The sequence below is a fragment of the Dendropsophus ebraccatus genome, chromosome 3, assembly GCF_027789765.1.
Source record: "Dendropsophus ebraccatus isolate aDenEbr1 chromosome 3, aDenEbr1.pat, whole genome shotgun sequence".
In the NCBI taxonomy this organism is placed as follows: Eukaryota; Metazoa; Chordata; class Amphibia; order Anura; family Hylidae; genus Dendropsophus; species Dendropsophus ebraccatus.
The window spans coordinates 64,464,440-64,694,643 of record NC_091456.1 but is presented as its reverse complement, the minus strand read 5'-3'; the positions used below and the strand labels follow the sequence as shown (position 1 = coordinate 64,694,643).

At 42.9% G+C, this 230,204-nt stretch overlaps 1 protein-coding gene across 2 annotated transcripts; it reads right to left on the bottom strand.

The window, feature by feature from the left end:
• Positions 1-28,360: 28,360 nt before the first annotated feature.
• On the bottom strand, positions 28,361-201,509 carry JAK2 (Janus kinase 2). Of its 2 annotated transcripts, XM_069961926.1 has the most exons (24): positions 201,286-201,509; positions 154,940-155,175; positions 131,194-131,317; positions 119,785-119,902; positions 93,115-93,260; positions 80,810-81,131; positions 79,420-79,539; positions 76,134-76,291; positions 66,859-66,970; positions 61,646-61,832; positions 59,456-59,583; positions 56,909-57,043; positions 56,561-56,648; positions 54,504-54,631; positions 48,349-48,487; positions 46,430-46,581; positions 45,387-45,537; positions 45,139-45,275; positions 44,841-45,030; positions 40,967-41,091; positions 39,517-39,689; positions 38,294-38,411; positions 35,199-35,312; positions 28,361-33,434 (listed from the first exon to the last, which is right to left on the bottom strand). In XM_069961926.1, exons 2-24 carry the CDS (start codon positions 155,151-155,153, stop codon positions 33,327-33,329), a joined length of 3,387 nt encoding a protein of 1,128 aa, XP_069818027.1. In that variant the 5' UTR covers positions 155,154-155,175; positions 201,286-201,509; the 3' UTR covers positions 28,361-33,326. The 2 variants fall into 2 exon arrangements, with proteins under 2 accessions (XP_069818027.1, XP_069818028.1); XM_069961927.1 differs by lacking the exons at positions 119,785-119,902; positions 131,194-131,317; positions 154,940-155,175; positions 201,286-201,509 and adding an exon at positions 104,628-104,706.
• Positions 201,510-230,204: the final 28,695 nt, after the last annotated feature.

Below are 230,204 nucleotides of genomic sequence, written 5' to 3'. Positions count from 1 at the left end.
TGATATTATTATTTTTAAATCTGTCACCTATTTTTAAGACATTAAACTACTCCCGCCTCTTTATGAGGCTGGGGTTAATGTCCCGAAACTGCTCACTGGGACATTCTGGACTGCATTGCATTTCACTGATTGAGCCATTGAGTGTATACCGTGCTTTATTACACTATTATACATGCATTATGAAGCAAGCTGTACTCTCCCAGTGCCTGAAGCCAGAGATGTGAGACCAGAACTTCACTCCTGTTGTCAGCCCAAACCACACCCTAAACGAACATTGATCGACTTTCCCCTAGGCTGGCTTCACACTGCCTTAAAATCCAACCACTGATAAATCTCCCCCAAGGTGTTTTTATCAAAGGGTGTAAAATTTAGACTGGTGCAAACTTGCCACAGCAACGAATCACAGCTCCTCTTTTCTTTCACCAGAGATGGAAGCTGAGCTGTGATTGGTTGCAGTGGTCAGTTTGCACCAGACAAAATTTTACACCCTTCGATAAATCTCCCCCCTTGCCTTTTTTTTTTTTTTTGCAAACACACCAGTGTGCAAAACAAGAGTCCGTGGAGCCTCGGTTGCGAGTGTCAAAACACGGGATAGCCAGATATCCCTAGATATCCCACACCACCCTGATAGGTAGCCCCTTAAGTTCCACTCTGTTGCAAGTATTGGAACATAAATAGGGAAACAACAGGGTGGCTCCTTTTGTTTCAAAGTCTAACTCAAGATGCAAGTATTGCGACATGACAAAGGCTTGCCAATGCAGGCATCCATCCACAGACAGCTGTTTCGGGATATTTGCCCCTCGTCAGTGTGGAGCAGGATTCTGGCTAGTAGGGGCAATGACAAATCAAACAACAACAGGCTAGGGATATCTGGCTATTCCCGTGTTTTGAGACTCGCAACTGAGGCTCCACGGCTCTTGTTTTGCGTATTTAAATTTTTGGGGGCATCAGTGGAGACTCTTGATTGAGTACTTCATTGGAATTTTTTCACTGATCTCCTTGAGTTCAGTGATTATTGTGTTTTGTTTTTTTCAAATACACCAGTGGCCAGATGTCAATAGACGTTTATGATATGTCTGTGTAACGTGCCATTTTTTCAGCTGCTGTTTTTCTCTCTTTTTTTGTTGTTTTTGAGGCTCTGTGTGTTTTGTCAAAATGCAGCATGATGAGGGTTGGGTGTTTTTTTATTGCAAACCGTGGCCTTTTTTCTCCCATACACTTGAAACAGTTCTTGTTATCTCAGAAACGCCAATTGCTGTGCATATGGCATTTTTTTCTGGCATTTTTGTCACCTTTTGTCGTCCAGCAACTAGGTCATGTGATGGCAAACAAAGTTGAGGGCACAAAAAAGATCATTCACACATAAATTCAAAAATGGCAGAAAAAAAACCATGAATGCATGAAAAAAACGCCATGTGCCGCAGTGGCGGGGTTTTTTTGGCCTGAAAAACACCAGACAAAAAGTGTGTGTGGGGGCACCCTTACAGCGTCTATGCTATAGCTTGGTAACCATGTAGGGAGAGTTGTACAAAAGATTCCTGGGAGATGTACCGGTAATAACGATGATTTCTTTTTTATTTTTTTATTTAACGACCCAGTTTGCTTGTTCATCGGCTGATCCCTGCCCTATTACCCAGGGTGATGTCTGCCTATCTGTTCGGTACTCACACTGTGCGACGTGGCCCTAAAATGTCAGATTGTACAACATTGCTAGACCAGGCATGTGTGATACAGCCAGTAAACTCCAGCTGCAAAAAAGGTGTGTTGGTGGTTCAACATCTCAAAGCTAGATGACGGTTCCTTAATAATTCTAATCTGTAAACATACTGGGCAAATTTATTAAAACTATCTAAAAATAATTGTCTTTGTTGCCCATAGCAGTAGGTCACAGCATAGTTTTTTGATTTTTAAACCCCTATAGTAAAATAAAAGCTGCACTGTAACTGTCTGAAAGCAAAAACATAGTTTTAGAGATGAATTTGAGAAATTAGAGCTTTGCTGTGATTGGTTCCTGTAGACCAGGGCTGTGGAGTCTGAGTCGTGGAGTCGGAGTCGAAGCTAGTTTTGGCTTGAGTCGGAGTTAGAGTTGGAAAAAAAATGTACCGACTCCAGCTTTAAAAAAAAACTTAAAAAAATGTATAATTGAATTTTGATATGAATTTTACAAGTTTTGCTCATGAATATATTATGAGCAACGTTCTAATAGAACACTGGCCCTATTACATAAGGGTGGTCGGGGGATGTATCAGTAATAGGACACTGGCTCTATTACATAAGGGTGGTCGGGGGATATATCAGTAATAGGACACTGGCTCTATTACATAAGGGTGGCCATGGAAAAGTTGTCGGTCACTATTTGGCAGTTTGTTTCTGAGCTGGAAGAGTCCATTGTGTGGGGGGAGATCTGTGCTGTTCCCTTCCTGGATGCTGGATGACTGTATATGAGCAGCAGTGTAATATGAAGACATCCTGTGTAATATAGAGGAGGAGGAGAAGACATAAGTAGTGTAGCAGTAGCCTCTGTCCTTAGTGTGGTGTTTTCTCTCTGGGAGAAGATTGTGTGTTTTTCTGTGTGTGCTAGGACTGCAGCTGTGTGTATGTGTGTGTATGCTATAGCTGCAGCAGGCTGTGTGTGTGTGTGCTATGGCTGCAGCAGGCTGAGTGTTTGTGTGCTATGGCCGCAGCAAGCCGAGTGTTTGTGTGGTGTGCGCTATGGTTGCAGCAAGCTGTGTGTGTGTGCTATGGCTGCAGCGGGCTGTGTGGATGCTATGGCTGCAGCAGGCTGTGTGTGTGTGTATGTGTGTGTGTGCGTGCTATTGCGTGCCCCCACAGTGACCTTCTATATAACTGTGTGACTCCTCTCTATATCACTATGTGTAACCTTCTGTATATCACTATGGCTGACCTCTATATTACAGTGTTTGGTGTATGGTGAATATTTAGTTGGAAACAAAGAAGACTGTCAGCAGGAAAAGATCACCTGCTCCATCTGGTCTAGTTGTGAGTAGTTCAGGACATGAAGGCTGGAGACTCACTGCATCCACTGCACACACAGGAGAATCTGCTTTATATGCAGTATTCCTTTATTCACTCAGAAGTCGCCCCAGGGTCATGTAGGACATTAGGGAGAAGCTGCTGAGCCAGTGTGATAAATAGCTCCCCTGGTAAATGACTGGTCCTGATAAAATTCAGGAGTTGGAGTTGGAGCTGCGGCTTACCGACTCCACAGGCCTACTGTAGACCACTTAGTTGTTAGACAGATTTGCTAAATCTGACCCAGTATATTCAAAATAATTTTCCCAAATAAGTTACTCTATATACAGCATATTACTTTGCAAAAAAAAAATATTTGCAGTGTTTGACATGGGAAAATAAGACACTTTAATGATACAGTTGAAGTTATTCTTATTTACATTATTAACTATTGTTTGCCACAATTTCTGACATTTAATTCTACTAGGTATCTCTTCTCTTAAGCCCTGTGCACACAGAGCAAAGGCGGCGGGATTGTCCGCCGCGGAATGCCGCCAGCCTCCCTGTCATAATGACAGTCTATGGGAGGCTCACGCGGCTTCTCTCCCTGCGCTGAAGAATGAACATGCTCATTCTTCAGCTCTGAGAGATGCGGTGCACGCTCCTCCCATAGACTGACATTATGACAGGGAGGCTGGCGGACAATTCCGCCGCCTTTGCTTTGTGTGCACGGGGGCCTTAAAGGGCTAGTTCACCAAAAGAATTTTTTTTTAAATCAACTGGTAGCAGAGATTTGTAATTTACTTCTATTAAAAAATATCAATTTTTCCAGTACTTATCAGCTTCTGTATGTCCTGCAGGAAGTGGCATTCTTTCCAGTCTGGAGAGCAGGAGAGATTTTCTATGGGGATTTTTTACTGCTCTGGACAGTTCCTTGCATGGACAGAGGTGGCAGCAGAGAGCACTGTGTCAGACTGGAAAGAATACACCACTTTCTGTAATACATACAGCAGCTGATAAGTACTGAAAGTCTTGTTGTTTTTTTTATAAGTAAGGAACAGTTCTCTGGCTAGGCTGTCTCCTTATCTGTAATGGTGCATTTACACAGAGAGGTTAATCTGAAAGATTTTTGAGGCCCAAGCCAGGAACAAACTATAAACAGAGAACGGGTCATAAAGGAAAGACTGAGATTTCACCTCTTTTTACATCCATTTCTGGATTTGGCTTTTAAAATCTGTCAGCTAAATCTCTCTTTGTAAACGCACCATAACTTTCATTTACCGGAGCAAGTTAGGTTTAACCCTTTTAGGGTCCTATTACATGAAGCGATTTTTAGGGTAGCTTCACACGTACCGGATTCGCAGCGGATTTCATGCTGCGAGTTTGCAGCTAAATCTTCTGCAGATCCTGGTAATGTGAAGGTCTATGGGATACATATCCGCAGTGGAATGCAGATATGTAAGCTGGCCCCTTAAACCCCCCCTCAGTCCCTGGACCGGAGCATACATTACCTGCTCGGTCCCTATCAGTGCACGGCAGCAAACTCACAGCGTGGAATCCGCTGCGGATCTGGTACGTGTGAAGCTACCCTTAACGATAAATGATCACAAACGAGAGCTACCTGAAATTGTTCACCATATTACACAGAACTATGGTTGTTAGCTACGATCATTACTACATCTAACAGCGAACAAATGTGGAATTTCAGCAAATGATTAGCTAATAATGATTTTAGGTTCAGCCGATTATTGTACAAAAAAAAGTCACTAAATCATTCAAATTTAAGTAATAATCTGAAGTAAATGTGGCAAAAAAAGAAAAAAAAATCGCTTGCTGAGATGTCAAAATTGCATAGCCAGTGATTGGCTGAGTGGTCTGTCACTTCTTAGAAGCCATAAGTATAATCTTTATTTTATTATTTTCCCTGTCATCAGCCAAAGGCTGTGCATTGCTTTTACATGTAGCGATGCACGGCTGGCGAAATGATCAGCTTGAATCGGCAGATAATCGCTCTATGTTATAGGGCCATTACACTGCTCTTCTGTTGCTAATGTAACAGAAATATTTGAAGGAAAGTAGTGAAAGGATTAAAGGGGTAGTTCACAAAAAAAACTTTCTTTCAAATCAACTGGTGCCGGAAAATGCTAGAGATTTGTAATTTACTTTTATTGTAAAATCTCAAGATTTCCAGTACTTATCAGCTGCTGTATATCCTGCAGAAATTGGTATTCTTTCCAGTTTGGAGAGCAGGAGAGGTTTTCTGTGGGGATTTGCTGCTGTTCTGGACAGTTCCTGACATAGGCAGAGATATCTAGAACTAGAAGGGAAACACCACTTCCTGCAGGACATACAGCAGCTGATAAGTACTGAAGGCTTGATATTTTTTATAGTATTAAATTACAAATCTCTGGCACCAGTTGATTTTAAAGAATTTTCTTGGGATGAACTACCCCTTAAAGTGTCACTGTCGTTATTTTTTTATTTATTTATTTATTAACAGAAATCAATAGTCCAGGCGATTTTAAGAAACCCCCCTCCCTCCCCTCTCTCATCCACTGCTCATTATCAGGAAATCTCAACTCTTTTACATCAGTTGGACCCTATCTGTTCTATGGAGAGGGGAGGGAAGAGGAGGGAGATTAGTCAGCAGCAGAGAGCAGAGAACAAAGGATTACACAGCAGGGAACTGTGTGTAAGCTGGTATTCAGAGGTCAGAGGAGATAGCCCAGTAATGTAGCTGTAAAAAAAACTCTTTGTTGTCCTGTTTTGGTGCCTCATCTCCCTCAACCCCTCCCCTATCCATAGACAATCATAAAGACAGGGGGGAGAGCTTCAAACTGCTTTTTCATTATAAAAATGCATTTTTTTGACTAATAAACCCAATTACAAAGTTTTTTAAAATCGCCTGGCCAATTGATTTCTGCAAAAAAAGTGTTAACGACAGTGATACTTTAAAAAATTAATAAATAAATAAATGGGACTCTAATAGACAATACAGGTGTGAGAGCAGCTAGTGTGGTGTATCATAGCTATCCATTAACATCCCACCACATAAGAGATGCCAACATATGCTGTGGTGTAGTGCAATGACTCTGTTGACGTCTGCTGTCATAATGTAGTCAGCTAGTGATTGTTACATCATATTGATATACACTAATTTAACTGGACTCAATAGTGTAGAACTCAATAGTGTTCACCAGCTGTAGTGAACTGTAAGGGACCTGCATCAAAACGCAACAGTATACGTCGGCATCTCTTATGTTGAGATACTGATAGATAGCTGTAATGCACTGCATAGTTGATGTGGAACCTAAAATTTATTTTTAACCCCTTTAAAAAAGAACCCTCTGACCAGAAGGTAGCATGAGACCATATTTCCAGATTTGCATCCAGATGTGCATTCACATTTTTTCATCAATATCCATACAATGTTGCTGGCATTATCAGAAAAGGGGATGTGATTTTGATCACATTTGGAGCACAATCCCATGAAAAGAATATTTTACAATGTAAAAAACATTGATGTGATATTTTTATAGTATTTCGCAATACAGCAACATTGTTAAAGCATCAAAGTTTTTATCAGTCGGGTTTCTGAATTTTCAGACCTTGACCAATTCAAGAGAATAAGCTGGGAACAGTACACGCTTAACATGTTTTTTTTTTCCCTGTCTCTGTCAACTGACCTGCACAAAGTCCCAGTGGTAGTCAGTTACACCAGGTCTCAGGACCCAGAGCAGGCATAGGAGTGTGTAGATGTATACATAAAAATGAGGAGCAACAAGCTTGGTTTTAAGGTTACATTTGGTGCCGTAAAATAAATCCCATGGTGATTTTGGAAAGAGAGTATTATTGTGGGTTTTAATATATTTTTATGGGCAGCATTGGAATTTCAAATATTTGTAGATCTTGATGACTATATATCAAATAGGCATTACATAAAGTGTCCAAATTAAAAATATTTTATTAAGACAAGCTGTTTGAGATCTCATTGCTTCCCTATATTACTTTGCCTGATACAAAGAATAAAATCTGATGTAAAGTATAAAGATCAAGTTCTGGAGGGTAGGTTCACACTACGAAACACGCACAGAAAATTTCCGCCAGATTCCGCAGCTCGTATCCGTTCACGGCCGTGCCTTTCCGCTGGCTCCATCTACACCATTCTATGGGCAGCCAGATTATGCTATCCGCCGAAAGAATTGACAAATTTTTCGGCAGAATGTGGAATCTGCCTGTGCATAGAATGGTGTCGTGGCCGTGAACGGGTATGAGCTGCGGACTCCGTCAGAATCTCTCTGCTTGGGTTCTGTAGTGTGAACCTATCCTAATGTAAAAATCTAATACTTATTATATTTTTAAGGCTGCATTCCCACGTTCCGTGATCCTGACGAATCACGGACGAGGAATGCATGTACCGGAGTCCCCCCGCGCCCGGACAGCATCTGTAATTAGATGCTGGGAGCGGGGGAGACTGTATTTATAAGCACCGCGCTGTAATGAATCAGCCGCGCGGTGCTGTTACTACAGCGCGGCGCTTATGAATACAGTCTCCCCCGCTCCCAGCATCTAATTACAGATGCTGTCCGGGCGCTGGGGGACTCCGGTACATGCATTCCACGTCCGTGATCCGTCAGGATCACGGAATTTGGGAGTGCAGCCTAAGTAGTTCATGTTAAAACAGTATTACCCTCCCTACAGGTGATGTAGTCAGCTGATTCCAGCAGACCCATAGACAACAAACAGCAGCAGTGTGCACACTTGACTATTCCATCAGGGTAAATATACTAAGTTTAACTTACCTCTCCATGCTCCCTGATGTACTCCTGCCCATTCCCTGCTGAACAGATACGCCTCTGAAGCTTCCAAACCCGTCTCTGAAGTGACAAGCCTCTCAGCCAATCACTGACGGAGACAGGACAGCATCACACCCAGTGGCGGGTGTAGAAGCTTCAGAGGCGGATCTGATCAGCAGGAAACAAGCAGGAGGACATTGGGAAGCGTGGAGGGGTAATTTAAACTATACACTTTAAAGGGGAACTCCAGGTAGAGGTTAAAAAAAATTAAACTTTTGCAGAAGCATATACCCTTACTTACCTGTCTATCCCAGTTTTGAAACTACCAAAAATCCATTTGTTTGGGGGGGTTGTTCTGTATTGTGTTTCTGTGCTTCCTAGTTCCCAGTATGCAGCACTCCTTCCAGAATGCAATGCTTTCCCTCACCACAGTGCCAAACAAGTTGCTGCACCTGCTTCTGGCTGCTCAGAGATTGTAAATCACTCAGGGGATTGGGGGATCCAGCCAAGCCTCCTGTGACATCACACCCTGCCCCCTATCTGCATCATCAGCCTGTGCTCAGCAAACACACACAATGTGATACAGAGGCATGGAAGATTTGTCTCCTAAGGTGGGAGAGCACAAGGTGTAGGAGACAATGTGAATTGGCACAGGGGCCATTTTTCTTTACTTCCTGGATTTTTATCAGCTACCAGTGTGGCAGAACCGTACAAACATGGTAATGCATTATATAGAATCATCTACATAACTTTTAATGTACTTTTAATAGAAAATAAATTTTCCTTATGTGGAGTTCCCCTTTAATCAGCCGCACACTTCTTTTTACACGGAGTGATTCACGGTCAGCGGCCGGTGATTTTTTAACATCTTGAAAGACAACGATCAGCCAACTACTCATCAGCTGATCGTTGTCTTTAATGACTACACCCAGTTGTGCAAGCCTGGGACTTGTACTACCAGACCTGGCACTCTGATCTCTTCTGGCAGGAGGCGGTATCTTTTAAACCATGAGTATGAGTTTGTTCTGTGTTGTCCATCAGTAGAAGGGACTATTGTTCACTCTATCTATTTTTGAACCTTATTGCCAACAAATGATTTTTTGTGTATTTGCATTGAAGATTTACTCAGTAAACTGTTCAATGCGGTTAAAGGGGTATTCCCCCCAAGAGTCTTTCTAGCTGCTGCCGTTCCCGAGTTACAAGTTTTTCTAAAAGGTGGTCTATATCCAAGATAGGAAACTACATTTCCCATCATGCAATACTTATGCCTAATGATGGTGACAGTGCAGCAGGGCTGAGACGGTGACGGTGCAGCAGAGCTGAGGTGGTGAAGATGTAGCAGAGCTGAGGTGGTGAAGATGTAGCAGAGCTGAGGTGGTGAACATGTAGCAGAGCTGAGGTGGTGAACATGTAGCAGAGCTTAGGTGGTAAAGGTGCAGCAGAGCTGAGATGGTGAAGATGTAGCAGAGCTGCACTGTGAGCGTCGAGGGGTGAGAGGGCTGTGGGGAGGCCGCAGGTGAGTTTGCAGGGGGGTGGGACTGGAGGGGCCACACAGACTGGAGCGCCGTGGGCTGCGGGTGGCCACCGGGTGAACTGGGGGGATGCACAGAGTGTGGGGGGAGATACACGGGGCAGGTGTCCTCGCTTGGGTGGCGGGGGGGTGTCTCTTGCATTGAAGACAGCCCCCGCCGGCGTCCACAGGTGAGCGGCACAGACTGTGTGGGTTCGCACAGAGGTAGGACTGTTGTGCAGCACGCACTGGAGTGCCGCGGACGGCCACCGGGAGACCTGGGGAGGAGGAAGAGGGGGGCTACAGTGAAAATAGTGCCGCGGGCGCCGGGTAAGCTGCGGGGGGGCGGGGTGTCTGTGTGTACGCTGGGGAGGGGGGCGCTGCACTGAACGGAGCGGGCAGACGCCGGGTGAGCTGGGGGGGCAAACACTGCGGGTACGCTCCGGCGGCTGGCGGGGATACACAGTACTGGTGAGCTCCCCGCCAGCCGCCGGAGCATACCCGCAGTGTTTGCCCCCCCCCCCAGCTCACCCGGCGTCTGCCTGCTCCGTTCAGTGCGGCTGCAGTTGTCAGCGTCTCACTGTCCTCCCTCACTTCAGTGGACTGGGTTAGGAGCGCTAGCCCAGCCCATTGAAGAGACTGAGGACACGTGATGCCGTCTCGGAGGGTCGGGGCCAGGAGCAGCGAGCGTGTCGGGTTGGACTGAGGTCTGATGATTCTATGCAATCCGTGGGGGTGAATGCATCTAGATAACAGCAAAACTGTGCAGAATCCATACTAACTTTATATTGGAAAGATGGAAAGCTACGGGTGGGCAATGTATTAATGCAAAAATAATTTGGGGAATACCCCTTTAAGTACTGGACTCTGTGTTTACTCCGTGCATGCACCTACACTTGTTCTAACCTTGCAAAGCCTGGTGTTAGTAGACCCAGGGGCTGGGCATACCACTCCTTGCCACCGTGACAAGTGCCTAGTCGTTACACCAACACCTAGCAACCCCATGTTACTGCACTAGCATAGTGGAAAGGGTTTGTGGTAGTATTATATAATTTAGCATTCTGTCTTGACAATAAGAATCTGAAGGACAGTGAGGTGTGAGGGCAGGGGTAGAAGCTGAAACAGCCATGGCAGGTAGCAATGTCCATAGTTAAAAAACTGTAAATAATTGTAGAGTAAAGAAGGGTCATTTAAGGAGAACCAGCTGTCAACCCCCCTAAAAATGAGATGTCACTATTATTAAATGCCTTAATGCTGCGTTAACACAGAGCGATAATTCGCCCAATCAAACAATTAACAATTTTGAAATAACAATGTGGCTTTTTTTTATAACGGTCAGCATTTAGTTCAATTGATATATCATTTGGCAAACCGTTATTGCGATCGTTTCAAGATAGTTTAAGCCTATCTCACACATAGGGTGAATTGGTGAAAGACTGTTTACACAAAGCGATCTGCAAATTTTTTATGAACAACCAACGACCATTTGACAACATGTTGAAAGATCAAAATGAACGATTTCTCGATTGTCGCTTGATCGTTGTGTTTACACGTGCCGATTATCACTCAAATGCGATCGTTATAGTGAAAATTTGAACGATAATCTTTCCGTGTAAACGCACCACAATGTGTTCTTATTACACACCCTTTTTATGGTTTCTTGATATGCTCTTCAGTTTCCAAGATATGTTTCTCCAACTATTCAGTTATTAGTCAGATGGGTGTGAACTTAATTTTTATGGGCTAAATATCAGGTAATAAACATGATTATAAAGTCAAGGAGTATGTATTACAAACACTCTCCTCAATGTAAAACATTCCGACCCCCTGACTGTAAAATGACGTCCATCACCTTTATTAAAATGTCAAACCCGTCCAACTATATTGTCAGACAGATTTTTAAATAATCTGGGCACCATAAGAGGCATTGGGAAACTATTCTGACACATGGCTGCTGTAAGGAAAAAGAGGAGAAACCTGATGCATGGTTCCCTGCTGTTTTAGGTCATTTTTTTTTAATTAACAAAAAAATTAAAGGTAAAAAAAATTAGCATATAATCTTCCCATATGTTTTAATTTAGGAACAATCCTAAAAAATATGATATGTATGCACATTTCTCCTAACCACATATGCTACCATTGTAACATCAACCGTTAAATCCAATTTTCCATATAAAATAGACAAAGGATATTGCTGTTAGCAACCATTGGCACTGCCAGGTTAATACTGGTAAGTGCAGGATACTGTTTCCTCTCTGCTATATAGGAGTGTTTATTGGTTACCCCGAACAGTCACATATTAGGTATATGATAACATCAGGGCCCTTCAGCTCAGTCCAAAGACTCAATACAATCTAGTAGCGTGTTGGTCAACACCTAAACTTATAGTTTAAGGTGGGCATGATCCCAATTACCGCTGTGTAATATCCCATTCCAAATCCATAGGTAATAGTATGGAGTTATAGCATGTGTAGCAGTCATCCTGGAAGGTAAAATAATAGCCCCAAAGTACCTGGATATTCTAAGTGACCAACTAAATCCCATACAATATTTCCAGAAGATCTTTTCCACTCTGCTACAAGTATGGGATCAAGGAGCATGAAAATGAATGGGGAATGCAGCAGAGATGTAGACCACACACAAGCAGAGGACAGGTAGGGCAATGTTTTGGAAAGAAAATGCCACGTTCTTCTAGTCCTGTAAAACCCCTTAAAGCATCTACCCAGGCTTGCAGCCCAGTCACCAGACCTGGATATTATTGAGGGTGTGTGGGGCATTCTTGAGAAAAAGGTTAGAAGTACATTCCCATTGCTGGCTTCTATCAAGGATCTAACACCAGTGTTAGTTGAAGGGTGGAACAAAATCAATATAAATGTTGTTTGTAAGTTATATTTTTATCTTCAACACATTTCCGCTGTACTGTATGTAAAAGTAGGTTCTACCCTTAATAGAAAGTGTGAGCTGTAGCTGGTGTACTAGTTATTTTGTCCACTCACTGTAGATGGCAATGGGACTGAAGTAAGGTGTGTTTACACAGAGAGATTTATCTGACAGATTTTTGAAGCCAAAGCCAGGAATGGATTTGAGAATGAGAGAAATCTCAGTCTTTCCTTTGTGACCTGTTCTCGTTAATAGTCTGTTCCTGGCTTTGGCTTCAAAAATCTGTCAAATAAATCTGTCTGTGTTAACGCACCCGTAAACACTTAAATTCCATAAAAAATGGTGTATTTACACAGAGATTTATCTGACAGATTTTTGAAACCAAGAATGGATTTGAAAAGAGGAGAGATCTTAGTCTTTCCTTTATGACCTGTTCCCTGTTTATAGTCTGTTCCTGGTTTTGGCTTCAAAAATTTGTCAGGTAAATCTCTCTGTGTAAACGCACCATAAGAAGTATGTCTGAAAACTTTTGTCCATAGATACATATTGGCAGTGTGGCTGTTAAAATAACGTGTATGCCAGCCCACCAGGAATGGAGAAAATATTCTTACTCTAAGTTTAGCAATTAGTACAATGCTCCTTGTTGTAGAAATGAGTAACTGTATCTGTACCATATTAAATAAAATCACATGCAATATATCGCTTTAACATGCTTATATTTGTTTACAGTGCCACCATGTGGCCAAACATGAGTATGTGTCATTCTGTTGCGTTTGTGATATTCATGTTAAAAGGGGTTGTCCGGCGGTCGGCCTGTTTTATTTTTATATATATATCTGCTTGTACATATAACAAAAAAACAAAACATGTTATCCTTCGGTATCCCACGCTGACTGCAGGGCCCGTTCAGCCAATCACTGGCCGCAAGGATAACCCTTTTAACTTTCAAAGAATGAATTTGTCAAAAATTGTTCTATTCTAAACTCTATAACATTTTTTCTGGCTGTGACTATGTATGAGGACTCAATTTCTATGCCGTGATATGTAATTTTTGTCGGTACCATGTGTGAAGATGTGACTTTTCATCACTGTTTATTCCTTTTTATCTGAAATGACAAAACAAAAAAAAAAAAAAAAAAAATAATAATTCCTTTTGGATTTTGCTTTTTTTTTTTTTCGTGTATACCATTGACAGAGCGAGATCAAAAATGTTATTACTAAATAATTCAGACAATTATGCACATGACCATACTTTTTTTTTTTTTACCCTTTTAACCTCTTAAGGACCCATGACGTACCGGCACGTCATGGATCACTGTCACTTAAGGACCCATGACGTGCCGGTACGTCATCCCTTTAAACGGGCGCCGCGGCCGGCCGGGTCCCGATCGGGGGAGATAGCCTGCTATAATACATAGCAGGCCATCTCTCCCTGTCGGCATGGAGGGTTGTTAACCCCCCCCATGCCGACGATCGCCGCTATTGGCTGATAAGCCCATAGCGGCGATCGGAACCTTTCCGGGCCATCGGTGGCCCGATGACCCGGAAAAAAATGGCGGTCGGTGCTGTCCGAGGACGGCACCGACCGCCATTACTGTAAAAAGTAATGGTGGTCACGGTACCACCGTCCCGATCGCCGTGAACGGCCGGCCAGCCGGCCGGCCGTTCACGGCGATCAAAGTCCCCACAAGTAATAAATACCTGCTCCGGACCCCTCAGCTAGGTAGCTGAGGGGTCCGGAGCAGGTATTTGTACATTACTCACCTGTCCCGGGGTCCTGATCGGCGTCTTCCGGGTTCCCGGCGTCCACTTCCTCTTGTCGGGACTTCGGCTTCTTCCGTGAGTCCCGATCGGCTGTTTCCGGCTCCAGCGTCGTCTATTTTCGTATTTTTCCGGCTCCAGCGTCGTCTATTTTCGGATCTTGCGCTCTGCTGCCCCCTAGCGGCTGATAAGTGTAATACACGTATCAGCCACTACAGGGATGTTCAGAATGTAGTAAAAAAAAAAAATTTTTTCCCAATTTTTTTTTTTTCTATTTTCCGCACCCTATCGCCGCTGAGTGTTGATCAGCATCGCACGAAAGTGCGCTGCTAATCAGCAACTCCTCCTTTTTGGCGTAGGGTGTTTTTTTTTTATATCCTACTGCCACGGTCTGCTTATAAGTGCCGAACATAAGTGCGGCATTCATCAGCAACACCATTTTTGGCGTAGGTTTTTTTTGTATACTTACTGTAAAAAACACGTAAAAAAACACTACATTACACCACACTACATTGAATAAAGTTTTACACTACACCACTACATACCCCATATACCAATCCCCATATAAAGATGGCCCCCAGGGTGTTTTCGGTGTCGGACGCATACATTATTATTGCCTCCGACACCGAAACAGCCAGTGAGGATGAATTGGGGGGATCCTTCTTTCCTCCATTCATCCTCATCCTCCTCATCATCCAGTGACGTGTCTGGGAGTAGCGTAGCGTACGCTGCCCCCCAGACACGTCTTTTCCGCCAGTACCGTCCCAATAAGAGATGACGGTATGGCGTGAAATTCTACAAACTCTGTGAGAGTACCTCAGGGTACACTTACAGATTTAGGGTACGTGCACACTGCGGAATGGCGAAGGATAACCCTTCGTGCATTCCGCAGCTGGCACCCGCCGGCGGACTGATGCAGGTGCGCGTCTCCGCCTGTGTCATAGACTCTATCCTATGCATGGGCGGATTCCATTATCCGTCATTCCATCAACACGTTGGACGCAGAGCGGAATCCGCCCGTGCATAGAATGGAGTCTACGACACGGACGGAGACGTGCGCCTGCATCAGTCCGCCGGCGGGTGCCAACTGCGGAATGCACAAAGGGTTATCCTTCGCCATTCCGCAGTGTGCACGTACCCTTAGAGTGTATGAAGGAAGGGACACCCGAATCCAGCCGCCAGATGCCCCCCCCCCCATCCTCGGAGTTAGTGGGGAGATCGTCCGGGAACTGATCTTCCCACTGCTGGATAAAGGTCACCACCACCCGTACGGGGATAACTTTTATACCAGCACCCCCTCTTCTGGTCCCTCGCTGCCTGAGCTACTGTAGCTTGCGGCACGATCCGAACATATCAGAAATAGTAATAGCGCCCTAATATTTAGCAGCCATGGAGCGGACCCAGCGCTTCTGGATATGAAGGACCCCGTATCGCACCAGGACAACATTTTCCAGGTGACGTCCCCCACACTGGAGAACAGGAGACCCCAGAAGAAGTGCAGAGTGTGGCGTAACAGGGGGATCAGGAAGGACACCATTTACCAGTGTGACACCTGTCCTGATCACCCCGGCCTCTGCATACTGGATCGCTCCAAGGCGCACTACACGTCATTGGGGTTCTACATTATCTAAATTCTGTCCCTTATTCCTATTTCAGGGGTCACGTTGATCCAGGGATTATTCTGATCGCCATTATGGAGTCGGGAAGGAATTTTTCCCCTGTGATGAGGCTACTGTCGTCTGCCTCACGAGGGGTTTTTGCCTTCCTCTGGATCAACACAGGTTGAATTTGATGGACACCTGTCATTTCCAACCTTATAAACTAATAATTGGCCTAATACCCCCAAATAAATTAGAATTGTCCCTTTTCCCCAGCTAAATAGGTATGGCCGCCATTCCCATTAGAGGATGCCATGATGCAATTACAAAGCCTCTGTGCGGCCAGGACAGTAGAAACCCCCCACAAGTGACCCCATTCTGGAAACTACACCCCATAAGGAATCTAACAAGTGGGGCAGCGGGTATATGGCCCCCTGGTGACGGCCACATTTGGGACGTGAAAATGAAAAAAATGGTATTTTTTATTTTCACGGCACATGTCCTACACATGTGCCCATCACTGGTGGGGTCCATATGCTCACTGCACCCCTTGTTAGATTCCTTATGGGGTGTAGTTTCCAGAATGGGGTCACTTGTCGGGGGTTTCTACTGTTCTGGCAGCACAGGAGCTTTGTAATTGCGACATGGCCTCCATCCCCCATTCCAGCCTCTAAATGGCGCTCTGTCCTTTTGGTGACTTGCCCTGTGCCCATATGGCAAATTATGTCCACATGTGGGGTATTTTCGTACTCAGGGGAAACTACCCTACACGTTTTGTGTTCATTTTCTTTTTTAACCCCTTGTGGAAATGGAAAAAAATCAAGGCTAGACCAACATTTAGTGTAATTTTTTTAAAATTTTTACTCTAAATCATTGATCTTGTCTTGATTTTTTCATTTTCACAAGGGGTTAAAAGATAAAAAAAAACACAATGTGTAGAGCAATTTCCCCTGAGTACGGAAATACCCCACATGTGGACATAAAGCGCCATGCGGGTGCAGGGTAAGCCTCCAAAGGGAAGGTGCGCCATTTGGTTTTTGAAGGCTGGATTTGGATGGAATGGATTTCGAGGGGCCATGTTGCATTCAAAAGGCCCCTGTGTTGCCAAGACAGTTAAACCCCCCACAAGTGACCCTATTATGGAAACTACACCCCTCAAGGAATGTAACAAGGGGTGTAGTCAGCATATGGACCCCACTGGTGACGGGCACAAATGTGGAACAATGTGGCGTGAAAATGAAATATTAAATTTTTTACACTATAATGTTGGTCTAGCCTTGAATTTATCATTTTCACAAGGGGTTAAAAGAGAAAAAAACACACAAAATGTGTAGAGCAATTTCCCCCGAGTCCGTAAATACCCCACGTGTGGACATAAAGCGCCATGTGGGTGCAGGGCAAGCCTCCCAAGGGAAGGAGCGCCATTTGGATTTTAGAGGTTGGATTTGGCTAGAATGGATGATGAACGCCATGTCGCATTTACAGAGCCCTTGTGCTGCCAAAACACTGTAAACCCCCCACAAGTGACCCCATTCTGGAAACTACACCCCTCAAGGAATCTAACAAGGGGTGCAGTGAGGATATGGACCCCTGGATGACGGGCACATTTGTGCCATGAAAGTGAAAAAATGAAAATTTTCACTTTCACGTCACATTTTTCCACATTTGTGCCCGTCACCAGTGGGGTCCATATGCTCACTGCACCCCTTGTTAGATTCCTTGAGGGGTGTAGTTTCCAGAATGGGGTCACTTGTGGGGGGTTTCCAGTGTCTTGGCAGCACGAGGGCTCTGTAAATGCGACATGGCCCTTGAAATCCATTCCAGTGAAATCCAGCTTCCAAAAGCCAATTGGCGCTCCTTCCCTTTGGAGGCTCGTCCTGCGCCCGCTTGGCACTTTATGTCCACATGTGGGGTATTTCCGTACTCGGGAGAAACTGTGCTACATGTTTTGTGTTTTTTTTTTCCTTTTATCCCTTTGTGAAAATGAAAAATTGAAGGCTAGAACAACATTTTAGTGTAAAAAATACTTTAGTCTTTTTTCAAGCCATATTGTTTGGAAAATCTGTGAAGCACCTGTGGGGTCCAGATGCTCACCGCACCCCTTGTTACATTCCTTGAGGGGTGTAGTTTTCTAAATGGTGTCCCTTTAGGGGTGTTTTTTAGGTTTTGGCACCCCAGAGCCTCTGCCAACCTGAAGTGGTACAGTCAAAAATGACCAAAAATAACGGAGCCATTGAAATTCACTAGGCGCTCCCTTATATCTGAGGCTTGTGGTTGCGTCAAATAGCGCAATAGGGCCACATATGGGGTATTTCTATAAACTGCAGAAATGGGGCAATCAATATTGGGGTGCATTTCTCTGGTAATAGGTTTATAATTATGAAAAATATTGGATTACAATAAAATCTCTGCACAGAAAATTAAAATTTTCAAATTTCTTACACACTTAGCTTTTATTTCTGTGACTCCCCTAAAGGGTTAAAAAACTTTCTGGATGTGCTTTTGCAGAGTTTAGGGGGTGCAGTTTCTGAAATGGGGTGCTTCGTGAGGCTTTCTAACACACAGTCCCCTCAAATACACTTTAAACCTGAACAGTTCCCTAAAAATATCTGATTTTGAAATTTTACTGAAAATTTGGAAATTTGCTGCTAATGTTTTAAGCTTCCTATTGTCTAAAAAAAATGAAATATAGTTTAATAAATGCCGCCAACATAAAGTAGACATGTTGCTAATGCTATTTAATATATAATTTATGTGGTATAACCATTTTCTGTATAAGCAGAAAAGTTTTAAAGTTGGAAAAATGCATTTTTTCACAATTTTTCACGCTATTTTGGGTTTTTTCATAAAGATTCGTTATAAGTATCGACTCCAATTTACAAGAAATGTGAAGTACAATATGTCACGAGAAAACAATCTCAGAATCAGCCGGATAGGTAAAAGCATCCCGAAGTTATTAATGAATAAAGTGACACTGGTCAAATTCATAAAATTTGCTCCGGTCCTTAAGGCCATTTCAGGCCCGGTCCTTAAGGGGTTAAAGTCCCCCTAGGAGACTACCATAAGCAACACAAGACTTCATATCTGCTGCTAAAGTCTTCCTCGGGCAAATTTGAGCCTCACTCTCACGTTCCGTGCACATTCCGTAACTCTGTGTCAGTGCAGTAGTGTCAAGATTTAAACCGTTTCGGAGCTTCCGGCATCATAATGATTGATGATATCGGGAGATCCGATGTCCGTTCTGAACGTTGGAATGTAACCTTAATCAGTGGTGGCAGACCCACACCTTTCATCAGTCTGCTCTGCTGCGTTTGCCATTCAACAGTGCGGTGAGCAGTATTGACTGATTTTTGTTTTTGTGAAAATTGCTTATTTTGGCAGCAGTGTCTTATTTTAAAATGTTGGGAATATCTGAAGTTATTTTAATGCATTCATAGCTATGTTGCAAAATAAATAAATACATGTGTAGTATAGGTCAGCAGTGTTGATAATTGCTTGGAATTGGTCAGGTGATTTCTTGCACACTGCAAAAGGCGCCTGCTCCATAAAAAAAAAAAAAAAAAAAAAAAAAAAAAAGTTTCCAGATGAAAATCCAAGATGACAGCCCCACAAGTTTCTAGCTCTGCCTGGCTGATGTCAGCTAAGTCTCTTCAGTCAGCTTAGCGGCAGAGAGCTTTACAAATCATAGCTGAGCGATGCTGTGTGCCAAGAGCCGTGTCTCTGCACCTTCAGGGGTGTGGGACTTGATGAGGAGCACAGGGAGGCCTGTCTAAAATTAAATTTTTGCAGAAAAACAAGCTGGCACCACAAAATAAAGTAGGGAGTGCCAGATTCCACAGCCTAAACAACATGTGAAACTATGAACAGCAAATGGCTGGAAAAGATAAACTGCACATCCCAATAATAGAAAAAATATTCACAATCTTTATTTAATACACATCAATGCAAAAAGGACAAACACTTAAAAACATGTTCACTGGTTCTGATGCAACACAGTGAAAAACTGACCTATCATAAACATATATATGAGGAGCAGCGGAAAAAATAAAGCTAATGACCAAGGGAAAAAGAGTGATAATAACCTTAATCAAAAAGATCTCAATACCCCAAACACAAAAAATATGAAGTATTAAGTGAAAAATAATCACGCAAGAAATGAAAAATACATAATGCAAAATGCAAGAATAAAAACCCAAGAGACTCAAGAAAGTCCTGGTGACGGAACGCGTTCTGGTCTGACTCTATCTGGGGCAGTGGAGCTTATTTCACATTCTGGGTTTTTATTCTTGCATTTTGCATTATGTATTTTTCATTTCTTGCGTGATTATCTTTCACTTAATACTTCATATTCTTTGTGTTTGGGGTATTGAGATCTTTTTGATTAAGGTTATTATCACTCTTTTTCCCTTGGTCATTAGCTTTATTTTTTTCGCTGCTCCTCATATATATGTTTATGATAGGTCAGTTTTTCACTGTGTTGCATCAGAACCAGTGATCGGTATTGTACGTGTTTTTAAGTGTTTGTCCTTTTTGCATTGATGTGTATTAAATAAAGATTGTGAATATTTTTTCTATTATTGGGATGTGCAGTTTATCTTTTCCAGCCATTTGCTGTTCATAGTTTAAAATTTAATTTTTGTCAGATTTAAAGCCTGCAGCACAGCAAAACTGTGAGTACCATAGGAAATAAGTCACCCAGGGCCACTTCTGCCATGAGGCAGATTTTTTGCTCCGCTAAGGGGCGGCACAATCCCTTACTTTCACTCTGCAAGTTCACTCTGGTTATCTTTCCACTTGCATCTGGTCTGCAGGGACAGCACCAGGCACCCTTGCATCTTCAGACCCCTGTGTCTCCTCCTCAGGCCCCCTCTCTGTAGCTCAGTGATGGACAGCCTTGTCTGTAGCTCAGTGATGGACAGCCTTGTCACTGGGGGCAGCTGTCTCCTAGCTGCTGGCTGTCTGTGTCAGAGCAGAGACACAGCAGTTATGACTGGAAGCTGTGTGTGCCCTGTCCCCTCCCATACAGCCTGATCCTCTGACCCCTTCACTGCTGGCCTGGGATGTGACATCTGCTAGAGAGGAGACAGACACAGGAGGTGTGTGTGTGTGTGTGTGTGTGTGTATATATGTATATATATATCTACTCTGTCCTGTTTGTACAGCACATGTGCCCTGTATAAGTATGGAGGGATGTCAGTAGCTGAGCCCAGTCTATGCCCAGGGTTGCCAGCTGCTGTCTGTCACCAGTGACTGGCATTCTGTTTTTTTTTTCTTTTTATTATCTCCCCCACAGCAAGCCAGTACCCATATTCACCTTGCTGGGGAAGCAATAGAAAAATCCCTAGATGCCATAGTTATAGCTGCACACTGTAATAATACCATAAGGATTAGTATACACTACTTACATTATTAGTGCAGTGTACTGTAAAAAGATGTAAAAAAAAAAAAAAAGAATCCACTATATAAAAAAATGAAATCACTACTTTTCCCTATTTTCAAATAAAAAAATGTAAACAAGAATATATATAACTATGAGTGTATGTTCACACTATGGAATACGTTCGGAAATTTCACGCGGAGACAATGCGGCAGACTGCACTTGAAGTTTCACCTGGTCCCATTGACTCAATGATATTCTCCAGCTCAATTCTTTTGGGACGACAGACTGAGCTTGAGAATATCACTGAGTCAATGGGACAGGTGGAACTTTAAGCAGAGTCAGCCCTAGGCCTAAACTTGAAATTTTTGAGCATATTCCATAGTGTGAACATACCGAGACGAAAGAAACGATATATATCTGAACTAAACAAAAACTACATTACTTTTCCTGCATGGTGAACGCCATAAAAAGAATATATCCGTGCAATATATTTACTATTGGTATATATGTGCTGTATATTGCCGCTAGTATATATCTATGTATGTATATATCTGTTAATGCAGTTGGCTTCCTAGATTTCTTAAAGGGGTTGGCCACTTTATAGTAAAATTGCTCACTGTACAGTATTAGTAAGTGTACTCACTGTATATACTGACAGCAGCTTCCTGTGTACCTCATAGAGCTAATATCAGACTCCTCTCCTCCATCCTGGGCTGCCCTGCTCTGTGGTGTTTTGGTCCATAAGATTGCTTACATGGAGGAGCATGTGACCAGGCCCCGCCCCCCAGTGTCCACCAATGAGCCTGTATATGTCTATGGAGGACACAGGGGAAAGGGCATGGTCACATGCTCCTCCATGTCAGTCATTTTGTGGACTGAAACAAAACAGAGCAGGGCAGCCCAGCCTGGTGAAGGGGAGTCTGATATTCGATCTATGAGGTACACAGGGAGCTGCTGTCAGTATATAAAGTGAGAACACTTACTAATACTTTGTACTGACCTATTTTACTATAAAGTGGCCAACCCCTTTATCTACTAATTGTTAATTTGAGAGGGGGGGGGGGGCACCATTTTATTTCTCGCCTCAGGCAGCAGAAAACCTAGAATCGACCCCGAGGTCACCTGTGCTAGGAAAGCTCTCTTAAAAATGCAATTTGGGGGGGGGAAACAATGTCCACTCACCTCCCCGGTTCCAACAGCGGGTCATGATGTGACGTCTCAGGTCCCCTCAGCCAGTGACAGAGGCAGGCTATGTTTCAAGTCAGCTCAGATCCCGCCTCTCTCACGGACTGTCAGAGACGTATCGCCTTGGGTCCGCGTCAGACACCAGGAAGCGGCCGGGAACCGGAGCGTCGCAATGCAGGACCCGCCGCTGGAAACGGGGAGGTGAGTGGACGTCGTTTCCCTTACCCACCTCCCCGGTAACAGGAAAAAAAATGCCCCCCCCAGCGGAGTACCCCTTTAATCTCTCTCCACACCAGCAGGCAAACAGCAGCTTGCTGCGCTCTGAAGGCACAGTCTGTCTAATTTTCCTAATTGCTGCACCTGTGTGACCAAGTCTACCTGTCTGTTTGCAATTACCCATACCACCCTGACAGGTGCCAGAACACAAATAAATTGGCGCCTATCGCCAGAAATGTTTGCCTGACCCACGCCTTCCAGCAGTCAGCTCTGCTGTGCTGGGTTCGCCATGTCACCCCATTAATCAAAAGAGTGAGCAGTGTGGACTAATATTTTTAAATTTTTTGAAAAATGTGCTAATTTTGGCAGCAGTGTCTCATTGTATCATTTTGGGACAATATCAGATGTTGTTTTAATGTATTAATAGCAATGTTAAAAAAAAAAAAAAAAAAAAAAAGTGTAACAAAAGTCAGCAATGTTGATAAGTGCTTCAGAGTACCCTCACACATACTGTAGGTCTTTTGTGACTTTTTTTTACACCCAAACAAACCCCACAATGAGATGCATGGCGTTTTTGCCTCTCAGTTTGAAAGTCTCTTTGAGACTTTGGGCATTCTTTGGCTGGGTTCACACTGCATTTTTGCAATCCGTTTTATTCATCCGTTTTTTGCAAATGGCTGAAAAAAACGAATGCATTTGTGTCCATCTGTTTTGATCCGTTTTTCCATTGACTTCCATTGTAAAAAAAAACAGATCAAAACGGATCAGTTTTTTTTTGACGGACGCAAAAACGTAGCTGACACTACTTTTGTGTCCGTTAAAAAAATTGATCCGTTTTGATCCGTTTTTTACAATGGAAGTCAATGGAAAAACGGATGCACACTAAAGCATCAGTTTTTTCCATCTGTTTTTTCCAAAAAACGGATTGCAAAAACGCAGTGTGAACCCAGCCTTCCCCGAACATGGACTTTAAGGGTACGTTCACACTTACCAGATGCGCAGTGTATTTTCTGCTGCAGATCCCAGCAGACTTCATTTAAATAACTGAATACAGCATCAAATCTGCACCATCAAATCTGCTGCGGATCCTGTAGGTGTGAACGCACCCTAACACTGAACTTCGTGTTCGGGTAAAAATGCCAAACCAGATTGCACCCGCTCTAGAAAGGAAGGGGTTAAGTGACCCCTTCCTTGCTGGAGCAGTCTTCTCCCAGTGTTCTACTCTTTAGCTGGGCAGGGACACTGCTTCAGCCGCTGATTGGCTGAAATGACACTGGAGCATTGTGATTTCAGTCAATCAGCGGCTGCAGCTGTGTCCCAGCTTTAGCCACCGATTTAGAGGCTCCATCTTTGAAAAGGCAGAGCCTAGTACACTTGTAGGTCAGTACACTTGTGTGCCAGGCTCTGCTAAAGAGAGAAGACGTCGGGGTGAGTATCAATGGGGGCCCCCTTCTCCACCCAGCACTGGGTGTAAAGGTGTTGTTTTTTTTGTTTTTTTTTAAATAAAAGACTTTTCTCTATCGTGTCATGTTTTATTTTTATTTAAATTCAGGATTAGTAGTGGAAGCTGTCTGATAAATGGCATCCATTTGTAAGCCACGGCCTAGTGCTAGCCACTATAAAATGGCTAACACTAACCCCCCCTCCTAATATTATTACCCCAGTATACCACACCAGGGGTACTGGGAAGAGCCGTGATACCAGTAGTCCTGGGGCATCAAATTTGGCACTCCTGGACTGGGCGGAAACAGGTTGGAATTATTAGGCTGGGGAGGGCCAAAAAAAATGTCCCGTCCTACCCTGATACTACTAGGCTGCTGTTGTTTGAGTTTTAAACCGTGCTGAGTATAGAAATAGGGGGAACCCTTTGTTTGTTTGTTTTCTTTTAAAAACCGTATAGGGTTCCCCCTTTTTCCACTACCAGCCAGGTTTGCTGCTGTAAGGTTTTTAAACCTGGCTGGTAGTGGAAAAAGGGGGAACCCTATATGGTTTTTAAAAGAAAACAAACAAACAAAGGGTTCCCCCTATTTCTATACTCAGCACGGTTTAAAACTCAAACAACAGCAGCCTAGTAGTACCAGGGTGGGAAGGGACATTTTTTCTGGCCCTCCCCAGCCTAAAAATACCAGCCTACTACCACCCAGTCCAGGTGCACCAAATTTGACGCTCCGGGGATACTGGTAACCCAGCTCTTCCCAGTACCCCTGGTGCGGTGGGTAGTGGGGTAATAATATCAGACAGCTTCCATTATGAAGCCTGAAATAAAATAAAAACACAACACAATAGAAAAAAGTTTTTTTTTTTTTTTTTTTTAAAGAACACCCCCACAGCCCTCTTTTACTATTTTTTTTTTTTTTTTAAAAAAGAAAGAAAACCGCTGGTCAGCGAATTCGACTTAATCCTCTGGATACAGATATCTGAAAAACAAAAGGGAAAAACACACACAAAAAATCCAGGAGCAGAACGCCCATCATTGTTACAGGTGTTCTGTACATTACAGTATGGCACACAAGGGGTTAAGTAAGGATGCATGGCGTCCACTTAATCCTTCGTGTGCCAGACTGAACAATGTGGCCCCCAGGAGGTAAAGTGAGGATGCATGCCATCCTCACTTAACCCCATGGGGGCCACACTGACGTCACAAAGTACCCATCACATTGCCCCCTTTTACTTGCTGGGATCGGTGTAGTGCTGGGGGAAAAAAAGAGGGGCCCTATTGATATTCACTCAATGAGATGTCAGCATCTCTTTGCACAACTCAACCAGGTGAGTGCTATCTTATTGGCACCCCGATACAAACTATTGCTGCTTAGTCAATATTGCACCAAGAGGCGCCCCTTGTCTCCTTTTTTCTCGTCAGCAGAGTCTGGCACACTGAACTACAAGTGAAGTGTGCCAGGCTCCGTCTCTTCAAAGATGGAGCTGGCGAATCAGCGTCTGCAGCTGGGACACTGCTGCAGCCGCTGATCAGAAGAAGACTGATAGAAGACCAGAGGGTATGTTAACCTTCCCCCGTCCCCCCCGGAACCTAGCACAGTCTGGTCCATAAGGGGTTCATTTAACCCCCTGTGGACCAAACAATGGCGTTTTTCTCCCTGAAAAGCGCCATATGCATAGGCTATGGTGTTTTTTTTAGTGGAGCTGAGGACTACCATTTAAGTCTATGGCTATGTTCCTACAACGTCAAAAATAGAGAAAAGGCAGCCGATTTTGATATTCAAAAAAACTTCTGTTATTGCCGCGATTTAACTGACTGCAATGCATTGGGAAATGGAAGGTGGAAGTCCAATGATCAGTTTTTGGACGTCTTTTGCAAACAGCGGACATTTTTTATTACTTGTTCACACGCAGTTTTCCTTTGTCACCGTTCTTTCTCCGTTTTTTACTATTGAATTCAATGGACTTTTCAATTAAGCCACATCCAAAGGCCAATTAGTAACGCCAAACCTGAATAATGTACAAACACCAGTCATTGCACTAAGGGGAGGCCAGACAGCTAAATAACATCCGTTATTTAAGATTTAAAATGACGGACGTCATTTTAAAAAGGAGATGAAAACATGTAAACATAGCATATGACAGAAAAACGCCACAGTTTGCCCAAAAAACGCCAAACCCTCAGTGTACTGCATAAATATACTTCTGGTACATTAGAAGTGATTTATTGTTTTTTATTGTTTAGAAAGAGTGGGAAATATTACTAATTTATTTTACCAGAATTTTTTAAAAACAGGCTTTAAAAAGAGGTGACTGCTCATTGTTTTAAAGAGTTTCTTTAATTCACACATGATTAACATGGTAGGGACATATGTGAGGTAAATGTTACCAATTTTCTGGAGACAGACAGATTGCTAGGGATGCGCTGTCTGACAAAGATCATAGAAAACACTGCAGTTATGTGGCTTATCCCTAGCAATGAGACCGACCTGCATAACCCAGCTGGATTATTACAGTGCCAACAAAAGAGAAGGGTGGGGGAATACTTGGCATCAGTCAAGTTCTTATGTCAGCCTGTAACATCAAACTGAATTTTTCTACAAATAAACTCTGATGAGTAATCTCTATAAACAGAATAGCAAGAAGCAAATTGCAATTTTACATTACCAGGCAAAGAATATCAATAAACAGCTCCAGCGATGCCCAAGGCAGATTAAAATCCATACAAGGTATTTATTAAAAAAAGGTGTTTTTTTTATTAATCGCTAAAGGTCTTTTGCTTATACAGTCTCAAAGAAAGTAATCAAAAGCTGTGGCATAAAATAACAAAACACGGCTTAACCAATAGTGACCTCCTTCCTGAAATAAAAACACAACTTAAAATGCACTTCTGACTTACAAAAGAGGGGAAAAAAACTCACTGCAGTTTGCTAAAATTTATATTTATAAAGAACAAGCCACTTGATTTTCTTCTATTACTTTTGGAAGATCTGAAATCACATAGAAGTATTTACACATCCCTGAGTAATATTGTACATACATAAAATAGGTTTCACAAATGCATTCTTTACACGGTTTTACATAGAAATTGCTTTTTCACCTTAAAATACAATCAGAAGCAGATCAGACTAGGCATGGAAACAAAATGTGTAATTTGGAGGAAAACAAGGCCAAGCTATGTACAAGTACAGACAAGAGCAGTAAAAAGATTTAAAAGAGCATTCTCACGGTTAGATTTCTGAAACACCCAATCATTCTAATAGAAAGGTGGCCACAAAACACCGCCATCTCTCTACTAAAAAACGAACACCGGAACCTGCATATTCAGGGCGTCTGTGGGGTCCCAGTGACTAATAAGAATCGGACATGTCAGAAGATCCTGTTGTGGGATTACTCAAACCTAAGACAATACACCAAAAATGAGGCAATATGAACACTATACAATAAAATCCTGGTAAAGACTCAGATACTGGCACCTCTAACAACTTAAATATTACATTAATAATAATTCTGAGGTAATTGATGACATCAGTACATGTGCATATACTGAATCATTCTGTCATTTTCAGTTTACTACTGCAAAAGTAAATGCCCTTCATAGTAAGACAGAAAGTGCTGTGTATATGATCGGCTTTTGTTACCAATTGCTATGAATAAACACGAGACCAGTTTGTGGACATATTTTCTGGAGGATGTTACACAGTGCTGTTAATTTTTAAATCCTCCATATTGATGGGTTCCATATATAAACTACTGCTGTCACACGCTGTACTTATCTTATAAGGGATATTGTAGGATGAATAAAGGTGCGAATGTAAATTTGTTCAACATAATCCAATATCAACAGGAAGTGATGCCACGTAAAAAGGCATTGGGAGTTGTATTTAGTAATGAAGGTTTCAGATATGCTATCTAGGACAGGCCCCACCTCTTCACCTCCTCTATTAGATAAAGTGCTTCTAGCTCTGGTTGCTGTAGTGGAGGCCTGCAGAACAGCAGAAATTATCCTGAACAATTGCCATATTCAAAAACAAAAGCGACCGCACTGTGGTTACATCCTCAGCAATGACCTGGGCTGGACTTCAATTGTAAACACTCACTGCGGGGTTATTTTTTAGTGCATAGGTGCACTACTTTTGTAAAAAAATTGACCCAAACATGGCCACTGAAGAACTAATGTTTCCCCAATTTCTAGTAGGCCTAAAAGGCAACATAATGGAGTTTTAATTCATTTTTATGTTTATATTTTTTTGATTAGTCATTAAAGGGATTCAAGTGAATGAGACACAGCTGCAATGAAAGTATTGTATGTGCTAGTAGAAGCACATGTAAACGATGAAGAGGATGCAGTGCTTGCTGGAGTTTTGCATTGCCACAAAACAGCTAATCTAATTTGGATGACCTTACCTGAGGACAGGCCAGTAATTTTCAAAATCTAATAACCCTTTTATAGTAACCTTGTTCCTTCCGAATGTTTTATTCTCCAAGCAAACAATGGATAATAAAATGTTAGTTGTGCAATTGTAGTTGAATATGTGTGTGTGTATAATATATATATATATATATATATATATATATATATATATATATATATATATATATACACACATATATATATACATACATATACATATACACTGTGGTTTAAAAAAAAAAATGCTACTTGGATTAGATGGTCATTTCAGCCTTACAAATGAACATTGACCATTTTCTAATGTAAATTCAACTGCGGCAGCATTGTGCTTGAACAGTTAGAAGGTCAACTATAAGTTTACAAATGCCAATAATGATGATTTTTATTACAAGGAAATGTAAGAATCATAATGGGATGTGACACAAGTTAGGTTAGGCTCATATTAGGCTTAGAGAATGTGTTTCCAAAGTATACTTTCAATGTGTGCATATTCAGCTCATAGGAGTTATGTTTCTCTCCGAGGAGAGCGTCACAAAGCTGTATAAAGACCTAGATATCCTTTGTAGTCGGCCCATAACATGCCAATACAACTATTTGTACAATCAGAGTCAATTGAAGACATGCAACAAAATGGGAACATAGTTGCATACTTCTAAAGCATACAGTATGCTTGGGGGCAGTGCTGAAATATGAATGCTGAAAGCAAACAGAGCCCAAACAGGCCTTTAATGTTACGCACATTTTTATAAATGAGTATATCTAGCATTGGGTCAAAATTGGTCTTACAATTATATATAACAGTCCCTAGAGGTAGCCATAAAATCCATTGTTTATATTACTTTCTGCATTCAGAAAAGATAAGATAAAATTAACATTATAATTCATAACAAATAGTAATAGCAGGTAATAATGAAACAAAAAAAAAACAACCTTTACATGGCGCATGTGGAGGCAACAACCAGCTTATAACAGGAATTTATTGGGGGAAAGGAAAAAGGCAGCATTAAAATGAACAGATGTCTTTTAAGGTCCAATCCTGGAAAATATCCACTGGTCTCGAGTAGTCTATGGCATTCAAACATGCTATTAAACGAATTCATCTCCAACATTTTCAGTACACAGAATCTGGATCATTTGATCCAAATATAAATTGTGTATTGTTTGTATATACACTAGAGATTGGCCTTTCACATGCAGCATTCCCCAAACTATAGGCGAGGTCACTTTACTGGTGCTTCAGTGCTTGTTTTATGACTGTAGATGTGTAACAGTTAAAGGGGTGATCCAGCATCAGAGAAAACATACCAGCTTTCTTTTCGAAACAGCACCACTCATGTCTTTGTGTGTGGTAGTGCAGCTTAGTTCCATTGAAGTGAATGGAGCAATGTTGTAGTACCACACAGGACCTGAGGACAGCACTATTTTTGGAAAAAAGCAGCTATCTTTATCTAATGCTGAATAACTCCTTTAAAGTTTACATTTTACAAAAGGCACAATGGTTATCAATAAACACACTGAAAGGGTTGTACGCAAGAAAAAAAAAGTATGCTATTTTTTCGGAAACAGTATCACATTTCTCTATGGTATTGCAGCTAAGCCCTATTTATGTTAAGTATGTGGCCATGCAAAATAGCCACCTCCCCCCCCTCTTTTTTAACATCACAGAGGTACTCTGGGCGGAAGCCTTTTTAATATATACACGGGCACAGGTTGTTTAAAAATATTTAAGAGCACTTACCTTCAGTACCTACCTGCAGCATCACCAGTATCTTAGGATCCGCCCCGCTTTTTGGGTCCTGGGGCCATGATGTTGCAAGCCCACCCAGTCAATCAGCGACTGAGGTGGTATAACGCTGTAGCCGCCAACTGGCTGGGTGTTCCTGGAAGCAGTCGTACAGTAGGACGGATCAGTAAGATGCTGGCGGTGCAGAGAGAGCAGGGGAGGTAAGAGCACTTTATTATTTTCAAATGACCTTTCCCAGGGCATATAATTAAAAAAAGCCCCTGCACAGAGTACCCCTTTAATATCCTCAAACAACCTCTTTAATACAAGGCTTTCTTCTGATGAGTACACACCAGAACAAAGTAGTCTCCAGTGATTTTAAAAAGAAGTATTAAAACTATTTTTTTTAGGCGATTCCCCATGCTATAACATTGGATATGATAGACTTAGAAAAACTAGCTGCTTTTTCCAAAAACAGTTCCCGCTTGTCCTCAGGTTATGTGTGGTATTACAATGCCACTTCATTTACTTCAATGGAATTGAGCTGTAAAGCCACACACGAAGAGCGGCTTTTTTTCTAGAATAAAGCAGCCATGTTTTTCTAATTCTGGATAACCCCTTTAAAAGTCACATTGAAAATGCAGTCTATTCTGCATGCACAGTGTTCAAATGCAAAATGAGCTAAGCACATTGATATACAAGCTTGTAAGAATCTATTCATTTAAACCTTAGACCATTCTGGACTTAGGAGTCCAGTAGGCGATAATATGGGTGTTTATTGGATTAGAAAAACATCACTACTTTCTTCCAAAAACAAAACTGGATCTGTCCACTAGTTATGTGTTGTACTGCAGCGCAACTCTAGGTGTGGGTCTGTTTTTCTAGAACAGCTATCTTAGGAACACCTATACAGAAGGCCGGTCAAATCATGGATTATATCCCCTGGATTTCTAAGTCAAGAATAATCAGAGATTGAAATGAGTATTAAATTACAATTAATCTTTCCCCACAAAGCTGTATACACTACTCACAAAAAGTTAAGGATATTTGGCTTGCGGGTGAAATTTCAGGCTAAACCTAAAATGTACTCTTACCTTTACAGATGAACTACATGTCCAATTATTCAATGTTTCTGAACGTTTTTGTCATCTTCAACAGCAGACTGTTTATTGAAACATATGCAGGTAACAAGGTTGTATGCTTGTTACCTGCACATATTTGAATAAACTGTCTGCTAATGAAGATTCCGAAATGGAGAGAGCCTCATCTTTCATCATTTTTGGATGCAAGCAACATACAAAGAACTACTGTGGATGAGTGAGCTCCGCCAATGTGGGTGTATACTAGCTGCAGTTCATACTGTCCAAGTTACCTCATTGCTAGTAGTGCCCAGACACAATTATTTGCACAACTTGCTGCTGGTGTGTCTAGTTGATACAGGACTGCCCTTCACTCTGTGATTGGTACAGTGACAAGCCCATACTACTTGAACAACATTGTTAATCCAGTCATTGTGCATCTGCATGAACAAAACAGGTCTAATTTCATCTTCATGAACGACAATGCTCCAGCTCATCAAAGTCGTATTGTTAGGACACAGCTGCATGAGACTGGGGTACCTGAAATTGAGTGGCCTGCACTTTCTCCAGACCTGAACTCCATAGAAAACCTATAGGATTAGCTCAGTCACTGTGTAGAGGCTTGTAACTAGTGTTGAGCAGACTTGCCAAACTGTTCCGGTTTGGCAAGGTTCTCCAAACTTAAGCGCTTGCCATTCAAACATGTATCCATGTTTTCCTGACAGCCCTAGGCAATTTCTCCAGCTGCCGGGAGTCACATGCTGAGCAATCGGGTTTGGAGAATATTGCTGAGCCCAAACAGTTCAGTAAGGCTGCTTAACACTACATGTAGCCCTATACTCCAGAACCTCAATGTTAACAGCATGAGAAGTCATTGTCAAGTAGTAATTGATGCTCAAGAGCACATGACAAGTTACTGACACATTGACATTTTTGTTGGGCTATACACACCACTGTTGGCTTTTGTTTCAATAGTTTGAGATGAGGAAATCACCTTTGCATGTTTCTACTTATATGCCCTACTTTCGGGATATAATATCACTGTAGCATGAAATTAGTACGTTTTACATTAGATATCACCTGCAAGTCAAATATCCCTAAATTTTTCTGAGTAGTGTATTAACCTGCCCCACTCTTCCTGCTTTTTAACATGATACTGGTTAAATGTATAGCATTATTATTGTGACAGGTTCCCTTAAAGGGATAGTGCGGCGTTTAATATTTATTCACTAAATAACACACATTACAAAGTTATACATATAACTATGCTCAGCCAATCGCGGCTGAGCATCTGATGACGCGGCAAAGGGGGGCCGGCATGAGGGACTGCTGGAGCGGTCCGGCCGGCCTCTCGAAGATGACGTCGTCGACCCAAGATGGCGGCCGAGGTTGACAGTGAATACGTTAGTTTACCGCACCACACTTCCGGGGTGGGGGGAACGCGGGGACGGGGGCCATTCACTTAAATAACACACATTACAAAGTTGTATAACTGTGTAATGTGTGTTATTTAGTGAATAAATATTAAACACCGCACTACCCCTGATTCCACAAGTAGTACAGAAGACATGAAGTACAGACAACTTACTTGAGCTGAAGTTTCATAAAGACTGCAAAGCACCAAAGCGACTTTAATGCAATCGTCACAGCCAAAACATGGTGTTCAGCCCACTGCAGTCTATGCGATCACAAAGCTGACATTGTTGCAGATTGCCATACATTCAGAAACTTATGTCTGGGATAAAAAAAAAAAATCTGTACATTAGGCAAATTACTTATCGCCAGGCTTACAAGACGAGAACGTAACAATATTTATATGCGGCTACTTTTTGGCAGTATGTTTGCCCTATTTCTTTAAAAGCACTTCGGGAAGTGTGAACTGGTGATGCTTGATCCCTTTAATATGACTCATAGAAAAGCTTATCCTTGTTTCAGGTTCCATATTGCTACAAAAAATGGGTAGGGTAGGTACACACCTAGATATGTTGAAAAATGTATTAAATATGTTATTATTCAGCAAATGTACATAAAACGACCAATATACATATTCAAATGTTCAATGTGTGCTAGAATTAACAAAAGCCCTTGGAAAAGGTCATGTAAAGTCTGTAACTAACTGTACAAATATTCTGTGCATTTCAGAACTCTCCTCATGGATCATGAAGATCCATAAATCCCTGCACTTTGAGTGCAGCATTGTCCATTCATCATATTTTTCACGTCTTCACTGGCTGTTTTGCTTTAGGAAATGAACGAGATGCCCCAGCTAAGTCCATTCATTTGCAGTGTACAAGCAAACTTGGGCTAGCACAAAAACTGTTCATGTCATTGTTTGATGTTCACATTTCAAAGCAAGAGTCCACATGTGCAGCCCTCATACTCCCATAGAATCCCGTGTTCGTTCAACTTTTACAGTGAGATCTTTAAAGGAAGGACGTTGGTTGATATTATTATTCCAGCACTCGATCATGATGAGATAAATCTGTGGAAAATAAAAAGGAAAACGTCACCTTTAATGCATGCAATGCTTAGCTAAAGTATCCCCAATTTATAACGCAGACGCCTGCTCAGCCATAGTTTGGAAGATAAAGAGACAGGGGCGCTCCCTAGTGCAGTAACTGCAGATGATCACAGTGCTGTGTGTATAAGGCCCAACTAGATCACACTCACCTTTTAGGGTTGTGCTAAGAGATAGATATAACACTATAAAGCACTTATAGGTGGATCACCGCTGCCCCTGGAAGAATACCAACGGGCAGTGTTCTTCCTTTGGAGGGTGCAGATGATGAGTATATCTCCAGAGAGTAAAGACATGCCTATGGCCTATACAATAGTAGTCAATGTCCTTACTCTCTGGAGATATACTCATCATCTGCACCCTGCAAAGGAAGAACTCTTTCTGCTCTGCACCACTGGCCTAGTCCAAGCCAGTTTCTACTACTGGTTAGCCATAGGAAAGGAATACAACTTTCTCACTTTTCACCCAAGCTGTATTTGGTAAAAGCTGGCAATGATGGGGGAGATGAAATTGAGGCTTCCTGAAAGAAATTCTTACTCAGTGTACAATGTTTGCCTGGTACACAAATCTGAAGGGGTTTACCAGCTAAAGAAAATGTTTTAAAAGGGGTAAGTGCGTCTCAACCAATCATTGGCTGAGGCGCACCCCTTCCGCTCCAAGCAACTAGCTAAGCGGGGACTTCCTGCATGTTAAGACATCAGCAGGAAGTAGCAAACAAAGGCACAGCCTGAATGGGATTAGGCAGGGAAAAAGGACTGCTGTTTTATGCTTACTCAACCTCCCAAAAATGTAATAAGAACACAATCAACACTGCACAAATAAAACCTACAACTACTCATCCCACAAACACAAAGCACTCTTACAGCTTAATCAACAAAAAATGTAAATGTTGAAAATGGTGTCATAAAAAATTTATTTTAAACACCTTAACACACCATGCTGTATTATTACATTGTAGCAGCGGTGCGGAGTATGGAGCACACTCTTGTTGGTGCAATCAGTTAATAACAGTTATCAGAGAAAAATGCCTCTGTTGCTGATTTCTAGTTACTTTGTCTCCCACACAAAAGACAAAGTTCTATGTACCCCAAGATGGTATCTCATTCTGCAAAAAATCATCATGGATCTCAGAATAGGGTGCTGAAAACTTGAATGCTGTTTTACGATGAAAAACAAGAACTATAAATTTGATATCACTTTAATCATACTGTTCGACAGTCATTTTTACTGAACTAAATTAAACAAAAAAAAATATTCCATTTTCCCCTCCCATCCTACAATTTTTTTTATATACCCCTGCTACCATTTAAGGGGTATTCCAGTGATTTTTTTTTTTCTTTCAAATCAACTGATGTGAGAAAGTTATATAGATTTGTAACTTACATCTATTTTAATTCAATTGCTTATCAGCTGCTGTATGTCACTTCTTTGAGCGGAGGCAGCAGAGGAGCGCACGTTCTCCCATAGATGGGCTATGACACACTGAGACAGGCAGGATTCCACAGCGGAAAGTGCCCGTGCGGAATTCCGCCTAAATTACTCAGTGTGAACACACCTTAATGGTGTAACTATAAACCACAAAACACTGTCAGAACTGCAGTTTTTTCACAAATAACTAAAAAGAACACATATAATGTGTCAGTTTTATATTTCAGTGGCCTCACAGATTAACACTGCGGCAATTAGTAACAGTAAACTTGTCATAACTAGTAGACACAACTGCAGTACCTCACTAGGACACCCTTCTGGTTGTGGCAGTCTTCCATTATTCTTTAGCAGCTCTATTAGGTGGAATACAATCATTTGCCCCTGTTTATCATTGCCAATCATCCTCATGAACTCCTGTAAATGACAAAAAAAAAGTCTGTAGACATGCTATTGTAGAAGAGAAAGCATATAGAAGGTTAAGGCAAAGAAACTTCCCGAAAAATAACCAATTTGTTATTCTATTCTATGCATGCTTCTGCGTACAAATAAAATCTTTCTTCATACATTTATAGTACCAAACTGCTCACTTAAGAAATGAAGCAGGATGCTGGCTGTCTTTATCCAGCCTCAACTCTGACTTTGCCACAAACAAGGGGGGGGGGGGGGGGGATTAACACTGTCACTCCAGTTTTCCTGTGTGCTTTTATCACTGTTTGACTAAGCCGGGTCCTAGTGTCTGTTGAACCTCCTCTCCCTGCCTCATCACAAGGGGGCATGTCTAACAGCAGCGGACTGAGACAGGGAGAGTAGCTCAACGGACGCAATTTAAGGACCTCTCCGCCGCGGAATCCCGCTGTGCTCAGTGAGCTGCTGTAAGTGAATATGAGGGCGCACGCTCCCTCTCCTCTCCGGTCAAAGAAGTAACATGTTACTTCTTTGAGCTGCGGCAGCGAAGGGGCGCGCGCTCTCCCAAAATCGGGCTATGGCAAACTGACACAGGTGGAGTTCTGCCCTGGAATTCCGCCTGATTTACCCAGTGTGAACATACCCTAACCCTTACACCTGCCTTATTCATGTAGTATTATGCTTCCAATACAATGTATTTTTCAGCATTCTCCTCCCAATAACAATTGATCATATAAGCATTCACTTGGTATAATGATAAGGAGTCAGCTGAGTAAGTTCTATGAACAACAAATATATTTAGTGTTTTAACAGGACATTCAGCCCCATAAACTGTTGCCATAGTGATGAAACCATAAAGACGATACTCGTGGGAGTCACAGGGCTTCTAGCCAGTTGGATAAACGTCCCAAATTAATAACAAATGCTTGTAATCTGTGCTCTGTTAGGAAAGCACTAATGGCGATTATCGTTAGAATTTTCGCAATAACAAATCGCACTAGTGATAACCGGCGCGTGTAAACACAGTGAACAATGAAGTGACGAGTGAGAAATTGTTCATTATGATTTTTCAACATGCACTCAAATCGTCGTTCGCTGAAAATTCGCAGATTGCTTCAATTAAACAGTCTTTCACAGATTCACCCTAAGTGTGAGATGGGCTTAAGCGATCTTAAAGCGATCGCAATAACGATTTTCTTCTAACAATTTATCTCTTAACTCTGTAACTTATAATATAACAGATTCAGCTGTTTCTCACTGTTTGTTTCATCTGTTCTACATCCTATTCAGAATAAAAAAATTTTTTTGGGGTGTGGAACCAATTGTCTGCAATTCAGTGATTTTGTATGGGAAAACTTGCTTTGGCTTAAGAGTGGATTTAGATTACAAGCACGGTCCCAGAACAAATTGTGTTTCACAGAGATTAAGATTGTATGTACTTTGTTTGGGCTTATATTAGATATTGTGTAATTGTTTGCTGTAGTGAGGGGGTAGCCGTATTCCCCAAGTTTAAATCCCTTTTTCACAGGCCGATTATTGTAAGAATGCTCATAATCAGCCTGTGTAAAAGAAGAAGTGGTGTTCAGCCAATCACTGGCTGAGATGGGTCAGTGCCACAGCCAGTGATTGGCTGAGCGGCCTGTCACTGAAGAGACCGCGTACATGTAGCGATGCATGGCCGATGATTTTTAAGCAGGTTTAAACGACATTCAGCCAATGATCATTTCTTTGGCTAATTGTTTTCTTTATCACATAGAGCAATTATCTACTGAATCAGTCCACTTCAGCACATTTCTCCATGTAATAGGGCCCTTACATTCCAGGCACCCTAAGCTATGACTTAATGTTAACTACTAAATGTGTTTGGCATGACTATAGTTCCTCTTCAAAGATTGTTTACAGCAAGCCCCATGGACTATAGGGAACAATAGACTGGAGTGACCATATCTTGTATGGAAGAATTTTGTAGGCATGCTCTGTAACCTGTGGAGTTGTAATAATGCAGAGAGGGGAGGGAAGCTAAGCTGACCGTTCCCTATAGTGAAGAGTGATTCTGTCTTATACATAGTTGTCACCTTTCACTGAAACCTGTCTGCGATGATAATTAAGACTACTGAAAAGTTTCCTTTACAGAACAGAAAGTGTTGGCTTATTATTAGGCTTAAAGGCCAGAATAAAAAAATACACCATTTCAGGATTATTTTAAAATACAGAGAGTAAAATGGAAGTTAGAAAAACATATAATCAATAATTATTACAGAGGATGTACAATCATAAAATAACTGATTATTTAAATCAAGTTTTTATGTTAACCATATTTTTAAAGAATTTTTGGCGATTTTTTTTCTCATTTTCATTTTAATATGCATAGTTTAAAATATGTTTGAAATCCTGCAGTTTTTAGTTTGATCACTAAGCGCAAAACTAGACGAAGACTATTTGGTCAGCAATGATATGGATGAGATTGCTGGAAAGTGATCAATTCATAATTACAGAGAAAGGTGACACCAGTCAATAAAGATGACAATGGCCACTCTGCCTCCCCTTTAGAATGACCTCTGCACAGGTCATAGAGCATGCTTACAGATATGTCCCATACAAAGAATACAGTTTGGAGGCGTTAAATTTTATCTATGTCCATGGGGCCCACTGTAAAGGATTCCACTAAATGCTCTTAAACAGTTCAGACAAGATGGCTGCCCACAAAATGTGCTAAAATATACTTATGTTTTTTAAATTACAAATCAGAAAATAGAAACAGTTTAGAAATGAAAGAACATACCAGTATCTGGCTGGAAAAAGTAAAAAAAATATATAGATTTAAGCAAGAAGTCCTTTTCTGATGACAAATTCTATTTGAAGTATATAGGACAGTCTGATGAACATGCACAGAAATCACAAAGGTTGGATGTCATCAGTAGTACAGCATATTACAGCAGTCAAACTTCACAAAAAAACATTGGTTACAACAGACTATATAGCATACTTACTGATGGTGGGCTTTTGTTTTTTTCACTATATGTAAACAGTTCATAGAGAACAACTCCAAAACTCCAGACATCTGATGCCACAGAAAATTTGCTCTCGGTCAAACTTTCTGGTGCATACCTATGAGGATGACATGGGTAATTAAATCAGTGCAAGAATAAAAATATAAAATACAGTATGTAAAAGCCATACTATACCAAAACAACAGTGGTTTACAAAGAGATTTGGAAACAAAGATTTAAAAATTTTACATGATATAAAGTCTGGGGCTGCAATTATTTTTGGAAAAGGCAAGGGCAAGGGGGAAACATAACAAGCGCCACTACTCACCCATCCCTGTCCAGCACCAGATCGCCCCTCTGGGACCCCCACCGGCCTCCGGAATCAACTTCTCAGCGACCTAATGATCCAGCTGATTGAGAGCCCGTTCAGGCAGTCAGTGACTGGGGCAGGAAGCCACTTCGGTCACTGATTGGCTGGGCGGGCTGTCAAGCAGCTAGGTACGGGATTTAGCAACTCAACCCCCCCCCAGTCGTGACGTCACAACTACCTAAGGTAGAAAATGTCTACCTAGACGCCATCCCACCAGTTGAACGTGGGTAAGACTTCATTTTAAGATATTATTGCATCTATGCGGGAATTCTAATAACCGTGATATGACGGGCTTATTACTGCTATTGGTGTGCAGGGCTGCATACTGAGGGGCTTATTACTGCTATGTCCATTGACTAGTATGATTACTGTTGCAGTTTACATCTAGAGAGGGCATAGAGCAATTATTAAAGGTCTATTTATCCTATGTACTCTGTGGCGGCAATGTCATTTTCTGTATTGGGTTGTCGTTGAGCACAAATTACCTCTTTGACTGTTACGTTTTTAATTGCAAATAATAAAGGGTAATTATTAATGTGGAAATATGAGCCTTTAAGTTGGTTTTTGTATACACTGTTTAAGTGGGTTTCCAGTATATTGTTTATGGTGACAGAGTAACATAATGCATAGTATATTGAGGATCAAATTGTTTCAGTGTAGTCGTCACAAACTTTTTGTATAATTTTCGGATTTTAAAATAAAAGAAGACGCAGGACTTCTCTTTTAATACAATCATTATAAAGTGTATGGTGACATTTAGAACAAGAAAATAAAAATTTAAAAGGTAAAAGAATCTACAGCATCTAAATGTTGTAGCCATAGAAAGTTATGTTATTTTCATATGACCACCTACCAGAATATAGGACTTTCACCTGGCTCCTTAACTTTGTAATACTCTTTGTCTTGGGGTAGCACTTTTGTCAATCCGAAGTCCCCAATTTTCACTCGGTTTTCATTTTCAACTAAAATATTCCTAGTTGCCAAATCTCTATGAATGTACCTCTTGACTGTAAGATATTCCATGCCCTGTACATTGGGGGGGATAAATAAGTAAATAATGTTTTTACTCATGAAAATGATTGCAACCCATTTAAAATAATTGTAAAGAATACACCATAAGCTTAAAAATGCATTTCATTTTAGGAAGAAAAATTCCTTCCTGACTCCAATCAGAAAAACTGCTGCATTGTCTAATGCCTCCAGACCAATTTTACTATGACCACTTCCGCTGGCATTGAGATCCATAGTCTTACTGCTTTTACAGTAAAGAATTCCTTTGTGTGCTGGTGTAAAATAGATATATTGGTGTAAACAGATTTGGTCACCCTTCAGTCATTTTTTTTCCTAAACTAAATATCTTAATTTTGATATTTTTTCTGGATATAGTGGTCCTCCTGTTCCATTTATCACTTGGGTTTCTAGTATTTGAAATCTTTCCAGCTACTCTGTGTGTTTCTTGTACACTGGTACCCAAACTGTACACAGTATTCTATGTTCGGTATGACTAACGATTTGTATAGTCATAGAACTGAATCTTTACATGTGCATCTATACTCATTTTGATGCACACCATTTTATGTACCTTGGCAACAGCTGTCTGACACTGGTTAATTTACTGTCAACTAAAACTCCTATGTCCTTTTCCATGTCAGTGTTGCCCGGTGTTTTCCTATTTAGAACAAAATCCCAACCTGAATTTTTCATCCCCATGTACATGACCATACATTTATAAGCGTTTCATCTGACTCATCTAAGCTCAAGCCGCCAACCTATCCATATCTCTAACAATACTAAATGGATGTTCTGAGAGGCAATGAAAACAACAGAAGGGGACACCTTAAAAAGTATATTACAGCAATATCTAGAATATATTGACTTAATCTTTAAAGGGTCTGTCCAAAAGTAATTTCTGGTAGCCATCACTACGGTTGCCCAGGAAGGGGATATTTACCATCCCTTGCTCTTCAGTAATCCTTGTGTAACTTCCCAAACAGTGGGGGTAACTAAATTGTGATCATTGTGTGTGCAGGTGGAACCATGACACTATCTTGGAAGTTACATAGGAAATGCCTGAAAGCTAGGAATGGTAATATATTTCCTGATCCCAGACAAAACAATTTAGGTCAGGTTTTTATGAATAACAAAGAAAATCTTAAAATAGCTTGATAAATCTTCCACATCATCTGCACTGAATTTGTATGTTCTCCTATTTTCTTCAGGTACTTTGGTTCTCTCTCACACTCCAAAACACACTGATTCACATTGTGAGCCCAATAACATGGAACTGGAACTGTTATTATTACCTTGCATATCTGGGTGGCATATTGCAACAGTTTTTTGAAGTCCAGTCTCTCTTTGTTCTTTTGCAGATAGTCTCGTAAACTTCCATATGGTAAATACTCCATTATCAATCTTAGATTTCGACGCCCTTAAAATTTAAATTTAAATGTGTTAGGAAAGCAAAATGCAAGGTCAATATGGTTAAAAGGGGTGGTGTTACAAAGCAAAGAAGGTAAAACCAGATGTGTACCACACATATACACTCACCGGCCACTTTATTAGGTACACCTGTCCAACTGCACGTTACCACTTAATTTCTAATCAGCCAATCACATGGCGGCAACTCAGTGCATTTAGGCATGTAGACATGGTCAAGACAATCTCCTGCAGTTCAAACCGAGCATCAGTATGGGGAAGAAAGCCGATTTGAGTGCCTTTGAACGTGGCATGGTTGTTGGTGCCAGAAGGGCTGGTCTGAGTATTTCAGAAACTTCTGATCTACTGGGATTTTCACGCACAACCATCTCTAGGGTTTACAGAGAATGGTCCGAAAAAGTAAAAACATCCAGTGAGCGGCAGTTCTGTGGGCGGAAATGCCTTGTTGATGCCAGAGGTCAGAGGAGAATGGGCAGACTGGTTTGAGCTCATAAAAAGGCAACAGTGACTCAAATAGCCAACCATTACAACCAAGGTAGGCAGAAGAGCATCTCTGAACGCACAGTACGTCGAACTTTGAGGCAGATGGGCTACAGCAGCAGAAGACCACACCGGGTGCCACTCCTTTCAGCTAAGAACAGGAAACTGAGGCTACAATTTGCACAAGCTCATCGAAATTAGACAGTAGAAGATTGGAAAAACGTTGCCTGGTCTGATGAGTCTCGATTTCTGCTGCGACATTCGGATGGTAGGGTCAGAATTTGGCATCAACAACATGAAAGCATGGATCCATCCTGCCTTGTATCAACGGTTCAGGCTGGTGGTGGTGGTGTCATGGTGTGGGGAATATTTTCTTGGCACTCTTTGGGCCCCTTGGTAGCAATTGAGCATCGTTGCAACGCCACAGCCTACCTGAGTATTGTTGCTGACCATGTCCATCCCTTTATGACCACAATGTACCCAACATCTGATGGCTACTTTCAGCAGGATAATGCGCCATGTCATAAAGCTAGAATCATCTCAGACTGGTTTCTTGAACATGACAATGAGTTCACTGTACTCAAATGGCCTCCACAGTCACCAGATCTCAATCCAATAGAGCATCTTTGGGATGTGGTGGAACGGGAGATTCGCATCATGGATGTGCAGCCGACAAATCTGCGGCAACTGTGTAATGCCGTCATGTCAATATGGACCAAAATCTCTGAGGAATGCTTCCAGCACCTTGTTGAATCTATACCACGAAGAATTGAGGCAGTTCTGAAGGCAAAAGGGGGTCCAACCCATTACTAGCATGGTGTACCTAATAAAGTTGCCGGTGAGTGTATATATGTATGTACGTAAAGGAGAACCAATGTGCCGTTTTTAGTAAAGAAGCTTACATCCCTGTACCATTTTTCTTCCCTTTGCATCTGATTACTTACTGTTTCAGAAACTTTCCCACAATCCCCCTTGCTGTGTGTGAAAACCAACTGTTAGTACTAATCAGACAGATCATGTGACTGGGGTTGAGCATCCCAAAAAGGTGGATGCCTGACCAATACCGCCATACTGTGACTGGATAACGCTGTCATATCAGACCTGACCAATACCGCCATACTGTGAATGGATAACACCGCCACACCAGACCTGACCAATACCGCTATACTGTGCTGGATAACACTGTCATACCAGACCTGACCAATACCGCCATACTGTGACTGGATAACACTGCCATACCAGACCTGACCAATACCGGCAAACTGTGACTGGGTAACACCGCCACACCAGACCTGACCAATACTGCCATACTGTGACTGGATAACACCATCATATCAGACCTGACCAATACTGCCATACTGTGACTGGATAACACCGCTATACCAGACCTGACCAATACCACACCAGACCTGACCAATACCGCCATACTGTGACTGGATAACACCGCCATACCAGACATGACCAATACCGACACACTGTGACTGAATAACCATACGGGTAAATACAACCCTGCAGGTATACAGGACACTACAGGTATACAGGACCCCAAAACTATACTCTACAGGTGCACGGGACCTCCACAAAACTATATACTACAGGTATACAGGACCCAAAACTTTACACTACAGGTATAAAGGACCCCAAAACTATACACTACAGGTATACAGGACCTCCACCAACTATATACTTCAGGTATACAGGACCTCCACCAACTATATACTACAGGTATACAGGACCCACAACTATACACTACAGGTATACAGGACCCCAAAACTATACACTACAGGTATACAGGAACTCCACCAACTATATACTACAGGTATATAGACCCCAAACTATACACTACAGGTATACAGGACCTCAAAACTATACCCTACAGGTATACAAGACCTACACCAACTCTATAATACAGGTCTACAGCACCTTTACCAACTCTATACTACAAGTATACAGGACCCCAAAGCTATATACTACAGGTATACAGGAACTCCACCAGCTATATAATACAGGTATATAGGACCCCAAACTATACACTACAGGTATACAGGACCTCCACCAACTCTATACTATAGTTATACAGGACCCTCAATCTATTCACTACAGGTATACAGGACCCCCGAACTATATACTACAGGTATACAAGACCTCCACCAATTATACACTACAGGTATCCAGGACCCTCAAACTATAAACTACAGGTATACAAGACCTCCACCAACTATACATTACAGATATACAGCACCAACTATATAGTACAGGTATACAGGACCCCCAAACCATACAGTACAGGTATACAGGACCTTCACCAACTGTACACTGCAGGTATATAGGACCTCCCTCAACTATACACTACAGGTATACAGCCACCCCCCCAACTATGCATTATAGGTATACAGCTCCCCCAACTATACACTACAGATATGCGAGACCCCTAAAAACTATACATTGTGGGTATACAGAACCCCTCCAACTATGCACTACAGGTATACACTAATTCCACTAATTAACTCAGATGAAACAATACCTTTAGCTTGGTCTCCTGGGCACCTTAGAACAAATCTAACACACTGACACTTTATACCCGGGCAGCGCCGGGTACATTTTCTAGTTTCTATACAATTTTCCCTAAATCTGTACACCATTTGCGGCACTCTTCCAGGTAAGCCATGTTGTATGAAGTAAAAAAGAAAGGGCAAAACAGTGCTTTTTCCCATTTGCTTTACCAGTATGACATGTCAGATCTGTACTGTAATATATTATGCTTTCAGTGTTACTGCACCAGATCAGCTTCCATGGAGTGCAGACCAGAGGTCGTTGTCAGGCCTCCTAGCTGCTATCACAGCCAGCAGCACCCAATGACCACAGTGCAAGGTGCCAACAGAGAACAGAGGGTGCCCCTCTCCTCTGTTAACCACCTAAATGCCACATGCGCTGTTCATGGCAGCATTTAAAGGTATGCAACAACCTGGATCAGGGCAAGCTCCAACCCTGGTTGTTGTAGTGTGAGAGGCTGGCTGTATGGCAGCTACAGCAAGGAGCACTGTAAATATAAGTCAGCTAGGCAGACTTACCCACTTCTAGTTAATAAATATTTATATGCAACAGTACAGAAGGGGAACAGGAATTGAACTAGAAACAAGCATACACAGATAAATTGTCCAATGCTTCTGCTTTGTCTTTTTTTATGAGCTTTGCCCCAAAAAGACAGTCAGAGAAATGCTGATAACACGTTTTTGAACACTCTCTTCTAAATGGACTCACCTGCACTGTAACAAACTCCCTTGTATTTTACAATGTTTTCATGCTGAAGAGATTTCAAAATTTCAATCTCCCTTTCAAAATCTCTCAGGTATTCTTCAGTGCTATGCTGGAGCTTCTTCACAGCTACAACTTCACCAGTGTTGTCTTGCAATGGATCGTATCGGCACAGTTCAACACTTCCAAAGTTGCCCTAAAAAAGTTAAACCAGGTATCATCCATGTGACTATTTACCTACAATATTTTGTTCAAATAGATCTAATAAGAAAACAAGACTGTGAATTCATATATAAAAGTGTACCTTGCCAAGTTGCTGCAGGAATTTGAGATGTCTTTCCTCAAAATGTGTTGGATCACGATCTTCAAATCCTCCAGAAAAGCCAAATGCTCCAACCCTCATATTAGGAAGTAAATCACTTTCTGCCAGCAGCTCATAGTCTGAGGAAACACACAAAGCATACCATCATATAACTGTGAGAAAGACAAAAAATAAAATAAACAAGCAAACTGTTGGTTTATTTTATCTACATTAGGTCGAAAGATTTCTACCTGGAGTGAACAAGCCGTTAAGTTCTCTGATAACTGCTCGAAATGATGGCCGGAAATCTGGCTCATAGTCCATGCAACTGTTGATGAGGTTTGCAAGCTCAATCCATTTTGGTGTGGGTAGCTGATGTCGATCTTCATAAAACTGCAATTTCTAAGACAAAACAAAATAACTGTAAAATGTCATGTCAAATTCTTGAAAGGGTATTCCCATATGAGACATTTATGGCATAGTCAAAGATTTGCTATAAAGGTCTCTTATATGCAGGACCATCAGCTATCTCTAGTCGTCAAGTGCTCCCAACAGGTCATTATTTGCGGATATCCCATTCTAATACTATACCTGTAGCGATACCTGATGCACTGAATATAATTATATCATCTGTGAAATAAGAAGGCAATTCTAAAAACATGACATACGAACCGGAGTGATATTGCTATGAAAGCAATACATGATATTAAATACCATCAAGACTTAAGTTGGAACTGAGGGAGTACAAAGAGGCTCAGAAGCTGATCCTACTTTATTCATGGTGGATGTCAGCTGCTATTAACAGTCAACACACACTTTCAGTGACAGGCATCACTTTAAATGCCGGTCATTTAACCAGCAATAGCAACAGCAGCATCTAGGTGGTTATTTGACAGCTGATAGTCCTAGCAGGGTTTCAATTTTATATTTTTTATTTATATTTTTCATGAAAGGCATCCAAGCCCCTCTTGAACTTTTTTACTTAATCAACCATGACAAAATCATGCAACAGAGGCCCAGGATTTATTAACCTGCCAGAACCCAAAACTCTTTGGTTTTGTCCATGGCAACCCACCACAGCTCAACTTTCATATCCTAAAATGTGATTTGCTGAAGTGAAAGCTGAGCTGTGACAAGTTGTTATGGGCAAAGTGATAGAGTTTTGAGTTCAGGCACTTTGATAAATCTGGGCCTGAGTTTTACTTATCATCTGCTTTATTAGCTATCTTCTGCATATCCAGTTTGCAAGCCACCACAGAAAGTATTAGCCATCCATCAACAAACTCTGACTTACCCTTTGTGAATCCAGTGCACCAAGCGGTTTATCCCCACCACTGCATATTTCCCATAAGGTGGTGCCAAAACTCCACTTGTCTACCATAGGGCTGAGATTTTTTGGATTCTCGATGCACTCAGGAGCAACCCATGGAATCCTTTCCAAAAGAACTTAATGAGAAAACAGTGACAGGTACAGTGAGATATCCAGTTTTACAAAAAGTGCTGGTTTAAAAGCTTAGTTTTCAATCTAGTCTTTGGTTACAGTGTACAGAATAAAATACTGTGGGCCATAAATGAAAACTATTTGAAAAAATCAGCAGTAAAGTACTGTGGACAGTCTCACTAGAACTCTATACATTGGGATCACAATCTTACTGGATATAACTTTAAGCATTTAAGTCTAATCAGCAGCTAAGATATCTTCCTTTAAGCACAGGGCATTAAGAATGCACTTAAGCACGGTGGCTCAGTGGTTCAAATCCACCAAGGGCAACATCTGCAAAGAGTTTGTATGTTCTCTCGGTGTTTGCGTTGGGTTTCCTCTGGGTACTCTGGTTTCCTCCCACACCCAAAGCATACAGATAGGTGAATTTACATTGTGAGCTATTGGGGACAGAGAGCAATAATTGGCAAAACTATATGCTGCGGAATCTGTGTACGCTATACAAATAAAAGAATTATTATTATTATTATTAAGTCTCTTACCTTCAACCTCGGCGCAATCTCTGTGTTTTTAGTAGTTATATCCACAGGCTAACTGTGCACTTTGGAGCACTGGGGATGCGACTACCGTCTCCAGAGCACAGACCCACTCCGGCAGGCCCGCCCCTCCTAAAGAGTATCAGCAGAGCGTGCTGGCCAGGGATGGTAGTCCTGCCCCCATTACTCCAAAGCTTCCAATTAGCTTGTGGATATAACTACTAAATACACAGAAAAGATGCAGAAGATTAAGGTAATAGGCTTACCTTCATCCTCAGTGCCCTGTACACAAAAGGAAGATGTCAGCAGGTTACAGTTGCCTAACCTGCTGATAGTTTCCCTTTGACACGCTTTCCCTACTAACTGGCCACACTTCTGACTGATTTTGAGAAATCAAGACCTAGTCTAAATGCTCCTCATAGAAAGTCTTCACAGAATTTCCAATACGATACTTAGCCACAAGATCCCTTTTCCAGGACTGCATTATTTTACCCTTTACACTGGGCTGTTTTGCCCACTTTACCTTTTAAAATTGACTTATTTTCCACAATAAGCTGATTTTACGCATGCATTACAAAGGAATGATGGTTGAGCTCAGGGAGATTATCCAAAACACCTCTGAGACACCATCACAAGTTTCTCAATGTCATTAAGCTAGTCAGACCTTCTACCGGGAAGGAACAACAAAGCCAAGTGGGTCTCCAGTCAAGCAAACCACCTTCCAACAAGCCACAGTCAAGAATGACATGAGGGCCTTCTAACCTGCTGTTAATCTCCCTTTAAGTTAAGATGGCCGTCTTATTTTATAGTGTACTCCTGCTGTTTTATTCCGGTATTAATTTATTGAAATACCCCTCAAAATATATGACAATTAGCCAGACTGCAGCAAAAGAACAACATGGCCCTGTTCACACTGAGCAAGAACGTCGGAATCTCGCCTTGCTCAGTGTCTCACTGTGAGTGAATGAGAGGGCGCACGCTCCTCCGCTGCTGCCGCTCTCCGTTTAAAGAAGTGACATGTCATTGCTTTGCAGAGAGAGCGGCGGCAGCGGAGAAGTGCGCGCCCTCTTATTCACTCACAAAGGGACACTGAGCAAGGCGGGATTCCGACATTCTTGCTCAGTGTGAACAGGGCCATGTTGTTCTTTTGCTGCAGTCTGGCTAATTGTCATCTGCCGCGGAATTTGGACTTTCTTGCTCAGTGTGAACGGGGCCCATCTGTTTAAAGACTCTTACTTTCTCTTGGCAGAACAGAAATGCAGATTCCTGGATCACTAAGCTTAATGAAAGCCGGATTTCCTGTCTTCCGGTCTTCTTCTCTGATCAGCAGAATGTTCTTCAGACATACATTACCATGTACTAGATTACGATCTTCCTAAAGTATGAAAAAGGAAGCAAGAGTAAAAGACAAAAAATGTATGAGTAAAATTAGACCACAAACTTGTAAAAGCATAATCTATGCAGGATCTATGCTCATCTGCTATTTCCTGCGGGGATCCCCATAATTTTCCATGCCTGCTGGAGGTATACTGCTTACCTCAGTTCAGTCGGATCCCCTCTCTTTTCAGATAACACTGATCAATGCTATGTAATGGCATAGCATTGACCAGTGTATGCTATCTAATGATTGCATGTAATCGTTCCCTAGGGGGACTTAAAACGTGTAAAAGAAATTAAAAAAGGTTTATAAAACTATGACAAAGCCTCTCCCCAATACAAGTTTAAATCACCCTACTTTCCCATTATACAAATAAAAGCAATATGGCAACCCTTTTTAGAATTATTTGTAAAAAAAAAAAATTGCAATAAAAAATAGTAAAATTTTAGAAAAGCTATATAAACATGGCTATTGTTTTATTGGGACTGACATATATAGTAAAGAGAACATTAAATTTACAGTAAAAAGCATTATGTAGATATGGGAACCCCTATAAGTTACAAAATTGCATTTTTTCCCACTCCATAAATAATATGTTTGAGGTTCCGGCATACAATTTATGGAGGATTGAAAGACGCCATTACAAAGTACACCTGTTCCTGAAAAAACAAGCCCTTACATTACCCTGTAGATGAAAAAAATAAAAGTGCCATACCTCTTAGAAGGCGAGAAAGAAAAAACTTAAATGCAAAAATTAAAATTGGCCTGGCCATTTTGGACTGGGTCATGACGGGGTTAAAATGCACACAACAATTAACTATAAACTACTGTTTATTGCTGATGCAAATTTATTATTTATACACACAAATAGTTTCTAGTTGCAAAGTAAAATTATTGTCAACCGAACTTGAACTGTACCTGGCATTACAAAAATTTTTTGTCATGTAAGAGAGACATGACCAAAGTTTAAATCAGTACGGGTGTGAGTGTTCAGATCGTGACCGATACGTAGAATAAGCTGAGAGGCAACCATACTGCCAGACATTCATTTCTAAGCTCTGTCTACTGCACTTGATCGACTCCCAGCTTGTTCTCCCAATTGGTCACGGCCTGAACACTCAGACCCTAAAACTTTTGACATGATATTTTGTCTCTCCAAAATATCAGAAGCTTTTTTTTTTAAAGGGGTAGTGCGGCGGTAAAGAATTATTCACAGAATAACACACATTACAAAGTTATACAATTTTGTAATGTATGTTATGTCTGTGAATGGCCCCCTTCCCCGTGTCCCCCCCCCCCCCCCCGTGTACCCGGAAGTGTGGTGCGCTATACTCACCTGCCACGTGCAGACACCCGTCTCCGATCTTCATTCAGTGACGTTTTCTTCGGCTGCCCGGCGAATAGCCCCATCTGTTCCGAATGCCGGCCGCCCTCTGCAGCGTCATCCGATGCTCAGCCGCGATTGGCTGAGCATAACTGTGCTCAGCCAATCGCGGCTGAGCACAGTTGTGACGTGGCGGACGAGCGGCAGTGACTCGGCCGTCTGTCCAAAGATGACGTTTGGCACAAAATGGCGGACGGCCCTCGACACGGATCAGGTAATGTATAATGCACCAACACTTCTGGGTACACGGGTGGGGGTGGTGGGACACGGGGAAGGGGGCGATTCACAGACATAACATACATTACAAAGTTGTATATGTAATGTGTGTTATTCTGTGAATAATTTTTTAGCGCCGCACTACCCCTTTAATGACAGGAGGGGAGAAAACCCATACCTGAAGTCTTGTTCATGTAGCTTGCAAGACCCAGAAAACTGCTGTTTAATGTCCTATCGCCCAGTATTCCTAGTTCTAATGCTAGCTACTACTAACAGCTCTGTTGTCTACTAATAAGGCCCCTAGAAAGAGATGTCAATCATGCCTGAGAGGAGGGTGGTGGTCAGGGAAGCTATTGATGCAAAAAGCACCATTCTTCGAACAAGAGGCCACCTCTCAGGACATTAAACAATGCTTTTCTCAATTATGGAAGCTGCATGACTGGGACCTCAGGTATGGTTCTGTTCCTCTCTTCTCCATGTGTAGGGCAGCAGTTTTAAAAGCTCTGCAGAGAGTAAAAGAAATACCACATAATACAAGTCCTAAAGTGTATAAATAGCAGATCTTAGTGGTAATATTCCATAGTCGGCTAAAAAAAAATATTAGATTACACCTTTAGTTGATGTAGACTACAATGTTAGATGATGCTTATTATGAAATAAGTATTCTATACTAGATACACCTATATTCCTGAAAAGATGTCTGGAGACACATCATGGGGGTACCTGAGGACACACTAAAAAAGCCATGTACCAAGGAGCATTCCAGGTCAAATAAGGACACTAAAACTAATCACCTTGTAAAACCACTCAAGGAGGGTAGGACTTCCAGTCTATAAACGAACACTTGATAGGACTCTTACACTGGTTTTGAGAACATCTGTTCAATGACTGATAAAGTAAAAGAGCCGCAGTCTTTTTTTTCCTTCATTAAAAAAAATTTACTTTTTTTTTCTATTAGATACAAACGGGACACTGTATTTGGCTAACATTTTGTCTGCTAATTTATAAAGGATTATTTGACAGCTAAACATCAATCCGCTGAAACACTAAAGTGTACCTGTCACAATGGTCCGCTTGTGGATCAGCAGCGAGATCCACTGCTAATCCGGAAGTTTGGGTCTCAATAAATACGGAGACGTAATGAGACTGTAATGTGTGCAGTTCCCATTAAATTAATTTTTATGCAATAGGCCCTACTAACAGTTAACCAAATATATAGCAACAGTTAGTCTTGTAACATGTTAAAAAAAAAAAACAAGGTATTTTAAAGCGACTCTGTACCCACAATCTGTACCCCCCCCCCCCCCCCAAACCGTTTGTCCCTTCGGATAGCTGCTTTTAATCCAAGATATATCCTGGGTTCCATTCGGTAGGTGATGCAGTTATTGTCCTAAAAAACAACTTTTAAACTTGCAGCCCGTGCCAAACGGGAGTATCTGTGCCCTAACTTTGCACCACCCCTCCGTCCCTCCTCCCCACCCTCCTCATCATTAGGAATGCCCCAGGCAGATTGCCTCCTATTCCCCACCTGTGTAAGCCCGGCACATGGGCTGGATCGTTAAGGCACCTGTGCAATGTTAAGCATGCAGAAAATGTTCCAGTGGCATTCCTAATGATGAAGAGGGTGGGGAGGAGGGACGGAGGGTTGGTGCAAAGTTAGGGCACAGATACTCCCGTTTGGCACGGGCTGCAAGTTTAAAAGTTGTTTTTAAGGACAATAACGGAATCACCTGCCAAACGGACCCCTGGACAGATCTTGGATTAAAGGCAGCTATCCGAAGGTACAAGTGGTTTGGGGGGGGGGGCAGATTGTGGGTACCAAGTCACTTTAACAATGACGTATTTATTTGTTAACCCATAAATAATTCTATTCACAAAGTTTCTAAGTACAAAGATGTCTTCCTTCCTTCTTCCTTCCAAATGAATGTCTTAAAGATTAGCACAACCCTTAAAACATGTTACATCAGACGCGCGTGTGTATGTGCGTGTAGGGGAGATGCATCCTTAAGATAAGCCACAATTGGAAGAATAACATTATTATTTTTTTTTTTAAGGGAATCTTTCAGCACATGGGCCCTACCTGAGGTGCTTACAGTGTACTGTAGTTGTCAGTCCCCTTGTGAGCATGCTCAATCTAGTCTCCTACTGTATAAAAGAGTCAAAGAGGAGTTGTGGCTCAGTCTTTGAGCCTCACTCTAGCACCCTTCGCCATTCCTTCCTCCCTCTTGAATAATCAAGGCTGCCAGGTTTCCTGCTCACTTGCACTGTCAGTCAGTATATGCCAACAGATGACTGATCTGCAATCAGACATAGCTGAATCTTCTAGCCTGTGTTGGAGCTGTGGTCTACAGGTAAATCACCTGCCTAGAGATCAGCAATAGTTTTCTCTTTTGTTCGATTCCCCTGATGGAAATAAAATATATTTTCCTCAAAGAATTCCCAAACAGGTCAAAATTAGTATTACAATAAATTTTTATACAATGAAGAGAAGAAAAAAAAGTCACAATTTCATTTCCATCAGGGGTATCAAACCAGGAAAAAAAAACCTGTTATAGGCCTCTATTTACTCCAAGACCACAGCTCTTACACTTCAACTATATCTGATTGCAGATTAGTCCTTTGTAGTCTGTTTATGACAGAAATCAAAACTCAGAGACACTTGCTGACAGCATGAGAGGGCAAGAGGCCGGGCAGCAGAGATTATTCATGATTGAGAGGGAGGGGGAAGGGGTCGTGAGATGTGCCAGAGTGCGGCACAAATGCTGAGCCACAACTCCTCAGCCACAACACTTCAATACAGTAGGAGACCCCAGATTGAGCATAATCCATTCCACGGAAAAATTACCAAAAGGTAACATGCTCACAAGGGGACTGCCAACTACAGCATTCTAAAAGCCTGAGTCCAAGTGCTGACAGATTCCCTTTAAATCCAGATATCTGGGGTCACTCTGCTGTGAGTTGTGACGTGTCCATGTAATGTCTTCTGGTCCAGAGAAATGTTTGCCCACTGGGGTGTCAAGATTCTTTCTTACTGTGGATTTGTGTAAATTCATCCTAGAATGTTTCCGTTTAGTTTCCCCAATGTAAATCCTTATAAATGTAAATCACATCATATATACACCACATTAGAGGACTGCATTTTCTACTGTTCTCTTATATAGTAGTATAATGGAGTTCACCCAGCTTTCCTAGCATCTTAAATAGTAGTCAGTATAATGGAGGTCACCCAGCTTTACTACCATCTTTTTTTAAGTAATCAGTATAATGGAGGTCTTCCAGCTTTCTGAGCATCTTGTTTAGTAGTAAGGGTCTGCTGAGACCCTCTAATAATGATGCCATATGGTTTGCTATACAAAGGGGCACGCTGAGGCTTTGTCACCCAAGGGCCCTCTAAAAGTCTGTAGCAAGCCCTGATTACAGCATAACAAATGTTTTTTTTGAACATTACCAATTAGGCAAAGTAAAAACCATTATCCTGACAAATGCTGAAAAAAACAGTTGTCACATTCCAAGCTACATATCGTTCTTAATTTCCTTGTGACAGAGACTGTTTTTAATGGAAAGATGTATAGTTTTACACATATATGACGTTTTGATCTCTTTTGAAGCCTTTTACACGGGCTGATTATTGTGCAAAAATTGTTTAAATCGTTCAGATTTAATCGATAATCTTCTGGTGCGGCAACGATCAAACTACAAACAAAATAATTGGTATGTCGTTGATCGCATCTTTTGAGCTGACCTCAAAATCATTGTTAATAGTTCTCAAGTCTTTCAGTTGTAAACACTCATCATTCACGGAATATATATACAATCGCATTAATGACTTTTCATAGTGATTATCTTGTCTAAATGCCTAATGTTTAAAATAAAAAAAATAAAAAAATCATCACTTGCTTGCTAAACAAGCGATTAAGCGGTTTGTCTGTACATGTAAAAGGACCCTAAAAGAAAATCTAGGCAATACATTCTCTTTAAATGCTTGATCGGCGCTTGCTTACTGAGCTATTACAGAGGCCGACTATTAGGCAGCAAGGGTTGCACGAACATCATTAGCGATTTGCCTTTATATACATAACATAGATAAGCCAGTGCAATAAAAAGTACTTGTAAATTAACGGTTATATAGAAGTCCAAGATTCTTGGTCAGTTCAGTCTTATCTGTTGTGAAAAAGTAAAAGACCTTAAAAAACATCACCTGCAGCAATACAGCATTGCCTTCTATTTACACAGCTCACTTATCATGACTGTATGCCTCATTTCAGAATAGTTGGATTTTTATATGAAAAATACAGTTTATCATGTTATAAAAACTGTAAAAAAAAAAGCTTCCCTTTACTGACACATTTAGCAATGATGAATTATACAAAACAAAAGCAATGGATGCTTACTATAAAAATGGTGTATACTCACAAGAAAATGCATTGCCCATGCCAGCTGTTTTGAAACTTCCAGTTTCCACATAATATTTACTGAGTTTTTGTTTTTCTTCAAGTATATGTCCAGCGAGCCAAATTTTGCATATTCTTGGACAAGGATACCTAAACAAGAAAAAAAAAAAACTTAAATTGAATAAACATTTCTTCTAAAAAATAATCACCTCCACTCATTCATGATTCATCTAAACCAACCAACCTTAAGGGGGTACATCGACATGAGGTAGAAAAAGAAACAAAAAAAGAAAAACAGCAACAACATGTGGCAGAAGCATAAAGCATTGCTTACCTGCCCCAGTTCTAAAACCACTAAATCCAATGGGGGTCTTAGGCCTCATTCACACATCCAGTTATTTTTAAAGGGAACCTGTCACCCCCCCATGCCGGGGTAAAGGCAGCCGGACCCCCCGGTAGAGCCCTGGATACTTACCCTATTTCACTATGTCCCTGGAGTCAGTCCTGGGACAAAGATATCCCCGTCTGAAGCCCGGTGCACGTGCTGCAGAGTCCGAAGCCCATAGAGAATGACGGCTCCATTCATTCTCTATGAGCATCGGACTCATCTATGCAGCGCGGGGCTGGCTTCCGACAAGGATATCTCTGTCCCGGGACCGGCTCCAGGTGCGGGACTTGGCGAGATGGGGTAAGTATCCGGGGCTCTAGCGGGGGGTCAGGCGGCCTTCACCCCGGCACGGGGGGTGACAGGTTCCCTTCAAGGACCGTGATTTAGTCTCGCTAGCTAGATCTGTGATTGCATTTATTATTACATCCGTGTCCATGTTTTCCACCGATGTGCATCCCATCGCCCCCGTGTGAATTCCATCATGTGCAGGCTCCATGCTGAGCCTTGCAGTCTCCCTGTATATGGCATGCTAGGACTTGTGTTTCCACAATGGCTGCAGAGGTGTTAACTGACTATGGAAAACATCCTATATATCCATCCTGTTATTGATAACATTATATTAGTAAGTTATATATCCTGGGATGACAGTTTTATTTAAAGGATACGCTGTAAAAAAAACATTGTATACAATGCAATCTACTGCGCTGCTGGAAGAAATCCGTATTTGGCGCGTGCCTGCTTTGGGAGCCCAGCAGCAGGTTTCCGGACCACATATCCTGCCGCCCACTGAAGATTATAGTTACCCTTTTGATACAATTTTCTGATCCCAGAATACCTCTTTAACCTCTTCTTTCAGTGTCTAAGCTTAAACTCACAGATACTGTAGTACACAACCATTCACAAATACATAGCATTTAATGCCATATGCAGAAGACCGCTAAAGCCTTCTGTTCACTAAAACAAACTTTTTCTCTCTTCTCTCCATTCTGAGATGCAAGGGGGTTGGGGTTAAAATGTGATCATCACAAGTGGGTAAAACACACCTGCATACAATGTCCAATAGCTGCACAACATCTGTGCAACATCAGAGACACTGTGAAGCTATTGGACATTGCCTGCAGGTATAGTGTCATGGAATCTCAGAAAGTGAGCGTCCTTTAAGGATGCAGTGTAGGATGGAATGATGTAGCATATGGATAATGGTAACAAAGCAAGCAGCTACCTTCAGTTTACGGTAAGGCTTGGTTCACACTGCGTTTTTGCAATCGTTTTTTTTTCCCTCCGTTTAAAAAAAAAAAAAAAACGGATGAAAAACGGATTGCAAAAACGGATTGCAAAAACGGATGCATTTGTGTGCATCTGTTTTGATCCGTTTTTCCATTGACTTCCGTTATAAAAAAGACGGATCAAAACGGATCTGTTTTTTTTTATGGACGCTGACACTATTTTTTTTGTCCCTAAAAAAAAAAAAACGGATCCATTAAACGTATGCTAAAAACACAGTGTGAACCCGGCCTAAGAAACATAAATTAGACTTTGTTCTTGAATTTATACTTTGAATTTATACTTTGAATTTATACTTTATACTCTATACTATAGGGTTTATCTGGCTTTCTGTAGTGTCAAAAAAAGGAAACCCAGACAACTGCACTACATCAACTGACAAGAAAAAATAGAAAAATTCTACTTACTCTCATCACCACATACACAAACTCCATAATTCAAAATCAAATGTCTGTACGACAGCTGGCTCATCATACTTGCTGCTTCAAAGAATGACTGAAAAATCACATAGAAGAGTAAAAAAATCAATGTGCTACCAATGATCAACATTAAAACTGCATTCATGGCCTTGATAAAGGGCCAGGGCTGATTTTTGAAATTTAATTTATGCTTTCAATAGGTTACTAGAACAGGAACAAATGAGAAAGAATGTCCTTTAATATATACAATGAAACATAATTCAGGTGATCAAGCATTGTATGAGAAACTACTGAAACTATATAATTGTAAATATAATATAAAGTAGTAAAACAAACCTCCGAATAATTCCGATGAGATTTATCCAAGACTTTGAGAAGAACTTCTGTTTCATGAATCTTATTGTAGTCTCCTATTTCTTCCCGTTTTCCTCTAAAAATCCTAGTAAAGGTACCCTGCCCAAGATTTTCTACCTATAAAAAGAAATTATTTTTTTTTAATGGTTAGAATGCTTTTAGATGTCAAAGGATGCCGTGTTTTATACACAGAACTGTCAGCGGTCAAATTAATCGGACAGTTATGTTTGCTGACTCCTAACCTTGCTTTTCTTATTTAGTTAGAATTGAATGTAACAACCTTGCTAATAACTAAATAAAAGAAATGAATACAAATATATTGGCATTCTTCTTTGCTGCTCTGCTCTGTCATAAAAGAGTAATAAGAATAACAGCTATGCTGGAATCCTTTACCTGTCAGACATGGTTGGGCTTGACAGACCTCACTGACAGACACCAGTCTTACCCACAGAAAATTGCAGTGCTTAAAGGGAATGGGTCATAAGAAAATAACCTATTGTTTTTATATTAAACATATTTAATGAATTTTGATGATGTTTTTTCTGGTGAGGATTCTGCACAGCAATAAAGCAAAAGGTGACACCAGTAGATAGGCAAAACAATAGCAACTCAGCCTTTCTCCCTGTGGAATGAGGCCACAGAGTATTCTTTCAAAAGTGTCTCATACAAAGAATTGGGTCTAGAGATGTTCATGAGGCTTGCCATAAAGCATGCCACTAAATATGCTGTTAAAAAAGCTTAGTCAAGATGACAGACCCAATATAATATGCTAGAAACAAAAATTACAATCAGAAAATAGAAAACCAGAAAAAAAGGAATATGCTTCAGTACATGAATAAACGGTTTCGGAGCTCATGGCATCATAATGAATGATGATGTTGGGGGTTCCAAAGTCCGTTTTGTAGCACACTGTCTGCAGCACATTGTTCAATCCTTCATAACACTTTTGACTTCTGGCAAAATTTCTCTAAAAAATGCAATGTGAATGAGAAAACACATCAAAATTGCACATGCTGTCAACCTAACCTCAACCCACTTATGGGTTTAATTAGATGAACAGGGGGAATGATAACCCACACCACTCTATGCAAATAGAACTATGGGATTTTGTCTCCCCGAATTTCCTTTTCTACTGTCAACACTGCTTTTTCTTTTTTATCGGTTCATCTACTTCCTTTATGTACTTATGTTATTAAGGTGTATACGTAAAAAGAGAAAAATAAAGCTATACATACAGTACATTGTCTCTCTCACTCACTCAGAGAAATATATATGTATGGATTTTTGTGTAGTACTCCTTGTCACTCTTTACATATACAGGCATCTACACAGGTATCAATGCACCTGGTGAGAAGGGCATCAACAGAATTGGTGTCCACCACTAGAAACTGCAAAAGATGGACACAACGCCCCCTGTTGTTTCTTATTCTGCTGATTTCTGACATCAGTGTAAGATATCTCATAACAGAAACTGTTTTTTTTTAATCAATATAGCTATAGAAGAAATATTTATTTTCATACTTACTGTTGAAATACAAACAACATTTTATACGGTATAAGGGCCATAATACACAGCACGATTAAAAGGAGATGGCGAATGCCGACTTGTCAGCTCAGCGCTCACTACCTCCTCGTTCCCCACTCGCTGCCTGTGCTATTACATGCACAGACAGCGGGCAGGAGGAGCGGGGGGGGGGGGGGTCACAGGGAGCTGCCGCCTGGACGATCCTTAGATCGTTTGGGTTGCCCTTTAAAGAGAGCGGAGGCCTGCTGCCACTGCTCCTATAACACAGAGCAACATGCAGCAAAACCATTGCTATTGGGATTCTTCAACCTGTTGAAAGACCACAATCAGCCTCTGATGTCAGCTGATGGTGGTCTTTTAACAGGCACTATTACACCAAACGACTGTTGGCCAGAACGTCCGGTAATCGGCAAAATACTGCCGATAATTGTTTGGTGTAATAGAGTCCTTGCCCTTTTAAACTGTACATCTAGAATTAATGTGAACACACTCTGCACAGTTTAGCAAGGAGCTCACAGCTTACACTGTGCAGTCAGGTTACCAAGGCAAGTGTACAATGCCCAGCGACTTACATGTGCCAGTCCTATCACAGAGAAAAGGGCTTGCTGGGCGTCAAAGTTGTGTCATCAACCCACCCACCCAGCATAAGTCAAGTCACAACAAACCATGCAGAGTTTGTAGCAAAACAACTTTTGAGTAATGTATTGGCCTATAAAATTGTAGCAATTTGGGTTATTGAATGTTGAGGGATTGAAAAAAAAAAATTTAAAGTTAAAAGATGAATATTGACTTTAAACCCTATTTACATCGAAAGCGTGTTTTTTCTTTAGGGTAGCTTCACACGTACCGTATCGCTGCGTTTTTAACGCTGCGTCTTTAACGCTGCGTTTTTTACATGCGCATTTTTAATTTCACATGAAAACGCAGCGATACGGTACGTGTGAAGGCACCCTTACATTGATTTTATTTACAGTATATAAAAATACTACTAGAGAATTACATACGTAAGTCAAGTCTTCACTCCTAATTTTGTGAAAGACCATCTGGTTGACATTATTGTGTCGATGTAAGGAGGGTGATGTAGGCATGTCTGAAACCTTGTTACTCCTGAAGATAATCAAGTTTGATTTCTCTATACATAAAAGAAAAAAATATGTTACACAAAAAGAGGAAAAAAATGCAGGTTTTTAAAAGGAAAACAAATGCTCCGTTTCCAATCACCGTTTCCAATCACCTACACAAGTGCTTCTTAGCAACAAACTACAAATTGTCAATCTGTCAGCATGTACACTAATCTATTGGTAAGAAACACGCAACAGAACTTTCACATTTCACAAATGTTTCTCTAAAGCATGGGTCTCCAAACTGCAGCCCTCCAGCTGTTGCAAAACTACATTTCCCATCATGCCTGGAAAGCCAAATCCAAAGCTTTAGCTACCCAGGCATGATGGGAGTTGTGGTTTTGCAACAGCTGGAGGGCCGCAGTTTGGAGACCCATGCTCTAAAGAATGTATGTGTAGTAAAATAAAATAGCCAAAAAACTACAATTAGGCTTCTGTCTCAATAAACACAACATATCCACAGTGTACAACACAAATGACAAACTGAGGCTCTCCAGCTGTCGCATAACTACAATTACCCTCCGCTGTCCAGGCATGATGGGAATTGGAGTTTTGCAACAGCTGGAAGGCCGGGAGTTTGAAACCACTGCTCTACAACAAGCCTAAAATTCAAATAATATTTGTTCAAATTCTGGATAATATATTTAAAGTGAATACTTCATCAGGTAGATTTTTTTTTTTTTTTTAAATCTTTTTTTTTTACATTAGGCAATCGCCACTGACGCAGGATTTCCAGTGGCACATCCTTTTTTTGAAACATCGCCCGATTCCATATTCCCTCCCCTCTGTGACACAGCACCATTGATTGTAATGGTGTCACAGAGGGGAGGGGATTTTGTCACACTGGGGGCAATGGAGTTGGGCCTGTGAACAGCAAAAGAACGTCGCAGAGCGCAGAAACCAGGCAGTGTTTCAAAGAAAAGGATAGTGCCACTGGGATCCCCACTCCAGTACCGATTTGTTCATGTTAGAAAAAAAAAAGATGTAACTTCACTTTGAAGGGGAACTCCGGGTAGAGGTATTAAAAAAAAAAAAAAATGAAACTTCTGCAGAAGCATATAACAATACTTTCCTATCTATCCCAGTTTTGAAACTACCAAAAATCCATTTGTTTGGGGGGGGGGGTTCTTCTATATTGTATGGTTGTACTTCCTGGTTGAGCAGATGTACTCAGTACTACAGGTTCCAGAATGCAATGCTTTCCCTCAGCTGTTCCATCACAGTCCCCCACCCTGCCTATTTCCCGCCCAAAGCTGTTGCAGAACATCTTCTAGGGCTAGGCTGTGTTCACACATTGCAGTTTCATTGTGTTACTGAATTATTTGCAGCACTTTATCATTTCATTGTGGTCCCACCCGCACAGCACGCTGTATTCTCTACCTGTAATGCTGATATTGGAATAAAGCAAAGAACTTTTTAAATAAATTTTTTTCTTTTCCTTTCCACACACATATTATGATCAAGCATCTTTTATCTTTGAAGTTGATTCCCACAAAAATGACTTTATTCGATACTATCTTACATGGGATATACTGTTTATGTCTTGTTTTTTGTGCAGGTGGGATTGGCAGCGCCGGCTCTTATCCTCTCTGATGTTTAGCATTATCTATTTGTGTTACTGCATCATTTTTGTGCAGATACTGCAGTACTGCAATGACACTCCAACATGTGTGAACACAGCCCTAATTTCTCTGTAGACTTTTGCACAATCAGCAAAGTTAAAACACCTGCTACTGGCCGGTCAGAGATGGTGAATCACGCCCTGCCCCCCTCTCTGCATCATCAGCCTGTGTCTAGCAAACACACACAATGTGAGAGAGAGGCATGAAATATTTGTCTCCTAAGGTGGGAGAGCAGTGGGAGCAGGAGAAAATGTGGATTGGCACAGGGGCCATTATTTTTTCACTTCCTGGATTTCTATCAGCTACCAGTGTGGCAAAAACGTACAGATACAGTAATACATTGTATAGATACATCTATATAACTTTTAATGTACTTTTAATAGAAAACAGGTTTTCCTTATCCGTAGTTCCCCTTTAAAGTTTAACCATAGAGATCCAAAACACCTCTGACCTTTAGGTTTAGGGGGGCAACATCGTGTAAACTGAAATATGATGCCGTCAGATCGAACAGTTTCTTTCTGATAGCAGTTTAACAAATCCTTCAGTGTGCTAAAATTTTTCTTGGCTCCTCTGAGATTGTATTCTCCATTCCCAGTCTTTGTTATCAAGCAGTGTTTATATTCAGGTACGCCGGCACGCTGTGTGAAGGGAAGAGAAAAAATGTACATATTAGGCATATATGGCATTAGGGGAAAGACACTGAAATGACACGGTCATGCTGCTTGCTCCAGTAAAAAGTAATCTTTTATCATCTGTGGATTTGGATAAGTGGGTGGGGCTTCACGGACAAAGCACCACTTAGCCCCACCCCCTCTATGACGTCATCACCACATAGACCCTGTCCCCATTGGCCATTGGAAGGGCTAGCCTAAAGGTTGCCTATGCGGCGAAGACACCACAGAGGGGAAGGGCTAAGTGGTGCATTGGCCGTGAAGCCCCGCCCACTTATCTCAATGCGCAGGTGATAAATAATCACTTTTTACTGGAACAAGCACCATGATGTATGATGTAATATAAGGTATGAAAACTGCTAAATTTACCCTTTACACCTGTGTAGAGAAGTCAGAATGCAAAAAGGGGGTGACAGTGTCACTTTAAAGGGGCTGTGACGCAAAGTTGGTAAAATCAGATGTATACCCCATACATAAGTAAGAGAGGATAAATGTGCAGTTTTTAGTTAAGTAACTCAATGTATAGTTCTTCTCTCCCATGGATCTGATTACTCACTGGTTTCTTCTCTGAATTGTGACCCTGCTGTTGTCATACAACAGTGCACATATTTTTCCACAATCTTCCCTGCTTGCAGGCTAAGTGGAAAGAAACTGCTAACCATTTCTGAGGATTGCAGTTGAACTTAGCCTACTTGGCCCACCTCAGTGGGTCGTAACCAAAAGCAGCAGGTTATCAAAGGGGTTATCCAGCGCTACAAAAACATGGCCACTTTTGCCCCACTCTTGTCTCCAGTTCAGGTGTGGTTTGCAAGTAAGCTCCATTTACTTCAATGGAACTAAGTTTTAAACCCCACCCAATCTGGAGACAAGAGTGGTGCAAAAGTAGCCATGTTTTTGTAGCACTGGATAATCCCTTTAATACAATCCAGGAACATGGGGATTAGTAAGGCTATCTTTTAAAAATTATCTGAAATGCTTATAAATTTTATTATTTCTCATAATTTATCAGTTTAGATCTAGCTTACTTAAAGGAAATCTGTCCGCTGCAATTAAAAATATAAAACTGCCAACACTCTTAGATAACTGTTAGGTCCAAGGAGTCCTGAGCTCCTGAAGTGCAGCAAGCTGTAACACAGCTTCCAGGTGTCAATCAAGCACGGGGGGTAGGCCAGAGAAAATGCTGGATTCACAGGTCACACTGCTCATTACTGGACTAGGAACTTCTGGAGGTTTGCACAGGTGTACAGCACAGAGACTACTCTGCATCCACTGCACTGCTGCTGAACACAGATAAATCAGACACATAGATGAAGTTTTCAGGGTGGTACCCAGAGGGAAAGGCCAAATAAAAGTGATAGAATAGTCAGAACTAGTACTGTTCCTCATATACACACAACACAGGACGGCCTACCTAGAGAAGTCACCGGAAGTGACAGTTACTCTGTACTTATTTGTATTAGTTTGTATCCTGGTGCTATGCCAAGTATACTACTTTGCTGCAAAGTTCCTGCAAAGTCCCCTGAAATTGAAATGGGCAGTAATTTTCTCTCCAAAAGGGGTGTAACTCAGATGGGCCAAAATTCTTGTCAGATTTACATCCTCTGAGTCTCAGATTTAAGCCCCCTATGCTTCAACAGAGCACATTAGCACAGACTCATTCATTGAGAATAGGTGATTTGCAGCACGGGTCACTGACCCATAATACCTTCTTATTCTAAATGGAAGTGAGAAAGCTTAATCCAAACAAAACTGACTAGGTAGATATAAGAATATGTGTCAAGTTGCACTAGTAGTCTATTCTTCTAAATGCAGCCAGCAATATATACAGAGTTTTTTAGGGTTCTCATAAATATATCCAGGGTTATGCATATATGTAAACACACTTCTCCTGCATTAAATGTATTTGTTATATAATTGTTTTTTTTTAGAGGAACACACACATACATACCCACAATCGCGATTAAATCATTTACATTGTTGGTCACATTCAAAATAGAGAAAAAAGGTTAAAAAGACAGTATAAGATTTTTACAAAAACATTAGCTGGGAATTGCAGCCCTACTACTCAAAAAGAGTATTTTGAATAAAACTGTGCAGCTTTTTGAATAAAACTTTTAATTTCAAGCTCAAACAATTTTAACAAGGAATACATAGAAGTTTAGGAAACCTATAACTATAATTAAACTAAGACCTTCTTTTTGTTTTAGTCAATACTACCACACACTCAGATAATTATGATTATTATTTGGCATAAAAACTTCCATCTCCTTTCCAAGATCCTAGAGTTAATTCCCGCTGCACTTTATGTTAGTACCAGTGGAGAGGAGATCCCTGCACAGGTTCTCATCACTTACATTAACAGCAGATGCAGCCAACCTGGTCTGGACCACTTCTCTCCATGAACCACTTATACAGTGTCCATCCTAAGACATGCTTGGTTCTAACTAGAGATGAGCAAACCGGGTTCGGGTTCGAGTCGATCTGAACCCAAACGTTCAGTATTTGATTAGCTGGGGCTGCTGAACTTGGATAAAGCTCTAAGGTTGTCTGGAAAACATGGATACAGCCAATGACTATATCCATGATTTCCACATAGCCTTAGGGCTTTATCCAACTTCAGCAGCCACCGCTAATCAAATGCCGAAAGTTCGGGTTCGAATGGACTCGAGCATGCTCCAGGTTCGCTCATCTCTAGTTCTAACATCTTGGTTCTAACATGTCCTAATACATATATTGTATGGATAACAGCTATCAATGCTTTGTGGAAAATTAAATACAATACTATAATGTTAAAAATTACTTTTAAGAGACTATGTCACCTCCAACCCACCCTCCTCAAAACCCTAAACTTAAAGGGGTATTCCCCCCAAAATTATTTTTGCTTTTATACGTTGCCGACCCCTAGCTTTCCATCTTGCCAATATCAAGTTATTAAGGATTATGCACAGTTTTGCTGTTATCTAGATGCGTTCACCCCCATGGAATGCATAGAATCATCAAATCTTAGTCCAACCCGACACCTCTCCCTGCTCCTGGCCCCTACCCACCGAGACAGCATCACGTGTCCTCAGTCTCTTCAATGGGCCGGATAAGCGCTTCTAACCCATCACACTGAAGTGAGGGAGGACAGTGAGACGCTGACAGCTGCAGATGATCTCTGTCTGCGTCTCTGACAACAGCCCCCACAACTGTGTAACCCCATTCACCCAACTCCCCCTGATCTCACCCCACTGTGTGCCCCCCCCTCCCCTTGGAGCTCACCAGCAATATGTATCCCACCCGTATCGTACCCACCCCCCCAGCTTACCCGGTGGCCGACCGTGGTGCTCCTTTCAGTGCTGCCTCCCCCAGGTCTCCCGGTGGCCGTCCGTGCCCTGTAAACCCCCCCCCCACGCAACTCACCCGGCGTCCGCCCGCGCATTCCTTTCAGTGCAGCCCCCCAGGTCTCCCAGTGGCCGCCCGTGCCCGCGGTCTGTAAACCCCCCGCAACTCACCCGGCGTCCGCCCGTGGCGTTCCTTTCAGTGCAGCCCCCCAGGTCTCCCGGTGGCCGCCCGTGCCCGCGGTCTGTAAACCCCCCCCACAGCTCACCCGACGGCCGCACCGTATATCTGTGCCCACACACAATGACACTCTGTGTGCCCCCCCCCAGCTGTCCCAGTGGCCGCCCGCTGCACTCCTGTGCGTGCAGCCCCCCATTCCCACCCCCCCTGCAAACTCACCTGCGGCCACCTGCAGCCCCCTCACCCCTGGACGCCCACAGTGCTCCTCTGCTACATCACCATTGCCATCTCCGCTCTGCTACATCACCATTGCCATCTCCGCTCTGCTACATCACCATTGCCATCTCCGCTCTGCTACATCACCATTGCCATCCCCGCTCTGCTATATCACCATTACAGCTCTGCTACATCACCATTACAGTTCTGCTACATCACCATCGCAGCTCTGCTACTACACCATCGCCATCTCCACTCTGCTACATCACCATCTCCACCTCAGCTCTGCTACTACACCATCTCCACTCTGCTACATCACCATTGCCATCTCCTCTCTTTTACATCACCATTGCCATCTCCTCTCTGCTACATCACCATTGCCATCTCCTCTCTGCTACATCACCATTGCCATCTCCTCTCTGCTACATCACCATTGCCATCTCCTCTCTGCTACATCACCATTGCCATCTCCTCTCTGCTACATCACCATTGCTATCTCCTCTCTGCTACATCACCATTGCCATCTCCGCTCTGCTACATCACCATTGCCATCTGCGCTCTGCTACATTACCATTACAGCTCTGCTACATTACCATTACAGCTCTGCTACATTACCATTACAGCTCTGCTACATTACCATTACAGCTCTGCTACATCACCATTAGAGCTCTGCTACATCACCATTAGAGCTCTGCTACATCACCATCGCAGCTCTGCTACATCACCATCGCAGCTCTGCTACATCACCATTACAGCTCTGCTACATTGCCATCTCTGCTCTGCTACATCACCATCGCCATCTCCGCTCAGCTACATCATCATCATCAGGCAGAAGCATTGCATGATGGGAAATGTAGTTTCCTATCTTGCATACAGACCATCTTTTAGAAGCTAGGTTTGGAGGCATTTCATTTTTTTAGCTCTTGGGGGGAATACCCCTTTAAGTCATCTTTAAGAAGGATAAATGGGCGAGGCCTACAGTACCATTGTGGGTGGGGCTAAGTGGTGCTTCCGTTGAGAAGCCCCGCCAAGGTGGCACAATCCACAGGTGATAAAAGATCACTTTTTACTGGAACAAGCCTTGAGGTATACCTTGAGGTATAATATAGAAAATGATATAAAAACTGTAAAATTTACCCTTTACACCTGTAGAGAAGTCATAATTCAAAAAGGGGGTGACAGTGGGTGTTTTGGAGGCAACAGAGTCCCTTTAATGTGATAATGTCATTGTAATAACACATACATGTGTATAACATACAATATCATATTTCGTTACCTCTACTGCAAATGTGAGGAAGTACTTGTTAAACTCTTTAGGACTGCAGCGAAGGATAAATGCTCCTTTTTGGCTTCCTGCTCGTTTCAATTTATCAATAGCAAATTCCATCCTATGTATTAAAGGTAGAAAAACAGGAGCATGTTAAGAAAAAGAAAAGAAACACAAAAACAAACATAAAAAAACAACCTTAACCCCTTAAGGACGGAGCCAACTTGCATTTTTGCACTTTGTTTTTTTTCCTCCTTGTGCATAAAAGGCCATAGCACTTGCATTTTTTCACCTAGAAACCCACATGAGCCCTTATTTTTTGCGCTACTAATTGTACTTTGCAATGACAGACTGAATTTTTTCATAAAGTACACTGCAAAACCAAAATAGCTCGGTCCCGGGCTACATACGGCACCCGGGACCGCAGCAGTTCAGAGCGCGGTCGCCGTGCGGCCCCCCTCTGAACTCCCCGAAGCAGCCACAGGGCATAAATATAGGCCCTGTGTTGTTTAGGGGTTAAATTATTTGACGACAACTTTAATTCAAGTGATGCAACTTAAGAGTGCCTTCGCACGTGCAATATCGGGAGTGAATTTCACGCTGCGGGTTCCGCAGCCAAATCTGCTGCAATACTCTGTAGTGTGATTCCCTATGGCTGGCTATACATTCTCAGAGCAGATTTTCATTCCACTGTGGGAATGTAGCCCCCTGCCCACTTAACCCACCGCTGCCAGGATTATACATTACCTTTCCATGCTCCTGTCTGCTTCATCGGCTGCTTGATGTCCCGCTCAGCTAGTCAGTGCGCTGTCCCGCTACAGCCACTGACTGGCTGAGCGGAACGTCAGGGAGCTGGAGAAGCAGGCAGGAGCTCCAACAGGTAATGTTTTAGCCCAACAGCGATAGGTTAAGTAGGCTGTGGTTAAAAGTACAGCATATTGCAAATTTTGCTGCAGAACTTGCAGCATGAAATCCACTGCAATACTGTATGTGTGAAGGCACCCTAAAGGGGTATTCTGTAGAGTAACAATTTGTATTTGGCAGCAATAAACGGCAATATGGGCTTCTCTGCTGCCACCAATATTTGTGCCAGGAACTGATGGCCTGTCTAAGCCCTGGTCCCCTGATCCAGCACTGCTGCATGCATATCGCTGTTAATATACAGCAGGTTTCCTCCTCACCCATGGAGGAGCTTCCTGTCAGTATCGCTCTTTCCATGGCAAGTTATACTTTTTTATTAAGTTATTTTACAGAGTAAAATCACTTGAGTATGAAGTTATATTATAAAGCAACCTTATTAAAGCAATGTGTTTAAGAGTATATATCTATATATATATATATATATATATATATATATATATATATATATGTGTGTGTGTGTGTGTGTGTGTGTGTATATACTGTGGCATGGTGAGGCTGTAAGAGGCAGTTCTGTGTCTCTGGAGTGGGAATTGGAGTTCAGGTGGAGCTCCTGCTCCAGATACTCCACTCCAGCCTAGAGCTAATGAGGCTTTGAAAACCACCTGGTGGAGCTCTATTATGGTGCATTTACACAGACAGATTTATCTGACAGATCTTTGAAGCCAAAGCCAGGAATACACTATACACCGAGAACAGGTCATAAAGGAAAGAATTACATTTCTCCTCTTTTCAAATCCATTCCTGGCTTTAGCTTAAAAAAATCTGTCAGATAAATCTGTCTGTGTAAACGCACCATTAGAGACTCCAGAGCTTCCCAGGTGATGGCTCCCAGGGTGGGAGAACACAGGCAGTGCTAGGCCTGTGGGAGCTGCAGACAAGAAGTCTGGGTGAGACCAGTGTACCTGGTCAAGTGGAGCAGTAGGCTTAGAAAGTCAGCTAGGGAAGCTGTAATGTGTAGTCAGACGGCCTAGGTTTATTTTATTTTGCAAAGTGTTGCTTGTCTCTTATGTTTTGAACTGATAAATAAAGCTGACTGTGGTCAGTATAAAGCCGTACAGCGCTGACTGGACTGCAATTTGTGATGTGCCAAACATCTTTGACCCGGGAGATGGCGATCCCAGCGAGTGAGTAACCCCCAGATTGTCACAATACACACACAGAGTTTCTCTCTGGAGTATTGTTGTAATCACTTAACATCACTAAAGGGACAACTGGGGAACCAAGTACTTCCTGTTATCATAATTAGTCAACACTTCATTAGTGATCTACCATACTTACATGGTACATACAGTATGTTAAAAAGTAGAACACTTTACACAATTTTATTCTTAAGAAATAAAAGAGCTTAAAAGGGTACCTGTCATTATAATTTTCAAAATTATAGATTGAATATAAATTGCAAACCTGCTTTAAATCACATCATTTTTTTCTTTTTTTGTTATCATGCTGTAAAACAAAGCTATCCTTACCAGAAATCCAGGTCCATTCTCCTGAAGGCAGCTTTTTAGACCTGCTTTTAGTCTTTTTTTTCCATCCAGCACAAGACTAAAAAGCTGCCTTCAGAAGACTGGGTCTGGATTTCACTTAAAGGAAAAAAGTCAAAATCAAAAACTACAGCACCAGCATGCAGTCAGGGGAACATTTTAAAGAGACTCTGTATCCACCAACCCACTCCACCAAACCGCTAGTACCATCAGTTTGGTGAGCATAAATCCTTACTTGCATCTTTAGAAATGTGCCGTGGCCTTCGTTAGAGCATGATCTTTTGGTTAGAGTATGATCTTTTAATCTGCAGAACGGTGTCATACTGGCATGGCCTAGAACATGGGTCTCCAAACAGCGGCCATCCAGCTGTTGCAAAACTACAACTCCCATCATGCCTGGGCAGCTAAAGCTTTGGCTGTCCAGGCATGATGGGAAATGGCCTAGAGTGTGTTTGCTTTAGGTCTGCAACGCCTCTCCTTCCTCCCCACCTCCCTCATCATTAGCAAAGCCCCCAGCCAGGATTTCTATTCATCGCTCACCTAAGCTGCACCTGTGTTGCTACTGCAGCACATGTGCACTGTTTAGACAAGTGATGAATAGAAATCCTGGGGGTGTTCCTAATAAGAATGAGGGTGGAGAGAAGGAAAGGAAGGTGTTGCAGAGTTGGGGCGAGGACACTCTAGGCCACGACAGTATGGCACAGCGCTGCAGATTTTTGCTCTAACCAAGGCACCAGGCACATTTTAAAAGTCATGACTGGTAAGGATTTACTCTCAAAAAACGGATGGTACCAGCAGTTTGGTGGGGTAGGCTGGTGGATAGAGTCACCTTAAAGAATGTATACTTACCAGTCCCAGTGCCCCCACAGCATTGTGTCACCAGGCTAACAGACCCCCCCCCCCCCCCCCCCCCCGCCAGATGTCTCTCAGCTTCAGGGTACGTCATGGCCCGGCGGGAAAGGGTGGGAAATAGCCCGCTCAGCCAGTCAGTATACATACTGTCTCCTGATGAAGTTATGGGGACATAACAGAACGCAAAGAGTGTAGGCGACAGCACATCTGGACTGCCTTGCTATTGTACTGTATTTTTTACAGCACAGGGCACTTTTCTTTGTTTTAATGTTAGTTATTTGTGCTAATGTATTCTATTACAAGTAGCTGAGCCCACCACTATCCTTCTGTTTGATTACACTTAGCCAGTCAGTGACTGCACCGATGTCCCGTCCCAGTTATCGGGGGTCCTAGAGGGAGTTGCAGCATTGCAGGGGCACAGGGAAAGTAACCTTTCTTTATTATGCTTCCCCCACCCCCTGGCCAAAATGTTTTGGTTTTTTTACGTCAGATTTCTCCTTTAAGTATAGGTTTGCTTTAAAACATGATAACGAAACAACAACAAAAAAAAGTATGTAAATTGCAAACTTGCTTTTTATTATTGTACTGTAATATTACATGCAAACTTGGGAATTCCCTTACATGCAAAATCTTTCCCTTTTATAATGGCATACAAACAAGATGAGGGGGAAATTATTCATGTTTTCACCAGGATCATCAGTGTATGATAGTAAACACTTTTTGCGAAAGTGTAAATTTTTGCACAATGCTCAAAAATTTGTACAGAAAAAGGTTACACATTTTTAGTAAATAACCAACTGCTCAAAAATGCGCCACAATTTCAGACCAAAACATACACAAAAGACATTGATAAACTCCCCCTAGATGATTTAAAAATATTGACAATACAAGGACTACCCCTTTAAAAAGGTACTCTGATATGTCAAAGAAGCATTCCAAAATGTTGAGAGCTATAACGCCTTATTGCACCCCTCCCAATCATTGTTTAATTGAAAGGGAACTGAAAGCAGTTTCAAGCAGGGTCAGGGATGGGTAAGGGAAGGCATTAAAGCCTGTGACAAATTAATAAAACCAGAAGAAAATCAGGTGAAAGGCAAATACATATTGGTAAAAATATCAGTGTGGTAACTGGAGTTCCTGCAACTGCTGAAGCAATCTAAAAGTATTATCAGTTAGTAACTGGATTCACTTATAACGGCAAACGTCTTCCAAGCACTGACTTGTTTCAGCTGTAATAGGTGGTTTGTGAGTGGAAAGGATTAGTGCATTTAGGTATATGTACCTGCTATAGAAACAGATACAGCCTGTCTCACAGCATTCTTCCAGTAGGTAATGTGGTATGATCATGGTCATCACATACCCCTGGTGTAAAGTGTGCACAAGGAAGATATGACATTATGATTCCTCTTGTGCTTAGGATTTTTTTTTTTTTTAAAGTGTGTCTGCAGAAATAAAGGGGACAGGAGGGGCACCCATATCTTCATTATCCAACAAAAAAAGGGATAGTTCAGGAGGGGTTTTCGTTGCATTTTGTATTTCTACATAGCGAATGTGTGTGCATGTGGGTTTATGTATTATGGTCCTTTTACACTGAGTGATTTAAGATTTTGAAGCGCCAATTCGGTTTTTATGCCGATCAGTGTTTAGACAAAAATAAGTTGTTCAAAAATTTTTTGGGATGATTGCTTTAAGATCATTTAAGGTCACCTCACACACTAGGGTAAATCTGTGAGAGACTGTTCAGACAAAGCATCTGCGAATTATCAGCAAGCGGCCAGCGACAATGTGAGAACATGTTAAAAGACCACGATTAATGATTTCTTGCTTGTTGCTTGATCGTTAGCTGTATTTACCGGGGGTGACAGGTTCCCTTTAAAAGCTTGCAACAGTCTATACATACTGAGCTAGACTTATGACTGCAGCCATAGTGACCCCCCACAAGATGTGTATATAAATAGATATATCTCTCACCTAGTGACTAATGCAAGTGACCCCCTACAATACAGACACCTGAGGGGCCCTGATAATAATAATTGTGCATATATCTATCTCCCAGTGTCTGCAGCCAGTTTGCCCTACACTTATAGATGGCCCCCTCCTTTTATAGATGACCCCCCTCTACCCCCATTATAGATGCCCCCTCTCCCCCCCATTATAGATGCCCCCTCTCCCCCCCTTATAGATACCCCCTCCCCTTATAGATGCCCCCTCTCCCCCCCATTATAGATGCCCCCTCTTTTCCCCCCCTTATAGATACCCCCTCCCCTTATAGATGGCCCCCTCTCCCCCCCTTGAAGATGGCCCCTCTTCTCCCCCCATTATAGATGCCCCGACTTCTCTTCCCCCCATTATAGATGCCCCCACCCCCATTTCCTCTATGCTAAGCAGTATTTAAATAAACACACACAAACTCACCTGACAACCCGCTCCCCCGGCGAACCTCTTCTTCTTCAGGCGCTGTCCCCGGCTGATGCGCGGCTGCCGGGAGTGTCCCATCCTATCCCCGGCAGTGCGGCGCGTCAGTGAGCTCCCTGTACGCGGGGGCTGTGACTTCTGACACAGGAAGCGTCTCTAACGTGCGCTTCCTGTGCCGGAAGTAAGGCCTCAGGCAGCTCACTGATGCGCCGCGCTGCCGGGGATAGGATGGGACACCCCCGGCAGCCGCGCATCAGCCGGGGGCCCGGACTTAAAGAGACAGCGCGCCGGGGCCAGTCGCAAATGGCGCCCAGATTAATAAATCTGGGCGCCATTTGCAAAATGTCAGTCGCATTGGCGACCATTTTGGTCGCCATCTGGAGCCCTGTATTAAAAACGGTGCTTTACCTGGTGAACCCCTTAGGGACATATGCCGTACCCGTACGTCATATGTCCGTAAGAGGACTGCTATCTGCAGCACGGGATTGCGGCTATTAGCAGGAGCGGTCCGATCGCTGCTCCCGCTAATTAACACCGTTGGATGCAGCTGTCAAACATGCAACCGAGGAGGGGGATCCCTTCATCTTACTGGGCCGGGCCTCAGCGACGTAATGATGCTGATCCCGGCTCGATATTCTATTGTATTGGCCTGCAGCAGGCCAAAGCAATAGAGCACCGATCTCATGGATCGGTGCTGTCCTGTGTTGTACAGCTACACGGAATTAGTGACGCAAAAAATAAGGGCTCATGTGGGTTTCTAGGTGAAAAAATGCAAGTGCTATGGCCTTTTAAACATAAGGAGGAAAAATCAAGAACGCAAAAACGAAAATTGGCTCCGTCCTTAAAAGGTTAAAAAGTGTTTTTTTAAAAAGTGTTCATCAGATGAATGAAAGACAATATTTTCTACTATACAGAATGGTAGTTATAGCTTGTACAATGATATGATTTCTACCCCAGCAGATATCATTTATGCGCTGCACAAGCAATTTGCTCTACTTCGTAAATGCTTTGATGGAAAATTCAAAGACTTGGGTGGCTACCGTGACATCCATTTTTTTAAAAAAATATGTAAAGGTTAACATTCATATAAACCTGTAGTAAAACTAATGAATGGAATGAATGGTCACATCCAAAACAACAACAGAAACATTTATGTGACCCAAAACATATAGTGTAGAAACTCATTACAGACCCATTCAACTATTTCTTGGAATAGCTTTCTGTAACAGCATGAGACTACAGATTTTGTGAGGACACCGTACTTGAATACATATAGCCTAAAGGCTTAATTGAAACAATTACAGGCTTCTCTTGTCAGGATTTAACAGCTGCTTAACATTTTGGCTATAACATAACATCTGATGATTTTGTAGTGAGAACACTTTGTACCACCATTTCTTTACCATGGTAACCTACAGTTATACATGAACATAGTTTTACCAAGCCAATTACCAGACATTTTTGGGCTCCATAATAAAAATGTTCTAGGAGGTGAGATGTAACAATCTCCAGCCAGGCGAAATGATTAAATCAACTGGCATTACTTGGATGTAAAACAGTAAAAAAAAAACCCACTAAGGGCCCTATTACACAGGAGGGTTATATACTAAATCAGGCAGAATCAAGCAGTTATCACCAAGTTTAATAAAGACAGACCTGTTCCTGCACAGGCTGGTTCAGAAGTGTCATTGGTGGGAATGCCAGAAACAAGCCGTAAGGACAACAGCGGAGAATAGACAGTTAACTGAAATATCTTTATTATTTTACACCTTTAAAGCAAGGGCTGCATGGACATCGCTATATCTGTGAAGCCCCACTCATGTAATTATTAAACTGATAAGTGAGCCCACAGCCCAGCGTCTCCAGCTTACTGACCACTGGCAATCTCCTGTTTGGGAGTGGAAAGTAACTACAGTGATGTCCCGCCCCGTCACTGACTGGCTCAGTGGGCAATACTCAGCTGGGATGCAACGTTGCTGGAGCAGCAGCTGCAGGAGACCGACAAGGGTCCATGACTGGTGATGCTGTGCTGCATGGGCAGAGGGACAGGTAAGAATCGATTATTAATGTTCCCTCCAACCTCTGCCGACCCAGGATTTTTAGAGTTAGTCTTTAACTCTTCTGCTGTAATAGATAAAGAGAGAAATAACCTGCAATTCACATCTTGGATCAGATTTACACTAGCCAGAAAACTATATGAAGAGCAATACGCCAAGGGGTGGAAAATGAAGTACACATCAGTTGTGAACTTCTCGCACTATTTCGCCAAATCAGGCAGATATCTCCCAGTGTAACAGAACCAGTGATGAGCAGACAAGCGAGCAAACACTTGCACGTCAGCTTATTGCTGTCCTTTAGCACGTTAAAAGATAATCTGCCATTGGCTGCACATCTCTCCGTGTAATAGGAAATGCAAGGCTGGCTTAACATGCGATCATCGAGCCGTGTAATAGGGTCAGTTTACACAACAGGTCAAGCAGTCTAATACAGTCTTTACTAGAGATGAGAACAGCTCAAGCATGCTCAATGTCCGATCACTCGCCATCTGAATACCGGCCTCAACTTATAGCTGACAAGCACAGCTCTGTGATCATGTGCCTGGCGGTCTCCCGCTGGGTGGCAATTCAGAAAATAAATTATTTTAATGATCAGTACGAGCTTCTTGTAACTAGGCATGATGGCGGAGCTGCAGTGGCATCCCTCATCCCAGTCAATCACACTTGATTGGCCACCTGACCACTGGGAACTTAATACAAAGGCCAACACTCAGACTGCCAATCACGTGTGAATGGCTGGAAAGAGAGTGGAGGTGGCTTGACTATAAGGCATGCAAGCAGAGCCACCAAGGCCTTGTTACCAGAAGCTGGAATTGGCACCCTGCTCTAATGTACTGGGGCTAGGTCACAATTTCTCAAAGAGGTGATTGGTTCCCTTTGATCCACTTCAGAGATTAACTGGTCCTTAAAAAATTGATTTTGGAAATAGTCCAAGATCCTAAAAAGTAATTTACCAAATGATGACAATATAAAGTAATTATATTGTAAGGCTGGGTTAACACAATGTATGAGATGGGCTGTGTCGTGTCACAGAACGGCTGGTACTGCAGTGAACATCACTTTATCTTAATTGCATTCGGTTGTGCCTGCGCTCCAATTAAGCATAGTACACAATGGGAAGTGCGGCTAGGAGCCGCACTTCACATTATGTGCAGTCTCTATTTTGTGCAGCCGCTATTCATTGAATAGCGGCCGCACAAAATAGACATGTCACCGCCACCGCACAGAACCACGGCTGATCTGTATACAGTGAATACAGTGTAGCTATGGTTCAATAGAAAACAATACAGATGGCCATGGTCAATAAACAACGCTATTGTTTTACGTTGTGAGGATGTGGTATAAATGTGAATTATTAGCTCATTTATATAGAATGTTACCCTTAAAAAAAAGAGAATGTCAAAATGTAAAAATGCTATTTTTTTTCAAATTTTTAGCTAAATTTCTGAAAAGAAATTTTACAAATAATGCTTAGTCCTTAAGGGGTTAAAAAACACAGTTGCAAAGGTGAACACAGCCTGTAATGTTTGGGACCATAAATACTGTATATACTTACGACACCGGCCCATGGCAATAACTCTGGATGCTTTCCAAAACGCGGGGAGGTACTACTTCCTTGCAAAGATAATGGTGTGCATCTGCCGTCAATCTGTAATACCCATCAATAAGTGAAATAAAAGACAAAGCTTTCTTCAGTGAGGAAAATTCCACCTCCTAGACAAAAGTAAAAAATAAATAAATACCTAAAGCTCTTACTGCACAATCCAATCTAGTAAGTACAATCAATAGCTGCTTTTAATCGAAGATCTGTCCTGGGGTCTACTCGGCAGGTGATGCAGTTATTGTCTTTAAAAAAAAACAACTTTTAAACTTGCAGCGCTGTGTCAAATTGGCGTAGACTAGAGTACGTATGCCCTAGGGCTGCACCACCTCTCTGTTCCTCCTCACAATTGGGAATCCCTCTGGGCAGGATCAATTATCACTTGTCTGAACACTGCACATGTTCCTTAATGATCCAGCAAAATGTGTAGTGTTCAGACAAGTGATGATTAAGAGAAATCCTGTCTGGGCGGGGAGGAGGGATGGAAAAGCGTCACAGCCCTAGGGCACAGGCACTCTAGGCCACACCAATTTGACACAGGGCTGCAAGTTTAAAAGTAGTTTTTTAGGACAATAACTGCATCGCCTGCCTAATGGACCCCAGGACAGATCTTGAATTAAAAGCTGTTATCCGACTGTACAAGCGGTTTGGGGGGTCAGATTGTGGGTACAGAGTCACTTTAAATCAGTCAAACTCAACTATTTTAGAGTGATCAATCGACTATCTAATGTGTATGGAGGCCCCCAACTCACAGACGCAGATATCAAAGGACATATGTCAGGGAACAGTCAGGCATGTTGAAATTCAAAATCTCCCTACCCCTTTGTTCTTGGGGAGATAAGCTGCAACCAGAGAGTGGCCTTCTCCCAACATATACATTCTTGGCTGTGCCAATTGATAATATTTATGGGGGTACTAGAAGAAATAGCTGTTTGGTGACAGTTATCTGAAATGGCCGAGAGCCATTGTATAACATCAAACTCAGCACAGCTAAACACACTGATGGCAAATGCAAAACTTTTTCTTTAAAGCGACTCTGTACCCACAATCTGACCCCCCCCCCACTCGCACAGTTAGATAGCGGCTTTTAATCCAACATTTGTCCTGGGGTCCGGTTGGCAGGCGATGTAGTTATTGTCCTAAAAAACAACTTTTAAACTTGCAGCCCTGTGTCAAATTGAGGAGGCCTAGAGTACCCATACCCTAGCATTGAGACACCCCTTCCCACCCTCTTCATCATTAGGAATGCCCCTAAAACAATTTCTCCTATTCATCACCTGTGTGAACATTGCACATGTCGTGGATCGTTAAGGCACCTATGCAGTGTTTAGACAGGTGAGGAATAGGAGAAATTGTTCAAGGGGCATTCCTAATGATGAAGAGGGCGGGGAGGAGGGACGGAGGAGTTTCACAATCCTAGGACATGGGTACTTTAAGCCAAACCAATTTGACACAGGGCTGCAAGTTTAAAAGTTGTTTTTTAAGAACAATAATTGCATCACCTGCCGAATAGTCCCCAGAACAGACCTTGGAGTAAAAGCAGATATCTCACGGTATGGAGTCGCTTTAAATGCACATCTTTACCTGAAAATATTAGTTTATAAATACTGTGGTTTATAACCAAAATAAAAACTTAACGCATACATCATGAGGAAGGAAAACAAGTGCCAAAAGCAAAAGCCATTTCAGGAAGGAAAACAGTCTTTTTTTTAATGTCACACTGTCAGATAGCCTGCTGATCACTTAAGAACAGTGACCGACACAGGAAACCTGACAGTGGTAAGATTTGTGAAAAGCTCAGTAACCCAGCACACCACATGGTAATCAGTTACAAAACATAGACATTAAGTAACACCAGCATATACACAATGTGTATTTTCCCACAGTGGCCTTCTCTTTTTCTGTCGACTACAACTACTAAACAACAGAGTATACGGTTTGCATTTTACTGCCCTGAAAGGCTAAGTATATATGAGAGATGTATGTGAGTGTGAGTGTGTGTCACGTCAGAGATGAGTGTTCTTATGATAAATCAGTTTGTAATCTGGAGATTACATATCTCATAGCACGCAGAACTGACAGACCACAAATTTGTAGCACTGCAGCTGCATAATGTTATGTCTGTAGAACTTTGCTACCTACAAAACATTCACAAATGGTCTTTTGCTTCATAAATCTGACATATTAACAAACTCCCCCCCACCACCACCACACAACCAATGCTGTTTATAGTATAACACACATAGTCATTAGAGATGAGCGAACCGATTCGGCTGGTATGGGATCCAGTTCGGATTTTTCCAAAAGTCCGAGTCCGGTCGGATTTTTGGAAGTCCGCTCTGAATTTTTTTCTTCTTGCTTTCTAAAATGGCAGCCACCATTTTAGAAAGCAGGAAGTGTTCTGGGCGGGAAAAGCTCTTTCCCATGATGCCCGGAACACATCCAATCAGCAGGGATGTTGCACTAGCCCACCCCCTGTGTGACGTCGGTATTGCTTTAAGAGGAGCGGTCACATGACCGCAAGAGGCAGTCTGCACAGAGAGAGGAAGGAGTCTGTTAGCAGTGCACAGAGCTCGTCAGTGACAGGCGATTTCCCGCCAGTCGTGACTAGTCTAGATGGAAACACTGGCCCAATGTATACGTAACAGGTAATAAGCATACGTACGGAAAATGATTTAAGTATGTTTTCAAGCACAAGCATGGCATGTGAAACACTTTAGATATATGTAAGGAGACATTGAACAAAATGTTATTGTGCTGTATTTTTGCTTTATCAGGCCCCGTTCCCACTGAGCAAAACTAGCGGAATTCCGCGGCGGATTTGTCTGCCGCGGAATGCCGTTAGCCTCCCGCTCATAATGGGAGTCTATGGGAGGCGCTCGCTCCTGCCCTGTCCGTGCTGAAGCATGAACATGTTAATTCTTCAGCGCGGACAGAGCAGGAGCGCACACCTCCCATAGACTCCCATTATGAGTGGGAGGCTAAGAGCATTTCCGCTAGTTTTGCTCAGGGGGAACGGGCCTTAGCCAGAACTGGGGTGACTGGCTCCCTTCAAAATGTATTTAACTGCACTTATATGCTGTTATTTTTAAACAAAAATAAAATAAAAACAACTTGTAACTTTAACTTTCCATCTTCTTTTCTACTATAATGTGCCAAATGATTTCTACACTAAAAAAACAACAACAAAAGACCTGACTACTACTTGAATCTAATCGGTTTATTCAAAAAAGCAATTTACCAGAGACTTGCTGTCCTGCTTGTGGATAGTCACTATTCTACTTTCACTGGAATCATCCTTGCTGGCTTGTTTGATGCTCACATCAATAATGTCAGGAAAATCACAGTACGTCTGTAGGTCCTGTCATAACACAATAACACAATTTTAATTTTAAAAAAATATACAATATTATAAGGCTAAAACAGCATATTAAACATTTCAATCAGGAACCTTATAAATGCCATAAGCTCTATTATGTTATAATTTTAATAATATTTATAATAATATTTATAATGTTTTAATTTAATAATATTTAAACGGATATCCAAGGAAAAGAGGGTAGAAGGCCTATCCGTGGAATAACACCTATAAACATTAGACTGACAGCTGACTTTTATCTGTATGTTGGCAAGCTTCAGAAAAACAGCATCTTTGTTTATAGCTGCAGACAATAACCGTGTCTACTAGTCCGAAACACAATTTGTTTGAATTGAATATGCCATAATCAATATTGTAGCTACCTGGCCTTGCTCTTATTGAAGACACATGGGGGGAATTTATCATTGTTTTACATGTGTCTTCTGGCGTAAAAAGTTGCAAATTTTTGCGGTTTACACCACTCACATCTGTTCTCAGAAAAAGTATATTAGTATGCATGTTTTCAGTGCTCCGGCTATTTATACAAAGACTCTCTTAAAACGGCACAAATTGACGCAAAGCTAGTCCAGTTCGAACTATGCATAAAAATGGTGCAAATTACACCCTAAGGCTCTTTTCATACTACGTATATTTGAGGCTGTATATTTGAGGCTGTATAGCAACCAAAACAAGGAGTGGATGTTGTAATTGAGTGGATGGCCGTCATTTAATGGCAAATGTGCTGTTATTTTAAAACAACGGCTGTTGTATTGAAATAATGGAAGTTATTTACCGTTATATGGCAGCCATCCACTCAATTACAACATTATGTGAACAGATCCTTTCTGTGTTTTCAATCCACTCCTGGTTTTGGTTGCTATGAGGACCTGACATGAGGACCAAATACAGCCTCAAATATACATAGTGTGAACCCAGCCTAAAATGGTGCAAATGCAAAAATGTGCCCTTTTAGGGTACGTTCACACTTACCGGATCCGCAGCTGATTTTATTTGAATAACTGAACACAGCATCAAATCTGCACCATCACATCTGCTGCGGATCTGCTGCGGATCCTGTAGGTGTGAACGCACCCTTAATGGGTAAAATGGCACAGACACTCGTCCACTCCAAATTTTTGACGGTGCTTGGGCCATTTTTTATAAATCTGGTGCAAGGGAAAAGGTGCTCTACAGACAAAAGGCATAATATAGACCACTTTCCACTTAGAACAATTCTCCCCATACTCTTGAAACCAAGGATACTAGTCTTTACCTGCTCATCAAATGTATCTTTTTCTTTCGATCTGCCTTTCGTGTAGCGAATTCCTTCATTTGCAGTAACCACAACAGTTGCAAAAATCTCTCCGCCTGAAGGATCTCTGCAAGCTTCCTTGACTTCAAATTGTTCAGAGTAAAATGCTGACTGTAAAGTTTCTAGGTTTATCAGATATTTCAGTTTTAAGTCTCTGGCAGTAGCTTTGCATTGGCTAAACTGTTGAATGAAACTTCGGAATCTGTATCTAATTCTCTTGCGGGTCAGAATATGATAGTCTTGGATTTTGGCACGAATACACTTCGGTAGAAACGATTTGTAGCTGCAAAGGAATAAGAGACAGAATTAATTTACTAGAGATTGTATGTGCAGAATTTTGCAAAAAAAATTGCATACATTTATTTCAAAGTCTTATGATAAAGGTCTTTTTAAAAAAATACTATGGGCAGGGGATAGGGGAAGATAACAAAGACAATATGCTTCCCGCTCCCAGTGCTGTATCACTGAGCTCCCAGACTTTGCCGGCTGTCATCTTCTCTCAGGTTCCGGGTATGTCACGACCCGGGTTCAATGTCACACGTCTCCCCAACAATCATTTTCCTATCCTACACTCTCCTCCCCCCCCTCCCCTCCTATCCTTCCCCCCATAATTTTACCCTATATCCTACCTTCAGGCACTATCAGCTGAACCTAGGTAGTCAGGGAAGGGCTTAGTGGACCCTCTACAAGAAAGTGGAGCTGGCTCCCAATTAGTCTAATAGGGTATGTTAGGGTACACTAGCTTAGGATCCCGTGTGGGACCGCCCTTTTTAGGGCAGCCACCCCACCTAGGCTATAGGGACCCTAGTGTAGGGATTGGTAGGGAATGATAGACCCCACTGTCTCAATGTATTTAGTCTATCCCCATATGGTATTATACTCCCCTGACACCTCCTTTCCCTCTTCTACACAGAGGGATGAGGTGGTCCTCATAATACCACTATATACCTTGCACATTTGCATTCACTTAGGCAGGTACATTACTTGAGATGTAGCCATGCATTTAGGCACACTCTCACTTATTACCTATAACTATTACCTACTGTTTGGAAACAAAATGTAATCAAATCCAATCCCTTGCTTCCATATTCATAGCCTCATGACCTTCTGAATTATTGGCCTATGCACTAACATTCGCCCAGTTCGACCAGTTCTCACCCTCCAAAAGCCGATCAGCAGTAGCACAGGATCACATCATTCCTGTACACTGCTTCTATCTCGGGCACGCGAGAGCGCCGCTATCCAGGCGCATCACTACTCTGTTTACTAACAGTGAGTGATCACTCCCCTAAGGGCGTGTACGGGGAGTGTTTACAGCTTGGCGCGCTGCTCCCAAACGGCGTGATGACGTCAGACGCGCCGTGACCGCACGGCCCTTTAACTAGAGTGTACGGCCGCGAGCGCTCCCGTCTATCTGCCACTGCAGGACCGCGGGAGGACAGGCTCACGTTTACACAGAACAGCTATGTAAGTTTCCTACTGATTCAGCACATAGTATGTAACATTGTTTACTCTATGAGGGTGCTTATCACTTCTCCTCTCTGGGTAGATATCCCGAGAAACACTGCGCACTCACTCGGAAATACAAGCAGAGAGGGAAAACTGTGAGTATAGTTACCCTTTCTTAATGTTAAATGGTGGTATCGGTATACCAATATTGATAGCCACATATGCATTTTCTACAGGGTTTATGGTAGCCACTGCTACTCAGGATCATCCCTCCCACTGCTTCCGATAACGGTTTGAGTGAGTAGCCACAACGCTGTGCCTGAATAACAGTCCTCTATTGATATGTGTACTATGTATTATACCTAACTGTATTACATTGTCACAGTCTTGAATTAGCCTCGGCGCCCCTGATGAGGTCACGGTTACCAGTGACTGAAACGCGTTGGGCGAGGCACATGTATATGACTATTTGGACTAACATTAACCTACACTACAGGAAACGTGATTGATGTGACTGACTGCTATACTCACAAATTGAAACTGGAAAGAGTAATTTAGCTGGTGTTACCATCACGGTGTAGAGTTGTTTGATAAGTTTCTGGCTACAGCTGATAGACCAAAAAAGGCTCTGGCCTGTACAGGACAATCCCGACATAGGGAAAGAACGGCACGACAGTGTGCATAATTTTGTATAATTTTCTATAACTGATCTCATTTGTAAATATTTGTACATATTGGTGAAGGTGTCACCTAAATAAACACTTTTCATTAAGCATATCCTATTGTTGTTAACACATGGGATTTAGCCTGATCAGCCAATCAGTGACTGCAGTGGTGTCCCACGCCAGTCCATGACTGCCTGAGCGGGGCATTCATTAGCCAGATTCTGGCGTAGCCGTAGGAAAACATAGCCAGCAGGGTCCAGGAGTGGGACTTGGCTCTGCGCGGGCACTGGGACAAATTGACTATAACTTTTATTTTCCCCCAAACCCCTGACCGTATGTTGGAGTTTCATTAACGCAATGAAAGACGGCTGGACGGAAATTAAATAATTACTGCAATTAAATGATGCATTCAAATTGCATTACTGCATGTGTTAACACAGCCTAAATACTAAGTGACACTACACAGGCTTAGAAAATGCGGCTACTTTAGTTGGTGCGCTGTTCCTGGAAGAAGCCAGGCATATTTTCTTATCCTGTAAATCCCTTTAGTGAGAAAAGTACACAAGAGATAATCTTGTCCACACTTCTTGCATCATCTTAAAAACAACAGCCCTGTACAAATTCTGCAGAGAAGACTGGGGTTAATTTCATTCTGATATCTTCCAGTTTAGACTGGCAGTTGACTGGGGCAGACAGGGCTAAACATTCTTTGCCTTTTTGTGCAGACAGTTCAGAGGGAAAAGGCTCCACCTGTAACTAGTTGTCTCAAAGTAAGAGACCAGGATAGACAGACAGGAGTAGGGAAAGGAGAAGACACCTGTGACACTATAGAAGAAAGAGAAATCCATTCAGGGAGAAACTTTTTTTAATTTTCTCCATTTTAAAGTTACTTTAACTTAAAAAAAAAAATAGAAAATATAATTTAACCTCTTAATGATCTATCCCAGTATATATATCTGTGTGTAAACAGTCATGAGGTGGTGGTGTATGGGGCAGGCCTAACCCTTTAAGGACGGGGCCCATTTTCATTTTTACGTTTTCGGTTTTTCCTCCTTGTGTTTAAAAGGTCATAGCACTTGCATTTTTCCACCTAGAAACCCACATGACCCCTTATTTTTTGCGTCACTAATTGTACTTTGCAATTACAGGCTGAATTTTTGCATAAAGTACACTGCGAAACCAGAAAAAAATTCAAAGTGTGGTGAAATTGAAAAAAAAAAGCATTTCTTTTATTTGGGGGAAATGTGTTTTTACGCCATTCGCCCTGGGGTAAAACTGACTTGTTATGCATGTTCCTCAAGTTGTTACGATTAAAACGATATATAACATGTATAACTTATATTGTATCTGATGGCCTGTAAAAAATTCAAACCGTTGTTAACCAATATACGTTCCTTAAAATCGCTCCATTCCCAGGCTTATAGCGCTTTTATCCTTTGGTCTATGGGGCTGTGCGAGGTGTCATTTTTTGCGCCATGATGTGATCTTTCTATCGGTACCTTGATTGCCCATATACGTCTTTTTGATCGCTTTTTATTAAATTTTTTCTGGATTTGATGCGACCAAAAATGCGCAATTTTGCACTTTGGGATTTTTTTGCGCTGACGCCGTTTACCGTACGAGATCAGGAATGTGATTAATTAATAGTTTGGGTGATTACGCAAGCGGCAATAGCAAACATGTTTATTTATTTATTTGTTTACTTTTATTTAAAACCTGGGAAAAGGGGGGTGATTCAGACTTTTATTAGGGGAGGGGGCTTTTTACTATAAACAACACTTTTTTTTTTTTTTTTACACATATACTAGAAGCCCCCCTGGGGGACTTCTAGTATATACACTTGGATCTCTCATTGAGATCTCTGCAGCATAGATATGCTGCAGAGATCCATGAGATCGGCACTCGCTTGCTTTCGGCTGCTGCAGCCGAAAACGAACGAGTGCCGAGCCGAGGACGGCGCCATCTTGGACGCGTCCCCGGCCGGCATCAGTATCGGAGATCGCTCCTCCGGGACAAGGTCCCGGAGGAGCGATCTCCCCCACTAGACCCCAGGGAAACGTTGCCTCCGGTAATCGGAGGCAGCTGTCAACTTTGACAGCTGCCTCCGATTAGCTAATTAGCGGGCACGGCGATCAGACCGTGCCCGCTAATAGCAGCGGTCCCGGGCTACTCGCGGCACCCGGGATCGCGGCACTTCAAAGCGGGGCCGCCGCGCGGCCCCGCTTTGAAGTGCAAGTGAGGACATATGACGTAGGGGTACGTCATATGTCCTTAAGAGGTTAAAGAGGATGTACCACCAGGTACATTCTCTTTTTAACCTGACACAGGGATAGAACGGTGAAGCGGCCGGTGCTCAAGCATTGGAGGTAGGCCGACCCGCCCTCAGTGGGAGGAAACTCCCTCCTCTCTATGACGCGGCTCCTTTGATTCTAACAGAGCCGCGTTATACAGGGGAGGGAATTCCCTCCCACTGGGGGCGGGTGGCTGCTGAAGTTGGATAAAGCTCTAAGGTTGTCTAGAAACGGATACAGCTGGATACATGGATACAGCTAATGACTATATCCATGTTTTCCACATAGCCTTAAGGCTTTATCCAACTTAAGCAGCCACCGCTAATCAAATGCCAAACGATCTGGTTCGGATGGATTCGAGCATGCTCGAGGTTCGCTCATCTCTACATATACAGTATTCATCTCTGTTTATGTTTCCCACTCCTCCCACTCCATACAGTGGCGGTCTTTGGCACCAAGCACCCCAAGCGATCGCTTGAGGCCCCCAACATCCAGGGGGGCCCCGCTCTTGTGCTCAAAACCGCTGGACAGGGCCGCTGCCCCGCTCGCTGCTGCCATCTGAACTGTAACTATGAGCACTCGTTACATGCAGAAGCACTGACAGGGTGGGAGACATTGGCTCCCCTCCTGTCAGTCACTCTTGTGGCCGCAGAAAGTGTTTTACCTGCGGTCACAAGTGGCCGCTCTGTCCTTGTGGTGCCGGTGCTCCATTGACATCACTGGAGCATTGGCGCCAGGACAAGGGGAGTGCGGCCTCTTGTGATCGCAGGGAAAACCCTTCCTGCGGCCACAAGAGTGAAGAGAAGAGGAGACGCCCGGACCCAGGTGAGTATAAGTGTTTGTTTTATTGTGTTACATACTATATGGGAGGGGGAGCACACAGGGGTCTGTTTAACTGGGGGAGCGCACATCGGGGGTCTATATAAATGGGGGGAGCACACAGGGGGGCTATATAACAGGGGGAGCACACAGGGGGGCTATAGACTACTGGGGCTTCACAGAGGGGTCTATATACTACTGGGGGCAGCACACAGGGGGTCTATATACTACTTGGGGCAGCAGAATGGGGTCTATATACAACTTGGAGAGCACACAGGAGGTCTATATCCTAGTGGGGGAGCACACAGGGGGGGCTATACTACTGGGGGAGCACACAGGGGTCTATATACTACTTGTGAGGCACACAGGTGGTCTATATATAACTGGGGGAGCACACAGGGGTCTGTATACTACTGGGGAAGCATACAAGGGGTCTATATAATACTGGTGGGGCACACAGGGGGTCTTTATACTACTGGGGGAACCACACAGGGCGTTTATATCCAAGTGGGGGAGCACACAGGGGGGCTAAATACCCTTAAGGGAGCACACAGGGGGGCTAAATGCCCCTGAAAGAGCACACAGGGGGCCTATATACTAGTGGGGGAGCACACAGGGGGTCTATATACAACTGGGGCAGCACACAGGAGGTCTATATACTTCTGGGGGAGCACACGGGGGGGGGGGGGGCTATACATAACTGGGGGAACACACAGGGGTCTATATACTACTGGGGGAAGCAAACAAGGGGTATATACTACTGGGGGCAGGACACAAGGGTATATACTATTGGGGCAGCATACAAGGAGTATATATTACTGGCGGTAGCTCATAAGGGGTATATACTACTGGGGCAATACACAGGGGTCTATTGTTTTGGAACGCGTGTCGAGGGGGGGCCCCAGACATAACTTCGCTTGGGGCCCCAGAAATGCCAAGACCGCCCCTGGTCTCATATGACCAGCATAAATCTATGTGAATCAGTCAAAGATTAAAATAAACACATTAGATAAAACTAATACATTGTCTTATGTGAAGATTGTGGGCTGAGAGGACACTAGGGTTCAAAGAGGGATTTTGTGAAATCCACCACCCCTCAGGCTGAACTTGACAGAACACAGTATCATTTTCGCCTGGAATGTTCCTTCAACCCATTCCTGACTACCTCATTATTAATGGGCTAGGCAGGGGAAGGTGTGTGTGAAGCAGGAGCTAAGCCTACCTTATACCTTGGTGCTGCTAATGAACAACATCAGCAATCCTGCTGATGTCAGTCATTTAACCATGTGAATGCCATGATTAATAGCGATTTGGGCATTTAAATGTCCCAACGACTGGTACTGCACCTGTCGGGTGCTAGCAGAGTTCAAATAAACCAGATTCTATTTGGCAGTAATGGAGGGCTGGCTGAAAATGTAATCAATCAGCACCCCAAAATAATCAGTATTGGCAATCTGGTGATTGCTTATAAAAGTTCACTTGAAAGACTTAAAAAGACTTAAAGCGCAACTATAAAATATTTTGACCATTCAGTATTAGTTAGCTTAGGTCATGATAAGACTTTTTGCAATATACATTAATAACCTAAAATGAACAGTTTTTTTAAATACATAAAGCCAAAAGTCCCCTCAGAGCTCTCTTTGCCTCTGACTTTTTTCTGCATTCCTGCTGGACACGCCCCCTCCCTGCAGATAGAGTACAGACTCTGACAGGAGGATCAGATAACAGCCCTGACACAGAGAGAAACATAAACAAATCCTCCTCCCCCACCTCCTAGCAGCACGTTCTCCCCCCTCCCCTCACAGAGGTGACTAAGCAGAGCTGAGGGTGTTGTGTGTGAGAAGCAGCGCAGGGGAAGAGCTGGATGGAGGCACAAGTGTATCCAGTGCCCCCATGACTCCAATGTACTGCATGAGGGAGAGTGGGTGAGGACTTGGGAAGGACTACAAGTCCCAGCTCAACACAGCTGTAGTCCTTCCATAGTACATATAACATTCACTATCAGATGTCTGCAGCAGGTGCTCCCACCTCCATGGCTGACATTATCCTTCAGTGTAATGAGAGCAGATGACTGTATCTAATCCCACTGTGTGTGATACCATCTGCTGGGGCTCTGTATCTAATCTTACATTGTGATACTGTATGCTGGGGCTCTATCTGATCCTGCTATGTGTGATACATCTGCTAAGGTGCTGGTCAGTGAATGGAGGGACCCAGCCAGGGAGATGAGGGATAGGCCACGCCCACTTTCTCTCAGCCAGGAGAAAAATTTATTTATTCTTCTGAGCCAAAAAAATGGGGATATCTCAGTGAGTGTACACACTATCAACACAGTTTAGGGCTCTTTTTAAAGGGTAACACGTGGGCTTTTTATTTCAGGAATTTCATTTTTTGGCTACTGAAATTATAGTTACGCTTTAAACAGGGCCGTCTTAACAGCATTATGGGCCCCTGGGCAGAGGTGCGAATTGGGCCCCCCCCCCCGCGGCCGCCGCCATCAAAACCCCCCCCATCTTTGCAACCCCGCCCCTAGCCAGTACAATTACGTACAATAAAAAATACTAATTATTGTTAACATAAACTTTAATTCACAATACAGTCTTTCAGCAGCGCAAAAACAAAAAATAACCGTGCGTGCGTGCCGCACCAAACCAGACCAGGTTGGCTTCAAAGTATCCAAAAACCGCAATGGAGACAGCACTTCCAACAGCAATCTGCAGGGTTTATTGTCACACCAGTGCAACATGTCTCATCTATACAGAGGGGCAACAACATGACTATTATATATGAACCATGCTGTTTCCATGTATACAGAATACAGGGAAACAACATGGTTCATATATAATATAATAGTCATGTTGTTGCCCCTCTGTCTATATGAGACATGTTGTTTTGCCCTTCTCTATATATATGCCAGATAACAAGCAACAAATATTACCACCGCATACTGACTAACACCACCGCTGCTACTGACTAATCCACTGTACACAGATCACTATCACCTCATCCAGTCATATAGAGGTACCCAGCTCTACACAGGTTCTGTACACCATATACATTACAGTGCAGATACATCAAGTGACTCACATGAGACGTCTTCTCTGATCGGAGTACTTCCCTTTTCATCTTCTTTTCCATTTGCCCTGTGCCGTTATGAGAACTTCTCCGAGCCACGAATCCACAGAATCTGCCAGACAGACATATTAGGCTCCACACTCTGTCACCATCCTCATCTCTCTACACACTGCACATCTGTATTGGCCCCTTATAGATAGCTCCCCCTGTATTACCCCCTTATAGATGGCTCCCCCTGTATCCCCCCCCTTATAGATAGCTCCCCCTGTATTACCCCCTTATAGATGGCTCCCCCCTGTTACCCCCCCCCTTGTATAGATGGCTCCCCCCTGTATCCCCCCCCTATAGATGGCTCCCCCCTGTATCCCCCCGTATCCCCCCCCCTAATATAGATGGCTCCCACCTGTATCCCCCCCTTATAGATGGCTCCCCCCTGTATCCCCCCCCTTGTATAGATGGCTCCCCCCTGTATCCCCCCCTATAGATGGCTCCCCCCTGTATCCCCCCCTCTCGTATAGATGGCTCCCCCCTGTATCCCCCCCTATAGATGGCTCCCCCCTGTATCCCCCCTATAGATGGCTCCCCCTGTATCCCCCCCTATAGATGGCTCCCCCCTGTATCCCCCCTATAGATGGCTCCCCCCTGTATCCCCCCTATAGATGGCTCCCCCCTGTATCCCCCCCTATAGATGGCTCCCCCCTGTATTCCCCCTATAGATGGCTCCCCCCTGTATCCCCCCCTATAGATGGCTCCCCCTGTATCCCCCCTATAGATGGCTCCCCCCTGTATCCCCCCCTATAGATGGCTCCCCCCTGTATCCCCCCCTATAGATGGCTCCCCCCTGTATATGGCTCCCCCCTGTATCCCCCCCTATAGATGGCTCCCCCCTGTATCCCCCCCTATAGATGGCTCCCCCCTGTATCCCCCCCTATAGATGGCTCCCCCAGTATCCCTCCTATAGATGGCTCCCCCTGTATCCCCCCCTATAGATGGCTCCCCCCTGTATCCCCCCCTATAGATGGCTCCCCCTGTAACCCCCCTATAGATGGCTCCCCCCTGTATCAACCCATATAGATGGCTCCCCCCTGTATCCCCCCCTATAGATGGCTCCCCCCCGTATCCCCCCCTATAGATGGCTCCCCCCCGTATCCCCCCCCTATAGATGGCTCCCCCCGTTTCCCCCCTATAGATGTCTCCCCCTTATTCCCCCCCTATAGGTGGCTCCCCCCTGTATCCCCCCTATAGATGGCTCCCCTCTGTATCCCCCCTATAGATGGCGCCCCCGTATTCCCCCCTTATAGATGGCTCCCCCTGTATCCCCCCCTATAGATGGCTCCCCCCTGTATCCCCCCTATAGATGGCTACCCCGTATTCCCCCCTTATAGATGGCTCCCCCTGTATCCCCCCCTATAGATGGCTCCCCCGTATTCCCCCTTATAGATGGCTCCCCCTGTATCCCCCCCCTATAGATGGCTCCCCCCTGTATCCCCCCCCTATAGATGGCTCTCCCTGTATCCCCCCTATAGATGGCTCTCCCTGTATCCCCCCTATAGATGGCTCCCCCTTATTCCCCCCCTATAGATGGCTCCCCCCTATGGATGGCTCCCCCGTATTCCCCCCTTATAGATGGCTCCCCCTGTATCCCCCCCTATAGATGGCTCCCCCTGTATCCCCCCCTATAGATGGCTCCCCCCTGTATCCCCCCTATAGATGGCTCCCCCTGTATCACCCCCTTATAGATGGCTCCCCCCTGTATCCCCCCTATAGATGGCTCCCCCTGTATCACCCCCTTATAGATGGCTCCCCCCTGTATCCCCCCCTATAGATGGCTCCCCCCTGTATCCCCCCTATAGATGGCTCCCCCCTGTATCCCCCCTATAGATGGCTCCCCCGTATTCCCCCCTTATAGATGGCTCCCCCTGTATCCCCCCCTATAGATGGCTCCCTCGTATTCCCCCCTTATAGATGGCCCCCTGCACAGCAGATAAAAAAAAACAAACACCCAACTCACCTACCAGCGCTCCCCTGTCGCTGCTTCCTCTCCTCTTCTGCCCCGGCTGATGCGTCGCTCCCCGGGGGATTCTCAGGGAGCGCACACATCCGGAAGCTCAGTGTGCGCCCAGGCCGGGACTTCCGGTACAGGAAACCCCAGCGACGCGCAGAGGTTCCTGATGCGTGCGCTCCCGGAGAATCCCCCAGGGAGCGACGCATCAGCCGGGGCCGGATTTCCTCTTGCGATCGCAAGCAAGAAAGTGCTTGCGGTCGCAAGAGAAGGGGAAGGGGGCGCGCGCAGGGCCGTCTTACCCATTGGGCATGGGAGGCGGCAGCCTGGGGACCCTTGCGTCCTAGGGGGCCCCTGCCCGCTGTGACAGCGGGCAGGGGCCCCCTAGGACGTAAGGGCCCCCGGGCAGCCGCCTACCATGCCCAATGGGTAAGACGGCCCTGGCTTTAAACCCCTTTTACAAAATGGCATACTGGTACATCAGGACAGCCTGGAACTTAAAGAATCATGACGTACTGGTACGCCATACTGTGCAGCAGGTTTATGAAGCAAGCTTAGCAGCCGGGTACTCATAGTCAATGACTGACTGCCTTAAACGCCCCAATCTAAAGTAATCACGACATTTAAGTGTGTCAGTGACAGGAGCAGCACCGTGCACTGAATGATCGGAACCCCTGCAGTGTGACTGCCGAAGTTCCGAACACTTTCCTTGACAGCTGAAGGTCTAATACTTACCTCCATGTAGTCCGATCGGCGATCTGTTCATAGAGAGGAGTGAATTTACAGTACTAAAGAAGCAAATCGCTTTGTTATCTCGGCAGTCGGCTTATCAGTCTGCTGCCTTTTATCTCAGTGGCCGTGATTCCACCCCATTTGCCCAGCTTTTTGCATGAAAATTTTTTATGGCTTCATAATTAAAGCTAATGTACAACTAGGTACATCACTTTGTGTTTTTTTTTTTTACATGAACAGAGCAGCGCCCGCATGGGTATGTCGGTGGCGCAGTCCCTTTTTTGAACCACCGCCTGGTTTCGCGGCTCAATTATAATCAATAGAGGACCATCATAGAGGGGAAGTGAGATCGCTACACTAGCAAGATATATATTAAAAATATGTTAAAAAGCAATCAAAAGTCACATCTAAACCAAAAATTTACTGATAAAAACTACGGATCATGATGCAAAGAACAGGCCCTAATAAAGCCCCATAAATAGATTGTAAATGATTGTAAGAATCAGAACTGAGCAATTTTAAGCATATTAATTAAAACAACAAACTTTACTTTAAAAAAAAAAAAAAAAAAAAAAAGTCATTAAATGAAACAAAAAGGTAAATAAATTTATCATCATATGATTTTAAACGCATACTGTAATACAAACGACACATCAGATTTACTGTAACTTTTATAGCGTTTTTTTTGTTTCCCCATACATCTTAAGGTAAAATAAAAGGGGTCATGAGAAAAAAAAAAAAAAAAAAAACCTTAGGGCTCCGTGGATGAAAAAAAATAAAGGTGAGATGGTAATAATGAAAACGGAAAAGTGAAAGTAGACCCTATTTTGAGGCTATGTTCACACACTGTAAAATAAGGGTAAAATATAGCTGTATTTTTAGGTCAATGTATGACCGTATTTTCAAAATAAAATAATGCGATCCACTGAAGTCAATAGGAAACTGGACAGCAGTGCACAAACAGCACAGAATGACGACTGTGAATATGACCGTCCACATGCTTATTATTTTCCCTCTGCAAAATTTGACCGTTTTTTTTCTGCATCTATTCACGCATTGTTTTATGCCCACTCAAAACTTATTTTATTTTAATTTTACTGTGTGTGAACCCAGCTTGAAGTAGTGGTGCAGACTATATGAATTTATCTGTTGTATTATAACTGAGCTTTTATATAATGGGGTTTTTATCATTTATTGCACTAGTTATTGAACATAACATGGAATAAATCTTACCTGTGAGAATTGTATATGGCAATAGGGCTTTCATCTTTTTCACTGGCCATGCGCATCATATCAAGAACAGCCATTCCGAGGCACTCCTCTTGTGTTTCATGTGTTATTGGTACTGTTATCCAGCCATTAAGAAAATCATCTCGCCACTTGGGGAAAAAAAAAAAAGAAGAAATGATAGTTTTGCAAAATAGATAAATTCTAGTAACATTTCAAATTCGAAATTTGAAATAAAAAAACAAAAAACAACACACCACCACGCTGACAAAAAGTCTTCTCAACTTATACCAATTCATTTTGTGTTTAATGATGGGAATATTTGGTTAATAATGAAGAGCAGAACAAGGCAATACCGCTGCGTGTATGTAATTCTGCTGGCCGCTTAACCCCTTCAGCTCCGCTGTGGTCCTGCTCGGCTCCCGCGCTGTACACATTACCTCTTCTCGCTGCATGGGTCCCCGCGTACTGCTCTCCCGCCCGGCCAATCAGTGTGTTGCCCTGCCGCAGCCACTGACTGGCCAGGCGGTAGAGCAGTACGCTGGGACCCCGTGCAGCGAGGACAGGTAATGTATACAGAGCGGGAGCCTGGCGGCAGCTGAAGGGGTTAAGCGGCCGGCAGAATTACATACACACAGCGGTAGTTCAGATCGCTGTGTGTATGTAGTGAAAGTGATCTGTCAGGACCTAGCCGACTCGCAACGTTATTAACGCTGAGAGTCAGTACGTGTGAACTGAACTGTAATAATACAAGATACAGAAGATGCCTTTTGCTCTGATTTTGTATCAATATTGGCAAAATCGCAGCAAAAATTGTGCTTTTTTAGTGAACTGCAATAAAGTTTTACCACTTTTGCTGTGCCATGTGTGAACAAAGCCTGATGCAACTTAAAACGACATTGTCACCCCCACTCTATGTGCGTTTCTCCTCAACATCCACAAGCTTAGATACTGCACATTTGATATATACCTTTATAAAACTTGTTTGTCTCTTCCTTGTGATCTAAAATAGCTTTGTTTCATTGGTGGGCAGTGTCACCTAGGTGGCTTCACAGCAGTTTGGTCATCTCTCTCTTGGGAGAGGTGGCTCAGCTGCCATAAAGGCCGGCCTAGGTGACACTGTAAGTCGATGAAATTAAAGTGACACTGTTGTCCCCTTTTTGCATTGTGACTTCTCTACACAGGTGTAAAGGGAAAATTTAGCAGTTTTCATACCTTATTTTATATCATACGTCATGGTGCTTGTTCCAGTAAAAAGTCATCTTTTGTCATCTTTGGATTGTGCTACCTGGGCGGGGCTTCATGGCTGAAGCACCACTTATCCCCGCCCACATCGCCCCGTGGCTTCATCTGCGCATAGGTCCCGCCCCCTCAGCGGCCTTTGGTATGGGCCAACCTAGAGGGGGTGGGGCTTAGACATTTAGTCTGGCCTGTTCCAATGGTCGTTGAGGGGGCAGGGCCTATGCACCAATGATGTCACGTGGGCGGGCCTACGGCTGTGATGTGGGCGGGGCACAATCCACAGATAATAAACGTTAACTTAAGTTAACTTTTTACTGGAACAAGCACCATGATGTATTATATAAAATAAGGTATGAAAACTTCAAAATTTACCCTTTACACCTGTGTCATAATGCAAAAATCACTTTAGGTGATTTTAGAGCAGAAAGAAGACACAGACAAGTCTTATACAGGTAAACATTAAATGTGCAGCGTCTAAGATTATAGATGGTGAGAAGAACTGCACAGAGTAAGGAAGGGTGACAATATCACTTTAATTCAATCATCAAATCAAGCAATATCTGAGAGAAGAAAAAGGTAGAGGAAAAACTTATTGCAGAGATAGACCTTAAAGAGATAGGGAAAAATGAAGAACTACCTTCCCTAGGCAGACAATCATGCACAGCCCCTCACAGATAAGGTACGTCACCAAGCCCTTTTTTTCATGACCACAGGACACTCTTGATATGCCATAAATAGTGATGTGCAGACTTGCCAAATAGTTTGGCATTTGAATCCTGATGGCTGAAAAAGTTGTATGTAGCCCAAAGGAGTCCTGAAAAACATGGATACAGCCATAACCTGAACCCGGCCAGAAGAGAAAACCCTATCATCCTTCATGGAAAACATGTCCATACAGTGGCGCCCAGAACACTGCGTAGCCCCTGCTGTGACTGAAGTGCATCACACACAGCATGCTAATAGCCGCTGAAACCCTCCCGAACACCAGTGCTGGAACAGATAGACCCTGAATTACATCATTTGGAGGTTGTCGCGTCGTGCTTCAGGTGGTGAGAAGCCTGGGGCTCAAGCTTAGTACGGCAGCTCCTTTCCAGAGACACCGCTTGGGTAACCTGATGCCAAGGTAAGTATGTCTGTGGACCAGGCGCCCACAGTCTCTGTCTATCCTGGTTTGTAGAGGGTGCAATCCCACACTTGCCATCCTGCTCTCAAGGTAGCAAACAAAACTGGGGCTAGTAGGATGGTCCAGCCTTTTATGCAAAAATCCACTAAGTATGCATGCTCTCCAAGAGTACTGTCATAGGGCGATGTGGTATAATTTATTTTTTTTTTAACACAAGAGTTTTCCTAACCACCCAACTGACCCCAAAAATAAAAATTCTTTCTTCTGAGAACCAATTTAGTAGAACTACAAAAGGTCAACTTAGGTCAACACTATATTACTGAAAATTCGGTGTGTATTATTAGAATAATTTTGCTAGAGAATGCCATCATACTCATGAGTGGTTTCTATTTTTAAACGTATAGAGACAGAATACTCTTAGCACTATCAAGGCTCCCCCTCTTGGTAATGAGCCGGACGCCTGTGAAAATCACCCGCTGTTTGACTCCCCCACTTAGCATACGGTGTTGCTCACTATTAGTAAATACAGTCAATTGATAGATTCAGCATAAAGAAAACAGTGGCACACACAGACTTGTGTCTATTAAAACTTGTTCTATTCCGTGCAGACAAAAATAGGACATGGATAATGGCAAGTTGGTGAGTGCCACTGTTTTCTATATGCTGAAGGTTTCTATTTTATGGTATTACCCAACTATAAAAGGACATTGTATGAATCCACATCACCATCCAAAATCAACGTCTTCATGAGGGATGGGGAACCTTTGGCCCTCCAGCTGTTGCAAAAATACTATACCCATCATGCCTGGATAGCCAAGGCTAAAGCTTTGGCTGTTCAGACATGATGGGAATTATAGTTTTGCAACAGCTGGAGGGCCGAAGGTTCCCTATCCCTGGTCTACATCTCAAAAAGCCTGAACAGATTTGTAGCAAAGCCTTTATGTTATTTATTTTGTTCATGAGTGTTATACAGAGATTTTCCTTACTCACTGATCAGTTAGTCTGTTTTCTTCCACTACCACTCATGCTATAACATTGAAAAAAACTAGTAAATTTGGGGCTGGTCTTAGGCCCAGTGTGGCCCTGGGCAAAATGTAAAAGTATGGCCCTAAGTGCTCAGATATTGTACCATAATGGTAAATCATAAGGTGGTCTGACAAGAGTGTTGCTCAAGAACACAAGCCCCCAACATGCACACAAAATATTTCTAGCCATTGGTACCAAGCAATACAGCAGTAGGGTAGCTTTACACGTAACAGAATCACAGCGGATTTCACACTGCGAGTTCACAGCAAGATCTGCTGCCATTCGCCTCTTGTCAGTTTTAATAGGATTACATACTTGCAGCGTAACTGCGATCCCGCTGTGAGTATGTAAGCGACAGCCCCCTTAACCCCCCTGTGGCCAGGTGCCTACATTATCAGACCACACTCCTGCTTGTTCTGTGGCCCTTGACAATTGTCATTTGCCCACCCTAACACTGGCCCTGAGTACACCAAAGTAGGGTATATGTGTGTCAGCTTTTAGAAGTGATGGAAGAAAACTTGCCATTTGGAGTGCTGTAGTATTTTCCACAGTGTCTATTCCATATAGAAGCAAAAACAAGGTGCTTGTTTTTGCTTGTAAATGCGATAAACACTGTTTGAAGTTGACTTGACGTTTGGAGTGCTGCAGTATTTTCATCACTTCCATGAAGGAGGAGATGGTGAACAGATCTTCTGCTGCTGGCACCAGTTGCGGTAGCTGTGCCCTTTGCTTGTGTTGAGTATATATTACACACACATACATCCACACATATACATTGGAGGCGTTTGACAGGGTGGAATGGGAATATTTGTGGGAGGTCATGAGCCAATTTGGTATTTATCCAGGATTTATCAGTATGGTAAAACTGCTGTATAATGGAGTGCATGCTTCTCTGAGTGTGAATGGTAGTCTGTCGGATGCATTTGACTTGGGCTGGGGTACGAGTCAGGGGAGCCCCCTCTCCCCCTTGCTGTTCGCCCTAAGTATAGAGCCGGTGGCTATTAAAATCAGGTCGGACCCGCTTTTGGCTGGTTTTGGGGTGAGCGGCGAGGTGGACAGGGTGTCACTCTACGCTGATGACGTGCTGTTATATCTGAAGGATCCGGCAGTGGGTATCCCCAGAGCAATAGAAATATTTGAGGTTGTGGGCAGGTTGTCCGGATTGGCTATAAACTGGTCAAAATCGGTCCTGATGCCTCTTAATCCTGAATTGACTTTTAGTTTCTCCTCTCTCAGGCAGCTCGGGCGGGATGAAAGTTTCAGATATTTGGGAGTGAGGGTGATTTTGAAGCTGAACATCTGTAGTATGCTTGCTGAAATGGAAAAGAAAGTCGCAGTGTGGCAGAAACTCCCAATTTCCAAGACTGACAAAATGGTGTTTTGTTTAAGTCTATATGCCTCCCAAAACTTTTGTTTTTATTTGGGGTTTCCCCGGTTTATGTTAAGGATAAGCATTTTAAGAGGATCACAGCAATTTTTAATTCAATAATTTGGGGCCGGAAAAGAGTACGCCTGAAATTGGACCAGTTGACGGCACCGAAGGATAAAGGGGGACTGGGGTTGCCTGACGTTAAGTTATATCATTTGGCCTCCCAGATTTATTGGTTTTCCACGGTAGGATTTGAGAAATTTCTGGATATGGCAAGGAGAGGTGGCCTTATTGAACCCCTGGATATTTTTCAGAGACTTGAAGCAGGGGAATTGGAAAATGGTGCATGTAAAAGGTGGACTTTGGTGAGAGCTAGTGTCAAGACTTGGAAGGAATGGAAAAAGATGATGGGGGTGAGGTGTTTCTTTGACTTCGCTCCGTTGTGGTATAATTTTAATTTGTTACCCGTATATAGGTTGGGGGCATTGAACCTCCTACAGGCCACAGGTATTGAGAACATCAGGGATGTGGTGGGGATAGGAGGTTTGAAATGTTGGCCGAGCTTGAAGGGGGAGTTCAACTTGTAGGATAATGCTTGGTTGATAAGGGCTGGAAAGGTTTTGCTGTCTAGCCCGGAATCAAGTCATAAGTGGATTTAGAAGGAAAGTGGGGAGGAAAAAATGCATATCATATGTTTATAAATATCTTCAGGGTCAGACAGTATTTGAGTTTAAGAGTCGGGGAAAGTGGGTACACGACTTGGGGGGATGGAAGACCCTGAATTGGCCAACTATATATAAGAATATTAGAAAAGTATCAGTTGCCGCACATCACCAGTTAATTCAATTAAATTTGGTACATCGAGTATATTATACACCTGTTTTCTTGTGTAAAATTAATAAATGGTCTCATAGTGGTTGTCCTAGGTGTGGGAGGGAAGAAACTGGGTATGTACACTTATTATGGAACTGTGACAAAATCAAAATTTTGTGGAACCATGTGTTTGATAAAATAAAAGAACTGTGTGAGGTAGATATACCAAGGGTTCCCCAGCTGGCTATACTGGGTGATACTTTCGGCTTGGAACTACCTAGGAGAAAGGTAAAACAATATTGAGGATGTTGTTTTATGTTAAATTGGCTCTGGTTAAGAACTGGATTTCTCCAGTCTCGCCGGGGGTCGGGAGTTGGGAGAAATTAGTGATACTGTATGAGACGTACTATTAGGATCTACAGTGTAGGTACAAGGCTATTATGAGGTTTTTTTTTTCCCTTCTTTCCGGCAGGCGGGGCTGGGAGGAGATTGGGTGGGCTTGGGTTTCTTTTATATGGAATTCTTCTGATCTGTATATTTTATACACTTTGTATTACATGTATTGTGTTGTGAAGAATTCTTTGTTTGCCATACTTAATTATTATTATGTAAAAAAGGTGAAAAATGTTTAAATAAAGATAAATAAAAAAAAAACCTTGAGACTCATCGGGGACTCAATTGATTAACAATGACATATAGTAAGTTAGTGCTAAAATTAGGAAACAGGAAATAAAACTACACAAATACACACACATATGAATATCAGATATTCCCATTCACACAGTAGTTGGGAGTACTAAAATATCCTGGAACTTTTACAATGACCTAGTATGAACAAAGATAATAGGCCAATGAAGGAAGTGAATAAAGTTCTTGTGTAACAAGACATTCACATAAGTTAGTCTTCCAACTTATTAGGCTAATTTCCAGGGGCAACTAAGCTGGTTATATTTAGGGTAGTTGCATAACATGATAAACCAGACGGAAGAAGGGAAAAATATTTATGACATAGCTTGTATGAAGAGACAAAAGCAGGGAAGTGGAAGTCACCACAAGGGAAACCGAGGGAGAAAAGAAATACTACGCTGGTCTTGTTCGTGTGGGTGTTATTGTTTGATTACAAAACAGTCAGTCATTATCTAGATGTTAGAGAAGTCTTCTCAGTGATAATAAAAAATACCACTTACTTAAGCCCTTCAGATCAGCAATATGTCTATATACGTTACAAATGCTAACGCACCATGCAGTTGCAACACATACATACGTTTCTGGCATGGAGGAATTTTAATGTATGTGGCGATGCTTCAGTGAGAGCAGCCCTGCACGCATTAAAATGGAAGCAGCTGGCATGATGACAGACAGCAGCAATCGCACTGCTGTCTGTCATTAAACCCTTAAACGCTGCGATCACAGCATTGAGGATGTCCATGATAGAAATAGTATCTGTCACTGACTGATCAGACTGCCCTTCCTGACATCCGGGGTCTCTTACCAAGCTCTGTCCTGTTGGATTGTTGATTTGCTTCTAGAGTCTGCCTCAGGCAGACTCTACATGCAGAGCGCCGATCCCACTGATCAATGCTGTGCATTAGCATAGCATTGACCAGTATTAGCAATCTAATGATGGCTTATAAAAAGTCCCCTGGGACTTAAAAAAAAAAAAAAAAAAAAAAAATCTTTTAAAAATTGTGTTTTTTTAAATCACCCCTTTTCTCTCTTTACAAATAAAAATATGTAAAATAAATAAAAACAAACATATTTGGCATTGCAGAACGCAGTATTGTTGCATGGTGAATAATGGAATGAAAAGAAGAAAAGAAAAATAATAAAACTTGCATAAATTTGCCAGTGTTTTTTCTTATCAGAAAAGAATAAATAGCATTTAAAATAGCAGGATAATAATTCTGAGAGCCTGGTTGGACTCCACCCCCCAGTGTTTGATTGCTGGTATAATCTCATGGGGAAAATGCAAAGATATTGGCAGGGGCCAGGGAAAACCTAAGAAAAAATACCTGAACACTTGGGGTAAATGGCTTGAGGGTTAATTATTTTTATTTTTTTCCCCCCTCATCTTGCCACCCCGGTGGGGAGGTTTGTATGTTATTAATGACACATGGTTTGATGCTATGATATGGTTTTAGGTATGAAAACAAAGAAGAAGAAAAGAATAAATAGCTATCAAAAATATCCATTTACACCTATATGATAAGAATAAAACAATAGATCATGGAGCAATAAATAAGCCCCCAACCAGACCTATGGGTGAAAAAAATTAAGTGTTATGGCTCTTGGATGATGAGGAACACAACCCTGCTTCAGTGTGACCTGGACATTTGTGCCTCAATGACCTTTGGTTATAAAGGGGTTATACCATCAGCCAAAAAACCATGGAATGCACCATCATGTCAGGGTCAGCTCAAACAAGAATTGCTTTGAAAAAGGAATATGTCCCCCTATAGGGCACCATTCAACCTCTTGAAAATGTCTTCTAGAGTTCTTTCATACTATCTACAGAAATGGGAGAGACAGAGACGAGAGAGAGTAAGAGAGAGAAAGAGTTCTGTCACTTCTAATTGCATTTGCTTTCTCAATCGCCTGCATATTACAAAAGATTTAGAAAAGAAATCTGCACTATAATAACTTGTGTCTGACTGCAGATTTTTTTTTGAGAAACATTTCTTGGAATTATTGAGATTTTTCTGGCTTATGAACCTGCCAGAAGATTGTCTGTAAATGGAATTTAACAGCAGCCTCCACTTTGCCAGTAGCATTGGCAAGGCAGGTACTAAACAAATGTGACAATGTTTTAACGTTTCTCCCTCTGAAGGTTTTTTTTAGAGATTTCTGGCTAGTGAAGAGTTGATGCTTAGACTTTGTAATTCTGTACTAATTTGGTCCTATAGCTCAGATGGACCACTTTGGCATACACCATGTCATTCTTTTACATAGAGTATCTAAAGACAAAGTGTTATCAACGTAATTGTTTTCCTTTAGGGGCTTTAGTTCAGGGAACAGTCCAGTCAAAGTACAAGCATGAAATGTTTTTTTTTATTTATTTATTTTTTTTTAATATCTTATCACCATACACTGATGACAATGAAACCTTTGTGGAAAGTAAAATACAGTAGCTATTATAGACCACATAAAGGAGCAGGAGGAATAAGATGTGGTGGCTTTAGAGTAGTAGACAGTTAACCATCTTTTCCTACAAATCAATACCCTGGCCACCCACTGTGCAGGAGAACTGCAAAAAGTAAATAGTGTCTGTCCCTTATCAGTGGCTGTAAACTAAGGGGACATTTATTAAGACTGGCATACTCATACGACAGTCTTAAATAAAGTCCCGCCTTCCTTTCCCTGGACGAATTTACTAAGAGGTAGATTTCTATCCTAATTTACGCGTGTGGCAGAGAAGGCAAGAATCTGGGCCTTCTCCCTGGCGTACACCAGGGCGCATCTTGATAAATCTTCCCATAAGTTCTAAATAGTCTGTACAAACAGATTTTGCACAGATCATTGAGGCAGCTATCCTGTAGCTAAACCCCATTTACCATGCAATAGGCACGTAGAAACAGTGTTAAGGCACTATTAAAAAAAACTTGTTCTGTAGATGCAATTGTAAGTATTTACAAGTCTACTTTTTTTACCTCAGTTTTGTTAATAAATCAGATTTAATAATGCAAAGCAAAAGAATAAAAATAATAATCCTTTGAAATTACATACGTAGCAATTTATTTACTTTTGATTCCAGTAAACATAAATTAAAGCTCTGAAAAAATATCCACAGGACATATTTACTGTTTTGAATGACAACACTAAGATGATGCATGAATGTTTCCAAGGTGACTTTAAAAAGTACCAATGGGCAAACCTCCCAGAAGTCCCAGAAAATACTACTGCAAAGAACTCATTTCTCTTGACTTGAACAGCAAAGCTTCAGAGACTTGTTTAGCAATATGACAGTCTGTAAAATGGGCCCTGGTATTTAAAATGCCTGAATTCCTATTAGGCGAGTCTGAGCTTTCCACATGGGGAAACAAACTTGCACGACTCATGTGTAGCTTGGGACGAGCAGCTAGATCACATGGCCACCTATGATAAATAAGTAAATATACTGGGGCAGGCTCATCACCCTTAGTGCTAAGGTAAAGTGCAGAAGCTGGCTAGAACAACCATTTAAAAATGCTTAAAGGGAATCTGTCACTAGGTTTATGCCTTCTTAAATAAGGGCATCACAAACTAGCGACAGAAATACTAAACAGATCGGTGTATTACTTACATAATTCAGTTCAGCAGTTCTCCTAATATGCAGGAGAATAGGATTATTGTCACACCCCTCCCTCTGTCCTCTAGCTGCTAATTGACAGTTGACTGCCAATCAGCAGCTAGTAGGTGGAGTTTTCTGCTTCTCATAAATATCTAGGACTACTGGTCTCATGCACATAAAGGAGAGGACTACTTATTGTCCATGTTAATGAGAAGGATATCTCAGAATCAGCTGCAGAGAACAATGTAAGTGATACAACATTCTGTTCAGCTTCTCTGTCACTAGTTTATGCCACCCTCAGATAGGAAAGTATACTGGCAGAGTCTCTAAAGACTGGGTAGAGCTTCACAGCAGTTGGGCCCCATCTCCAGGCTAGGGAGATGGTTCATCTGCGTTGAAGCCCAGCCTAGTCAACGCTGTCCATCGACGAAATGAGCAAACTATAGAGCAGAAAGAAGACGCAGCCAAGTTTTATACAGATATATAGCAATTGTGCAGCATCTAAGCTTGTGGATGGTGTGGCAAACCGCACACAGAGTAAGGAGGTGACAGTATCACTTTAAACATTTGACCACCAAGTGTCTCCCTTTTTCTCAAACTGCAGTCCATGGTCCTTCAAGGTCTTTTTTCTTATTAAAAAATAGACTAAACACAAGAAGTGACGTCATCCTAGTCCTTTGCATAGAAATGGGGATGAGTGCTACTATCAGTAGACTCTTATTACAATGATGAATGGATGTTTTATTTTTATGCCACAGAAATATAATTCCTATAATGTCACAGCAGCTGTAGTGTAGCAGTTAGAAAACACAAGAGAATTGCCAACTGAATAATACATATATATGTAAATTAGTGTATTGCAGGCTGTAGCTATTGAACAGCTACAACTCCTATCATGCCGTCATATGTTTTGTCATAAAGGGATTAGTAGTTATGCTAAGCTTTACATCAGCAGTTATAGTGCATTCCTGCCATTTTATATGGTAATTTGCATTACTGAGTCAGAATTAGGCAATAAAGGGTGATTTTTTTTTAAAGGGGCACTCCGGCGTGGGGGCTATTTTGGGATCTGGCCAGGGAGGAGGTGGCTGAGGTAAACTACTTCCACTCACCTCCCCGGTTCCAGCGGCGGGTCCCATATCGCGGCATTCCGGTCACCGGACGCTTCCTGGTGTCTGACGGGGGTTCGAGACGTGACATCTCAAGTCCGCTCAGCCAGTCAGTGACAGAGACGGGATCCCTTCAAGCCCGCTCAGATCCCGTCTCTGTGACTGGCTGAGTAGACCTGAGACGTCACTTCTCGAGCCCGCGTCAGACACCAGGAAGCAGCCGGGCACCGGCGACCGGAGCGCCGCAATACGGGACCCACCGCTGGAACCAGGGAGGTGAGTGGACGTTGTTTCCCTCAGCCACCTCCTCCCAAAATAGCCCCCCCCCCCGCTGGAGTACCCCTTTAATGTGCTAGGCACAGTTTTATACTTTTAACTGCAGGTACTATATTGCTTTTCTTATTGAACTCCTGCCCTTGCTAGGCAGGTTGTGTAGGCAGATGACATCACTTCCTGTACACCCTTACAGAGTTTAGGAGAACTGCAGATAAGGTGAGCAATGGAATGGGGCTAATTAATGCCAAAGCAAAAGGCTAGAAAAATAAATGAACAGATCGGTGTATTACTTACATAATTCTGTTCAGCCGTTCTACTAATATGCAGGAGAATAGGATTATTGCCACACCACTGCTCCTACCCCCCAGCTGCTGATTGACAGTTGACTGCCTATACAGAGCATGGACAGATAACTGCCAATCAGCAGCTAGTAGGTGGAGTTTTCTCCTTCTCATGAATATCTAGGACTACTGGTCTCATGTACATAAAAGAGAGGACTACCACCTATTGTCCATGTTATTCAGGAGAATATCTCAGAATCGGCTGCAGAGAACAAAGTAAGTGATACGTCATTGTGTTCAGCTTCTCTGTCACTAGTTTATGCTAGCCTCCGATAGGAAAGCATACTGACAAAGTCTCTAAAGACTGGGTAGAGCTTCACGGCAGTTGGGCCCTATCTCCTGGCTGGAGAGAGGGTCCATCTGCATTGAAGCCCAGCCACTGTCCATCGATGAAATGAACCAAATATAGAGCAGAAAGAAGACGCAGAAAAGTTTTATACAGGTATATAGCAATTCCACAGCATCGAAGCTTGTGCAAAACACTAGAAAAATAAAAAGGGGTCACTGATCAACCAAGTCTGCAGGTATTTTTTTTAACAATTGATGAACAGTGCACTTCAAAGGAAAACTAACAACAGGTTAGAAGCATCTAACCTGCTGTTATGTCCCTACAGTACATGAGGCAGTGAGGACGAAGGTAATTTTCTTACCTGATCTTAAGCGCCATTTTCAGGAAATTTGTAGTTTAATTTAGATGCTAAAAAGGCAGTTTGGTGCACTAGGGGCAGGGCTACTATCCCCAGTGCATTGTTCCGTCCGGCTCGCCCCTTCTATTAAATATTTATCTGGCGCTTTGCAGTGACGACATCAATAACACTACAAATTTCCCAAAAACAGCGCTGAGGATCAAGATAAGAAACTTACCTTCAGCCTCAGCGCTCCAGTGCGATATAGGGACATATCAAACTAGAAAATAATTAACTACACTGCCCACACCCTGCCTGCTCCAGTTCCAACTCAGGTCCCTCTTTTTTCTTACACTGATGACACACTTTTTTGTATCCTCTGATGTTACTAACCTGCTTCTATGAGGCTGCAATGTATTTTATGCCCTCAAGAGAGGTGGCACTGCACTAGAAATTTGAGTTCGATACCAATACAATTTTTTTTCAATGCTCGATACCAATTCGATACTTAATAAATTGTATTTTTAAAAAAGACAAAAACACAAGAATAGAAATGCCCCCCGCCGCCCGACTGTCAGGTCTGTACAAACCAATTTATGTTCCTTTAACCCCTAGGCGACCCTGGATGTACCCGTACAGCCAGGGCTGCCTCCATGTGTTCAGAGCGGGGCCGCGCGGCGGCCCCGCTCTGAACCGCCATGGCCCCGGGCGCTGCTCGTAGCCCGGGACCGCGGCTATTAGCGGGCACGGTCCGATCGCTGTGCCCGCTAATAAAGTAATGATGCAGCTGCCAAAGTTGATAGCTGCATCCGATTACTTGAATGCAGCCATCCCTGGTGTCTAGTGGGGTGGATCGCTCCTCCAGGACATTGTCCTGGAGGAGCGATCCACGTGTCTTACTGCGTCCGGGGTCAGCGCCGTAATGGAGCTGATCCTGGCTCGGCACTCGATTGCTTCCGGCTGCAGAGATCTCAATGAGAGATCAGTGTACTTATACTAGAAGTCCCCCAGGGGGGCTTCGAGTAGAAGTGTAAAAAAAAAAAAAAAAATGTTATCAATAAAATGCCCCCTCCTCTAATAAAAGTCAGAATCACCCCCCTTTTCCCATGTTATAAATAAAAATAAACAAAGATGTTTGTTATCGCCGCGTGCGTAAGCGCCCAAAATATCACATTCCTGATCTCGCACGGTAAACGGCGAAAGCGCAAAAAAATCCCAAAGTGCAAAATTGCGCATTTTTGGTTGCATCAAATCCAGAAAAATTGTAATAAAAAGTGATCAAAAAGTCGCATATGCGCAATCAAGGTACCGATAGAAAGAACACATCATGGCGCAAAAAATGACACCTCACACAGCCCCATAGACCAAAGGATAAAAGCGCTATAAGCATAGGAATAGAGCGATTTTAAGGAACACATATTTGTTAACAATGGTTTGAATTTTTTACAGGCCATCAGATACAATGAAAGTTATACATGTTACAAATCGTTGTAATCGTAACAACTTGAGGAACATAAATAACAAATCAGTTTTACCCCAGGGCGAACGGCGTAAAAACGGGAAAAAAAATAAAATAAAAGAAATGCTTTTTTTTTTCTCAATTTCACAACACATTGAATTTTTTTCTGGTTTCGCAGTATTCTTTATGAAAAAATTCAGCCTGTCATTGCAAAGTACAATTAGTGGCGCAAAAAATAAGGGCTCATGTGGGTTTATAGGTGAAAAAATGCAAGTGCTATGGCATTTTAAGCACAAGGAGGGAAAAACGAAAACGCAAAAATTGAAATTGGCCCGGTCCCCTAAGGGTTAATTTTATTACTTGAAAAATAAAGTCCTCTCCATTTAAAATAATTTAAAAAAAAAAAAATTGCCCTACTCTGACTTACTTTTTTTTAAAAAATCTCTCAGCCTGTCACGTTGTGGGGTGAGGGGACATTTTTTTGCGCTGTAATCTGTAGTTTTATTTAGTACCATGTTTTTATATGGTGCTGAATTTGGTGGTTTCTGCGCTTGCTCTGTTTACCGTGTGTGATCAGGAAGGTGACAAGTAGTATGGACAATAACACTTCAGCTGCCAGGGATGGGGGTTGCAGTCATGCAACACACACTTCAGCTATCAGGGGAATGATGGGGAATGTAGTCATATAACACACCAGCTATCAGGGGGATGATGGGGGTTGTAGTAATGTTACACACATCAGCTATCTGGGGATGATAGGGGGTTGTAGTCATGTAACACACCAGTTATCAGGGGGACAATGGGGACTGGTATGATTAAAAGTGTCTTCACTTTGGAAGTCCGGGCTCCTCTTCATCATTTGGACTGTAGTCATGTAACACACACCAGCTATCAGGGGGATGATGGTGGTTGTAGTAGTCATGTAACAAACACTTCTGCTATCAGGGGGATGATGAGGATTGTAGTCATGTAACACACATTTCAGCTATCAGGGGGATTATGGAAGTTGTAGTAATGTAACACACTTCAGCTGTCAGGGGGATGATGGGGGTTGTAGTCATGTTACACTTCAGCTATCGGGGGATCATGTAACAAACATTTTAGCTATCGGGATGATGGGCATTGTAGCCATGTAACACACACCAGCTATTAGGGGGATGATGGGCATTGTAGTTCCACTATTCGTGCTGTCAGGGCATGCTGACCACTAACCCAGCAGGGTGACCTGGATTTGGGCGTCAGGGTAATCTGCAAGCTCCCCCCTTCCCAGTCAGAGTCAGGCCGACTGTAAACCACCCACTTTGTTAATGTCTGCTCCGGGAGTTTCCTGACGGCCCCGGCCTGCCGCCTCCTCCTCCTCACACTCCCGCCGCCCCCTCCTCATACTCCCGCCACCCCCTCCTCACACTCCCGTCCAGATGTAGTGGCCAAATCTCCTCTGCCTCCCCCACCTCCAGCCTTCTCCTCTCCTCGACTATGTGACAGCGGCATTTACATTGTGAAATAGCTGACACAAGTGATAGCTATGTGTCGGCTATTTGAATTTGGCGCAAATGGGGGAAGAGGGTGCGCGGGCGGAGGATGTGACAGGTGGGGGCAGGGGACGGCACAGAGAACACGGCCGGTGCTAAGCTAGCTGACGGCCGTGTTCACTGCACTATATTTTATGTTAGGCTGCATAATAGCGCAGTTTAACAAAGTATCGATACCTTGAAATACTGGTATTAAACCATTTTTTGGCCCGGAATATCGATATTAGTATCGATATTTCAGTGCATCGTGCATCACTACACTGCACTCCATCATGGTAATTAAACACTGGGAATGGAGGTGAGATTAGTGCACTGGTTCACATTTGCAAATAAGGAACATAAAAACCGTGGTGCACTACATGCCATAAAAATGAGAGGTAAACGTTGAATATAAAGGTGCATGCAAACTAACAATAGTTTAGCGAACCCTAGTTTGTATGGGGTTCAAAAGCGGACAGATGGTCACTGCAACTCTGCTAAAGGAGTTGGATTGGCAGAATAGGCTTCAATTTTCAAAGCAGCATAGGAATTGCTGTACTCATTGGTAAAGGGTTGCCCTTCCCAGACGTGTCCCATTTTCTGCTTCAATGAACAGATTAACTATGGCGTGTCACACAAGGTACATCAGAGAACAAACACCCTGCAACCACTGCTGGAAGAACACAAGCTGGTGTTGGCAGTGTCTCGGTCTGGGGAATGTTTTCATGGCATTCTCTGGGCGCACTCCATGTGGAATGCACTTTCAACCAATTTGGACATTAATCCATTCTTGCAGACCACGTGTACCTATACATGCTGATTGTCACATTGTCTTGCTCGAAGATCTCATTGGCTCCGGGGTAGACAATGTCACAAGGCTAGAAGTGTCCTAGCTTGTTTGAAAGAACATGACCAAGGTTTTCAAGTACTACCCTGGCTTCCTAATCACCAGACATGAACCCAATTGAGCATCTTTGGAATCACCTAGATAATTGTATTCTCTTTATGGATCCTCTCCCACACACCCTGCAGTAGCTGTGGGATGCACTGCCTTAAGTGTGACTGCATGACTCCAGATACCTACCAGGACCTTACAGAGTCTCTCCCTGCAAGTCTACCAGCTGTTAATGCTGCACATGACAGTTATCCACAATATTAGCTGGTTGTCAAAGTATTGTGACTCCACTATATAAAATAAATTATTATAAAACAAAAATTCCAAAAAGTTGATAGATACACTACCGTTAAAAAATTTGGGGTCACCCAAACAATTGTGTTTTCCATGAAATGTCACACTTCTTCACCACCATACGTTGTGAAATGAATAGAAAATTGAGACAAGACATTGACAAGGTTAGAAATAATGATTTGTATTTGAAATTAACATTGTTTTTACATCAAACTTTGCTTTCGTAAAAGAATCCTCCTTTTGCAGCAATTACAGCATTGCACACTTTGGCATTCTAGCTATTAATCTGTTGAGGTAAGCTGGAAAAATTGCACCCCACGCCTCTAGAAGCAGCTCCCACAAGTTGGATTGGTTGGATGGGCACTTCTGGCGTACCATACGGTCAAGCTGCTCCCACAACAGCTCAATGGGGTTCAGATCTGGTGACTGCGCTGGCCACTCCCTTACCTATGATAGAATACCAGCTGCCTGCTTCTGCTGTAAATAGTTCTTGCACACTTTGGAGGTGTGTTTAGGGTCATTGTCCTGTTGTAGGATGAAATTGGCTCCAATCAAGCGCTGTCCACTGGGTATGGCATGGCAAAACTGAGTGATAGCCTTCCTTATTCAAAATCCCTTTTACCCTGTACAAATCTCCCACCTTACCAGCACCAAAGCAACCCCAGACCATCACATTACCTCCACCATGCTTAACAGATGGCGTCAGGCATTCTTCCAGCATCTTTTCATTTGTTCTGCGTCTCACAAATGTTGTTCTTTGTGATCCAAACATCTCAAACTTGGATTCATCCGTCCACAACACTTTTTTCCAGTTTTCCTCTGTTCAATGTCTGTGTTCTTTTGCCAATCTTAATCTTTTTCTTTTATTGGCCAGTCCCAGATATGGCTTTTTCTTTGCCACTCTGCCCTTAAGCCCAAAATCCCGCAGCCGCCTCTTCACTGTAGATGTTGACACTGGTGTTTTGCGGGTACTATTTAATGAAGATGCCAGTTGGGGACCTGTGAGGCGTCTGTTTCTCAAACTAGAGACTCTAATGTGCTTATCTTCTTGCTTAGTTGTGCAACACAGCCTCCCACTTCTTTTTCTACTCTGGTTAGAGCCTGTTTGTGCTGTCCTCTGAAGGGAGTAGTACACACCATTGTAGGAAATCTTCAATTTCTTAGCAATTTCTCGCATGGAATAGCCTTTATTTCTAAGAACAAGAATAGACTGTCGAGTTTCAGATGAAAGTTCTCTTTTTCTGGCCATTTTGATCGTTTAATTGACCCCACAAATGTGATGCTCCAGAAACACAATCTGCTCAAAGGAAGGTTAGTTTTGTAGCTTCTGTAACGAGCTAGACTGTTTTCAGATGTGTGAACATGATTGCACAAGGGTTTTCTAATCATCAATTAGCCTTCTGAGCCAATGAGCAAACACATTGTACCATTAGAACACTGGAGTGATAGTTGCTGGAAATGGGCCTCTATACACCTATGTAGATATTGCACCAAAAACCAGACATTTTCAGCTAGAATAGTCATTTACCACATTAGCAATGTATAGAGTGTGTTTCTTTAACCCCTTGCCTCTAAAGCCTGTTTTGGCCTTAATGACCAGGCTCATTTTTCAAAATCTGACCTGTCTCACTTTATGCGCTTATAGCTCAGTGATGCTTTAACGTATGCTAGCGATTCTGAGATTGTTTTTTCGTCACATATGACACTTTATATTAGTAGCAAAACATCAAAATATCATGAAAAATTAGAAAATTTTGCATTTTATGAACTTCTGAAATTCTCTGCTTCTAAAAAAGGAAGTCATAGCACATAAATTAGTTACTAAATCACATTACCAATATGTCCTCTTTATTCTGGCATAATTTGGGAAACATATTTTACTTTTTTAGGGTGTTACGGGGCTTAGAAATTTATTAGCAAATTATCACATTTTGTGAAAATTTCCAATACCGATTTTTTTTTAGGGACCAGTTCTTTTTTTTAAATGGATTTAGAAGGCTTGTATACTGGAAACCCCCATAAGTGACCCCATTTTGGAAACTAGACACCTTAAAGAATTAATTGAAGTTTCTCATTTTCAAAAGGAACATGAGAAAAAAAGCATGCCAAAATTTGTAAAGCAGGTTCTCCTGAATACAACGGTACCCCAGATGTGGGCGTAAACCACTGTATGGGCACACAGCCGGGCTCAGAAGGAAAGGAGCGCCATGTAGTTTTTTTTTTTTATTTAAACTTTTTATTAATTTTCAAACTTTACAGGAATTTACATTAATAAGGCATATACCTTATACTCATGATACGAAGCAAACACAAAAACAATTATAAGCAATACACTAAGTCCCTCCCCCCCCCTCCCCGACATCTGATTCTCTATATTAGCCTATTATTTTATATATCACTAATTCTTAGTATATTTTACCTTAATTTTTATGTCTCTTATCCTAGCTTCTATTAGGGTAAAGCTGCAAATAGTACATGCACCATTTTTGCCAATGTTTATGGGATCTTATAATCCCATCCATTCCTACAGCTATTGCAGTTTCCATCTTATCATTGTGTTGTACCTTAGCTATAACCTCTAGTGTAGATGGAATTTCACTAGATTTCCATCTTCTAGCTATGCTGCTTCGTGCTGACATTAATACATGCAGCAATATTACCCTGTCTTGGGGTGGAATGTTCTCAGTTTTCATTGAAATCAATGCCAGACCTGGACCCCAATTTGGTTGGTAACCAAGTATACTTCGTATGAGGTCCTCTATTTGGGACCAGAACATCTTAATTAAATGGCATTCCCACCATATATGAAGCAGAGTGCCATTACTCTCATGGCACCTCCAACATACCGGGGACATATTTGGAAAAATTTTTGCTAACTTATATGGTGTCCTATACCATCGGTATAATAATTTGCGGGATGCTTCTAGGTGTCCAATACAGTGTGATACTCTAGATGGAATACTATATACCGTGTCCCATTCATCCTGTGTAAATATATGACCTAGGTCCTCTTCCCATTTCTTTGTAAAGGTAAATGATTTTCTTTGAGATGATAAAATTCTGTATGTTAGGGCGAGGCCCTTTTGACTTTCTTTTAAGTTGTATAGGAGTTCTTCATATTTTGTTGTTTTAAGATCAGATAATGAATTATTTAATTTGATCGTGTGAAGGCAGTGCCTCAGTTGAAGGTACTTATAGAAATCTTTATTGGAAATCCCATATCCATCAGCTATTTCTGAGAATGGTTTAAGACTAAGGCTATTGCCTTCACAGATATCACCCAGATTCTTTATTTCCTTTTCCATCCAAGTACTATAATCAGAATCTAATATCAGTAATTCCATGGTTCTAAGTGGAATCCTTTTTGGTCGTGTAGGTGCTAACACTGTTTTGACTATGTTACTGTTAAAAATCCTACATCCAGCTTCTAATGTAGGTGATAAATGAGAAGAGGATCTCTGAGATAATCTTGTGTGCCACACCCATGCTCTTAGGTCATAGCATTCTGCTAATTTTTGTTCCAATTCTACCCATAATCTCACATTATCTTTTACCCACCACCAATTAGCTTTTTTTAATGCAGAGTTTGCTGAAGAAGTTTCTGAGCGCCAGGTGCATTTGCAGAGCCCCTGTAGTGTCCGCAGAATCCCCCCAAAAGTCACCCCAATTTCGAAAGTACACCCCTCAAAGAATTCATCTTTGGGTAGGATGAGCATTTTGACCCCACATGCATTAGAGGAAAGTATTCAAAATTAGACAGTAAAAATGAAAAACACAAATTTTTCCAATAATATGTTTGTTTAGTTTGAAATTTCTCAATTTCACGAGGAACAAGAGAAAAAAAGTACCCCAAAATTTGTAAAGAAGGTTCTCCTTGGAACACCCGAGCAGGGATTTACCAGCCGTATTTAATTGTCTACATGATTTCGGACTCAAATCTGGTTTCAGGGTCAATGTCTCTAAGAGCACACTGTTGGAGTTACGGGCCAGCTCCTCTCGATTATCCCAACAATCGTTAGGGGTTCCGGTATCCCTCACTCGCACTAATATGAAATATCTGGGGGTATTGGTGGGGTCAAGTCCCGGCACCTTGTACGGTCTAAACTTTCCTCCCCTCATCCAGTCCATTATCGCATCTCTGGAAAGATGGTCGAAACTGCCCTTACCCTTGCTTGCCAGATGTCATTTGGTGAAAATGATGGCCTTCTCTAGGTTATTATATCCAATGCAGACTATCCCCATCCTACTCAAACATGATGATGTTCGCCGGTTGAACTCTGCTTTTACTAAATTCATTTGGGGAGGCAAACGCCCCAGGATTGCATTGAGAAAGCTACAATTATTCCATGACCAGGGGGTCTTAATTTCCCAGACATTAGACGTTACAACTTAGCGTGTCTTATGCGCCATGGAGTGGATTGGATGAGGGGAGGTGGCCCGTATTCCAATGTCCGCCTGGAGGGTGCCTTAGCCTTTCCCTGCCCATTACAGTCGCTCCTTTACACAAAATTTTCTGCTATCCCTCCGGCGATCAAACAGAGCCTCCTTCTTCGGGACACAATCATAGCATGGAAGTCTAGTCTAAAGGATGCGGGGCTGCCTTTTACCATCGGTAGGTCTATGCCTATCTGGCATCATCCTGAGGCACAAGAGTTATCTACTAACAAGCTTTGCCACAAATGGAAAGACAAGGGTATCACTCAAGTCAAACACCTTCTTCACGAGTCAGAACACAGATATCTGACTTTGGAGGAAACTCTATCAAAATATGGTTTAACCTCAAATCACTTTCTGATCTATTCGCAGGTGGTGGCCTTTCTAAAATCTAGGCTCCGTAATCTCAAACCACTGTATCAGTCATCTTTTTTTGATGATGTCATTCAAACAGAATCTCATAATCATTCACTATCTTATTTGGCATGGGCCTTGAGACGGCAAGCCTCGAGCTGATCGGAAATGAGGGTATTCAAACACTGGAAACTTTATTTCAGCAGGGAAGATCTTACCAAACCAATTCTGGATGGCTATGCGTCTGTGCGGAAGGCCATTGTAAATGAAACTTGGCGGGAAACACAATTTAAGTTAATCCATAATGCCACGTATGGCTTTACCCTGCCTAAAACCGTTGACAGGCCTGATCGGATTGAGGCTTGCCCGAACTGTAATGCCCGAGGCACTGACCTGGTGCATGGCCTAGTCACTTGTCCTCTAACAAGACATTTCTGGATACGACTGCAGAATCTTCTTATAGCTAAACTACATATTACTTTGTCTTTAGACCCACTGCAGCTTTTGTTTCATATTCCGCAATCAGTGGGTACATTGACCCAGCTTACCCATGTCTTTCTCCTAGTAGCAAAGAGATGTCTCTTAACCAACTGGTTAGTAGCGCGTATGCCAACGATAGATGATGTGTTGCTCCAGGTAAAACGATACCTTTATCATGACCAACTGGAGGTGCTTAGGGACAAGGAAAAATCCACTAATGGGTTTTTTAAGAAATGGAAAACCTTCATTTGTTGTTTTCTTTCCCCTGCTGAAATTAGACAGCTAATGTTGCCATTCGTGGATACCCTGTGGTACCTCAAAAAAGATGTTGCTGGAACTTTGGGAAAACTTAAGGTGACATCTTGAGGTTATGGTTTATTAAGGCTTTAGCATCAGATGTGTATAAGTAGCCATGTGATCACCTCAAGACCGTGAGTGGGGGTGGGGGGAGGTTTGGGGAGAGAGTTTCTCCTATTACCTACTCGGTTATATCTTTTATGTTATATCATTGTTTTCTTTTTATATGTATGTGGTAACTATTGCATAGATCTCTTGGCGGGAGTGTTTTCCGCTGTTGTGACAAATTTTGTAAAATGTTTTTGGTTAAAAATAATAAAAAAATGATATATATATAAAAAAAAAATAAAAAAAAAAGAAGGTTCTCCTGAATACAACGGTACCCCATATGTGGGCATAAACCACTGTATGGGCACACAGCCAGGCTCAGAAGGAAAGGAGCGCCAATAAGCTTTTTCAAAGCAGTTTCTGAGCGCCAGGTGCGTTTGCAGCGCCCCTGTAGTGTCCGCAGAAGAGAAACCCCCCAAAAGTCAACCCATTTTGGAAAGTACACCCCTCAAAGAATTCATCTTAGGGTGTGGTAACCATTTTGACCCCACAGGTATTAGAGGAAAGTATTTAAAATTAGACAGTAAAAATGAAAAACTTGAATTTTTCCAATAATATGTTCGTTTAGTTTGAAATTTCTCAATTTCAAAAGGAACATGAGAGAATCCGCACCCCAAAATATGTAACGCAGGTTCTCCTGAGTACAACGGTACCCCATATGTGGGCATAAACCCCTGTATGGCCACACAGGAGGGCTCAGAAGGAAGGGAGCGCCAATTAGAATTTTCAGTTCAGATTTTGCTGAAGTAGTTTCTGAGCGCCAGGTGCGTTTGCAGTGCCCCTGTAGTGTCCGCAGAAGAGACCCCCCCCCCCCCCAAAAGTCACCCCATTTTGGAAAGTACACCCCTCAAAGAATTCATCTTGGGGTGTGGTGACCATTTTGACCCCACAGGTATTAGAGGAAAGTATTCAAAATAAGACAATAAAATTGAAAAACTAGAATTTTTCCAATAATATGTTCGTTTAGTTTGAAATTTCTTAATTTCACTAGGAACAGAGGAGAAGCTGCATGCCCAAATTTGTAATGCAGGTTATCCTGAGTACAACGGTACCCCATATGTGGGCATAAACCACTGTATGGGCACCCAGCCGGGCACAGAAGGGAAGGAGCGCCAATTAGCATTTTCAGTGCAGATTTTTCCGAAGTTTCTGAGCGCCAGGTGCGTTTGCAGTGCCCCTGTAGTGTCAGCAGAATAGAACTCCCCCAAAGGTCACCCCATTTAGGAAAGTACACCCCTGAAAAAATTCATCTTGGGGTGCAGTGAGCGGTTTGACCCCACAGGTATTAGAGGAAAGTATTCAAAATAAGACAGTAAAAATGAAAAACTCGAATTTTTCCAATAATATGTTTGTTTAGTTAAAAATTTCTTAATTTCACGAGGAATGGGAGGAAAAACGTACCCCAAAATCTGTAACGCAGCTTCTTCTGAGTAAAACGGTACCCCATATGTGGGCATAAACCACAGTATGGACACACAGCCAGGCTCAGAAGGGAGCGCCAATTTGCTGGAGCAAAACCGCAGCTAGAAATAGTTATTAGAATAGCGCAGTTACTAAAATACAATAAAAAATGAGATTACAGGTAATGTGGGGTGGTCACGAGCAACCTGGGGTGGTCACGGGCAACCTGCGGTGGTTATGGGCAACCTGCGGTGGTTACGGACAAACTGGGGTGGTTACGGGCAACGTGGGGTGGTTACGGGCAACGTGGGGTGGTTACGGATAAACTGAAGTGCTTATAGGTAATCTGGGATGGGTACCTGTAATTTGGGGTCGTTACAGGCAATCTGGCGTGGTTACGAGCAATCTGGAGAGGGTCACTGGCAATTTGGGGTGGTTAGAGGCAACGTGCGGTGGTCAGAGGCAACGTGCGGTGGTCAGAGGCAACGTGCGGTGGTCAGAGGCAACGTGCGGTGGTCAGAGGCAACGTGCGGTGGTCAGAGGCAACGTGCGGTGGTTACGTGCGATCTGGGGGGTTACGGGCAATCGGGGCTGATTACGCACCATCTGGAGGGGGTCACTGGCAATTCGGGGTGGTTACGGTAAACATGTGGTGGTTACAGGCAACGTGCGGTGGTTATAGGCAATGTGCGTAGGTTATGGGCAACGTGCGAGGGTTAGAGACGACGTGCGGTGGTTAGGGGCGACGTGCGGTGGTTAGGGGAGACGTGCGGTGGTTAGGAGCGACGTGCGGTGGTTAGGGGCGACGTGCGGTGGTTAGGGGCGACGTGCGGTGGTTAGGGGCGACGTGCGGTGGTTAGGGGCGACGTGCGGTGGTTAGGGGCGACGTGCGGTGGTTAGGGGCGACGTGCGGTGGTTAGGGGCGACGTGCGGTGGTTAGGGGCGACGTGCGGTGGTTAGGGGCGACGTGCGGTGGTTAGGGGCGACGTGCGGTGGTTAGGGGCAAACGTGCGGTGGTTAGGGGCGACGTGCAGTGGTTAGGGGCAACGTGCGGTGGTTAGGGGCAACGTGCGGTGGTTATGGGCAACGTGCGGTGATTACGTGCAATCTGGCGTGATTACGGGCAACCTGGGGCGGATATGGGCAACCTGCGGTGGTGACGGGTAATCTGGGGGGGGGTTAGGGGTAATTTGGGAGTAAACTGCAATTACTATAATAAAAAGTGTGTGTTTTATTTTTTTGTATGTTTTTCACTTTTTGTACTTTATACATTCATTTTCACTGTATTACTATGATTACTGTGATATTTTCTATCACAGTAATCATAGTTCAGTGACAGAGACCAAATTGGTCTCTGTCACTTTAAATTTTCAGAGTGCGCATGCGCACTTCATAACCAGCCAGGACACCGAAGAGGAAGGAGCTCCAGGATCAGGTAATGTATATGGGGAAGGGGGGGTGACTGGGGGACGGGGGTGACAGGGGGGGTGGGGGGCGACACACTGACACTTTTTATCCCCTGTCACCAATGATTTATGGTGACAGGGGATAAAAAGTGCTTTTTTGCACTGGGAACAGGCAATCAGCGGTATACAGTATATACCGCCGATCGCCTGCTCCGGGACCACACGGGGGGTCCCCGATCACTGCCCCATGCTCTCCGCTACCTCCGGTGGCGGAGAGCATGGGGCTTTGATCATTTATTCATTTCCATCCCTGCGAACAAACATAGTTTGTTCGCAGGGATGGGGGCGGCCATCTTGGATGTGATGGCCACCCGGGGAGGGGAGGGTTAGTAATCAGCCACTAGGGGGGCTGATCTGGGGTCTGATTTATACATTGAATCCACGGTGGGGGGAGATGAAAGCGATCGGCGGCGCCGGTAATACCCGTTACCGGCGGATCGCCGCTATAACGGTAATAGCGGCGATCCGCCGGTTTCGGGGGACGAGGGGGGGGGGCGGGGGACACATCAGATGTGGCGGCGGGAGGAGGGAACGTCATGTTGCGGGAACTACTTGTTTTACATGACGTTCCCCAAACGTCATTTTGCGGCAAGGCTTAAAGTTAGGACTAGTTTAAAGTTATCTTCATTGAAAAGTAAAGTGCTTTTCCTTCAAAAATAAGGACATTTCAATGTGACCCCAAACTTTTCAACGGTAGTGTATATCATATAAGATCATTTTCATACTTTCTGTACCAAACCGGTGACGATCTGAAATTTCACAAATGAATAAAAAAGCTGCTCACCACTGCTGTCTGGGTCTCCATACCCGTGCACAGAACTGCTGCAGGCAACACAGCCAGCACCAAATGTGAAGAAAGTGAATGTCCAGCACCAGAGCAGGAGTTACAATGCAAATCGTCCTTTATTGCTTAAAACACAAACACTCCATACTCCATGGCCAACATGTTTCGGGCCGCAGCCCTTAGACAATCTGAAATTTGTATAATTATTTACCATTTGTTCCTTTCTAAATACATACCCAAGTTATATATTTTAGTACAACTTTTCATTTATTTCGTACTGGGTGAGTTTTTTTGACAACTCACTTAGGACATGTAGATCATTTCCCAGCTGAAAACTGAACTGAATACTGAAAAGATATGTACACCTTTATCTATATCAGAAGACAACATCAGAAGACAGCATCAATGGGTGTAAGACCAGGGACCCGCCACAGATTGCAGGAATGACAGTGTTGATGCTCCGCCAAGTGGCATGCACCTTTGGCCTGGGTATGCTGAATGTACTATAATAAGTCAGCACAACTCTGATATACTTACATTTACTCCGAGAACACCTAAGACCTTTGTATATCTTAACATATCTGAGAAGCTAGTTGTGTGAAAACAGAAACAATATTCTATGATGCAAGATGACAATTTTGAAACACTGCCAAGAGACATATTTATGTATATATAGAACGGACTCAATTTCATCATCCTTCACATGCAAGTAACAAGGCAGGAGAGAACAATGATACCTAAATGCAGAAAACACCATCTGTCAACCCTATAAGAGCTCTATAATTAGTCTATGATCCTTCCAGTCCATGAAACTAGCTGGGTTGTGTTTATTAAGAAGGATGCTTGCTTCAAACTGATAACAAACCTGCAACTGTAGCAAAAAAGCACAGGAGGTGAAAGGCAAGAACCAACATAAGCAGAAATGTCAGCTTATACTAGAAAAAAATAAAATAAAAAAATAAAAATAAAGTTAAACAGCTCCATTAATCTTTGTATCTTACCTGAGCAAACAAATAAGACATGACGAAGTCATCGAGCACTGGACTTTCTGATCCCCTTCCAACTCCATAACGAAATGCTCTGCTGCTTCCATTGCTGTACCAGTGTGGGAAATAAAACCTGGGGATGAAAAAGGTTTGAAAATAATCAAAGCTGTGACTAAAAAACTGTTCATCTAAAGCAGGGATGGAGAACGTCAGCCCTCCAGCGGTAGCAAAACTGTGATTCTCATCACGCCTGGACAGCAAAGGATATACGAATTTGGGCTACACTGGTTCAAATACTACCGACTGATTTTTCAGTCTTCAGTTGTCATTTAAGTTCCCACATTTGTACTTTTTGTATTCCACTCAAACGTAACTTTTGATATGTTGCTGCACATGGTGAGACTAACAATTCATTCCATACTTAATATATATTCAGCCCCCTTCCTCCAGTTCTCAGCTGCTGCTTTCTGCCGAAAACATTAAAATCTGTGTGTCAGCTTCTCTCTCTCTGTCTCCCCCCTCCCTTCTGAGACAGCTGATGTAAACAAGTCCCTAAGTAGCCTTATCTACAACATTGTAGCTTCTTTGTAATCACAGCGAGTTCACCAGCAACTCGACCCCAGAATAACCCTCACAGTATTACAAAGAAGCTACAATGCTGCAGATACAGTCAGTCAGGGAGTTTTTATAGTGCTTGAGCTATACTATAAGCAGTTTTCTTCTTCCGTTTCTTCTGCGATTAATACTGTCTGAACCGCTTTGTGCACAGACTCCAATCAAACTGTGTTTCGAAGCCCTCGGTGGTGACAGGTGTGCCATCTATTTTTGGTTTGGTTTGATCGGATCTGTTGTTTTTAAGAAATTTACGTTTAAAGACCCCTAATTTCCCATAGGAAATAATAGCCCATTAAAAATAATGTCCACATTGTAAACATCACAGCACATATGCAAATAGCTGAATTATAGCCGCCAACAGAAATTCTAAGGTCTTGTCAATGTATCACAACATCCACACACATGTCACATGTCCACTATTGGCCAACAGAAGATGTAGAAGATGGAAGGACCTTAACGATTTTGTTCACCGACATGAGTAAGATTGTCATGGTAACCGAGCAATTATCTTTACCATTAAAAGTAGCAGAGTTAAGTCAGTAAAGTAGCAAAGCCGAGCCAACCGTGTAGCAGAGCTGAGGCAGCCGTGTAGCAGAGCCGACACCCGCACTACGTAGCAAAGATGAGGCAACCGTGAAGCAGAGCCGACACCTGCACTACGTAGCAGAGCTGAGGCAGCCGTGTAGCAGAGCTGACACCCGCTATACGTGGCAGAGCTGAAGCAGCCGTGTAGCAGAGCAGACACCAGCACTACGTAGCAGAGCCGACACCCACATCAAAAATTATGCTCGAGTGGAATACCCCTTTAACAATTATAAGCTAAACCGTACGGGCTTTATAAGCCACCATTGCCAGGCTTGTCTGATTGTTTACAACAAGAGAAGACCATTGTTAAATCACGCTTTGTCACCTGCAGCACATAAAGCAATGCATTTATCACTTTTCTCTACAGTTCTGTGTTATGCAGCAAGGAGTGAATCACATAGCTCATCGCTTTTCTCGACTCATTCTAACAATCAGCGGCGAGCTCAGCACCTGGATGAAAACTTTTTACTCTATGACATTATTTATTATAAAATGACGGCAGCACTGTAAGGGTGGGTTCACACATACCGGAATCACAGTGGCAGCGCACTGATTGGCTGAGAGGGATGTCAGGAAGCTGCAGAAGCAGGCTGGAGCACAGACCAGTAAAGTATTCACCGGCTGCAACAGGTTAAGGGGGACGGGGTTTACATAATCGCAGTGGAATGAAAAATCTGTTGTGAGTGTGTAAACTTATACAAACTGACAGTGCCAGGAATCGCAGCCGATTTCGCTGCAAACTCGCAGCATGAAATCTGCTGCAATTCTGGTATGTGTGAACCCTACCCTAATGCTGGGGTTACACGGGACGATTATCGTGCGAATTTGCATGATAACGATCGAATTCGAGCAATAATCGTACGTGTAAACGCAGCGAACGATCGAACCAAGAGCGAGAAATCATTCATTTTGATCTTTTAACTTGTTCTTAAATCGTCGTTCGTCATTCGCAAAAAATTCAGCGATCGTTCCGTGTAAACAGTCGTCGCAAAAGTCCAGCCGCCTGCAGCTCGGCCCCCCCCGCCCGCAGCCCGGCCCCCGCAGCCCCCTGCCCCGGCTAGATGGCCACCCCCACCGCCCGGATTGCCACCCCCGCCGCTCCAATCGCTACCCCCACCGCCCGATCGCCACCCCCGCCCCGAGCATACCTTATCTGCTCGGCGTAGCGGGTGTTCGAAACTCCCGGCTCCCCTCTTCAGTGCATTGATTGGCTGAAGAGGGGAGCCGGGAATTTCAAACAGCTCCTCTTCAGCCAATCAGTGCCCTTCTTTAGCACCGATTGGCTGAAGAGGAGCTGTTTGAAATTACCGGCTCTTCTCTTCAGCCAATCAGTGCTGCCGTGCATTGATTGGCTGAAGAGGGGAGTCGGGAATTTCAAACGGCTCCTCTTCAGCCAATCAGTGCTGCCGTGCATTGATTGGCTGAAGAGGGGAGCCGGGAATTTCAAACGGCTCCTCTTCAGCCAATCAGTGCTGCCGTGCATTGATTGGCTGAAGAGGAGGAGCCGGGAATTTCAAAAGGCTCCTCTTCAGCCAATCAGTGCTGAAGAGGAGCACTGATTGGCTGAAGAGGAGCTGTTTGAAATTCCCAGCTCCCCTCTTCAGCCAATCAATGTACTGAAGAGGGGAGCCACGAATTTCGAACACCCGCTACGCCGAGCAGGTAAGGTATGCTCGTAGCTCGGTGGAGGGGGCGATCGGAGCTGCGATCGGAGCGGTGGGGGAGGCGATCGGGGCGGCGGGAGTAGCGATCGAGCCGGCGCAGGGGGCTGCGGATGAGCGGGGAGGCGATCTTAAAACAATCGCAAAACGATTTTTCCATACGATATATCGTACCGTCTAAACGCTGATCGTTAGATAAAAAAAACGTTACTCCGACATCGTTAATCGCGCGATCGGGCCAATTATCGTCCCGTGTAAACCCAGCATAAGTCTAAAAGTGGGAACACAAAAATTAAATAGATGATTAAAACCAGCTGCCCACTATTGTTAGGGTCCCCCTGTCCCACCAAACCGGCTCTGATCTGTTGAGGTCTGAAGGTGTCCTGTGCCAAGATGTTAGAAGCAGATCCTTTAGGCTTCCCTCGCACAGCATTTTTTTTTTGGCTAGAGAAAAAAAACTGCTTTTAATCTGGCAGTTTTGTTTAGCAATTTCGTGTATGGCTGGGTTCACAAACAGTATATTTCAGGCAGTATTTGGTCCTCATAGCAACCAAAACCAGGAGTGGATTTAAAAGACAGAAAGGCTCTGTTCACACAATGTTGAAATTGAGTGGATGGCCGCCATATAATGGTAAATAACTTCCATTATTTCAATACAACAGCCGTTGTTTTAAAATAACAGCAAATATTTGCCATTAAATGACGGCCATACACTCAATTACAATATTATGTGAACAGATCCTTTCTGTGCTTTCAATCCACTCCTGGTTTTGGTTGCTATGAGGACCTGACATGAGGACCAAATACTGCCTAAAATATACTGTGTGTGAACCCAGCCTAAATCTGTATAAATCGGGAAAGAGGTAGGGGAAAAAAACACACCAGGCAACAGAAGATGTCTGAAGCCTTATGCTCCCTGGTGCTCACTTCCTACGAATCCACATCTCGGAATGTAAGCTTTTCAAGATGTGGAGGGGGCAGATATATATAGTGATCATGGCTGCCCAATTTTAACACTCAAGGATCGAGATATACACCTGCCCCCAACACATCTCGGAAAGGCTTATATCCAAGATATGGATACAGGAAGTGAGCACTGGGAAGCACAAGGCTTCAGCACATTTATAAAAAAAATGATTTCTTGTTTTTAGCATACAAATGAAATATAAGTAAGCCTTTGTTCACATATGTGGGCTCTGTTCCTGGTGGAGCATTTGGCAAGGATGAAATGAAAATAGCACTACATTGGGGTTTCTGCTAATAATAGAAAATCCAATGTAGCACAAAGAGCCTGGACAGCACATTCAATGAGGAAACAGATTGTCAGGAGCCGACAGGCTCCTCGTGCCTCTGGAGCGTGTGGCCAGCCAACCGCCCGGCCAGGGGCAGGAAGCACGCCGACGATGTCCCTGACGACCGTCCCGGCCAGTTGCTAAGGGTGCAGGGGTGTATGACTATACAGGGGGGTATTACTACACGGGGGGCGGGTAGGGGTGTATGACTATACAGGGGAGGCTGCTAGGGGTGTATGACTATACAGGGGGCGGATAAGGGTGTATGACTGTACGGGGGGCGGATCACTATATAGGGGCACATAGGGATGGATAGTGGATAGGGGTGTATGACTATAGGGGGGACAATTAGGGGTTTATTACTATATAGGGGGCACATAGGGATGGGGGTATGGGAAGTACAGGGCTGTAGCCTAGGAGGAATAAGTGGGCTGCAGCAGGAAGGATGCCCCACACATAACTTATAGGAGACATTACTGTGCATGGCATCCTGCCTGCTGCAGCCAATTCATTCCTCCTAGGCTACAGCCCTGTACTTTTATTGATGCTGACGGAACTACGGTACAGCAGCCCCCCAAATGCTGCTTCTCCATGTCCTGCTATGACCTGCCGGCGACCCTGCACACACAGGACAACAGGTGCAGCGTCGTGTGTGCTGTGTGGGCGCTCACAAGGGACAGGACTTATGGGGGAGGGGGCGCTGGTATCGGTGCGGGCGGCGCTCACATGGGACAGGACTGATGGGGGAGGGGGCGCTGGGACGGGGGCGGGCGGCTCTCACACGGGACAGCACTGATGGGGGAGGGGGCGCTGGGACGGGGGCGGGCGCTTTGGTAACGGGCGGGGGGCAGTCGCTCTGATGACATGCCGGGTGCAGGAGGATGGGGGCACTCAGACATTGTCACCACTGCTGTTCCTCCACCTCCTGCTCTGATACCGGCTCAGACCAGGAGATAAAAAATACAAAAATACCGTCCTGGCCAAGTCGAGGTCGGTTAACCGGCGTCAGAGACGGTATCGGTATTTTTGCGGTATACCGCCCAGCCCTACTGCTGACCTAGGGCGGTTGAGGCAAAAAGGCAGGTACAAGGTGTGGGTGCCAGCGTCGGGGCTGCACCTGTCTTTTTTTCGTGCAGTTCCCTACTCTCACGAAAACCTTATTGAAGTTTGAAGGGCCACATAGGAAAGGCAAAATATGTGCTATCAATATCTGTGCAGTTGCACTGTATCTGTAGTAACCAATATGCAACTAAAATTTGCTCTCAAATGCGTCAAAATCAAGAGGAAAAGAAGAGTAATTTAACCCTATGACAACTTCATTATGGAGTAAAGAAACTTATCATGTTGAATGGAAGAAAACTAGAGATGGTTCTGTATGCACAGCGGTGAAGAGAGGCCGGCATTCCTTACTTTGCATTTGTACACATTTGCACAGGAGAGTCGGTAGAAAAGCGCTTGTTGTTCTGTGCCATTCACTAGATCCAGCTGACCTCTCTACCAACAAGTCCGAACAAGGTTTCTTTATTCTGAACAGAGCTCTCTTACATTCATACACAAAATATGATATCCAGGTATGAATACATTCAAATGCTGGGCTTAAAAAAAATGGTCTCTGAGAATCTAAATGCAGTGCACCACTAGTTTATACACTATATGCTGTCCCCTCTGCATAGCAATGGATTCACTTTAATGGTGCGTTCACACCTACAGGATCCGCAGCTGATTTTCTACAGCAGATTTCATTTAAATAACTGAACACAGCATCAAATCTGCTGCAGATCCTGTAGGTGTGAACGCACCCTAAGGGTATAAACACACACACCGTATACGCAGTGTATTTACTGCTGCGATACGCAGCAAATACACAGCAGATATGCAACAAATACGCAACAAATACGCAGCAGATTAGATCTAAATAACTGAACACAGCATCAAATCTGCACCATCAAATCTGCTGCAGATCTGCGTATTTGCTGCGTATACGGTGTGTGTGTGTTTGTACCCTAAGCAGACTTTTTATCTTGAAATATCACAAACTGCATTATAAGTCTATAGAGCTCACATCTTGCAGAAAGACGTAAAATTGAAGTGCTCAGCTAGGGTGACCGGGACACTTTAAATATATTAAAGGATAAGATTCAGGAATAAAGTGTTTATAATAAGGAACTAAGCACAAATACAAGGGGCACAATCTGAGATTAGTTGAGGGGAGGAGGGGGGTTGAGAGATCACAATCAATTTTAATGAAAGTAAGTGTTTTCTGGTAGTTTTAATAAAGAATCTACAGAGGCTAAAATAAGGGCAAGGGGGAAAAAAGTACCACTTTTGTACCCTAGGCTCCAGCCACTTCTATAAAACTATTCCAAAACCCCTTTTAAAAGTATCTATCAATTCAATATTCAATGATTTACCAACATTCACAGTGTAATACTGATAAACATTTGCAGGGTCTAAAACACCTAAATTTCTTAAGGGGTGTAGTTTGTAAAATGGGGTCTGTTTTAGGATGTTCCTTATGTTGCCATACCCCAAAACCTCTGCAAACCTGATATGGTGCCTGCAAAATATCTTAAGAAAAAAATCAAATAGATGCTCCTTCATGTTTGATGCCTTTAGTTCCATAAAGTAGCAATATAGGTCCACATATGGAATATTTGTAAAAACCTAAAAATTGGGGCAATAAATATTGGATTGCATTTCTGTCAAAACTTGTCGTGTTACAGACAAAATGGATTAATATTGAATATCTGCAAAAAAATTAATTCTTAATATCTACCTCCCTTTTTTATTAAAGGGGTATTCCCCCAAAATTATTTTTGCATTAATACGTTTCCCACTCATTTTTAATATCAATGTATTATGGATTCTGCACAGTTTTGCTGTTACCTAGCTGCATTCACCCCCACCAAACACATAGAATCATCAAATCTCAGTCCAACCCATCTCCACTCCCTGCTCCTGGCCCCCACCCTCCGAGACAGCACCACGTGTCCTCCATCACTTCAATGGGCTGGGTAATCGCTTCTAACCCGGCTCACTGAAGTGATGGAAGACACTGACAGGGATGGCTGCTGTTAGAGACAGTGATCAGTGCAGCTGTCACTGTCTCCCTCTCTAACAGCAGCCCCCCCCCCCCCGGCGCTCACCCACTTTTCCCCCCTTACTGTCCCCCTGCCCCGTCACGAGTACCCCCATTAACAAACACCACGACCACCACCCCCCCTCAGCACCCGACCATCCCTCTGCCATAACCCCTGCCACGCTCTCGGCCGCGGCAGCACACTGGCGGGGGTGGCTGCTTTTAGAGAGCGAGAGACAGTTATCAGTGCAGCTGTCACTGTCTCCCTCTCTCACAGCAGCCATACCCGTCACCTGCATCCCCGCTCTCAGCCACAGATCACCCGCAGCCGCCACCAGTACCCCCTGGCGCTCACCCGCGGCACTCGGCCAGTGCACAGTGCGGCCCTCCCTTCCCCCTGCGGCCCGTGGATAGTCAGTTTTAAGTGGAAAACCACTTTAAAGGGGTATTCTCCCCAAGAGCTAAATAAAATGCTCCCAAACCTAGCTGGTCTTGCTCACCACGTCCCCCTGAGTATTTTGAGTCATCTCCCATCTTTTTAGCTACTTGCGTTCCATAGCTACTGTGCACAGGGCCGCGGGGGGCGCACTATCCACAGGCCCCTGACCGTATCTGAGAGAATATCAATGGGCAGGCCCTAGATAACTTATAGGGTAGCAACCAATAAGCCTGGCATTTACCATAGATATGTCCTCAAGTGACCTATCTGAATAAAGACCTATAAATAGCCAGTACTAATGGATTTATCTGTAATTGTAGAAACCTGACCGTGTTTATGCTGGAAAGAAGTGACATGTCACTTCTTTGAGCTAAGAGTGGCGGCAGCAGAGGAGCGTGCGCTCTCCCATAGACAGTCTATGGCACACTGAGGCAGGCGGGATTCCGCGACGGAACTCTGATTTACTCAGTGTGAACCCTAAATGCAGCAAAAGGTCCAACTACAAGCGAAAAGTTGTTCCTACATCGTTGATCACATCTTTTGTAATTGTTCAAGTCTTTCAGTGTAAACACTCATCATACACAGTATAAAGATATGAACGCAATTACGATCATTCACAGTATATACAGTATACTAAGGCAATAACGATCACATGAACCACTTTTTATAGTGATTTATCTTCTCTGCTAAATACCAATCATTTAAAAGAAAAAAAAAATCATCACTTGTCGTTTGCTAAAGAAGTGCTTAAGCAATTTATATGTACGTGTAAAAAGACCCTAAAGGTTGTTTGGAGAGTGGGAAAACAAGGGGAAATATTTTCATTTACTCAAACAAAACCACAATGCTGGGTGGAGTAACACTTACTGACTGCAATAAGTTATTTTAAAAGGAAGGTGACTGAATAATTCAACTTCCCCTAATAGCAGATTTTTTCAGTTTTAAAATGTATGTTGCAAGTGCCCAGAAGGCAAAACAAGGACAAAAACTATATTTTCAGTTTTCAAACCCATTTTGAAGTGGTATTCAAGATGCTTTACAGAAGGAGATGACAAAAACTCATCCTTTTTGCATCTTAAGGCTGGGTTCACACTACGTATATTTCAGTCAGTATTGTGGTCCTCATATTGCAACCAAAACCAGGAGTGGATTGAAAACACCGAAAGGCTCTGTCCACATAATGTTGAAATTCAGTGGATGGCCGCCATTTAATGGCAAATATTTGCTGTTATTTTAAAACAACGGCTGTTATATTGAAATAATGGCCGTTATTTACTGTTATATGGCGGCCATCCACTCAATTTCAACATTGTGTGGACAGAGCCTTTCTGTGTATTTAATCCACTCCTGGTTTTGGTTGCAATATGAGGACCACAATACTGACTGAAATATACGTAGTGTGAACCCAGCCTTAAAGTGTCACTGTCGTGAAATTTTTTTTTGCAGAAATCAATAGTCCAGGCGATTTTAAGAAACTTTGTAATTGGGTTTATTATCCGAAAAATGCATTTTTATCATGAAAAAGCAGTTTGAAGCTCTCCCCCCTGTCTTCATTGTTCTCCTATGGAGAGAGCTAAAGAAAAGACCAAAACAGGACAACAAAGAGTTAATCTACAAATCCCTCACCCGTTATCTCTTCTGACCATCACCAGTGACCTGTCTGAGCTCAGATTACAGCTGTCACCCAGCTCCGTGCCTGTAATCCTCTGTTATCTGCTTTCTGCTGCCGGCTAACTCCCTCCTTCCTCCTCCCCCCTCCCCTCTCCCTAGAGCAGACAGGGGACGTCTCCTGCAACAAGTCACAATTTTCAGATTTTTCAGAGTGGATGAAAAAGAGGAAGGAGGGGGGGACCTGGGAAAAGGCTTTTTACATGCAGATAATGGCAGATTTGGCTAATAAACCCAACTACAAAGTTTCTTAAAATCGCCTGGACTATTGATTTCTGCCAAAAAAAAAATTAAAAAAAAAATACGACAGTGACTCTTTAAGGGGTATTTTTTTGTTTTGTTTTGTGGCAGAAAACAAACTTTATAAATAAATGCCTATCAGGCGCTATGCTGCAGCTAGTCTTTAAAGTGTCACTGTCGTTTGAAAAAACTCTTGATTTGTCAAAAGTTTTGAATGGTCCAGACTCGTACCAATTGAGAAAACGAGCCAGGAGAAGACCACGCTAAGCGCGACCCTTTCCTGGCTCTATGTCACATGATCAGTCGGCCTCTGTCTGATTGCCTATATAGGTCTCTGATGCCCAACCGATTATGACGTTACACAGAGTCGGGAGAGGATCGTGCTGACTGTAGTCTTCTCCTGGCTTATTCTCGCTAATGGTACGGGTCTGAACACTCAAACCCAGACAGATCGAAACTCTTGACATGTCTCTATGATATATTAAATGTTTTTACAAACAGTGATACTTTAAAGTGACACTGTCGCCCCCTATTTGCATTTTGACTGCTTTCAACAGGTGTAAAGGGTAAATGTTACAGCTTTCATTACTTATTTTATAACACACCCCATGGTGCTTGTTCTGGTAAAAAGTAGTTTTTATCACCTGTGGATTGGTATATGTGGGCGGGGCTTCGCAGCCTATGTGCCACATCGCTCCGCCCCTAGCGCCACTTAGCCTCGCTCCCATCCATGGCGTAATCACCACATAGGCCCCGCCCCCTCAAAGGCCATTGGTGTGGGACAATCTAGGGGAGTGGTGCCCTATGCGGTGATGACACGGATGGGGCCCTTTACACCTGTGGAGAGCAGTCATAATGCAAAAAGGGGGTGACAGTGTCACTTTAAGCACAGCACTCCTTGTGTTGGGATGGGCTGTGCAACCAGGGCTGTGGAATCGGAGCTATTTTTGGCTGGAGTCGGAAATAATGTACAGACTCTTTTTTTTAACATTTTATAATTGAATTTTCATAGGAATTTTATAAATGTTCCTCATTAATATATTTTATGTTCTATTAACCTAAGGAACTTATTTATTAAAAGCAGAAAAACACTTTCTCACATATATTTAGTTAGAAAGGGTGAAGCATTTATATATCAGTAATACAGCACTGGCCCTATTAGATGAGGGTGGTCAGGGAAAGGTTGGTGGTCACTATTTGTTAGTTTGTTTCTGTGCTGGAGGAGTCCATTGTGTGGGAGGAGCACGTGCTGGGTTAGATAGCAAAGGAGACTTTTCTACTTTCATGGCAGTGTTCTTCCCATGCTGTATCTTGGTCTTACTCCAAGTTCTAATCAGTCCAGGGAATGCTACAATATCTAATGAAAAGGAATTTACACAGGGCCATGTACAGTATTAACTCTCTGCAGGCATGAAGCCTCACTAACAATTTAAGGGTTGTTTCCTCCATAGAATAAGTCATAAATGCACAATATCACATCTCATACAGTCACCCATCGGGAGAATGTGGGACTGCAATCTCCATTTTGCTGATAACTCCTTCTCTGCCACTCACTAGCTGGGCATATCACTGTTGTGGACAGTGACTGGCAGAGTGGGCGTTTTCTGCATATTCACCAACTTGGGGGAAGCAGTGTGCAGTGGGCACCATGCATCGTCATAATGGCAGCTATAGCTATTAGGGTAGATGAGTAAACTAAACTTTTACATACCCACAAATAAAACTCTTAATAGCACAGGTCAGGTCAAGTATAGTTTGGTAAAGGAACAAATTTCTCATCTGTAGGTTCACTTAATAGGAATACAATAGCATTGTAAATAAAAAGATACTACAAGAAATACTCACCTCAGTCGAAATTTTACCATTTGTCTGCTTGTTTCATCCACAATAAAGGTATGATTGGGAGGATACCATATTCTGTCAGCCTCGTTCATCAAAGCAAACAGTGTATAATATACAGGAGTCACCCCTAAAAAATATAATAATAAAAAAATAGACATTTAAAATTCACTATATTGGGTGATATGAGTACAACAGAACGTGCTAGTATAACAGTTCAAATTTGTTTTGCACAGTGAGGAGGACTGGATCAGCGGTGTTACAGCAGCAGGGAATCTATCAGGTGTGTGTTTTCTGAAGCAAATACAACCAATTAAAAGGGAAATCCAAGATAAGAAAAACATAGGGGATTTCTTCTTGAAACAGCACAACTTGTCCTCAGATGGTGCTGAAACTTGGTTCCGTTGAAAAGAATGGAGCAGATTTGTAATGCCACACACAACCTGTGGACAAATGTGGTGCTGTTTTGGGGAAAAACCCCTCTGGCTGTTTTTTGGACAGGGCTGAAACCATACCCACATTTCTTAAAGGAGAAGTCCGGCCAAAATTAATTTTTGATATGTTGTTACTTATGAAAAGTTATACAAATTTCTAATGTACATTAATTAAGGGAAATGCACATATAGGGCTATTTCCCTTAATTTAGTAGATCAGGAAGTGTTAGAATTCTCTCAGATCCAGTGACGTCAAGTCGAAAGGTGTAATTCCTATGGAGTGTCCAGCAGGGGGCGCTCTCTATATAGAAGTCTATGGGACTTTATTGTTTCTATGGATTTCTATGTAATGTAATGTAATGTAGTGTAGTGTACAGTGCTTTATTGAATAAATACATCTATGGAATACTGCATTGCATAAATGTATTCATTCAATACATTAGGATATCACAGTAAGCCCGCCGATCCGCCGCATATACACTGAACTACAGCTCCCATCATCTGCTTATAGTATGAACAGGTGATGGGAGCTGTAGCTGGGTTATGGATATGACTTGCCTGCCGCCGCTGATGCCACTGCTTATGCCGCCGGGCGCAGAGGGGAGCCGCTCAGTACACAGGAGCGATCCCCCTCCTCCTCCTTCTTCCGGGAACTTTCCCCCTATAGCACTGCTGACTGGCCGCAGCTCTCATTTACCGGCTCCCGATGCTTCCTGGTGTCCGCACTGAAGCATCGGGAGCCGGTATATGAGAGCGGAGAGCGGCGGCCAGGCAGGGAGTCAGCAGTGGTATAGGGGAGAAGGTTCTCGGAAGGAGGAGGAGGAGGGAGCGCTCCTGTGTACTGAGCGGCTCCCCCCTGCGCCCGGCGGCATAAGCAGTGGCATCAGCGGCGGCAGGCAAGTGATATCCATAACCCAGCTACAGCTCCCATCACCCTGTAACTATACTATAAGCAGATGATGGGAGCTGTAATTCAGTGTATATGCGGCGGATCGGCAGGAGTGCGGCGGGAATGCGGCGGGCTTACTGTGATATCCTAATGTATGGAAAGAATACATTTACGCAATACTTTGGGGAACATTTACGCAATACTTTGGGGAACAGGGACACTTGCTCCCCAAAGTATTCCATAGATGTATTCATCCAATAAAGCATACTGTACACTACACTACATTACTTAGAAATCCATAGAAACAATAAAGTCCTATAGACTTCTATATAGAGAGCGCCCCCTGCTGGACACTCTATAGGAATTACACCTTTCGTCATGACGTCACTGGATCTGAGAGAATTCTAACACTTCCTGATCTACTAAATTAAGAGAAATAGCCCTATATGTGCATTTCTCATAATTAATGTACATTAGAAATTTGTATAACTTTTCATAAGTAACAACATATCAAAAATTAATTTTGGCCGGACTTCTTTAACCATTGGTCACATGATGCTGTTAACTCTGGCAACATCGTGTAGCTATTGGGGAGAAAATAGGTGTGTGGTTTCAAATACATTTAAAAGTGTGTGTGGAGACACAGGGGGAGATTTATCAAGCTGGTTAAAAGTAGAACAGTCTTAGTTGCCCCTAGCAACCAATCAGATTCCACCTTTCAATTTTGAAATAGCCTGTGAGGATTGAAAAGTGGAATCTGATTGGCGGCTAGGGGCAACTAAGACTCTGTGCAGGATTTGTGGCAATTTTTCAGACCATAAAGGTTAGATTTGTCTAACCTGCTTATAGTTCCCCTTTAGTCTACCTGAAACCACAACTGTCTGGTTTGTACCAATGGCAACTATTCACAGTTCAGCTTTCATATCTTAAAGAGGTTCTCCAGAACAGCCCACTCCCCCACCGCAGCTGGTTCCTGACCAGCTGGTCTTCGGCCTGGTTCTTCTTTCCACTACTTTCCCTGAGGTGCTGTGTGGACAGGAATTTCCAGCTCAGCACAGGCCCCACAGAGGATCTCAGTGCTGTCTATGCTCGACAGGCATTTTCCGGGAACATTCTGCAAGACTCACTGTTTGGGGGGTACTCTGACCAATCACCATCACAAACTGGATCTTATCAGAATTGCTCACATTCTTACGTTTGTACATTTTTTCACCTATGAAGAGATCATTTGACCCCCCCCCCCCCAAACCGCTTGTACCTTCGGATAGCTGCTTTTAATCCAAAATCTGTCCTGGAGTCCGTTCGGCAGGTGATTCAGTTATTGTTCTAAAAAACTACTTTTAACCTTAAAGCCCTGTGCCCAACGGCCGAGGCTTAGATTGTGTATGCATTAGGCTGGCACAACCTCTCTGCCCCTCCTCATCATTAGGAATGCTCCTGGCAGATTGTCTCCTATTCATCAGCTGTATGAATACTGAACATGGGCTGGATCGCTCAGCCCATGTTCAGGCAGGAGAAAATGTTTCAGTGGCATTCCTAATGATGAATAGAGTGGGGAGGAGGGACAGAGGGGAAGTGCAAAGTTAGGGCACAGGGCTGCAAGTTTAAAAGTAGTTTTTTAGGACAATAACTGCATCACCTGCCGAAAGGACCCCAGGACACATCTTGGATTAAAATCAGCTATCCGAAGATACAAGTTGTTTGGGAGGGACAGTGTGTGGGTACAGAGTCGCTTTAAAAGCTGTTGTCTTACTATCTAACATATTCCACCCTTTTACAGATGCCATTGCCACAAAGTAATAAATGTTACTAACTTCACCTGTCAGTTGTTTTATGTCATGGTTGTGTTCCCTCATTTTCACAAGGGTGGAGAAGGCAGGGCAATGAATGTGCATCTAAAATCTGATTTAGTCAACTCATTCTTATTAGGCAGATGCATCACTACAAACCGGTTTGGTGTTGAAACCTACACTCAGCACCCTTACTAACAGAAACAGAGTTACACGACTAAACATTATCATAAGTAGGAAATCAGATTGTTGCACAAGTAGCTCTTCCTGTCTTGACTTGCTTTTTTTTTTTTTTACAGAAGAGATAGCAACACGTACTATAGATACTAGACCTAAGAATATATGTTATGTATGTTTTCTGTTTCATAAAGGACGATTTCAAATGTTGCATTTCATTCTTTGGTTATATTAACACAACGTATGGACAACAGCAGTTGTTTGGCACTTAAAACCAATGATCATTGTTGCATTAAAAATTGCACTGATATCGGGGCACAACGGCCGGAAATAATTGACATGTCAAATATTTCAAAGGCCACATCAAGCAACGGCCGTCATTCAGTACACTGTGTAAACAACGGCTGTTTTTTGCATTGACTTCAATGCAACGCATTTTACTATTAAAAAAAAATGGCTGTTTTAATTGAAAACTATGGAAGTATAACTACAGTTTAATCATTTATACAGGGGGGGGGGGGGAGTGAGGGGGATATATATATGAGGGCTGGTGCGGTTTATGTGCCCTTTTCACCCTAAGTCGAGCCCTGCTAACGCCAGTTGTACAATGACAAGCAAAGAGGCTTTGGTATACTGTTTTTGAAGGGGTTTTCTGGGGTTAAATAACTGATGGCCTGTCCTCAAGATAGGTCATCAATAGCTGATTGGCAAGATGCTGATACCCAGCAGAGGCAAAACTCCCCGAATCCTTCCTCCCAAGCTCCTGACACATTTCTCTGCTGATCTTGCTCTCTAAGGAGGAGCTCCAACCTCAAACTCCCCTGATGCATTTTCCCCTTTCCAGACCTGTACTACCCATTCACCAGCACAATTATTCTTACCACTCTCGCCTCACTCTCACTGTATCCATGCATTCCAGGACTTCCCAGGGCTGCATCCAACTTCTCTAGCAGGAGTAAAATGCCCAGTGTTTCAGCACCTACCGTCAAACACCTGGGACTACCTCAATGACCACCCAGTGACTTCTCTCCCAAACCTTGGGAGCCCCCGCACTAAGCCAATTCAATGAGGAGGCCCCATCATTTACACACGAAGGACTGCCCACCAGAAACTGTTGCAGTTGTTTTCTCTTGAGCATCTACCTGCACCAATTGGTCCCCTATATAACCCAGGTCCCCTACCTTTGCTCCTCGAAAGCCATTTGTCTAACAAACACCACTTATCTTCTGGGGACCCCTTTATTATTACTGTTTCTAACAATATCTGTTCCCATATATCCAAATTATTACTTTAGCCTGGTTATTTTGTACTCAGGAGCCTTGTGACCCCGATATGACGGGTTGTGAATAGGTCTACGACCTGGTGCATGAGGACGTTCCCTTACTTCTCTTTTGTTCATTGCCTAGCACTATTCTGCCATCTTGTTATCTACTGCTGACTATGTGACTCTCCATCAGGGAAGAACTTCCGGCACTGACTAGCATACAGCCGGTATCTGTAAATTATTTTTAGCATATCACGTGACATTTGGCTTGTAGATCACACGGGGGACACACCAAGATGACATAGATGTTAATCACCAGCATTGCTAGATACCGCTGCCGCCATATTAACACGCCATTTGATCCACGTATTTGCCATTAATTATTGATAATTTAAGCCATAAATACAGTGTTCTAAAGAATACCAATTGACTCCTAAAAAGCTCCCCTAAGGAGCAACACACGTGGGGTATTCCAGTCACACTGGGGTCTTATATGACTACTTTTCCTTACAGGTCTTCTTCAGTATACATGTGTATGGACACAATGGGGGGGATTTATCAAACTGGTGTAAAGTAGAATTGTCTTAGTTGCCCCTAGCAGCCAATCAGATTCCACCTTTCATTTTCCAAAGAATCTGTAAAGAATGAAAAGTGGAATGTGATTGGTTGCTAGGGGCAACTAACACAATTCTACTTTACACCAGTTTGATAAATCTCCCCCAATGGTTACGGAGAGCCTGTATATAGGAAGAAGGTATTTTTTATCCAGTGAGTGAGGTAGATGCCTGTTATACAGGATACTACCATGTGTTTCTGCTTGAGCAGTTTTTAAGTGTTTTTATTTCTTTGTATGGTTTGTCGGTTCACTTTATCACTTTGCTGTAACAATAAAAATGAGTTTTTATTAAGATGATTTTGGTGTGCAGCTTCCTGTGACACACAGCTTGCTTCTTTATTTGTATATTGTTCAGCTGAAAGTAATTGAGGTGTTCGGGAACATAAAGATTACAGGAGCGGGGATTCCTATTAAAATGACAGGAATCCCTGCTCTAAATGGGTGTTCCCCACAGTGGAGGCAGAGAGATAGGCAGGAGCAGTCCACTGTTGGGGCTTGACACGCCACCCTTGCTTCCTCCCGCTGTGAACAGCTACTTCCAGGCTGCCAGCACCAGCAGCCTTCTCTGCAGTCGCCGGACAGTGCTTTCCCCGAGGCTCGCTGCCACGGTAAACAGCTCCTCCAGCCAGTCCCAGCTGCTGGCACCCATCCCTAGGCTGCCAGCGCCCTTGCTTCAGCGTCGGCGCTGCCTTCCCCACAGGGAATCCCTGCTTCTTTAGAGCTATTCTTTACACTCTGCACCTGACCCATGAAGTGTGAAAATCAATTTAAAAAATTTACTTTGTTCCCTACGGGAACACAAAGCTCAGTTCCGGGACTACACGGTTCTGGAACAGCCTTCCAGAACAGATTGTGTTTGAGAACAGAGGTATTATTATACAGCAAAAAGAAAAATTGGTCCTTCAAGCCCAAAATAAGGGGGTCCTTAGAGATTAATGGTCCATTTACAATTCTGCATGCTTCAGAGTACATCACACAGAAATCCTAATAGTTCAATAAGGACACATTGTTTAGGGGTTGAAGCATACAAACAGTACCGGAATAAACAACTATATAAAGTAAATTACTCATATCCGTATTCTGAGACTATACAATTCTTTACAATACAGCACTAGGACTGGCTTCACACTGCGTTTTTGCAATCCATTTTTGCAATCTGTTTTATGCAAAAAACCGATGAAAAAAGGGATGCATTTGTGTGCATACGTTTTGATCCATTTTTCCATTATAAAAAAAACATCAAAATGAAACGCTTTTTTTAGCATACACAAAATGTGGTTGACCACGTTTCTGTGTTAAAAAAAAAAAAAAAAAATTTTTAAAGATGCGTTTTGATTAGGGATGGTCCGAACAGAGTTCGGTTCGGGTTCGTATGAACCCGAACCCTCGGTAATGATTCCCGCTGTCTGCCCGCTCCGGGAGGACCGCCTGGAAAACTGGGATACAGCCACAGCCATAGGCTGTATCCCAGTTTTCCAGGCGTTACTCCCGCTGTATCCGCCCGCTCCACGGAGCGGGCAGACAGCGGGAATCTGCTGCCGAGCGTTCGGGTTTGTACGAACCCGAACCTCGGCAGGTTCGGACCATCCCTAGTTTTGATCCTTTTATTATAATGGAAGTCGATGGAAAACCGATCAAAACAGAAACGCACAAATGCATTCCTTTTTTAACCCGCTTTTTGCATAAAACAGATTGTAAAAATGGATTACAAAAATGCAGCGTGAACCCAGCCTAATAAGAAAAGACTGAAAAACTGTCTCAAATGGTCTTTGTTGCCCACAGCAACCAATTCCAGCAGTTATAATTTTAATTTCCGTGCCGAGATTGGATACTATGGGTAACAACAGTAGTAGTTTGTCTTTCTGACAGTTTTAATAAATGAGGCCCCAGAGGCAGGGGAAAAAAAAAAAAAGTCAAAACTTTGAAGACAGTTAGCAATGGTGGTCTAGATTTCCCTGCAGCCATAGCTTTAGGTAATTGAAAGTTATAAACATGTTGCTTGCCTTGCTATGAAAAAGGAGGTAAAGATCATACACAAAAATGTGGAATAAATGCCCTAAACATTAAGAATAAGGGTCCTTTTACATGGCCTGATATGGGACTGTACAAGGACTTGCAGTCCCTTTAGAAGGCACGATAAATCGCGCGCCCTTTTAAATATAGTACTATTGCTTGCACATTCCGTGTATATAAAGGGAGGAGATGTGCGGGCAATAGCAATACATTTTACTGCCCACACAAAAGATGCGATCAGCCGTTGAGCTGGTGTTTTCCCACTCCTCAGCTCATCGCTGACATTTTTGCAATTATTGCTAGCTAAGGGTATTGCTAGCAGCGCTCCTTGCCAATAATCAGCCTGTGTGAAAATGTGCTGTTTTTAGTAAAGAAGCTTACATGCCTGTACCATTTCTTTTCCCCATGGATTTATTTACTTCTTAGTTTCCTCACTGAACTGTGACCCTGCTATTAGCATGCAACAGTGCACACACACTTTCCCACAATCCCCCTTGCAGCATGTGAAGTGAAAACCAACTGACAGTACTAATGGGACAGGTCATGTGGCTGCAAGTGAACTGTGCATGAGTGACCCAATATAGTGGATGCCTGGTGGGCCGCAACCAAGGGCCACAGGTCATCAAAAAAACAATACTTTTATAAAAATGCTTGCACACTTGAAATGTTTCCGTTAACATAAGACCTAGTTTTCTTTGTGACACCACCCCTTTAACCCCTTGCTGTAAAATGATGTTTTAGGAACGTCATGTAAAGCAGGGAGTTCCTGCAACATGACGTGCATGTTGTCCCTAACTCCCCCCACACACACACACTGTCCCTAGCGGCGATTGGAGAGCAGGAGGAGGCTGTGTCACACACAGCTGCCCCTGCCCGGAGGGGAACCGTGCTCCCCCGGGCAGTTAACCCCATAGGCGCCACTGTCCGTGGGACCGCAGCGTCTATGGGGAATCTGGAGCAATATCTGCTCCCTCCGACCTCCCCCTTCACCCCCTCGAAGCCACATGAGTGATCGCAAGACTCGGGGGAGTTACCATAGCACCGTAGATGCTGCCAATGCATCTAGGCTGCTATGGATTACAGGCACTGAGGCAGGAACCTGATTGTTTGAATGAGCTGTTAGTGTTCTGACAGCTCATTCACTCTATAATACATTACAGCACACATATGCTGTAATGTATTATAGATGGACCAGCAAAAGTTACAGTTCAAGCACAACACACAAATACATAAATAAAGTTAAATAAATACACATTCCCTATCCCCTTTATAAATGATCCCCTCCTAATAAAATACACATATTTGGTATCGACGCATCCACAATGACCTCGGCTATTAACCCTTTACATTAATTATCCCGCCCGATTAACGCCGTAAAAAAATAAAAGACTAACCCCCTAAAAAAATATAGATAAAAGCATCGTCACATTTACCCAAAAGGTGTACCCCTAAATACATCATTTTATGCTACAAAAAAAAAAAGCCCTCACAACTCCATTGGCGAAAAAAGACACAAATAGTATTTATAGTATAAATGCCATAAACTATAACAGAAGCTATATAAAATGGATATCACTGTAATCGTACCGACCTAACGAAAAACGATAACATGTAATATGTAACGTATAGTAAACCGTACAAAAAAATGATTAAAAACAATTGCTAAATTGTAGCAATGGTACCGATGGAAACGTCAACTTGTCATACACAAATATTTTGACACTGCAAGGTCTCTGTGAGAGGGTACAATGGCTAAAAAAAAAATAAAAAAATAAAAAAAAAGGCCCCAAAATTCACCAGGTCTCTGTCATGTCTGAGGTCTGTGGTTAAGTCAGGTGATGCACTGCGACCACATATGGGGGATTTCTAGAAATAAATATTGAGTTCCATTTCTAGAAATAAATATTGAGTTCCATTTCTCAGTTAGCATTTTCTGTTTTAGAGAAAAAAATTGATTAAAATGGAATATCTGCTAAAAAAGTGAAAATTTTAAATTTCCTCCAACCTTCTTAAATTTCTACGAAACACCTAAAGGGTTAATAAACTTATAACATGTTATTTAGAATACTTTGGGTGCAGTTTTTACAGTGGAGAGATTTACAAGGGTAACTAACATACAGGTACTACAAATCCACTTCAGAACTGAGCTGGTCCCTAATAAAATCAGAATTTGAAAAAAATCGCTGCAAAATTTCGAAGCCCTCTTAACATCCTAAAGGACGTTTACCAAATGACGTCACCATAAAGTGGACATGTTGTAGATTTTTTGACCGCTATTGTTGCACAAAACTTCTTTGAACCCGATTCTAATTACACGGTCTGGAAGATTTCATGTTTGGAATTGCCTCTTGTTTATTTTTTTTTGTATATTTAATGTCGTTAATAAAGATATTTAATTTTTATACGGGTGTTGATCTAAATTCTGTGGAAATGTTGTAGATGTTGCAGTAATAATTTAATTTTTTAAACAACGAGACTATGCTATTCACAGATTTTAAACATTGAAATATTGATAAAAGACGTTGCAATAACATCTTCAAGATAACTGTGAACTAGTGAGCGCATTTGCAGCTTTTCTATGAACTATTTTTAACATTTTCAGTTACCATTTGGGCCCTATGGTATATACATCCATATATACTCTATTATGTTGTATGTATTTTAATTATTTGTGTTTTATTTAATTATATCCATTTAGTTACGTACCTTAGAGGATTGGTCATATTTATTTATTTATACTTTTCTTATACTCCTCTACCCTGGGTACTGGGTTGAACATTGACCTCAGGTACTGTATTAGTATAGTGAGCTCCACTACCTTTGCTCTTTTTTCTTTTAGATGCAGTAATAATTAGTTTATGTGGCATGACTATCTTTCTTAGGAAAAGAGAATTTGAATATAAAGAAACATAAATTTAAATGTATGAAACAAAATATACCACAAACATAAAGAGGAATATGTAACAAAAAAAAACTGTCTCAGAATAACCGCAATAATTAAAAGCTTCGCAGAGTTTTCACTACATAAAGAGAGACAGGTAAGATTTGCAAAAAAAAAAGGCCCTGGGCATTAAAGGGAACCTGTCACCCCCCGTGTCGGGGTGACAGGCTCCCGACCCCCCGTTAGAGCCCCCTATACTCACCTAATCCCGTCGTGTCCCGCTTCTGGAGGTGGTCGGGTGATGAAGATCTCAGCCGCTGCAGCCCGGCGCGCGCTCCTCAGATGAGTCCAACACCCATAGAGAATGACAGGAGAGTCCAGCGCTCCGTCATTCTCTATGGGTATTGGACTCATCTCTCAGCGCGCGCGCCGGGCTGCAGCGGCTGAGATCTTCATCACCCGACCACCTCCAGAAGCGGGACCCGTTGGGATTAGGTGAGTATAGGGGGCTCTAACGGGGGGTCGGGAGCCTGTCACCCCGGCACGGGGGGTGACAGGTTCCCTTTAAGGCCAAAACAGGCTGCCAAGGGGTTAAGGAACAAAGCATACAAACACGGCACCAGCCCTGATGAAGATTTAAAAAGACTCTGTACCCACAGTCTGACCCCCCAAACCGCTTGTACCTTCAGATAGCTGCTTTTAATCCAAGATCTGTCCTGGGGTCCGTTCGGAAGGGGATGCAGTTATTGTCCTAAAAACCCCTTTTAATCCAGCACCTCTCCGTCCTTCCTCCCCACCCTCCTCATCATTAGGAATGCTCCAGGCAGATTGCTTCCTATTCCCCACCTGTGTGTATAATGAACATGGGCTGGATCGTTAATACACCTGTGCAAAGCTCAAACAGCAGTAAATGTTCCTGGATCATTCCTAATGATGAGGAGGGTGGGGAGGAACGACGGAGAGGTGGTGCCAGCCTAATGCATATACAAATGTAAGCCCCGGCCGTTGGACACAGCACTGCCGGATCAAAAGTTGTTTTTATGACAATAACTACATACCCTGCCGAACGGACCCCAGGACAGATCTTGGATTAAAAGCAGCTATCCAAAGGTACAAGTGGTTTGGGGGGGACAGATTGTGGGTACAGAGTCGCTTTAAACTACATTGCAGCTCTAAGCAGTCACTGACCAACCCCCAGACAGGCGACAGCTAGACTTCAAATGGAGCTTAAACCAGACTGTCAGTCTCGTATTTTCGTGATTTACTTTGGAACAGTTTAAGTTCCCAGCCATTCAACAACTGAATACAAAGTGCACCGCATTATGGTTGCCATGGAAACACAGCGCTGTCAGCGGGGAAGACTGCATCCAGCGAGACCAGCAACCTAACAATGTGCACCAACAAGAACACAGCAGCTAAATAACTAAATGACAGATACCTTTACTGTCAGCTATTAACTTCTTAACAATTGCAGATGCACCTTTCTACATTGGTTATTAAGGGTTCTTTTTCTTGTCTGCATCCTTTTTACAGCTGGTCTAGAATAAGGTGGCGTATGTCCTAGTGTAGGGATTGTGCGAGAAAGCTCTATTCCTGGTAGATTAACCATTTACATGCCATGGTCAGATTTTAACCTAAACAAGTAGGGCAACGCAGTAGGGCATTGGGCAGCACAGTGAATACCCAAAAGCTTCCGGATGGCATGATCTCCGATGCCACCTCCAATTCGAGGTGCATATGTGAGAATACAGCCTTAGGATACATTCACACTGGATGTATCTGCAGCGAATTTCACGCTGCGAGTTTGCAGCGAAATCCACTGCAGATACCTCTCCTGTCACTTCCAAAGTGATTACATACTCGCAGAAGGATGACAATGCATGTAAGTCCCGGCCCCATTAACCTCCTGCCGCCAGGATGATACATTACCTGTTCCACAATCCGACCGCATCTGAGGCTCCCAGTACCCTAAGGCTTTGTGCAGCCAATCAGTGCACGGCCCCGCCGCAGTCACTGACTCGCTGTGCGGGACCTCTGTGGGCCTCAAATGCTGCCGGATCATGGATCGTCCAGTGCGAATCTATCCGTATAGTATAGATTAAGAAAAAGGTACACAAGCAAAGGCATAAATTGCTAAATACATATACCGTTTACCCGAAAATAAGACCTCCTCCGAAAATAAGGCATTGTAAAGGATTTACAGTATAGCTTAAAATAAGGCATTTCCCTGAAAATAAGGCATCCCCCGAACGTAAGACCCCCAGCAGAGTTATGTCTGGTTATGCTGGTTTGTGATGACAACTACTGTACAGTATATAATAAATGTTAATTTTTTTAGTTCAACAATAATTTTGAATTCTTTATGGAAAAAAGGGTTTCGGAATGCGAATCAGTGAGCCCATAGAATGGTGTCTATGGAGCTGGCGGAAAGGCGCGCTGCCCTAAGACATAGTGCATCTGTGGGAGCAAAAATTAATGTAAGACACTGTCTTATTTTCAGGGAAACACGGTATATTATATCTCAATAGCCTTGTCTTTATAGCAATTTAGCTTATTTTGAAGCTGAAGATCTTTCAAAACACATTTGGCACACGCACCATTCATGGGCTGATGTTTTCAGGATTTGTATTTGGGCTGCAGACGAATCTCAAGTGAAACCTGACCATGAGAACAGACTAATTCCATCATTACTGGCCTTTCTCTAAGAAGCACTTTTACTTTCAAGCTGAAACCAATAACAAAAGTACACAATTATGAGAAATGAAATTGAAGTTTGGACTAACTGAAGTGAAACAAAAGCACAACATATTTTATTTCTAAAAAGGGAAGCAAACCATTTTTCTAAATGAGATAAAAATGTAGATTGGCCTTTTCAAAATTACCAGCATATTTCCAGGGACAAGGCAGAAAAAAAGTTATAACAAATAAAATTATTTTCTGGAGCAATAATGAATCTGCTCATATTAGGGTCAACAGCTTTGCTGGAAATTGGTATTGCTATTCAAATGGATCCCACTAAACCCATTGACTGGTATTTGGGGTCTGTAAGGACTTGTGACACTTCTTAAAGGAGAAGTCGAAAGGCGAAAATTTGGTATTGTATCGCCCTCCCAAAGTTATATGCAATATGCACAATATGCTTACCGGTCCCCGAGCCCACAATGCGCTGCATCACGGAGCTCCTGGACTCCGCTGGCTGTCATATTCTCCCCGGTTCCTGGTATGTCACGACCCAAAATCCAAATAACAGGCTGGTGGTATTTAGCCCGCTCAGCCAATCAGTGACTGCAGCAGTGTCTCGTCCCAGTCACTGACTGGCTGAGTGAGGCATCCGTCAGCCGGGTTATGACGTAGCTGGCAGGGTCTAGAAGCAGGATACGGCTCTGTGCAGGCCGGGGACAGTTGACTATAACTTGTTTTTATTTTCCCCTCATTTTTTACTTCCCAACTGGAGCTCTACTTTAAGGGAGGCCCAGCATTAACAATATCTAAGGGCCCTATTACACTGAGTGATAATCGGGTGAATCAGGAGATTCAGCAGATTATCGCTCTGTGTAACAGACACAATGATAAGCAAATGACAATCATTATCGGCGGATCGTGTCTTTTGGTTCTCGGCCGCTGGGTAAGCATTGTGATGTATGGTCGAAGGTTGATGACTGTGTACAAAAAAAATAAACTGTATACATTACCTCTCCACGGCCCCAGGTGTCCTTCCGCCCTCTGCTTGCCGGAGCAGCCAGAGTAGCTTCAGAGCCGATCTCTGAACTGACAGGCCGCTCAGCCAATCACTGGCCGTGGCGGTCCCGGCCAGTGATTGGCTGAGCGGCCTGTCAGTTAAGTGACCCGCTATGAAGCTACAACGGAAGCTAAGGGAAGCGAGCAGAGGGCAGAAGGACACCAGGGGCTGTGGAGAGGTAAATACAGTTTAAGGGCAAGGGCTACACAGACATTGCTAACCATGGACGTGCTCTTGTCAAACAATCAAGAAGTTTTACAGGCTCAGTAAGTGAGCGCCAATCTAACAGGAAGGAATAGGGCCATCTAATACAGCCCTGCGTCTGGACCAGGGTTTCTGAAGCTGTAGTTGCCAGCATAGCCCCAGGTGTCAGCCCCTGCATTTGCCAGCATAGCCCCAGGTGTCAGAAAAGGGCCTGTGTCGCCCCTTACTGCTGCTAGTCAATTAAAACATTTTTAAAAATTTTCTTTAATAAAATTATATTACAAAGTTATTAAAGAAATGTAAAAATAAATAAATTTCTTTCTCCGGAATACTCTTTTAAGATAACACACAGCACAAAATAGTACATTTGTGATAGTTTGAGTTGTTTTTTAATTGGTAGATGAGGTTGCTTCCATATCCTAATTTTACTTTTTAATGTTTGCTAATTGTTCTACAAGGGCAGATATATGTGCAGAGACAGACATTTTCTACTTCAAGCCCCCTTTTACTGCATTGAAATAGTGGCTGCCCCACTGAGGAGAAAAATAAGGCCTTATTCCCACATTCCGTGCACGGCTGTGTGGCTCTGTCAGTACAGTAGTGCAAAGATTTATGCTGTTTCAGAGCTCCTGGCATCATGTATCATTATGATGCCGGGAGCTCTGAAACAGCATAAATCTTTGAGTTTGAGTAATCCGTTCCATTTCACCCTATTATGTATATGGACTGGGCATGCAGCATGGGAATAAAGCCTAAATCGGGATTTCATGTGGCAGGCTAAAACAACTTACGCGTGACCTGCACACACCTGTTTTTAAGGGGAAAAATAATAAAATATAACCTAATGTTGAACAAAGCCAACAGAGGATTTTTAAAATAGCAATTTAGGATAGAAAATGTGTAGTTTATGCATTTTAGGTTAAACAAGAATTTGGCTTCCGCACACAGTTTTCAAGGCTGCATACCAAGCCCAGAGCCTTTGTCAGTGTACTCTGGATCATGTAGCATGCACCAGTGCCAGTTGATCTTTGCCTTGATCTCTGCTGCTCAGAAGAAAGTTCAATTAAAGCACCGAAAGAAAATGTTTTAGGGTATAAACCCACACACCGTATACACAGCGTATTTACTGCTGCGATACGCAGCGAATACGCAGCAAAAACGCAACAAATACGCAACAAAAACGCAGCAGATTAGATCTAAATAACTGAACTCAGCATTAAATCTTCACCATCAAACTGCTGCGTATTTGCTGCGTATTTGTTGCGTATTTGCTGCGTATACGGTGTGTGGGTTTGTACCCTTAGGGTGCGTTCACATGTACACGATCTGCAGCGGATTTGATGGCGCAGATTTGAATCTGCAGCAGATTTGATGGCCTAGAATTGATTTGCTTTGAATCTGCAGCTTCAAATCTGCGCCATCAAATCTGCTACAGATCCTGTACATGTGAACGCACCCTAAAGGGGTTATCCAGCACTACAAAAACTTGGCCACTTTCTTCCAGAGATAACACCACTCGTCTCCAGTTTGGGACACCTGAACTGGAGACAAAAGTTGTGTTATCTGTGGAAGAAATGACCATAATTTTGTAGCACTAGATAACCCACAACATTTACGTTGGGGTGACAATGGGGGGGGGGGGGGGAGTGTGTCACAATGCGACCCCTCTCTCTACCAGGCACCCCCCTGCCTGCCATCAGTAGCTGGGTGCCACCAAAAGGATTAGCTTTCCCTGTGGTCGTGAGAAGCTGATTCGTTCTACAGGCAGCCTAGGTCCTCTTCTCTGCCTCCTGGGCTTCCTGTATTTAGCAATTGTTAGAGGCTGCCTTCAGAAGCCCCTAACAACTGAGTGGAGATTTTATGGGTCAATGCAGTACATATGTGCTGCATTGATCCATATGAGCAATCATGGTGTTACTTATAGTAGTCCCCTAGGGAGTTACAAAAGAGTGCTAAAAAATAAAAAAGGTTTATATTAGTGATGCACCAAAATATAAGTATTACTATTAATACTCAGGGCAAGAAAAAGGGTTCAGTATCAGGATTCCCTGGTATTCGCTGCTCGCTTTCTCACACAAACACACACACACACACACACTCAGTGACATGTCAAGTTTTTTTTATGATGACTATCATTGTAATAGTATGGACCTATTTGAATCATTGTAATAGTCAGACGTATTATGTTTTTGGTTTTTTTTTGCATTATTAATTATCAAAATGGTTTTGAGTATCGAAATAAAAAAGTTGGTATTGGTATCTCTGCAACTCTGTACCCCCCTAAACAGCTTGTACTGTCGGACAGCTGTTTTTAATGTGCAGGTGATGAATAGAAGAAATCCTGCCTGAGGCATTCCTCAAGGTGAAGAGGGTGGAGAGGAGGGACGGAGGGGCGGTGCAAGCCTAGGGCATAGACACTCAAGGACACACCAATTTGACACAGGGCTGCAAGTTTAAAAGTTTTTAGGACAATAACTGCATCACCTGCCGACAAATCTTGGATTAAAAGCAGATAGCCAAAGGTATCAAAAGTTTAGGGAGAAAGATTGTGGGGTACAGAGTCGCTATAAAATTCTGATGTTGCGACATGACTATTATATATATCCATACCACTTTTTCCGATTTTTTTTAAATAAAAAAAATATTTAAAAATATTGCTATGTGCAGAGTAGCCCAAACTATTAAATTATAACAATGCTGATCTCTCACAGTAATCAGCTGAAGAGCAAAATTACTGATTTTTTTTGTCACATAACATCCCAGAAAAAGGGAATAAAAAGTTATCAAAATGTCACATTTACACAAGCAAGACACCCAAAAAAAAAAAAAAAAAAAAAAAAGTACAGATCATGATCAAATATCCCCATAGAACAAAAAATAAAAGCATTATAAGGATCATAATAGAGCAATTATAAATATATTTATCTTTGAAAAAAAGTTTTCATTTTTTTTAAAAGCAGTCATATAAAATAATAGTTATATAAACTGCATATCTTTGTAATCATACGGACTTGAGGAACACAGACAAAATGTCAGTTTGTTTATCAATTTCACTGTGCAAATAACTTTTTTCAGTTTGAGTCTGGGTTCACACACAGTATATTTCAGGCAGTATTTGGTCCTCATAGCAACCAAAACCAGGAGTGGATGGAAAACACAGAAAGGATCTGTTCACACAACGTTGAAATTGAGTGGATGGCAGTCATATAACAGTAAATAAATGCCATTTTTTCAATATAACAGCCGTTGTTTTAAAATAACAGCAAATATTTGCCATTAAATGGCAGCCATCCACTCAATTACAACATTATGTGAACAGAGCCTTTCTGTGTTTTCAATCCACTCCTGATTTTGGTTGCTATGAGGACCTGACATGAGGACCAAATACTGCCTGAAATATACTGTGTGAACCCAGCCTAAGGGTGTGTAACGGATCCGCAGCCTAAATCCGCTGCAGGTCCTTTCCTGTCACTTTCAATGAGCTTCCATACTCGCAGTGAGATTGTCAATTATATAAATTATTACAATTATTTATGTACTTTTGTTTTTATTTAGTTTTTAGTGTAATTTCTCATACATTAATTATGAAATCAACAACCTTCAAAGAAAAAACATAAAAACCATGTCATCCCATTCTGTTACGGTATCGAGGTCATCAAAATCACAAAGATTTAGAAACAACTAGGCATTGAGGTATTATGCCATACACAGATATTTTCATAGAGAGGCAATTGCCTGATAAAGGTTAGAATCAGATTAAGCAATTAGTTTCTGTACCAGGTATTTCACAATATTTGTTAAACACCATTACCTGATGCTGCTACAGTTGTGATGCTGACACGTTTTTAGGTTTATTTAGCGGTTTTACAAGCACACTTTCTTAAATAGCATATGTCCTTACTGAATGCTCGTGCCTGCTGTGATTTCCAAAAAAAAACTGCACATGCGCTGAAAAACACTAAACTGCCCAGGAAAAAAAAACATAGCAAAATACATCAACTGGATATTGCGTTTCATCTTTCCCTATATTTAGTGGCACTTATAGAAAAGTTATATGAGAGAGATGCCTCTCATTCTGATTAACTTTGAGATCTCTTTCCCAGAGAGATGTAAACTTTATTATGAGAGACTCCATTGGCAATAAGAGTAAACTGGGGAGAGGAATTTTTGGTGGGTAGTGAGAGAAAACTTTTCTTAAAGGGGTTATCCAATGCTACAAAAACATGGCCACTTTCCCCCTACTGTTGTCTCCAGATTGGGTGGGGTTTTGAAACTCAATTCCTTTGAAGTAAATGGGGCTTAATTGCAAACCGCACCTGAACTGAAGACAACAGTAGGGGGAAAAGTGGCCATGTTTTTGTAGCGCTGGATAACCCCTTTAAGAGGTATGGTCTCAGTTTAGGTGGGAGGTAAAGGTAAAAGATTGAAAGGGGAGTAGGTAACGATAATTAGTTAAAGGGGAACTCCAGGTAGAGGTTAAAAAAAATGAAACTTCTGCAGAAGCATAAAGCATTACTTACCTATCTATTCCATTTTTTTGAAACTACCAAAAATCCATTTGTTTTGGGGGGTTTGTTCTGTTTTGTGTTTCTGCATTTCCTGGTTTATCAGTTGTACACAGTACTACAGGTTCCAGAATGCAATGCTTTCCCTCAGCTGTTCATCACAGTCCTCCACCCTGACTATTCTCCGCCCAAAGCTGTTGCAGAACATCTAGGCTGTGTTCACACATTGCAGTTTCATTGTGTTAATGCAATCCTAAATTACTGCAAATAATTCAGTGTGGTCCCACCCACACAGCACGGTGTATTCTCTAGCTGTAACACCACACAGCATGTGTATTCTCTACCTGTAACCCCACACAGCACGGTGTATTCTCTACCTGTAACCCCACACAGCACGGTGTATTCTCTACCTGTAACCCCACACAGCACGGTGTATTCTCTACCTGTAACACCACACAGCACGGTGTATTCTCTACCTGTAACACCACACAGCACGCTGTATTCTCTACCTGTAACACCACACAGCACGCTGTATTCTCTACCTGTAACCCCACACAGCACGCTGTATTCTCTACCTGTAACACCACACAGCACACTGTATTCTCTACCTGTAACACCACACAGCACACTGTATTCTCTACCTGTAACACCACACAGCACACTGTATTCTCTACCTGTAACACCACACAGCACACTGTATTCTCTACCTGTAACACCATACAGCACGCTGTATTCTCTACCTGTAACACCACACAGCACACTGTATTCTCTACCTGTAACACCACACAGCCAATTGTATTCTCTACCTGTAACACCACACAGCACTGTATTCTCTACCTGTAACACCACACAGCATTCTGTATTCTCTACCTGTAACACAGATATTGGAATAAAGTAAAGAACTTTTAGAATTTTTTTTTTCTTTTCAATTCCACGCACATATTATGATCAAGCTTCTGTTATCGTTGAAGATGAGCCCCACAATAAGGCTCTGATCCTCTCTGCCGTTTACTATAATTTGTGTCCTGCATCATTTTTGTGAATACACGAACTGGATAGAATGGAACCGCTGCACATCCCATCTATGGCTGATACTAATGCCGCTAGGCCTATATTAAAAATCAACACCAGAGTGTCTGTATATGAATTGATCAAGCCATATTGCCCCGTGTACCACCGCGCAGGTCCTCTGGTCCACACGGGTCCCTACGCTAACTCCACACCGTGTCGGTCAGCGACCGCCAACCCCGCAAAGCGTGCACGTGCAGGGAAGGGAGGCCATGGAACGGCCCTGCAACCCCATTGTCACAGGACCAGACCCAAAAAGCCCCACCAAAACCCAGCCAGCACCACCGGAGGGGAAGGCTGCCCCCAAACGACACAAGTATGGATATGGTATTACACTTACCATTACTGCTCTCACAGAATGGGGAAGACATAGGGTCCAGACATGTGAGCACAGGCATATCCTGCTAATTTTGGTCATGTGGGTCTTATAAAGGAGTGCTAGCTGTTCAGAGAGGGAGAACTGTAAAACACGAACTGGAGAGAATGGAACCGCTGCACATCCCATCTATGGCTGATACTAATGCCGCTAGGCCTATATTAAAAATCAACACCAGAGTGTCTGTATATGAATTGATCAAGCCATATTGCCCCGTGTACCACTGGTCCACACGGGTCCCTACGCTAACTCCACACCGTGTCGGTCAGCGACCGCCAACCCCGCAAATCGTGCACGTGCGCGGTGGTACACGGGGCAATATGGCTTGATCAATTCATATACAGACACTCTGGTGTTGATTTTTAATATAGGCCTAGCGGCATTAGTATCAGCCATAGATGGGATGTGCAGCTGTTCCATTCTCTCCAGTTCGTGTTTCACAGTTCTCCCTCTCTGAACAGCTAGCACTCCTTTATAAGACCCACATGACCAAAATTAGCAGGATATGCCTGTGCTCACATGTCTGGACCCTATGTCTTCCCCATTCTGTGAGAGCAGCAATGGTAAGTGTAATACCATATCCATACTTGTGTCGTTTGGGGGCAGCCTTCCCCGCCGGTGGTGCTGGCCGGGTTTTGGTGGGGCTTTTTGGGTCTGGTCCTGTGACATTGGGGTTGCAGGGCCATTCCATGGCCTCCCTTCCCTGCACGTGCACGCTTTGCGGGGTTGGCGGTCGCTGACCGACACGGTGTGGAGTTAGCGTAGGGACCCGTGTGGAGCAGAGGACATGCGCGGTGGTACACGGGGCAATATGGCTTGATCAATTCATATACAGACACTCTGGTGTTGATTTTTAATATAGGCCTAGCGGCATTAGTATCAGCCATAGATGGGATGTGCAGCCGTTCCATTCTCTCCAGTTCATTTTTGTGAATACGCTGCAGTACTGCAATGACACTCCAACATGTGTGAACACAGCCCTAATTTCACTGCACACTTCTGCACCTGCTTCTAGCTGGTCAGAGATGGTGAATCACTCAGGGGATTGGGGGATCCAGCCAAGCCTCCTGGGAAATCACGCCCTGCCCCGTCTGCATCATCAGCCTGATCTCAGCAAACACACACAATGTGAGATAGAGGCATGGAAGATTTGCAGAAGGAGCAGGGGACAATGTGGATTTGCACAGGGGCCATTTTTTTTCACTTCCTGGATTTCTATCACCAACTAGTGTGGCAGAACCGCACAGATACGGTAATACATTGTATAGACACATATATTTAACTTTTAATGTACTTTTAATAGAAAACAAGTTTTTCTTATTCGGAGCTCGCCTTTAAGGAAGGTCTTCTTGCATATCCCAGTAAGCCTGAGATGTAAAGGACCCATCAATTAAGACAAAGTTGGGTGGAAAATTTGTTTGGAAGGAGTTGCTAAGCATGGCTGTGTCTGACACAGCAGCATGCATGTGGAGAGGGTCAGAGAGACAGAATAGAGGAGAGGGATAAGGAGCAACAGAGTCCCTGTGTGCAAGCCAGGTGTCAAGAGTATGTTTTGTGGGAGGGTCAGAAATCGTTGGCAACCAATTTAGAGAATAGTCAGCGAAGATAATGGTGCGTTTACACAGAGAGATTTATCTGACAGATTTTTTAAGCCAAAACCAGGAATAGACTATAAACAGAGAACAGGTCTCAAATCCATTCCTGGCTTTGGCTTCCAAAATCTGTCAGATAAATCTGTCTGTGTAAATGCACCATTAGGGACCTCAATACTACAGGAGAAAGGGGTTCCTTAATGTCTGTCCAAGTTTGTGGTCAGATTTCCTAATCCAATCAATAGGTCTACTGAGGGTGGTAGCTTCATAATATTAACTCAAGTCAAGTACCCATACCTCCCTGTGACCTAAAGTGTAGAAAAGCTTATTTTGGGGCATTTTCCAAATGTAGTAAGATATTAAAGAATCTAAAGGATAGGGTGGAAACAGGATCTACGCCCTGGCACCATCCAGGTCAATTTTTCTCCTTCCCGGGGAGAAACTACTAATCCCATCACTTAGGTGCTCATGTTCTTGTCCTTCTATACCTCGATGGCTATAAGCGGGTTATCTGGTGTAGTTGTGGCGGTGTAGTTTTTTGGAAAAATAGCTGTCAGCTAATTGAATGTTCAGGCAACAGCTATTGAAACTGTATGGGCAATTTCACTAGCCTTAAAAAGAAGAGCAAATTTAGTGTGAGGGCCAAGGGAAGTAGCACTGAATTAATAAATGAGTCCTTCGAATTCTTTGACAGCTCTTAATGGACAGAATGCCTCAAAACATTGGGAGGCAACATAGCACTGTTCTGTTCTTTTGTTCTCTAGTAAAAGATTTTATATTTTACAAGACAATAAATAATTAATATTGATTCAATTTAAGTTGGGGACTTTAAAGCTTAACTGTCATTTTTTTTTATTGCAGAAATCAGTAGTATAAGCGATTTTAAGAAACTCTGTAATAGGTTTTATCAGCCAAAAAAGCCTCTTTCTGTACTCAAGAAGCAATTTCCCAGCCTCCCCCCCTGACTTCTTATCTGTGCATTATGAGGCAAACACGTCTTCATTACAGAGAAGCCAGTGAAGACGGGCTCTGCTCTCCCCATTGTAAGCCTATGAAGGGGGGAGGGGCTGAGGGAGATGAGGGAGCAGGAAGAGGTGACATGAAGGTCAGCTGTTTGTAGACTCTCTGGGCACCTAAAACGCTGGATTCAGGGGTCAGAAAGGTCAGTGCTTATCTATGAACTTACTGAGAGAAGATTGCAGGGTGTTGTGCTTTGCAAGACTGCTCCATGCTCAGTCACTCCTAACAGCCCCTCCCCTCTCCATAGCCACATAATGGACAGAGAAATCCTGCTTCTTCTGCAGTGAGGGGGGGAGGCTGGGAGATTGCTTTTTCAGTCCAGAAGGAAACTCTTTTGGTTTATAAAACCTATTACAGAGTTTCTTAAAATCGCTTGAACTGTTGATATTTAATGTTTTCAAAAAAAATGGCCCTGAAATGACAGTTACACTTTAAGGTATTGGTGTTAAATGTGACTCTTAAAGAGGATGTACCATCAGTTACATCCTCCTAAATATGACCCACCGATAGAACGGCGCCGTCACGGGGAAGCCGATGCTGCGGTCTGTTTTTAGAACTGCAGCCCGGTTCCAGTGTACAGTGCCGTTCTATCCATGGGTACCGGGCCAGCCTGTCCCCAGTGGGAGGAAACCCCCGCCCCTCTATGACGTGGCTCCATTGAACCTAATGAAGTCGCGTCATAGAGGGGAGGGGGAATTCCCTCCCACTAGGGGTGGGCCGGCCCACCTCCAGTGCTTCAGCCCCGGCCCGGTACCCGTGGATAGAGCGGCGCCGTACACGGAAACAAGGTCACGGTTCAGAAAACGGACCGCAGCATCGGCTTCCCCGTGACGGCATCGTTCTATCCGTGGGTCATATTAATAAGGATGTACCTGATGGTACATCCTCTTTAAAGGGATTATCCAGTGATACAAAAACATGGCCCCTTTTCCCCCACTCTTGTCTGCAGATTGGGTGGGGTTTGAAACTCAGCTCAATGAAGTAAATGGAGCTTAATTGCAAACCACACCTGACCTGGAGACAAGAGTGGGGGAAAAGGGGCCATGTTTTTCTAGCACTGGATAACCCCTTTAACCCTTTTGCGTATATTTTTGGGCACCTTGGGGTGTTGACAAAGCAGTAGATGCATAAATACAACATCATAGGCTGGTTCACAAAAGCCAAAACCGAAAGAAAACACTTACCACATGCTTTGGCAGCAGTGATACATATCTCCTCTGCAATATACTCTCCTGGGGGCAATGTAAGGTAATCCCCATCTCCTGTGAACAAAGCATGGTACAGGAAAATGTGGAATCCTGGTTCACTGGGCTTGGAGGCACTTGAACTTAACTGAGCATCTCCACTTGGGTGAACAGTAGGAACTGCAGTTATTTCAGTCATTGTGAGGCAAGCCATTACATCACTCCACAAGTGTTACCTAGAAGCAAAAGAAAACAAAAATTTACAAAAAATAAAAACAGTTTTTGTGTTGAATTGGAAAAAAAAAACAATTGTGGAAAAAATAATTTTAAGCATGTGGCAATACCGTGTGAACATCTTCTTTCACACTTTTGACATAAATTATTTTAATTGAACCCCAGAAATATAATCTTATTCCCCTTAAATTATCTCTCATTGGCTTAAACACAAATATTCACAACAATATCAGGTGAAGGGTGTGATAATACAGTCAAGGGGTACGTATTAGGCAAACATTACCGTATATATTCAGTCCAGTGGCATACCTTAAAGTGACTGTACCATCAGGCCCAGGCTGAAGCACTGGAGGCGGGCCGACCCACCTTTAGTGGGAAGAAACCCCAGCCCTTCCATGACGTGACTCCATTAGAATGGAACCCTATCATAGAGGGGCTAGGGTTTCCTCCCACTAAGGGTGGGTCAGCCCGCCTCCAGTGCTTCAGCCTGGGCCTGGTGGTACAGTCACTTTAAACTGGATTCCATAAAGGATCTCCAGGGGCACCAGCCCTCCTAATTGCTTCTCCAGGTTTCCCACTCTGCCACTAAATGCGGTGGGATAGCACAGCGATTGGCTGAGCGTGCTGTCACTAGCAGGGAACACAGAGAAGCAAGCAGGAGTGTGCAGGGGAAGCGCGGACAGGTTAGCATGCTCTAGTTCATGGGTCTCCAAACTGCGGCCCTTCAGCAGTTACAAAACCACAATTCCCATCATGCCTGGACAGCTAAAGCTTTGGATTTGGCTGTCCAGGCATGATGGGAAATGAAGTATTGCAAAAGCTGGAGGGCTGCAGTTTGGAGACCCATGCTCTAGTTATTTTTAACATCAAAGCAGCAAAATAGTTACATTTTAAAAGTCTATGGCACTATATTCTTGCAGCGGAGTACCATAGACTTTAATAGTAATCAGTATTGCAGTAGCATTTACTGTGAAAATCTCAGCATGAAATCTGCTGCAAACAGTACGTGTTTGCAGCTTCTGTGTGAGGAGGATCTCCAATTGCCTCCTGCTATCAACATGTTGTATGCAATTTACCCTATGGAATCCCCTATATCAGGGGTAGGGAACCTCAGCTCTTCAGCTGTTGCGAAACTACAACCCCCATCAAGCCTGGACAGCCAAAGCTAAAGCGTTGGCTGTCCAGGCTTGAAGGGAGTTGTAGGTTTTGCTGGAGAGCCAAGGTTCCCTACCCCTGCCTTATATGTTTCCCCTTTTAGAGGGTGTGGCACGATGCCACAATGTCCGGCAGCCACCCGCTTTCTCCCCATGCCATTTTTTAAGGAAATGTGCCATCAGAACACAATGACCTTTTGTTTAAATCAAGTTTCACGGCAATTGATTGGCTGAGCAGTCTGTCACTGCACAGATGGCTTCAGACGTACCAGTGGGAGCTACGGTGAGTGGGGAGAAGCTAGGAGCACACTGGGGAGCGTGGACAGGTAAGTATGTAACTTTATTATTGTTTATACACTTTCATTGTCCGCCGACCACACACCTCCTATTACATTGAGTGATGCATGGTTGGTGGCCGATGATTTTTAAACTTGGTGATCAACAGATGGTCTGCTTATCGTCTGATTGTGGTCTTTATTCCACAAAGGTGATCTCTGGTTGCTTGTGCCTGACAGGGCAGATAATTATCATCCCATGTAATAGGGCCCTTAAGGCCGATAACTGTCCCATGTAATAGAAGGCAATGATCAGCCGACATGAACGATATCGGCTGATCATTGCTGTAGTTTGTCTTTCAACATGGTGAAAGACAAACAACAATGATAGCAGCGATCTGCTGCCGTTGCTCCGTGGAATAGGTGCGGTGGCAGCAGACTGACGCTATCCCCTATGGGCTCTGTCCTTCAATATTTGTCTCTAATCAGAAAAACAAAATGTAGGTGATACATTCTCTTTAAACTTATGCAGCTCATCCTACTAGCTGCCAAAATACATTTAACCTCCAAATAGAAAACCCTAGAATTGTATTTGCCAGCAGTCATAACCAGAATTCTATGCTACTGAATTCAGAACTCATGGAGGCCTGGAGCACTGGATTTCCTCCATGCTGCTGGATAAAGTTTTTTTCGGCTGTTACCAGCTCTATATCTATGTCACAATATTAGTCCTATTCATGGTCTACATTGTGATTAACTTATTTTTTTCTTTTTATATTTATTTTGATACCCCTTACAAGTTTAACTATGTTAGTTGAGACAGGAAAACCCATTTCCATTTTTGCACTTTATCTCATGTTGAAAATGCAATAGTGCTTGTTCTTTCACCTGCAGAACCATGTGAGCTCTTATTTTTGTGACACCAAGTGTACTTTGACTGACATATTATCTATCAGTATGATTACCATTGGTAGTTTATATAACTTTAATTCTATTTTACTGTTTTAAAAAATTAACTTTTGTCTTAACGTTTTAAAAAAATAAATGCGTTTAAAAAATGCTTGATTAGGATCCTTATAAAGCTCTTATTTTTGGTCTATGGGGCTTTTTGCACCATGATCTGTACTTCCTAATCAGTATCTTGCTTGCATATATGCGACTTTTTGATCACTTTTTATTAAAGTGTTTCCTGGATGTGACCAAATATCTGCAATTCTAAACTTTTGCGTTTTTTGCATTTAAGCTGTATACCATGCAAGATCAGGAGTGTGATAATTTCATAGTTAGGGCAATTCAAATATGTAAATATAATTACAGTGGTACCTTGGTTTAAGAGTAACTTGGTTTAAGAGCGTTTTGGTTTAAGAGCTCACAGTTTTCAAAATTGTGACTTGGTTTAAGAGCATTGTTTTGGTTTAAGAGCTCCCTGCACTGGGCGGGAGGGCGAGTGGGGGAGGGGCTTGGCATGCATAGCCGGGTCTACAGCACTGTACTCTGACCCAGGAAGTCTCCCTCACCTTCCAAATTATAGCAGATCCACTTCAGATTGGGGCTTGCATCAGGGGACAGGACTGTGGAGGTAATCTCTCCATAACTGTAACCCCTCTCTCCCTGGACAGAGAGTACGGCTATACTGTGCCCACATCTGCCCTGCTCATTCCTTCATGCTCCCTGCAGTCTGTCAGCTTTGATTGGTCCATGCTGAAAATACCCCCTTTCCTATTGCTGTCATGTAACCACACAGACCTCTGACAGCAGCCCTCCTTCTCTATTCGAGCCTGTTGTACTACGCTCCTGCATTATGGGCATCTGCAGTTCCATTCTGTATCTACAAATTGCGGCTGTTTTTCAGGTTTCTGCACTTACTCTATAATATATTATACACCACATGCTGATTTCCATACTGTACAGTAACTTATAATGGGACATATTCAGCTGTTTTTAAATGTTTGTTTCATTTGTTTTACATGTTATTCAGAATATAAATTCACTATTTTTGGGGTGTGGAATCAATTGTCTGCATTTCAGTAATTTCTTTTGGGAAAACTTGCTTTGGTTTAAGAGTGGATTTGGATTACAAGCACAGTCCGGGAACGAATTATACTCGTAATCCAAGGCACCACTGTATTTGTTAAAAAAAAAGTTAAAAAAATAGGAAAAGGGGGGGTTATTTAAACTTTTATTATGGCATAAGATTCAATATATACACACACACACACACACACACACACATTATTTTTTTTTAAACTTAGATTGCTCATAGGGATCAAGCAGTATATATGTACAGTATTGATCTAAATTACCTGGGTTTGATTACTAGGGGCTGCTGAAGGCAATCACCAAGGGCCTGGACAGTTATGGCGTGTTTACACAGACAGATTTATCTGAGATTTTGGAAGCCAAAGCCAGAAATGGATTTGAAAAAGGGAGAAATTACAATCTCATTTATGATCTTTTCCCTGTTTTTAGTCTGTTCCTGGCTCTGGCTTCAAAAATCTGTCAGATACATCTGTGTGTGTAAATGCACCCTAAGTGTAACAAATCAGCTTCCTTCAAACGCATTGCTGGGAAGCTGATCTACCCATTTGACCACCAGGGAAGACTTTTTAATAGCATTTAAATGCTGCTGTCATTCACTCTATCTGCTCTTTCTGTACCATCATTAATCACAAGGCAACGTACTGTAAACAGTCCTCACTCTCCCTAAATATCCCAGTAAAGAGTTATATGTATGTGTATATTACAGGGAAATGATGAAGAAGGCTGGACAGGCTGGTCAGAGATGGCACCATCACATGATACATTATAGGTCCTGTTCCATCTATAATGCGTTATTTATAGAGTTTTTGACAAAGGTAACATAACTCAGATGCAGTAGTGTATGTATACAGCAGCTGCAATGAAACATGACAGCAGGAAAAGTGGTAGTGGGTTTTAATTATATAGACGGGAAAAATTGGGGAGTGCTATAGGGATAAGATATTGGAATATTTGTATTCAGGTAGTGCAGGAATAATGATCACCTCTGAATTAAAGTTGGGCCAATCACAGAAAAGCCTTTATTCTACTGTCATTTTATGCTCACCATGAGATCATTTGTATGTCTCTCGTTTCAACAGGAAAAGAGATCTACCAGACAATGTTGGCAGCACCTTATCTCCCAAAGAACTCCAACATGTCCAAACCTTTGACATCCCTGATAGCAGATATAGTCATCAGACCCAGGTAAAATCAATGGGTCTGGCTGACATTTATTTAGCCTGTACAGCCAGCTGTCTAGATTTTAGCTTTTAATAAGGATTGTGCATGAGGGATATCATGTGCTCCTTCTTTTCCAAAGACCTTTGGTTGTGTAATTTAACTAGGGGAAACATGAGCTCTCATTGCCGTGCCTACTTTTATTCATAATAGTACAGTATAAACACAGAAAATTTTCAGCAGTAAAAGACCATCTAGTCTGCCCTTTTATTATGTCCTTTATCATCATCTTAGGATAGATATATGTTTATCCCAGGCATGTTTACATTTAGTTACTGTAAAAGCACGAACCACATCAGTAAAGTAAAGTAATATTCCCATGTTGCTTCTGATCTTTCCCCAACTAACCTCAGATTGTGTCCTCTTGAACCTTATTTGGCCTTTCCCTTCAAACTATACAGAACAATTGTTAAAGGGGTACTCCGGGTAGTAGGGCCACTTACCTGCCCAGCTTCAGCGCTAAGCCCACTTAACACTGCTCCAGCACTTGAGACGTAACATCTCAGGCCCACTCAGCAGAAGAAGCAGGACCCTGCTACAGCCAAAGTCACGTCTCAAGGCCCGTCTGAGACCAGGAAGTGGGTGGAGAATGGGGGACCAAAGCAGCATGATGCGGGTCCCAGCTCTAGAGCTGGGGAGGTAAGTGAATGTCATTGATTTCCTTTGATATTAAAAAAAAGGCCTCCCATCCAGAGTACTTCCTTAAATCTTTCCTGATATGTTTTATGATTTAGACCAGCCATCATTCTTTGTAGCCCATCTTTGGACCCGTTGTAGTTTATGAATATCATTATGTAGGTGAGGTTTCCAGAACTGGACACAGTATTCCACATGTGGTCTGACTAGAGCTTTATATAGCAGGGTCCCAATTAGGGATGTCACAATACCAGACTTTTGAGTTCGATACCAATACTAACTTTTTTATTTTGATACTCGATACCATTTCGATACTTAGCGTATAACCTCCCCATAATAATTTTATAAAGTGCCCCTCCACCCCCCGACTGCATATACAATGTTCATCATGTAATATACCTGACATGTCATCTATATTCTTCAGGTCGGTACTATTACAAAGGTACAATATATGTTCCTTTTAATTTACAACTTACACTTTTTAGGGAAGATGATCATTTAAACATGTATTTACACAGGCTATGATGCCAATATTTCCCCCTTTTTTTGTTTTTATTATAGTAGTTGGGGTAGTAGTAGTATGGCTGACTCACAGCATAGTATGTTTGGGGTAGTAGTTGTATGGCTGACTCACAGCATAGTATGTTGGGGGTATTAGTTGTATGGCTGACACACGGTATAGTATGTTGGGGGTAGTAGTTGTATGGCTGACACAGCACTGGTATAGTATGTTGGGAGTAGTAGTATGGCAGATGCACAGTATAGTATGTTGGGGGTATTTGCTCTATGGCTGACACATAGCACTAGTATAGTATGTTGGGGGTAGTAGTATGGCAGATGCACAGTATAGTATGTTGGGGGTATTTGCTCTATGGCTGACACATAGCACTAATATAGTATCTTAGGGGTAGTAGTTGTATGGCTGACACAGTATAGTATGTTGGGGGTATTTGTTGTATGGCTGACACATAGCACTAGTATAGTATGTTGGGGGTAGTAGTTGTATGGCTGACACAGTATAGTATGTTGGGGTAGTAGTTGTATGGCTGACACATAGCACTAGTATAGTATGTTGGTAGTAATTGTATGGCAGATGCAAAGTATAGTATGTTGGGGGTAGTAGTTGTATGGCTGACACTATACTAGTGTTATGTGTCAGCCATACAACTACTACCCCCAACATACCATACTAGTGCTCACCCATAGCACTAGTATAGTATGTTGGGGATAGTAATAGCTGTAGTGGAGCAGAACCTTCACATCCTGGCTCAGCCTCTTCTGCTCCATGCTGCTCGGTCCCGGGGTCACTCCCGCCCCCCGCACACAGGCCGCAGCCTCCTCACTACTTGCTCCTTGTATCTGTACATTGCCTGGTGTGCTCGGATGCTGCTGAAACTTTTGACAGCGCTATTTAACTGTGTAGATGCCGCTGTCAAGTGTCAGCAGCATCCGAGCTGCTCCGTACACAGCAGGCAATGTACAGATACAAGGAGCAAGTAGTGAGGAGGCTGCGGCCTGTGTGCGGGGGGCCGGGAGTCACAGCGGAACACAGCCCAGTATGAATACCACCCCATGGTGACAGCGGCATGCAGCCCTACCCGGGCGGACCCGGCGGGTTGCAAAGGAGAGGTTGGCTAGTGGGAAGTGAGTTAACCCCCGACCGTGTCACATGGATTGTGGCATGCTGACCCACTCTGACCTACTTTGCAGCGCCTCGCTCCTGTTCACAGACCGGGCAGCAGAAGCTGGTGAGCCGGGGGAACGACGACACCCGGGACCGGGCAGCACAGAGCAAGAGCTGGTGAGCTGGGCGGGCAGCACAAAGAACATGGCCGGCGCTCAGCTAGCCGCCGGCCGTGTTCTCTGCACTATACTTTATGTTAAGCTGCGCTACTGCGCAGCTTAATATAAAGTATCGATACCAGGAAATCTTGGTACCGAACCGTTTTTTTGCCCCGAATATCGATTGTAGTATTGATATTTCGGTGCGTCATGCATCACTAGTCCCAATATCCATGTGTTGCTTTCCACTGCAAACGGCCCTGGTTTATTCACAGCATTAGCCCAGCCTGAAGCACTGGAAGAGGGCCCACCCTCCCAATCTAATGGAGCCGCAATACAGTGGGGAGGGGTTTTGTCACACTGGTCCCACCTCCAGTGCTTCAGCCGGGCCGGTGCCCAGGAATAGACCGGCACCAGTCTATTCATGTAAAAAAACTTAAAGCAATGTACCTGATGGTACACAACCAAAATTATTTGTAAGGGTCAACAGAGTAATAAAACACTGTATTTTACAAGACAGGAGTGGCTCACTTTTGTCTAGGGCGTATGAGAGCCTTATCTAAACATGTAAGTAAACAATTGTTTAATGTAGTCTGTGATCACACAATGTAGCGGTATCAATGCAACATTACACCATTACATTCCAAATCTAGTAAGGGTTGCAAAAGAAATTATGTAATATCAAATTATGTAATACAACAGCAACATGTAGACAAGAAGGAGTGATTCAGGTAATAAGAAAATTCAGGGCCCATGATCTGCATGATATTCTTATAAGTAATATTGGCGTGTAAAATATCAAAACATTTATTTTCCTATTTTTCTTAACATTCTGCACCCAAAGTCAAAACATGATGATAAATGAGAACTGTGAAAGGCCACATTATTTGCAAACCAAACATGTGCGGCTCACTCAGGAGGATGTTATATAACGTACTGCTATTAAAGTCACCAAGTTTATTGGTCATAATGCTCAGAGTAGGCCAAAACAAGCAGCACACATCAATATAGATATGACTGCCAAACTTTAAGTCAGGAACCACTGTGAGGCAAGACTACTTCATAGCTTGGCAATCAGCTCGCACATAGAGAATTTCTTACACATGGAAAAATACTTGTATTTGCTCAGTAGTGCATGGAAAACTACAGCATTATACATAAGACAGGCACTTAGCTTATAACTTATCTAAACTTATTGTTATAATCACTTTGGGACCAGACCAAAGATGGCCTAGAATAGACTACACGCCAACATAATTAGGGTATGTTCACACCGAGCAAATCAGGCGGAATTCCGCCTGCCTTAGTGTGTCAATGTGAAGCTTTGCGTGACAAGCTTTGACTTGTCAATTCTTTGAGCGGAGGAGAGTCTTCCCATTGACACACTGAGGCAGGCAAGATTCTGTGGTGGGGGCTCCGCTGCGGAATTCCACCTGAGTTACTCAGTGTGAACATACCCTTTATAGTGAGTTCATACTGAGGAATTCCGGTGTCTGTCCGCGCGCACGGCGGCGCACCTTTCCACCGGCTCCATAGACACCATTCTATGGGCCGGCGTATACCACTATCCGCCAAAAGAAGTGACATGTCACTTCTTTCAGCGGATAGCGGAATACGCCGGCCCATAGAATGGTGTCTATGGAGCTGGCGGAAAGGCGCGCCGCCGTGCGCGTGGACAGCCGACGGAATTCCACAGAGTTTATCCACGAGAATTCCGTAGTGTGAACCCACCCTGATAGTGATGTATAATGTAAGAGATGAACTAATTGCAGGTCACCTCACCGCTAGAAAAGCTGTAACTAATGTACCCCAAATGGTGTCAATATATACATCATCCTATGTTACAAAATACTAGACCTTGGCAGAAGAATAAATTTTGCATGGTGAATGCCATCAAAATGAAGTAAAGAAAAACAGTGGAATGCTGGTTTTGTTTTATTATATAATACTTAACATTATACATAACAAAATGGTAGAACACCCAAGCCAACAATTAAATGAATAATTTAAACGGGGTTGAACTTAGCCATTAGATTGCATGATAAGTCAGAACAGACTAAAGGAAGAGAAAGTTATTGGGTGGAATTTATCACTAGCTTCTTTTCTACCGCAATCCTTACACCTGTTAGGTATTTGCAATGTACTTGCAACCAATTCATCAAACAGTTACACAATGCCTACTGCATTGGTTAGATCTAAGTATAGGCTTAAAGAGTTATCCAGCCCTACAAAACTATCACCACTTTCTTCCAGAGAAAGTAACAATTTTGTTCAGGTGTGGTTTGCAATTAAAGAGTAATGGTGCGTTTACACGTAACGATTATCGTACAAATTTGCGCGATAACGATCGAATTCGAACGATAATCGTACATGTAAACGCAGCGAACGATCATACGACGAACGATACATCGCGCATTTTGATCTTTCAACATGTTATCAAATCGTTGTTCGTAAAAAAAATGGGCTAATCGTTCCGTGTGAACAGTCGTTCGCCGATTTAACCAATGTACTGTATGAGATAGGCTTAAGATCGCACATGAATTTTCCGTACGATATATCGTACAGTCTAAACGCTGCTCGTTATGAAAAAAAAAAGTTACTCCGACATCGTTAATCGTACGATTGGGCCAATTATCGTTACGTGTAAACGCAGCATAATCCAGCGCTACAAAAACATGGCCACTTTTGCCCCACTCTTGTATCCAGTTCAGGTGGTTTGCAATGGAGCTAATTTTCAGACCCCACCCTAACTGGAGACAACAGTGGTGCAAAAGTGGCCATCTTTTTTTAGTACTGGAGCTACATTCACTTTAATGGAAACGAGATACAAAACCCCACCCAATCTGGAGATAAGAGTGGTGCTGTCCCTGGAAGAAAGTAGACATGTTTTGTAGCACTAGGCTTTCTGTGCCTATCATAGCTGCAAGAGCCTGACTTTCCCTGCTAACTGTAAGTGCGCTCAGAGTTAAAGTCACATTGTGCAAAAAAATTGCAAGATTTTATTTTAAAAAGTTGCAGTATATAAATGATCTTTACTGGCCAAAGAATACTTACATGTACAGCATAAACTTCAACAATTCAATGGGCTTTGTAAAGAAACAAAAAGGTCACAAACTTTTGAGCAATGAAGCAATTGTGCAAAAATGTGACAAATTGACAAACACAGCTAAGTGTATTATCTATATAATAAAAATGAATGTCTGTCATCTATAGCCTCCCAAACATCTGAACCATTTGACCGCAGATAAATTGGGCACCCGGGAAGGTTAGAGCAAGGTCCCGACCTTGTCAGATACACAGGAGGAAGACCACCCATAGAAATGAATGGGAGAATCTCCAGCACACAGATGACATAGAGCTGCAGCGTGTCTCCCCAGCAATGCACAGGGGAGGGAATTAGCCTCAGCCAGAGCTATAGAGACATGAATGTGCAGATCCAAAGCCTCACTATCACATATATGATAGCAGCCAGGCCTGTTGGGAGCCCACAAAGAGAGAAAACAAATTTTCCTTTATGTGAAGTTCCCATTTAAGGCATTGCCGCTGTGGCATCAAGTTCAGAGGCTGACTTCCACAACCAACATGCTCTGCAGTTCCCAACTGCTTCTGATGCTTGGCAATGGTTTACTCCAACAAGATGCAGATGGCAAAATAGAATTCTCATTGCTCATGTATGCAGGGCTGTAAAGTCACCTGAGCACTTCAAAATAGCAGTGTTCCCTAACATTGGCTTTCAGTTCAACAAAAACAAAAAACTCCTTACCATGACTGGATATGTCAAAGAGCTATTTTGGCTTCAGGAAATGATGCGGTAAAATTTACTTGTCTAGAAGTGGAATAAGTGGTGGACACAACACTGGAAGTAGCAGTGTATCAAAGATATTTATTTGGTGAAAGGTAATTTTCCATATAAACAGTGAGAATTGAATATATACAATGGGAATTAATATACAAATATACCCATGATGAGCATTAGAGATGTGCGATGCACACTGAGGTGGGTCTAGTCTAGATAGGCTAATTCACCCTACCTTACTCTTAGGGAGCTGCTTGGATTGAGCATCCCCAGTACCAAGCGATGGACTTTCCTTATCGCTAGGTATGAGAGACAGTCAAATGAGGTAAGTATTGCCGTCACTCTAAAGGTGTGGGGAATGTCCTGTCTTATATGCTTGGTTTGTTATTGAACAAGTTTTCTGCACGGTAATGCAGTAAGTACTCTTTTATTGACCGGTAGATAGGCTGTTGTTTAAAACACAGTTATGGTGATTCCACTAGTCATCCAACGCGTTTCCCCCTTCTTCATGGTGAGGATATCTGGGTTCATCAGGGATGCGTGTGGTTTTTCAGCCAAGGGTGTATACGTCATAAGAGTCTGGTAAAGGCAAGTATGGATACTGTCAGTCACATCGTGTTTACACAAAGAGCGCCAGTCATGTGATATATGGTCCAAAAGAGCGCCAGTCATGTGATATATGGTCCAAAAGAGTTGTTACCTCTCAGATAAATCTGGCCGGTATGGATAAAACTTTATGGACAGAAATTGTTAGCTGTAGTGCCGGTGTGTACAGATAGTATTCTCCGGAAGGTGCCCGGGAGCATATACTTTCTAGCCTGTAAAATAATATGGGAGACATGTAATCCCTAAAGCAAAATATATAGTGCAGAATATAATAGCAAGGAGGAGTTTAAATAGATAGGACAATACCTGAATGATATCACTTATAAGTCTCCCATGGTGGAGGATTAGACCAGCAGGCTGATAGGTGATGCAGGCTAGATTACAGTTCCTCTGTGGTGGCAAAGAAACAGGGAGGCATAGTGTAAATCTGCTAAGCACGTATGGTAGTGGCCAGCATATCTTAAATAGTCCAGAGGCCTGGGGATAGAGGTAGTAGGTCACACTTACTAGTATGATGAGAGGGGAGAGATCCGGCGGTAGATCGGTCCAGACGGCGAATATGCGTCTGGATACCGTGCCGGCCGGCATTTCTTTTAAGCGTGACAGGCGTGGGGCGGTCTTGGCACGGTGACTTCAATGCGTCAACGTACACCAGATCCGCGCATGCGCAGACGAGATTGAAGTCCGCGCAGGCGCAATAGGAGGATTGAGGCCGCTGCGTCAATGCGTCACCGTGCGCCAGAACTGCGCAGACGCAGTAGGAGGATTGAGGCCGCTTGCCATTACGGGTAGAGCGCCCTACGTAAGCGCTGCCTAGGGCGATGCGAAAAGGCTATACAGAAGTCCCCAGACTAAATAATATGTCTAAGACATAAAGTTTGTCCATTTAAACAGGTGTCCATAAATTAGGTTAAAGTGATGTTTAGCAGTTAGGTCGGTCATGGATAAATACTGCGGGAGGCAAGACAGAAAATTGGGCCATATCAAGATGAAAAATGTATATATATCAATATGAATCTACTGATGTGGTATGATAGAGGTATGATGAATGATGATGAGATGGAAAAATAAACAGTGATACAGATGGTAAGGCGGTACTGAATAAGGATACATAAGGGCATACATAGGGTGCATGGAGGCATGAGCCAAAATAAAAAAAACTAAGATACATGGCATTAGGGCAGCCAGATAGGGCTAAGAGGGGGGGGGTTGCGAGGTGAGGGAGATGAGTAATGCGGAGTGGAGAAAAACTCATATTATGGATATATTGTTCTTGTATTTGGTGGTCAGATCATATAAAATGGGTGAACGGAATCTGGTCGTTTAAGCCACCTGGTTCTAAAGTCTTGAGGCGGTATATCCACTCCGTTTCTTTTCTGAGGAGCTTGCTGTCGTAAACCCCTCTTCGAATATCGCTATTGATGGTATCAATCACCTTGAATGTGATATTGAAGGGGAATGCAGGGTGCATAGTGCGCATGTGCGTAGAAAGTGGTTTGGGTCTCGAATGCTCGATGTCGCCTATATGTTCGAGAATCCTGCGTCGAAATTCCCTTTTCGTTTTGCCCACATACGACTTAGGGCATTCGCAGGTGGCCAAATACACCACACATGATGTTTTGCAGTTGGCGAAGGATCTGTTTTTGTACATAGTTGGGTTGGTTCCTGAACAAAATGTCTTAGATACTGAGATGTATCGACAGGCTTTACAGTCGCCACATTTTTAAGTGCCTGTAATTTTAGTGTCCAACCAGGTTGGAGGTCTGGATGGGGGGGGGGGGGGCATAGTGACTATTTGTAAGCATGTCTCCAAGATTACGTCCTCTTCTGTATGTGACCAACGGACGGGAGGGGATGACTGATGTCAGGTGAGGATCGGTCTTGAAGATTGGTCAGGCATTCTCCAGGATGGACCTTACTTGGGATGCTGCGTTGTCGAAGGTACCAATTATACGTGTTTCCCCTGGTAGTCCTATGGTGTCTGGTCTTGTCTTGGGAATGAGGAGTTCCTGTCGATCGCTCTGCTTGGCTGTTTGATAAGCTTGTGTGAGGATGCGATTAGGGTAACCTCTCTCCTTGAATCTTTCCCTAAGTAACTTCGCCTCCTTCTCAAAAGACTGGGGTGTGCTACAGTTGCGTCTGATACGGAGGTATTGCCCCTTCGGGATGCCGGTAATTAGGTTGAGGGGATGGTGACTCTCCCATCTCAACAGGCTATTTCCCGCTGTGGGCTTCCGATATGCTTCTGTAGTAATTGTAGTGCCTTGTATTCTGATGACCGTGTCCAAGAAGCAGATATGGTCCTTATTGATCTCTGATGTGAACTGTAGGCCTATTTTGTTCCGGTTCAGGTCCTCTGTGAAATTTTTAAAGGACTCAGGGGTGCCTGACCATAATATCAGCACATCATCTATGTACCGCCCCCAGAATTCGATGTATTGCTGGTACTGGTCGTAGTCATCACTGAACACCATGGTGTCCTCCCACCAGCCCAGGAACAGGTTAGCATATGAGGGCGCCATCGGGCTCCCCATAGCTGTGCCCCTGAGCTGGTGGTATACACGGTTGTTGAACAAAAAATAGTTGTGGGTAAGTATCCACTCCAGTATTTGGATGATAAATCTGTTGTGATTCGCAAGATGCATGCTTCTGGTGTGGAGGAAGTGTTCTACTGCTGGTAGGCCCATGGAGTGTGGGATGGAACTGTATAATGCCTCGACATGGATGCTGCAGAGGTACCAATCTTCCTTCGTGGAGACGTCTGTCAGTTTGGCTAATAGGTCCATCGTGTCACGGATGTAGGACGGGATGCTTGTTACTAGGGGTTGTAGGATTTCGTCCACATATATCCCGAGGTTCTGGGTCAAGTTGTCAATGCCGGCCACAATGGGTCGACACTTTAACGGGTTGAGTCCCTTATGGACCTTGGGTAGTCCGTAGAATGTTGCAACCCGAGGAGATAGGGGTAAAAGAAAAGCGTATTCTTTTTTGTCAATTAATTGATTTGTCAGGGCCTCGTCCAAGATTACTTTAAGTTGTTTTTTGAAAGAGTCAGTGGGGTCCGCGTCGAGAGGTTTGTATCCTTCTCTGTCCCTTAGGACCATAAGGCACATGTCTCTGTACATGTTGTGTTCCATAATGACCAAATTCCCGCCTTTGTCCGCGGATTTTATCACAATTGTACGATCCTCCTGAAAATTTCTAAGTGCCAGATGTTCGTCTTTCTTGAGGTTTGACCTCTGTGCCCAAGGGTTTTGGGCCAGTTGTTCTAATTCCTGCGTTACCACCTTTGTGAAGAGGTCTATGCTGTCCTGGTCGTTGATCAGAGGCATTTTTTGGGACTTCGGTTGGCAGGTAGAGAAAGGTCCTATTCCTCGTTCCCTCTCATTTTCTTCCAGTAGCTCTGAGAGTGTGTTGATTCCTGGTAGATCTTCTGATGAGATTCCTAGTTCGAGGCATTTCCTAGCATCATTCATGATAAAGAACTTCCTCCATTTAAGTTTTCTTGCAAAGAGTCAAAAACCTTAAAGTTATTAGTTGGTACAAAGGACAGGCCTTTGGTGAGCAGGGAGGATTCCGCTTCGGTTAATACATGATGCGACAGGTTTATGATCTGGTTAGGTGGTGAAACTTGTGTTGTGTGAGTAGTGGGTTCATTACGTGATTTTAGAAGGTGCCTGGTGTCGGCACCCCCCTTGTTAAAAAAGATGCAGACGCAGACCCCACTGACTTTTTCAAAAAACAACTTAAAGTAATCTTGGACGAGCCCCTGACAAATCAATTAATTGACAAAAAAGAATACGCTTTTCTTTTACCCCTATCTCCTCGGGTTGCAACATTCTACGGACTACCCAAGGTCCATAAGGGACTCAACCCGTTAAAGTGTCGACCCATTGTGGCCGGCATTGACAACTTGACCCAGAACCTCGGGATATATGTGGACGAAATCCTACAACCCCTAGTAACAAGCATCCCGTCCTACATCCGTGACACGATGGACCTATTAGCCAAACTGACAGACGTCTCCACGAAGGAAGATTGGTACCTCTGCAGCATCCATGTCGAGGCATTATACAGTTCCATCCCACACTCCATGGGCCTACCAGCAGTAGAACACTTCCTCCACACCAGAAGCATGCATCTTGCGAATCACAACAGATTTATCATCCAAATACTGGAGTGGATACTTACCCACAACTATTTTTTGTTCAACAACCGTGTATACCACCAGCTCAGGGGCACAGCTATGGGGAGCCCGATGGCGCCCTCATATGCTAACCTGTTCCTGGGCTGGTGGGAGGACACCATGGTGTTCAGTGATGACTACGACCAGTACCAGCAATACATCGAATTCTGGGGGCGGTACATAGACGATGTGCTGATATTATGGTCAGGCACCCCCGAGTCCTTTAAAAATTTCATCGAGGACCTGAACCGGAGCGAAATAGGCCTACGGTTCACATCAGAGATCAATAAGGACCATATCTGCTTCTTGGACACGGTCATCAGAATACAAGGCACTACAATTACTACAGAAGCATATCGGAAGCCCACAGCGGGAAATAGCCTGTTGAGATGGGAGAGTCACCATCCCCTCAACCTAAAGACCGGCATCCCGAAGGGGCAATACCTCCGTATCAGACGCAACTGTAGCACACCCCAGTCTTTTGAGAAGGAGGCGAAGTTACTTAGGGAAAGATTTAAGGAGAGAGGTTACCCTAATCGCATCCTCACACAAGCTTATCAAACAGCCAAGCAGAGCGATCGACAGGAACTCCTCATTCCCAAGACAAGACCAGACACCATAGGACTACCAGGGGAAACACGTATAATTGGTACCTTCGACAACGCAGCATCCCAAGTAAGGTCCATCCTGGAGAATGCCTGGCCAATCTTCAAGACCGATCCTCACCTGACATCAGTCATCCCCTCCCGTCCGTTGGTCACATACAGAAGAGGACGTAATCTTGAAGACATGCTTACAAATAGTCACTATGCCCCCCCCCCCCCCCATCCAGACCTCCAACCTGGTTGGACACTAAAATTACAGGCACTTATAAATGTGGCGACTGTAAAGCCTGTCGATACATCTCAGTATCTAAGACATTTTGTTCAGGAACCAACCCAACTATGTACAAAAACAGATCCTTCGCCAACTGCAAAACATCATGTGTGGTGTATTTGGCCACCTGCGAATGCCCTAAGTCGTATGTGGGCAAAATGAAAAGGGAATTTCGACGCAGGATTCTCGAACATATAGGCGACATCGAGCATTCGAGACCCAAACCACTATCTACGCACATGCGCACTATGCACCCTGCATCCCCCTTCAATATCACATTCAAGGTGATTGATACCATCAATAGCGATATTCGAAGAGGGGATTATGACAACAAGCTCCTCCGAAAAGAAACGGAGTGGATATACCGCCTCAAGACTTTAGAACCAGGTGGCTTAAACGACCAGATTCTGTTCAACCATTTTATATGATCTGACCACCAAATACAAGAACAATATATCCATAATATGAGAGTTTTTCCTCACTCCGCATTACTCATCTCCCTCACCTCGCAACCCCCCCCCCCCTCTTAGCCCTATCTGGCTGCCCTAATGCCATGTATCTTAGTTTTTTTTATTTTGGCTCATGCCTCCATGCACCCTATGTATGCCCTTATGTATCCTTATTCAGTACCGCCTTACCATCTGTATCACTGTTTATTTTCCCATCTCATCATCATTCATCATACCACATCAGTAGATTCATATTGATATATATACATTTTTCATCTTGATATGGCCCAATTTTCTGTCTTGCCTCCCGCAGTATTTATCCATGACCGACCTAACTGCTAAACATCACTTTAACCTAATTTATGGACACCTGTTTAAATGGACAAACTTTATGTCTTAGACATATTATTTAGTCTGGGGACTTCTGTATAGCCTTTTCGCATCGCCCTAGGCAGCGCTTACGTAGGGCGCTCTAGCCGTAATGGCAAGCGGCCTCAATCCTCCTACTGCGTCTGCGCGGACTCCAATCCTGTCTGCGCATGCGCAGTTCTGGCGCACGGTGACGCATTGACGCAGCGGCCACAATCCTCCTATTGCGCCTGCGCGGACTTCAATGTCGTCTGCGCATGCGCGGATCTGGCGTACGGTGACGCATTGACGTCACCACGCCAAGACCGCCCCACGCCTGTCACGCTTAAAAGAAATGCCGGCCGGCACGGTATCCAGACGCATATCCGCCGTCTGGACCGATCTACCGCCGGATCTCTCCCCTCTCATCATACTAGTAAGTGTGACCTACTACCTCTATCCCCAGGCCTCTGGACTATTTAAAATATGCTGGCCACTACCATATGTGCTTAGCAAATTTACACTATGCCTCCCTGTTTCTTTGCCACCAAAGGGGAACTGTAATCTAGCCTGCATCACCTATCAGCCTGCTGGTCTAATCCTCCACCATGGGAGACTTATAAGTAATATCATTCAGGTATTGTCCTATCTATTTAAACTACTCCTTGCCATTATATTCTGCACTATATATTTTGCTTTAGGGATTACATGTCTCCCATATTATTTTACAGGCTAGAAAGTATATGCTCCCGGGCACCTTCCGGAGAATACTATCTATACACACCGGTACTACAGCTAACAATTTTTTGTCCATAAAGTTTTATCCATACCGGCCAGATTTATCTGAGAGGTAACAACTCTTTTGGACCATATATCACATGACTGGCGCTCTTTTGGACCATATATCACATGACTGGCGCTCTTTGTGTAAACACGATGTGACTGACAGTATCCATACTTACCTTCACCAGACTCTTATGACGTATACACCCTTGGCTGAAAAACCACACGCATCCCTGATGAACCCAGATATCCTCACCATGAAGAAGGGGGAAACGTGTTGGATGACTAGTGGAATCACCATAACCGTGTTTTAAACAACAGCCTATCTACCGGTCAATAAAAGAGTACTTACTGCATTACCGTGCAGAAAACTTGTTCAATAACAAACCAAGCATATAAGACAGGACATTCCCCACACCTTTAGAGTGACGGCAATACTTACCTCATTTGACTGTCTCTCATACCTAGCGATAGGGAAAGTCCATCGCTTGGTACTGGGGACGCTCAATCCAAGCGGCTCCCTAAGAGTAAGGTAGGGTGAATTAGCCTATCTAGACTAGACCCACCTCAGTGTGCATCGCACATCTCTAACGCTCATCATGGGTATATTTGTATATTAATTCCCATTGTATATATTTAATTCTCACTGTTTATATGGAAAATTACCTTTCACCAAATAAATATCTTTGATACACTGCTACTTCCAGTGTTGTGTCCACCACTTATTCCACTTCTAGACAATACTGCTTTACTTTAATAAGTGGGGACAACAAACATCTATACTTTATATCGACCTGGGAGAACGCTTTATTACTTTTTGGTAAATTTTACTTGCAAATTCTTAACGAGTTAGGCTGGGTTCACACTACGTTTTTGCAATCAGTTTTTTTTGCAAAAAATGGATGAAAAACAGATGAAAAAAACGGATGCAACTGTGTGCATTTTTGACGGACACAAAAATGAAGTTGACCACGTTTTTGTGTCAGTTAAAAAAAATGGATCCGTATTGATCAGTTTTTTTTCGTTTTTTTTTAGAATGGAAGTGAATCGAAAAATTGATCAAAACGGATGCACACAGTTGCATCCGTTTTTTGCAAAAAAAGGATTGCAAAAACGTAGTGTGAACCCAGCCTTATCAGGATTTGTCTATTCCTACAAATCCATTGATGCCATAATAGGTGAACTATTTACTCTTTAGAACCAACTGGAATGCCTTCTCATCGCCTGAATCTAAAGATTGGTGCTCCTGTTATTCTAACGCGGAATCTAGATGTACTAGAACTGTGTAATGGATCCTGGATCTGCATCAAAACAGGCCATCCTGATGTGCTGGAAGCAACAATCCTTACTGGATGTGCTGAGGGAGAAGTTGTTTTTATTCCACAAATTTCACTGCTCAATTCAGATAAAATAATAACTTTTAATGGTGCGTTCACACCTACAGGATCTGCAGCAGATTTTCTGCAGCAGATTTCATTTAAATAACTGAACACAGCATCAAATCTGCTGCAGATCTGCTGCAGATCCTGTAGGTGTGAACGCACCCTAAACGATTACAGTTTCCTGTTACTCCATCATTTGCAATGACAATAAACAAGGCTCAAGGCCAATCCTTGCAGGTGATGGACATACATCTGGATTCTGCAGGTTTCTTGCTTGGATAATTGTATGTTGCCTAATCCAGAGTTGGATCAGGTAAAAATCTTTATGTCTATAAACCTGGCAACAAAACTGCCAATGCTGCTTATAAACAGGCTCTGCATAAAGACTAACGACATGGCATTGATTGGCCCCCTTGGCACCCTTGGTTCAAATATAATTAACAAACTGGCACTTTATACCCAGGCAGTGCAGGGTACATTTTCTAGTGCTTAATAAATTTCCTGCAAGTTCCTTTAAACTTTGATCAATGGCCATATAACTAAAGCCCTCTAAGTAAACACATTGTGCAACTGCACATAATGCCTTACAAAAGTCACTAAATAAAATATATATTAGGTCAGTTTATCTTGTTCAAATCAAATTTGTAACGAAGCCTTTATAAACACAACCTGCCAATTTTATCTCAACCTTGGGCACACTTGGACAGCAATGCAGACAAGGTAAACAAAAAAGCAGACAATTACATAGTTCACTGCACCCACTTTTAACAAGTTCATATACGCTTTATTCCTACATCCTCCTCCTGCCCCTCCTGCCCCACCAGGGAGATATCTATTGATAAAGGCCTAGGGGGGAGACAGAAGCCACTGGGGACCACCCTGATGACCTCTGGGCTGAGCAGCATGAAAGTAGCGACAAGTTCTCTTTCAATAACATAAATAACACTAACCATGGGCTCTTTTAATGGAAGAAATAAGTTTTAGGGTGCTTTCACACGTACTGGATCCGCAGCCGATTTCACGCTGTGATTTGCATCGAAATCCGCTGCGGATCCTGTTATAATGAAGTGCTATGGGTTCACATACCCGGAGCGGAATTTTCATTCCACTGCAGATATGTGACCTGGCTTCTGCCGCCCGCAGCATACATTACCTGCTCAGCGCCACGGCTTTGTGAAGCTCCCGGCTCCCGTCAGTCCCCATCAGCCAATTAGTGAACAGGAGCTTCACATAGCCGGGGCACTGAGCAGGTAATGTATGCTTCGGGCCAGGGCTGCAGGTGGTGGGATGCAAGGCGTTAAAGGGCCGGGTGACATACTGGCAGTAGAATGAAACTCTGCTGCGTGTATGGGACCCCATAGACCTTCACACTACCAGGATCCGCAGCGGATTTTGCTGCTAACTCACAGCGTGAAATCCACTGCGTATCCGGTACATGTGAAGCTACCCTTAAAAGATGAAAAGTAGGAGGAGCAGATTCTTCATACTACTTTTAATATTTTAACAGCATAATCTTAGGCCAGTCAGTCTGAAAATGGGCCAAATCTATAACTGTATCCAATGATGTATGATCCAGTGCATCTTGATAGACATGTACACCTTTGTCTTGCTGGCTGGCATACTTTATACCAATATTTTGTGTCAAATTTTCAGGCTATACTACAATTGCTTGCGCAGCCATCGATATCAATGGCAAAAGGAGAGAAACAGAGCAATTACCGGCTTATTGCATCTTTCTCTCCCTACCATGCACATGGCCTCTTAGCAACTTTGTAGTCACTTTACGGTTTTGTTTTTATTAAAATGGTATTCAGGCTACTGTTTCCACTCATGTTTGCTGTGTAACCAGAAAATTAAAAAAAAAAAAATAAATGCTGCATGCAGACTTTTTTTCCCTTTAATTTTGAAAAAACTCTGCAGGTCAGACTTAAAGTGTCACTGTCGTTATAACTTTCCAAATCTAAATAAACAGAAGATGTGATATAAAGCAAGTTTTCAATTTACATTCAATCATTCATTTTTATTTTTTTTAAATGCAAACAAGGAGAGAAGGGAGCAGCTGCACCTCACACCTATGGCTGACACTAATGCCTCTCGGCTACATTTAAAAACCACGCCAGGATGTTGGTATATAATTTGATCAAACCATATTGCCCCATGTACCATGTATGCAGGTCCCCTGGTTCACATGAGTCCCTACACTAACGCAACACTGTCAGTCAGCGGCTGCCAACCCCCCAAAGCGAGCACAAACAGGGAAGGAAGGCCATAGAACGGCCCTGCAACCCCATGTCACAGGACCAATCCCCAAGTGCCCCCAAAAACCCTTGCTTTGTGCGGTTAGCGGTCGGTGACTGACACAGTGTTGAGTTAGTGTAGGGACTCAGGGGAACCAGGGGACCTGCACGCTACATGGGGCAATATCGTTTGATCAAATTATATACCAACATCCTGGCGTTGGTTTTTAAATGTAGCCAGGAGGCATCGGTGTCAGCCATAGGTGTGAGGTACAGCGCTCCCTTCTCTACTTGTTCATTTTATTTTTTTTTATCATGGAAAACACAGCACTTCCTGTTTTCTGACTTTTTTTCCTCAAAAAACAGGAAACAGTCAGAAAACCGGAAATCTGCTGCAGATCCGTCATGTGTGTTTGTATCCTAAGTCTCTTCCTTTTATAACCAGCACAATTCAGAAAATCTGCCTTCTGGAGACTGGACCTGCATTTCTGGTAAGTTCAGCTTTGTTTCCAGCATGATAACAACAGAAATAAATAACGTATGTAGGGATGGTCGGAACCTGCCGAGGTTCGGGTGCGTATGAACCCGAACGCTCGGCAGCAGATTCCCGCTGTCTAAAGTTAAAACGACAGTGACAGTTTAATGCTGTAGGATGAATAAAGATCCCTACTTTCATTATAATTCTCCATCCACCTATACAAGCATACGTGTTACTTTTCTAAACAGTGGCCTCCTGCATTTTTCAACTTTCTTCCCTCCTCCTTCTTTCAAATGTCCCATCAACTTTTCTTCTCTACTTCCCCCTTTTACTAAAATTTCTTCTTACAATACTTCTTTTTCATGACGTTGTAGACTTTTTTTTTCCCTGTGACTTATTGTCATTTACCTGGTGGAGACCTGGCTCTGGCCTGTAATAATTGTAGTCTAGCAGGATGCTCCCAAAACAAACAAACTAAGAAATGGTTTGGGCACATTTAATCCCTTATAGCACCATGAGTTACTCCGTATGTCACAGCGCCAGTAAGGGGGTATAGAGAGGGCTCACAATGAGACCCTTCTTTATACACAGCGTCTCCTGACTGCTATTAGCAGCCAGGGGGCGCCGCCAATAGCTGGCACAGACTGATCGTCCATGCCAGTTATTTTACCATCTAAATGCCGCTGTAAAAACTGACACAGGCATTTAAAGCGATTCTGTACCCACAATCTGGAGGTTTGGAGGGGTCAGATTGTGGGTACAGAGTCGTTTTAAATGTGCCCGGCAGAGGACAGACCCGTGTATTCTTGTTGAAGAGGGCTCAGGTGTACAATGTTGTTACATTAAGGCAGATTGTCCTGAATCCTAAAATGGCCCTTCTCTCGGTCCTGCCAGGTGCTCTATCTAAAATAAACAAAGGCTTAGGGTGCCTTTACACAGAGAGATTTATCTGACAGATTTTGAAGCCAAAGCCAGGAATAGATTTGAAAAGAGGGTTTGAAAATGCCTTCAAAAGGAATCATAATCATATACATCAAGTCGCAAGTTATAAGCACAACAGAAACGTCGACAAACCGTCAACATAGGGAAGAAAGTTTGCATATTAATATCAGGGTATATAAACCAGGTAAGCTGAACTTAGTTCAGTGATGAAGTCACATGCAACACATAGAATATTAGATAACGTGGCATAGAAGGTATTTCACCACCATGTACGATCTAAGTTATGGTGGTGCAGCTAAGTCTGATGCTGAGATCAGGGTTCTTGGTGAATGCATCCACGGATCCCAAATTTTCCCAAATTTGGTGGGGCATTTTCTATGCTTATAAACGACACGTCCATAAGATACCACTGTGTTAACAAGAGTTATCCACATTGCCAGTGGGGGGGGGGGGGTCCTCCTGTCTATCCACCTGAGGGCGATCGCATTCCGGGCCATAAATAGGGCTTCCCTAAGGAAGATCACTACATGGTGGGTCCATACCTCCTCGCAGATAATTCCAAAAAGGCACACAGTCGGGTCAAGGGGCACCTGGATCGGGCATATATGCATGAGAAGCGATAACACCTCCCTCCAGAACTCGTGTAAATGTGGGCATTCCCAAATCATGTGCCAAAACCCTGCAGGGGTATATAGGCATTTGGGACAGGCGGGAGATGGGATCCTGCCCATTTTGTGGAGGCGAACAGGGGTCAGATAATATATATGAATTATATAGAGCTGCGTGAGTCTGTTGTTTATGGAGGGGGATACCAAAGTATGGGATTAAACATTTCTTCATAAGCTTCATCTGACAGATATGGCATATGTTCTTTCCATTTCTCACCGGATGGCAAAGGTGTTTGTGCTGCTTTGAGGCGGATGAGGTGTGAATAAAGGAGCAAGATCAGCCCGCCAGGACCCTGGGACCGTATTACACCGATAAGCGGGTGAGATGAGATAAGCAATTGGCCGCCCCCAATCTGCGCGTGCAGTGCATGCCTGAGATGCAGATATTTGTAAAAGTGTGAATTTGGTATTTCACGTGACCGTTTTGTTAATTATTTTATGAAACATGTTTATAAATGAAATCTTATTTTAATTCATTTCATATACTGGAGACATCACTGTTTCTAGCCAATGTATCATTTATTGCTTCACTGTGTCTCAAGACTTTGACCCACAAAGAGAATGTAATTATGGTTTTGTAAGTTGAATTAAGACTTTTGAAATAGCCTTTACATGTGCACCAGTCAGACACTACTCCATTGCTCCTCCCAAGCTATATTGCTGTGTTTCATTTATATCAGTAATGCTAAGTGCATAGATTAAAAAGTTTGGTTCATTTCACATTACATTTATCCTGTTCATTGTTGCCTGCAAAGAGGCGATGCAATATTTGCCTAGAATTAATAAGGTCCGTCTAAAAGATTATTACATCACATACCTGTAGACACCCAAAAAAAAAAAGAGATGGTACCATCATGAAATAACTCAGGCTTCTATTAGGGTACGTGCAAACTACGGAATGGTGACAGAAAACCTGTTGTGCATTCCGCAGCTCGCACCCGCTCTCTGTGAAGGGCGTGCGCGTCTCCGTCCATGTCATCGGTTGCGTCGTCTGTCGGTTGCGAGCTGCGGAACGTGTGACAGGTTTTCCGTCGCCATTCCCTGGTGTGCATGTACCCTTACACGGGGCGATTATCTGCCCATTCAAGCAGAATCAGGCAGATATCGCCCCCCGTGTAATAAAGACAACAATCGGCTAATTGTCTTCTTTCAGGAGGTTTACAAATCAGCAGCTGCTGACTGTGCATGACGTGTAACACGAGGTGCGTGGTCAGTGGCAAAACACTATATAAAAATAAAAAAGTAATACTTATCTGTCCACGCTCCCCACAGACACTGCTAAAGCTTCTAAAGCAGTCTCTGAAATGACAGGCCGCTCAGCCAAACAACGGCTGCGGCAGCGCTGTCCAGTCACCGCAAGTGATTGGCTGAGTGGATAACAATGTCCATGCAACCAATCGTCGAGCCATGTAATAGGCTCAGTAAGTGAGCACCGATCAACAGATCTGCGCTCGTTTACAGCTAATGTCTGGCCATGTAATACAGCCTTTAGGGTGCTCTGCTAACTCACCTTATACAGTTTGTTGCTACACCCTTACGTTCCCGACATATGTAGGTTAAAATAATTTGACAATTTAGTCAATAGGGCAGATGAGCCTAAACTTAATTTAAATAATGGTAGTGATAAGTGATGCATGAGATTACACAGTGAGCAGGTATGAATAATGATCAGGTGGCGCCATTACACAGTCAGCATGGGCAGTATGCCAGCATTCAATCCATGTGCTTTTTTGGGTACAGCCTAGCTATGACATCTGCATCCATACAAGATTACAGGACAGCCCCCGTCTGCAAGGCTGCTAGCTCTGCAATTGTAATAACGCTCAGAGAGGCATGATTACAGCTGAAATCTCCCGCCAGCCATGACTACTTGGCCACAGAGGAGCGACTGGATAAAGATAATTAGCATGCGGCACAGGAAGTTCATTTCCGGGGGCTAGGAGTAGAGATGAGCGAACCGGACGAGGTTTGGGTTCGTATGAACCTGAACTCTCGGCTTCTGATTCCCGCTGTCTGCCCGCTCCGTGAAGAGGGTGAATACAGCCTGAGGACCGCCTGGAAAACTGGGATACAGCCATAACAGGGACCATGAAGGAATGTGCAGGACATATGTCGGCACATGCATGCAGCACTCTCTGTCCGTGGAGAGAGGGGTTACAGCTATGAAGAGATTACCTCCACAGTCCTGTCCCCAGATGCAAGCCCCAGCCTGAAGTGGATCTGCTATGATTTGGAAGGTGAGGGAGACTTCCTGGGTCAGAGTACAGGGTTCCCACCCAGTACAAGGAGCTCTTAAACCAAAGTCACAATTTTGAAAAAGTGTGAGCTCTTAAACCAAAACGCTCCTAAACCAAGTTACTCTTAAACCAAGGTACCACTGTATTTCTCTACCTTCTGGAATCACAGATTGATATATCAAAGGTCCTTTGTGTCTCCCTGACATCTATCTAGCAGCGTCAGCAGTTAGGAACATAAATTGCAGCTCACAGATTCTCTTTAACCCTTTGAGGACGAAGCCCAAAATGACCCAGTGGACCACGCCAATTTTCATTTTTGCGTTTTTGTTTTTTCCTCCTCTCCTTCTAAGAGCTCTGGCATTTTTATTTTTCTATCTACAAGGCCATGTAAGTGCTTGTTTTTTTTCAGTAACAGGTGTACTTTGTAATGGCGTCTTTCATTCTACCATAACATGTATGACAGAAGCCCCAAAATAATATTGAAACTGTATGGTCAGCTGAACAGCTGGAAACTGGCTTCTTACTGTAGTCTTAATCTGTTTATTATTTTGAGGTTATGATGATGTTACAACATTTAAATGTTATTACAACATTTAGCATCAGTCCAAGGCCTAATTCTGATACTGACAAATGGGTCTTATTGAGAGCATCCTAAAATTACTGATCAGAGCCAGGTACGGAAACATGCTTTTTCTCAAACATGTTTCTATTCGATGGGGGCTGCCATCTTGCCTAAGCTATTTTAACAAAATTTGGACATATGTTTTACAGCAAGACTATAAGACACAATAAACAGGACCTGTCTCATTCAGATAGATAAGGCTACGTTCATATCAGCGTTTGACCATCCGGCACCATTCCGTCTACCTTTTCCGTTTTAGAGTAAGCAAAACGGAAACTGTCGGATCCGTTAAAATCCCCATAGATTCCCATGATATATTAGTGTGCTCCATTTGCCCTAATTGTGCTCCGTTTGCATGCAATCCGTTCAAGATCCGTTTTTTTGAATGGAAGAAAAAAATAGTGTTTGCAGTATTTTTCTTTCTGCTTAAAAAAACGGATCACGAACGGAAAGTGCACTTCCGTTTATTTTTTCATTGTAGTCAATAAGGACGGATCTAAAACGGAAGGTATTTCCGTTCACATCCATTTTTTTTCATCCGTTTTTGCACTGAGCATGCGCAGAAGCAGCAAGAAACCAAAGAAGAAAATTATACTGATAGAAAAACGGATGCTGACTGATGCAAACGGATGCAAACTGATGTACAAAAGTCAGGTTTTTTTAAGCCAAAATACAAACGGACCATTAAAAAAAGATGAACATTTTGCAATCAGTTTGCATCAGTCTGCTCATCAGTTTATGCTCATCCGTTTAATTAATATAGACGGATCCGTTAGAAACAAAGAAAAACGCTAGTGTGGCTGAGCCCTAAGTAAGGCTTCTAAACATGCTCAGTGACCTTTATAGAGGTCATTTTACAGAGAGAGGGGGGCTGAGTTGTAAGCAACAGCTATTGTGTGATACCTCCGTTATCTATATACTGGTGTCACCTTTCACTATACTCCCGTCTGTGCTGGGGGATGATCTTGGGAGAACAGGATGTCTCAGCTCAGGTTTTAGGCCTAGTGGCCTGATTTCTTAAAAGAGTGCCCAGGAGAAATTTCTTTTAAAAAAGGGTATTTAAAATTAACTGGTGTAAGAAAGTTATGAAGATTTTTCTCAAACATTTCAATACTTATCAGCTGCTGTATGTCCTGCAGGAAGTAGTGTATTTCTTCCAGTCTGACACAGTACTCTCTGCTGCCTCCTCTCTCTAATTTAGGAATTGTCCAGAGCAGTAGAAAATCCCCATGGAAAACCTCTCCTGCTCTGCTGCACCAACAGTTCATGATTTGAGGATTCCCTTAGTATGTCACACGTGATATAACTATACTCAGTGCATCAGGTATTATCACAGCTGTTCTTTGTAAAGGAAATCCTCAAAACATGAGTTGTTGGTGAGGCCTAAGGACTAGAATTGAGAAGCGCTGCTCTAGACTGTCAGGCATATAGGCGGGGGCAGAAAGCACAATTTCTGACCATAACAGTTTGCTTACCATAAAAACTTGATTTAAATGTAATTTTCTAATGACATATTCCCTTTAAGCAAGTAATACTTCCTCATTTTAACATACCTCGTTTTTAGCCTCACCCAAAAAACATTTGTTGTTTTTCTTCAGTTAAATTACATTTTCTGTTTCAAATGTTATGAAATGTTTTCATTCTGCCAAAAGTCAACAACATTCAACAGATCAAGGCCATACTAAATAAATAATCTTTATCTTCTCTACCCAGTATCCTTTCATTCATTTATAAATAGTATAATTCCAGAGTTTATAATCTTTAAAAAGTGGATATTTTAAGTTAAATAAAACCAATCAGCAAAAAAAATAAAAAAAAGTTATACAGCTAACCAAACGTGCAGATACATCACCCAGTTCACTTCCCAAACATATACATGGAGCCAGCGTCCCTGCCCATTATAACCCACAAGCTTACTTTTGAAAACTTCCACACTGTATGTAAATACAGGCCAACTAGTAATCTGGCCGTTGTCTGTGGGCCAAGCAGTCACAGTCACCGGGTGCAGTAGCCCTGTGCGCCCCCGCGGGCACGATCGACAGAACTATATCAGCAATGTTACCAAGAGGACCGCCCATCGTGTCAGCACTCCGACGTCTTCATTACGGCAGATATACATAGTACTGTACTGAGCCGCTGTACTGTGCATGTCTGCTGTCTGCATGTCGTCTATTTTTCCCCCCTACTGGTAATAGCAAGATACAGGATAGGTGTTCTAATGGTAAATTGTTTTTACTTCATTTTTAGTACATTGTAAAAAAGGACTTGCATCTTAGGTTTATCATAGGTTATGCCACAGGACAGGGTATAACTAATAGATCTCGAGAAGAGGGACCCAAAATCTGAACGACAGGCCATGCATGCACATTACCGCTCCATTAATTCTGCTGAAGACATCCAAAGGATTCATCCATCTATCACCGGTGATTCCATAGCGAATAAATGGAGCAGCATAGTGTATGTGCGACCTGCCACATCCATCTTTCTAGGCTATAGTAGAGACTCCACAGGTTCTTCTTTTGCATATTCATGTTTCCCAGGGGGCAATGCACCTAGGATTTCACTGCATTAAGTGCTTTAACCAGCATCCAGCAGTGTTATCTTTGGCTGGTCTCCCTGAGATCAGTGAGATTCCGTATGGTTCTACTAGGCATTGCTCCCACCTAGCTAGAATCCTGCTCCACACTGATGAGGGGCAACATTCCGAAACAGCTGTATTTGGATGGATACCTTGCCTTGGTTTTTCCCTTGTTATTACAATGATTTATAGGGCCACTTAATATAGTTGTTTTGGTGGTTTCCTAAAAGGAGCTGCCTCTTAGCTGGGTCCTTCCCAGAGGGATATCTGGCTAGTCCTGTGTTTTGAGACTCTTCAATGAGGCTCCACAGGTTTATCTTTTACAATTTACAGCAAGCTTTGTAGAGCCCAAGACCAGATTCTGCGCTACATTATTAGTATTAGTAGTAGTAGTATTTCGCCAGGTTTGGGAAAAGTTTTTTTTTTTTTTTAAAGTGCAACTTTTTGGTGAATTTATGCTGTGCTCACCATTTTTGAGGAAGTAGGTGGAGAGTGATATTAAAGGGGTATGGCCACAATAGCCCACCAGATTTACTATGTGACCTAGCAGAAATCTACACCAGCTCAGAGATAGCATAGCTTTCCCTGTGCTGCACACAGCCAGCAATGCATTTAGCATATGTACCATTCCTAGTAAAATTCCCACCAATATCTTTATTGAGTAGGGTCAGGTGTGAGGACTGTGTTCACTGTGAGTTGTGCTGAAGGAGGTTGTATGTATTATTATTAGAAATGAGTGAACCAGAGCTGTAGAAGTCGGATGCAGCCCTAAGGCTGCCCGGAAAACATGGACAAAGCCATAGGCTGTATCCATGTTTTCCAGGACTCCCGGGGGCTTTAACTTCTGCAGCGACCAGTAATCAAATGCCACATGCTTGGATTTAAACATACCCAGTCATGCTCAAGATTCATCTCTTGTTATGTATTCTATGTTACAGGTTAAAGCCATGTCCTATGTAAATGGGTGGAACATAAAGCAACAAATTTTGCATGGTGCAACTTTGCTTTTTATGCCCCTCATGTCCCACTTCAACTATGGAATAGGTAAGTATTTTACATTAGTACTTGTAAGCGAAAACTAGTTACGCTAAAAGGGCACAGACACACAATCTGTATATACATTCTGTAGACTAGACTGTAGGCTACATACTGAGGGCCACATGAATGGCACATGAATTATGATGCAGGGAGTTCAGACAGCTCAGTTCATGGGATACAAACTGCCTACGGACCATATATATACTAAACATGCGTCTGTGGCCTTAGACAGTTTTAGTAAATCTGCCCCAATACCCCTAAAAAGCCTTAGTTTCTTCTAATCCGTTCATACCTGGACTCTTTAAATGGCTTTTGTGGCACTTCAGCTGTTTTTCTCACACTGCTAAGGCTCTTTTCACATAAAGTTTGTTGCATGCAATACATACAGCAAACATACCCATATATCCCAATCACCTGGCAGAGGCTAGAAAAGTTTGGGTAGTTTCTGTCATAGCTATATAGTAGAGGTATTCCCACTGAATGGCACTAGACGTAGTGTGGAAAAAAAAGAAATTTAAAGGGAAACTATCAGCAGGTTGGTCCATAGAAGGTGGGATGGATCCCGATACCCCTTCAGTATACAGTGGTACCTCTGTTCTCGAACTTAATTGGTTCAGGAGGGCAGTTTGAGAACAGAGCAGTCTGAGAACCGAACAGTGTCTTCCCATAGGAAATAATGTAAATATGTTTGGTTCCAGCACCCACCAATAATTACCTACAGTACCCATAGTACAGTAGTCACTAACTCCTCACTCATTCTTTACTGTATAGTGCACCCCCCACCCCAGCACTGTAACAGATGGGAGATGGTGGTGCACTGACTGTACTACTACTGTACTATATATGCACTCCAGCAGTCTTATACAGTACTGTACTGTATGTGAAGCCTCACCAGTGCTAAACTCACCAGGTACAACCCGCAATCCAAGCTCGTGAAAACATTCAGATACCAAGCAGAGTTTGAATTCCGATCAAAACTTCCTGGTAAATATTCATTTGAATACCAGAAGTGTTTGAACACCGAGGTATTACTGTATATTTTATTTTAAATACTATTCATTGTGTGACGTGCAGTGTTTTCTTCTTGTGGGCCATGAGCTTTTTCTAAGGCCCCCTTCACACGTCCGGAAAAACCGCCCGGATTTCCTATCAGGAAATCCGGACGGATTTCCGGACGCATAGACTTTCATTGGACACGGACACCCTTCCGGAATTTTCCGGAGGGCTGTCCGTTCCGGAAAATAGGACCGGATTTTTTAGAACCGGTCCTATTTTCGTCCGGAAATCCGGCCCGGACGCCCCCATAGAAGTCTATGGGAGCGCCCGGGCCCCGGACGCTTTCCTGATGCACATCAGGAAAGCGTCCGGAGTTCCACTCACCTTCCGCCTCTGCTCCTGCTGCCTCTTCGCTGCCTCTTCATCCGCAGGTCCCCCCCGCGGCCACTCGCGGCACCCCCCCCCGCGGCCACTCGCGGCACCCCGGCACCCCCCCGCGGCCACTCGCGGCACCCCCGCGGCCACTCGCGGCACCCCCGCACCCCCCCCGCGGCCACTCGCGGCACCCCCGCACCCCCCCCCATCCCCACCCCCCGGCGGCCAGGAGACCAGGACAGGTGAGATTAAAACTCCCATCATGCCCTGCTGACAGGCCATGATGGGAGTTGTACTTCTGCAGCCTGGGGCCATCCAGGTTGCAGAAGTACAACTCCCACCATGCCTTGCTGACAGGCCATGATGGGAGTTGTAGTTCTGCAGCCTGTGGCCATCCAGGTTGCAGAAGTACAACTCCCACCATGCCTTGCTGACAGGCCATGATGGGAGTTGTAGTTCTGCAGCCTGTGGCCATCCAGGTTGCAGAAGTACAACTCCCACCATGCCCCTGCTGACAGGTCATGATGGAAGTTGTACTTCTGCAGTCTGTGGTCACCCAGGTTGCAGTACATGATGGGAGTTGTACCTCTGCAGCCTGTGGCCATCCAGGTGGCAGAAGTACAACTCCCACCATGCCTTGCTGACAGGTCATGGTGGGAGTTGTACTTCTGCAACCTGGATGGCCACAGGCTGCAGAGGTACAACTCCCATCATGTACTGCAACCTGGGTGACCACAGACTGCAGAAGTACAACTTCCATCATGACCTGTCAGCCAAGCATGATGGGAGTTGTAATTCTGCAAGCTGTGACCATCCAGTTTGCAGAAATACATGTCCTATTTTTTTTACTCATCAGGAAATCCTGAAGGTTTTTCCTGATGGTTTCCTGATGGTAAAAACGGATTACTGTCAGGAAATCCTGATACTATCCTGATGACATTTAAGGCCTCCTGATCAGGATTTCCTGACAGTAAAAACTGACACGGACGTGTGAATGGGGCCTAAGATAGTTCTGAGCACACCTTATTTAGCGTGCACTTTTTTTCACTTTTTTTATTTTATTAAATATGCATAAGTAGGAGTGCAGGTCAGAGCTGGTGGAGGGGATGGTGCACTGTGGGCCTGAAGAACGTCCCCAGTGCACCAATTAAACTAATGTGTATATTTATTAAGGAATAAATTGCTCCAAAACGGCACCACCTAGAAGAATAAGAACACTGGTGCTGGAACAAGGAGGTAGGCAGCAAGTAAGGAACCAGCAATGATGCAGGACAACTCACGGGCCACCACACTGACTTACACAAAACGAACAAAGTTGAAAAGGGAAGAGTAATGTGTGTGAGCTATAGTAGTTCCAGCAAAATTACATCAAGTTATACCATAGTCCCTCTTTCCATTACTCGCAGTAAACCACTCTTCCATCCCTATCGGATGATCTTCACTGCCGCTGAATTCGGATGCGGGCGCATCAGTGTGCTCCATTGTGTGCACTGACAGGTTTTCTGCGGCCGCTGTTCAATCAATAGCGGCCGCAGAAAACTGACAAGTCAGTTTTTTGCGGCACCGCTAGGGATCCCCGCCGGAGTGTATACCGGCTGGGATTCCCTCAGCTGCAGCACAATGTAAGTTGGCCGTTGTTGAACTTACGTTTTGTGAACATAGCCTTAAGTTGTAGTAGGACTCTTCACCCTTTAAAGGGGAACTCCGGATAAGAAAAACATGTTTTCTATTAAAAGTACATTAAAAGTTATATAGATGTGTCTATACAATGTATTACTGTATCTGTGCGGTTCTGCCACACTGGTAGCTGATAGAAATCCAGGAAGTGAAAAAAAATGGCCCCTGTGCCAATTCACATTGCTGCTGCTATTCCCCCCCTAGGAGACAAATATTCCATGCCTCAGTCTCACATTGTTTGTGTTTGCTGATGATGCCAACAGGGGGCAGGGCGTGATGTCACAGGAGGCTTGGCTGGATAACCCCAACCCCTGACTGATTCACCATTTCTAACCGTCCAGAAGCAGATGCAGCACTAATTTTACTAATTGTAATGGGTGGGGGCTGTGATGATTACATGAGGGAAAGCATTGCATTCTGGGAAATGCCAAACCAGGAAGAACAGAAACACAAAACAGAGCAACCCCCCCAAACAAATGGATTTTTGGTAGTTTCAAAACTGGGATAGACAGGTAAGTAATGCTGATGCTACTGCAGAAGTTTCACTTTTTTTAACCTCTACCTGGAGTTCCCCTTTAAAGAGCTGTAACCTAATTGGCTGGGCAAGTGCTGCAATTTGTCCTTGCCATTATCTTGATATACTCCACCCCCTTTCTTTGTTTTACTCCCTATTGTGCTATATTCAGCCGCTGCTCATTGTGAAAGACAGATATAATACTCTCATTGCAACCATATTCGGTAGCATGAAACCACAGTAGAATACTGATGCATGAGGAAACACACTGAGCAGAGAAAACACAAACTAAACGGCACATCATGAACAACATCATCTGAAAGAAGATAGCAAACTGCATGCCACCCACTGACTCCAAGAATAAAGGCAAAATATACAGTGCTTTTTATATTTTTTGGGATGATCCAATGGATAGGACCAGCAGTATGCTGTGATCTCTTATACAGTAGGGAAAAACATATACTGCAGCCAAGCATCAGGCTTTCCCATGAGTAGGCCAAGCTTCCGTCTCGGAAACCGCTATGCATAGCTGATAGCTGGAAAATTTAGCCAAGTATGCAATTCTGCTCAATATGGACAGCAGTATAAGCTACTGCCAGACTCCTCATTCCATGAGGGAGTTGTCTCAATACCCCCATACACATTAAAAGGGGTTGTCCAGCGCTACAAAAACATGGGCACTTTCTTTTAGAGACAGCACCACCACAACTCCAACAGTGCTTAAATAAGTTAAATTTCTAGATATATTGTATATACTGCAAGTGCAAATTTAAAACAAAGTAATATAAACAAAGTAAGGTAATAAAAAAAATGTGTAAAAAAATATATACAAAGAGGAGTATACTTGAACCTCCGGGTATGAACGTATTCTGCCTGGTAAGACCACTCACCCAATGCTGCGTTTCGCTATACAAGCTTTATCAAATACCTTCTTTAAACTTTTAATAAGAAAAAAAAAGCTCCTCCACACAAGTGGTTTCTTTTGTCTGGAAGGGCCTCTATACACAGAGAAATCTCCAAGATTTGGGATGACCAGAAATCTTGTATGAAGCTCTCCCAACACTCCTCCAATAGAGTATGTCAAGGGACAAAGGGATGGGGCAATACTGAATTTCAATGATTGATTTTCTTGTTATCGTTGGAGATGAGCCACCGCCAGAGGTGTCTGACAGTGCCTTAGGGTAGGTTCACACTGCGTTTTTGCATTAACAGACCTATTTCTAAATGGCTACTTTTACTGTATACAAAAACGTGGTCAACCATGTTTTTGTGTACGATTAGTAAAAAAAAAACAAAAAAAACAAAAAAAAAAAAAAACAGCCTTACTCATCTCTTCGCACTGAAAACACAAGCATGTATGTGTATAGGGGATTTTTTGAGTACCACCTGTCAGCTTACAGTTTGGGGCTATGTTCACACTATGTAAGTTCTGTAGTAATCACTGACGTTGTTGCAGATTTGCAACAACTGCCATGATTACGAAGGAACATTTCAATTTTCTGTGGCCACTACTCAATGAATAGCGGCCGCAGAGAAGCTGTCAGTGCACACAATGTGTGCTGCAGGGGATTCGGATGAGGCGGACGGCCGGGATGATCTTCTCTGACACCGGCCGTTCCTTGACCCGGCTGGGTCACGGAACAGCCGGTGTCTTAGGCCATGTGAAAATGGCCTGGAGGTGTACAGACATTTTTAGTAAGGTTCTGTCCTTACTTGCATTATAAACCTTCATGGGGTATGCTACTGAAGTTTCCATAACTTCTGTTTTTCCCTTATGTATCATGAAAACGTTCAGTCATACAAAGGATCCTGAACAGCATCCCTGTGTCTGTAACATAAGAAAGCCATAATGCCAAAGCGTAAGACGTTCGGAAGATGCCCACTTCAATGGGAAGAAGATTAAAAAAAAAAAAAAATTACGTCACAAAATATAATCTCAGATGTCTATCTTCACCGGTTTAACTATACAAAGAATGCTGCACTAGTTATAAAACTAAAATGAATGGCACAGAGCACTAGATATAAATAGATGCACAAAGACACACCATAAATAAGCGGTTACTCAATATCAACCACACAACCATTTACTAGTCACAAAACTAAATCATTCACAGGGTGTTACTTACAAGTCCATTGGGTAAACAATGAGCAATGACATAGTACACATACACTTATCACAAGGAGAGGCTCCAGATGATTAAAGGGATTATTCAGGATTAGAAAAGATAGACTTCCATTATTACAAAAAAACAAATCAAAGTGCAACAGTTTTTTTTTAACGTACCTTATTTTTGTGCAAGTTAAAAAAAAAAATGGACGTGTTTTGATCGTTTGGACCAAAGCAGCATTTTGATACAGGCACTTAAAGGTGTACTCCAGCTCCAGGCAGGTGTTTTTTCAGTACCTCCAGAGTGGGGGTGGAGGAAGACTATGACATCCACCTACCTCCCTGGCTCCAGCGCTGGCGCTCTCATCATGCTGTTCTGGTGCCCCGGTCTCTGGCCACTTACATCTCAGAAGGAGCTTGAGACAGGACATTGGGAGGCACACAGCCATTCAGCAGTAGAAACAGGACCCCGCCACTTACTTATACCCCTGTGTTCCTTGTGAAAACAAGAATTTTTCACCCCAACTTGAATTATATTGGAAAAAAATTGGAAACAACTTTTCTCAAAGGCTTGTGGGGTCTAAACGCACATTACACCCCAGGATGAATTTTTAAAACGGTGTGGCTTTCAAAATAGGGTACCTTCTGGGGGGGGTTTCCATGGTACTAGTAAAATGGGGGTCACTGCAAATGCACATGGTCCCCAAAAACAGATCCAGCAAAATCTGTGCAAAATAGCCATGCTTCCCTTCTGAGCCATGTCATATGCCCAAACAGCTTATGAGCCCAAGTGGAGTTCTGGCGCACTGAGGAGAAATTGAGTAAGGGTGCATTTAGGGCAGTGCTTCTCAAACTGTGAGGCGAGCCTCACCAGTAAGGCGCCCCCTAGTTGTTGGTGAGGCCCAGCTGGGGAGGCAGTTTTTTACAAAAGTAACTATGATCTGCACAGTCCTCCAAAATCTCCATTTTAGCAACATTATTAATTTATTTCATACTTGCTTGCTTTATTATATCTAGAGCTTGGAAGACAGGTGAAAGGTATCCCTAGCATCATTTTCAGCTTTTAAATGGACTTTCACCACAGATGGTGAGGCCCCAGCATCCTCTTAGTCAGTCTGGTGAGGCCCGGCATTGCCTTGGTGTGTTGGGTGAGGCTCCAGTAGAAATAGTTTGAGAAGCAGTGATTTAGGGTGTGCGTACACTACGGAATCCGGGAAGATAACCCACCGCTCGTATCATAGACTCCATTCTATGGTTAGGCGGATTCCGCCGTCCGCCAAAAGAATTGACTTGACAATTCGTTTGGCACACGGCAGAATCCACCTGTGCACAGAATGGAATCTATGGCACGGGCGGAAATGTGTGCTAGCGCGAGCGGGGCAGCTGGTTATCCTCCTGAATTCCGTGGTGTGCCTGCACCCTTAGACAGACAGATTTTTTAAGCCAAAGCCAGGAACAGACTATAGACAGAGAACAGGTCATTAAGGAAAGACAGATTTCTACCGTTTTCGAATCCATTCCTGGCTTTGGCTTAAAAAATCTGTCAGATAATCTTCTCTGTGTAAACACACACACATTTTTTGGTGCTTCTTGGACCCAGTGCTAAAACCTTTCCTCAAACACCTGTGGGTGTTGTCAGAATAACCTTTTAAAGGTTGGTCAGACATAGGAAACTAAAATTGTCACTGTCACCATAGGAAACTTTTCACACGTCATAGAGACATGCCAAAAGTTTTGATTGGTCCGGGTCTGAGTGTTCAGACCTGTACCTGTATTGTCAGAACGAGCGGGGAGAGGACCACACGGCAGCGTGTCCGCTCCCCTCTTTGTATCAGCATAATCAGTCAGGCCTCATAGACTTACATTATGAGCTCAACTGATCACGTGACACAGAGACTCTCGATCAGTACAGGTATGAACACTGTCTAAAAGTGTCAGCAGTATGAAATGTGAACTTCAGCTGACAGATTCACTTAAATCCCTTAAGACACCATGACATAACACGTACATCATGGTGTCAGTAAAGGGGTATAGAGAGGACTCACAATGTGAGTCCTCTATATGCACAGCATTTCCAAGCTGCTATTAGCAGCCAGGGGCTCCTGCTAATAGCTGGCACAGACCAATCTGTGCCAGCTATTTAACCACTTAAATGCCCCTGTCAAAATTGACAGCAGCATTAAAACAGTAAAGCGACACTGGTGCGTAGTGGCATGGATCGCAGGAAGCATCCTGTAGCAATAGAGTGCAAAATAATGGATAAATGCAGTACATATGTAGTGCATTGATCCCTATGAAAAATCAAGGTACAGTGGTACCTTGGTTTAAGAGTAACTTGATTTAAGAGTGTTTTGGTTTAAGAGCTAACAGTTCCCTGTACTGGGTGGGAGGGGGGGAGGGGCATGGTCTGCACAGGGTGGTCTACAGCCCTGTACTCTGACCCTGGAAGTCTCCTTCACTTTCCAAATCATGGCAGATCCACTTCAGGCTGGGGCTTACGTCAGGTGACAGGACGGTGTAATCTCTTCATAGCTGTAACCCTTCTGTCCCCGGACAGAGAGCGCTGCATGTATGTGCCCACATCTGCCCTCCTCATTCCTTCCTGCTCCCTGCAGTCTCTGTCAGCCCTTGTGTTTCCCATCTTCTCTATTACTGTCCAGTAACTTATAATATCACATATTCTGCTGTTTCTGAATGTTTGTTTCATCTGTTTTACATGTTATTCAGAATAATAAATCATTATTTTTAAGGTGTGGAACCAATTGTCTGCATTTCTATGATTTCTTATGGGAAAATGTGTTTTGGTTTAAGATTGGATTTGGATTACAAGCACGGTCCCGAAACGAATTATGCTCGTAATCCAAGGCACCACTGTCCTGCTCACAGAAATCTCCTAGAGGGACAATAAAAATGTGTTAAAAAATGTTTACTATATAAAAAAAATCCATTCCATAATAAAATTATAAATCACCACCTTTCCCCTAATTAAAAAAAAGAAAAAAAAAACAAAACATATTTTGTATCTCCACATGCAGCAGCATCCAGACAGTAATCGACATGAACGCAAAAGACCTCCAAAGTGCAAAGCTGCTGATTTTTGGCCACTTTAAATCCCAGAAAAAACAAAAAACCCGTGATCAAAAAATTGCAAATACACAAGTGTGGTACAGATAAAAACTAGATCATGACAGAAAAAAATGACCCCTCACACAGCCCCATAGACCAAAAAATCACCAATAGACCAAAAGTCAAAATAGAAGTTGTACAATAAAAAAAAACAAAAAAAAAAACAAGAACATGCACCACATGGAGAACAGCATAATGATGAACACCCCCCCCCCCCAAATATGGTAGGTAAAAATAAAAAAATGAAAGCACTATGGCCTTTTACACATGAGGAATGGAAAAAAAGTGCAAAAATGAAAATTTGCTATCACTAAGGCAGATTAATAGTCGATCAAAAGCATAAAGAGGACCTGTCACCCCCGGTGACAGGGTGACAGGCTCCCAACCCCCTGTTAGAGCCCCCTATACTCACCTAATCCCGCCGGGTCCCGCTTCTGGAGATGGTCGGGTCACAGAGATATCGGCGCCCGACGCGCGCGATCCTCAGATGAGTCCAACGCTCATAGAGAATGACAGGAGAGTCCAGCGCTCCGTCATTCTCTATGAGCGTTGGACTCATCTGAGGATCGCGCGCGTCGGGCGCCGATATCTCCGTGACCCGACCATCTCCAGAAGTGGGACCCAGCGGGATTAGGTGAGTATAGGGGGCTCTAACAGGGGTCGGGAGCCTGTCACCCCGGCACGGGGGTGACAGGTTCCCTTTAAGATGCCTTTAAGAGTAATGTAAAGTTTACAATCTTCTTCCATTCTCATGTTTTGTAATAAGTTTAACATACAGCTCTGTAACTAGTTATGTTGCATGGTGGAGTTCCAGCGGAGCATGGTTTATTGACTAGGCTTCATTCACAGATGTACCCTATTCAGCCTTTCACGCACACCACTAAAAATTTCTCCTTATCAGTGCTTACAGGGATACACTGTCAAACATGGGGGGGGGGGGGGGGGGGGGGGGGGGGGGGACACAGGGAGAGGCCATTTTCATATGGCAGTATTTTGGTCAGTATTTTGCTCCTGTGATTGTAAGGCAAGCAGTTACAAATATTTCAACTGCAGTATTTCTTGCTTTATGTTCCACCACAGTTTTGGCTTACAAATACTGAAGCCAATTACTGACTGAAATTCTTCAATGTGAAAGTGACCAGGGAGGAACAATAAGAATGTAATTTGTGTAGAATAGGATAAAACGCGCTTCTCAATTTCTCAAAGAATAAGGGTACAGATAAATCGCTTAATCACTCATTTGGCACGCAACAAGCAATGATATTTTTTTTCTTTTAAATGATAGGCGTTTAACCCCTTCAGGACCAGGCTAATTTTCATTTTTGCGTTTTAATTTTTTCCTCCTTGTGCTTAAAAGGCCATATCAGTTGCATTTTTACACCTACAGACCCACATGAGCCCTTATTTTTTGCGTCGCTAATTGTACTTTGCAATGACAAGGCTGAATTTTTGCATAAAATATGCTACGAAATCAGAAAAAAAATTATACGCGCAGTGACATTGGGGGGGCTTCGTTTTTACGCTGTGTCCCCTATGGAAAAACTGACATGTTATGTATGTTCCTCAAGTCGTTACGATTACAACGATATATAACATGTATAACTTTTATTGTATCTGATGGCCTGTAAAAAATTCAAACCATTGTTAACATGCAGCCGGAAGCAACCGAATGCCAAGCCGGGATCAGCGCAATTACCGCGCAGACCCCAGCCGCCACCAGTCACGGAGATCGCTCCTCCGTGACAATGTCACGGGGGGCGATCTCCCCACTAGACACCAGGGAATAGCTGTTCTGAAGTCTTCAGATGCAGCTGTCAACTTTGATAGCTGCATCTGAAGACTTAATTAGCGGGCACGGCGATCAGACCGTGCCTGCTAATAGCCGTGGCCCCGGGCTACATGCGGCACCCGGGATCGCGGCGGTTCAGAGCGGGGTCGCCGCGCAGCCCTGCTCTGAACGCCCCCACCCGCACGAGGACGTACAGTTACGTCCTCGTGTGGGAAAGGGTTAAACAAAAAGACCAATCACAAAAAAAAAAAAAAAACACTGATGATTTTGAGGTCAGCTTAAAAGATGCGATCCACAACATATGAACAAATTATTGTTCGACGTTTGATCGTTGCTGCATTTACACTAGAAAATTATAGATTAAATTCAAACGATTTAACAATTTATAGCACGATAATCGTCCCTGTAAACGGCTGTTCAGTTGATCAGTGGTGAGCTCCAAGCTACTGCTTAGTTGGCTCGCCCAGTAACCAGACTGGTTTCACTATTCACACATTTTCTACATAAAAACTGTTTAGTCACTGAAAAGCCACAAGCGCCGCAGACATGTCCAAGTATCGTAAACGGATGCAGGAACCTGCACACACACACACACTGAAACAGCTGCTGGATAATAGGAGTAAACCCACAATAAAGCTGGTTTTATCTCTTTTTGTCCTTTATGCCTGTTGAACTTATATGCCCCTAAGCCTGACATAAAATATCTCACATTTACAGTCCTGTGTATACTATTTTTTTCCCTCCCTACTAAACTGAGTAAAATTGTTGTGTGTAATGTTTCAGGGATTTTAGAGTGTACCTACACATATGTGTGTCCATAACAGCAGTTGTTGTTCATCACATAGGACTATCGACAAGGATGGGCCCAAAGCCTGCAACATTAGGAGTAGACAGGAAACAATAAGTCGATTTTATGAAATTGATTGTTTTGTATTTTATTATGACACTGCCATTAAAGGCATTTAGGATATGTTTCTTTGGCTTTTTTTAAATTATTTTTCTTATAAATGAATCATACTGACACTTGCTTGTTGTCATTAGGAGAATTGTCCCATGTAAACGGACCGTTAGACCTAGTATTGCCACTCACCCTAACTACAAATGCTGGTAGCAAATACCCTGAAAGTAAAGCTGGGCAATATGACCAAAAAATAAAATCTCAATTTTGGGCGATTCCCAATTTAAATCTCAGTTGTTGGGTTTTTTTTTTGGCTAATTTTATGTATGTTTGAGGGGGCAACTGTATTGCAGAGAGTGTCACTGTCGTTATAACTTTCAAAATCTAAATCAACAGTCGAGGTGATATAAAGCAAGTTTGCATTTACAAGTTTACAATCACAATTTTTTTTTTTTTAGTTAGCATGAAAAACACAGCACTTCATGTTTTCTGACAAGTCAGAAAACAGGAAGTCCTGTGTATCCCAGGCCATCTGAGCGCTCACAGAGAGAAGGTAGTCATGTGATTGATGGACATATTGGGCCGTGACTTTCTGTACTGTCTGGAATTCCTGTGTTTAGGGTGAATTGACACCGGCGGATCCGCCGGGAGTCTCACGCACGAAATCCGCAGTTAATCCGCAATACACATATTATTCTTATTATTATTATTAATACGTGTATTGTGGATTAGCTGCGGATTTCGTGCGTGAGACTCCTGGCGGATCCGCCCGTGTGAATTTACCCTTAGTCTGTTTTTTTTTCATCCAGCACAAGTCTGAAAATCTGCCTTCAGGAGACTTGACCTGGATATCTGGTAAGTTCAGCTTTGTTTTACAGCATGAAAACAGCAACAAAAATAATGAATGTACAGTGGAACCTTGGTTTAAGAGTAACTTGGATTGAGAGCGTTTTGCAAGAAGAGCTCACAGTTTTTCAAAATTGTAACTTGGTTTAAGAGCATTGCTTTGGTTTAAGAGCTCCCTGTACTGAGTTGGGGGGAGTGGGGGAGGTGCATGGTCTGAATAGCGAGGTCTACAGCCCTGTACTCTGACCCAGGAAGTCTCCCTCACCTTCCAAATCATAGCAGATCAACTTCAGGCTGGGGTCTGCATCAGGGGACAGGACTGTGGAGGTAATCTTTTCATAGCTGTAACCCCTCTCTCCCCAGACAGAGTGCTGCTATACTGTGCTCACCCTATACCCTGCTCATTCCTTCATGCTCCCTGCAGTCTCTGTCCGCCCTTGCATTTCCCATCCTCTTCATTACCGTACAGTAACTTATAATATCACATATTCTGCTGTTTGTAAATGTTTATTTCATCTGTTTTACATATTATTGAAAAAAAAAAAAAAAAAAAAAAAAATCAATATTTTGGGGTGTGGAACCAATTGTCTGCTTTCAACTATTCCTTATGGTAAAATTTGCTTTGGTTCAAGACTGCGTCTATAAAATGAGTGCAGTGTATCTTTAACTGAAGACAATCTCCATTTTCCTCATATTGAGTCTCCTGACGATTTTGAGGAATTATGACTTCGGGAACAACGATACTATTTGAAAGTTCGCTCTTGTGTACGGACAGCCAAGCGGCTGTGTCAGTACACTAGCACAAACTTTTAAACCGACATTGTAACTAAACATGATGCTGGGAGCTCGCTGGTCCAGTCTGCAGAACACTGCCCGCCACCAGACGGAAATCTACGGACTTGTGAATGAGCCCTTACTCTCACCAGCCTTATGTTGGCAGGGTAAAATTATGTTGTTGTTGGAGTGCCTCTTTAAGTCAATAATTTTTGCCAGATGGCATAAACAAGCAGTAACACAGTTCAGTATCCATCCCTATCTCCTCTAGATTTGCCTGAGCAGAGCTGCAGATGCTGGCATGCTCAGATATGAACCCAAAGTCCCGATGCTCTGCCACCTCTGTGCCACAGACATTTAACTAGGAAGCTAAAGCTGGTATGACTCACTTGTGTCCTAGGTAACAGTTACATTCTGTACACAGGGTATATTGGTTGATTCATTTCCAGAAGTAATGCCACAGGAAGCAGACGTAATAAAAGCTGCACAACTTGTTAAGTCTATAAATGCATGTACAGATTGGTTGCAGTCATTATATTGAGTCAGTTATAGGGCTTATTGCTCAGCATTGCATGTATTAACAATAATTTCATTTAATACACGAATGGCAAAAATCCCTCCAAGTAATCCTTTTTCGTTCTCCAGGGTATAAATACCTGGCCTGCCAAAGCTGTCCTGTTAGAATAAGGGGCACTTTGGTAGATTTAGATTTCCTCTTTCACAAACCCATTACGTAAGAGTCCCACATATATGCAATCCTGCCCTCTAGTGACCAGAAGACCCCAGTGGACTAGAAAACAGTCCCTGATTTCTATTGAGCTGGTAGTTGTTCAGAAATTGAAAGCATCCCTCATGTAGTACTACTTCACTGCACACATACATGAAAATACAAGGTGTCAAATGTGTGATCGGTTCTAACAAAGTTACTGAAACTGAGGCAAAGGTGCATGAAATATACTGTCAGCCAACTGATGTGAGAAGCCATCGACTGCGAAGAAAACTTTATAGACTCCGAAAAGAAAAATATATCACTCGCCAGACGTAGCTTAAAGTTAGACGGATCTAACCTGCTGATAGCCCCCTATTGCACAGGAGACTCTGATGATGGATGGATGTGTGTTCCCTTTATCTTCTGAGCCGTTTCCGTGCAGTTAGTCTTTTACTAGTAAGACTGTTAGAAACGGTCTCACCGGACCAAGGAGTAAAAGACTAACTGCACAGGAATGACGCAGAGGATGAAGGTAAGAAACCTTCATCTTCAGCACCAATAGGGACAGGTTAGATTAGCAGGTGGTTAGATTTGTCCAACCTGCTGATAGCTCCCCTTTGAAATAAAGGAGTATCTGTACGATTATTATAGGAAATCTGCACACACAAACCCAGCATCCTAAATTAGAGGTACAACATGGGTGATGAAAAATCTAGACAGACCTTGTCCATACACTCTATAAGGGTATATGGGGGGTCATTCATAACCTGGGACCCCATCCTAATAGCCAAAAAGCAAAGAATACACAACTGCATCATGTAATGGTATGATGCCTCTGTGGCACTGTGACTTGCTATTTGTATCCCCGGAATTTTTTGATAGTGAATAAAATGGATCATGAAGTGATCAGGCCAAGGGCACATTGGAGCTGTTTTGGGGAAATGGTGAACCAGTCTTTATTAGAGATAGACAATGAAGCTACATAGACCACAAGCCCAGACCCAGAATAGGGTATAAGGTACCAAGGAACTTCTAATAAGGAGCTGGATCTTCAGCCTCACAGTCTTGCTCTCGTTGCCAGCCTGAATTTCCTATTGCTCACAAAATCACATCCCTGTCTGCTTCCTCATGAAAATACAGCTTATACCACTCTTCAATCCACTGCTGATCTGCGCTCCCTGCCACTCTGTGTTTACAATCTGCTGGCAATGATGTGCTGTGGCTATATGTGACCTCTGCAGCCAATCAGTGGCTTCGGTGGTCATGTGGAGGTCAGCCGTAGTTGTCAGTTGTCATATCCGGCAGGGGCTGCCTAAGTATCTAAGTTAGACTGGTAGTGAAGGGTTAAAGATTTATCCAGCTATGCAAAACAAAAGCTGTATGGCTGCTTTGAGGTTGGTATGTAAAAAACAATAAAGAAGCTATACTTACCTCTCCACACTCCCCCAGTGTCCTGCTACCGGTCTCTGGTATACTCCAGACGATCCTGTCAAAGTGGAGGTGGGATGATCTTAGGGAGATACTGGAGACTCATAGCAGGACACTGGGGGAGCGTGGAGAGGTAAGTATTGCTTCTCTTTTGTTTTTTTAACAAGTTGCTACCATATAGCTATTGTTGTGCATAACCGGATGGCTCCTTCCAGTAGTGTTTTTCATTTGTTTTTGTTTTTTTAAAGAAACCGGAACAGCCCTTTAAGAAGTGGCCAGTGATTGGGCCACATGTGGCATGCAAGAAGCCACGCCCCTTCTCAATGACACAGCCAGGAACCAAGCTGTCACTGCATGAGGCTGGCACCATCCAGCCACCAGTGCCCAGGGACCTGCACAGAGCGGCACAGCTAGAACCACCAGCACAGGCACAAGGGACTCCTGCAGGAGATGCTGCCCACACCAGGGAGGCTGAGGAGCCGCAGCACACTCTCCCCCATCTACCATAGGATTTGCATAGGAAATGCATGCTAATTACTCACCATGGGGAAAGCCGAGGCACTTCCCAGTAAGTCACAGAGCTCCCAGCGCCTTCATCTCTCCGGCTGGCAGACAATGTCCTCTCCCTGGCTGTGGCCGCCGGCCAGCTGTAGGGCAGTTTTGCCAGGATCTTCCTCCGTGGTGACAGGGTAGCGGCTAGTTCCCCCTTCTCCGAAAGGACCTTCTGACGTCGCCGCCCCACGTGACACACCCATGTGACCTGTAGAGTCACGTGGTGCGGCTGCTACGCGGGCGGCGGGCTGTGCGTTCCACTGGAGAGCGGCGCTGCTTCGTGAGGAGGACTCCGATGGCTGCGGGAGGGGAAGGCGGGGCACGGAGTGACAGGAGAGCGACAGCCCTGCGCACTCCATAAACATGTTTACATCGGTGCTCTATGAACTCCTCCATAGCCCTGCACGATTACAACTAGTGTAATGCTCCAGAGCCGCAGCCTTTAACAGTGTAGTCAGGTTTGGACTAAAAGTGAAGGGGGACGGAGCAGGTTGTGTCCAGAATACAAAACTCTTCCAGAGCACCACAGTATTACAAATGTACAGTACTAGAAAAACTGCAAAGAATCACATAAAGCAAGTAAAATTCCTTTAAACTAAAGTCCATTAAAATTCCACCTGGATGATGTCCGTACAGCCGTACTAGCGGAGCACACGGACGTGGTTCTGGCGAATTCTATGAATGAGGGCCAGCAGATTCTATGCTGCATTTATAATTTTAGGCTATGTTCAGAGGCTTTTAGAACAGGGGCCGTTGTTTGACACGGCCGTGTCAAACAAAGGCCGCTGTATGACGTGTCACTCGGCCGATACTGTAGTATTGGCCACATAAACACTTTATTTTAATTGTAATGTGGGCACATTCGGATATGCCCGCTCTCCAATACCATAGACCGCATTGTAAAGTATGGCCAGGAGCCGTACTCTATACTGTGAGCACAAACTATTTTGTACGGCCGCTGTTTATCGAATAGACCTGTCAATTATTTTGTGTGGCCGCAGAGAACAGTGGCTGTAGTGTATACAGGGTGTGTACATTATGGCTGTTGTTTTATACACTGCTTGGCTATGTTCACACTATCTTAAAAAAAGAAAGAAATGGTGTCCACTCTATTTTAAAAGACGTCCGTTATTGCCACATTTTAATTTATTTTTATGCAGTGTATTGAAATCAATGGAATGACGGACGTCCAATGCACACAGTGTATAAAAATAACGGACATTGTCTAGGCAGACGTCAAAATAATGATCACGACAATCATTTTCAGATGTCTTTAGCAAACAGCGGACGTTATTTTTTAGTTGGTAATACAAGGTTTTTCTTTTTTGACCGTTTTTGCTATAAAATTCAATGGATTTTTCAATCAAAGACACCTGAACTAAAATAATCTACCAACAATCAACCTCATTGCACTGACGGGCGGCCAAACTGACCGACAAAAGATGTCTGTTATTGCTGTGATTTAATTTACTTCAATGCAATGTATTGAAATCTATGGCATGACGGACGACCAATGCATACAGTGAATAAAATAACGGGCATTGTGTGGACGTCAAAATAATGATCATGACAATTATTTTCGGAAGTCTATTGCAAACAAAAAAGGAGTAAAGATAGTGTGAGTTCAACTGCTAGTTGCCTTGACGAGGTTAACCTATTAAGTGTCTATACCCTAAGGCTGGGTTCACACTACGTAAGTTTCCGGCCGTAGCGCGTTCCGTGAATAAGCGGCCGGAAACTTACGTAGTTTGCGTACAATGTAAAGTATACGATCTACGGCCGCACAGTTCACACTACGTACGAACTTATGCCCGGATCGTATGCGGCGCCGTAAAAAATGAACCAGACCATTATTTCGGGACGGAAATGCCGTAACTTACGCCCGTAGCGTAACATGCGGTCCCGTACGTAGTGGTGATTTCTTCATTTTTCAAGCTTTTTGTGCCGATCCAAAAGGTTCTGTGGGGTGTCCGGGGCTAGGCGAAGATTTCCAAGTAAAAGACCGCTGACAGATCGCTACGAAGAGCGCTCAGGAAGCGTAAGTACACTACGGGCGTAAGTTTGCGTGCCGTACGTATCCGGCCGCAACTTGCGTAAAGTCCCGGCCGGAGTTTCATACGTACATGTCCGGCCGCGGAAAATATGCGGCCGGACATATACGTAGTGTGAACATAGCCAAATGCTGCGTTTACACGGAGCGATAATTCGCCCAATCGTACGATTAACGATATCGAAAGAACGATGTTTTTTTTAGAAAAATCATTGTGTAGACGGAACGATATATCGTACGGAAAAATCGTTTTGCAATCACTTAAGCCTATCTCGCACATAGGTAAAATCGGTGAACGACTGTTTACATGGAACGATCTGCAAATTTTTTGCGAACAACGATTTTAGAACATGTTGTAAGATCAAAATGAACGATTTCTCGCTCGTCGCTTGATCGTTCGCTGCGTTTACACGTACAATTCGATCGTTATCGTGCAAATTCGCACGATAATCGTTCCGTGTAAACGCAGCATTAGACACTGGGAAAATTACACAAGAGTATAGGTCCTCTAACCAAGTTGTGGTGGATTGATGCAGATATATTCATAGTATTAGATACAGGTTTTACTGAATGAACAATATAGTGTAAAAAATATACATACATTAACATAAATGAATTGATTTTACTGTAAAGAATAAAACATATTATGTCCTTATGTTTTATTCTTTACAGTAAAATCAATTCATTTTTGTTAATGTATGTATATATTTTACACTATATTGTTCATTTAGTAAAACCTGTATCTAATACTATGAGTATATCTGCATCAATCCACTAAAACTTGGTTAGAGGACCTATACTTTTCTTGTCTATTGCAAACAGTTTATCATTCCCTGCGGCTGCAGAAGATGGATGTCACCCCAGGAAGTCCTGGAATATATAAATACAGCCACAGGCTATGTTCACACTACGTATCTTTCCGGCCGTAGTGCGAACCGCGAATATACGCATGTATTTTTAAGGGTTGATGCGTTCTCTTGAAAGTATACGATCTACGGCCGCACAATGCACACTACGTATGAGCTTACGGCCGAATCGTATACGGCGCCGTGAAAAATGAACAAGACCATTGTTTGAGGACAGAAATGTTCCAACTCACGGCCGTGGATTTCCATGCGGTCCCGTACGGAGTACTTATTTCAGCCAAATTGAATGTGATTTTTAGATCCAAAAGGTTCTGTGTGTTTTATTGGGCTTGGCGAAGATTTCCAAGTAAATGACCTGTTTCAGATGGCTTCGAAACAAGCTAGGGAAGCATAACTCTACTACGGGCGTATGTTTGCGGTTCGCCCGCATGTTCGCAATCCGGCCGCATGTCTATTTTTCCCACGGCCGTACTTTCAGCCGCACATGTATGGCTGCGTACGAACTACGGCCGGACCCATACGTAGTGTGAACATAGCCACAAGCTGTATCCATGTTTTTCTGGCAGCCCTAAGGCGGCATCTATCTGGAGTCGCGGGAAATCAAACGTTTGGATAACGGGTTTGGATAACGTTGCTAAACCTGAACATTTAGACAGGTTCACTCAATACTACTTATAACCTGCAGATGAGCATTAGCTTTCTGGTCGCACATGCTCAGTGCAGCACTAGGAGTTATAAGAACATGAGTAGTTTATCTATAAAATGGCAGTTGATGGGGATTAGGATTTTATGTGGGAAGCTGAGGCCGCCCTCACACATGACATTTATTTTGCATTGGTTTTGCCACAATGTGTGAACACAAGCACTATAGTGTGGAGACCTGCTCTTCAGCAAGCAGGCACACGGGTAGTAAAGGCCAGCGTGGAGTTGATGTGAGCAATGCTCCTCCCTATAGCAAACAAGCAGAGAAAAGCAGAGGCCCCTCCTAGTGCAATACTTTAAACTCCTGTTTCAGTAAAAAAAAAAGGTCAGCCAGGTTAATTAGGATCTAATAACCTTTTTAGAGCTGTTAAATTCTATTGTGGGCTTTTATCTGATAGAGGCTGGCTTTACGCTGCCTTATGGTCTTTGTACAGGGAGCGATTATCGTTCGAATTTTCGCAATAACGATGGCATTTGAGCGATAATCGGCTCGTGTAAACACAGCGAACGATCAATTGATGAGCGAGAAATCGTTCATTTTGGTCTTTCAACATGTTCTCAAATCATAGTTGGTCGTTCGCTGAAAATTCGCAGATCGCTTCGTGTAAACAGTCTTCATAGATTCACCCTATGTGTGAAATGGGCTCAAACGATCTTAAAAACGATCGCAATAATCATTTTTCAAACAATTTATCTCTCCGTCTAAACGCTGATCATTAAAAAAAAAAAAATCGTTGCCTCAGAATCATTTAACGATCGATAGGGTGAATTATCGCTCTCTGTAAAAGGACCATAAAAATCATGCAAAAATGCCAGCGGCTAGATGTTAGCTGGAGGTCAATGGAAGTTCTTGATATGCCTTACACGCGGTGATTTTTTTTGGTGTGGCGTTTTTTGTTTTTTTTTCTTAAACGCAGCATGCTGAGGGTTTGACTTTTTTTTCTGTTCTGGTCATTTCAAAAACAGCATTGCTGCTTGTATGCCTTTTTTTTCTGGCGTTTTCGTACTCTTTTTGTCCAGCAACTATGTCCTGTGATGGCAGAGGAAAAGGAAGTTTAGCCATTTGGTGCACACAAGAGCGCCTTAACAACTATAAAGATTATTCACACAAAGTCAAAAACGCAAACACATTTTGAAAAAAACGTCATGTACTGCATTGCATACGGTATGTCAACTTGCAGCAACAGAAACAGCCCAGACTAAGCAGATAACAGACACTAGGAATATGGAGCTGTGGTCTGCTGGTAATCCTGTATGCATCAGTTCACGGGGAACAAATATTTGAGCTGTACAGCGGCCCCTAAACTTACAATGGCCTTACAATATTTTCAACCTACAATGTTCTTTCCTGGACCATCGTAACTTGAGATCAGACTCGACATACTATGCTACAGACAGTCAGGATCTGCGGCATATATGAATAACTAAATGATCGGCCAATAAAGTGGCCATTTTACTTTTACTGAGGTGCATGCAGTGATTGACTGTCTAGTAGCGCCTCCCCAAAGTACAGTATGATACTACATGTCCTGTACTGCTCTTTACCTGGGCCAGGATGAGTTGCTCCTTTGGGTACCAGATGAGGGCAGCTTAATTTTATATTTCTGAGACCCTGCGTGATCTGTACAAGAGCCTGAAAACATTCCGGTCTTCTACACAGAAAGAAATTTAGTCTACTTACCCATATTAAATATCTGCTTATTATTCTTTAAATCTTCATTTTTTTCTTATTTTGGGATGATATTTTAGGAGCTTCAGAACCAATCACCAGTTTTCCATAACGTTTTAGTCTCGATACAATATTTTTAACAAACAATTGTCCTGGAACCAATGCATATTGTAACTTGAGGGAGCAGGTAATAGCTATGTTCATACACCGTCTAAATCAGTGCTTCTCAAACTGTGACGCGCCTCCTAGTTGTTGGTGAGGCCCAGCTAGGGATCCAGTTTTCACAAAATGACTATTATCTGCACAGTCCTTTTTTACTTTTTGCAGAAATCTATATTTTAGCAACATTATTAATATATTTTGTACTTGCTTTATTAGTATATTGAGCTTGGGAGATGGGTGAAAGGTAGCCCTAGCATTATTTTCAACTTTTAAATAGACTTTCACCACAGATAGGGAGGCCCAGGCATCCTCCTGGTCAGTCTGGTGAGGCCCAGGCATTGCCTTGGTCTGTTGGGGGAGGCTCCAGTAGAAAAAGTTTGAGAAGCACTGGTCTAAATGATGGCTGTTTTTATTGGACAGCCGTTATGTACCAACAATAATGGTCGTCATTTTGATGGTGTGTGAACATGGCCAAATAGTGAGTTTTCCTTTACCGAGGAAGACAGTAAATAAAGTATAACAGACAGAAACAAAAACAAGATGTAAAAAGAGCCTTACTTTAATGGCTCCCTTCACTACTAGGAGTTATTTTGGTATTAGAACAGAGCTGCAGGGACATCTAATCCCCATTTGCTGAATACAAATGCCATTTATCTCAGCACATTGACTCAAACACTAAAAGTACAATGAAGGAGATGCAACATTCATGATTCATATCCCAAAATCTACATTAGCTTGTGAGCTCCCTTCAGCCAGAGACCTATGGGAAGAAATATGCCATGTATATTGCAGCTGCATAAAAAAGCTATATTATAAACATGTCCACATGCCTCTTTTTATAGTCACACCCTCCATGTATTGTCCCTTTTTTCTCATTACCTAGCACAGCTGAAATGAGTAAGTTTCTGTACCAACTGATTGTAATTCTGAAAAAATATATGGAACGTTGTTTGGCAAATCTTCCATTACCAGTGACTCATGGAAATAACAGCAAAACAAATTAGCAGGTACATTCTCTATCGTGTGTGGGAGTCTTACAATGAAAAATTACATCATAACTTTATTTTATTTAAACATGGTAACAGGTAATACAATTGCACAGCCTATTGTTTATATATATATATATATATATAGGCTGAATTCAACCAGAATTTCAAGCAGAATTAAAGCCCCATTGACTTCTATAGGATTCTTCTAGCGGACATGTCAATTGTTCAGGCGGAAAGCGGATACGCGGCGGAATTTTCTGCGCGAAATTCCGCTGTGTGAACAAATAAGCGGAAAGCCCATTAACCCTTAGAGGACCGGGCCAATTTCAATTTTTGCGTTTTCGTTTTTCCCTCCTTGTGCTTAAAAGGCCACTTGCATTTTTTCACATAGAAACCCACATGAGCCCTTATTTTTTGTGCCACTAATTGTACTTTGCAATGACAGGCTGAATTTTTTCATTTTAAATTTTAAAGTACACTGCGAAACCAGAAAAAAACTCAAAGTGTGGTAAAATTGAAAAAAAACAAAACGCATTTTTTATTTGGGGGTTTTTCATTTTTACGCTATTCGCCCTGGGGTAAAACTGACTTCTTATATATGTTCCTCAAGTCGTTACGATTACAACGATATGTAACATGTATAACTTTCATTGTATCTGGTGGCCTGTACAAATTTCAAACCATTGTTAACAAATATATGTTCCTTAAAATCGCTCTATTCCCAGGCTTATAACGCTTTTATCCTTTGGTTTATGGGGCTCTGTGAGGAGTCATTTTTGCTCCATGATGTGTTCTTTCTATCGGTACCTTAAACTGCGCATATGCAACTTTTTGATCGCTTTTTATTACAATTTTTCTGGATTTGATGCGACCAAAAATGCGCAATTTTGCTCTTACGCCATTTACTGTGCAAGATCAGGAATGTGATAAATTAATAGTTCGGGCGATTACGGACGCGGCGATAGCAAACATGTTTATTTATTTTTATTTATAACATGGGAAAAGGGGGGTGATTCAAACTTTTATTAGGGGAGGGGGCTTTTTATTAAAAACAACACTTTTATTTTTACTTTTACACTTATACTAGAAGCCCCCATGAGGGACTTCTAGTATAAGTGCACTGATCTCTCATATAGATCTATGCTGCATAGATATGCAGCATAGATCGATGAGATAGGCACATCGATTGCAGCCGGAAGCAATTGAGTGCCGAGCCGGGATCAGCGCCATTACGGCGCTGACCCCGGATGGGGTAAGATGTGTGGATCGCTCCTCCAGGACAATGTGTATTAGCGGGCACGGCGATCGGACCATGCCTGCTAATAGCCGCGGCCCCGGGCTACGAGCGACACCCAGGACAGCGGCGGTTCAGAGCGCGGCCCCGCTCTGAATGCATGGAGGCGGCCCTGGACGTACGGGTACGTCCAGGGTCGCCTAAGGGTTAAAGCCAATGTACATTCACAATGTTCATTCTTTACGGGCGGAATTCCATGCAGATTCCGCACACATTTTGCAGCGGAATCCGCCTGAAAATCCCCTAGAATTCCTCAGTGTGAACCCACCCAAAGGATGGACATGTCACTTCTTTGAGCGGACAAGAGAGGGGCACAAGAAATCCCATTGAAGCAATGGGCCAAAGACTTATCACTGCTCACTTTGCTGGAGCCACTAGCAGCGGGGACCAGAGCTTGGACAGCCCTGCAGTTGCTAACATGAACATTTGTGACAAAAGAGAGGCTATGTTGCCCCTTCTGTCATTCAATGAAAATGGTATATAAATTTAAAAAAATGCATTAATTTTAACGGAGTTTTATTAGAAAGTAATATGTCAGGTCTACACAGAAAGTACTGTTTCAGTTGGCTATTCACTTTGGAGAAAAGCACTGCAACCAGCATTATACACTCACTGGCCACTTTATTAGGTACACCATGTTAGTAACGGGTTGGACCCCCTTTTGCCTTCAGAACTGCCTCAATTCTTCGTGGCATAGATTCAACAAGGTGCTGGAAGCATTCCTCTGAGATTTTGGTCCATATTGACATGATGGCATCACACAGTTGCCGCAGATTTGTCGGCTGCACATCCATGATGCGAATCTCCCGTTCCACCACATCCCAAAGATGCTCTATTGGATTGAGATCTGGTGACTGTGGAGGCCATTTGAGTACAGTGAACTCATTGTCATGTTCAAGAAACCAGTCTGAGATGATTCTAGCTTTATGACATGGCGCATTATCCTGCTGAAAGAAGCCATCAGATGTTGGGTACATTGTGGTCATAAAGGGATGGACATGGTCAGCAACAATACTCAGGTAGGCTGTGGCGTTGCAACGATGCTCAATTGATACCAAGGGGCCCAAAGAGTGCCAAGAAAATATTCCCCACACCATGACACCACCACCACCAGCCTGAACCGTTGATACAAGGCAGGATGGATCCATGCTTTCATGTTGTTGACGCCAAATTCTGACCCTACCATCCGAATGTCGCAGCAGAAATCGAGACTCATCAGACCAGGCAACGTTTTTCCAATCTTCTACTGTCCAATTTCGATGAGTTTGTGCAAATTGTAGCCTCAGTTTCCTGTTCTTAGCTGAAAGGAGTGGCACCCGGTGTGGTCTTCTTCTGCTGTAGCCCATCTGCCTCAAAGTTCGACGTGCTGTGCGTTCAGAGATGCTCCTCTGCCTACCTTGGTTGTAACGGTTGGCTATTTGAGTCACTGTTGCCTTTCTATCAGCTCGAATCAGTCTGCCCATTCTCCTCTGACCTCTGGCATCAACAAGGCATTTCCGCCCACAGAACTGCCGCTCACTGGATGTTTTTTCTTTTTCGGACCATTCTCTGTAAACCCTAGAGATGGTTGTGCGTGAAAATCCCAGTAGATCAGCAGTTTCTGAAATACTCAGACCAGCCCTTCTGGCACCAACAACCATGCCACGTTCAAAGGCACTCAAATCACCTTTTTTCCCCATACTGATGCTCGGTTTGAACTGCAGGAGATTGTCTTGACCATGTGTACATGCCTAAATGCACTGAGTTGCCGCCTTGTGATTGGCTGATTAGAAATTAAGTGGTAAAGTGCAGTTGGACAGGTGTACCTAATAAAGTGGCCGGTGAGTGTACAGTATCCACTAAACCACCAGGAAAGTGGGAGATGGGCAGCTGTTTCCCCTCACAATCATCAGCTAGAGGAAGTGTTTGTTTGACACGAAACGTGCGTCGCTGAGACCTGCTTGCCATGTTCCCTCCCCCTGCGTTTTTATAATTTTTCTATGAACAATAAAGAAGAAAATTGACACTTTGATGGGTGAGTGCCTGATCTTTTTTCTCATTTTATATATTAAGGGAAAAAAAAGTTTTGCCTTGAGCGTTTCTTTAACATAACTGTTAGTAACTACCAATACAGTCTAGTTTAGGAAACAAAGAGGGTGCATGAGTAAATTGGATAATTCTTATAAAATGTGTGAATGTGGAGAAGTAGATTTGGATTAGTTTACCTATAGGAGTATCCGGCTACCTGAATATAGAAATCCAGTGACTGATGATTTTTTAACATGTTTTCAACATGTCTTTATTACACAGAGCAATAATCTGCTGAATCAAAAATGAAAAGAATAAAGTGAAAGTTACTATAAAACTTCACTTTTATTAGTTATTATTAAAAAATTATTATTATTATTATTATTATTATTATTATAAAGTTATTATTAAAAAATGTGCAGCTAACTAAACATGCCAACTGGCCGCCACCAACAATATTCTAACTACCGTCACTAATACCTCTCTTAAACAGTCTAAATGTGCACACAGATGATTGCACTACAAGTTCCTGTTATCACTATTCAGTTTAACACTTGTTACATATATATATATATATATATATATATATATATATATATATATATATATATATATATATACATATACACATACACACACATAAAGCGCTTCATGCGCATAGACACTGTTGCACTACTTGTCCTGCACTACAATCAATTGCAACAAGCAGATAGTCCAATCAAATAAATATAAATATATATATATATATATATATACACACGCACAAAAAAATTAATTTCCATTCTCATGTGCACACAACACTATTGCACTATTGTTTCGTCCCAGACAATTGCAATCAGACGATATTTTGTTGCTTCTAGTACTCCACCCGTATTTGCAGACTTATTGCATTGATAGTCCCAGACAATAGCAGCATATAGACAGTAAACAATAAACACTTATATGTTATACAGCATTACTTCCCTTTTTCCTTAGGTACTGCATTCACATGGTAAGGACCCTATCCGTTTCCAAAGCCACTTATTTGCAGGCGTCTTAATTACACAATTATTTCCTGGATCACACTTTTCTGCAGATCTTGTGGTGAGGTTTGTATGCAGCAACCTTGAAACCAATTTGATGAAATTCCTGAAACACAACTCTCATGCTGATGCCACGTTTTGGAATTCTGTGGTTTTTTTTTACATGCAGTACAGTACTAGCTATAGCACAGGGAACGATGATAAAGAATAAAGATCAAAAAAGTTGTGATACTGAACAAGAAAGAAAATAGTTTGCAGAAATGCGGATTATTTATGGAACATGCTTGTTGGGAATTTCTTAATTTGTCCAGTTCTTGGAAAACCCCTGTAATGTTATTTTCCGGAGAATGATTTCAAAATACTTACGGAGAAATGAAAAGTGAAAGCAAAGTGCTAAAGAGACCTCTGATTTCCTTTATATTGTTTACTCTCACTTTAGAAGAGATGTGGATTAGAAGTCACATATGTCATGATTTATTATCAGCAGGAACCCGACATGGGTCTGTGTTTCATGATTTTGTTTTTTGTTTTTACAAAAGTAAGTAAATACATGAAGTATTAAAAGCCATAGTGGGTTCTTTGGAGCAGGACGGCAAATGTGAAAGACTTATATAATGATAAACATTCAAACCTTGGTTTCTAAGAAATTTTGCAAAAACTTTGGCTCTTATGGGCAATGAGTAATATAACAACTTGGAAACTTTACATCAAACTCCTTATTCAAGATGCTAAAAATGTTATTCTTTTTTCAATAGTGAAACCTATTTCTGAATACAATAAGCCAACTATTATTGGCATATTAGTGTGATAACAGACAATATACCAAGACAAGTAGACAATTGTCTTGGGGGGGGGGGTGCACTTAGGAAGGTAGCCCTGCCCCTAGAGCACCAAAACGCCTCATTATCATATAAAATAACTAGAGATGATCGAGTCCATTCGAACCCGAACTTTCGGCATTTGATTACCGGTGGCTGCTGGATAAAGCCCTAAGGCTATGTGGAAAACATAGATATAGTCATTGGCTGGATCCATGTTTTCCAGACAACCTTAGAGCTTTATCCAAGTTCAGCAGCCCCAGCTAATCAAATACCGAATGTTCGGGTTCAGATGGACTCCAACCCGAGCCCGGTTCGCTTATCTCTAAAAATAACCTACAAATTAAATGCCACTGAAAATCAAGGTAAGAAAATTACCTTCATCCATAGCGACCTATGTGCAATAGGGACATATCACCAGGTTAGATGCTTCTAACCTGCACAAATGTTTCCTTTAAAGGATACCTCTCTCTTTTCAACCGTGGTGGTACTCTTCTGACACAATGAACTCATGGAAGTGCCATAGACTTCATTGTAGTGCACTTGAAATGCAGTCTACGGTGCTTACAGGAATTCCATACCATGGCTCGTATCAGAAGAGGACCATCTACCTGCAGTATTATTTCACAATATCCTGCTGAGGGGCATACTTATTAGTGGAAGCCTCTGGGGGGTTAGTAAGTTTACAACTTATCCTATTACCCATTTCATACACTTGAAGGGCCCTCTTTAATATATTTTTCCGATGCGCATAGTATATATTAGGCTGGCAGTTCGAACATCAGGGAAAAACTGCATGCATTTTCACCGTGATTTTGCATTGCGGTTATTGGTGGCATTATTTTAATAAATAAAACACTGCATTTTCTATCTGCCTTTTAAAACATGCTAAAAATACTGAAAAACCGGCCACGTAAGCCCAGCCTTAAGGCGGCTGTCAAGCGTTTATTAGAATTTTGGACTTTTTGAAGGCCATTTGGTAATTAAGACGTAATACAGCACTGTGCCTGTTCTGAATGGATTGGGTCAAAGCTAACCTAAAGAAAAAGATGATTTTCACATGTTTTTCACAACCATTTATTAATGTACAACCTTCATAAAAACAGACACTTATAGGCTGCGTTCACACTACGTATATTTCAGTCAGTATATTTCAGTCAGTATTGCAACCAAAACCAGGAGTGGATTAAAAACACAGAAAGGATCTGTTCACACAATGTTAAAAAATTGAGTGGATGGCCACCATATAACAGTAAATAACGGCCATTATTTCAATACAACAGCCGTTCTAAAATAACAGCAAATATTTGCCATTAAATGGCGGCCATCCACTCAATTTCAACATTGTGTGAACAGATACTTTCTGTGTTTTAATCCACTCCTGGTTTTGGTTGCAATACTGACTGAAATATACTGACTGAAATATACATATACTGACTGAAATATACGTAGTGTGAACGCAGCCATATACTGTTTTCAACTTACTGAATAGTACTCTAGTGAAGCTTTGCAAAGCAGGACTCTTATGCACATTTCTATATCCTGTTAAAAAAATGCAATAAATATGAAAAAAAATATAAAAAGTATCTTTATCCATGTAACTTCACAGCACAATTGTTCATATTCAGTGTTTTCCTATGTGGTCTGTTTACTTGCTAGTAGCTGTCACAGACTCCAAACAACCGCCTTTGCTCTGCCAGCCAGAATGTTATCTGTCACACTCAGGGTTAAGTATGTGTGTGGAGATAGAACAGGTCAAAAAATTAAACCTCTGAGTTTTTGAAATGTGTTTTGCGTTATTTGCAGTTGCTGTAAAACAAGCCTTTAACTTCTTACTTTAACCCTTTAACCTTTGAAGTGCAAACGAAATGTATGTGGTTCCTAAAGAATTAGAATGAATGTCCTAAACATTTAAATGTGGACTGTTATAACTTTCACATTCTAAATCAACAGTAAATGTGATATAAAGCAAGTTTACAATTTACATTAAAGGAGTCTGGCCAAAATTTTTATTAAAGTATTGCATTGCCCCCCCCCCCCCCAACTTATACAAATTACCAATATACTGTACGCTTATTACAGGAAATGCACATAAAGGACTTTTCCCCCAGCACTTACTACTGAATCAAGGCTTCGATTATTTGATAAAAATGGTGATGTCAAGAGCCACAGCCTCCTCTTGGCCACTGCTTATCCCTGCCTCTTTGAAGCTACCCCCCACCCCCGGGCGGCCGCTAAAGGGCTCTTTCCTCCCCGGGGCGGCTACTGCTTCTCCCACTACTGGGAAGCTCCTGCAGCTGCGGGGAGAAGCAGTGGAGGGGAGAGCCTAGTGAGGTGAGAAAGCCCCCAATGGGAGGGAGAAGCAGAGGCCGCCCAGGGGGTGAGAGCTCTGCAATGGCAGGGAGAAGCAGCAGCTGTCTGGGGGGTAAGAGCCCTGCAGCGGCAGGGAGAAGCAGCAGCCGCCTGGGGGGGAGCTTCCTAGTGGCAGAAAGAAGCAGAGGCCACTTGAAGGAGTTGGCAAGCGGGTGCCATGGCTAGGAAAAGGTCCTGGGGAGCTGCTGCAGCCAGGAGGAGGCTGCAGGTCTTGACGTCACCATTTTTAGCAAGAAAGTGAAGCCATGATTCAACAGTTAGTGCAGGGGAAAAAGCACTATATGTACAATTTTGGCCGGACTTCTTTAATTATTATCTTTTTTTTTAGTTATCATGCTTTAAAACAAAGCTATACTTACTTGAAATCAAGGTCCATTCTCCTGAAGACAGCTGTTTAGTCTTGTACTGGTTCTCTTTAACTAACACAAGACCAAGAAGCTGCCTTTAGGAGACTGGACCTGGATTCTAAGTATAGCTTTGTCTTACAGTATGATAACTATAAAAAAAAAAAAAAAAAAAAAAGGCATGCGTCCTTTCACGTCCCGGTTGATTTAGATTTTAAAAGTTGAAAAACTGTTCTTTTTTTTAAGGAAACATAAATAATAAGGAAACAAAACTACACAAAACATTATTATTATTTTATATTTATTTATTTCATTTGCATTTTTCCAATATTAAAACATATGCATTAGCATTTGTCCAAATTCATAACCAAATAGTATGACGAAGACAGTGAATATACAATGTAACCAAATCATAAAAACATCCTTATTTGAGTCCATGAGATATGAGCAGCACCTGCGGCATAGCTTGAAATTAAATCAAAAGGTAAAATAAATCCAGATAGATTAGCCCTGTATGAAACAGGAATAGCAAAAAGGTCTCAGAATGGTTATACACAGAAACCAGGGTCAGGTATATTATTAAGAATAGAAATAAAATAACAAATGGAGTAAATCTTCAAATGAATCTTTTCTCCATACTGAACAGGATAGTGGGTAGAATTAGACTTTAGCAGGTTGATAATGTGTCACCGTGTGACTAATTTGTGGATAACTGGAAAAAAACAAGGAGAAACTCAATTACTAGAACATGTAGTACAGAGAGAATGTAGAGTATTCATATTAAATATTATAAGGTAAATAAAGTGGAAGCAGGTTTATGTAGTATAGCTACTCAGAATATTTAAAATGCTTGTATAGCACGCCTCCTAGTACACCTGCCAGGGACCGCATGGCAGAGGCAGAAATCTACATCTGCTGTGGAGCAGACATAGGGGGAGATTTATTAAAGGGTGTACAATTTAGACTGGTGCAAACTGGCCACAGCAACCAATCACAGCAGGTGTAAATTATGATAAGCAGGCATAAATTATGATGCTAGCAGGCGTAAATCATGATAAATAAATGCCCCACCTCCTCTCCGCGTGGTGTGCACAAAAATCTGCACCTTTTTCCTGGTACTCGTCATAACTTCGATAAATTCCCCCTTTGTGTTTTTGGGGCATTGATGAGGTGCTTTGGGGGCCTTTTAGACACTTGTTTGAAGCTTTTTTTCGTCCATATACACACATCCCCATATGTCATCAAATCTCCTGAAATGGGATTATGTGCAAATAATGTCCTGTTACCAGCATTCTGTGATTCATTCTCATAATTAATTGGCTTCTATACATGTCACCTATTGCTTTGAATTGTCTGTTATACTGTAGGTTTGCTTTTAGTGCTTAAAATGACAAAAAAATATTTTAGGTTTTACATTCTTCTGAACAATTTTGTAAATCTTGATTTATGTAATTTGAAACACTGTCATCTGCAGGCTACCAGAGGGTACTGCATCATCTTTACTAAACCATCTCTAAGCATAAACAGGCCTACTAAATAAGGTATTATATAGCTGGAATAATAAATCACATGGGTTTTTGTGAAAAACAACAATTCTTCACTCCTAATCAGAAATAACAGTATCTTGTTAGGATATTCCAGTAGCTGAAAATGAAAATGTAATCATTCTGGGATTTTAGGACCAACATTTAAGTTCTTACATAAGTTTAAAAGTTTAGTTTAAACAGCTCTGTAGAGACAAAGGGGGAGATTTATCAAACTGGTGTAGAATTGTCCACCTTTCATTCCTCAGAGTCTTGATAAATCTTCCCCAAAGTGCCTAAGGGGTATTCCCAGTTCTACCAAAATAAACTTGAAGGACTCGTCAAGATAAATATTTTTGCAAATACATTAATTTAGCCTCCTTCTCCTGATATTCTGCTCTTTATCTCCCATTGTTGACAACTTGTTGACCATTGTTCTACTCTAAAAGCTATGATGGTTTGGCTAGTGTATGAATTGTAATAACATACACTTCTGTATATTATACAGTATATACACTATGAGGCAGGGGCAGACACAGACTGCATAGGACTCCTGTGCAAAAACAATGCCCCCCATTGTGTACAGCTGCCCCCTACCATAATAATGCCTGCTGCTTGATACAGTCCCCACCCACAGTATTAAAGGGGTTGTCCGGCGATAAAAAATTATTCACAGAATAACACACATTACAAAGTTATACAACTTTGTAATGTATGTTATGTCTGTGAATGACCCCCTTCCCCGTGTCCCACCACCCCCACCCGTATACCCGGAAGTGTGGTGCGCTATACATTACCTGTCACGTGCCGACCACGGTCTCTGATCCTCAGCAGTGACGTCTTCTTCGGGAGACCGGCGGATCTTCCCGAGTGCCGGCCGCCCTCTGCAGCATCATCTGAAGCTCAGCCGCGATTGGCTGAGCATAACTGTGCTCAGCCAATCGCGGCTGAGCTTCGGATGACGCTGCAGAGGGTGTCCGGCACTCGGGAAGATCCGCCGGCCTCCCGAAGAAGACGTCACTGCTGACGATCGGAGACCGTGGACGACACGAGATGCGGTGAGTATAATGCACCATACTTCCGGGTCTAGCGTGGGTGGGGGGAAACACGGGGAAGGGGGCCATTCACAGACAACATACATTACAAAGTTGTATAACTTTGTAATGTGTGTTATTCTGTGAATAATTTTTTATCGCCGTACAACCCCTTTAATGCCCCCTGCTGAATACAGCCACCCCAAAGTAATAATTCCCCCTGCTATATACAGCCCCACCACAGTAATAATGCCCCCTGCTGTATACAGCCCCCCCAACCCACAATAATAATGCTCCCTGCTGTATACAGCCCCACACAATACTCACCTGTTCCAGGCAGGGAGCAGCTCTTTTCCATCTTCCATCCTCCAGCAGGTGCAATGACGTTATATCACTGTGTCTGCTGGAGAGATTGCGTCCACGGCTGCTCTATTCTGTTACTGATGTTCAAAGCAGAGATAAGGTGTCCCCCTTAAGGTGTCAACAGTACTAATACACTTAATTGTCTATGTCATGTCGTTTGTCTTCATCCTTCTTTGAATACATATTATGTTAGCACTTTATGCAGTCCCAAAGACTGAAATCACTTCATGATGTAATTTCTATACAAAGTAAAGTTCAAGGAGAACATGGGTGAGATGATTAGGACGGCAGGCTACAGGCCAGGCACCCTCACCCAGAAGACATAATTACTTTAACACATAATTTATAACAAATAGGGTTGTATGGAGTACAAGCTGTCCTCTGGCATGCATGGTCCTCCTGAAGTACAGTAAGGGAAAGACAGGTGTTGTTAGGATAGAACTATGTCTCACACGTCTATATTTTAACCACTTGGAGAGTATCCTCAGTTCATAAGTTTATAAGTCGCAGCTGTCATTTTGAGCTATTAACCCCTGACAAAACGCCAAGTGCTGTTTCATTCTGACACTGGCAATCTAACTGCTGCATACAGTAAGTAGAGATTGCTATGTGCTGCTTCCTTTTCCCAGAGGGAAATCAGGCGACATCAATGCTATGTGAGAACAAATGTGAGAATATTGAATTATCATGTAATTAAAATCATACTTATTTTTAAATAATACAAATCAAGGTTTCTTGTCCCACTGAGAGAGTAGTAGCTTTTGCAGCGTTCTGGAATAAAATTGCGCCCAGTCCACTTATTGTATGCATGCTGTCGGTTGCCCGAGAATGGACATAGCACATCGGATCGAGCAAGACCTTAGACTTATGAATGATTTTTGTCTTGCCTGGAGAGTCAGTATCTTGTCTGGCGGTAGAAAAGACATCTGACGCTGAAAGTCCAGAAGGGTCCCTAAAAATATTTACTTGTGACCCGGGACTAGGTCCGATTTTTCTAAGTTCAGGATCCATCCAAGAGAGGTTAGGAGTTGAATTGTCCTGTTTGGATGAATCTTTAGGACAGGTTCCGAGTCTGCCACTACTAGGATGTCGTCTAGATATGGGACTGTGATGATTGCTTCTTCTCTCAGGAACGCCATTATCTCTACCATCACTTTTGAGAAGATCCTTGGAGCTGATGATAGGCCGAACGGTACGCATTCAAACTGGTAATGGAGGATCTGATCTCTGTCTATCACTGCAAACTGTAGAAACTGCTGAGACTGTGGATGGATGGAAAGATGATAATATGCCTCTTTTAGATCTATTGTTATGATTGCTGCTCCTCTGTTTATTAACTGGACTGCAGATTTCACTGTCTCCATCCTAAACTTCCTGTAGGTGACATACTTGTTCAGTGGTTTCAGGTTTATTATTGTGTTTGATTTCCCATTTGGTTTCTTGACTAAAAACAAACGGGAGTAATGACCAAGACCTCATTGTGGTACAGGTACTGGACAGATCGCTCTTAAAGCTAACAGGTCTTGTACTCCCTGGTAGCCCTGAAATATTACCTGGACTATCCAAGGATTGGAGATTTAGGAATCCCAGACAGAGCTGAAATGCCTCAGTTTTCCCCTCACCGTCCTGGCGTCATTGTTTGGTGGTAGACTTGTCCTGGTTAGGGTTGAACAGGAAATTTCTTCCCTTTTCACCCTTGCTGTATGACCAGCGACCAGTTTTCCCTTTACCTCCTCTCTGCCCCTGTTTAGACTGTCTTGAGGTACGAAAGGAAGATTTTTTTAGCTTTAGATTTTTCTTCCGGTAAACTCTTCTTCTTGTCTCCAGCTTTTTCTAAAAATTTATCTAGGTCAGGACCAAAGACAAATTCTCTGTGAAAAGGAAGGGAACATAATTTATTTTTGATGCCATGTTTCCTCCCCATGATTTTAACCATAAAACACATTTGATGGTATTAACTAAAGCTGACGCCCTGGAAGTCATTTTTATAACTTCCGCGGAGACGTGTGCCAGAAAATTAGTGGCCATCTGTAACATAGGGAGAGACTTCAAAATCTTCTCTGGAGGGGTTTTCTTCTGGATTTGGACTTCCGGTTGGTCAATCCAGACCTTTAAAGTCCTTGCAACACAAGTGAAAGCAACATTGGGTCTCAACATCGTTGCAACTACTTCCCATGTTTTTTTTTTAGCAAGCTCTCAGCTTTTCGGTCCATAAGGTCCTTAAGCTGGGATGCGTCCTCAAAGGGTAGTGAAGTGTGTTTTGGTAATTTGGCAACTGGAATGTCTATTTTAGGCACTATATCCCAGTTAGTAGAATCCTTATCATCAAAAGGATAACGCCTTTAATGCCTTTGGGAATATACAACATTCTTTTCAGTTTTTTTCCATTTAGAGTTGATAATGGTGTAAATGTTTTCATGAACTGGGAAAGAGAAGGAACGTGGAGAGGCTAGACCACAGAAAATCTCATATGGACCTAGGTTTTTTCTCTTCAGAAATATTGGGTGGTTCTGATAGCCCTTACCAATTCCTGGGTATCTTCAGGGCTAAAGAGATACTTTTTGGGGGCACAATTTTCTTCCCCAGATGATAAATGCCCACATTCACCCTCTTCCACCTCAGATGCACTACCTTATCATCATCAGTAACATTGTCATTGTCAGGCTCTGATATTACAGGTTTGTCGCAGCTTCTTTTAGAAGTAGACTGTACTGCAGTAGATGGCGAGGGTTTTGAAGATAAGGCAGCCCGAATCTCCTTGCATATCATCAGTTTAATGTCCTGCATAAGGGAGGGAGATTCACTCTTGACCACCTTTGCAGCACAGGAACTGCATAATAGTTTTTTGCTTATAGGATCTAACCCAGCGCCACACACTGCACACTCTTTATGGTTTAGTCTGGTTTTGGCAACAACTGGATCCTTGTCATCCTAAAATATATAGGAGGAGAAGGATGAGTACCAAGAAGAGAATCAGCAGTAAGGCATGCTGATGCCATACTCACAGTGTCAGCAGAATCACTGTCATGGGAGAATGTGGCATTAGAATTCATTATGAAATGGTGCTGCTGCTTTCTATACCGAATCCACACGTGAAGGTAAGAAGAGACCCTCCTGGAGTCTTTTGATGAGGCTAGCTGTACGAATGCTGCCTAATGCACTGGATCGGCAGAACTGGCGTCCCGCAACCCAAGGGCCCATTAGGAGCCTTTATGGTTAAATACATAGGTGCAGGGGCAGACTACATTTTGCTTAACCCCTTATGTACTGCAGTGTGTAAATGACCCAAAGCTCAGATGACAAGGAGATGCTTTACTGCTGGTGCACTCATAACCCCTGAACTCTGCAGGTAGCTCTGCACATTTTCCTACTTGATTGCTGCAGCCGGAGAACAGAGGTCAGGGGTTATCAGTGCAGTGAAGCAGAGATTTCTTTGTCTTCTGAGATTTCAAAATAGATGATTTTAGTTCGGTAGACAGACTGGCAACCACCACCCCTGGACCTAGGATACTCTCGGGTTCACCCTTAGGAGCCTCTTTGATATAAATTTTTGGCTCCTGGGTGATAAGTAACTTTAAAATTGAATCTTGCGAAGAACAAAGCCCAGAGCGCCTGGCGTGGGTTAAGTCTCTTTGCCTTATCCAGGTACAGAAGATTTTTATGGTCCGTGAGAACAGTTACTTGATGGCGAGCTCCCTCCAGGAAGTGTCTCCATTCCTCAAATGCCCACTTAATGGCCAACAACTCCCGATTCTCTATGTCGAATTTGACCTCGGTTTTGGAGAACTTCCTGGAGAAAAACGCCACGGCTCTTAGATAAGTGTAGGGTTCTCTACCTTGGGACCTGAGAAAAAACTCTTCTTTAAAGTCTCGAAGGCTTGTTCGGCCTCTGGCATCCAAGAGGAGGGGTCAGCCCCTTTTTTAGTTAATTCTGTAAGGGGTTTGATTATCAGGAAAAAATTTCGAATGAACTTTCTATAGAAGGTGGCATATCTTAGGAACCTCTGGATTTCTTTCAGGCTAGTGGGTCTTGCTAGTTTTTGCGTAACCTAGACAATACCTCACACACATGTTCCCGATGAGACTTGAAATCGGGAGAGAAGATCAGTATATCATCAAGTGAAATAACAACAAAACGACCAAATATATAACAAAAATTAGTATTCAAGTATTCAAAATGCCCCTCAGGAGTGTTAAAAGGTGTTTTCCATTCGTTACCTTCCCTGATCCAGATCAAATTGTAGGCATCCCGAAGGTCGATCTTAGAAAACCAACGGGCACCTACCACTTGGTTCAGTAGATCCGGAATCAGGGGAAGTGGGTGCTGGTCTTTTATAGTAATTTTATTCAATTCCCTGTAATAAATACAGGGGCGCAACCCTCCGTCCTTTTCAACAAAGAAGAAGCCGGCACCCATAGGTGACACAGATGGATGGATGTGACCCTTTCTTAAACTGTCCTCTATGTACTCTCGCTCTGGGGGAGACAAGTTGAAGATCAGCCCTTTAGGAAACTTGCCCCAGACACAAGATTGATGGAGCATTCATACGGATGGTGAGGAGGCTAGGCGTCAGCAACAGCTTCATCAAAAACGTCAGAATCATTAACTCAACACACCAATGGAGAAACTTTGGTCAGGTGGGAAGCACAGGAACTGCCCCATTTGACCAGCTTAGTGGTTCTCCAATTGAAGACCAGGTCATGCAAATGTAACCAAGGTAAACCAACGATAATATCTGCAGCCAGCATGTTCATAACAAAAAATGATATGTCTTCATGGTGAAGACATCCAACCCTGCTAGTAGATGGTGCTGAAAGCACTACTCACCTCTCTGGCCGCTTTAAGCTCTCCATGTACTGATGGGCCGTTGTATGGAGTGGGGTCTCCCGATCGATTCAACTGATGTTCCACAGCGCTCCTTTTTAGCGAGGTCAGTGTAAGCCTTCTGAGGGCTCACGTCGGCGCTAGGTACTGCTTACTTTTATGGTGTCCCGGTCTTGTGCATGCGTATTGGCCTCTATTGACCGCCGAACCTCATGGTGTATTTGGCGGCAAAATTTAATCTTGAGGCAGTTCTTTAGTATGAATATAAAATATATGGATACTGTTTAGAAAGTTCTTTCTTAATGCTGTTAGTACCATAAACTTGCTAAGGGTGTCAGGCACAGGATGACTAACCATGGCATCCTTTACTGCCTCAGACAGACCTTGCTGAAAAAGAGTTTTTAAGGGAGCGTCTGGCCAGCCAGTAGTTGCACTCCACTATCTAAACTTGGAGCAATACTCCTCAGCAGTGCCACGACCCTGCTGCATAGACAGTAAGTGAGATTCCGCTAGGGCAGTCCTATTAGGGTAATCATAAACCTGTCCTAGGGATCCAAAAACTGTCTCCACAGAGTTCCATTCGGGGCCCTCGGTTGGGAGGGACAGGGCCCAATCCTGAGGTGCCCCCAGCAGGAGAGAAACCACAACTGCTACCCTCTCAGCATCACTGGTAAAAGGGTTAAACCTAAAATACAGATTATAGGATTCCCGAAACCTGTCAGGATTGCCATCAAAACGGGTAGGGTAGCAACATCTTAGGTCTGTGAGAGACTAGCTGAACTGGTGCAGACACAGGTGACACAGACGGCTGGGGGGGTAGTCTGGGTTAGAGTATCCACCCCGTTGGATAACTGAGATACCAACTCATCAGTTGCCTGGAGTCGGGAAGCCATCTCGTCCAAGCTGTCGATCGATTTTTCGATGTTCATGCCGAACCACTGAGAGTGACTTTGGTATGGGGCTGTGATAATGTCAGGTTGGGACCAGGAAAGACAATGGACAAGTGCAGCCCTAGAACTTGCACCCACCCCAGCTGTCCTTGCCTACTTGCCACAACAGCCCTAAAATGGCAGCGGACAAATGGGCAGCGTTCCCTAACCTGAGCAAGTGCAACACAAAGAACGAAGACAGATGTACAAACACAATAAGGGGAAGTAAACAGTCCAGGTCAGTAACAGCCGGTCAGCGAGGTACAGAAGCAAAATCCAGAGAGTAGTCTAAGTCCAAGCCAGAAATCCAATACCAGAGAATAAGTCAGAATAACACGCTAGTTCTAGATACTCTTAGTGAGGCTCTATCACAGGCAAAGAACTTACATACATAGTTACATAGTTAATACGGTTGAAGAAAGACACATGTCCATCAAGTTCAACCAAGGAAGGGATGAATGCAGGGAAGGGGGGTATACAAGGAGGGGATGGATGCAGGGAAAGGGGACAGAACTTGAGACAAGTGAAAGTAGTCCCAGCCCAACCCAGATACTTAGAGCTAACTGGGAGAGTCAGTTGTCAATCAACAATAATTGAATTCACTACACCTTGTGCTGATCGGCCAGGGAGTAACACACTTGGCAGACAGAGGAGCGCACGTCCTAGCTCCTCCTCTTCCTCATACCCCAACTCAGGGAGTAACACACTGGCCACTGCTACAACAAGGAATAGCAGAGATGTGCAAAACCTGAGAAGCAGTCCAGCTGACGCTGAGCCTAACGCACAGCCCGAGTCCTAACACTTACCTTGCAAACCAAATTGGGATGTAATGACTTCTTGTTCAACATGAGAGATGTGGTAACAAATGTAGTAGAAGTTCTTTGCATATACCCTTTACTCCCACCCTACTTTTCTAGTCTTGGCTATCTTTTCCTCTCTCGTTGTCATCTTCTGCTGGCAATCGACACTGGTATTGATCATATCACCTTTTCATACCATACTGTGGTTTCCCTGTCTCTTTCTCCTTCTCAGTCACTTTTATCAAAACCAGCACTGCGTTTAAAAGGAACAATTTTCCTATTCTGCTCAGGGCTGTGGAGTCGGAGTCGGAGCTACTTTTGGCTGGAGTCGGAGCTAGCTTTGGCTGGAGTCGGAGTCGGAAAAAAATGTACCGACTCCGACTCCAGCTTTAAAAAAATCTTTAAAAATTTTGATATGAATTTTACAAGTTTTGCTCATGAATATATTATGAGCAACATAATATAATATAAGCCCTATTACATAAGGGTGGTCGGGGAATATATCAGTAATAGGACACTGGCCCTATTACATAAGGGTGGTCGGGGAATATATCAGTAATAGGACACTGGCCCTATTACATAAGGGTGGTCGGGGAATATATCAGTAATAGGACACTGGCCCTATTACATAAGGGTGGTCGGGGAATATATCAGTAATAGGACACTGGCCCTATTACATAAGGGTGGTCGGGGAATATATCAGTAATAGGACACTGGCCCTATTACATAAGGGTGGTCGGGGAATATATCAGTAATAGGACACTGGCCCTAATACATAAGGGTGGTCGGGGAATATATCAGTAATAGGACACTGGCCTTATGTCACGGCCGCGGCGGCATCCCGTGTTCCGGGCCGCCGCCGCAACCTCCTCCTGCCCCATGCAGCCGCCGGGGTCCTTGTGCAGGGACCCGGCGCTGCTGCTAGTTCGGCCCCTGGGGGCGCCTCACCTTCCTCCGCTCCTGTCTTTCACTGTGCCGGCCGGCGCGCGCGTCCCCGTCTCCTAGGGCGCGCGCGCGCCGGCTGTCTCAGATTTAAAGGGGCAGTGCGCTCCTAATTGGTCCACATGTCAATCACTCCCCTATAAGTTCCAGCTCTGCCCCCTTCCAGGTGTTGGAGCCTCTACATGCTTCCCATAGCGTTTGGCCCAGCTCCCTGTTGTTCCTGATTCCTGTCCGCTACCTGGTCCCTAGTCCTTGTTCCTGGTTCCTGCTCCTCTGTTACACTATTGCTCCTGAGTTCAGCCTGTCACCTGCGGTTACGCCTACAGACCTCTGCCAGCACCTTCTCCTGCCTACTGCTCCTGCCACGCCTCGCCTGCCGTCACTAGCAACCAAGCCAGGGGTAGCGACCTGGGGGTCGCCTGCTGCAGCAAGTCCATCCCGCCTTGCGGCGGGCTCTGGTGAAAACCAGCGGCCCCTTAGACTCCGCTTCCTGGTGAGGTTAGTGCCATCGCTAGTGACGGTCCAGTGGATCCACTACTCCAGGCATTACACCTTATTAGATAAGGGTGGTCGGAGAATATATCAGTAATAGGACACTGGTCCTATTAGATAAGGGGGGGTCATGGAAAAGTTTTCGGTCACTATTTGGCAGGTTGTTTCTGAGCTGGGAGAGTCCATTGTGTGGGGGGAGATCTGTGCTGTTTTCTTCCTGAATGGTGGATGACTGAATATGAGCAGAAACTTCTTCAGAAAAATCTGCACTGAAAATGCTAATTGGCGCTCCCTTCCTTCTGAGCCCGGCTGGGTGCCCATACAGTGGTTTATGCCCACGTATGGGGTACCGTTCTACTCAGGGAAACCTGTGTTACATATATTGGGGTGCTTTTTTTCCCCTGTTCCTCGTGAAATTGAGAAATTTAAAACTAAACAAACATTATTGTAAAAATTCTATTTTTTTCATTTTTACTGTCTCCTTTTGAATACTTTCCTCTAATACCTGTGGGGTCAAAATGGTCACCACACCCCAAGATGTATTCTTTGAGGGGTGTACTTTCCAAAATGGGGTGACTTTTGGTTTTTTTTATTCTGCTGACACTATAGGGGCTCTGCAAACGCACCTGGCGCTCAGAAACTTCTTCAGCAACATCTGAACTGGAAATGCTAATTGGCGCTCCTTCCCTTCTGAGCCCCGCTGTGTGCCCATACAGTGGTTTACACCCACATATGGGGTACCAATGTACTCAGGAGAACCTGCGTTACAAAATTTGGGGTGCATTTTCTCTCATGTTTATTATGAAAATTAGATACTTTAATCTTAACAAATATATTATTGGAAAATTTCTATTTTCCATTTTTTTCCAGCCTAATTGTGAATACTTTCCTCCAGCCCTTGTAGGGTTAAAATGCTCATTATACCCCTAGATTAATTCTTTAAGGTGTCTAGTTTCCAAAATGGGGTCACTTATGGGGGTTTCTAGTATACAAGCCTCCTAAATCAACTTAAAAAAAAAGAACTGGACCCTAAAAAAAAAATCAGTTTTGGAAATTTTATGAAAATTTCATAATTTGCTGATACACTTCTAAGCCCCGTAACACCCTAAAAAAGTGAAATATGTTTACAAAATGAAGCCAGAATAAAGAGGACATATTGATAATGTGACTTACTAATTTTTGTCATTTGACTTTCTTTTTTTAGAATTCAGAAGAATTTCAAAGTTTGTAAAGTGCAAATTTTTAAATTTTTTCATGATATTTTCACAAAAAACACACAAGACAGTGACCAAATTTTGCCACTACCATAAAGTACCATATGTTAGGAAAAAACAATCTTAGAATCGCTAGCATACGTTAAAGCATCACTGAGCTATAAGCGCATAAAGTGAGACAGGTCAGATTTTGAAAAAGGAGCCTGGTCATTAAGGTCCAAATAGGCTTGGTCCCTAAGGGGTTAATATAAAAGTTATGCTATTTAGTGTGCTGAAAGAATTATATAATAAATATATTCGATGGGTCACAATCATTACAGTGAAATCAAATTTACTTTTTTTATGTATTCCCAGTATGGCACAATAGAAACAATTTTCCTGAAAAAATAAAAAATAAATTTCCAAGATCTATAGCGGTCTTACTTTTATAGTTACAGAGTTGGGTGTGGGTTGTTTTTTTTTTTACTGGAAGATGTATAGCTTTTTTTTTTTTACTTATTTATACTATTTTTTTTTTTTTGTTATATATGACTTTTTGATCTATTTTGAAATCAGATTGACAAAATACAGCAATTCTTGCACTGTCTTTTTAAAAATATATTTTTTACAATCTTCACAGTGCTGTATAAAAATATAATTTAATACAACATAAGTATAAATTTTATAGCTTGGGTCGTTACGGACATGGCGATAGCAAACATTTATAGTCTTTTTTTTTCATGTTTTATGTAACCATTCATCTTACTTCGGGAACAAAATGTCATTTTATTATTTGGGGTGATTTTTTAAGTTATATTCTATTTCACATTTTTTTTACTTTAACACTAGTTCCCTAGTACATTAACAAATGATCTGCTGATCACTAATACAATGCACTGCACTACCACTGTAGTGCAATGTATTGTAACCGTCAGCAGCTGTCGACAGGTAATCTGTGTAGAGATATATTTATGGCAGGCCTCTTGCTGCCAAAGACACCGATCGGCATACAGTGATCTAGCTGCTGGACTGTTAATGGTGTGCAGACGGAGTATGATCTGTTACATGTCTCTGTCATGTTCTGAAAGTAGCATGTAACAAGTTAAATACCCAGAGTGGATGATTCTCTACTTCGGATAGTTACAGCAGGAACCGGGCTGTCATATTGACAGCGGCTTTCCCGTGATGGTACCTGTCACAGTTCAGCCTTTAAAACTTCCACATACAGATGCAGCTGCCATTAGAATTTTGGGTTGGCGTGGAAACATCCCAGTCATCAGCGGGTTCCATGCAGAAGCCCTATTCTAACTTAACCTATTCTGCATTTGGAAGTTTCAAAGGCTGAACTGTGACAATTACACTTTAAAGAAATCAGACCATCATAAAAGTCAGGGAAGGTGAAACAAATTACTAACTGATTTTTGTTGTTAACCCCTTCATTTCAGCTATGGTATATATACAATCCTATTGCACATACCCCGTGCAATAGGAATGTACATATACGTTCCTGACTGTGAGAGGTTAGATGTGTGCGGGACCACTGCAGTGAGAGCAGTCCTGCACACATCAGTGTCCTGGGAGCCCAGCAGCATAATGACAGGCAGCTGCGATTCCACAGCTGCCTGTCATTAACCCCTTAAATGTCACAATCTATATCGATCGCTACGTTTAAGGTAGTCAGTGACTGGACAAGCTCCTATCACTGAGTGATCAGGACCCCCGCAGCATGATCCTGATCACTTGTACCGACAGGCGGGGGTAATTCACTTACTTCTGTCCTGTTGGATGGGCGATCTATGTATAGAGTCTGCTCTCAAACAGGCTCTATGCATAGATCGCCGATAACACTGATCTATGCTATGCAATGGCATAGCATAGATCAGTATATGCAGTCTAAGGCTGGGTTCACACTATGTATATTTGAGGCTGTATTTGTGAGGCTGTATAGCAACCAAAACCAGGAGTGGATTGAAAACACAGAAAGGCTCTGTTCACATAATGTTGTAATTGAGTGGATGGCCATCATTTAATGGCAAATATTTGCTGTTATTTTAAAACAACGGCTGTGGTATTGAAATAATGGCCGTTATTTACTGTTATATGGCGGCCATCCACTCAATTTCAACATTGTGTGAACAGATCCTTTCTGTGTTTTCAATCCACTCCTGGTTTTGGTTGCTATGAGGACCTGACATGAGGACCAAATACAGCCTCAAATATACATAGTGTGAACCCAGCCTAATGATTACACCAGAATTGCTGATTTAAAAAAATATATATATCAGAAAAAACATGAATTACTAACCGGTAATTGCTTTTCCTCGAAGCCCATGACGGCACCCATGGAGAGGTCCACCTCCCGCTCCTCTGGACAGGAAACAGTTCACTGGATCCATAAAAGAAGAGACCGCCCCTTCATCGCCAGTTCGTTACCAAGGAAACTCAGGAGCATATCTAAATCTTCTTTGGAAAATCAATATATTTTCATCTCTTTTTTTTTTTTTTTTTTTAA

What these genes read in the sequence shown, in the direction of transcription:
- JAK2 (XM_069961926.1), bottom strand. Translation starts at nt 155,153, where the DNA reads ATGGCTTGCCTCACAATGACTGAAATAACTGCAGTTCCTACTGTTCAC. An exon ending in ATGGTAAAATTTCGACTGAG is followed by an intron (nt 119,903 to 131,193) that starts GTGAGTATTTCT and finishes TTTCATCCCCAG; the next exon opens with GTTTTATTTCCCACACTGGT. An exon ending in CATGGGCAATGCATTTTCTT is followed by an intron (nt 48,488 to 54,503) that starts GTGAGTATACAC and finishes TTCATACTTTAG; the next exon opens with GAAGATCGTAATCTAGTACA.